At 49.9% G+C, this 243,793-nt stretch overlaps 12 protein-coding genes and 1 long non-coding RNA gene across 27 annotated transcripts in view; 6 read left to right on the forward strand and 7 right to left on the reverse strand.

Annotated features, from left to right (window-relative positions):
• Window positions 1-4,172, reverse strand: part of ZFHX3 (zinc finger homeobox 3) — a 401,385-nt gene extending 397,213 nt beyond the window's left edge. Inside the window, exon 1 of the mRNA XM_032121503.1 lies at window positions 4,048-4,172. The gene's annotated coding sequence lies outside the window, so the exon portion shown is untranslated. The remainder of the gene's footprint in view (window positions 1-4,047) is intronic.
• Window positions 4,173-67,900: 63,728 nt separating this feature from the next.
• Window positions 67,901-105,181, reverse strand: LOC116450117. 2 transcript variants are annotated; one of them, XR_004242679.1, is made up of 3 exons: window positions 104,983-105,181; window positions 104,771-104,865; window positions 67,901-68,661 (listed from the first exon to the last, which is right to left on the reverse strand). It is a non-coding gene; the product is annotated as an uncharacterized LOC116450117 (long non-coding RNA). The 2 variants fall into 2 exon arrangements; XR_004242680.1 differs by lacking the exon at window positions 67,901-68,661 and adding an exon at window positions 80,795-81,285.
• Window positions 105,182-105,686: 505 nt separating this feature from the next.
• PSMD7 (proteasome 26S subunit, non-ATPase 7) lies at window positions 105,687-109,081 on the forward strand. Its single transcript, XM_032121675.1, has 7 exons — window positions 105,687-105,849; window positions 106,355-106,446; window positions 106,706-106,798; window positions 107,288-107,385; window positions 107,662-107,742; window positions 108,281-108,372; window positions 108,597-109,081. Exons 1-7 carry the CDS (start codon window positions 105,776-105,778, stop codon window positions 109,033-109,035), a joined length of 969 nt encoding a protein of 322 aa, XP_031977566.1. The 5' UTR covers window positions 105,687-105,775; the 3' UTR covers window positions 109,036-109,081.
• Window positions 109,082-109,721: 640 nt separating this feature from the next.
• WWP2 (WW domain containing E3 ubiquitin protein ligase 2) lies at window positions 109,722-142,078 on the reverse strand. Of its 3 annotated transcripts, none has more exons than XM_032121673.1 (24): window positions 141,991-142,078; window positions 139,888-139,971; window positions 139,156-139,303; window positions 138,782-138,900; window positions 133,738-133,875; window positions 132,894-132,990; window positions 128,360-128,595; window positions 125,765-125,981; window positions 121,409-121,498; window positions 120,936-121,110; window positions 118,066-118,120; window positions 116,474-116,555; window positions 116,060-116,188; window positions 115,841-115,919; window positions 115,656-115,727; window positions 115,467-115,555; window positions 114,262-114,421; window positions 113,211-113,344; window positions 112,946-113,086; window positions 112,289-112,409; window positions 111,894-111,998; window positions 111,704-111,800; window positions 110,849-110,921; window positions 109,722-110,715 (listed from the first exon to the last, which is right to left on the reverse strand). In XM_032121673.1, the coding sequence occupies exons 2-24, from the start codon at window positions 139,955-139,957 to the stop codon at window positions 110,616-110,618; spliced, it is 2,727 nt and encodes a 908-aa protein (XP_031977564.1). In that variant the 5' UTR covers window positions 139,958-139,971; window positions 141,991-142,078; the 3' UTR covers window positions 109,722-110,615. The 3 variants fall into 3 exon arrangements, with proteins under 3 accessions (XP_031977564.1, XP_031977561.1, XP_031977563.1); XM_032121670.1 differs by having other exon boundaries at window positions 116,060-116,191; window positions 141,991-142,073; XM_032121672.1 differs by lacking the exon at window positions 141,991-142,078 and adding an exon at window positions 141,763-141,863 and having other exon boundaries at window positions 116,060-116,191.
• Window positions 142,062-144,960, forward strand: NOB1 (NIN1 (RPN12) binding protein 1 homolog). The gene is made up of 9 exons (XM_032121674.1): window positions 142,062-142,279; window positions 142,361-142,493; window positions 142,636-142,769; window positions 142,837-142,908; window positions 142,985-143,122; window positions 143,231-143,449; window positions 143,688-143,785; window positions 143,869-144,013; window positions 144,421-144,960. Exons 1-9 carry the CDS (start codon window positions 142,202-142,204, stop codon window positions 144,688-144,690), a joined length of 1,287 nt encoding a protein of 428 aa, XP_031977565.1. The 5' UTR covers window positions 142,062-142,201; the 3' UTR covers window positions 144,691-144,960.
• A 2,074-nt stretch (window positions 144,961-147,034) lies between these two features.
• Window positions 147,035-204,144, reverse strand: NFAT5 (nuclear factor of activated T cells 5). 7 transcript variants are annotated; one of them, XM_032121666.1, is made up of 14 exons: window positions 204,018-204,144; window positions 184,343-184,468; window positions 172,961-173,519; window positions 167,724-167,916; window positions 164,275-164,465; window positions 163,295-163,467; window positions 160,191-160,325; window positions 159,967-160,019; window positions 159,186-159,318; window positions 158,566-158,643; window positions 156,953-157,062; window positions 153,991-156,421; window positions 153,062-153,308; window positions 147,035-152,221 (listed from the first exon to the last, which is right to left on the reverse strand). In XM_032121666.1, the coding sequence occupies exons 1-13, from the start codon at window positions 204,088-204,090 to the stop codon at window positions 153,070-153,072; spliced, it is 4,494 nt and encodes a 1,497-aa protein (XP_031977557.1). In that variant the 5' UTR covers window positions 204,091-204,144; the 3' UTR covers window positions 147,035-152,221; window positions 153,062-153,069. The 7 variants fall into 7 exon arrangements, with proteins under 7 accessions (XP_031977557.1, XP_031977556.1, XP_031977559.1 ...); XM_032121665.1 differs by having other exon boundaries at window positions 156,953-157,065; XM_032121668.1 differs by lacking the exon at window positions 204,018-204,144 and adding an exon at window positions 173,979-174,040 and having other exon boundaries at window positions 156,953-157,065; window positions 173,380-173,519; window positions 184,343-184,430.
• A 7,131-nt stretch (window positions 204,145-211,275) lies between these two features.
• Window positions 211,276-221,098, reverse strand: LOC116449804 (cytochrome b5). Of its 2 annotated transcripts, none has more exons than XM_032121676.1 (5): window positions 220,882-221,098; window positions 214,635-214,763; window positions 214,170-214,196; window positions 212,847-212,878; window positions 211,276-211,949 (listed from the first exon to the last, which is right to left on the reverse strand). In XM_032121676.1, the coding sequence occupies exons 1-5, from the start codon at window positions 221,041-221,043 to the stop codon at window positions 211,859-211,861; spliced, it is 441 nt and encodes a 146-aa protein (XP_031977567.1). In that variant the 5' UTR covers window positions 221,044-221,098; the 3' UTR covers window positions 211,276-211,858. The 2 variants fall into 2 exon arrangements, with proteins under 2 accessions (XP_031977567.1, XP_031977568.1); XM_032121677.1 differs by having other exon boundaries at window positions 211,916-211,977; window positions 220,882-221,062.
• Window positions 221,099-224,848: 3,750 nt separating this feature from the next.
• TERF2 (telomeric repeat binding factor 2) lies at window positions 224,849-230,714 on the forward strand. Of its 5 annotated transcripts, none has more exons than XM_032121805.1 (10): window positions 224,849-225,070; window positions 225,161-225,256; window positions 225,740-225,918; window positions 226,125-226,211; window positions 226,712-226,855; window positions 227,060-227,592; window positions 228,072-228,458; window positions 228,940-229,025; window positions 229,284-229,336; window positions 229,802-230,714. In XM_032121805.1, exons 1-10 carry the CDS (start codon window positions 224,884-224,886, stop codon window positions 229,958-229,960), a joined length of 1,911 nt encoding a protein of 636 aa, XP_031977696.1. In that variant the 5' UTR covers window positions 224,849-224,883; the 3' UTR covers window positions 229,961-230,714. The 5 variants fall into 5 exon arrangements, with proteins under 5 accessions (XP_031977696.1, XP_031977698.1, XP_031977695.1 ...); XM_032121807.1 differs by having other exon boundaries at window positions 224,850-225,070; window positions 226,709-226,855; window positions 227,060-227,658; window positions 228,228-228,458; XM_032121804.1 differs by having other exon boundaries at window positions 224,850-225,070; window positions 226,709-226,855.
• An 82-nt stretch (window positions 230,715-230,796) lies between these two features.
• On the forward strand, window positions 230,797-233,538 carry TMED6 (transmembrane p24 trafficking protein 6). The gene is made up of 4 exons (XM_032121811.1): window positions 230,797-231,580; window positions 232,305-232,431; window positions 232,598-232,749; window positions 232,906-233,538. Exons 1-4 carry the CDS (start codon window positions 231,383-231,385, stop codon window positions 233,128-233,130), a joined length of 702 nt encoding a protein of 233 aa, XP_031977702.1. The 5' UTR covers window positions 230,797-231,382; the 3' UTR covers window positions 233,131-233,538.
• Window positions 233,539-233,621: 83 nt separating this feature from the next.
• Window positions 233,622-234,981, reverse strand: NIP7 (nucleolar pre-rRNA processing protein NIP7). The gene is made up of 5 exons (XM_032121812.1): window positions 234,865-234,981; window positions 234,459-234,545; window positions 234,238-234,376; window positions 234,026-234,166; window positions 233,622-233,948 (listed from the first exon to the last, which is right to left on the reverse strand). The coding sequence occupies exons 1-5, from the start codon at window positions 234,918-234,920 to the stop codon at window positions 233,829-233,831; spliced, it is 543 nt and encodes a 180-aa protein (XP_031977703.1). The 5' UTR covers window positions 234,921-234,981; the 3' UTR covers window positions 233,622-233,828.
• A 40-nt stretch (window positions 234,982-235,021) lies between these two features.
• COG8 (component of oligomeric golgi complex 8) lies at window positions 235,022-238,004 on the forward strand. The gene is made up of 5 exons (XM_032121809.1): window positions 235,022-235,350; window positions 235,523-235,730; window positions 235,884-236,702; window positions 237,390-237,558; window positions 237,676-238,004. Exons 1-5 carry the CDS (start codon window positions 235,037-235,039, stop codon window positions 237,900-237,902), a joined length of 1,737 nt encoding a protein of 578 aa, XP_031977700.1. The 5' UTR covers window positions 235,022-235,036; the 3' UTR covers window positions 237,903-238,004.
• A 57-nt stretch (window positions 238,005-238,061) lies between these two features.
• On the forward strand, window positions 238,062-239,211 carry PDF (peptide deformylase, mitochondrial). The gene is made up of 2 exons (XM_032122167.1): window positions 238,062-238,662; window positions 238,950-239,211. The coding sequence occupies exons 1-2, from the start codon at window positions 238,062-238,064 to the stop codon at window positions 239,105-239,107; spliced, it is 759 nt and encodes a 252-aa protein (XP_031978058.1). The 3' UTR covers window positions 239,108-239,211.
• Window positions 239,212-239,711: 500 nt separating this feature from the next.
• On the reverse strand, window positions 239,712-243,494 carry VPS4A (vacuolar protein sorting 4 homolog A). The gene is made up of 11 exons (XM_032121992.1): window positions 243,386-243,494; window positions 242,949-243,060; window positions 242,729-242,876; window positions 242,552-242,613; window positions 242,177-242,296; window positions 241,908-242,064; window positions 241,095-241,243; window positions 240,910-240,991; window positions 240,614-240,833; window positions 240,366-240,506; window positions 239,712-240,113 (listed from the first exon to the last, which is right to left on the reverse strand). The coding sequence occupies exons 1-11, from the start codon at window positions 243,404-243,406 to the stop codon at window positions 240,012-240,014; spliced, it is 1,314 nt and encodes a 437-aa protein (XP_031977883.1). The 5' UTR covers window positions 243,407-243,494; the 3' UTR covers window positions 239,712-240,011.
• Window positions 243,495-243,793: the final 299 nt, after the last annotated feature.

Raw genomic sequence — 243,793 nt, forward strand, 5'->3', positions numbered from 1 at the left:
CAGAAACATAAACAACTGCAACGCAGAGACAAATCATTATCTTTAAAACAAAACCCACCATAAAATCTCCATATGTGTGTTTTGTGAATGGGCAGTGAGCAGCCTCCTGCTCTGAAAATCCTCAAAATATGCTGATTATAAAGTTATGTTCATACGTACAAACACACTTAGATTTCATTTTCTGGGAGGCTTTTTTCTCTTTTTATTTTTCTGGAGTATAGGCAAAAAATTCCAATTTCTCCTCCCAAGAGAGCCCTGTATTTTTTGCAAATAGTAGCAAAACAAATTTCAAGACAAAATACCACGCGACTAAATAAACAACAGCTTTTGGCAACCTCTTCCCTAAGTCGCAAGCTGCTGTTCGTCGTGTGATAGCTGTTGCCACTGGAATCTCTACTACAAAGGAAAAGGTCCATAAATATTTGTATAGCAAACTCCACAGAAAAAAAGCCTCCCTGAGTGCGCTCAGAATTCATTTCTATACGTGCGATGTAAAGATGAAAGCTAATGAGTTCTGTGGAGTTTATGATAAATTAAAAGTGCGGGGCTCCCCGCCCCGGCCGCGTGTTTACATGGATCTGATCCGCTGCTCCCCAACAAAACACTTGTCAGACAGAATGAGGCGAATTCGCCTCCGGATGTGGAGGAGCTGGATTGTCTCAGGGACAAAAAAAAACCAGATAGGATTTGATCAAATACTAATCAGGCAGCAATAATGTGGTATCCTAAAACACACCCTATTTTATCTCCAATGAAATAGTGACATCTATCCAAAAAGTCCTCAAAGAAACTTGGGTTTAGGTAATATATTGTGATTGCAGCAGATAGGCAGGATTAAAATCAGGCTTGATCTTCAAAGAGAATAAGAATGTATAGTTCTGTTTACTGCACATATATTTGTATATAAAAGATATGACAAATATTTCGAGTTCTTTAGAAGCCTGAATTTCTGTATTTTAAATTTTCACAGACCAAGTGCTGAGAAAGCGATTTGACAGTCCCAGGTAATAGAGGCAAATTAGAGATTAAACTCATTAGGAATTATAAACACTCATATAGTCTGTTAAACCCCCTGACAAAACCTGGAAATTAGAAATCCAATAACACAGCATCAATAGGGTCTTTAACGGCTGGACAGATGTTTAAACTGCGCGATGCTCGTGTGAGGAGTGAGATGGAACAGTCGGAATCAAGGTTTGCATTAAATAACACGGCATTGATGTCGGATCAGATCATTCATGTGAACTGGTTTGATCCTTTTTTTTGCCATTAATTTCCATCTCCTGTTATGGTCTAAATTTGTAATTCATTTTGCATATTATTAAACATTTTTCTTGTTTGCAAATATGCAGATGAGTGAGGCAGCTCTGGAAGGTGCCACACAGAGCAAGGCTGTGTCCAAGGGGCCACTGACCCCCAGGGCTCCCCTCCAAGTAAAAACACTTCGAAAATAAAATATTATCTGCAAGCTTTAATTTTTTGGCTTAATTAATTAAATCACAGAGGGAAAGATAGTGAGAACAATCACCTCACTAAGCACAACTCAGTAAATCCCAAGGAATGGCCACTGGGATAGCAAAAGCAAAATTGTTTGCGTTCCTAATATTGGGTCTGACCTGGAAAGGATAACAAAAGAATCTGGCATGAATATGTATTTTTATAGGGAGTGCTGCTGGTAAACAGAGCGAATAAAAGCTAGGGGATTATTTTAAAATAGTTTCTCCTAAACTCTCAATATGTTTAATCTGATGATATGAAAAACCATCCATAAAGCAGAAACACATTCAGCTCTTACAAAATTCTGTACAGAGCAGTGAAAAGGGTTTCAGCAGAAGAAAACAAACAAACAGCAGAAATCCTGCAAAGCTGCGGCGTCTCCCCGCGCCCGCCTGCTCTCCAGCGCCGAGATAAAGACCCAATCTGCTCATCAAACACCTCCGGGCTCGGCCATCTAATAGGAACAAATTGGCAATGACTGCCCAAGCAAGTAACACAGGCCCACTGATTTGTAGATTGATACTGATGCCTAATGATCCCCTTGGGCAGATCAATAGCAACAATCCTCATCCCTGCCTTTCTTCTTTATTGGCACGGCGGAGCGAGCGCGGGGAATCGTGTGTGTGCACACGGCTGCAGGTGCCGGACGAGGAGGGCCGGGCACCCCAAAGGGCCCCTGAGCCAACGCTGCCTTGCTGTGTCCTCGGGGCTCGGCCTGCCCGCGCTGCCCCTTGGCAGCCTCGCTGCCTCCAGGCGCGGTGCCCCTGGCAGGGGCTCTGCTGGCTGTACCCCAGAGTGGGGCACAGACAGGACGGGCCTGCGGCCACGGCGAGAAAAAGCACAGAGACCGGGATAATGAGGGAAAACCCAACACTGACCAGCTGGGCTGTCTGAGAGCTGAAGCCAGCGTGGCATTTGGGTGGCAGAGCCATGTGGGACACTGGGCATGCTTTGGAGAGCAGGGCACACAGGCAGGTGGTTTGTCCTGCTGGAACTGGGTTACACTTCTCTCCTGCTGCACAGGCTCTCGCCTTTTCCCTCTTCTCCCCTCAGCTGACTCCTTGTCTCTCAGTGCACTACACTATGATCAATCAGGCAGTATCAGCACAGGGGTTTTGTTCTGTTACCCTGGAGTCACTTTCATCTGCTGCTTCCAGCCCCTAATTCAAAAGAATTAGGGATTTTCTATTTATTTATCAATCTAGTGAATACGGTGATGCCATTAGTAGATCCTTTTACTGTCCCTGGTAATACCTAAGAAAAACGAATGGAGTTGCTTTGCATTTGTTTTTTCCCCAGTGAATTAACGCCAGTGATGTTCTGCAGAACCACACATGATCATTGCCACCTCGGGGTGCTGGCAGACATCCCCAGCAGCACTCCACTCCCCTGGAAATTGCTCTCTCTCCATGGAATAACCGCGTATAAACCTAACACATGATCAGGTGTACCCAAATCACCAGATAGACAAACAGAGGGGAAGGAAAAATATATCACAAAGTTTGTGCCTCCTGAATATGAAATATTAATTTTGCATTAAGGTGTGTGTCGTCACCGGCAGCACCCCCCAGCCTGGGTGCACAGCCGGGGGTGCTGCCCGCGGCCCCACCAGGCGTGGGGAGCGCAGGCACCGATTTTAAATCCTATTCAGACTCGAGATCTGCTTTGTTCAGCAATCACCCGGCTACTCTTATTCTTCATGGCTCTTTTATTAAAATGTGGATAAAGCAAAAGGCAAAGGATAAAATTAAATTCCATTGACTGTAAATTTCTAAATCATCCCTCCAATAAAGGATTTTCCTTTAATAACAAAAACGCCTTTCCCATCTTTTTGCCGATCTTGGAGTATACTCGCAATAAAATGGGGCTGCGTGAAAATCTTTGTAACTCGACCCTTCCAGTGCATAAATTAATCACTTTCCAAATCCTGTCTTTTCTTTCCTTAAGTTCCCGGGCGTGGGGGTCATGCCCCCACCCAGCCTTGACCATCGCAAAATTCAAATTCCCACTAATGATGAGTGTAATCATTGCAATCACCATAACCATCATCATCGCCAGGAAAGCCGGGTCCTGTTGGCCCCTGACATCAATCAGCGACGCGGGGGGAACCAGGGTCCCCCACAGCCCCCCGGCAGCGATCGCGTCCATTCCCCGCCTGTCGGGGTCACCCCCGCTCCCATCCCGGCCTCGCACCTCCGCCGCTCCCAGGGCGGGACGGGACGGGACGAGTGCGACGGGACGGGCGGGACGGGGCCGGTGCCCCCCATGTCCCCACATCCCCCCGAGCCCCGGGTGGGAAAGGAGCGAGCGAGGGAGGGGAGCGAGGGGAGGGGGAGCAGCCGCACGTGTGACGCGCCCGGCCGCCCATTTGCATATTCACATCAGCGCCGCGCCCACTTAAGCAGCGCGAGGCGAAGGTGTCTCCTCCACCCACCACCCACCCACCCACCACCCACCTCCACCTTCCCTCCCGCTCCCCACAAGCCGCGCTCCCGGCCCAAAAGCGAGGGCGCGGGGGGCCGGCAGGAGGGTGGGCGCAGGCTGCCTTACCTCTGCTCCCGCGCTACCAGGGATTCCCCGTGGTTCCGCCAGGAATTTTGGAGAGCCATCCTTCAAGGGTTTTTAGTTCTGTCTTTCTCTCTCTTCCTCCTCCTCCTCCTCCTCTTCCCGTGTTGTGACTGGGTTTATAAAAAAAAAATAAAAAAAAGACAACTCCATGTAAGCTCGCAGCCAGGGCACGGCGAAGTCTGGGGCTCCGGGGGGAGGGAGCAGCGGAGGGAGGGTCACAGCTCCATGCCTTACAAAAGGCAACCCAAAGCCTGGATATTTTTTTAATATCCTACACAAAACGCCGCTGCACATATACACGCAACGCAGGCCCCAGACCTGGCGCTAATTAGGTTTTTGCCAAAAACTGTCGAGGTTCAGCCTATGACACGAATAAACGCAACGGGGCTGGGAGTTATGAGCCCTCACCTGCCCCGAGCCCCCCCGGCGCTCAGCCCTCACCTGCCCGAGCCTCCCGGAGCGGGCGCCCAGGAGGGCGAGGGTTTATGGGGCGCGTCGAGAGCTCCCACGACGGCGGGGACCCAGGGTCAGCCGTAACCACGCGGCACCGACCTGGACTATTTCAGCCCGAGTGCTATTCCAGGGGTATTTTTGCACAAATTAATTTTACTATTTCACAGCTCCACTCACAGTGGGAAAAAGGAAAAAAAAATAATAATCAGGGTTGTGTATCCCCTTGCAAACGTCACAGAAGCAGCATCGCGTGTGCCGGGACGGGTCTTCAGGAGCACAGGCCTATTGTTCTAAAGACACGGCTTTTGTGAGCGGGGCAGCACAGCCAGGCTGGAGCAGGAGGAGGAGGAGGAAGAAGGGAGGGAAGCCCTTGCACAAGCACACCGTGCACTGCAGCCACTGTTTCACACCCTCGCATTAGATGTTTGCTGAAAATACAAGGTGCACACGTGTGGCACTTTTTCCAAACATGTCATTACTGGGAATGATTAAGGGCTTCGTTGCTTCCCTCGGTTTGGATTGCTGCTGATGGCTGAATTCCCTTGTACACCTTGCAACATGATTTTAGTGCGAGGATCGGGGGGAAAAACTGCACTTTATTAAATGTTTTTTCATATGCGGAACATTTAGGAAACAGTCAAATTTATTTTTGCAATTGGCAAAAGCAAATTTGCTCCTAAGCTGAACCGCCACAAGTTGTGTTTCACGCCCGTGTACATTTTACGGAGAAGTTACAAACCCCTGAAACACGCATTGTCTGTCAAAGGCTGGCATGCTCCAGCCCGGGCGGGCACGGAGCGGTGCGTCCATGCCCCAACTCCGTGTGCGTGGGGAGCTGAGGGGAGCGGCAGGGCCGAGGCAGACAATGGGAGCTGGAGGCGAGCAAGGAGGTAGAGGGGGGTCTGCCCGTGCCCCCCCAGCCAGGCAAGCAGGTCACTCCTTATCAACCGGCTAAGCAAACGCCGAAACAAAGCATGGGGCTGGATTTTGACGAGCCAGACACACTTTCTTACAAAAAATCATTTCCCTGCCTTTGTTTCTCCTCTTCTCCTTCAAAGCGAGGGGAAGAACAGGCTGCTGTGTTCACACTGGCTTTCCAAGGGAAAAAAGGTGATTTTTAAGAATCTGCCCACCAAGCATGAGTTACTTGTCCTCCCCCCTCCAAAAAGAAAAAGGAAAAAAGAAACCTCGACAACTCAAAGGATTCCTGAAATAAAGAAGAAAGAAAAACATCCAAAACATTAGACACAGAAACATTATATTTCAATATTATCATATGAATTAAATGTAATCCTTGAAGCGACTCGTCCCAGGGGTCACATATTAGGCCATTTTTTTCTTTTTTTTTTTTATTTAATAGAGGTCACCCAGGCTGAAAAGCAGAACCCAAATGAAAAGCATCTTCAATGTGGTTATAACATGAGCTGGACGAGGTCAGGCAGTGTCTTGTATGGCCTCATAAAAAATACATAACCAGACAGCCTAATAGTATTTCTTTGCATTCATTTTTGGATGGGAGCTGGCGGGTGGGGGAGGGGGCCGGGAGAGGGCCACAACTGCCTGTGCATTTCCATAATGGGCAGTTTCTCCTACGTTCCAGTTAGGGAAAAAATGAACATTCATTTTAACACATCCCTGGGTTAGTTCACTTTAAAGAATCATCCTACAGACAATTCCTGTGGCCCCGAGAAAGTGCGAGAGGATCGCCTGTCTCTCTCTCTCTCTCTCTCACACACACGCGCACACACACATACGTGTTCACTGCAGACATGCTACTGTCATGCTTAATTGGGAGTGCAACCACCTTGGGCTTCCTTTCATCTACACTGGCTTATCGATGTTGTTATTTGTCCATACACACACCCAGGCTGATGAATTTGAATTATTTCTTTTCTGAAGAGAAGCAGAGGAACCCCCCATTCCAAGGAGTCCCTCTATCCACAGTCAGCAGGGAGGGGTTTGCCCACCGCTGGGATTTACACAGGTTTTGGGTGGGAGAGGGGGCAAGAGAAAGGCAAGGCGTAAAAGGGGAAGGGGGTGTGTGTAAATAAAAATAACCAGTGCTAAAAATGCCGGGTGAGAAGAGAATCTGTAAATCTCGCCTCCCTTCCCCCTCCCCAAATGCCGCCTGGAGCCGGGTGACCCTGCGGGGAGCGGAGCCGCAGAGGTGACCCGATGCTAACCAGCCTGTTAGAACTAATAAGGTGTGCGCCTAAGCCAGGGGCTGACACTGGGGCATTGTGGAAATAACTCTCCTTGTTATTGCCCATCCTCAGCTTGAAATTTACTGCTCCTTTGCATTATTAAAGAGACAGCTTGCGTGCACGATGGGGGAGAGGCTGGGCAGGAGGAAGAACCACACACGCTTTTTTAATGGTATGTTTGTGCTCTCTCTAGTCTTTAGCTTCAGATTCTGAGCATTAAAGCATGCTAGGTTAATAGGTTGTTATTTATTATTTGAATAAAATCTGGTTTAGAAAAATTTTTTTTAAATTTTTTTTAAGTTTTTATGGCAAACGGTCAGAAAAAAAGGAAAGGTGTGAAACATCTCAGAGAAGATCAGGCCGGGGCCTTGTGGGACAAACCCCGCCCCAAATGTTTCCAGTGGCAGTGCTCTACATTTACATCAGATGTGAGCAGAGCTTAAAAACACCCAGTATGGTGGATAACGGACTGTGTGATGGAAACACAAAAGGACCTGCTGCATCGTGGGGCCATCCTCAGCAGGACCACGTGAAATGGTGTCAGAACACCTGAAATCATTCCAGGATTCTGCGTTCTGTAAATACGGAGCCATTTGGCATCTCGGGGGTTTTGCTTTTCCAGCACTCGGGCAAATGATAAAACTCAAAGATGAACACGGTGGAAAAATCTACTTTGTCTCAATCCCTGCTCCCACTGCTCCTCCAGCACCCACCCTCCACCCTCTGAGCTGATTCCCACAACATACACAGGATAACTGGTGAGACTCCCTGGAGAGGGTCCCCGCCAGGTCCCTCCAGGGGGGACACACCCCAACCCCACGATGTACATTTGCACCTGAGAGATCAGATTTTACAGAAACTGAGCTAAGCTGCTCTTTCAGATGCTTTTGCCTTCTCTGAGTCAGTTTTTATGGACAGGCATTTTCAGCTTGGCCTTTGAGGGGCTGCAGAGCCCATCTGGCACCAGCAGGGCACAGGCAGAGCCTGCAGCCACTGCTGCCAGGGGAGCCTCTACCAGAATTAGGACCCAAGTATTATTAATTTTCTGCAGCTAAGCAGCTGCGTGCGCATGGGAGACATTGCTGAGAATGGGTATCAACGATAAACAACATTCTCAAGGTAAATACAGAACAGGATTGAGCCGTTCATGGCAATTGGCTGAGCCAAGGGTGGCTTCCATGGAGCTGAGCTGAGGGGGTGGGTGGTTTATGGTCAGGGATTCCACAAAATCAGCTACCAGGGGGATCTGAGAGAATTCTTAAGAGCACATGAGAGCCACAGCAATTCTTGAGATGTCCAAGGCAACTGGGTTTTCCTGCATGTTCAGAGACATTCTTCTGAAAGGTTAATGTGAGCAGCTGCTGGGGAGACCTGGGATGACAGTGGGAATCAGTGATGGAAATTTGATGAGATGCATGTAACTGCCATTACACACTGAAACAATGTAAATGTTATATATAGATAGTCCTGCACATTTGGGGACCAGAGGTGGGGTTTGAAATGAGACCCCCAAAGCACACTCTCTCTTGGAGAGCCAGCATGTCCCACAGCACCTTGAACAGGTGTGAACATGTCCTCTGCTTCTGTCCCAAACCATCCTTTCCCCATCACAACCAGCCAGAGTCAGTGACATCAGTGCACAGACCAGGTTGAAATACTTACTAAACATTGTGGGAATAAATTACAAATGAAAAGCTTCAGAGCAAGGGCTAACTGCCTGATAAGGCAAGGAAACTAAATCAGGTTTTTGAAAGCACCAAATGTAAACAAGGAATTAAAGCTGATACCTGACAAAGAGGTAGAAACAAAGAAGAAGCCTCGCTGCCCCCTCCCAGTTACTCCCTTTCTGGCATCCTGATTTCGTGAATCATCCAAAGCAGCCTATCTGCATCTGAACATACAGATATTTCCAACTCCTCCGTCCCCAAAGGATGAAGTAACTTTTATCAGCGCATTGTTACATGGCTGCACTTTCCTACACTGTATTTGATCATTTCTGCATACAAACATATTTAATCCTATCCCTGCTATAAGGAATAATAAAAGCAAGAAGCATGATGCTCCACATTTTAGTTGGAATATCCAAACGTTTTAGGGTAAAATCAAAGGTGTGGAGACTTGGAGGACTGTGTTAAGCAGCTCTTGAGCTCAGCTGTCAGGTGGTAAAGCTTAAGTAACAAGAGTATTCGAACCATGACAATACTCTACTGGATTTAAAAATACAATTTTCAGAACTGATTGCCAAACTCTGATCTCAGGAGCATGCCCATTTTTTTTTTCAGCTCTTACTAGCTGATCCTATAAAAAATACTGTTTCTCCTTAGAAACCCAGGCAAAGTCAGGCTGCCAGAGAGGAGTGGTTGGATTGGAGGGTTTCTAATCCCCCGCAGCTCTCACAGCAATGTCCTCCTGAATGGATATCAAAACCACACTTACAAAAACAACAGCCCAAATTACTCCCTATGTAACAGGCTGTATCAGTCCCCCCATAAGGCCCTGTGGTATTTGCCTGCCTCACTTCTTTAAACTCTTCGAGGATTCTCTTGCCATTTTGGATTCTCTGGATTATAATGGAATCACAGAATCACAGAATGTGTGGGGTGGAAGGGACCTTAAAGCTCCTCCAGTCCAACCCCCTGCCATGAGCAGGGACACCTTCCACTGTCCCAGGTTGCTCCAAGCCCCATCCAGCCTGGCCTTGCACACTTCCAGGGATGGGGCAGCCACAGCTTCTCTGGGCACCCTGTGCCAGGCCCTCCCCATCCTCACAGGGAAGAATTTCTTTCCAGCATCTAACGTAAATCTACCCTCCTGCAGCTGAAAGACATTTCATTCATATGTTATTAATCTAAAATCTGCTTTTCCTGTCTTGTTGGTCTCTAAAATGCTTGGAATTGTGGCTGTGAGGCCACTTTGTCTGTATGGTTTTGTACTGGGCAGAGAGAAGGTAGAAGGTGCCGGGTGTCACCTGCCATTGAATTCTGCTCAGGTTATCAGTACCTCCAGAATAAGCATGTTGTCATTCCTAAATCTGTAATTCCATGGATGTGCCCATCCGCAGAGCCCCAACAGGCAGGACCACGAGTAGGAGGCGCTGAGACAACACCCCTGTGCTGCCCTGGACTCCCTCAGGCTTCTGCCAGAGCTCTGATTCTGCCCTCCCCTGCTCCCAAACATCCCAGCAACCCACAGCCACCTAAAACAGCTTCAAAACAACAGAAAATCCTGCAACTAATCCTGTAACTTTATTATATCCATAACAAATGTACAGGTGCATTTTAAGGCATTCTTTTGGGAAACAAATATCCAAATGTTTTGTACAGAACAGGACTCACCTGCTCAATTTTCTAAGCCATATCATTCTCAGTTATTGAAAAACAGCTTGCAAAGCTTTTAGCATCCAAAACCTAATACTTAAATATATGAACCCTCTGCATGTGTCCTCTGTAAAGTTCTGAGAGGGTTTGGGGGTTTTGTTCATTCTGGTTTTAGTGCAGAACTGGTACAGAAGACCAAGGTCCCTGTGATGAAGGTGTGGTTCGGGCCCTGGACATGCCACCTGCTGCCTCCTGGGCTGTGGATGGTTCCTCAATGCTCCTGCAGCATGAGGGCAGTGATTCTCCTCTCCATGACTCATCTGTTGTAGCTATTTAAACTAAAACTCCACAAGATAGGGAGTGAAATTTTAGCTCCTCACAGCCCAGTGAGTTTGGCTCACTCCTTACAAACACACACGGTCGGTTAAGCGAGTTCAGGTGTCTGTGTAGTGAAACCCTGATCTGGGCTGTGGTGTCTCAGTGCTTTTAGAGTGCTAAGAATAAGGATGTGGTGGCATATCCAGGACTATACTGCAGCCACAGAAATGTAAGGTCTCCGTTTTCAGTCATCTGAACGCTGCCAAAACCATCTATGCAGAAAAAGCACACCAGCAGCAGTCCAGGGGTGGTGATCAGGGAAATGCTTCCTCTTCTCCACTTACAGCCAGAAGTGCTGCATCCGTGTGGAACACAGAGCAGGAAAGCAGAAAATCACAAACTGGGATTTCAACCCCGCAGAGAAACTGAATTAGGAGTGAGAGCTGCAGAGAAGAGCAGTCTTTCCAATGTAGCTGTTCTGGGAGGGAAACTGTGGTATGGAACTTGTGGAGGGGAGAACAGGGAAGCCTCGGGGTGTTGCAGTGCCTGCACCACCTGGTTCAGGAGAATCCTCTGGCTTACAAGAGGCTCCTCCATGAGCAGCTGGCAGCTCTGCATGGAATAGAGAAGGTCCTGGAGAAGACCCGGATTCCCACCAAAGGACACAAAAGGAAGACTACTAATCATTAAATAAATCAGCAAATCTGGCTATAGCTGAGAGTGATGTGGAGGAAGATGCTGAATTTCTCTCAGTGATGAAATTTGCTCCTATTTAGGCCTAATCTGGGAAGATATTTCAGAGTCTAAAAGACTTTCTTGTTAGGGGAAAATAAAAAATATTCAGCTTTTTTTGTTAAGGATCAGGCTACAACTCTGAGCTGTCATAAGAATGAAAATCTGTTTTCTGAACATCAAAAAAATAGAATCTCACCCTCCCCCCCCCCAGTGGTCAGTTGATGCAGAATAATGGCATTAATTTTTTTGTTGCTGTTGCTTAAGAATTTCAGAATCACATAGTCAATATTGCAATTTAACTATTAAGAGATGGAATGAGTGTGCTTATCTTTCAAAATTAAGATCTAAAATATTCTACATTATCTCAGTATTAGTGTTATTCTCATTTCTTAAAGGGTGTGGGTGTGGCTCTGCACTGTAAGAGGTACAGAGTAATTCTGATTGGATTTCCTTAATGAGTTGGGGCCTATGTTAATAAAAACCAATGCATGAACTTTAAACATACCCAGTTGTAACTCCCCAAATGCCCTTAATTTGGAATAAGGACGTCTTTATTTTATTTCATTTAATGATTCTTAAAGTTAGGACCAAGAAACCACTGCCACTAGTGGAATTCCTTTGAGTCACCTTGCACAACCACACAGAGCTGACTCATTCATAAATTCTACTGTTTAATGGAATTCTAGAGACTGTAGTTAAAGAGCCAGTGGTTTAGAGAAATTAAACTATGCCAAAAAAGCCAATTATTCTGGATGGAGTGATCACGAGTTGAACTATACTGGTACAGGAGGTGTAACCTTCCTGTGTCACCAGGTCCCAAACAGCTCAACTTCTCCTGAAGCTCAATGGCCCTTGTGTTCTTAATCAGACATTTTTGGAGAGACATGCATCCATTTGAAAAATACCAAAATAGAAGTGAAAGAAATAAAAAATTGTAAAATTATCTGGGTCAAAATCTGGAGTATGAAGCCATGAAACTGAACCTACATCCTTCTGTCTCCAGCTTGCTCCTCACCTCCCTCTGCCTGCTCTGGATATATATGACACAGGGAATAAACAAAATCTCTTCCAGAGGGATCAAGAAGGGCATTGTAAGAACAGGCAGTCAATTAAATATTATCTGCAATTGTTGTGCCACATCTTTAAACAAGAAAGCACAAAGCCCATTCCCTTTTACCAGCAGCTTACTCATGTAAGTGCCAGCTGACAAGTCTCATGCACAGTGAAATAGATATTCCTACTAACTCCATGATTATTCCTGGAATTGTAAATACAGGGGGTGTTGGCACTGTGACTTTAACGAAAACCACAAACTATACACACGGCACAGACGTTCTTCTGCACAGTTTAGATTTAATCTCCAAAGTCGTGGCATATGGCGCAGGCGGTTTTTATACAGAGACATGGAAATGTACACAGAAAATTTACTCCAAAATAAGGCAGTGCAGACTCAAGCCCTACCGAGGGTAATTTTGTGTTCATTAATTGAAACAGAATCAGCCCAGCCCAGCTGCCCCTCAGTGACTCCCCTTCCAAGGAATTGAGAACTGGGGCCAGCTCTGGTGGGGTTCCTGCGCCATGGCCCCGCGACCACGGACTGCGATCTCTGGATCCACATCTATGACCTCAGTTTGGAATTGGTGATCTTGGAGGAAGAACCACTCAACTGGCTCCAGCTAATTATAACTTAATTAAGCTTAAGAGAAGTTTTTCCTTCAGAAGAATTAAAAACTTCAGTTGGTTTTCAGCAGAACTATGGAGTTTGCCAAGTGAGCTGAGCTCATCTCTCACTCAGTCAATCACAAACCCTGTTTGTGATTCCGATCCCACCATCACCACCGGCTTCACTCTCTGCAATGCCTCTGGGAAGGAATTATCCCAAATGTCACCATTGCTCTACTTGATATTGCAGCTCAGTCTCTCAGCGGGAGGCAAAACCAGCTGGACTCTCAAATAAGATTTTGAATTTAAAAAATGTAATTATTTGAATTAAAATTAGTCTCTTCACATTTTTCATCTCTGCATTTCATTGTTAAATTCAGATCTGAAATTACAGTTTCCTTTGCTAGTTTTATACCCTCCCTTTCTACCCTAAAGTTAGGATAAGCTATTCCGAAAGGAGAACGAGTTTTTTGCAGAAGGCACACAGAATAAAGGACACATGGGTTTAGCACCAAATAATTCCCATCTGGAAGTCTGAAGCCAGGGCTTCAGGAACTTTCACCTTTTATTTAACCTGCTTATGCCGATCACAGTTCCAAAGTATGTGGACATTGTATTTCCTAAAGCTAAAAAAAGCACTGAAAACTGATCATAAGGAAGGATTTAGGGGGAAAACAACCCAAACCACAAAAGAAACAAGTGTCTAAAACGACAACTGGACAATGAAGAAAGATGGCGACTTCAGCTGAAAGGAGTCTCAGTTTCTCAGTGATATAAAGTCAGCAATTAAAATAGAAAACCCAGATGACAAATGGAAACAAGGGCAATAGGTAACAAGTAAAATCAACCAGAAGCTGTGGGCAGCAGGACGTGAGCGGGGGAGGCTGAAGAGAGCAGGAAAATGGTTACAAAGTTGGGATATTCAGCTTTAAAGTGTAGTAGAACACACAGAAGTCATAGCTCTGATGTAAAACCACGAGATGATGACGACAAAGTGGAAAACATAAAGCAGAAAACCTAGAAATCTTCACAGTTCTTACTTCAAAGGAAGGATTTTGAGAAAGTTACCAAAGAACTATGAAGCACTTAAGAGGTTCATAGTGCTGAGCTCTGGTGAAATTAAACAAGGCTTTAGCGACTGGGAGAATTTTGGTCAGTTCTGGGCAGAACAGATGTTCTCCGACACCCACACCTGGCTGAGGGTGAGGAGGCTCTAGAGGGTCCACCTGGGAGCAGTGGCTGGTGGGCAAAGAACTGATCCCTTCATGAAGAGCACGGACCAGCATATGCAGGACTGTGCCAGGCACAGCCTTGGGCAAGAGCTTAAGAATCCTGAAGATAGTAATAATAATAATAATAATAATAATAGAAGAAGAACCATTATTGATGATAAAGATGACACAGAAATCACAGAATCAGAGAACCACAGAAGGGCTTGGGTTGGAAGGGACCTCAAAGCCCACCTCATTCCACCCCCTGCCATGGGCAGGGACACGTTCCACTATCCCAGATTGCTCCAAGCCCTCCCCAGCCTGGCCTGGAACACTTCCAGGGATCCAGGGGCAGCCTGTGCCAGGGCCTGCCCATCCTCACAGGGAAGAATTCCTTCCCAGTATCCCATCTAACCCTGCCCTCTGGCCGTGGGAAGCCATTCCCCCTTGTCCTGGCACTCCAGGCCCTTGCCCCCTCTATGTCTTATACTTTACTGTGGGAAAACAAAAGATCTGGTGGTGAAGTTAGGAGATGACTCAAATGAGAATCTGAGGATACATTTTCTTACCACGACTGTGATTAATCTCTGCAAAATGTTCGGGGAGGAGGAGTTGATTCTCCATGGGACAATTTTAACCCAAAATCAGTGCCATTCTTGAGCAGAAGCCCAGTAAATATCCAGTTTTGGACTAGAAAAATCAGCAATTAAGAAAACTCCATTTCTAGAGAGGTCGTGCAGCCCAAGACTTCTGTGGCTTTACATTCAAAGGTGGAAAAAAACAAACAAAAAAAACCCCCCCAAAAACGCCCTCAGCGCACCCTTACCAAGTCAAACCCAACCACTCCAGTGTCAGCACTCTCTTGCACTCAGGGTACTTTCTCTGCCCTTTTTCTTGGCAGTAAAGTACTGCTGGCCACAAATGCAGGGTCTGGAGCATTTCTGCCATCTGAAGGACGAAACAAGACTTTTAACATGTTTGTTTTGAAGCACAATTTACAGCGAGGGTTTAGGCTGAAACCGCATCCCTATGCTGAAGAGGGGATGAAAGGCCCAGCAGGGAAGAAAGCAATAAAAATATCATTGTAATTATCCCAAAGTCAATCATCGTCTCTCTCCAAGTGGGGCAGGGCATGGGCAGGGGAGCATGAGGCACATGTCCCTCACACAGGGGCACACGGGGCCCATGGGGCACCTCAGGAACACGACACACGGTGCAGACAAGCCCCATGTGTTCTGCCTTCTCTGAAGCCCTGGCTCAGCCCAGCTGTTGTCCTTGCCCCTGTCCCCACTGGTGCCCTGTGTCCTGCCAAGGCCATGGTGCCCAGTGCCATCCCCAGCAGATTCCAAGGCCTTGCAAGGGGGTCCACGTGGGCCAGAACAGCCCCTCGCCCAGTGACCCCTTGCCACCAGGCAGCTTTTCCATCCCTGCCCCTTGGAATGCAGGGAGTGAGAGCGCACTAATTTGAATTCATTTTCATCCTTATCAGCTCTGAAAGATGCACAAAAAAGAGAATTGCTGAGGAGCTTTGTGCTTGCAGCCACCACGCGGGTTGGGTGAGGACATGCTGGTAACGTCTGGAATATCTCTTTTTAAATGAGGAAAAAAAGGTGGGGGGCTTGGAAAACAGGTTTTAGTGTCCCAATGAAAGCATGACAGCAACAATTTATAATTTTCTGCTGTCCAGTTCCCTCCATATTTCTCCCTGGCTGCGCATCCCTCTTCTCCTCTCCCCCCCATCCATCCTCCATTTCCAGCTGACTCCTCGGCACCGCTCTAGCCTCCTGTGAAATGGTGGCGTGCAGAGGGAAGGGAGGAAGAGAGGGAGGAAGAAAGGGGCTACAGTGGGGAGGGCAGGGGAAAGAGAGAGATTGAGAGAGACAGAGAGAATGTCAAAGCTCAAGTCTGGCATTTGCCTATTTAAATTCAATCACGCAGCCCTCGCCGAGCTGGAAATGGATGGCCTGCGTTATGAATTTCTGATCAGACGGCTGATAGGTTATGAGCGGGGACGTAATCCCATTGAGGAAGGCTTTTTCCCAAGCAAGGGCAAGCAGTAACTGCCCTTCTGAGATGGCTCTTTGCTTTGCCCTTTTTATATTTTTTTTTCCTTTTCTTAAAAAAAAAAAGTCCAAATAAGCATTTTTATGATGATAAATGTGTAATAATGATTCATTCTGCCTGCGTCTGAAATGGGAGATGCCTTGGTGAAGCAGACATGCGCTCAAAATAAACTGCCATATTTTTTCTTTTTTAAGCCTAATTAGAATTCTTGCCTTCGCTCAGCTCATTTTGTACCAACACTAGTGATCTAAAAAGAAAGTGAAACGAATGAACACGTGCATTGAGACTGGTATTTTTAATACCCTGCAGGGTTTTTAATGTTTTATAGCTTGCCTTTTTTAACACAATGTGTTTACATAAAAGGATACAAAAATTTTTTTCTTCAACTGGCAAGAACTTCTGGCACACTGTGAGGCAAGCCAGAAATTAGCTCAGAAGATGATGTTCTCTTACATCTACCCACATGACGCGGTTATGTTGTACTGAATTAATTGAAATAGCTGAGGACACTGGCACATCTGCAGTAGCCAAATTCACCAGGCAGGGAGAGCACAGCAGCCACAGTGGTGTGTGCCAGCCCCAGGGCCTCCACAAGCTCGCACACAACTTTTGTACTCATCAAAAGCAGAAAATGGAGTTTGCTACTTAAAATTCAGGATCTATGTGCTGAAACAACACCCATCCCAGTGTGCAAGAAACCAGTTCTGGGGAGGAGGATGTAGGGTCAGGACTGCACTGACAGGGCTGGAGCTTCTGAAAATAATCCAAACCTTCTGCGGACACAGGGGAGGAAGGGAAGAGCGGGGAAACATCTCAGTGTTGGTGCTAAGCAGGAACTTGCTCTTGGAGCTGCATCTCTAAACATGTTTCAAAGTGCAAGGAACATGGAATCACAGAATCCCAGAATGGTTTGGGTTGGAGGGACCTCATCCCCTCCCACCCCCTGCCATGGGCAGGGACACCTTCCACTGTCCCAGGTTGCTCCAAGCCCCATCCAACCTGGCCTTGGACACTGCCAGGGATGGGGCAGCCACAGCAGCTCTGGGCAGAAAGAGTCCCCTGGGACCTGGGATTTAGCAGCCACCTCCCACCAGTCTGGAGCCAAGTTTAATCTCAAAAATGCAGTTCATTCAGAAGATCACAGCTGCCAAAGTACCGACTTTTCATGGTTTTCCTCATTTTGTTCAAATCCTGGATCATCAGCTAAAAAAGCAGAGCGTTGTGGGCAGTCCTCCAGGACTGCTGGGCCAAAGCACCATGTCCTGCCATAATCCAGACCCTCAGGTGACCAACATCCCACCTGTGCCCACCAGCACGGCCAGCAGGGGCCAGTGGGGGAGAGGCTGGGACAGCTTCTGACACAACAGCCTGATTTTCTCTTTTAGGACATTACATTGAGATGAATCTGCCTGTGCTGAATTGCCAAAGCTCCATGCACAAAGGGAAAATTGTTAAACAGATATAATAAAGTGATTTTTTTACCCTCCTGACAGCATCATAACTGCAGAATTTCTGAATTTACACATACCAAAAAGGAGGGTCCCAGGAAACCCTTGCACTGTAAAGGGCTGTTTTTCCTGAGGGACACAAAAAGCTGATGATCCAAGTGGTTTCCAGCTTTCACATACTCAAATGGTTAATTTTGCTCAGTATCTACCACAAATGGGCCCGAAACCTGCAGCTGATAATTATGAAATACTGCGGCCACAAGGGAGTTCCCTCCCCAGCACCACTGGTTAGGGATCGTCTTATGTCCTGGAGCTGTCGAATTTTGATTATTTAATTGAAATTACATATATTAGCATGGGTGTTCTCATTAGCCATAAAATAAAACATCTAATCTTTTCCATCTTGTTGCATCAACATCTGGTGGTGATGAACTCTGAGGGCTGCAAGCCCAGAATGTGAAAACATCAGTGTTTAAATTAGTCACCTTTTAGTGTCACTTCCTGGCTTCTTGCATTAGGAAAAAGGAAAACAAAAGGGAAGGAGTGGGAACGAAGAACTGTGTAATATTAGCCTTCTTTATCTCCTTTTATATCATATGCAGAATAAAAAATTTGCTTTAACTGAGGTGGAATTGTCGATTATCCAGCATATCACAGAATTTATTTTCAATTACAGTTTCTAACTATCTTCCATTACCAGATCTTAAACTCAGGTGTTGATATCCTCCTTCACAGGACTGATCAGTTCCCAACAACCAAGTGAAACTCCAGAAAGATTATTTTTTTTATTATCTGTGTTCTAATCAAATACAGGAATTCCTAAGCTGGTGATTACAGCAGTGCCACTTGTATTTGCAATCTCTGCTTTACATGTTTATTCACTAAATCAAAAACAGAGCACAGATAAAGAAGCAGCCTACAATAATAAAGCATCTTCTTGCAAAAAGCTTTGAGTGCTTTCTCTAACTTATCATTAAATTTAAACTCATTTTTCCCAGTTTTCACTTCTGCAGTTAATAACTTTTATACAGCTATCCTATAATTACATTAACAAAAAAGTAAATTTCCCCCATTTCTCACTACATTACCGGTATTACAGCGTTAATGGCAAATTAACCAGTAAACCTGCAAATTAAGTCAACTCATCTTCCACTGATAGGGCAGAAATCTGTAATTTAGGCAGGTTGGGAGTTTTCAGTGTTTTTTTAACTATTGTCGAGCTTCTGCTTTTCCCAGTGTACCAGTAAAACCCACACAGGAGCTATTGCCATGTTCTAATCACCACTCAGCCCTTTTTAGCTGTTTCCTGAAGTACGGCCAACATGGAAGTGCTCCAGTGGAGAGCGACCCACGACATTCCGCCCTGGACTCCGGGACACGTCAGGGGAGGTGGTGGCACACCCGGTCCCTGGCAATGCCAGGAGCCAGTGAAGCACCAGGGCTGCTCCAGAGAGATTTGCTAAGGGTTGTCCTGCACTGTTGTCCTGCTTAGGCAGTGCACAGCCACAGTGTGCAGTCATGTCCCTGCTGTGTTATCCATGGAACATGGCAGTGGAAGCACCACCTCTCCCCTGCAGGGTCAGTCCTCAGCAACCACGTCAAAGCCCTCAGTGCGGGAGAGCTTGTGGAACATCCACTGCATGGAATCATGCAATGCTTTGGGTTGGAAGGGACCTTAAAGCTCATCCAGTTCTATCCCCTGCCATGGGCAGGGACACCTTCCGCTATTCCAAACCCCTCCAGCCTGGCCTTGGACACTTCCAGGGATCCAGGGGCAGCCACAGCTTCTCTGGGCACCCTGTGCCAGGGCCTGCCCATCCTCACAGGGAAGAATTCCTTCCCAGTATCCCATCTAACCCTGCCCTCTGGCACTGGGAAGCCACTCCCCCTCGTCCTGGCACTCCAGGCCCTTGGTACATGTCTTGTATTTCAGCTCCAGCTATGGTGTGGTGGGCCAGCCTTCTATGCTCCTGAGCCATGGAAGAGAGGGACAAGGCAAACTCGGCATAAAATGAACAGAATTTCAATAACAACAGTCAAAGATACATCTCTGGAATATTAGATTTATGCAGTGGAAAGGAACCATCAAAACCGTTCCATTTCAAAAATATAAAGGCTTCCTGAGCTAGTGAAGCACAACAGAAACACTCAGTGATAAAGGACATCACAGCTCTTTATAAACTGAACCGGTGGTTTCCCAAATTTAATATGCATGAACACTGCATGTGAGTCCTCTTAAATCCAAGTACCAAACCCTGCCTGTTTAATAAATCTCACCAGTCCTCCACTATTAGACAGGGGATTAAAACTAATCTATCAATCCCAAAACCAAGCACAGAGTGGATTAAAATGCAAAACACATGAGAGTATGAAGATGCTTAATGCTAAATAACAAACATTTCAATCACAGAAATCATTTTTATCTTCTTGTTTATGCTAAGTAGATACTATTAGGCTTAATATCTGTATTAACACAAGTGGGGGAAGAAACAGTTTTAAGGAGACCTAAATACTTGAATGCTACTGGATTGCTGTGAGCAGAAGCTCTCGTGGTGGAAGTGAGCACACCCCGGTGTTTGAAATCATGTTTGCTCTCTCAGGCCAGCTCAGTGGTGCTTGACCTTTTTCCTATGTTTTTAACCCGAAGCAGAACACCCAGAGGGTCCTGACAAAGCCAGAACTTAAACCTGTTATTTGCATCAGACATCTGAATATCCCTTTTCTCCCACTTCAGGGTTGCCATGACATCAGTCTCACACCCAGATGCTCAGGGCTCCTGTCACCCACCTGCACTTTGGGTGGGGTTTGTTGCGGTTTTTTAGGAGTACATGAAAAAAGCTCATCCCACCATAGGATAAATATAATAAAAGATGGAGCTATGTGTGCCTGTATCACACCGGGAATAACCAAATGTGACTCACACAATGGCTCCCAGTTCACCCTCACCCAGTAATTCACTTTGTTATTGTCACTCTGAATTCCTGGCAATGGGATGATCCCCCTTTCTGACAGGAAGTTATCCATCTACATCTGCATTTGTCTATCTGCCTGGCAGAGATAAGGATTTGGGAACACTGCACCCAGTTGTGGCAGGAGAAAGCACTTGGTGTGTTCCTTCCTGATTTTGAGTGCTGGGAAATGGCCAGTGTTTGCTTGGATTCACCTGAGAGCATCCCAAAACTGCAGAGCTGGACCTTATTCCTTGGTATCCGAGCAAAACTTATGCACTGAATCAGAGGAATTGTAAGATTTGAGGTGAAATAATGTCCACCAGAGATCTGTGTGAGGCTGCCATCACCCACATCTCACTCACCAGCACGTGGGGTTTTGGGGGGATTTCACACCAGCAGATGTGAAGCTGGTGCATTAACCCCAGCATTGTCCCAGCAGAATGGTTAATGACGAGAGGGAGGGGCTGCCTGGGCTGGGGGAGAATGGCACACGAGTTCAGGCCATCCAGCTGGAGAAGGAAATTTGGCAACAGGAAAAAAGAATGGAAAGAATAGCCAACCCCTCAACAACACTAACTTACAATGATGGTTATTTGTCTGTGGGGCCTTGGGTTTGGTGAGGCAGGAGGCTCTGGTGTTACTTCAGCTGAAAGTGCTGTTGACTTGCATTCTTCGTGTTTAACTTTGCCTTGGTTGTGAGACAGTTTTTCTGATGCGTCTTCATTCAGTAGTGACTTAAGTCCTTCACTCCCTCAGGAACGCATGAAATACAGAGGCAGTACAGAAGCACGCTACTTTTTCTAGGGTTCAGATACTTAAATAACAGACTTCTGCTCTCCTAATCTTTGAATTTTAGCAGAAATTACAAATTCAGGAAAGGAGGAAGGCAAGGATGCAGCAGTTTGATAGTCTTTCCACAAACTGGAAGCAGAGATATATAATTTGCCAGGAAGGAAAAGAACCCAGGGCAGTTCACGCACCTCAGCCCCTCTCCCACAGGCAGCCCTGCAGCCTGCCCACAGCTCTGCTCTTACCTGCCCGTCCTCGGTGCAAGGCAGCAGCGCACCATGGATGTGCAGTGGCACAGCAAAGAGCACCAACGCCTCACTTCACAAAGGAAGGCATGTATAGGCAGCACTTCTCCACGTCCCTCTGCCCTAGGGAAGCTCCTGTGCCGCTCCCCAGGCTCAGGAGCTGAGCGTATGGGCATGGCAATGTGCCAGGTCCTCCCCACCCCCTGCAGACACCACAAGTCTTTCCTCTTCCCCTCTTCCCATTCGTGGTCAGCATCACTCCCCAGGGACTGTCATTCCCCAAATGCCCAGTGATTCACTTCTGGTCTTTCCTGGCATTCCCAGTTTCCCTACTTAATCTAACACTTAGCACCCAAGATGCCAAGAAAGAAGTAAGAAGTCAGGATCATCACACGTAAGCAGCTCACAGGTGTTAGGAGAAGCTGTCCTTCATTTATTCTAAAAATAAATTAATTATTGTCAGTAATTGTGGAAGCACTCATTAAAATGCCATTTGGAAAGAGGAAATACCTTGGACAAAGATAAAATACCTGGGAAAAAATTAGTCTCTGGCAGCGTAGGACTCAAAGAAACCTGTGGGCAGGAGGACAGGAAGGAAAATGGTGCAGAAACTACCTGAACTTACAGAGCAGTTCTGTTATCAATGGGAGGCATCTAAAGACCCATCCAGCTTCTCCCAGTCTGGAGCACAAGCACGTGTCTGGGGAACAGTCATATTTCCCTCTCAGTCTCCAACTTCCATCTTCCTGTTCCTGCATGTGTTTGGGGGCCCAGCTGCCCACCTGTGTGATTTGGGTACCGCTGTCAGGAAAGCACATCACCACTCAGAAATCGTCCGTGACCCGGATCAGCCCTCCCTGTACTGGGCTCCCTCTCCCAGCGAACCAAGAGGGGCAGCCGGGGCCCCGCGCTGCTGTTCGGCTGATCGGAGCCCTGGAAGTGTGGAGAGGTTTATAAGATTAATTCTTATCTCTCTGGGCAGTGGGTCAAGTCAGAACCATCATTCAACAAACTCTACGGATAATCTCCCTTTATTACTTTCAATCAAACTAAGTGTCTGCAATCTGCAGCATGGTTACTAATTTAGTGAAAGAAATTACCTGTAGAGCTCGATTATATAACAGACGAAATATAAAATAGTCCGGGTAAGCAGCCACTCAGTTTGTACATCCCTCAGTGCAGAGCAAAGCTGCTCTAGCCTGGCTGCATCCATGCCCACAGCTGCTCTGTGGGGGAAAACGCCCAGAAAGGAGTGGACAGTGTGTTTGTCCACTGCCTAATTAAACTAAGAGAAGAAACTTGTGCTTAGGGCTACACTTGGCATCAAATCTAAAAATTTGCTGCTTGCGAATATTTAACAAATGCGTTTTGTGAGAAATCAGATTTCCAGCGTATTCTGGTTAATGGAATTCTGCTGCAGCCCCTGGACAAAACAATGTAAAGCTGCCTGGCTTGTGGAAATCATTCTCCTCCAGTGATGGATAATATAGCATGAGGTTTGCCTTGGTTTGATTAATTTCAGAATATTGCAGAGAAGCTGCATAATCCCTAAGATAGCAGAGAGCAGGAGGAAGACACGATGGAGCGGGATAAAAGCGCGCAGTAACGAGCACAGGCAGTTTCATACATATATTATGTAGATATTAGAACAAGGCTCACAAACTCGGGGGTCTGGGCAAGTGGTGACCACAATAAGGGGCAACACTGAAAGCAAAAACCTGCTAAACATTTCCACGGCTATGACCAGAGACAGAACACAAACAAGAAAATTTCCATTTCCTTTTTCCATTCACAACAGCCATTATTTATACAAGCCCTGAATATGAAAAAGGCTCTAACAAATTTACAGTGGGGTTTGGATGGATGAGGATGACGAATGATGGATGAGGGAGGCAGAGGATTCCCTTATTAAAGCATCAAATCTTTCCCTAAATATCAAACAGACATCTCAGCCTCAACCACTCAGCTCAGACCAAAAATTATGCAAACCAAGGAAGCAAAATTTTGCTTCCTGATAAAAACTGGAAATTTGTCTTCCATGTTACCCAATTTTCACTACATAACTTCAATTTTTATGCTGGCTTTTACACCTACTTGAAAGATTAATTAAAAAAAAAAGACAAACTTGACAACACAAAACCCCAAAACATCAATGAACTTCAGAACAAATCAGGCAATTGGCATAATTACAAAATTGCCCTGTTTGGCAATCCAGGGAAACAGCTCCAGCACCCAGTCCGCAGCAGCCCTTCCTGGTGTCGCCAGCAGAGCCACCACCACAGGGGTGTCTGGTGGGAACCTGCCGGGATCCTGGTGGGCACTGGGCAGGAAGAGCCACGTGCAGGGCCTGAACCTGCAGCCCCGTCCCATCCACACATACTGGAAATTTATTAACTTCAACCTATCTCTGTGTTGCCTTAAAACCCAGCCCTTTCCATTTTCCTTTCTCTTTCCTTTTCCACCTGCACACAGGAGGACACAAAAAAAGAGCTGCAATAACAACAAGGGAACACAGTCCCTTGCAGGGCTCTCCGAAGCTCTCCAGAGAAATCAACACCAACAGCAGACTTCCCTTGTCCCCATCACGGATGCTGGTGGCCATGTAGCCCTGGGGCAGCTCAGACTGGGAGCAAGACGGGGAAGGAATATTGCCTTAAATCCTCCTCCTCTTACGTGTCAGCCCATGGGTGAGCAGTGACTGCTCCGACCTTCCGGCACGCTGCCGCTGCACGCGCGGGAGGCACGGCCACCCCAACTATTTTAGGAGACGTAATGAAGAAAGGAGAAGCAGCCCAAGTCCTTGAGTGAGAAGAAGCTTCCAGGACTGCAAAGCAGCAAACCCAAGGTTCACGAGGGAGGGAGAGGAAACAGTGCATGAGGATGATGAGTAATACAGGAAAATAACATGTAACACATGGAAATGGAGTGTTTTCAGCTGCAGTGTACAGTAGTGACCATCCTACTTCCAAAATAATATTGCACAATTAGAGATGATTCACAGCAAACTGCCAGGAATGATCAGGGATATGGAAAATCTCTTGTATGACCAGAGTGAAAGATTTTTTTTTCTAGTCTTAACTAGGCAATAAATAAGAGGAGACATAACAACAGCAATAAGATAATGAACAACCTACAGGGGGTAGATCAGCTTCTTCTGGGCCATCTCATAACACGAGTACCTGGGCAGCCTCCATGAAATTAAAAGGTGATGCATTTGAAACCAATCAGGGGAATTTCTTTCCACAAATGCAAATTAAACCTGGGGACTCCCTGACACTGAACATGCCAAGCAGAGCACAGACAGATGCAAAAAATGGAGTGGACAGTTCTGGTAACACTAAAATAATATTTTAAAAATCCAGAATTATAGTTGTTAATGACAACAATTTAAAAAACCCAACAAAATACCTCATACAAGTTATGGTTTAATTCACTTTCTAATTATAGGGAATCAAGATGAGAAACAGCTCCTTCCTCTCTGTAGCCCCACAGCTCCCCAGGAAGGCTCACGCTGCACCCACCAAGCTGGTTGTAGATTTTACTCTTGAAAATGCCCCTGCGTTTCCCTCTTCGCTACAGAGCAAATGCTCTGGATGAAAACCCAGACAGTTCAGGTCCTGGGCTCAGCATCCCAGGAAATGGAATCCACATGAGAAAACATCCCCTTAACTGCCTTTTGATTAAAGCTTGACACAAAGCGTTTTCTCCCTTTTTTGTGTGGGAAATAAACCCAGCCCAGTCCATTTCCACAAAGAATTGTTTGACTCAGTTTAATCAAAAATAAAAAACTTTTAAAAAAAAACTGCTTTCAAAAATTAGTTGTTGTTTTTCATGTTAAAGGTCCAAGATTTTCAATCAAGACAGATATTTAGGTGAAAAATTCCATTTCCTCACGACATCATTTTTAGCTGAGAAAAAAAGGGTGAGTGTAGCTTTTTTCAAACATCTCTTGTTCCTCAGCATAAGCAGAGAATCCCAGCATGTTTTGGGTTGCAAGGGACCTCAAAGTTCATCCCATCCCACCCCCTGCCAAGGGCAGGGACACCTTCCACTATCCCAGGTTGCTCCAAACCCCGTCCAGCCTGGCCTTGGCACTTCCAGGGAGGGGGCAGCCACCCTTCTTGGGATAATTAATTTGCTTTATGTTCTTTGCCCCCAGGGCGCAGCATGGGACGATGGCAGCCTTGGCCCCGATCCCACACCGCGGTCACTGCTCAGGAACATGCTGTGGGAGGGGGAACCACGCGCATCCATGGGGATGGGACACTTTGAGAAGCGCCTTCGCACTAGAATTCAGTCAGAGCTTTACTGAGAAATAGACAAGAAAAGCCAGGCAAGAGACAAAACCTACTCCCATCAGTTGCCTGGTGGTCTACAGTCCCATTTTTGCATCAAAGTTCCTAGAATTCCATGCAGTGTGTTTTTTTCCAGTGAATGCAATTTTTTAGCCTCAAAAAAGCGATAAATAAATGACTAGTTGGGTAAAGCTGCGTTTAAAGGAGAAGAGGATCAAAGTGAGGCAGCGCCAGAGAAGGCAACAGCTACAACCAGATTAGGCTGCAAACACCTTTAACTCTTCTTTTATTACTGCACCTGTTGGATTCTTTTTTAACCTTATAATTTTATATTTTAAGTCTCTAATAAATCACATTTACCTCCCTTGGGTGACGTGTTTTGATATCTGGTTATTTATTCACTTTAGTGCCTGAGTGGTTGTGCAGCAAGGGAGGAGCTCACTGGGGGGCACTGGCACTGACACAGGAGCTGCTGGCACGAACTAACAGGAGCCCAAGAGTCTCCTGGCTACTAAATTCCACTTCTTTTTTTCTTTTTAGAAGTGGTGGGAGTTCAGTTGATGCCTCCTAGTCCCTTCCGATCTTTGTGTGTGATTCCCACGATCTCCTAAAGCTGAGGAATTTAGTCCTCATTCAAACAGGTCCACACGACTACAGAGTGAGGCTGATGTTGTGTTTAGGGTTTGGGGGAAAAACCTCACAGCCCATTGGACTGCCCTGAAAACAGGGCACGTGTCAATACAAGCTCTTCAGGACAGCAAACCCTTGACTGCAGTTCCATGTTTTATTCTGGATGTGCTCCGAGGACACGGCAAACCAATCCACCACAAGTATCACAGCTTTCCGACAGACTCCAGAAAGGCTCCTAAATGCAGGAAAACAAGTCTATAATTACATAATTGAGCAGATGCACTGCAAGTTTTCTTTTTTGTTACCCCTTAGATTTTTCAAAGGCAACGGGACAGCGCTGTGCTAAAAAGCAATAAAGCACGGGTAATTTAATACAAAATTACATCCATATTGAAAAGTTTACATGAAGTTGAGAGCAGGCAGAGGTCAGGTTTGCAGCAGGACTGTCTTTAATTGTGGCCATCAGGTTTAGCAATCCAGATCTCTGGATCAAAGACAAATAGAAGGCGTTTCCTCACCACTGACTAGTGAAAGCCGCCAGTGAGCACAGCACTATCTTGCACCAAAAGGTCATAAAAATTATTATCTGAGGGGGAACATGTCTCACTGTTCAACACACACCTTCACAAAGGCACCGTGGATTTTTCTACAGATTTTTTCAGCAATTAGGAGCATAAATTAAAAATTTTATTATCAGTTTTCAGATGTAAAGGGGTTTTCTAGTCCTCTAAAAAAATGTTTCATCTTTGTGTAGGTCTTTTTTAATATTTTTCAGTTGCTTTCAATCATCCTCTCAGCCCAGTGAAACAATTCCTCCCTCCCTAGGGAAGAAATGTGAGCTGAGACACTGTTTCCTTTCCAAGGTGGGGGGAAAAGGAAAAAAAAAATCAAATGAGGAGTAAATTATCAGCAAATCAGATAGAAACAAGCTCTCCAGATCTGCAGATCCATTGTACAAATGAAGCAATTTCATCTCAGCTCGCTCTGGGGGTGGGATTTTAAGTGGCCAAGGGGGACTGGAGCGGGATGCTGGCAGCCGAAGCATCACAACATTTGCATGCACAGACCACTCAAATCTGCACCAGGAGACTACTTGTGAGAATCCATCTTTTTTCACTTAACAAGATACAAAATATAAAACACATTTGCCTCTTATTAAGCCTCTCTTGTAAGTGGTTCCAGGTCCACCACTTTTAAAGAGGGGGAGAGGGGAGCCTGGATGCTCTCTTGGGAATTTCACAGGAGTGACTGGAGATGAGGTACAGGCTGGAAGCCTTTATTACTCTTTCTTTTTTTTTACTTTTTTTCCTTGTCTCTAAAAGCACAGAAGGAATAACATTTTAAATCATTAGCATTTACTTTAAGTAGCCCTTTCTCCAACTCAGCTTCCCTTCCTGGCCCTCACCCTGCTTGCACAGAGGAGCTGCCCCAATGGAATTGCCTTCTGGTTTTGGAAGGCAGAAGGTGCCTTTTTCAAAGCTCTGGCCTCCAAACTGAGCCAGCTGTGAAAGAAACCCTAATCTTTTTTTTCTTTAACGTGTACTGAGCACAGGGTTCTTGTGTTTATTAGCACCCAGACCTATGAAGCATTTTGCCTCTTAGATTCCCTTTAGTGCTCTTGGAGTGGTTTCTGGTTTGGTTTAAAAACAAACCAACACAAAAGCAACACCAGTCTCAGCAAAAAACAAGGATTTTTAGCAGCCTCAACCCAATTCACAGTCCTGTGTCACACATTCCATAGCATTTTCATCGTTTCTATGCTTGTTAAATATTAGATGCAATATTAAAATATTGAAGAGAAAAAAAGAGGCTGGTAGCAACTGCTTGAATTTACAACCCAGACAAAGAGATCGGTGCAGTGAGTTATAAAAGGAGTTGTGGATCCTGCAGGTTTGAGCATGTTACAGAACACAGTTATGAAATACCCCTCATTCGGTGTTCAGAAAGGAAGGAAAAACAAGTGGTTCCTTTACCTGGAAACTAGGTGTTAATGAGAGCTCTTCAGAGATAAAAATAGTCTAATTTTCACTGCAAAACAGACTATGTGTTCTTGATTGCCATTTGCCTGAAAGGAAACCTGGGCACAGGTGCTTTGTCTTGAAATTTGAGGATTTCTAAGAAAATGGCCCGTATTTCGGTAATAGGGCAAGCACTGTCCTTCATTTCCACATAAAGGAGGAGGCAGAACTGCTAGAAAACAGCAAAAGGGATGGAAAACAGAGCATCTGTTGGAAGAGAAAAAACATCCAAAACCTCATTTCTACTGCATTTGGAATCTAAAACCTTTGGATATTTCCAATGCATCCTTCCCAAGTCCAGAAGTTGCCACATTTCCCCTAAATCTCCTGAATTTGCTACTAAAGCACATACTGAACCACCCCTTGTGTGATGAGAAGTTCAGTGAGCAGGTTCAGTCCCTGGAGCAGCTGTGCAGGAGGTTAAACGCTGGGCCCACCTGTGGTTTGGGGGAGCCCAGGAGGTGCGAGGGTCTCCAGTCGGATGCATAGCTCAGGGCAGGAGGTGCATCGGCACCACAAGGTCCTCAGGGTGAGGGGCCTGGCGGGGCTCTCAGGTCCCAGCTGAGCCCCTCGGCAGGGTGGTGGCACCCCTGGCCCAGCCCCAGAGATACAGAGTGAGACAATGATGGCCACGAGCAAAGCACAACATCTGTTTGCCACTGGTGACAGCGGGAGAGGACCAGGGTACACAGGTGACTTGTCTCTCACCACCTCAGCACACACATTCACCACTCAACGTTTGGCCACCTTGGTCACCCTGCAGCCAGAGGGAACACCCACTTTTGGACTCCATGCCTCTCAAACCCACTCCCCACCATTCCCTGTCACCACCACCAACCCTCTTCCAGCAGCTGTCCCTGGGCTGACACTTTGGGGTAGGATGGGAGGAAAGGCCAGCTCTGACCTCCCCAGCAACAGCCACAGCTCAAGAGGTCCCTGCTGGAAAGTGGTATCTGCACCTTCTGCTCAGTGAAGGGACCTCCCAGGTACTCCCAGGTCTCAAGATGTAAGAGAGGTGAAGCCAGTTACTAATCCCTAATTCTGGTGGGACATTTCACCTCCTCTGATTGAAGGTTTTGTGGTTTCTGTTAAGGAAACTTCCCAGTCAGACCATTCCCAAGACTCCCGAGCAGTCACACTCCTAAGGCCAGAGACTTTCACTGCTGGGACCAAAGCCCCTCCACAGTGGTGGCTCCAGTGACCTGATGTGTCCCATTTGATCTTGATGAAGGTGATAACTAATGGATAAAGGAACAGACTCCAAAGAGCTTGGCTGCCCAACAACTCTCTCCCATGTGTCATCCTCAAAAGTGCTCTTGTGACTTCGCTGAATCATCAGGGTTGGAAGAGACCATCCAGTCCTGCATTTGTTGTGTTCTGGCACATCCATGGGTGTCCAAGGGTTTGGGGCAGGAGGACCCTGACCTGGGTGGAAGATATAGGGCTGAGGATTTAATCTCTTCGTACCTCAGTCACCTAATCCATAAAACAGGGATAATAACGCTTGCTAATCTCAGAAGGCTTTAACTGATTATTTGTTAAGATCATCAAGAACTTAGAAGGAAGGCTTTAATGACCTACTAAGTCTATTAATTATTTTATCATCATTGCTGACAAATTGTATGATTTTCCTCCTTTACCACTGAGTCCTTTAGATGGGAAAGGTTCGAGGTGAACTTCATGTCTTCCCATTTGATCATCCCTAGGCCACAACCCAGCTGAAGTGTTGGGGTATTATTACTACAGATAAGCAGAGCTTTATGGGTAAATTCTTCAGCCCAAGGTTTCTGTCTTTCTGTTTATCTCATTGCTATGGAGAAAGAATGAAAACAACCTGGCAGAGCCCAATGCTGCGGTTAAAGAGAAGGAGTGAGGAGGTGCTGCACTAAAACAGGTACAGTGAGGACAGCGCAAAGTCAAGTGGTGGAGATCCAACCACATCCCCAGGTGAATCTTAATGAGGCATTGCCATAAAAACCTATGGCTGTTTATCACTGCTAACACCATGACAATTGCATGTTTATTAATGTAATAGAGGGAATCATATTCAAACCATATGTTTGTCTACACATGAGTTCACTGATATGTTTTCTTTAACTCATTTGACCCAAACGTCAGTGTAACCCACTGTAATAATGTTCATCCTTTATGCTCAAAGTCTTGTTAAAGCACCCATCAGGCAAAGTCTCTGTCCAAGTTATAGACAGTCTGAGACAAGTTCATCGGCTTTATGGGGAACCTCTTCCAGCGGCGAACTGTTACCATATCTGTGTCATATTCCCTGTTGGAGTTTGGTGATTAGAAGCTGAACCCACTCCACAAAAAGGGCTGACTTCTCTAAAGTGCTTTAGGTAGTTCCTTGCATTCCTATTTTTTGCATTTTTTAGACCCAGAGAATGAGCAAATGTTGCTTGTCAGCAAAGTCAACCTGGGGCAGGACTATTCTGATGCTCTAGAGTAAAGATTTTTCATAGAATCCCAGAATGGTTTAGGAGGGAAGGGACTTGAAAACTCATTCCATCCCACCCCCTGCCATGGGTAGGGACACCTTCCACTATCCAGCTTGCTGCAAGCCCTGTCCAACCTGGCCTTGGACACTTCCAGGGATGGGGCAGCCACAGCTCCTCTGGGCACCCTGTGCCAGGCCCTCCCCACCCTCTCAGAGAAGAATTTGTGCATGATTCTGGCAGTATTTGGTCAAACCTGAAAGATTAACTTGTCTAATATCAGTAAGGAGAGATATTTAATGGCTGGTGTATTAGGAGGAAGCATATCCTAAATTACCTTAATTCACATTTCATCTTTTTACTTCACAGGTCCAAACTTCTCAAGAGCAGTGGCCAGACAGCCGAGCAGAACGGTGCTGGAGCACAAAGGGAACACGTTGGGCCCGGGGCCGGCAGTTTGGATGTGCACAGAAAACCACGTGCATGGATAACCACGTGCATGGATAACCACGGAAGGCTGTGGGCAGGAGGGGGAAGAGCTCATTTTGTTAATGGCCTCAGGACACTGAGCTAGAATCAGTCTAACAGGAAGGTGAAAGTTATTGAGCCACAAGCTTTCTCTCAGATGGTTTTCTCTTCAGAAGTTTACTTTACCTCCCAAATTAAATTTTTTGGTAATATTCAATACTTTAAAAAAAAAAAAAAAAAAAAACACTAAGTTGTAGCAGTGTGTCCACAGTTATTTATTACCTGCCTTGTGGTCTGAACAAATATGATTTTGTTATTCTATGTTGTCAATAGAAAAAGCACATATGGTTTTGGTTGACAAAATTATGATAAAATTCACTGTATCCTAAAAAATGATTGAAAAGTTTGCAGATGGTTTCTGGGCATACTAGGGAGGGGGAGGATTGAATTTCAACAAAAGACGTGCCAAGTTTTTTTCTCTTCTTACTGTTCACCCTGTTTCCACATCCCAGCTTTTTCCTTATTAGATATGAGGGTAAAGCAGGTATCCAGCCCAGAACTCATCTGTTTCTCTTTAGCTTTTGGCATTCCATCACGCTTGGTCATGTTCACATGATGTTATACCCAGGTCCCTTCACAGATAAACATGAAATGACATCATAAGTCTCAAGTCACAAACAGCAAAACCCAAACCCAATTACGGTAATCTAAAGAATTTTGCACACCAAAAATTTCATGTTTGTTGAATATTCCTGATCTGAAGGTTTTCAGTTAATCTGAATCTTGTATTTTTTCTTTTTTTTTTCTTTTTCTTTTTTTTTTTTAAACTAAGTTCTGTTCTTCTCAGTTCTCTTACTCCCCAAGGGACAAAGAACTGGGGAGAGGGCCAGAATTGCCAACCCAGATTAGCGATTATCTTGTTTGGTTTGAACTGATAACCCCCTTTTCCTCAGCACTGTTCACACAGACAAGGCAAGCCCTTCCATGGGGTTTGCTGCAGATGCTTGCAGAGCTTTAGGATGTTCTGTAAAACAAAAGACCAGTGCGAGCTCCGCTTTGTGCATTTCATCTCCAAAGCATCTGTACAAAGAGATTTCACCTGTCATTGCAGAAACACATCTTTCTTCTACTTTGTCTTTCTGGGGAAAATACTTATTTAACTTTCTGCTTGTCCCTAGAGGGTGCAGTGACTGGGGCCCTGTGATGGGCTGGCTGGGTGGGCTGGCAGTGGGACAGACGCCTCGGGCGCTGAAGGGAGCAGGGCCTGGGAACTGCAGGCTGGAGATCTTGAATTAACCCCCATGCACTGGGACCAGCCTGATCTGCTGAAACAACTGGTGGGGAGCACCTCTCACCTTCTCATGCTTTCCAGTAATTTGGGAACAGACTTCAACCTGTCATGGCCATTTTCCTCTACGTGATGCTCATGGTAGTTGATGATCTGCTACATCAACACCTCCAACAGCTGTTACCATGGTGTGCACACTCCACATGGTGATCAGTGGGGGCTGGAAGAACACAACCTGGGCAGGAGAGTCTGCTTTCCCCAGGAGAGGGTGGAGGGAGGATGTCCTCACTGTGTCTGAACAAGAGGCGAGCTCTGAACTCCATCCCTGCTCTTTCTTTTGAGCCACATTAGTGACAGATAACCCATAATACTCAGAATTTATTCAACTTGCCAGAATATTTCCACCTCTGCCAAACCTGTCAGTGGCCTTCAGTGGCTGTCATCCCGCCTGCCTGGGATGTCCAGGAAGCAGCAAGCCAGCCTGGAGCAGATGGTTAATTATTGAGGGGAGAACATCTGGAAGGTGTCACTGGAGTGTTAGTAACTCTCCCTGTCTATGAGCTATGCCCAAACATGTCGATAAGTTTCCCAACATGGAATTCATTTTTTCTAACAGGATACATGTGGAAGTTCATGTTTCAGCAGTGGCCAGAAATGGCTTTTTTCCTCTTCAAAAAGATTTGTGACCTCTTCTTCAGGCTACTGTAATGTGATTTATTTGGGTCTCCTCTCAGAGAGCACTCAGGGGGCCCAGTGGAACAGAACACAGGAACACAGGCTCCCACCTCCAAGTTCCTGGGAGCTGTGCTCCATGACCTGCATCCTCTGCCCATGAGCCACGAGTGCAGTGACACCAGCACAGGGATGTTCCGTGCCAGGGGCCATGTGTCCAGAGCCGCCAGGACACGCAGGGCAGGGCAAGCTGGGTAAGGACAGCAAAACTCCATGTGCAGAGCAAGTGTGGGAGTGCAGGACACAACAGAGGGATGTTTCCCATCCCACATCTGCACCCAGCAGCTGCAGCCAGCTCTGGGCACTCTCTGTGCTCCATAAACATCTGGGACATGAAGGAAAATGGATTGATGCCTGGTACGGCATCAGCCACAGAAACACAGGCATACAACAGTGCCTGTGTCTCTTTCCTAAAGCCGCTTTGATGCTGGAGAGGATCCCTGGGACATGGAGGGTTAAAGCCCCAGCACCAGAAATGTCCACGGTCACCCAGCCATACCTGATCAGTCCAAGGGTCCCTGTCCTCCTGCACTGACACACCTTCTCTATAGGCAATTACTGCACTTTGCAAAGGAAAGATTTTGCAAAGCCTTGACCAGTGACCAAGGAGCGAGGTGCTCCCTACGCCCACATCTGCTTCCAGCAGAGAACCAAATCTTATCTAAAACTATTTTCTCATTCAGCATCTCTCCAAGCACATAATAAAATAATCAGTTTAACAATCACAATGACCCCAGACAAACACAGGAGCTGGAAGATCTACAGCAACAACTCAAACAACATCCTTGCAGAACATGGCACATCACGTGGCTCTCCCAACACCACACCTCTGAAGGTACTTTCTCAAGCAACCATGGGAATAGCTTGGACAGAGAGCAACACACTTTTATGCCTTGTCTGAGCCGCCAGCCTCCACGCAAGGCCCTAAGAGGCAGGGTCAGCACACTGCATCACTGCAAGTCCTTGGTATGATGCTTAAACCTCTAACCCACCAGTTCAGAGGGAAGAATTCTACCCAATAAACCTTCCTGACATGCAATAAAATAACACATTTATTTACTTGCTTGAACCCACCAATGTGCTGTTCATTTCAGTGATTGATAGAATTGGGTTATAATAAGCATACTTTATTATTGAAAAATTTAATTTAAGGTTTAAACATAAAACAAATGGTATTTTCAAATCTATTTTAATGGAGACTATCAAAACCATTCCATTGCCATAAGGGAAAAATTCTGTCTCCATATCTGTTATGTATATATGCATAAAATCTTCAGCCTACAAGTCAAAGTCGCCTGTCCTTCTATCAATCCATCATTCTGAAAATAGAATACAGAAAGCCTTATTTTTTCACTTAATTTTCATTAGATTCTTGAGGGAATTAAAATAACACAATAATGGGCAAATGCTGCCACTACAAATCCAAATGACAGCAATGAATCTACTTATGGACAGAATTCAGCCAAAACTCCAGCTTAGAGTGCCAAGCAGAAAGCAGACACCCATAAAAGTACACTTAGAGCTCAACTGTGTCAGGTAGGTAAACAATTTACTTCAAATCCAGACAGGAATATCATGCCTTTAATGTCTGGTGTTGCCTGGTGCTCACAGTGACGGACTCAGCACATCCATCCTCATCCAGGGTTTCCCTGCCAGGTGTCAGCTGGGCAATCCTCACAAGCACCGTGTCAAAGGACCCAATCCAGCAACCTGCCAGGACACCTCTGGCCTCCCAGCAGGACTGGAGAGGCACCAGGTGTGTCGACTGACTTTCCCTTTCTTTGTGCACCTTGTGCCATTCACCTCTCCTCACAGACACTCTTGGAAAGATATTTGAGAATATATTGAGAGAAGAACTTCATAAAGCTTTCCCCTGGCACTTTCCAGAGACCTCTCCGTGGCCAGTGAAGACATCACCTTTCCCATCTTTAAAATAAAAAAGTGCAAAAAGATATGGCAGGAGAAAATCCTAAGCCCCTTGCCTTCTCCTTCCCCTTCCTTCTCCTTCCCCATGGCTGCAGGTGCCTGCTGTGGGATACAGGTTTTTCACGATGGTCTTTCAGCCCCATCCTCTCAGCTGAGTGGTTGGAAGATACCTCTGCCCAGCTGGTGACCCCTGAAATGCTTCCCTGCAGCCCCAGCCAGGGCCACACCCTGAGCTAAAAGCACTCAGGGCATCATAGCTCAGCAAAGCACCATCCCAGGGTCGGGAAAAACAGATGCCCACAGGTGGCTATGCTGGCCCCACTCTCCTCAAACCCCTGCTCTATTCCTGTTATTTGTGAACATAGGCAAAACATGTTTTAAATTTGAATATATTTAAATAAAATGCCATGTGGCTGCCAGCTTGTTGTTCATAAGTAAGTTCAGCTTCAGCCACGCACTGAAGTTCAAGTGGGAGGAATGTTCTCATGCACGTTTTCCTTACACTTTCTTAAAACACCTCAAACCACAGCAGCACATGAAAAGCACAAGGTGTTGGCTGGACTCTCGTTTGATAATTTTTAAATTACTTAAATGATGGTCTGTATTCTAATGGGGTTTGCCCACTGCCCTGATAAGTCAACATCTTCACCTCCTCAACAGGTCAGACCCTTGGTACATTTTGTGTTGCTGCAGGAAAGAAATTTATCTTTTGCAATGACTTATTCTTTCCCTGGATGTTCCTTTGATGCAGGTCTATTGTTTCAGGGGAAAATAAATGTATTCCTTTAGCAGGTTTGTGCCTTCAGTGGAATTTGTGTAAGGAGGTTCCACTGCACAAACACAAAAAGCCCTAATAGATGCAGGCTGGGGTTGCCGCACGCCGGCACATGTCAGGTTTGATGACTGATGGTACTTACACAGATTTACACAACAAAAAGTACATTAAAAGGACGTTAAGATTGTGAGCCAATGTCACAAAAGCATGGAAATTCACATTTCAGAATTTAAACTTCCAATATTGACATGGAATGCTGAATATTAAAATGTGCTCCCATTAGAGTGAAGGCACTGAATAATTTTTAATCTAGACTAATAATTTCCTGAAATTTGTTGTTCTCTCTGCCTCTTAAGGCTTTCACATTTTTAATTAACTTTTTGTTGTGTCCTTGTCTTGTAATTTCTGAGTTGCTCCTCCAGTATAATTACATAATATATGCGGCACGTGTGATAGCTTAATTGGAAACGTTAACCACAATACACACGGAAATCATAAAAAGCTTCATGAAACTTTGAGAGTAAATGTTTCTACAGCTTTAGTGAGTTTATAAATGGCTGCTTCCAGTATTATTCTCTAATAAAAACAATTACACCTAATGCCGACCCAACTTGGAGTAGAATTAGGAATAAGGAGAAGAATAATTAGTACCTACAGAATCCCTATCACTGCAATGTTATTGGTTTCAGGTGGAAAAACAGATTGAGGCACAGGCAGCCAACATTAACCCCCCTCTCTTTGATCCCTTGACCCCCTTCCCCCCGGGTCTGGCGTTACTCCTACAAACCCCTTTTGGATCCAAAGCTTTCAGATGTTGAATTGCTCTTAGGAGATGGGGAGCACTAAAATAAATGGGAACTGAAGGTGCTTAGAAATGTGTGCAGCCTGAAGGATGCGAAGCTAAAAATAGGTAAGTAAATTGTATTTTGGTATTTTTTGTAGCATTCAAAAGGATTATTCCCAAGTTTATGCCAGGTCTTATCCTGCTGTCAGTTCTCTCAGGCTATTTTACAAGACTTCCAAGGAAAAGCGTGAGCAAACCCAGCGTGCTGTAACTTTAACTTGCAGCCTTGCTGCAGGAATATGCAAGTTAAACCAGTGGATAAAAAACTCTCCCCCGTAATGACTACTTGCTCTGCTCTGGAAAGGGGCTGGGACAGAGGGAAGGAGAGGAGGACAGGGAGGAAAGCAGAGTGCAATGAGATAAAGCAGAAACTGCTATTTGGAATACAATTTATGTTTGCTAATTCCATTTCTATCCCTCCAGAAGTGAGGCTCCATCTTACAGCATGCTGCAGCCATTTTACCTTCACCAAGCAGGAACAGAAAATAGAATTCTTCATCAAATAACCCAGAATATTGGGTCATGGGCTGATGGGAGCTAAGCAATGGCTAATGGATGATTAAGGCCGGAAGCAATTAAAAAGGGGAATTTTCTTAATATCTCAAGACAATTCTGTAATTCCAAGGCCAAAGGAGCTGCCTCTCTCCAGAAGTGCTCCCACATTTCAATGTTAAATCAGGATTGCAGTTCATCAGCTCTTAGGCCCATTATTGCAAAAGACAATCATTTATTGGGTTCCATATTTGTTGAATTTGCTTTCCTGCCTGCAGCATCTTCAGATGAGCACAAACAGTGTCTCCCATTCCCTTCCAAAGGCAGTGCCTGGGACCCTGCCATCCTGTCAGGGCACCGAGCGGCAACACTGAACATAGACCCTGGCATCAGAGAGAGAACAGGAAGGCAACACATGGAAGAGGACACAGCCCGGGGGAAATGCCTCAGTGTTCAACAGCAGAGAGGCAGAGGTGGGTCAACGTGTAGAATATGAAACATGTCTTGGAGAGAAATGTGTCCGTAATGCAGGACATGCCAGAGGCTCTCCAAGGCGCCAGTGAAAGAATTTGGACCAGGCACATGCTGTTGCCACAGAGAAAGACATCGCTGGCGCAGGCCCCTCCTGACATTGGCCAGGGCTTGGGAAGGAGTTTTCCAGAGCCTGAGGAAAAGCATGTATACTCATTTATCTGTTCCCTGAGTGGTAATGAATGGACAGGTCTGATGTGCTCCAGAAAGAATCTCAGGTTCTGAGAGGGACAGGGAGCACATCAGAGCTAAGGCTGTTGGTGAAACGATGGGCTTTTCTGGCCATATTTCATGTCCCTGGATCAAAGTTTGGGGTTTGAGAAACAGGAGAAGACAATTTCTACTGAAGGGAGTTGTCAAAGGAGTATGTCTCAGGTGGCTGCGCATTTTTCTCCCACCAGAAAGTAAAAAGAACACAGGTTATTAGAAGGAATTGTTTTCCTCCTCATAGACAAAACCACACACACTGAAATTTGGACACAAGATAATCCAAGATGTGACAGGAAAGAGTCAAACACTCCAACTAGACTGTCTCACCACTGTACAGCCCTGTTTACTTGCAAGCAACCTGGGAAACCTGACCTGAGCAGCTCCCAGAGCTGAAGCCATAAAGGGGTTGAAATTTGGGGTTATACTAAGAAACAGATTTCAGCCTCCACTCTTGACTAAAGCCAGCGTTATCGGAACAGTGACAAGTGCTCGTCATACTGAGCTTCAGCAGAAGACCACTATCAGTAACACTAAAAGCCATGTTGTAGCTGACAAATTATTATGGCAGAGCACAACGGTGTCTCCCAAACGTCCCCGCGCTGCCCAGCCCCGGGTTCGGCTCCTTTCCCACACCGCCTCTGTGTCCCAGCCAGCAGACACCGAGTCGTCCTCCCCTGCAAGGCTGAGAAGGGCCCTTTATTCTTTCCAGGTGTCCTGCCCTGGTTTATTTATGGGCTCAGTTTCTTCCCCAGTGTGAGAAACCCAAGCTTTTAGCCAGCTGGGAAGGATTGGCAAGACGCATTTGGGAGGGGAAAAAAATTAGTAATGCTTTTTTCTCTTCAACCTTTGCTCACCTTATCAGCAGGGAATTTTCCAGAGTGTCAGCAACTGCCCCACGAGCAACAATGCACGAAGGCACTCGGTGCTGAAACGTGGTCACATCTGATAAACCCTGGCTCTGGCTTAGGATAAACTTCCCATGAAGAACATGAAGGAAGCCAGACTCAGAGGATATTTCTGGCATTTCTGTTCTCCAGGGCTTTGGTAAAATCACAGCAAGCCCTACACAGCCCAGGAGCCATTACATCTCTCACAGGCCTGATAAAGCCACCTTCTCCTCTTCCCAAGCCAGTGTGGCAGGGACAGAGAGGAGAGGTCCCCTTGCAGCACCACATCAACCCAAAATGACATCCAGCAGCTCCCAACAGCCCAGGAGCCCAGTAACCCTCCAGCTGGATGAATCTTGTTTTTCAAATGGAAATGGCACAACAGGAAGAACCAGTTGTGCATCACCAGTGGCTCCTCCAGCAGTAAATTCACACCAGCAGCAGGGGGGTCTTTTTTTTGCTGGAAAAGGGACACAGAGAATGTGTTGCAGCAGCTTCATGAAGCCCAGAATCCCTGTGGGACAAAACTGAGGTGAAGTTCAGCAGTGTTGGATGGAGCCCATGGGGCCTGTCTTTATCACCGAGCTCCTGCCCGTGGGCTCTTGGTCATCAGAAAGGTGACATGGGAAACGTGCCAGGAGCTCAGTTTTGAAACACAGAAGCATGAAGACCCTGGAGAAGTTGTTTCTTGGAAGAAAATTAATCTTGGGTTTATCAAAATGAAGTGTCAGATACCTTTATGCTGATGCGAGAGAGATCCTACCCTGCTTGGTTAATGGCAGGTTATTCCTTTTCCTATGCTGTCAACTATTGTTACTGATTGTTAATAGCATTAATATTTCCATCACTTAATTTATTTCATTAATCCCATTCAGGTTTACCATTCCCAGCATATGAACTGTAAATAGCAATAATAATGCCATCAAGGTTAATATCAGTGATGCTGAAGGGTATTATGTAAAACACAGGCTGTGAGCGGCAGCGAGACAGGCGCCTATAAAACCTGCCCGCGCTAGCGGGGGGTGGGTTAAACAAAGGTCTCGCGCAGATTTACGGAATTGCGTTATCTTCTGGAAGAGGTGAAGATTTAATACCCAAAGCCTCCTTTAAATTTCCTATAATGTTCCTTTCTATCCCCCGACTGTAAAAATACAGCCACAGACATCCATAAGGAATGGCATTTTTAGCTTAAATTATTAAAAGTCTAATAGTGGTTTCAGTTTGTTTCTAAAAGCAAAGGCAATGGCAACAGACAGTTTGTACCCTTTTAAATCCCAACGTGCAGGTGTTGGGGTGACTCCAGGCAGTGCAAGGAAAAGGTCTGAAACAGAGCACAAGACAAACAAAATTATGGATGTCCCCTGAAAGCCAAATGCCGGGTGGGAAGGGGGAGGCAGTGACCTGGGGACCCTGACAAGACACCCACTGTGCTGGCAGGGTTTCTGGACACTGTTCATAGACAATTCCACGACACAGCAAACCCAGGGTTGCCCTGAGCACAGCACGTTTGACTGAGAGAAGCAGGATCCCACCAGCACTACCGTTCCTGCAGTATTTATTACCTCAGAAATAAAAATACATCTGCTACCTAAAGCAATTAAAAGGCTAGAATACCTCTATGCAAACAACCATTCTCACAACTGGAAGGCTCACAGCCCCAAGGGGACGTGGGTCCTACGTGTTCATCACCGTCATATCCAGGTAACCCAGCACGTCAGTGCCCCTTTTCCCATGGGGGCCAAGGTGGGAAGCAGAGGAGAACCCCCCAGGGACATCCCTGTTACAGACCCAGCAACCTCAGGAAATATTTGCTAATGTCACTCTGGGAAAAAAAAATGGGGTAAAAAAGAGTCAAGAATGAGAATTTAAACCCTACAAGAATTTTGGGAGAATAAGGGAGCCACTGGTAAAGAGACCACTGAAAACAGGGGCTGAGGGAAAAGTGGGGAAAGGGCTCTGTTTGCCCCTCTGGGCAAATCTATCCTCTGGGATGGATTTCTGAAGATAAAGAACACGTTGGCTTCCTGCGCCCAGCCAGTGGAATCGAGTATTCACACCACTGGATTTGGGAGGAATTTGTAAAAGAGCTGGAGCTATAAAATACCTTTCTGCTCCTTTTTCATGGATGCTGCTGCTGAGGGTGCAGGAGTCTGCCAGGGCAGGGAATGGAAAAGGACATTTGCCATGGAGGATGGCTTCGTCCTGCGCTGGGAAGTGGCCCATCCACACAGACCCTCCTTTCTTTGTTACATCTGCCATGCCTTGAAGAATTAAATTAGATATACAAGGGGGAAAGAGAGAGGGAGAGAGGGAGAGAGGGAGGGCAAGGGAGGGAGGGAGGGAGAAAGGGAGGGAGGGTGAGAGGAGAAAAAAGGCTCAGGCAGGAATATATTTCCTATGTCTGGATAAGGGGAAGGATTCGAGGTAATTGCTTGCTTTTCTCATTGTTCTCAGCTGCCAAGCAGAGATTCATAGAGTGTCTGCAAAGATCTCTCTCTTTTTTCTTTTCCTTCTAATTCCTCACCCCCCCCCCCCCCAAACCCCCATCTGTCCCAATCCCTATCCCTCCCCTTCCTCCTGCTTATTCCACCCTAGGAGGAAAAAAAAAAAGTAATTTGTCTGTTTTATTTATGATGCAATGAAGGTATGCTGAACGCATCGGGATAACCTGACACTGGTCAAACTATCTGTCAGCAAAGAAGAACTGCCTTCATACTCCAGCGAGTGCATAATTTAACCATTTCTCTCCCGGAGGCCAACGCCAGCCCATCCATTCCCAACACGAGGGTTTGTCACTGCTCCCTCCACGATCAAACCCGGGGTTGTTGGCAAAAACCAGCATTTGACATGTTTTCAATCAACCCTTTATCTTCTCATTTTCGCTAGTCATATACAGATTGTCTGCATGTAATAAAACTTCTCCTTGGAAAAATAGAAAATTATTTGAGATATTCAGATGAAAGCCAGGTCCCAAAACAAGATGGAACACACAAATCTGCCAGCTAGGAAACCAATTCAGGATGGATTTAGGACCCAGATAGAGCCAGACAATTGCATGCTGAGTATGGGGAAGAAATAGTAATGCCTCAGGTCTGAGAGAAGTACAGCTAATCCTTTCCTCCTGATGCACAGGGAGCAACGGCTTCAGCTCAGGGAGAAAATGCAACCCATCCAGTGAGCAGGGTGAGAGGGAATGGGAGCTAAAGGAGGGAGAAAGCCAGAGGAAAAAGAAGAAAATATTAGCACATAATATTCTGGAAGATTTGAAATGTGAACCCAGAATAAAAAATAAAAAATAAATAAAATTAACTGCATAAGGTTTTGTTGTGGTGGTTTTTTTTTTAATTTTAAAAATTCCAACCAAATAAAAATAATCCACACAAGCCCTGTTGAAATGAGATGGAGCAAAGAGGGGACGGGAATTACTAGTTTCATCCCACCATTATAAATTAGTCCCAATATCTTTCCATGACTCCCAGTACAGCGCGGGGGGGAGCATGTGTGAGCACGCTGGCCGAGCCAGTGCCAAAGGGGCCATTTTCCAGCATGGACTGTGCTGGTGGTTCCCATCCCCACCAAGGGGACAGGGGGATTCCCAGGCAGCTCCCCGTATCCCCACAGCTGTGCCGTGAGCGAGAGCAGCTCCTGGTATGAGACAGGAAAGGACTGGGTGAGTTTGAACAGATTTTTGATACCATCATAAACACGGCCCTCAAGATTCGGTCCTGGCCGTGTGTTCCCGCAGCGGGAAGCACTGCCAGGCAGGACTGCCTGAGCCCCGGGCTGAACACACCCGCAGCATTCTGATGTTTAATAAACGACAGAAGAAAGTATAAAATAAATAAGAAGAGATTTTGCCCTCTAATGCGATGCATGCAAGAGGGATCAGGGCAGAACTCCAGGAAATGAGGGCTTTGACGAATAGCTGCTGCTCGGGATCTTATTTATTCCTGATAGACCCCAGCCCTCACTGCCACAATCAGGAAAAGATTTTATGAATGGGAGTATCTGTAGCAAGAGGAAATGTAACATGGAAGGGAGATAATAGGAAGGGTCAGGTGAAAGCCAAGAGGCGGCTCCTGGGCTAGGCAGTGACACCACAGGACACCCCGGGGCCACTGTCCGGGGCCACTGTCTGGGGCCAGCCGCTTTCTCCCGTGGCCAGGCTGCTCACACGGATCTGCTCGGGAAGGAGGGATTGCAGACTTCAGTTCTGGGTTTACTCTGCATCCCTGAGAAACCAGCAACTGGAATTCACATACATTTTCCTTTGTGAGATTATTTAGGAGTCAGTCCTTACACCTATTTGTGCACTTACCTATCAATATACAGGTATGACACACACATTAAGATAAAAACAAATATATTTGACAAAATATACAAATAAGGACATAATTTGTATATGGAGAAGCAATTTATAAAGGATGAGATTCTGTAGCAAATCTATCAAAAACAAGCACATGGTGCTGTTTCTCCTGTCATTCAGGAAATCCCACATCCATGCAAAAATAATGAACAATCACGTTTTTCACACAAAAATTGCTCCCTAGTAATTAGTATATTTGGGAATAAAAAGGAAGTCCTTTTTACTTCCTTGTTAACCTGTATTTTTTCACTAGGGAATGAAGAAAAACCATGAAATTACAAGGAGCCACACTCCTTTTCATTCATGACAATTTTAAAATTTAAAATATTAAAATACAAGTAGAGGTCAACCCAGCAGGCACAGATTTTATTGTCAAATCACAACTGAAATCAAAATTAGTTAAAACAATTTAATTTTGTTAAGAAAAGGTACAATGAGACTGAAATGTCCTGTGCCTGCTTTTAACTTGTACCAACTCTTAAGGCTGAGTCCTAAACCTGCAAACAGGACACCCATAACTAGAACAGTTTCATTAATATAAGGGCGGGAGCCCCAATAACATCATCCTAATTTCCAAACAGGTTTGAGTCACCTCCTCAAATCCACAGGTAAAATCGACTGAAATAAAATTCCGCATCTTTTCGACTGGCAAGGAACTGCAGTTCTGAACACTGATTTCTGTTCGGGATTTGGAAGTGTTCGTAATTTGTGTTTGCCAAACCAGCCGGGTTTTTCCAGTGCGGACATGGGATTGGCTTTCCGTCTGCCCGAGATTCCTACAGAAATCTGACAACCCTCCTTCACGAGCCCCTCGTTCAGTAACTGCTCTGCCATTTGGGGTTGCTTCTTTTTCACCTGACTTGGCTCCACAGAGCCCAAACCACACATTTAAAAATGGATTGCAACGTCCCAAAACAAAATTTTTTATTAACAATAATTCTCCCATCCCTCCTCCCCATAACACTGAGCACAGATACACTGATAGGAGGGAATTTACTCAAAGCAGTAATATTTTAATCAGGGACTTAGAGCAAATGAAAATCATACTTCATAAAAATCATACTTTGTAAATTATATTTGTTAAAACATGTTTTGTAAAAAATCATCCTTGGTAAAATAAAATAACTCCCATTCCATTTCAAAATGAGAAATTTTGAAAAGAAAAGTAGAAAATATTTGCAGAGAAAGAAAAACCAAACCAAAAAGACTAAGACAGGTAGCGGAAAGAAACTTTAAAAACAAATTCACAATTCTCACCAGCAATGTAAAAATTCTCTGGAATATGGATTTCTATGACATCCAGACCTACATTTGCAGAGCTGGCTCTGAGGATATTTTTGCTTACATGCTCCTTTGCTGTAATAAAAGCAAATAATAAAATGCTAGTGCTATTTACTGGAACACATCCATGAGGGTTTTTCCACCTCAGATGAGTGACGGGCATAGACGGTGCCAGACCACTTCGACCCAGGTTTAAAATAACCCTAAACAATTTCTATAATCTGTTTTCAAGGGCAGCTTGTTGGTAATACGAGATTTTTTTCCACAAACTCCAGAATACGTAATTCCTCAACTGTTTTATCATTTGGCTGCTGAGTATTTCTTTCTCAAGAGATATACTTCAGAGCCTCGCACAGAGAGATCCCGATGCTTCCCTGGTTGAGCTCTTTGTAAGTCTGTCCCTCTCCCACGTATAAGCATGGGAGAAGCACACAGAATAAAGGCTGCTTCCCAGCACTGTGACAGCCCACACTTGGGGCTGAAAACCAAAAATAATTCCCTGTATTTGCCCCACTCTGTTAGCTTTTCCCTTTTTCGGATGGTGCCTTAATTAAGGATTTTGCCTCTCTCATCTCCATTGCTATTAAATTTTAACCCAGACACACAGCCTTTGCTTTTTCCACCCCTTCTATGATTCCCGTTACGGCAGCCCCTGGCCCCCCACGTCCCTCCAGCCTCTCGCTCCCCACATTGGATCTTTTCCTCCTTAAATCTCGGGCTCTTCCCGCTGGCCTTGTGCACTACCAGGGAATCATTTGCTTTCATAATTTACATTTTTTTCTCTGCATCTCTCAGGGTTTGGCAGAGGATGCTGCCGGACGCAGCCTCGCTGCGGGTGCTGTTCATGGATGGCGAGTGCCCTCTGCAGGAAAACACCCCCAGCCAGGACAAACCCTCGGAAATAGGGGAAAACGGGAGCAAAGAACTCCTGCTTGATTATGATTTTTACTCATTTCATTCTTACACACACCATCAGCACTGCTGGTCCCTGAGCTGAACTTTCCCAAGCTGCTCCATCCCTCCCAGCCCCACAGCCACATCCCAGCCCATTCCATATGGAACCAGATCCAATAAGGGTTTTCCTTTCTCAGGTAATGTTTTCTGCCAGGCTCTGAAATCTCAGCCACATTATTTCAGAGCACAGACACACAGGATTCCTGCTTTTGCTGCAGCAAAGCTGCACAGGATGGAATTTTTATTAGTTTTTCCCAAAAAATAAACTCTTTAGGAAATTCCAAATCAAATCCTGCTCAGACCCCTGTCCAGAACAACAGCCTTTGCTGTGTGTGCCCTGCTCACTCTCCTTTTTAAACACCAAATTCTGATTAGGTTATATATATATATTGATAAAATCAATGCAAAACATTGTCTGGGAGAAAACTCAAGCGGCAGATTTAAATCAAATGAAAAATAAAATAATTTTTAAAAAACAACAAAGAGAACACTTTTAAGGTAGGTCTCTAGCCAGGGCCTCCTGAAAGCCTTTTAATCAAAGGCCAGGTCCCACACAGGGACCCTGCTGCCATGGCCATCCCCAGCCATGACTCCATCACCAGCCACAACTCCGAGCTGTGTGTCTTGTGGCAGAGGGTGGGATTAGGAAAAAAACCCTTCTCTAAAGGAAAAGCATTTTGAAAGACGTCACGAAATGCGAATTTACTCGTCCTTTCCAAGAGCTAATAATGCCTGTGCAGCACAATAGGCATCGCTCACCATGCTACGGGCAGACTCCAAGGCTCCTTTCTCTGTCTCCCCCTTTTTTGAGGATATCACTTATGCAAACCTCACCCGGCCTCTGCCTCGAGATTGTGTATCAGAGCAGCAGGGGGGCTGATGAAGTGCTCATTTTTTTACATCAGTCTTATAAATTGCTCTCCCCATTAATTGTTTCCATGGAAACAATGCATTTGGCCTGGATGGGGATCCTGAAAAATTTTTAATGGGATTCTTAAAAATGTGCAGGAAGCAGGTGGGGGGTAGAGGAGGTGCTCTCAAACACCCTCCAAAGAGATCCAGCCTAAGTTCTACCAACGTGTGCTGTTAATTGTTTGTGGCCCAAAGCTGCCAAGCCTGGAGTCAGTCGAGGATCTGAAAACATTATTCAAATGACCGGGAAAAAAAAGAACCAAAAGGGCAAGTACAGATTACGTGACAGCAGAGATGAGAATTTCCAAACACCTCCTGGCAAAACACAGCCATGAGACCATGACCAAATAACAATTCTTTAATGTCACAGCCTTAACTAATAATTTAAGCATGAGCAGCCCTTGATAACCCATCAGATCCTCCAGCGAACACGGTGCTCTGTGCGGAACCGCCGCGCTGACAGGGACAGCGGTAGCGACACGGCCGTGCACACCCACCTTCCCCTTCTCCACTCTTCCTGCGCCTGAGAGGATTTTTCTTTTAATTTTTTTTCCCCCAGCAGGGAAAGTATTTGTATTACAGGGTATGAAACTAGTCCAACATGCAAGCTTATTTAATTTGGAAAATGTGTGGCTAAATGCCACTTGTTATGGGATTAGTTAACAGCTGCAAGTCTGCTACTGTGGAAAGAATTTTTTTTAAGGCAAAAAAAAGGAAAGAAAAGGATTTAACTGTGAGCTGCTATGTGCTGTCTCCCAGCGTTCTCTGTGGATTTTTGAGTTCCATCGGGTGTCTCAGCTCTCAATGGGGTTGTCTTCACTGTCAGCTGAAGCCATCTACACTTACATTAGCTCCTCCCAAGTAGCTCCAAGTGTTAGGAGCGAGCCTGGAACCCAGCCCTGGAGCTGCCCAGCATGTTCAGAGGAGCCAGCCCAGCCCCACAGCGTGATCAGCAGCAGCTCCGGCCTCACTCCGGCACGGCCGGCTCAGCCCAGCCACCCTCTGCCTCCAGTCACAGACACCCACAAGCGTCAGGTTACTGGCAGCTCTCAAGTTATACCTCCAGCTAATCCCGCAGTGCAGACAGGCTCTAAATTACTTGTTAAGAATCCTGTCCTCGTCCTGAGTGTCCTCTGGTGTCCTCCATCACTAAGTGCTGCTATTGAAGGAGCAGATCATCTTTAACACATCAGTCACACAAGCCAAACCCACCAATCACTTTATTTTCCATGACCTCCCTACATGACCAGAACAGATATTTCCATACAGATGCCAAGAAGCAAGTTCCTAAATCATAACTTGCTCCTCCCAATCCCAAAGTGCTTCTCATTAGTATCCCGTTGCTGTCCTCTTTCCTACCCAGGAACACCGTATCTTAGAATCATGGAATGGTTTGGGTTGGAAAGGACATTAAATATCATCCCGTTCCACCACCTGCCATGGCCAGGGACACCTTCCACTATCCCAGGTTGCAGCAAGCCATCCAACCTGGCCTTGGACACTTCCAGGGAGGGGGCAGCCACAGCTTCCTAGAGCTGAGGCCCTTTGTCAGCCTCAATTGTTGGGTAGGAACCACAAATCTGGTGCTTGGTTCCAGGCTCAAGGAAGGACACAGTGCCACTCCAGGAGCTGAGAGGAGCAGCTGCCTCCCAGGGAAGAAGCCGCTGCAAATCCTCGCCTTGGAGAGGCGTGAGGAGGAGGAGGATGGCTGGGAGGAGAGGAAACGCACTGCTGAGCACAGCGAAGGCTGCTCAGATAGTGTCGCTTCCCATTCCAGGCTCTGCATCTCACTGCTGCTCAACCTACACCGCAACAGTCCAAAAGGTTTTCATGGCAAAAGCCATAACAAAGGAAATAAATCCGTTTGTCGCCCCCTATGACAGATGTGACCCAAATTATCTTTGCAGAAAATGTACCCTAGTGGATCTACTGCTCTGGGGGGCAGGAGGACTTTGTGCTTCTGGGCACAAAATGCTTGAGGCATCCCAGTGAGCTACAGCAGGGAGGGGGACAAAGAGGTTGGCATCAAACCCCTGAAAAATTGCCTGTGCCTGCAGCTGTCTCAGATCAGTCATCTCTGAGCAGAAGCCAATGTGTGCTTCTCTCAAGGTTTCAGGGGGCTTTTTCCAGCCCTCGGACCTCTGGAAGTCCATCTCTCTTTGCAGCCTGTCCTTGGAGCAGAGGAGAGACTGTACAAGGCCTGAGCTCACCAAACCCCATGTTATTAGCTCCAGCCAGTCTCTGCAGAAGTGGTGCTATCTATCCTAGCTGAAATTTTGTTTCAATCCTGTATTTATTCCCATAATTTAGAAACAACACAAAGATAGTCACGTCACATGGCAGGAAAATTCCCCTTTGGCTGTTCCTTTTGGATGCCATAACCCGACTACTTTCATGTTGCATGCACACTAATGATCACACTGTGCTGACATACACCCCGCAATTACGTGGACACAGATGGATGCTACGTGGCGTTTTCCTGCTGGAAGTGATACCCTGAAAGGGGGAGGATGGAGGTAATTGGACCAAGTTTCTTAAAATCACATTTCTGCTATACCAGTGCCAATTCCTTGGCCACAGCCTGAGCCAGTGTGCATACGCTCGGCACAACCAAGACCTGACTGTGCAGGAAAAGCTTTTTCCTTGCCGAAGATCACCAAACCGGAGGTCACAGCAGGCTCCCCTGTGGCTGCACACCCCTGGAAAAGGAGCGAATGCAGGACAATGGGGTGTGGTGGCTGCCCCTGCAGCATGTGCAGGCAGAGGCTGCGCCTGCAGCTTTGTGCTCAATGGCCCCAATGGACTTGTAATACTGATGACCACGTTGTGCTGAGACAAAGTACCAGCAGAGGGGCTGGTAAACACCTTTGACAGATCTTTTAAAAGTGCTGGAGATAAACGCTACACATACACTTTTTAAGTGTATCAATATCGCGCTCACAGTGATGAGCAGCAAACCAGCCCAGGGCTCCTGGTACTTTTCAGGGCTGCATAAGCTGGATTTGCCATTTCAGTTAACAAATATAACCCCCCCCCCAATAAAATTTAAAATAAGTGGGTCATTATAACTCTTTTCAGCAAGCAAGATTCCCAAAGTTATGTGTGAGTGCTCAAGCAAGCCCTCCCAGCCCTGTGCTCCTGGGTACGTCTTCACACAGCACAGACAGGGAGAGTCCCTGTCCTGGAAAGAGCATCAGCACATGGAAACTACAGGCACATCCCCAGCTCCACTGGGACCTGCACGCTGCAGATGCTACAAGTGGAAAGCTGTGCAGAAGAAAGCTGTCATTTCCTTCATTGCCTTTATCTTAAAAGGGCCCAGACTGGGTAAATTCTGTTTCTCACAATGCTACAGCAAAATTTTAGTTTTCTGTGACTCCTTTTTAAAAATGACAGAACAAAAATCCTTGTTTCCAAAGCTGGAGGTTTGCAGCCTCTGTTCCTGGGGAGGAGGGGAGGGGAGTGGCTAGTGAAGGTTTTTTCCATTTGTCCACATTTAAAGCTGGGTCCAGTTTAAGAGAAACAAGCGAGAACCGGGTTTTACCATTTCAGAAATGAAAGGTATTTACCCTCAAGACAGTAAAGGATCTTTTAAACCTTGCTGATGCAGGGGAGGAAATGGGAAGTTTACACTGCACACCCAGCCCCACTCCTGCTCAGGTGTGGAGTTCACTGAAATCAATACAATTTCTCACCAGCACAGTCACACATCAACAGTTCCATATTTGCATCTTTTATCAATGCAAAAGTTGCTTTCAAGAAGAAAACATTCTTCACAGCAAATTCAAAGTTTGTCCAGTTTAAAAATGATTTAATAGACTCATGGAATGGTTTGGGTGGGAAGGGATCTGAAAGACCATCTCATTCCAACCCCCTGCCATGGCGGGGGACACCTTCCACTACCTGAGGCTGCTCCAAGCCCTGTCCAACCTGGCCTGGAACACTTCCAAGGATGGGGCAGCCACAGCTTCTCTGGGCATCCTGTGCCAGGGCCTCCCCACCTCACAGGGAACAATTCCTTCCCAATATCCCATCCATCCCTGCCCTCTGGCAGTGGGAAGCCATTCCCTGGGTCCTGTCCCTCCATGCCTTGTCCAAAGTCCCTCTCCAGCTCTCCTAGAGCCCCTTTAGGCACTGGACGGGGCTCTGAGGTCTCCCCAAAGCCTTCTCTTCTCCAAGCTGAACAATCACAATTCTCTCACCCTTTCCTCAGAGGGAAGGTGTTCCATCCCTTGAAATCATCTTGGTGACCCTCTTTTCTCCCACCTCATGATGTCACATAAAGCAAATCCCAACTGCTCACCAGAAAAAAATGAGAGCTATTTTCTAGAGCCCTGATAAGGTTTAAAAATATATAGTCAAACATCATATAGGCTAAGTGGAGGCCTGATAAAGTCCATCTCTTACACCAACCTTCAAGGTAAAATTAATAATTAATTAGTAAAGCCAGGACATGGAATGATTGCTATCAATATTTTAATACTTTTACTGCTAATTTCATTCTCCCTCCATATTCTGCTGCTGGAGGAGCAGAAGAGCTGCGTGTGCGCTTTCAGTGCGGCCCCTGCCTCAGGGCCAGCGCTGGAGGAGCAGTATCACCCACAAGCGTGCCCCAAACACCCCTGCTGCCGGAACCCAAACCCAGCATCCACGCCTTGTTACGTGTGTCCGGCACTGGCACGTTCCAGCCTTCCATGGCATCAGCTCCAAGCCAGGGCCACCCCCATGGAGACAGCAAGCAAAACTAGGAGGGGTTTAATGAAGATAAGCAAAATGCAACTGAAATCTTCCCCAAGCATTAGAAATATCTATTCCCGCTCCTGAAATGCAGCAAGGAAAACTTTCCAAGAGGAAAACTGCTGGGAAACTTGTGAGGAGGTGATTCCAGGTAGGTGCCAGGACCCAGGAGCAGGAAGCAGGTGGGTGGGCAAAGGAAGGGAGATGAGTGTTGCCCTCACTACTGGAAGGCAAAGTGTGTCCTGCCTGCTTTATTTACTCTTTATTAGTCTAATGAGGCTGTTTCCTGGGAGTTTAATTACCATAATAGAGACAATTCCTTTCTTAACCCTCTTTACAGCTTAGAAGAGAAAAAGCTTCTGACAGGGGAATATGGAACACATGGGCTACACTGTGTTTGCATCAGCCCGAGCAGAGCCCCGACGCCTCAGGCACGTGGCCACAAACCTCCCCCTGTGGGGGAGTCCCTGCCGTGGGGGGGTCCCAGCCGGGCTCCACTGCCCACCCTCGCCCAGCACCCCATGAATGGCTGAGCTGGAAGGCAGTGCTACAGAGCTCTGCTGCAAAAAAATTAAGAGCACATGATTAATGCTACATAAAATGTGTGGGTTCCCAGCCCTTTGAAATCGTACCTCTTCATCATTTCCATTTACAGTTTACTAATGAAATTAGATATGGTAAAGGAGTCCTTTCTTTCTTTTTTCCCTTAAATTGAGTGTACATTTTTTTAGAGTTAAATCAACATATTTTCCATTCCATATTCAGCAAGAAATCAGACAATTAAATGTGAGGGGGTTTTTTTCTGGTGCTGCTAAGAGCTATTTCTATGGTGTTGCCATAATACATACAGCAATTTACTGTATTAGACTTACATGTCTGTTACTCTGCACAACAGATACAACAGATCAGATTAGAACAAGGTAAAGAGGCAGTGAGGATGAAAAGCACCAGATCTAAGACCAGAAAACACACAAGCTCTGAAAAGCCACAGCAGAGCTGTGCTCACCCAACCGGAAGGCTCTCCCAGCCCACTTCATCCACAGCTACACAATCCAGACAACACCCTGCAAAAGCAATTGCTAAACCCCTACTACACTTGTGCCAGAATCCAAAATCCAAAACAAAAAATCCTTGCCTAATTTTCTTCTAATCCAGCCTCACAGAAGGGATAAGGCACGAAGTCCTGATTCCTGGGCACCGCGGTGTTGATGACAGGAAGCCATTAAAACATCACTGTGAGGTCACAATCAAATTAAATGAGGCCGGAGACAAGGGTCATGCTGGTGTGACGCATGCACGGTGTCCAGGTAAGTTATACATGCACTGTGTCCAGGTGTGTTACACACATGCACCATGCCCAGGTGAGTTGAACACATGCCATTACCCAGGTGAGTAACATGCCGTGCCCGTGTGTGTTACACACATGCCGTGCCCACTGCAGCCCCAGCTCAGTCCCTCCCAGGACAGCTCTCTGGCATTGCTGGCCTCTGGGACCACTCACTGAGCACTGTCCAGTGACCATCAGGAGGGAATTCTCAGATTCTACTCTTTAAAAACACGGGGGGAACAGGTGTTTACACAGCTGTCACCTTAACACTGGAACTGTAAATGGTGAAATGAAATAACTAAAGGCATTTCCCCCAAAATTCTGATCACAGAGTTGCCCCAAGAGCAACAGGATTTGGGAGCCTCACATTCCAACGCTGCATGTTTAGATGAACGCTGTCTTTTCTGCAGTGCAGTTTGAAGGTTTGAGCTTGGCAGTAAGAAACTGCACTCTCACTAAAATTCATCCATGGATATCCCCTTTGAACGCTTCTTGGATGGGTATTTTCACTAACATTGTGTTTATTAGCAGAACAGAGGGAGGACTGTAAAGCAGGATCACGGGAGAGTTTGATTTCCAGGCAGTGATGAATGGCGGGGGAGGCCAGGTCACCCGGCTGCAACATCAAAGGGGCGACTGAACCAGCAGCACACTTGAAGTTAGTTAAAATGCCATCACCATTTTCTGAGTTTTGCTTTTTTCTTACATTTAAAGAAATTATATTCCCTAGTGCAGGCCTCAGCCATTATTTCCAGGTCTCTGATGATACCCAGGACTCTATAAAGGCACTACCTGCTGGCGTGCCAAGGAGGATTTGCCACATGGTTTAACTGTGATACGACGCTCTCCTGTCCTCACCATGTCATTTAAAGAGCTTCAACAATGCGCTTTATGCACCTTCCCATGGGCCTGCCCCATCCTAAGGCACCAGAATTAAACTGCCAAAGAATCTGTGTGGGTCTGGTTCCTTTCAGGCTAAAAGTGGACAGATTCTTTCAGAGTTCTGCCCTCCTTTTCTGTCAACATGGAGTGAGGAACCAGGTGTTCCTGGGGTAGCACATGGCAGGAGAGGCAAGTCCTAAAGCCTTGGAGCTGAAGCAGACACAGGCTAAAGAAATAAAGTTGTGTACTATATGCACACTTACTGTTAGCAAAGGTAAAAGCAATCTCAAACCAACTACTAAGCACAAGATATCCCAGACTGCTTTGGATTGGAAAGGACCTTAAAGCTCATCCAGTTCCACCCCCTGCCCTGGTCAGGGACACCTTCCACTGTCCCAGGCTGCTCTAAGCCCCAACCAACCTGGCCTTGCACACTTCCAGGGATTCAGGGGCAGCCACAGCTTCTCTGGGCAATTATGCCAGGACCTCCCCATGCTCACAGGGAAGAATTGCTTCCCAATATCCCAATTAACCCTGTCCTCTAAATATGTACATTCAATATACCTAAATAATTAATATGTGCATTGAATGAACCAAATCCTCAGTTAAGCCTTACTAAGGGCGGGTGGAACACAGAGAAGACCTGTGGTAGATCACACACACCTGCTGGGGCCTCTCCTGCGGCCGGCCCCTTCGCTGGCTCCTCCATCAGCCATCGCTCAGCAGGGCTTTGGCTTTCTCCTTCCCTGGAGAAACGGCCGCGTCCTTAACGTGTCCATCCCTTCCATCATTACGTTTAAACAGTAAACGTCAGTGATATTTGTAATTATTTGTAATTAATTGGTCTCGTCTGAGCCACGTTCCCACTGCGCCGAGCCCGCTCCAGCACCGACCAGTTCTGGCGGCTCGGAGCCGGCGCGTGCCCCCTCACACATCCCGGCGCGAGCCGTCCTCGTTCCCGCTCACACATCCCGGCGCGTGCCCTCCTCGTGCCCGCTCACATCCACACACACCTGCGCGTGCCGCCCCCGCGCGTGCTCTGCCCGTGCCCCGCGCGTGCCCCCCGCCCCGCTGCGCGTGCCCGCGCTGTGCGCTGGCGCGGGGGCACCAGGGGGCAACCTCGGCCCGGGAACCGGCGCGGCCGGGCCGGGCCAAAGCCGGGTGAAACAACACGGAATGAATAAACACACAATAAATACACACCCCCCGCGGCGGCAGGCCGGGAGCGCCCCGGGGGTAGCGGTGCTCACAGGCACGGCTGAGCCCGGGCGGAGCGAGCGGAGCGCCAGTGGCCGGGGGCTGCAGGGACTCGTGTGACACACGTGTGACGCCTCAGGGAACGAGGGCAGCGGGATCCCGAGCACGGGAGGAAGCGGAGGCATGCTTGACTTTCTCACTAATAAATTTTACCTACTTTTCACACATTGTCAATATTAGGAAGGAAGAAAAACCCAAGTTTTTTAAAACCCCAATCTCCCCTAAAAAGGCTTTGGGAATCACAGAATCCCAGAATGGTTTGGGTTGGAAGGGACCTGAAAGCCCATCTCATCCTACCCCTGCCATGGGCAGGGACACCTCCCACTGTGCCCAGGTTGCTCCAAGCCCCAATGTCCAGCCTGGCCTTGGACACTTCCAGGCATCCAGGGGCAGCCACAGCTGCTCTGGGCACCCTGTGCCGGGGCCTCCCCACCCTCACAGACAAGAATTCCTTCCCAAAATCCCATCTAACCCTGCCCTCTGGCAGTTGGAAGCCATTCCCCCTTGTCCTGGCACTCCAGTCCCTTATCTGAAGTCCCTCTCCAGCTCTTCTGGAGCACTGGAAAGGGCTCTGAAGACCCTCTCCCCCTTAGACACTGGAAGGGCCTCTGAGGTCTCCCTGGAACCTTCTCCTCTCCAAGTCAGTGCAGCACCCACCCAGAAACAGGCTGGGTTCCCCCCGAGTGCCCCACTTCACAGCAGGTTTCAGAGCACGGCAGGTACATCACAGGGATGCTGAGTCCCTGTGGATCACCAGCTTTCACGGATCACAAGGGAACAAAAAGTCTAGAAGACGTGCCCAGGCTGTGGTGTAATGCTGGACATTCCTGCGCGTCAGGCTTTCCTAAATTATCTCCTGGGTAAACAACCTAAAACCAGTCTCTGCGCTCTGACGTACACAGGCTTGTTTCCCTGGGCATTTTGCCTGGGTGAAGAACCCGGGCCTTTGTCCCAGATTTTTATCTGAAGAATTGCATATATTTATCCAGGCTGGTCCAGCCTGACCTGGACTGCAAAGGCCCAGCCCTGCCCCTGCAGCCAGACCTTCCCCTCTTCTCCTCCCTCTCTGCAGTGACAACAAATCCATTGCCACCGTGTTCACCCGGCATTATCTTATCAAACAGAGAGGGGGGATAGTATTGATCCTTTTCTCCGATTTTAAAAAGAGGGTGAGAAGAAAAAAAAGAAAAAACCCAAGAAGGGGAAAGCAGACAAAGAGAGGCGAAATCAAACCCCTGAGCAACAAAGGAGGAAAACCAGGTGGAAAACGGGAATTGTTTTCTGAAGGCCAGCTAAGTGGAGAATTGAAACGAGGGAGGCTCCGCGAGAGGACTGGGGGATGAAAGGGAGTGAGGGTAAGAAACACAAGGGCTATATAAGTCTGAAAATGGCTCGAAAGAACAAGGGAGATAGGAGACAAGAATGGAAACCTCTGATGTTGGCAGGAAATGTTGTGATTCTAAAGATGAAACAACTTGTGGGGAAAGAAATTGGAAAAAAAATACCCCTGTGTATTTCCTAGGGTGAACTCGAGCAGCAAATGAACTGTGGCAGAGGCAGCTGCCGGACAGCGCTGGGCAGGAATGAGGCAGCACAGCGTCCTCTGAAGGAGAATTCAGTGTTAGGAAATCACATCCCTTCACAAGGCCATGAGTTTTCCAAGCCTGCTCCAGCTGCAGCTGCAGATGTGGCTTAAAAACACGAGCAGGAGGCCCGTCCCCTGTGGCAGGACTGTATATTCTATGGCCATAAGATTATGGCCATGAGGGGAATAAGGAGAGACAGGGCTGGAGAGATCCTTAAAACTGCCAAACTCATCTGAGGCGGGTAATAAGGGACATACATGGAGTCCAGGAGGAGAAACCCGACAGCTTTCTTACTTATCTAGGAAATGAATACAGAATAGTTTATCGTGTGTATTTTCACTGTCCCCTGCATGTTGGGGGCTCTAATTCCTTTGGATGAGTGCCAGTGTGTTAGGAAAAAAATTCTGGGGAGAGGGAAGGAGTAGATTTACTAGAAAAAAAAAGCTGCATTCCTTCCAACCTTTCTGCAGCTTCTTAAAAACATACAAAAAGCCTCCTTCAAGCTGCTCAGTGCCATACCAATTTCCTGTGTAGACCTGGATATTAGTATATGTTTTTCTGTGTCTCCGAAGTTTCCCAAGTTACCTAATGCACGCTCAGCATGGAGCATTTTTAAATGAGTTAGTCTTTATTGAATTATGATTTCCAGCAGTCACTAATAACAAAATTCAAATTGCTCCAGCAGACAAGGATTTGAAGAATGCTGAGAAGAAACTGAGTTTTTAAGAGACTCTAGAAGAGCCACCCACTGCTTGTGTATAGTAACCGTGAGCCTCTCGACGGAATACTTCAAATAGTTAATTAGATTTGCTAAAAAAATAATAAAAAATCAGTCATTAGGCGTTCCCACTCTGGAGACACTGAATAAAGGCTGTTACTGGCACACCTATAGCTCTGGCAAAAGTGAAGCTAAAAATAGAGGGGATTTTAAATAAAGTTTCGGGTTTTCATCACACTGTCCCTGCAGTGGGCACGACGCAATTAGCAACACATCTAAAGAAGAAAGAGGAACTTTTATTCCATTAGGACTTCTTTTTTACCTCGGGAATTTCTTCAGGCTGCTAAAGAGGCATTTTTCAAGCAAGGAATAATAGGGAGGCTCAGAGCCCATCCACAGCACGCGGGGCTGGGAACTGCAGCTCACCTGCAAACTGAATTTGCTCTATTTTGTTAACCATTTATTTTGTCTTTACTGGCTGTTCAAAGGGAAGTGTGATAATCCCACTGTTCCTCACTCCCTCAGCGGGGAGTTTAATCTAATAAAGCTATTACAGCCGAATGGATTAAAGCAACGTGAAGCATTAGTAATTTGAGGAGCAGTTAAAGAATGTTAACGCTGAGGCTCCGCGCGGATTCTTCTCCAAACACGATCCCAGAGATGAAAGCAGAGCTGCTACTCAATATGTCATTTTTCAGGCACAAAATTTAATTCTTTCAGCCTCCTCATCCAGATGTTTATAGCAAGGAGCAAGAGGCTGCCCATTACTGAACAACTGCTGAAACCAGAGGCTGACCAGAATGGGCAGGCTTTCACTCACCCCAGTTTTGATTAATCCTTCTGTTACAATAATATCTTTTTCAGAAAGAGAGATACATGACCAAAGTCATCTGATATGATGTATTAGGATGAGCTGCAGTATTAAATCTGAGGGACTTAGTAACGTTCCGTGTCTGACCCCTTTGGTGCAGCAGATGTGCAGCATCACTGCCAGGAGGGCTGAGAGTCATGGCATGGCCGGGCAGGGATGGAATGGAGGGATGGAGGGATGGAGGGATGGAGGGATGGAGGGATGGATGGACTGAGGGATGGAGGGATGGAGGGATGGATGGATGGATGGATGGATGGATGGTATGGCCAGGCAGGCACAGGATGGATGGATGGATGGATGGATCTGGAAATGGAGATTAATACATTCAAAGTTCCTCTTCTGATATTCTTTACTGCATTTCCCATTAAAAAAAAACCAAAAAACAAAAAACAAACAGCTCCATGCTGACATTTGCATTGATACATAGCAGCAAGATAATTTCTAGGAAATTCAGGGGGAAACTTGGAAACTGGACTTGAAGCATGAAAGTAGCTGGCAGCTTAACTATGAAAAAATCTATTGTCTCTACATGATGCAAGTTCCTCCACTTAATTCACTCACTAGTTAATTTGTTTCTTTGTTTAATATGATAGAAACCCCAGGGATCGAATCATTCATAATAAAATTATATTAGTACTTTATTTTTGTCATTTCTGATTGCTCTGAGCAAGCATTATTGAATAGTTTGATCATGGGATACAGAAAGTTACCATTTAATTAATATGAAAGGTGCCTAAATTTTGAATAATATTGAAGAAAAAAGCCTTAGGACGTGGCAGGAGACTTGGTGTGTTATTAACTCTCTTGCTTTCTGTGCTGTGTTGGCTGTCAGCTTTGGGTGCACTTCAAGTTAGGGATTTAATCTCTAAAGCCTAGAGTTGCTCAGAATGCTGTGGTCAGCACACAACAGTTGTACTGACACAATGGAGAAGAAGATGATGGGTGTGGGTGTGGGTGTGGGTGGGTGCCAGGGGCTGGCTGCTGCCCCTCGGGGTGATAACCACCTACCAACTGGATGAGCTCAGGAACCATCAACTTGTTACTAACACTTTGACAATAACCACCAATGCTGGGGCCACATGTTCACACAGAAAGAGTCACACAAAAAATGGGGATAAATATTTTCTTAAGTGGAATCAGCAAAGTCCACCTGCCTGACACTACCATAAGGCAAAAAGAAATTTCAGGAATTAAAGGGGCTCTGGGTGCTCCCCCAGCAAAAAACAGACAAACAAACAAACAAACAACTTGTTTGGAAGCAGGAACAAGTAAAACCTGCTCTAGAGAACATTTAGCCAGCAGGTTCCACAGCATCCCAAAATCTGTGCTCACCTTTTAGCACTCCAATAGTGGGAAGCTTTGTGGGACACCCTGGCCAAGTCACCCTTGGCACAAAAATAAGTTTATGCTCTTTAATATGGTTGGTAGAAAAGGTAGCAGTTAATTAGCATAGGAGAGGATAGTGAGGAAAGAGAGGAATCAGCAACACGACTGGCAATGAAAAGCGATGTTAATAAGCAGAAGGAAATGTATATTAGAGGCAAAAACTAATGTATTGATAGACTCAAAGATATCCCTGATCAACAGGGTCAAAAAACCCCATGTTTCCGTAACACATCCTGTTGGAGTAGCCCAAAGGAAGTCACTGCAGACAACAACACAGCCAGGTTAAATCAACAAGATTTCCTAATTAAGAAGTTTAGAAGGATATTAAACCTTGTACCCCAGGGCTTCTGTCAGTCTTTTACTATTGGAGCAAAGCAAGAGACACATTTTGGGGCGGGACTGTACAGCACCAGTGTCCTCTGAGGTTCTTGGGTTCTCCCCTGTAAGATGCAACAACCATTACAGCCAGGGATGAGGATGAACCAGCAGAACAAAACAGACTCTGCTTTCCCTCAGCACAAAGTCACATTAGTTTGAAATCCCAGAGTCTCTGATTCAATTTGGGAGCTGCAGTGGCGTCCGCAGCAACACGGCTCATCCATCTTACACTGTTTATGCTGCTGAGCCTCTTTGTGGCTTGCGAACCACCCAGCTCAGCTCTGCAGCCTTCATCTCGCTGTGCACGCTGCCCAGGATTATACCACACAGGAATTTTTAAGGAACCTATGTCTTTCTACCCATATGTCTTTAAAAATGAGGCTTTCTACACATACATCCAGATACTGTGATTTTACGTTCCCACAGAAAACTCAATTTTCTCCCCACAGGAACAGGCCACTGAAGGTATTTATAAAGGCATTAGAGCTCATTCTGCTGCCTTCTGTAAAGATATATTCCCGTTTAGTATAATAATGCAAATTATTTGGGCTTTGTTGATATGGCCACAGAGTGGGAGCAGGGATGGGGAGCAGCCTGAAAAGTTTGCACAAGTTTCTCTCTGTCATCACTATTTCCAATACGCAAAGGCTTTTTCGTTGCTGGGAATAATTGAATAAATGTGCAGGTTATATCTAATCAACTCAATTCTCATTTTCAGGTCTTAAGCAGCTCTCCACTACATTGGCCAACAAACACAGAGCACTGCCATTCTCCAACTTTCCTACCAGAAACAGAAATGCTGTTTGTTATCAATCAGTTCCCTAAAGAGAGGGTTACAACTTCAATAGTTTTCATTTCCAAATCCAGCTGAAGCATTTTAGAAAGTTCCCGGTGCTCATTACCCATCGCTGCCCAACAGCCATGGATGTCTGCCCTTCCCAGACCCTCTTTAACCCTGACCTGCAAGCAGAAGGTACTGGAATGGCACCGTGAGAAAACCCAGGCCAAGCCAATTCATTTAATATTTCTCTTGGGACAGTTTATCCAGTATTCCCAGTTGATTAAACAGGAACACCAGCAAGGGGAGTTCCCGTTTGGCTGCAGGAGGCTGAGCTCCTCTGCTGACCCCAGCATTCCCACAGCCTCCCTGCAGCACCCTCGCACTGTCCGTGTCAGGCCCTCCACAGAGAGCCTCGGGAGAGCCCACACCAGTGCTGGATAACTTACCAAGGCACATCTTCTGCCAGCTCCTAGCACTTGATAGCTTGGTAACTTCCTGAAGCATGAGATTTGGATGCCTTGGGATGATTATTTAATGTATTTGAGAGCATTTAAGTTATTCCTCCCAACACCTCGACTTTCTTGCTTTGCTGAAATGTTTGGCACTTCAGGACACATTGTCCCTCGGCAAAGAGGGAAGGTGAGAAAACAGCCGGGGCCGATTCCCTTCCACCCTCCTCCCAGCCCTGCTATTCCTCCGAGACCTCCAGCATCATCCAGCAGAGCGTGGAGTCAGACATGTGCTAATTCTGCACTTACTGCTGGCTCATTTAATCGCTCCATTTCCAGCCCTGTAACCAGAAGAAAGTGTTTCTCTCCGCTAGAATAACCTTCCTGCTCGGCCCGGGTCCAGCGCCAGCTCCGGCGACACTTGCGGGGTGTCCCGGCAGAAATGCAGCCACCGGGCGGGGCCGGCGGGGACCACGAGCGAGCCTGGGCAGGGATGTCCTGCCGCACTGCCAGGGGTGCCCGCGGGCTCCCGGAGCAGCAGGCGGCCAGCGGGGACCACGAGCGAGCCTGGGCAGGGATGTCCTGCCGCACTGCCAGCGGTGCCCGCGGGCTCCCGGAGCAGCAGGCGGCCAGCGGGGACCACGAGCGAGCCTGGGCAGGGATGTCCTGCCGCACTGCCAGCGGTGCCCGCGGGCTCCCGGAGCAGCAGGCGGCCAGCGGGGACCACGAGCGAGCCTGGGCAGGGATGTCCTGCCGCACTGCCAGGGGTGCCCGCGGGCTCCCGGAGCAGCAGGCGGCCAGCGGGGACCACGAGCGAGCCTGGGCAGGGATGTCCTGCCGCACTGCCAGCGGTGCCCGCGGGCTCCCGGAGCAGCAGGCGGCCAGCGGGGAGCGCGGTCGGGAGAGGCCGCTCAGGGCACTGGGTGTCCCCGGGCAGACACGGCGCAGTTCCCTCACGTTCAGCATCCCAGCTCTAATTGCTCTGGCTCTCTTTGGGCCTGGAGCGGCAGAACAGCTCCACCTTCCAGCTCCAGCTGTAGCAGGAACTTTGTCTTTGGGCTGTGCTCTGTAGGGTGATCATGTAATACAGGACCATGGGAAGAGCCCACTTCACTGCAGAACAGGCACCGAGAATAAACCTGCCAAGTGTTTCACCCTTTGCACTTTCTCCTGCTCCAGCGTTACCTACAGTGCTCCGAGGGGAGCAAATGCCTTGATCTTATCTAAACATTTCTTTTGCCACTTTCATGGCAAGTCCCCATTGCAGCTTGAACAAGTGCAAAACCAAAACTAACCAAGGAACACCTGCTGGAAAAATAAACAAGAAACTGATTCTGTTTGTAAAACTTTTCTCCTTTTCTCCTTTTGCAAGATATTCACATCGGAGGATATAACTATCCTCCTTGCAGGTCCAGTGTAAATAGTGCTTTTCGTTAAAATTAAAATAATCAATGTTTTTAATGCCTGTCAAGGCCTTGCAAATACAAAATGCTGGAGGCTACAAAGGACAAAAAATAAGTCTAGAGCTGAAAACATATATTATAACTGGTCCCTTAAAGCCTGGTGTGGGATCCTTTTATCATTCCTTCATTCCAAGGTTAGTAGGTTATTAACCTGTATCCTGAGGGAGAAAAGATGCACATCAATTATATCAATTGAATAGACAAATGAAAATCAAATTAAAAATTTAACACATGCCACCATAATTACAATACAGAGCTACTACGAGGAATTTTCAGCTGAGGAATGAAACGGAGAAGTGCTTCCCAACTGCAATTTACAGGAGCAGGAAAAGTAGCCAGAGATGGGAAACCTACTGAAACTAAAGCCCATACAGGAGAAAAATAATTTTCTAAATCTGCCACCCACTGAGAACTTTTGATTGCAATTTTAGACTAGGATGCAAAAATATTTAGCTCATTTAAGCAATTAACTGTGTTTATATTGTGTAATTATATGTATTAACATTGGCATATTGAAACAATCAAATAAACAATCGCAACACTTCAGCCTTTCCTGGTATTTACACATCCCAACAAGCTGCAGCCCCATGAAGCTTCCAGCTAGCAAAGTCCTTCTGGGAACACAGGATGCACAAGGGGTCCCTGGCCACAGCCAGGCTGTCACCTTCCATGGTTGCCAGGAGGCAGCAGGTGTGGGAAAGGCAAAGGCAGGCACAGTCAGCTCATTCCAGGATCTCCACGGGATGGCAGAGGACAGGGAGGAGGCTGGAAAAGTAAAGCACCTGTAGGAGGAGAGGCAGGCATTGGAGGTACCTGCAGTGAGGCAGAACCTGCATGTTTAGAACACGTCAAAGGCAGCCTTTACCCAACATTCCCAGGGCCTAAGGATAACAACTGGATACAGGTTCAACAGCTGCTTTAAAATGCTAAAAGAGCCATTTTGAGGTTGTAGAAACGTTCTGCCTGAGTTGCAGCAGTAGAGCTCTCCAGGCCTCCCATGGGGGAGCCAGACCCTTCCCCTTTGGGGAACAGGCTTGGCCGAGTCCCTGTGCCGCCGCTGCTCCCAGCCCTCGCCTCCTCCTTCCCTGTGCCAGCAAGCCAGAAACACCTTCCTACCAACAGCTCCCAAACATCTCAGCACCAGAGCGGGGGGAGAAGCTGGAGGCTCCGCTTCGCTCTGCACATCTGCCTGTAACTTCAGCGCTCCGTCACTTGTGTCTGAGGCCAATTCCTCAGAAACAAACAGGGAACAAAGGCGGTGCTGCACCGGAGTGGTGCCATTTTAATGCTATTTCTGTCTGTATAAAATCTTCTGTAATTTGTTTACGACTACCAGATTCAACAATAGTGTGCAAATGCAAACCCACTTATGTTAATGTCCTCTCTCGCTCTCTTTCTCAGATCAGATTCTGAATAAAAATTAGGTAAGTACTCTGTTTGAAAATATATAAGATGAGAACTAGTTGGGGAGGGAGCAAGAGAACCTCCAAATGCACAGTCCTATCAACCACATTATTTTTTTTTACTTAATAACTTAAGTGTACTGTTAGTGAAATTACAACCTGCTTGTGACACAATAAATTTACAACAAAACTCATTCCATAAATTATTCAATTCGCTGACTCCAACGATGCTGGGAAATATCACCATGAGCAGATGATTAGCATGTGAAAGGAAAGCCATCTCCAGCCTGAAACAATCACTGTCACACCTCCATTTGAAGATGCCTGGTGGAGTTTTGTAAAATTACCATTAGGAATACACATTTAAGGCTTTGTAGTTTCTATAAAAGCATTAAGTATTTGATTTACATTAGATTCATTTGTTCTTTCTTCAGCTGTCTCTTTTTCCTACAAACCATAACTGTTTGGATAAATGCTGGCTCAATCAAGTGTGCATTAAAACAAAAGAATTTAAGTTCCATAAAAGTGATGAATCAGAACTAGAAGCCAACCTTCCCCCTCCCTCCTCTTCCCAGGCCACAGGATTGTTCCAGAAGGAGAAATGGGCTGGTTTGGGAGCCTGGAAGACAAAATAGTCTTGTCCCACATGGACACATGTTCCTGGAGGATAACCCAGGCCCTGGACCATTGGTGTGGAGCTGTTGGATCAAATGCCAAGTCCTCCTCAGTGGTGGGAAGGAGACGAGGTTGGGGATGAAGAAACATTTCTACGCAGCTAAACAGTGGAGCTCTCAGTGGACAAAACTTGGCATCTCCTAGCCTAACCTGAGCCACAGCTTTTTGGGGAGCCACCAAATGAAAATTTTAGCCAAAATTCAGCAGTGGGGTCAGCACATTCCCAACTAGAGAGAATGGGACTACTCAGTGTAACCCATGCCCGTGTCAGCAGCAGCTACCACAAGCATGAGCAAAATCACTGGAAATCACTGGAAATGTTCTTCCGCAGCCATCCCTTAAAAATGTTCTGATAGAGCAAGGAAAAGATTAAACCCTCCCTCTGTGCTCTGCTTTTAGCCTAATTTTGAACAATTCTCTTTATTTCATTCTGTGGCTCTGCAGACACGCGTGACCTTGCTGATGAACAACCCGCACCCAGCCGCTGCCACGCTCCAGCCAGGCTGATGGAGAAACTTTCAGCACAATTTTCTCAGGTGACCTAGATGAGTTATCTGAATGCCTCCATACAACAGACCCTTCTGATCCAGGCCTGTGAAATTTAAACATCTTAACCATTAGAAATATTGAAAAGTCTTCCAGCATCTTCTGCCTGCTGGATTTCCCAGGTGGAGAAATTCAAGGGGTATAGGTAAAGAATTTATTTCCCTGGAAAGGAGAAGGAAGGATTCTTCTTGCTCTGGGAATGAAAATGTCACACTCTTATAAAGTAGTTTAAAAAATAAGAAGTCCAACAGCAGCAACCAAGTGATTCAAGAGTCAGTGGCTCTTTCACAGACAAGAGTGTTTTGAAATAAGAGCTACTGGTTTTAAGCTGCATAATGACACCACTGTGCCAACTTCCTCACCAGCCCTGCCACTTGTATTACACAAATCAAAGATTGTTCTAGGAGTGGCGACTGCAAGAAAAGGAATTTTTGCTCCTTTACCCAGAAACTTTATTGGCTCTATGTGAGACTGCACTGCCCCATCCAGTGACAAACTGCTGGATCCTGAGTTCATTGCCAGCACTCAGACGCATTCCCTAACTCCTTCCTGAAGCCTCTCCCATCTGAAAGCATGAACTTACATTATTCATAAGGATAATCACAAATATGCAGGGAGCTGTAGACATGTAATGGAGAGGCTGGCTTGTATCCCATCCAAATTCCACGCGCTTCATGGAGCTTACGACTTTCCCATAAACTTTTGCAGCATGGGACATGCCTCCATTCTCAGCCACTCCAGCAGTCTCAAAGCAGGGACAGCTTTGGGAAAAGTTCTCATGCTCCCCCATGGAGCTTTATTACTTTTGAAGGAAGGAAATCAAGTGGAAATCTTGTGCCACCTTCCTGTGGGTTCTCCAGGGGATGCGTTTGTTTACACACGCTGACTGCGCAGACAGAAGGCAAAAACAGTGTTCATGCTCTGAAACGGAATTCTGGAAATTCTGTGAAAATAAATATTTTCAAGATCATAAAACCAGCAAAATCGAGTTACTGTTGTTTCCACTGCCTCAATGAAAAAGCCAGGGAAGGCCAGTGCCCTGCTTAGCATCGGCAGCTGGCAGCCAACAAGAGGGCAGGTCTTCAGGCAGCTTCTTTAGGGGTGGTGACATGGAGACATTTCTGTCTCATCTGCCTGCAAGAAGCACCTGAGGCAGCCACAGTCCTGTGGCAATGGCTGTGTGAGGCAGAAGGGAGGAATCAAAGTCCAGTCGGCCTAGAAGAAGAAAAGAATTAGATATGTCTAACTCTGGGAGTTGGAATGATGCTTGCAGGAGAGATTATGAAACAAGGACAGGTAGGAAAGGTGTGGGACCCTCATAGCATGTGTTACTGGAAATATCCCAACTCCTTTTAGACAAGATTATTAAATATCAGTAATAAAGTAATAGATTAAGAAAATGGAGGTACTTCTAAATCCCTCAAATCTAAGACCAAAAGAAGATTCTTTCCCTTAAGCTTCAAGCCCATCCTGAGCAGATCCATGTCATCAGATGCAGTCCAGTAAGGAATCAAGAGACGAGGTATTCACAGCCACATTAACAGTAATAACTGTAACTTCAGCAGAAGACAGAATTATGGAGACATTAATAAGTGATGAGATCACAAAACATCTGGAGAAACATGAGCTGATACAAAAAGTTGCCAGCAGAGTCTTATAAAGGGCAAATCTTGTTTGACAAATCTGCTGGAATTTTTTAAAGAGGTAACACAGACTCCAGACAGGAAGAAAACATAGGACATAATCTGTTTGGATTTTAAAAGGTTATTTGACACATCACAGCCCGCAGGCCGGTGTATTAAAGTATATCAATCAAAAAATGCACCAACCTGGAATGGACAAATGAAATGCAGGAAGTTCACAGCCTGGTGGTGTCATCAGCACAAACCAGAGGGAGCAAAGTGGAGCCAGTTTTGTTCTGGGCATGTAAGATGGAGAAGAAAATATCATAATACAAACATCTCTCCAGATGGATCACATCGACCCGTGACATGGAGGACATCAATTAACACACTGTAATGGCCATTAATTTTAACTGGAAAATTAGGATTTTTACTATTAGAAGCCTTAGCATAATGATGCTTTTGGAAGACACACAACAGAAGAAACTGGGAGAACCTCTAGGAATACAGAAGGTTTCATGATGGGCAGAAGGCTGACAAGACTGATAGAGCCACACCCAACAGGGAAAACTGGCTGAGTGCTCCATGAACGATGCAGTGGAGAAAGAACAGCCACCACTCCTGCATGGATGGACAAGCCAAAGGCTGACCCAAGAAACAGCCCCGATGTAGGTCCTTCTGAAGCAGATCCCTGGCAGGAAAGGAGATCTCCTCCAGCCCCTCTGGAAGCTGCAAGTCAGCAGTGAGTTAAGCACTGAACAGCCAGCAGCAAGGAGAGGAACCTCTTCAGCAACAGGTTCCACATTTATCTCTGGCAGTGGGAAGCCATTCCCCCTTGTCCTGGCAGTCCAGGCCCTTGTCCAGTGTCCCTCTCCAGCTCTTTTGGAGGCACCTTAGGATGTGACCAAACTGGTCCGGAAGTATCATAAGACACAGGGCAAAGTAGGAAGAAAACATGACAGTAAGAAAGTGCACCCTGGAACAGGAGGCAGGAGCTTATTGTCAAGTATTAAATGTTTTCTAACTGCAATACAGAGACTTAAAATAATTTCTATATAGGCTTTCTGGGTAAAAAGCACAGTCAGGGAAAAGTTACACTAATTTAAACAAAATTAATAAAGAAATGTTCTGCTTCTTCTTATCATCTTTCTACCTCTCATCATTTATCATGCAAATTAAATTGCAGTAATAGAAAATGTAAAGAAAACAAACTCTGCAGTATATTGAAACCTCTATCCAGCAAGAGATAAGGTTGAGTATTAGAAGGAAAGGTGCAGAAAATTAGCTGTCCAGACAATAACTGAGAGGGAAACTGGTTTATTTAGCCTGGAGGGATTTTTTGTTGCAAACTGACTAAATTAAAATCCTGACTATTATACCCAGTATCACACCAGAAAACGCCTTTTCCTTGCACTTTTAGATAAATTTTCATTGATCTCATTTTATGCATGATTACATTTTTAATGAGATGTACAGTATTTCGAAGCTAATTTTAAATGCCTTCTCCCTCTCCTTCCTCTGCTCCCCTCCCTCCTCCCACCACATACACACTTATGCTTGTTGGATTAACATTTCTGATAAATTGCTTGGCCAGAAAGGAACATTACCAAGAGGAAATAAATTACTTCCATCTTTCGCAGCTCCAGCGTAGTAAAGTAACCTTTAAAATGGCCACTGTCTAATTCTGCCACCTTGCAATTCCTTCCAAAAGCAATCATTTTATTTCATGGAATGATTGTATTTGTTGTTGGTCACGCTGAACAACATATGGAGCAAGGGAAGAAGTCACTTTCCTCCACTGGCAGTTCTGACCAGAAGAACCAGCCATGCCTTGAAACTCAAAACTCTCCTGAAATAAAGAGTTTTATCGTCAGGATCTTTGACTCTTGTGAATAAAGTACAAAGCAGGTGAAGGTGGGTGAACTGGCCTAATGCCAGAGCATGGGGGTCTCGCCTTGAAAGTATTGGGCAATAATTGATTTTCAGCATGGAAAACTTGGCTTGTTCCCAGAAGTTTTCAATTTTATTTTCTTCCTTTGACTATTTTTGGTAAAGTCACACCCTGTAAAACAAAGGGGGAAATTGCAGGGACAAAGTATGAAATAAAATTCTGCCTCCAGCCCATCATTAAGGACCCAGCAGTTTATTTCCCTCTTTGATTTCAGGCTGCTTTTTGTGAAGAGGGGCTGGTTTGTCCAGCCAGTTTCTCTCCAGTCCATGCTCAGGAAGGGGAAATAAATGAATGAGTAAGTATGGAGGCTCGGGTCTCTCCTAACTGAATTTCAACTCTGTAATTTCCAGCTGTTTTGCAAACTTCCCAAGGTTGTTCTGAATTGCTGCCTTGCCCTCCGGAGGGATAACAGCCGCTCTGCTCCTTCCGTCTGCCAGCCGCATTCACTGCTGCATCGCTCCCACATCCGGGAGATGCCGGGATGCTCCTGGGAACTGGGGTCACTGGACACGATCTGCATTTACCAGTGTGCCCTTTTGTGTTTCTCCTTGTGCCTGACCCACACCAAGGGCCAGCAGCACGTCTGGCACTGCACCTGCAGTGGGAGCTGCTCCGGTGGTGAGCAGGGCCAGGTGGGGAGAAGGGGACTCGGGGACTGTGAGATGGGACAGCCCAGTAAAGCAGCAGTGGAGAACAGGAGAAAACTGGCGAGGATTGCAGGGGAAGGGAAGAGGGCTGAGACGGAGCCTGGGCTCTGAAAACCACGGAAATGAAGGAGTAACAGAGGAGTATCAGCTCAAGCTGAAGCATCAGGAGAGGGCATTAGGAGTTTATACGTGGGACAGTGGAAATGAAGCTGAGTAAAATGTCCCACAGACAATGGGAGCACGAAAGAATCTTAAATGCAAATCCACGTTTCACAAAGGATTTATCATTATCCAGCAGTGCTTTGAGAATTAAGTGTTTCCATCAGAAGTCTTGTCCCAGTGCACTAACACGACAGACGGCATGAGCCTTTCCAGATGTGGGAGTGCAGATGGGCTTACAGGCCTGCAAAGCAAAATCTTCCCACTCTCCCCAAATGGATGAATGGGACTGTTACACAACCTGTGAGGAATTATCACTGCCGAGAAACCAGTGCTACAGGAACAGACAATGGGATCCCCAGAGCAGAATCCGTGTGTGAAAACACACAGAACAGTTCCAGAAAGGTAAACAGCTCAAGAGAGGGAATATAGATCATGCAGCAAAACCTGGCCCTCAGGCTGCACCCCCAATTTTTATTATCATAGAACCAGAGAATCCCAGCTTGTTTGGGTTGGAAGGGACCTGAAAGCTCACCCAGTACCACCCCCTGCCATGGGCAGGGACACCTTCCATCATACAGGTTGCTCCAAGCCCCATCCAATCTGGCCTTGGACACTTCCAGGGATGGGGCAGCCACAGCTTCTCTGCACAACCTGTTCCAGGGCCTCAACACCCTCTAACGTGGTTAAATTGTGTTATTATTAAGTTGTAGGTGTGAAGGTTAAAGAGAATCAGAGTTTTCCATGAATAAATGACCGGTCTTTGTGATGAAATTAAAAGTGTAACATTTCCACAGCTAAATGACAGCAAAGAACTTACTCCAGGTCAGTCGGTACCTCAGGGGAGCACAAACCCTCCCCACACACAAAAAACATTTTACTGTTTCTCCCACCAAAAAGGCTTTTCTGGCCCCAGCTGCATCCAGACCCAGCATTCTACCCCATTGCAAAGGTGGATCTTGGACTGGGGCTACTTTCAACAGAGCACGTTTTCCAAATAACCCCAGACGTTTGGCAGGGAAATTGCCAAAGCTGCTTGTAGGCTGGATGTAACTTTTAACACTTACACCGCACAAAGCAATTACTGCCTTGGTTTCACTGGCTCTCCAGAAGGATCCCCTTGGTGTACTGGCAGTGGGAGAGCCTGCACTGCACCAGCATTCGGGAATGTGAACTCCTGGATGGTGCTGGATGGCAGGCTCATCCCTGGGCTCCCCCCACACGGAAGGCAGCCCCTGGCTGGGCACAAGGGGCAACATCACACAGAGAAACTCCTTCTTTGGACCAGGCACAACCAACTCCCCCCCGGTATTGCTGCTACTGCTTTATTAAAATGCATAAAGCAGCCAGAAGCAAAGACACCAATAAATTCTTCTGTAAGAGCAGAAATGTTTTTTTCAAATGGCTCCCCTAACACTAATAATCACAGCTCTCTTATGTGTACTTGACTCTGGTTAACCTTTTTCTGGCACTTTTTAACTTCTCCAAGTCAGGTACTAATATGGAACTAATGTGGGGTTTATTTTCCCTATAGGAATAGCAGAAAGAGCACTGCACATTAGCGTAATCATGCCGGCTCCTTCCAGAAACTGCAGGACTTTACATCAAAGCAGCCGCATTATGGCACAGGAAAAGAATTTAATAACAATTGGGGGACTAAGCATTTTTTTAATGTTAAGGGGGTTTTATTGAATATTAATCCTATAAAATGCTCCTGAAAGTTGGCAGAAGGAAAACTGATGTCCCAAATAGTTACCGTGGCCTTCCACAGTGCTGGGATGCAACTGCAGTGTAATCAGAATTCATCATGCCATTAGCAGAAGGACAACAGGAAAGGAGACACTTCCTCCCGCATCCTGGGGCTTGAACAACCAGAGCTGTGAGAACAAGCTCAGCATTGACAGCCTCAGCCAAGCTCTCAAAGTTTACGCGCTTTTGGGTTCAGAGCTTGCAGTTTCTTTCAATACAACTCGATATTTGCACTCTTGATGTTATCTTCTGCTAAAGATTTTCATTATATTTTTCTCTCTGAGGGGGTTGGAGGTGCTGAAAACAGGTCTGCAGTTAAAAGGGAACAAGAGGCACCCAGAGTTTTTTCCCCCCTCTTTCTAACTACTGGATACTTTCCTTTTTCTTTTCCTTTTTTTTTCCAAGAGGAGGTCACTCTGCTGCCCCGCACGGCTGCAGCCATGCTCCAGCCACATTAATCCCTGCCCTGCTGAGATGCTGGAGAAACAGGAATTCATCTGGCACCAGCAGAGGAAAGACAGAAGGAAAAATGAAGGGGGAAAAAATGAATAAATAAATAATTCAGGCAGAGGATGAATACTTGAACAAAGCAGGGCCTGTGTGCAAGGGAACGCTGGGCTGCTCTGGAACAGAGAAGAGCAGCAGCCCACAAAGCTGCACGTTTATCCAAGCAGAGTCAGTGCTCCTGCCCGGGCGCTGAGCAGAGCTTTCCCCGGGCACCTGGACACACACAGCCGTGCCCCGGGTGGGACCTGCCCTCACCCTGGAGCTGAGTGCCCCGCACAGACCCTCCTGTGGGCACTGTCTGTGCCAGTCAGGTCAGCTGCTCCTGGATAGACACTCGGCACAACTCCTCCTTTCCTAAGTGTCTCCTGGCCCCCATCCCAGACCTTAGGATTTCCAGAGTAACTTCTGAGGGCCACCCCTGAGGGCTGGGTAAGGGACCCACACGTGGAAAGGGCCCTATGCTTTAACCTCCATCTCAAATACTCCTTTTCTCTCTTTTTCCCAAGCCAAGCTCTGAAGGGGTGGTTTCTTCCTGCTGCACATGCCAAAACAAGATCAGGAACCCAGAAACCACTTGTGTAGAGAGAGCCTGATGCTGGAAGGCAGGGCAGCACAGAGCCCACAGGGGCCCGCCACACTTGGACAGTGTCTTAAGACACACTTGATGTTAGTTTCTTGTTCTGAGATGCCTCCAGCTTCTCCTTCACTGGAAAAGGAAACTCGTTCATTATGTATCACAACAGTGTGTTAACAGCTCACAGCCTGAAATGAAGCAAGTGCAGAAAACACTTTCATCACCGTTTCCGTCTCGTCAGTTGGGAGTTTGCTGGCACTCAGTGGAGATGTTTTCCCACACGTTTACCATATAGCTACCCCAAAACAGTAAGTGGAAGAGTGACTGACCAGGTACAATGCAAAAGACCACTTGTTCCCCCAGCCACGCCGCATGGTCTGTGCCATGAGCGCTGCTGTCACCATGAGCCACTGCCGTGGTGCCTCTGAGCAGCCCCGGCCCTGCGGCGCTGTCGCCTGACTGACCTGTCAGGAGCATCGAGGCTGGGGCTGAGCAAAGAACACATTAATAAATCTTGATATCAGCGTTTTATCAATGTGGTCTTGTAAGTTTACGAGCATTTGGCTTTGTTTTACACCAGACAGCTCCACGCTGCTCCAGAGCAGGCTGCCAGATGTGCAGCATTTCCTCTGCAGCCTCATTGCTTGTGACGGGTCAAGTCCAACAGGAACCTCCTGGGGAGCCCGACTGCTTCCTGGCTGCCCCACAGCTCCTCTGGACACTGCTCTCCCAACAGGCTGACCACACTTGTGACCTCTTTGGGAGTTACCGTGCAGACAAGGTGCTGCTGCCGCCCAGCATCCGGGCCTGGGATGCAAAATTATGGTTGAAACATCTGAAAGCCCAGGAAGGAGGGTGCTGCAGTAGGGAGTGAAAGCGTGAACTCCATGGGGATCCTGAGAGCTGCAGAGGCAGTTTCCATTCATATCCCCATACAGGTTTCTCAAAATAAAAAAGTGGAGCTTGCATGTATGCAATACCAAAAAAATCTATGTGCTATCAGGTGCCCACAGGAATCTCTGCACATTTGGCATTTGGGAGTGGTGGGAACATCAAATGGTTGTGGACATCTCAGCAGCATCCAGCATTTCACTGTACTCCATTCTCTGCCATCACCTAGCCTTGCTTTAAAACTCTCTAGAGACTGAGTTTCCTCCCATCTTTGAGAGACCTTTGCTTAAAGATTTCATTACTGGCTGATTTTTAACCACTATTGCCTAAACATTTCTTTTGTTAAATTCAGCCCCTCCTGTTCAGTTTTTAGGGTGGGCATCCTACTGGATCACGGGCCCATCCATGGTTGCTCACAGCCATGGGTGCTTACATGGCTGCTGAGTCACTGCAGAGCCAGGCTGTGACAACTAACCTCTCCTAATCCTTTCTCATAAGTCAAATATTCAGGTCCCCAGTTCTCCTTGCTGCTTTTCTGTGAACTGGTTTTCACTTGTGAACAGAAAGCCACTGATGTGGTGCCAGAAGAGAGAACAATCTCCCAGCTGCAGCCATGGGGCATAAGGGGGTCACTATGGTTCTCCTGCTCCTTGCCATGATGGTTTATAGTGCAGGCAAATCCAAACTGCTCATCTTTCCTACATGACACTGCAAACTCCTGTCTAACTCAGTGGCTCCTGTTACCCTGAGACACCTCCGAGCATCGCTGCTGCTCAGGTTCTTTCCCATGGAACATACCTGTGATGGATTAGTACTTCCATACACAGGCAGCTACATCATCTGTATTTTTCAAGGCTGAATTTCATTTTTCCCCTTTCCTGTTTCTAACTTCTATAAATAAGCTGGTATTGTACCTGTATAAAACCACTCACAACTCATCATTCTCCAGAGTTAGTCTGATGAGGTTTCCTTCATCTCTCAAACTATTAGAAGTTATTAAGAAGTTGTTGCCCAGAGCAGATGTGGCTGCTCCTGGAAATGTCCAAGATCAGGCTGGACAGGACTTGGAGCAACCTGGGATAGTGAAAGGTGTCCCTGCCCATGGCAGGGGGTGGAACAAGAAGAATTTTCAGGTCCCTTCCCTCCCAAACCATTCTGGGATGCCATGATTAAAGGAGATGGCATAGAATTAAATCAGGACCAGCCATGTGGCTGTAAACAACCCACCACCACCACATTAAACATTCTGCCTTTATTGCTGTTCTTAGTCTTCAGTCTTTAGTTGAGTTTTCTGTTTGGTAGACAGAGCTTCCACCTGTACCCCCAAAATTAATTTTCAAACACAAGTCCATGGGAAGACAAGGGCTGTGTCAGTCTAACCTGCCATAGGGAATCTACTGCCTCCACAGAACCACAGAATCAGCAAGGTTGAAGAGACCTTGGAGATCATCAAGTCCAACCATCAACCCAGCACCACCATAATCATTCCTAAAACACATCTGCAAGTGCCACATCCAGATGGCTCTTGAACACTTCCAGAGATGATGACTCCAACCCCTCCCTGGGCAACTTATTCCAAGGGTGAAGAAAAGGGAGTGACCTTTGGAGAACCTTATTACCTCTATTTCTAATGAGGCTGTGAGCTCCAAACCCCAGCACAGGGACAATTATCAGTGCCTGGGCCACCTTCTGAAGACCAACCCGGCACTGTTGCCACCGTTGCTGTTGGGAATTGTTTGCAGATTGGGAAGGCACTTGCAGCAAACATGACTCCTCCTGCTGTACCTCCTGCAATCACCTAATGAGTTCTGCGTGGGTCTCATCAAGAATGCTGGGGCAGGACTTGGATGAGGTCAGAGCCCTTTGCTACAACCACCACATCTGTGGGGCTGCTTTGAACCTGCCTCTCAGTTTTATCACACTGGCATCTCCTTCCCACCAAAGAGCACTCAGGAAACCCTGAGATGCTGGTGGAAAGCTGATCAAGTGCTCTCTTTGCAGCCGAGCCCAGCAATCTTCACCCTGCAGGAGTCATGCATACCCTCCCCAGAGCCATGCCCCTGGGCTTTGTCTGGATTAGAAGGAAAACAGCACGTTTAACCCTCCAATTTCAGGCTGCAATAGCTCTTTATTATCTTACCCATAAATCTGAGCACCTCTTTTAAACATCCAAAGAGAAAACTTCAGAGCAACTAATCCAAAGGGAAATTGCCCTCTTGGCAATCTTACAAAAACCAGCCCAAGGGAGATTTCTTGCCCAAGTCCCTGTTCCATGTGCCACACAGCCCAGCTGAGTTACAGAAACAACAGACCCTCAAAAGCTGCTGGCAGCTGAGTAGTTTAAAGTTGCTATAAGGCAATATTTTGGCAAGTGGTCATGTAATTGTTTGTTCTGGACATCTGCATTGACTGCAGGAGCAGTGAACACAAGACTGTAGGAGTTTTGCTTGAATGTAGAGCAGAAGGCAGTGAATGGTCTCTGTTCCCCAGCAGTCTGTCTCAGCTTGGGCTCAACTACAAGAAATCTCTATTTTTAGTCTTATAACAGTTTGCTTAAGGCAAAAGCAGGTATTGACTACTGCCCTTTTCATAAGGCCTTTGGAGATGCCCAATCCCACGCTACTGAACACCTCAAGGAGAGGAGGGGGGATTGGCACATCCTGTGAGCAGACGCTGGAGATGGGCAGGGAAAAGCCTGCGTGGATACCTGCATCCATGGAATGTCAGCATCTCCACACTGCCTTTTCCAATGACAGCTCAAGACCAATTTTTGTTACAAGGTATATCTTTTGTTATACCTCCTTATGTTACAAGAAGGGAAAAGAAACAAGAATTAATAGAGTTGTGGATGTTTGCAGGTGTCGGTCACTGACAGAAGAAGGCAGTTGTTAAAGTCTCAGCTGCCCAGACTTCAGACAGCAAGGATATTAGGATCAAAAGAAATTCCAAGAACTGGTTTATTGTTGGGTGGATATGATTATATTATTAATAAAGAAGCAGACAGGGCAGAAGTGGTCAATAAACATTTTGTTAGGAAACTCAGCCAGTGCACTCAAATCAGATGAAGACAGCAAACCCATCTGAGGATTTCTAGGCACAGGGAGCATTAAACAATCTAAAATCTAACAGCCTCTGGGTGCCTTGTGCTCCTACACTGTAAGAGAATTGCCAGGAGAGATCCCTAATCTGTCAGTAGGAATGGAGAAAAGTTACCAGAGCAGGAAAATCGTGGAACTCTGGAAATGCTGTAGATTATATCCACACTCACCCAGAGCAAGCAGGACTTGTAACTACAGGTTACTTAACCTGTCGTCAATGTCAGCAGAAAGTCAGGGAAGTTAATACAGAATTTGATCAATAAAATATTAGAGGATGGGAATAAAATTAACTCAAGTCACAAATGTTTTGTTCAGAGTCTTGCTGAGCAAACATTGATTTTTTTTTTTAGTTTCATAGTGTTGTTTCAATTGACTGTCTCAGAGTCAGAACCTGTGGGCAAACAGGGCTGCTCCATGCAGCAAAAGCTTCCCAGGACTTTCCCCGCCCTGGCCCCCGGTGACCAGTGACAGCAGGTGACTGTCCCCAGTGCAGGGGCTGAGAAATGGCCCCCAGACAGCACACGGGTTATCACGGCCCAACCAGATCCTCACTACCACAGAGAGCCACTTCCCATTGGTTTGAGGGCAACAATCTTATCCTTGGCTTAGGCTGATCCTCTCACAGAATCACAGGATGGGGCAGTTGGCAGGGACCACAGTGGGTAATCCGGTCCAACCTCGCTGCTCTAGCAGGGTCATCCCAGAGCATGGGGCACAGGATTGCAGCCAGATGGTTCTGGGATATCTCCAGTGAGGGAGACACCACAGCCTCTCTGGGCAATCTGTTCCAATCTCAAGCAGGCCTCAGTGTACTGGGTTGCACCACTGACAGAAACACATGGCAAAACCTAAGAAAATTGGAGCTTTATCACCTAATTGCAGTAGGGAAGCCAAAGAACAAGTGATGGTGGAGACACTCCTCACAGCCACCGCTACTGTCTCCACTGCCCCTCAGACCACAAACGCCGCGTGACACTGCAGCCAACCCTGCAGAGAAAACAAGAAGCCAAACAGAAGTTTGGCCTCGATCCACTGAAAGCAGGGGCTCATCTGTAAGTGTTACAAGGTGTTCCCATCCCACGTTATGGCCCGACTCCAATTTGTGCAGAAGCTGGAATAATGGCTTTTACTAAAGGAGGCCGAGGCCGGCCCTTGGCTCACTGCTGCATGAGCTTCCAGAGGAGCAGCGGAGTGATGCTCACTCGCGGGAGACTGGAGCTGATGCAGCCAGAGAGCTGAGCTTCCAGGCACTCAGATAAACCCACCTTGAAACGAAATTTTATTGAAGTTAAATTCTCCTTGCACAGATTTACAGCAGGTGACCAGCTCAAAATTTTAATTGCAAGCAGAGAATGATTAAGCTGCTTATTTGAAAGGCAAGGCAGAGTGAGTCTGGTGGCCCTCGGGTAGCACTCCATAATGGGACAGAGAGCCTGGGCTGGCACTTGGCTCTGCAGCAGCCTCACCTATGGGCAGCAGAGGAAGGATAATCATCTCCTGGAAATGCTCCAGTACTCATCTGGGCCTCCAGAGCCATTACTGCCTGGAAAACAGGGAAAGCTGGGAGGCAGCCAGTGAAGCCCTGCAAACACAAAGTGTGGGGTACCACGGCTCACCGTGCCCTTCCTGGATGGGAGAGGAGGCAAAACTCAGCAAGGGCTGAGTTTTGGGGGGGTTTTCTTATTTAAGAGCATTCTCTGGTGCTGCAAGGTCATACAGTCACTTAAACCACAGCACTTTCACTGCACCCACTATTGCCGGTCTATTTGTAAATTATTTAATAATAAAAAATAAAAACACCTCTGCAATCACCATCCCTTCATCTACCCCCTTCACTGCCAGCCTGACAAAGACACTCACCTCCAAACAGGCACAAACCCCCAGAAAATGAGATCCAGCAATTGTAAGATTCAACTTCAAAGACATCAAGAGATATAACATTTTATTTGCCTTCTGCCTTTTAACTTTTGGGGTCCACTCAGGTAATGCTTTTGAATTTTTAATTAAAAATAAAAGCAAGGCTGCTTCTGCTGTCATTTTGCTTTGTAGTTGGACATTTAAGTATAAAATCTGTTACCTGAAGACTCTGCTAAAGCTATGAGTTAAGGAAAACTGCCCAAAACATATGTCTCAGCAGATCTGGACACATATTTTGGTTCGAGCTCGTTTTATTTTGCCTAAAACTCTTCCTGTACATTCTTTCAGCAATTTTAAAGTAATTTTGATTTTCATGCAGTTTTTCTTTTTGCATTTTAAACTTAAATCAGAATCATGTAATCACAGAATGGTTTGGGTGGGAAGGGACCTTAAAGCCGATTCCATCCCACCCCCTGCCATGGGCAGGGACACCTTCCACTGTCCCAGGCTGCTCCAAGCCCCATCCAACCTGGCCTTGGACACTGCCAGGGATGGGCAGCCACAGCTTCCCTGGGCAACCTGTGACACAGAGAGGGACTTCATTAAATTTAATGCATGCATTTGGTATCATGAGGACAAATTGCCTCCATTTCCACCCAGTCCCGACCCCCTCCTCACTCAGCCCTTTCCCACTGTCACTGTGACAGTTCACATGTCCAGACAGACCACTAGGGAGACGGTTCCAGTGACACCTGGGAGAAGAGCAGGTCCAGGGGCTTTCCTAACACCTTTGGTGCCAGGTGGGGATCGGTGCCCATCTTGACAGAGCCCTGCAATTCCCGTGGGCCCTTCCCCAGGCAAGCAGCGCTGGGGGCTGTGGCTGTGAGAGCGAGCACAAGCCCCCAGTGTTCCTGCTCCCTCCTAACCACAACAGCACACCAGCATCCGACAGTGCCGCTGTAATGGGATCCAGCAGCAAAACGCTCTTTCTACTGGAGGACTGCTATATTTCATTGCTGAAAGAACTTAAAACTTTTGAAGCCTCTCCTTAATTTTCAATGAAAAGCGTTTGGTTCCAGGGTGACAGACGAGGCTCTTAAGAGCTGTTACCACATCAGGTAATTTTAAAATGAAGGAAGGGAAAGGGAAAAAAGCAAGTGAGTGCCAGATTAACACTCAGTGTGTTTGTGCAGGGCTATAAAGGCGCTTGCACGGCTGCCTGCGCGGAGAGCTCAGCTACAACAGCTTCCAGTTGGAAAGAAAACTGAAGGAGGATGGAAGTGAGGAAAGAAGAAATTGCAATTAAAAACTGAAATGAATTCCAAAATAACATATGAACTGGAACGCTACAAAATACTTTCGGGGGAAAAAAAAAAAGGAAAAAGGATACTTTTGTAGCAAACTGAAACCAGCCCAGATTGGAAAGAAGAGTCAAAAATCTCTTGTGGAAGCTTGGGGCTGGCTCAGGCCCCAGAAGCTGGAGGAGGGCTGTCCTCTCTCTGGGAAGCAGGTAAATCTCAGCAAACTGGAATTTCACTTTGTCACTTCACTTAACGTACTCTGTATACAACTAGGGGAAAAAATTAAAGCAAGGCAAACAGGCTGAGCAGAGCCCTATGAAATGGTTCCAGCAGCAATAATTTATAGAATCCCAGAATGGTTTGGGTTGGGAGGGACCTTAAAACCCATCCTGTTCCACCCCCTGCCACAGGCAGGGACACCTTCCACTGTCCCAGGTTGCTCCAAGCCCCGTCCAACCTGGCCTTGGACACTTGCAGGGATGGGGCAATATGGTGAAACCCAGTGATGTAAGAACACATAGATCATACAAGAAACATATGGAGTAGAGGCACAATCCCTTGATAAGTGATAAAACACAGCAGCTCTCAGTGAGGTGAGCCCCGAGGTGGGACCACGCACTGCATGACTGAACAGGGCAGAAGCAGCAGACAAGGGGCATCACCGAGTTCAGTAGCCTTCAACTTTGGATATCCTGCCCCTAAATCGAAATTAAACCAGAATAAAATGCAAGATTACTAGCCTATAGGTCCACATAATAAATTCCTCCTGAATTCTGCCTCCTGCCAGCAGAGTGTTTATAGCACTACCTGGGGAAAAGCTTGGAAATTCTGGTTTTTGAGTGGCCGCGCCCAGTGCCAGCCGCCAGGGCCCATGGACACCAGCTGTGCCCACCCATCCCAGCCCGGAGTGGTGTGCACAGGGGCTGATGGCAAAGAAAGGGCCTTTAATAAACCAGCAGCATAATTCAGGACTCTGTCCTCTTTATTTTTTAATAGAAGCCTTTCACGATATGGAACTAATTATCGCCATCTGCCGTCCCCGGTCTTATATTTCCTCTCTCACAGCTCATTCTTCAAAAACTCAGTAGCTTCCTCCCTTTACATTTGTAAATGCTGTTGACTATGGATAAAATCCATGTTTACTTTGTATTCAGGGCCCATAGGAAAGCTTGTTTTAATCATCAACAGATGTTACATTCTGCTCTGCTGTGCTTGGCACACAACTTCAGAGGGAAATAAAAGAAAAATCTTTATTTTAAATTTAAATTGTAGATTGTAACAGACTAAATAAAATGCCAAATTGTTATTGGAAACAACATGGCCACTGTAATAACTGTAACTGACATTTACTTTTTACAATTAGGGTTTTTTTCTGGTGCTGTTTAACACAAGATGGTTTCCACATTTTGCAAAGGACTTTCTTTCCCTTTGCTCTGAAATAATTTGCAATCAAGCCACAGACATTTGTAATTTATTTTTATTTAATACTTTCCTATGAGCTTATGAAATACTGGGATTATTATGCTATTTACAGTAGATAGTTTTTGAATACGTACTCTCCCTCCGGACTCATATTTCAATACACGTTATCCCCTTGAACTCATTTATAAACACCCATTATTCCCCCAGACCCCGCTATAAACATGGAATATCTCCACGGACTGTTCCAGCCTTATGGTCCTTTTTATCTCTGGCTTCTTTCCTATTTATATTCATCTTTGATGTCTGATCCCGCGCTCCCCCCGCCGCGCGTGCCCGGGGGATGCGGTGCCCTCCCGAGCCGATGGCAGCGGGACCCCGCAGGTCCGGCCGCTGCTTCCCTCTTCTCCCTTCGCAGCTGCTGCAAAACCCGAGCTGGCGACAGCGGCTGGCGCGGGCACCTGCTGCACGTGTGGGGATTGCGGCATCCCGACATTCCCTGATGATGGCATCCGCTGCTCCTTTCTCAGTCCCTGTGTGAGCAGTGACAATATGATCCTCAAGCCTCCAGTGCCTGAGCATTCATTCCTCACCCAGTTACTAAAACGGTGCTTTCTTTGAGTGTTAACTTCTCATTTCAGTTTTATTTCCACACCACTGCAGAAACTAATTATGAAGTTATTTAGAGGTTTGGTATTGCTCAGAAGCAAAACAGCATAAAATGTCTGAGCAGGAAAAACTGAAATATTAGGCAGGATAGCTCTTCATTGTACCTGACTATGAGAGCGATTGCGAGGAGACATCCTCCACTAGACCAGGTTACTCCAAGTCCTGTCCAAATTGGCCTTGGACACTTCTGGGGATGGGGAGGACAGATTTCATGCCAAAAGATGTTTTAAAGCTTTGTGCATCTGTGAGCTTATGCACCAGAGTGTCCAGCAGTTTTTAGAGCAAGTCCATAAGGGAGCAGAAGGAGCTGTGCTAGACCTGGATGACACTGCTGGGGCTCTGAAGGATCAGAGGTGGGGGTTTAGATGTAAGAGAATTAATTTATAAAAACACAACGATGCACGCCAAGGTCAGATGTTGCATATATTTGGGCAAATATTAAGCACAAACAAGTTTTAAAAAATTTCCTTATGAAATTTGTGACCTAAGAAAGAAATCTCAGGACGAAATAAATCCTTTTCTTTTAAAAATTGCGAACTCCAGCACAATGCAAACCAGCTTGGAAAGCACCAGACAGCTATTTTACATCACTGGTGAATACTGTTACGAATTAACAGCTCATTAAGAAAAAAACCTTTGCAAACCATGAATCTAAAAAGAAAGTCAGAGAAACTGTCATCTGCAATCTCCAGTGTGTGAATAAATCTAAAATCCATCAAGGGACAGAGTTCTTCCGAGAGCCAAACAAACAGGTGTCCCCTGGCCTCCCGACCCCAACATCAACAGCGCAATAAAACTCTTCCCAGTTCAGGACCAAACCATTTGGTACCAGTACATGGGATAATACCTGCTCCTTAAAACACGGAAACATGGATAACAAATGCCTCTAAAGTCCCAGAAGAAACAGAGACGTGCACTGTGAAGTATCCCCCCAGGAATCCTGTAAATCATACCCAAATTTCACTTGTCCTGGAACAGGTTTTAAAATCTGTTTGTGGTTTCTCCAACATATTTTAAACTGTATCTGGTCAGTTCAGAAATGAAAGAGTCCTTCAAACTCCAGTGGAAAGACCTCTGTACGTGTTATTTTAAAATAGCCTTAAACTGCAGACAAATTTGCTCTGCAAACTCAATTATTTTCATGGTTTTAAAACATTTACCCTTTTTTTATCACATTTGATTGATTTGTACAGTAAAGTGCCATTACTTCATCCATTCATTGCTCTGTGTCAGATTTGTTCACGTTGGCACCCAAAAGGCAGTGCTACGCTCGTCCTGTGTTATTCTCTGTTCCCTGAGCTCCAGCATTCCCAGTGCAGCTGGGAACCTTGGGGCACTCAAATCATCTTGGGGCAGCTGAAAGCACCATGAGCTTCTCCTGTTGGCTTCAATGAGCCTGGTCTTATCTCAGCACCAGGGGTATAAAAACTTCTGGTCACGCAGATGGTGACCCACATTTAATTTCTGGGACTACCTTTCCATCCATCCATGGATTCCTCTGCACTTGAAATGTAAGATCAGCTTGGAAAGCTGTCCCAAGATAACCTTCAGTGTCACTTCCAAAAGGCCCTCTCTGATTGAGGGTGAGAGCCCAGCCCCACTCTGGGGTCACATCTTTGTAACTCGCTGGGTTCACCTGGCACTGCAGCACAGGTCAGCCAGAGGAGGATTTTTACCAGCACAGGTTTACGTGCAGTTTATTAACATGAAACCCTTTCTCCACACTGTCACTTCTCCCAGCTCCTCGTGGTTTATCCCATCACTACCCTAACACAACGTTCACACGCAGATATGATAAACACCAAATAATAAAACACAGAAGCCAATGTTGTGACATGCACAGGAGGTAGCAAAATTAGAGCTGGAAGTATCACTCCAGCCCTGCATCACACCACGCGTGACACGGGATGCCACCACCACACAAAGCATGGGAGATTGAAGAGAAGAACAGATAGGACTATACAAAAAGGCAGAAACATCAAAAAAAATTTTTATTCTATTTTCCTGACAGCTCCTCACATTTATTTTCTGTACTTCGGTTCACCACTGAAGAAATCCCTGTTCAATTAATGATGATGGACTAAAACATCATAAAAACTTGAGCTGGTAGGACTGAGTTGTTCAAGAAAAAGGAAATTATTAGAGGTCGTGTTTATTCAGAAACAAAAGTGCCTTGTTAATTCACAGGACTCAAGATAATGTGATGATTTGATCTGACACTTTGCTTAATACAGGCCACCAGAATTTTCTGTATTATTTCCAGTTTAAAGCTCAATAGTTGCACTTGAACTGCAGGTTTAGAAAATCATCCACTCTCGATGTTAAAATATCCACCATAATGGCCATTAAGTTGTTCCAGTGATTAATCACCTTCCCTGATTAACACGTACATTATTTCTAGTCAAATTTTTGTCTACCTTTAATTCAATTCACTAAATCTCATTTTTTTTCTTCTACTCTTAAGAGCTCTCTATTTGTTAATTCTTTTTGCCCGTGTAGGCACTTATTGACCAAGTTCAACCACCTCTTCAGTGCTTTTCTGATAACAGAAGAGGCTTGATTTTTTTTTTTTAATCTGTCACCATAAGATAAATTTTTCACTTATTTAATCACCTTTGTGGATTTTCAGTGCATCTGTTTCAGTGCCTTTTTGCAAGTGTCAGGCCAAGAAATGGACAATAGCACATGAAGGCACCAGAGGAGCTGCAGGGACTCCCAAGATTAACTAAAAGGAAATTATCAGCATACAAAAGCCTTTCAGCAATTATTTTTAATTTTTCAAAAGAACCGTGTACTTTTAAAGTGCATTTCAACAAAAGGCAGTATCGTTTGTTTTATATAAACAGACAACTTTGAAATGCATTCTCTTTAAAAATTATACCACTTCTTCACATCTTAATTAATGCCAAAACTTGATTTTCTTCCTTAGCAGTGTATTAGAAAACTGCTATTAATGTAATTTAATTTTTGTAAGGAGCAGCATTTGTTTTCTATTTAAAAAAAAATAGGTGGTTGTGAAATGTTGGTCTGTCAACATCGCTTAGAACATTCCCATTCCATGCCTCTACGTAATAAATTAAATCAGAGTTTTAATTGTGCCCATGCTTTGTGGTTCCTGGCAGTACAAAAAGATATTCTGTGAATTCACGTCCCAAAAAGTCCTACTGAGTGATTAATTACTGGTCTGGAAGATATAAATATGCTTTTCAGGGAAGTCAGTATGGACTGCTGGAAGCTTTGGTCTTATATATGGCTGTAGGTGTCTCTTGCCCAGCAGACATCACCCTAATTCAAACAAGATCCCAGTTCCAATATTTACTGGCAGTACAAACCCCTTCCCTGCCCGCTTGCCCTATTTAATTAATACAAGGTCTATAGATTTGAAAGTGAGGAACACGAGATATGTTTATTCATATTTTAGATTTCTCTGAGTTTTCCTCAGCCTGGAAGAAGCCACCAGCATAATGTCTTCAGTCCTGCATATTCTGGACAGCGGAGCTCCTCCAGAATATGTTCTAATCACCATGGGAGTAAAGCCCAGCCCAGCTGTCAGCCCCAACCCCATGGATTACTTTCTTCCCCATGACTCAAGGTTGTCACAGCTGGTGGCTTTGCTCTCCCCTCAAACTCTTTCTCTGCTCCAAATCAATTCTTGGGGCAGCTGGTGGTATTTGCAGTCTGCTCCCAGTGTGTCATACGATAAACACACAAGGAGAGGAGCTTTATTTTCCTTCCCACTGGAGCACCATCAATATTAAAACCAAAACCATCCCACCTGCACATCTGGAGCAAGTCAGAGCCACCCCAGCCAGGCGATGGGGTTCAGCTGGAGCTTCCATCACCCCAGGGGAACATCTCCCAGCAGGGTGAGGAGCAGCAGGCAGGAGATCAGTCAGCAAAAGGAAAACTGATCAAAACCAGCAGCGATTTGAAAGGACCTGGAAGCAGTAATGCAATAGTGAACTTCTCACAGTCGGGCCACCAACACAAGCCAAAGCAACCCAAGTGGAGATTACTGCCTAATGGCCCGGCAGAGGCGGCTGAGGGATCACAGTCCAGCTCCTTGCCACAAAGAACACCATTTATGTCACCACAAGCAAGAACATGACAAAGACAAACAAAGACTAACTTCATCCTTCCTCTTTGAAAAGGTCTGTCCGTAGTCAAGGAACAGAGTGAAATGTGAAAGAGAAATGTGTTCCTGTTTGGGGGATACAAGACAAGAGTTTTGCAATCCTCTGAGCACCAAAATTCACTGAAATCACCGGGGCCATTGTGATTGCTCATTAACAATACACATCTTCCAGCTGACATTTTTCATTTGGACCTTGTGAAAACCACAAATCAAACATACATAAGAAGGTAGCCAACTTCAACCGAGGAAAGGTCTTTAAAAAACAAGAAAGAAAATAAACCTTTGATAAAATAATTGCTTCTACTGTTATTTTTTTTGCTATTGCTTCAAAAACAATTTCTCTTTCTTTCTTGTTCATCTATCTGGTGTCCTGCTGGTGTGCAGATGAAAGGTCCCGTCTCTTTAAAATTTCATGCAGGGCTCTTCAGAACATCTCAGTTTTAAATGCCCATGGCAAAGACAACAAAATGTACCAGTAAATGGGAAGCGGATGAAACCCCTGTTTATCCACTCCATAAAGGTAGAGTGTGCGACAGGGTCTGTTTCCACACCCACGCAGACTGGCAAGAACCATCCATAAAATCACTAAACCACATCACTTACATTCAGCCAGTACTGACCCCAACTCAGCACTCCAAAAACTACCTGGGACTTAGCAAACCCAGGTGGGTACAATTCTATCACCTGATAGGAAAGTTTTTTTCTCCTTCTACCCTTCCAGTACCTGAAGGAGCCTACAAGAAAGATGGAGACTATTTACAAGGAATGACAGGACAGCAGAGAATGGCTTCACTCTGCCAGAGGGCAGGGTTAGATGGGACATTAGGAAAAAATCTTTACTGTGAGGGTGGGCAGGCCCTGGCACAGGGTTCCTAGAGAAGCTGTGGCTGCCCCTGGATCCCTGGAATTGTCCAAGGCCAGGTTGGACGGGACTCGGAGCAGCCTGGGATAGTGGGAGGTGTCCCTGCCCATGGCAGGGGGTAGGATGAGATGGGCTTTAAGGTCCCTTCCCAACCCAAACCATTCTGGGATTTTGTGGTATCACTGACATTTCCTTCAAGTGATTTTGCCACTCACTAAGAGCATGTTTTGACCAAATTCAAGACAACAGATTCTCACAACGTAATTCAAGTTTCTACAGCTCGTGGGCCAGCATGGTAACCACCACCATCTAAGGCTGCAGCGTTCAAGTCTGACAGGTTTGTGTGGGTTTGTAGTACCTTTTTGCATCTAATGAGTCTAAAGTATTTTGCCAGAACAGTCACTGAATTTCCAGCCGGAAGCCACAGCATCTGTTTCCTATATCTCTGCTGTTGCTGCTCTCATTTACAGTGTTCACAACTCTAAGCACTCTTGAGAAGATATTTCTCAGCTCACTGTGGAGTTGAAGCAGATGATTCACATCTGTGGTGCTGAAGCAGCTTGGGAGGGACCAGTAGACTCCCTGCCCAAAAGTGGGAATATGTATAATTAAAAAAAAACAGAACAAAACACACAAAACCCATCAGAGGAACCAGTTGTCAAACACTGAGACTCTTGAGGAAGAACAGAAATTTATGGACTATTTTTCAGAGAAATGTTCTAATATCTAACAGCAATCTAAATTCCTCTTAGGAATAGGGTAGCATTAGGTCCATAAACTCATTATGAGTGGAGTTATGTTTTGTACACTAACAATGAAAAGAACAAAAATTGTATCAAAGTAGGTGAGATGGAAGGTTTGGACCCTCAGGATCCTGACACAGAAAATGTTACCCTGCAGGAGTCACTTGCATTAATCAAAGCACCCTGATAGTGAATCGCACATTGAGAACAAGGGCCAACCACTCAGTGGGACCAGGTGTGCGATGGGGATGGCTCAAAGTGAAGACAATTCAACCACAACACATCTCTGCTGCAGTCTAGAGGTTGGGTTTGGGGAGCACTGTGCATCACCCACAAGGAAAATTTCAGTATCCGAAGGAGCTGCTGATCAACAGCCTCATCCTGGATAACCTTGTGCCAAGGCAGTTCCAAGGAGAAAAATCAAAATCATCAGATGTTCAACAGAGCAGCCTTGTAGATGAAGGATGGTGTCACAGAGTGACACACGAGTGAGTCATGGGCTCCTCAATGTGCAGAAGTGAGTCATGGCTCAGTAAATAGGTTTGCTCTGGCCACATCCCTTTGTCACATAGTGCTAATTACACCAAACCCCTCTAATTGCATCAGCCACTGCAGAGGAAACGATAAAACTCCTTCAGTCAAGCCTGAGCTCCTGCATCCAGAACAACACCACCTCACAGGATTTTGCAGCCAAGTGCTGTGAGGTTATGAACAGGGATATGAAGCATAAACCACTTTCTGTATTACCAAGTAACTACAGAGGTGAAAAAGCCCAGAGAGCCCCAGCTGGGAATGAGCCCATTGTGATTTGCTCCACAGGATTTAATACACACAAGTCCTGCAGAATCATTCTCAGGAGTCTCTGCCCCAACTGGGGTGGACGCACTTCGCTTTGGGCTTTTAAGGCTGAAAATAACACGGATGATTTTACACGATAATCGGACCAGTGCAATATTTCCACCCAAATGACATCTGTATGGCCATAATGGAAGGTGTAAGTAAAAGGAAATCTCTGTTATTCATCACAGAATGTAATCAAATGAGAAGGATAAACAGTGTTTTCTTTGACAATCATGTCTATGGTACATGACCTGCTGTCACACCAGAACAGCCTTAATACAAAATGAAGAACTCAGGGCTATTTTCTGGAAGTAGAGAAGTAACTTGGGGTTATCTTTTTAGCTTACCCATGCATTATGGACTCAATAGCTCAGTCTTGGTTTTTCATTTGTTACTATTAATTAGACATGGTGTAAGCCAGAGGCAGAAAGCAATCAGAAGAACCAGCAAAGATCAGAGATCCCCTTCCACAGGACCCTGCTCATTGCCCAGCTGGACCCTCACTGCCTCTGACTGCCCAAGAGACACGTCTGGGCGTAAAATTAGTACAAAACCTGTGACAGTCTTGGGCCAGAACCTCACTGGCTGTAAAGCTGCTGTCCTCTCTGTCTAGAAGGGAACCACTACAACCGCTGTGCCTCCAAAGTCCCACACCTGCACTTCTCACCTGCACATCCTAAACCCCTCATAGGGGTCATGGATGGATCACCAGTTATCACCTCTCCCAAAGGTAACACATGAGCTCAGATAGCCTTTAAACACTTAGACTGAGAAAAATAAAGAACCAAAAAAACGCTTCTCTCTTCCTACTCCAGCCCAGCAGCATCCCAGAGGGATGCATGGACAGAGATGTCAGCCCCAACAGACACCTAGTTTTGGTATTGAGAGTGGACCCCAGTTTGCAGCCCATCATTCCCCAGGGCAGAGAGGGACCATCCCTGGCCTCAGGACATCACATCTGCTGCTGGTTCTGGAAGGGACCGTGATACATTAATATATAATTGATTTATTATATAATTAATTAATATATAATTATATAATTAATTAATTATATAATAAATATATAATTAAAATACCACAAATTCCATCCTGTGACCTTGAGCTGTTCCATGGTTCTGTGGTTCCCAGTCAGACTGTGACACTGGACACCAGGTAGATGAAGTTTTCAGCTTCACAGGCAAAAAAGCTACAGCAATAATTCTGATGAACTTTTTCAAACACATCCTGAATTATCGGCACATTACCTATAGCCCTCTGCCAAGCCTCAATGGTGCTCTGCTGAGGGCAGCTTTCACCAACGCTTCACGAGAGCAGCACAGCCGATGCGCGGGTGCCTCCTGCCCTGCTCCGGGGACACCCTGTGCCCAATCCCCGTGCCCAGTCCCTGTGCCCACCAGCCTGGATGGCCCCACGCACAGCATAGCCCACGGACAGCCAAGCCCCAGCACAGGGCTGGCAGGAAGGCAGCAAACCAGCCCACCGGGGCACAACCACCTGACCCAGGAGCATCCTCATTAGAATCCTTGTTAGCCGCCCCATGTAATTAGCTCCAGGCACATTTCTGCTCAGCCTTTCTACATCTGTGTTTTCCCCAAAGACTTAACTACCTGGTTTAATGCTCAAACACTAAAACTCAGCTCTCCTTCCATAAAGTATTTTAATCTAAAAATAATTTGAACCATGTTTATTTTTAAGAACTTTCACCCTCCCAAAAATAATGTTTAAAAGAAAGCAACTTTAACCATGAATACAGAGTAAATAATTGCTGTTGCTTTCCTTGCAGATAAATCACTTTTACTCTGATTTTTTTTTTTAACAAAGATCAAAAGTAATATTAATCACGCTGGCCAGGGAGCAAAAGGACATTCCCAGACATTAACTGCCTTCCAAATATGAAAAACATATTAAATATCTCTCTAAAACAAGATGTTTTCCTCATGTTTCCTTTGGGAGAAAGCTGCTGGGCACATTCCTGCATGGGCTAGGCTGGGGGGGCACCTGTGGTGTGCCACCCTCAGCACACCTGCCCCACACGCCTGGCATCCAGCAGACTCTGGCCCTGGGATGAAGATGCTCTGGTGGCACCAGGCCACCTCACCTTTACACAGGAACTCTGCGCTGGGAGTCATCCTGATTGTGCAAATTGATTTTTCCCAAACTTCTGCAAGAAAGCACACACATGGAAACTCCCAGCCATCTGGCTGCCACCACTGCACACGTGGATCAGACACCACAGACTTTGCATTTACTTAATCATGATCTGTGATTTCTGTTGCCATAGGATCAGAGGCACGAAGGAGACAAACCTCCTCGGGCAGCATAAGGAAATACAATTAGGGTCAGTCCCAAGAAAGACCCAGGAAAGCTGTTTTTCCCTCAGCCCAGGCTGGCCCAGAATGCCAGCACACTCTCAGTAACCCTGAGTCAGCAGGAAGGTGCTGATGGGGCCCACAGTTCCAGCAGCAACCCTTAAGCCCACAGTGTGCGTTTGTTATTAGGACAAAAGAAGGGGGACAATGCCCGGTGGTGGGCATCGCCCACAGAGTGAAGGCCATTAAGAGCACTACTCTTCTCCAGAGGGTTTTATCCTTCCCCTTCCCATCCCCAAAGACTTTTTAATGGTTTAATCAAGAAAATATGGGTGCTTTCTTCCCTTAGCGGGAACTGGGGAACTGCGTGGCCAGTGCAGCCCACTCCGCCCCACGCCGGGACACAGCCGGGGCCCGCCACAGGCACGGCCCGTGGGAGATGCCACTGGCTGCCAGGCCGGCACACGCCCTGCCAGTGCCATCCCATACCACAATGCCCAGCTTCTGGAACGCCCTCTTGCCCTGCTCCTTGGAGCCGACCTGTGTTAGACCACACAGCTCCTGCCAGGTGCCTGCTGCCACACCACACCTCCACAGCGAGGCTGCTCGTGCTCCTGCTCCCAAAAACAGAGCTCTGCCTAAAGGAGATGGATGAGTTTGGTGTCCCAGCAATAAAGGCTTCTCAGCACCATCAGTAACTCCTCTTCCCCTTCATTTCCCTGCTCCCCCCAGCAGCAGGAGGGACACGCAGACAGGAAGGCTGCGGAGCAACGGCCAAATCTCCTGTTGGATTTGCTGCCTGTATTTCTTTGTTACTGAAGTCCCCCTAATTACTTTGAAAGTCTGTGAATTCTGGTCACAGAATGAGGGGTTTCTGTCAAAGCAATTTTCCAGAAAAAGCTGTTTCTCTGGAATAAACTTCTCATCTGCTAATCCACCAGTGCCGCAGTCGCCGGCTGGCCCAAAACAAAGGAATAAGGTTTTCCTCCCAGATACCCTGAGGAAGAATTTTATTAGCAGCATACATGTATGATTAGAATAACAGAAAGAAGAGTTTATTCGTGAAAGAATTGACATCAAACCAATACCCAAGTCCTCCGAGGACAGGGTAGATGCCTTTGAGCAAGAAGCTTTAAAAAAAACTACCAAAAAGCACAGAGGTCCCTCACTTTTTCCATCAAGTTTCTTCTCTGTGTCTCACTAGAGTCCTTTTCTTTTAAAGCAATAGTATTTGAACTTGTACCAACTCCTAAAAGTTAAGATTTTACATGTTGATCATCCCTCGTAAGAAAAAATTCCCATATATCCAAGTGGGAAACAGCACACAACACAAAGTGATAAAATCTGGCAGAAAGTTAATAACTACGAATCTTTAAAATGCTTCATGTGAAAGAGCTGATGATGCAAAAGCAAACAGAGTGAGCGAGCATCCTGGGATTTGTAAATTAAAGCCATTCAGTACCTCACATCCAATGTTACAGGTCCTGTTAAAGCAGGAATTGGCTGTCCCTGACTTACCAGCCCTCCCAAGCAGAGCTCTGCTGACACCGTGCCACGCAGCAAAGGTGGGTGCAGAGGCTGCTGTAGCTGAGGGGTCTCACAGCACCAGGGCTGGCAGCCAGGCTCCCTCTGCACCCCTCGTGTCCCAGCCGGTCCTGATGGCACCAATGGAGTTTGGGAGGTGTTTGAGATCACAGCAGGACAACCTGACAACGCCTGTCCTTGGCTGTGGTGAGAGCACAGCCCTGAAGGGACCAGCCCAGTGCCCGGGCTGTTGGAATGTGTGCCCTTGGCTGAATTATAGCACCAAAAAAGGAGCCTACAGAAATTATTGTTTTCTGATTCACTCTTAGATTAATACTCAGAGATATACAGTCTCAAGTTATTTTCCAAACATTAGAAGCAGAAAAAACAAATATTTAATAAATTGATTAAACTTCTGTTGGGCAAAAGTACTTCAGCATACCCTGAGCTGTGGGTGTGTCTGTGCCACCCCCAACACTGCCAGCAGACCTTGTGCAGAATTGCTACAGTAAAAAAAAAAAAAAAAAAAAAGAAAATATAACTATGTGAGGCTTCTCCTCAACCTGTTTTCCTTTCCTAGGAAGGAGACAGTTATCCCTGCTCCAGCAGGACGGAGATAAGCACACGCAGAATGCCCACAGGCTACAGTTTTTCATTTTCCTCTTGGCCGATCTACAACTAAGCTGCCAAAATAAACCTCGCCTTCTAGTCAGGCTCAAAATGAACCAAACTGAATTTTTATGTCATAAAAGGAAGCAAAAAAATAAGCACGAACAGTTAAAATGCTTAAAATATCAACACTTTTTTCCAGAAGGGAAAATAAATTTATGAAGACAAGCTATTAAGCGCTGATTTCAGACACTAATTACGCAGTCCCCAACACATCCATTGCAGTATCTCAGTCACAGTTGCCTTCCTAAAGTCAAGGAAGTGAGAAAGTTTGGCCTCATGACATCAGGGACCAAATCCAGACTTTTTCGGTCAGAAGAGGACCAAGCACATATTTTGACAGCTACCTCATCTAACTTGTTCTTTGCAGAGCAACAGCTTCATTAAACGACAAGGTTTTTTGAGTGCCATTTTTGTGGCCCAGTGAAAGCTCCAAAAAGAACTTGGAGAGGCATCCAAAGTCCCCCCACTGACTCAGAGCAGCAGGGATGCCCCAGGGTCACCTGAGCAGCCAAGAGCCTCTCAAAGAGCTGGTATTGATATTTTCTGGAGACACTGAAATTTCTCCGAAGGAACCAGACTACTTTCAGTTTTAGACCTAACATGAACTTCAAATGATTAAATGTTTCATTGTGTACTGAAGACCTGAAGGATGAACTTTTCTAAAATGCTGAAAACTCAATAAGCACTATGAAGACATAGACCTGGAGATTACCCCACTGCCCTGCCATGGTGCCATCAGTGCATTTCCCAGGGTTCTGGCCCAGCTCTGCCTCTGGCAGGCCAGAAACCACAAAAAGAGCTCAGCCCAGCCTGTGCAGGCTCCCTCAAACAGCAGCTCACACGTCCTGCGTGGCCAGCTCCAAAGGCCTCCCTGAGCTGCTGCGTCGGGCACTGCCTCCTGCAAGAGATTTCTCTGACCACCTGGCATTAAAAACTTAATTACCTCATGCAAATAACTTGCTCTTCAGAGCTGGGAGGTGCAGTCCCCAGGAGGTAATGCCCATGCTGGCCACTCCAGCAGGATCATGTACCTGTGGAGTGTGACGGTTCCAGTGGTTTTGGCCATGGGATGGAAGGAGAGCACTGAAGATTGCTCCAGCACCCCTCTCACCAGTCACCTTATCTTGGAGCAGCCCAGCATTGTTTTAACTTACCAACACCTAAGGCACCAGGGAAGTTGTACACAGGCAAGAAATTCTCTGGCAGCGGATTATTTTGTAAGGTGTCAAGGAAAAGGAACCCAAGGAGCAGCCAAGATCTCAGAGAACCCTTCAGAGGCTTCCTGCTCCCCTCTCCTGTGCTGACTGTTCCCTGGCTTCACTGACCTGCCAGTCTGAGGCACAAGCACACCAATCCACCATGATGCTGCATAAAACAGTGCAAAAATACCTATTTTAAGGAAAAGCCCATTTTGTGAGTCACGTAGACAAAAGTACAAACGCCAAGTACCTGCTGTGTCAAGCAAAATACATAAAGCACAATCAGAAAAACCCACTGGAAAAATGTAAGTGCCACACAAAGCAATCTGGAAAAGTAACATAAAATGACTGACGGGTTGCTTGTCACTTTTGTACGTATTCTCACCCTTCTTCCACTCACTACACTCATTTCCCTTTTGTAAAAAAATATTCCCCTTATACGGTGTCCTTGATCTTTTCAGAGTATGACACAACATTAATAACAGAGGTAAACAAACTTCCAGACCAAAACAGAGCATGTCATCTATCACACTTGGTTCCTCATGAAGTACAAGCTTTAACTGGAATTTGTGTGGCCAGCAAGACCAAATTATCAAATTAATCCGCATTTTGTAAGTTTTTTTCCTTGTTATTCTAATTGAAAAAACAAAAAGAGGAATTATTTCCACAACATATATCTTATGACTACTGCAGATCCAGACCGACAACATGCCAGAAGGTTGGAGAGCACCAGCCTGAGGCAGCAGCCCCACACATGTGGCAGGTGGAAGCACAGCAAGAGCAGCCTCTCTTCTGTTTAAAAACAGGGTAGAACAACCCAGCTGCAAACGAGTGGGCAGACACGCCAAGCAAGCGGCATCGCACACCTGGAGCGTGCGACGGCAGCGTGAGCCGCGTCAGGCACTGGCACACGGTTCTCTTGTCCGGCCCCAGCGGGAACACGGTCAGTGCACTCCCCTGAGAGCAAGGCAAGGCTGTTTTTAGTGGGGACAGGCTCACCCAGACATCCAGCTCAAGGTTCCAGCGATGACAGGGCTGATGGCTGACAAGTTACTGCCCAGAGGCACGGACTGTCCATCCCTGCACATGTCCAGAGCAAGGTCTGACCCCGTTACAAACACAGGCGTCGATCCACGACGCGTTACTGAGCTCCATGGGGGACCACGGCCACAGCTGGTGGTTCCTCAAACAGGGGTGCTGAAAGCTTTGAGTCACACTGTCAGGATAATTTTCTATTTAATCTCATGGACATTCCAACTGACCCCTGCTCCTCACATTGCCATAATTAGAAGTGTTTGACATTACACTTTAACAACATTCTTCTTAGTTGGCATTTTTGTGAGCAATTAATAACCTCAACTAAAAATAAAATGTATGTATATATATACACTGTGCTATGAAACCCACAATATTTTAAGATAGTGTTTCATCTGAATACTTTCTTGAGGTCATGTGTAGCATCTATCTCTTTATATGGATAACTAGAAGCAAAGAGGAATCTGTCGTGATAACATGCAAATAAGTACGGTGCATTCATACGAGACCAAACACTAGAGTAATAAAAAGGAAGGAAAACTACACAGCAGGACAGATATTTCCAGCATTAATGTAGCATTTTCACCTGCTGTGCAGACACAAATTCTGTGTACATGAATTAACACTTGTTCTTATTTGTTTTCTCCCCTTCTTTATAGACTAGAAGCCCTATGTGCGCCTTTACTTTCAACTAATATTAAGAAGCATCCATGGCTGCAAAGATTATTTTCATTTATTCATGTGAAAAATGGGGTTGTTGTGTACACTTCCTGAGGGAAAAAAAATGTGAAAAGTTATGCCAAAAACTAAGAAGAAATGTCTCTTAGACTCTCATCATTTTATCACCAAGATACCTTTAAAAAAAATTACTCTTACATGCGAGCAATGGTCACCTTACTGCCAATAATAAGGGCTAAATCAATTTAATCACAGAGCTTCTGTACTTGCTGGTTGAGCAAAGCTCAGCAGGAGCTCCTGGGCTTCATGGAGGTAGAGACTGTCCTCTGATTTCTTATCTTAATGTTTTACATTAACATTCTTTTAATATTAACAGGAGCCTGAAAACAGCCCTGCATGTGCAACTCAATCATGTGCTTATTTCCATCAGCATTCCTCTGGCAACCAGTTCCTTGTAGATAAGATTTCTAAAATAATTAATATTTTCATGGAGCCAGCTATGTTTTAACGTCAGAGACACGCAAGGAGATGGCTCTGAGGAAAAAAAAAAAAAGTCATTACCTAAACAAGTAATTTTTACTGAATTCCTGAGGGGCTCCAGCACACGGAATTCCCTCAGCTGGGCTGTACATTTGCTATCAGAACACACATGCATTGTACCTCACTCAGCTTGACTCATAAAACCTGAGTGTGCTAAGTCTCTGGTGATAGAACAGTCCTGATTGCTTTTGTTCTGCTAATTAGCAGGGAACAAACCCTTGGAATAAGTTTTTCCCAGTGAGTGCGCTAGGGCACACACAGTGCAGTAATAGCACCACAAGAAACTTGTGTAACAGAGAATTCTGGCTTCCTGCTTTCTTAAGCCTGACACAAAGCTGGAATAATTAGGGTGATAAAGTCGAAGCAGCCCGAGTAAATTCAGCTAAATCTGGTATCACCACAGTTGGGACACTTATTTGCATGTTTAAATTACTCAAGTGACTAATTTTATAATTTTCTTTTCAACTGCTGAATGCCTTACGTCTCAAACGAGTCCCCTGGGAGGCAGAGGCACAGTGCACGGTGTGTTAAACTTACAAACTTGTTATACTGCACCAGATTAGCATAATATTGCATACGTTATTCCTTATTTAATAAAAATTTAATTGTGCATATAATTTGATAATTCAATACCAGTAATTTGTTATACAAAATCTAGAATGCACTCATTTGGTTTCTTCCTTGGAAAAAAGTTACCTGTGAGTTCTCTGTGACTAAACATTCTCACTAGAACTCCCAATTTTGCCATATTTTACCTGCAGCCTTCCTAAACAGGACACAGCTCACACCCAGGGAAATCAAAGCCTTTCACTGGCACTCAGAAGTCCTTAAATCCAGCCCCCTGGGCTTTACGTGGAAGATGCAGAACACTGAGGCTGCAGCTCTTAGTTAATGATGTTCTGATAGTACTCCTTGGGCACATCTTCCACGCAAAGCCAGGGAACGACCACGGAACGTGACCAGAACAAACAGCATTCTGTGCCCATTGGAGGAGAAGTTCTCCACACACTCTGATGCCATGTGAAGATTTCAATCACAGACTGCAAACAGCCACTGAAAACATCTTGAAAAGCATTTGGAAAATCCCGTAGTTACATCATTCCCAATTACCATCCCTGGCAAACCAGCCTTTCCACTGGTTTGTTGACATGCAGTTTGGTTTTCCATGTCCTGGGGGAAAATGGTGGTCTTGGGAACCTCCTAATGAAAGTAAAACTCACTCAACAGGATCACAGGAACGACAAATTTGTTCACTTCTGTAGAAATTAGCAGAAAATATTTGTCTCATGTGTTCTACTGACATGTTATTTCTTCCCTGTTTTCTAGTTTGGCTCTCTGGAGCTCATCCAAAGCTTCTGACATAAAAAGTACAACTGGCAGCAGTTCTCCAACCCCTAGGGCAGCCCTGGGGATTTAACACCCACCCACCCTCCCAACTGGGTGCCAGCTGAGTCCCAGCAATGTATTTTAATTGAGAGCAATTACTCCACTAATAGAGGAATGCCAGAGAATGCATTTTTCCATTGAAAAAAAATTCCTAATAAACAGCCACCATCACACAGGTGTTAAAACCATTAACCCCCACAGCTGAGAGAGATGAAAGCAAACTTTTGGAGAAGGCAGTTTTTGCAGAGCTTCGTTAACGTCCTCCCACAAAGGTCAGTGCAGCTCAGCCCGGAACCTCCCGGAGCCTGCTGAGAAACCCTTCACATCTGCCCAGCCTGGGTGCAATCTCAGTGTAACACACAGGTCACCTTCCTAAGCTTCTCTACCTTCTCTACATTTAAATTAATTGTATCATTTTATTTATGTTTCCAACTTACTGTGGTGTATTAGCATATTAAAATTAACTCTGCTGGCTGTAATCACTTTACCTTAACAAAACAACTTACCAAGGCAAATTTGATAAAATTATAGTACCCCCTTGTGGTGTTACCTTCATGCCCCAATAGAACACCTTTCAATATTATATTTTTTTAAAATCCTTTTCTATCAAGCTCAGTGGAGAACTAACTAGCCTTTTCTAGGATCCATCAGGAGCAAAGGGAAGCAAAGGGACTATCACTGGAATCCAAGAATGGATGAGCTAGAACACCACTTTTCCATGAGCCAAGGGAGTAATCTGTACTAAAAACTGACTCATTTTACATCAACAAACACAGCCTATGACACTTTGATATGAAAACATCACTTGGGCAATTACCTCCCTGATGTAAAAAAAACCAGTAAAGAATGATTTCCATTAAAAACCACCAAGCTCAACACCCAGAACACAATCAGCCCAATCAGCTTACCAGTTAGAAAGAAATTTGAGAGTTCACCAGTGATTATACCCCAAAGAATCACCCCCCCCAAACTGTACACACAAACCTCAGAGGCACCTCCTTATAGATCCTGAATATCCCGTACCATTGCACCACGGGTTCCAGCACTATGAAAACTCCTGTGCGACAGGTTTAGTACCCAGGAGTTCAAGTGCCCTCCAGAACCTGAAAATATGGGAATGTGGGAGCATCCAAGAGCCTGCTCAGTGGAATTTCACAATCAGGGAACCTTGCAGGGACAGCCTGGACACAATTCACAGCTATTTTAAACTCATCATCTACCAAGCTCAACCCGTGACCTTCCATCACGACGTTAAAAAGTTACTGTCTCCTGTTCATGACAAATGGAGCTTTGCAGACACAACGTTCCCAATATTTGGCTGCAGTCTAAGAATGGAAAAGAGAGAAAGTCTGGCAGAAACACACCTAAGGAGATTTTATTCAGGGAAGAGAGGACCTCCTGCTTCACACACACAAGCCATTAAGAATTTTACAACCAAATCATATGGAGCTGCCTGTACAGAACGTGTTCCTTCTCCCTTCCAGCAGCCCTGCCTGATAAAGGAGCCTGGCTCCAGGCTGGATGTGTTTCCTTCTGCTTCAGGACTCAACTCTGCCTTTCTTTTTCCTACCGCCTTTCTGAAATTCCATGGAAAGCCATTGTTGTTAAACAGCAGTAAGTGTTACTCTCCCAGCAGTGTACACTAACAATAATTCAGCCCTGTGTCAAGGGAGGCTGTGAGTTCCTAGCTGAATTTATTTGAAAAATAAAGTTTGTTCTTTTTCTCCGAGATCTTTCCTTAAGCCAGCATGGAACTCTTGTAAAAGAAAAGTGCCTCTAAGTACCAACTACCCAAGGAACAGCCTTTTTATTTTATTTTTTTATTCGTTGCTCACCATGACAACATAATAAATGAGCCCTGAGAGACTTGCAGTGCTTAACTATTTAAAATTGTGTATTTTATCTTTCACTGTAGGCTTCCAGACATAACATCCATGATCTATTTTTCAAACCCTCTTCAGTGTCTCTGAGTGAAAGGCGCCAATTTTCACCTGCAATACGCAATGATCAGAAGCACACCTTGAGCAGGGACTCTGGTAACACTTTACAGAACTACTCTTACAGTATTTTTGTGATCTATTAATAATTACTCGCTCCTGTAAAAGAAAGGCAACAAGGCAACAGTTTCACCATCTGCTTTTTCCATTTTTGTTTGGAATTCTGCTGGACGGCTCTGTATTCTTTCATACATGACTAATAGGAAAGATACAAGACTAATAGGAAACACAACTGCAACTTCACTTAGGGTTGGTTTCAGTTAACAGATGGGCTTTAAACTATCCAACATAAAAGCATTCATTTCAGAAAAACTGACCCCAAAACTGCTTCATAAAATGAAGTATTTCCATTTTTTTTTCCCCTCAAAGCTTTAGGATCTCTCATGACACTACAGTATAAGAGGCCCCTGGGTTAAAAAAAAAAATAGCGCACACACACTTACAATTTCTGACCTTAAATATCAGAGACTAAAGGTTTTGCAATAAAAGTATCAGCAGTAACACACACAGCTCTACAAAAAGCCTCCAAGACCACAGCTTTCCTTGCTAAATTTCAAGAGTCAACATAAAATTACAGCAAAGAGATCTCCAAAATCCCGTTTTTTTGTCAAGCGAAGCTCTGGTTTTCCACCAGCCATACAGCAGCTGTGGTGAGACTTGGGGCTGTTGCAGCAGTGCTTCCCTCTGGATAAGTAACTCCTACGAGGCAGTCACGGATGGACACTGTCCAGAACGGCTCAGTCACAAGGACTGGGGGGCAACAGCACAAGTCCTACTTCCAAACCCCTGGATGTAAAGCACAGCAAGTGGAAAACTGCTCATCCCACACACACCCGGGACAGCTGAAGAGCATTTACCCAAGATCAAGATCCCTGGATGTGCCCGAGGCCAGGCTGGAAAGGGCTTGGAGCAACCTGCGGTAGTGGACGGTGTCCCTGCCCAGTGTGGTGGCAACTTCAATCCGAACCCGGCTCAACAGCGGAGCTTTCCCGGCCTCCCGCTTCCACAGGCTCTGGCTCCAGCCCAACCCACACCACAGCATTGGCAGCAGCTTCACGCGGGTTTACATTTACTTGTAAAGATGTTCAAAATTATACTGAAAAGTATTTTTTTGCAACTTGTTTCTCCTACTTCTGTCCCAAAGGTGCCAGGGCACCCGCCCCGGCCGCCGAGAGCGAGGGGGCTTCCCAGAACTTCCAGGCAGAGCCCATAGGTGGCGGCGTTTTCGTATGGAAAAACCAGAATTCCCTTTATTTTAACAGTCACGGCACAGTCCGATTCTGAGCCCGCAGGTGACGGGCAAAGACACCGATTCTCCCCATCAGCTCCCCTCCCCAGCCGCGGCTGGGCAGTGCCCACACAAGCAGCAGCATTTCCCTCTGGACAAGAAGCCAAACTTCCCTCCCCGCTGCTGTTAAGGAGCAGCATCCCAGAAGTCACCAAAGCACAAGTTTAGAAACAGAGGAAGCAAGTGAAGCTTTCCAAATTGCACTGTACCCCATGAAAATGGCTCTTCGTTTTGAATATTTTTATTACTTCCTAACCAGAATTCTCTGAGTTTTGCAGAGAGGTATAGAATCACTCAAAAAAATAAAAAAAGAACACCACACCAAACAAAACTCCCCAAACCCTGTAGTTTAAAAAAAATGCTGTTAAAATTTCATATAAGAATTAACAATGGAGAAAAGTTAGCGAATAAGACCAAGTAGAAAGTAAGTTCCTGTGTTTCCAGCAGTGGTTTTGCCAGATGCATCATCACATCTGCATGTGAGCAATTTTTCATTATTTATAAATGCGTTACAGGAACACGGCCAAGCTACAAACCAAGGAGTCCAACACACATTAAAAAAAAAAAAAAAATACCAGGGAATGTGTCTTGGTTATAGAACAAAAGAATTCATTTTATCACTTGGCTTTAGCACTGGAGAAAATGGCTCCTGGTGCGCTGAACCCCGTGATGAATGTGCCCCCTCCAGATCTTTATTGCCCCTGTAAATCACCGCACTGACAGCACTTAATAAGAAAGCTTTGGAGTGGGTTTGAAGTTTTGCTTTGTACAAATAAAATCTCATATTAAAGAATTTGCTAGTCCTCAAGGTGTGGAAAAATAAGTATGACTAGAACCTGTTGTGCTTGCCTTTTTTAACTGTTTGTTTCCACTATTTTTTTAAAATCATTTTTTAGCAAAGGGACCAGAATAACATAAGGAAAATTATCTGTATTAAAATAAAAAATTAGAGTTAGGACTTAGTTATTAAAACCCCATATTTCTGATGTTTTATACCCTGTGATGTCTGGACAGGGCAACAAAATCAGAGGCATAGAAAATAAAACATTAAATATCTTCCATGGTGTGATACGACATGCTGACAATACTCCTGGTTTTTAACTACAGAAAGTGAGGATTCGATGTCCACAGTTATCGGTCAAAATTCCACTCTCTGAGAGAGGGCAGGATTATCTGAGTCACCTGCTACCCCCCAGGTGGGAACAAAAGGGTTTAAATCCCTTGGCAGCAACTGCAACAATATTCACAGATGTGGTCAGTAATGACTTCTACATATACATATATACACACATATACACACAGAGCTTTGGTTAAGCACCCTATAGGAAAACAGAGAAATAAACTACCACAACACAAATATTTAAAGTTCATATCAGAAAGCGAATAGACTCGTTTATACATACAGATTTAATTGTTTGCTTTAGAGATGACATTCTAGAACAGATATTTGAGGGGGAAAATGGCTATTTGGAAGCGTTCAGAAGCAAAGTGCAGCTTGGCTCAGGCCATCATGTACTGATAGACAGTGTCAGCACATCACTGAACTACACTTTAACCAAAATAAATCACAATTCATGTGGTGGTGGCTTTCTGTTCTGCTTCCATGGCTTGCATTATCCTTGCTCAATTCCAGGCAGCATCATTCCTTCTAAACCAGTTTATGACACACCCTGGCCGAGGAAATCTTAACAGGAAACTACAGTTATTTGGACAAAGCTAAATGTATTTATAGGGAAATAAATGTATTTCCTGTTTAAACTGGGAGCACAAAGGTATTATGTGACAGACTATCAACAGGTCTGGAGGAAGTCCAGCTTCTCCTGATGGATTAAACACATTTGAGAAGGTACCTCAAGAAAATACACGCTAGTGGGCATGGTCTGGAAGAGTAGGAAAAATAAAGGAAGGTTTTTCCCTAAAAACAAACCCAACCAGTATTAAAGCAGCACATCAGTAAGAGTCCTTTAGGATTAGGATCCAAAGTATCAGGTATCAATATTTCCCAGCTGCATGGATCTTTCCATGCATCTTTTTCTACCTCTCATCACTGGAAAGAACATCTGCAAAGGTACCAGAAAGAGTAACCTGGCACTTGGGGCGAGTGTGCAACCCCAAACCGAGCAAAAGGAAGAGGATCGGGGCAAAAGGGGGAGAATCAGGGCACACGTGGATTTGGAAGGAAGTTCCAGGTTCATCATGTTCACCCCCAGGGACCCCCTGAGCTGGACACGGACCCAGCACAGCCCCCTCCCCTTCCATGGACGTTCCCCTGCTGCCCACTCCCCCTACAGCTCACCGGGGCAACAGCTAGAGCCTCCTTTAACATTTATAATCATTACTTTGATTTTTAAACTACTTTATGATGGTTTAGTCTTACTTTCCAAACCAGAAACCATTCTTACACCTCTGAGAACTTTTGTGTGTAACTTTTGGGGGTTGTGTGTGGGTTGGATTGGGTTTTTCTCAACAAAATAAAAGCCCAACAAATACTGCAGGAATCACCTGTTCCATTTAAAGAGCAGATCCCAGGTCCCTTCCTCCTTCCATCCCCACTCCAGGTGAGGTGCCAGTGCTCAGGGACAGTCCCAGCTCAGCACTCCAGAGCAGGATCCCCTCTCAGTGAGGATGTTTGCCACTCCACAGCTCAACCACCTCATTAGCTGCTTTTTATTGAGCACCAACACTCATTACTTCTCAATTCTCTGATTAAGCACCACACTGCCGGGATCCCCAGCCTGCATCTGCCACCTGATTAGCTCAATAATTCTGATAATCGCAGACCCAGAGAGCTGGGAAGGGAAGGAACTGCAATCCCTGGGAGCTGGCTCGATTTACCCCTTTGTATACAACATCAATACCCCAAACTCCCAGCAACACTGTCCAGAGAATCCAACTTCAAACGCGCCAAGTTCGAGAATAATTTCAATAAAAAGCCACAGCAGGTCATTAAAATGCCCCTTAATTGTGTCTGCATCGCACTCCGTGCTGCTCCCACCCCGCCTGGCACCCTCCAGAGGTTTAAAGCTGCTCGGGGAGCTGGAGGAGCCCCGGCAGCCCCGCCGTGGCTCTGTCACAGCCGGGGACAGTGGCAAAGGCCAGCACAGCCCCCTGGCCCTCTGCCCCCAGTCCATCTCCCCGCTGTCCCCCGTCACTGCCTGACATGATTTAACAACTGTAATTCCTTATTTAACGATGTCAAAGGTTTTTAGGAAATTGACTGTATTTCACCAACGATATATTTCTTCTCGATGACAGAGTGGTTAAAATGATTTTTAAACCAAGACAGCAAAATAAAGCAGTAATAAAATCAATAAAAGGTGCTTAAAACATTCCTTCTATTAGGTAATGGCATTTAAAATATCCGTAGCTTGTAATGGCACTTAGGATATGCCCGAAAATCAATGAGCTAAATTACTTATTGAACTAGTTAATTTGAACATTGAGTTTTATATGTATATTGATAAAACAAGCGACAAAAACCCTGGGTGTGTTCGAATTCCACGGTCAGATATCTCCCTCTGCCGGGAAAAAAACTCTTAAAACTCCACCAGAGACTTTTTTTTCCTTTTTTTTTTTTTTTTTTTTTTTTTGAAGCAGGAACACTAAAGGATGTAACAACTGAAAACTCCACCAGAGGTCTCAGACTCTGCAGGGTTTGTAAATTATTGTTGGTTTTGCCAAAATCTTTGAAGTTTTACGATGCCGAATAGCAACACAAAACCTTCAATTGCACCCAAAATACCATTTGGTATTTTGAAATAGCAAAAGATTGCCACTATATCCAGAAATATACAAAACCATGTGGGAAAAGTGTAGAAAATAAGCGGATACCGTAGTGCTTTAAAAACTGTGAGATCACCCTCAACAACTTTGGTATTTTTCATGTTAGTAACTCCTCCATGGAGACTCTGAAGTAATAGCCTCAGGTAATACTTTTGTTTTGCTAGAAATAAAGTGGGAAAGACAAGTTCTGTGTCAGCTTCTGCTCCTGAGGCGCAAAAACCCTTCTCCAAAGCCTCACCTGAGCCCGCTTCTCTTTCACACGGTGCAAAAACCTCTACAAAATCTGAGAGGCTGAAGGGCATTGGCTTTACCTGACACGGTCCCTGGGAAGAAACCAAACACTAATAAAGATTTCTACCTATTTTCGTGGACTTTTATCGCTGCGGTAGCGGAATCCCTGCCGTCCCCGGAGGCTCTTTCCCGGGCCGGGTCGCAGGGACAGCCCCGGCGCACCTGTGAGGGGGAAGATTAAACCCGGTGTTGGCACTTCCACTCCGTCCCACGGCTTCCCTGCGCTCCCACCCCAGGCGGGACGGCAGGGCCGGGAGTGCGGCCCGAGGGATTCCTCACTCTGGGAGAGGGCACGGAGATCCCTGACCCGCGGAAAGGCGAACGGCAGCCTCATCCCGCACGGGAGCCGCCGCGGGGGCCGGCACGGCCCAGAAGCACCCTCCCGGGAGGGCTGGGAACACTCAGAGGAGGGATGGGGGCAAAATGAGGGGAAACGATGGGGGGAAAGAGGAGGGGAAAAAGGGGAGGGGGAAAAGAAGCGTTATAAAAAGCAGGGGGAGAAAAAGGGGGGGGGAAGGAAGAGGGGAAAGGGGAGGAAAAAAGGAAAGAAAGAGGGGAAAGGGGGGCAAGAGGAGGAAAAAAGGGGAGAAGGAGGGGGAAAGCGAGGAAAGGCACAGAAAAAGAGGGGGAAAGGAGGGGGGGAAGCGGAGGGAAAGGGGAGGGATCCGCAGCTGGGGACGGCCCCTTCCCGCCCTTTCCCCGCCTCGGGGCGGAGCAACGCCGCAGCCCCAAGATGGCGGCGGCACCTTCCCAAGATGGCGATGTTACCTTCCCAAGATGGCGGCGGCACCCTCCCAAGATGGCGATGTTACCTTCCCAAGATGGCGGTGGTACCTTCCCAAGATGGCGGTGGTACCTTCCCAAGATGGCGATGGTACCTTCCCAAGATGGCGATGGTACCTTCCCAAGATGGCGGCGCTCCCCCGAGCCGGCGGCCGCCCCGCCCCGCGCGGTGCACGCCGGTCGCTCGGGGCGGGCTGAGGGCCGGGGCCGGTCGGGCCTGGTGCGGGCGCGGGCGGTCGGAGCGAGCGGGGCCGGGCCGGGCCGGGCCGGGCAGGGCAGGGCGGGCGCCATGCCGGAGCTGGCCGTGGACAGGGTGGTCGTGCACCCGCTGGTGCTGCTCAGCGTCGTCGATCACTTCAACAGGTGCGGCCGGGCGGGAGCGGCGCCGCGGCGCTGAGTCACGGCCGGGCCGGGAGCGGGGCCGGGCCGGGAGCGGGGCCCTGAAGGAGCCCGAGGCTGGGAGGGGACCCGGCGGAGCGGGAGGGCCCCGGGGCCGGGAGGGGACCCTGTCCCTCCGGCACCCTGGGTAATTTGGGCCTAATTCCGCTCCCTCCCGCCGGTGCGGAGCGGTTTTAGAGTCAGAAATAAAGCCCTAAATCCCAGGAGATGCCCGAGCCCACGGTGGGTGACAGTGGGATCGGTCGCTGCTCGCAGGCGGTGTCGGGGTCGCATCCCCGGCCTCCCCGGGACAGGCTTTGGTTCCGAGGGCTCCGGGACGCCCTTTCGTGGCTGCGAACACGAGCAGTGATGATATAACACAGTCACTGCCCCTCTTCCACCCCCGCTGTGTCACCCCCGCCACGAGAGGGGGGTCCCTGCTCCCTCCCTCCCGTCTGCGAAAGGGACTGACTGTCGTTTTTCCTTTCAGAATAGGAAAAGTGGGAAATCAGAAGCGAGTGGTCGGAGTGCTGCTGGGCTCCTGGCAAAAGAAGATCCTGGATGTGTCCAACAGTTTTGCAGGTGAGTTCGGGTGTCCTGCCCTTCTCCAAACCCACTGAATTATTTAGTGGATGGATTGTGTTGGGGTTTTGGAAGGCACCCTGATCCATCCATGTACAAATCACCCCATATCCAACAACAAATGCAAACTGCTGTCGACACCCCCAAGTAAACCTCACTCTCCTTTACCAGCCAAAAATACCCAAGCCAGAGCGTTTCAATAAACATTTTAATTCAGGAAGCTGGATTTTTGAACACTGGTGTTTTGTTTTATTCCCAGTACCTTTTGATGAGGATGACAAGGATGATACTGTGTGGTTCCTGGACCATGACTATCTGGAGAACATGTATGGAATGTTTAAGAAGGTCAATGGTGAGTTGAGATCTTCTGACAGTCAGGGGTACATTCCCAAAAACTTTCAGGGCTGTGGAAAAGGGAATTTCTATTAATCACAGAATCCTTAAGGTTGGAAAAAACCTGTAAGATCATGGAGTCCAACCATCAACCAGTACCACCAGCATGTTGTCCACTAACCGTGTCCCACATCCACGCAGTTTTGAACACTTCAGGGATGGGACTTGCATCTCGAGATGTCAGAGGTGCAGGCTGTCAGACCCTGAGAGCAACACAATTAAGAGAAGCCATTAAATAAGCAGTGAAGGGACCAGCAGGAAGGTTGTGGGTCAGTAACGGTGACGAGTGAGCGTGGTCACTGCTCAAGCCATGGCCTTGTAATCCATTTCCCTCTCCTCCACATGGATCAGACTCTCACCCTTGATGTGCCTACCCAGTCTCTGCTCTGGTCTCTCTGCTGGGGCCTCCCCACAGTTCTGATTCCAGATCCTTTCTGCTTTTGCTCAGCCAGAGAAAGAATCGTGGGGTGGTACCACACGGGCCCGAAGCTGCACAAGAATGACATCGCCATCAATGAACTGATGAAGAGATACTGCCCCAACTCTGTAAGTTTGGCCTTTGGGGTTGTTCTTCTCTCTCTTTCCCTGAAAGGGGCATGTGGGAAGCCTTGTCCCCCACCTTTTTTGTTGGTGACACAGCATGGTGGCTGTAAAGTGATTGAGGAACTGGGATCAGGAGTTTTCTGAATCATTGTCTCAGTGCCTGCGGTTACCCCTCTGAGCAGCCTCGTGCTGGTGCTGAGGAGGGAAGAGCTGGCTCGGGTATTTCTTCCTACTCTTTGACCAAAATCCAGTTTCCTGCATGTTTTCTTTCTTCCCGAGGTGCTGGTGATCATTGACGTGAAGCCGAAGGACCTGGGGCTGCCCACAGAAGCCTACATCTCAGTGGAGGAGGTCCATGATGTGAGTGTTGACCGTGTGAAGTGTCACAGTCACGGCTGGGAGCACTCGGAAGCTGTCACTGGCTGCAGGTGCTCCCAGGTGTGCCCCGTCATTGTGGGCCTGCCCTGAGCAGCTCACGCCTCACTGAGCCCCATGCAGACAAACACCCAGCAGTGAGTCACTGTAATTGTTGCACTTCAATTATGGATGTGTATGAAATATTGGATCTTTTTGCCTTTCTGAGGCCTTCACTACAGAGCAGGAGCTGCTCTCCCAAAATGCAACGAGGCTGGATCAGGGAAGAGAGAAATAATTGTGATATTTAGTGAGAATTTCCATTGCTCCCTGCTGGGTACACACCAGCAAAATGCAGAAATGGGAAGTTACCCAGAGCAGGAGAGATTGCTGGGGCAGTCGGTGATACGGTGATCAAATCAAGGACATCCCAACTAGAGCTGTTCCTCTCACATCCCTTGTGGCCTGTGTAGGGCTGCTTTTCTGGTTTCATCGGTGCAATCCCTCATGCCCTGGCTAAAATCCCGTTTGTGTGTCCCTTCAGGATGGCACCCCGACCTCCAAGACTTTTGAGCACGTGACGAGCGAGATCGGCGCGGAGGAGGCCGAGGAAGTGGGTGTGGAGCATCTGCTGAGGTGAGGGGGGAGCTGTCCCGGGCCCTGCCCACGCTCCCAGCGGCATTCCCGGTGCCGTTCCCGGTGCCACTGCACGAGGAGCGCGTTGAGCACATGGCATAAATCCCGGGAGCACTGGATCCCATCATCCCTCGGCCGTGCTCACATGGCTCTAAGCTGGAAAGGTCCCAAGGGACGGTGCCCAGCAGGGTGAGGTTCTGATCCCAGTTCTCTCTGCATTTCAGGGACATCAAGGACACCACGGTGGGCACTCTGTCCCAGCGGATCACAAACCAAGTCCATGGCTTGAAGGGACTGAACTCCAAGCTTCTGGACATCAGGAGCTACCTAGAGAAAGTAGCCCTGGGCAAACTCCCCATCAACCACCAGATCATCTACCACCTCCAGGACGTCTTCAACCTGCTCCCAGATGTGAACCTGCAGGAGTTTGTCAAGGCCTTTTACCTGAAGACCAACGACCAGATGGTGGTGGTGTACCTGGCCTCGCTCATCCGCTCCGTCGTGGCCCTGCACAACCTCATCAACAACAAGATTGCCAACAGGGACGCAGAGAAGAAGGAAGGACAGGAAAAAGAAGAAAGTAAAAAGGAGAGGAAAGATGAGAAGGAGAAGGACAAAGAGAAGAGTGATGGCAAGAAAGAAGAGAAAAAGGAGAAAAAGTAAAAGGTGTAGTTTTTTTATTTGTAAATTAAAAATCTTGTAAACTAAATCCCTGGTGCTGGGGTCCTGTATGTTGTGCTCAGCACTGCTCTTCCTCACCCAGGCAGGGTTGGGGGAGCCATGCAGAGGCTTTTGATTTGATTATACTTTAATACAGCACTTTTCCTTCCCCCAGTGTGTCTTGGGGGGTGTTGAGGCCTCAGCTCACACACACTCTGCTCTTGGTGCGTGTATTCCCATTTTCCAGGGCTAATCTATTGTCATCAGCCACTTTCGTGCACCGCAGCCATCCCTGTGTTTAACTGGCCCTGTGCCCCAGCCCCTAGGGGTGTGGCACAGCTGGGATGTTGTCACTGCTGTCACAGCTCTGTGCCAGCAAGGCCCCAGCCCCTCCCTGGGGACAGCGCGGGTGGCCCTGTCACCCCTGGTCGGGGCCAAGCAGCTCTCAGGGCGGCAGGGAGGCTGTGAGCCCGGGGAAGCACTGGGACCATCACCGCTGACACAGAGCGGGCAGGGACAAAATCCACGGGATTTGTGATCCCAGTGCTGAGCTCCGGCTGCTGTCATGGTCCTGGAGCCTGAGCACTGCACAGACCCCACCCTGGGAGCCATACCCGGGCCCAGGGGAAATGCTGAGCCAGGACAGGCAGAGACCTGGGACTCGCAGGGATCCAGGACACAGGCACACCTCGGCAGCTGCTTTGTCGTTTATTGCACAGGAAGCCTCGCGGGGCAGGCAGGGCCATGCGGACCCGGCCGCTTCCCAGCCCGGAGCCGTTGCAGGGTCCCGTCTGCACAGGCCCCCGGACACACGGACATGCCAGGCCTGTTGCCCGCACACACAGGGAAGGGCAGGAGTGACATCCAGGTGATGTTGCCCTCTCCGCAGCCCGGCCGGCAGCAGAGGGAACACTGAAGTGTGGGCAGGACCCAGGATCTGAGCAAAGGCCGGCAGGGCCCCGGCAGTGCCCCGAGCCCCCGGGGCTGCTGTGGAGCACCAGCTCCGAGCAGAAACCACATCACTTAAATACAGCTGCCCAGGGGCCACAGGCTGCAAATCAGGACACGCTCAGCCAGGCTCTGGCTCCAGCGGCTGCGGGTCTCGCTGGGGAAGGGGCTGTCCTGGCGCTCAGACGGTGCACAAGAGCCCTTCAGAAGCATCATCTTGGGGGTCCTTGTCATTGTTGCTGGATGCTGGGTGCAGGATGGGGCCCAGAAATCAGTCAGAGCCATTTTCCCCCTCACCTGCCACTACCAAAATGCCATCAAAAGGCAGAAAACAGGAGGGGGAAGAGCCTCTACCAAACACCTGTGTCTGTGAGGGGGGCCGAGAAGCCCCAGTGCCCCCTGTGCTGCCCCCCAGCCCCTCTGCACCAGCCCTCGCGAGCCAAGCCCTTGTGTCCTCCTCTCCATCACACCTCAGATTTCCTTAGGGAGGGAAGCAAAGCCCCATTCCCCCAGGGCCGTGTCAGTGCAGGCCTCGCCTGGGAGCAAGAGCCACAGTGTCCATAGGGGCCTGTGCACATCCCAGAGAGGGCCCTGGGCACCGGCCGGCAGCACTCTGGGAATGCCCCACAGCTCCATCACTCCTGTCCAAACCCTTCCGTCTCCTCGATGGCGTAAAGCAGCTTCTCCTTCAGCTGTTCGTAGCTCTTGTAGGGAGGGAGATCCAGGCGGTTGAAGCTGGGGAGAGAGCGGAGGCTGAGACACGGCCAGGAACAGCACTCCCATCCCACGGGATGGAGAGCCCCGTGCAGCCCCGCAGCGTTCCCTGTGCCCTCACGCACTCCGGCCAGGCCGAGGGGCAGTGACTTACCACGTGTGGCTCCGTGGCAGCCACGTCTCTTTGCCAACTTTATCGATGCAGAATTTCTGGGGCCCGTTGCTGCCTGTTAATGACGAGCACAGCAAAGCTCATTACACGACCAGGAGCTGAAAAAGAAACCCCTCCCACACACACTGAGATCCACCGTCATGGGCTTACAATCCCAGGGACACGGGGTAAATCCACGGAAACAATCTCTGCCTGTTTGCAGAGAGGATGTTCAAAAAACAAAGGAGAAAGCAAAATGCAGGTTCACAGCACCAAGGGGCAAGAGCACCATCTCTGAGCATGATGGTTCCATAGCCAGTGCTAAAACTTATTGATCTGTGAACCCTCAGGATTGTGCGAGTCCATCCAAGAGTTTTAAAGGACCTGGCACAGGAAGTCTGAGTCACTGGCTTTTTAACAGATTGGGAATGCTGGAGAGGTTCCAGGGGGCGGAAAAAGCTAATATGCCAGCAAGAACAACTGAGGGGGTTAAGCAAGCTGGTTGGCTTGACACGAATACCAGGAAAGTCAGGGAAAGGCTGGTGCAGGCCCCAAAAAGCAGCAAATTAAAGGATGAGTGGAACCACACTGTGGTTTTCTGAAAAAGAGGCTTTGTCACACAAGAATCAAAATTCAATCAGAAATCCAATCTCATTCAGATTGAGATCACAAACCAGCCCGACAAAGTTAACCCTGGCAGGGCGGTCATGGCCAAAGAACGTGTCTGGAAATGGCACAACACCAGATGGGACCCCTGTGCTCAGACCTCGCAGCTGCTTTCCTGCTCACGTGCTGCGTGTGCTCTGTGTGGGGACAGGGACAGGAAGGTGCCACCCCCAGTGGCTCCCCAGGACACACCGATGAGCTCAGCAAAGCCCCCGACAGGCAGGCGGCAGGTCCCCGTCACGAACTGCAGCAGCCGGATCCTCTTCTCGTTGTCCATCTCCTTAACCACCTGCAGCAGGAATGCAGCAGGTGAATGGGATCCTGGTCCCATCCCACAGGATGGCTCCTGCCACCCCACGCCCTCAGCTGGGCTCAGACTGACCTGCCAGAACCACTGGATCTGTTTGCTGTTCTTGGTGTAGTGCCTGTATATGGTATTTTTCTGCCAGTCGTTCATGTCGATCTCCTGCATCCCACACAGCATCAGCTGGGGACAGGGGAACACTCAGCAGGGGACAGACGGGGCCCTGCACCCGCACTCCGAGCACCAACTCCTCCAGTGCCAGCCTTCAGCTGGCCCAGGCACCAGCACTGAGGCATCTGGGATGAATTCCTCCCATCCAACAAGATGTTCTCTTGCCAATGGACCCAGTGAGCCACCCGCAGAGCAAACACCCGGGGCCGTACCCTCGTCAGCAGAGCCGATGGGCACAGAGCATGAGCAGGGTCACCATGTGCCACTTCACATCCACGTCCCCACCCCAGGTGCCAGCTCACCTCCAGCTCCTTCTCGTCGAAGTAGCGCAGCCACTCGAGTGGCACCACCTCGTTGAAGCCGTCCAGGAATGCCTTGGTCTGTTCCTCCACGCCCCGTGTGAACCTCCAGTCCGTCAGCAGCCTGGGGAGGCAGACGGGGTCGGCACAGAGCCAGCACCGCTGGCCCGGCACGGGGGAACCCCAGGATTCCTCCCACAAGCAGGGAGGGCCCCGGGAGTGTGGGGAAGGGGAGAGGGGCTCCCTCAAAGCACCAGGGCTCCCCTCAGTTCCCACTGGTGGATTTCTGTCTCTGCCCCCAAACCCATGAGCAGCATTCAGCCCCAAGCATAGCACAGCGGCCTTAGGAGCTCCAGGGGTACAAAGCAAGTCCCCTGGCTGGAGCTGAGCTGGCCCTGGCAGCCCCCAGGCAGGCAGGGGTAACAGCCATGGGATGGGAGAGCAGCCTCAGCCTCTCTCCCCTCTCCTTTTTCCTGAAAGTACTGGCAACTGCCCAGCCCGCAGCAATCCAGACTGCAGCAGAGCTCGGCCAGCCGCGCCAGCCCGGGCTTGTCACAGGCCACGTAGCCCAGGGAAGCGGCCACGTCCCAAGCCCCACGGTCCCACCCCTGCAGCCACTGGGGGCGGGTGCCTGACAGGACCCTTGGGACAGCCACTCACATGATGTACTCCTCCTTGTTCTCCTCCGTCACACGGATGCTCTCACCACCCTCCTTCAGCTCGTGGGTGGTCACCTTGCCCAGGATCTCCATGTCCTGGATGAAGTACAGCTCCAGGCCGCACTCCTCCAGGCTGTTCTCCCTGTGGGGGACACTGGGATGTGATTCCTGATGGAGGCACCCAGCAGCAGTGAGGGGCTGCGGGGAGAGCTCTGCCCGCCCGCAGTGCGACCGGAGCAGGTGGAGGAGGAGCGCAGGGCACTCACTTGGTCCAGACGATGGAGTTGTAGAACTCGGGGTCGATGGACTCCAGGTCCTTCAGCGTCGGGCGCTTGTTCAGCATCCGTTTGTAGAAGGGCAGCGTGAAGCCGGTATCGATGAACTTCCCGTGGTACAGAGCCTGTGGCGGGGAGGGGACACCAGGTCATGGGGGACCCCAGGACGCAGCCCTGGGGCGAGAAAACGCTCCACCCTGGGGCACTGATGGGGCAGAAGGAACTCATTGCCAGGTCCCTGAGCTGTGGCACTTGCTCCTGGCTGGCACACACGGTGGGAAAGGGTGGGCTGCCCCAACAGCACCGCCCAGGGCGGGTGGGCTGCAGCCCCTCTCCCTCCCCACCACAAATTCCACTGCGTCTCCCTCTCCCCTCACAGCTCTATTAAGAGCACTTGTTTAAACAGAGCTGTGCTGTGGCTTCCCTCAATCCCTGGCTTCCAGGAGCCCCGAGGCAAAGGCAGCCAAAAATAATGCAGACGCTTGTCTAGAACAGCCCAGCGGTGAGTAATAGTCTGGGGTTTTATTGGTATCCTGCGAGGCGGGGCAGGGCAGGGCAGGACAGCGGGGCCGGAGCCGCCTCCACGCACACCCCGCAGGGCTGCAGGCCAGGGACCCTTCCCTGGGCCTGGGGAGCCCTGGCAGCCCCCCTGCCAGCCCGGGGCACATTGGCCTTAAGGAATCCGAGACAAACAGGAGGAGGTGCTCCGGAGCTCGGGCAGCTGGAAAATCTCACACGGCTGGGACTAAAAATAGTCCCTGGAGCTGCAGATCCGACAGCACCTGGGGTGACAGCCAAAGACCTGGAGCCATCCATCCCCGCCACAACTCCTGGGAAACCAGGTCTCCTCTGGCCCCACAGCCATTCCCTGGATTTAAAATGCATCACCCCACAGCACCCCTTGCAGGGCCATCTCCCATGGACCCACACGTGGGCAAGAAGGGGCTCACAGAGGGCAGCAGTGCCGAGCCCAGCACAGCTGTGGCACATGGAGCTGCCCCTCGCCCTGCTGACCACCCCGTGCCATCCCCCAGGCTCTCACCATGGCGATGAAGCGGCCGATGAAGCGGAAGTAGGTGAGGTGGTCGGGGTTGATGGAGGAGGCGGGGTTGATCTGCAGGCAGTAGTTGTTCTTGCCCGCGTACTCGAAGAGGCAGTACATGGGGTTGAGCACCTCGTGGGACAGGAGGAAGAACCACTCCCTGGACGAGACAAGGGGAACACGGTGACAAGCAGCTCAGGGAGGAGACAGTGTGTGTCCCTGCACCAACCGGGTGCCCACCTCCTCAGGGTGCCAGGCAGGTGTTGGGCACTGGTGTGACTGGGCGAGGGTGTCCCCCTCCCCGAGGTGCCCTGTGGTTTGTGGGGTTTGTGAGATGTTTCTGGAGATGCCAGTTTGCTGCAGGCCCCACTCAGAGCATCAGGAACCCCGTCACGTGCCACACACTCAGTCCCAGCTGGGCTGTCCCACACATACACACCCCAGTGCACCCAATCCCTCTGCACACGCTGCCCCAGGAGCCCCACGCCAAGCTCGGGACAGCACCATCCTGGCTTTGCTCCCCCGGCCGTGCAGGCAGACAGGAATCCTCGGACGTGGAGGCAGCCCCAGCATCCCGTCCGTGGTTCTACCCTGTGGTAGAACAGCATGACGTAACCTACCATAGGGTAAAACCACTGGCAGGACACAGAGAGAGGTGGAGCAGGAGCAGGAGCCAGGGTAGCAGCCCCACGAAGGGCAGCAGGTGAGCGTGGGGTGGCAGCGGGCAGGGACACACCAACCCCAGCTCCAAGGAGATGTCCCAGGGGAGCCAGAGGGGGCTCACAAGCACACAGGACCCCCTCAAGCCAAGCCACAGCCCATGCCCTGTGGCAACACCATACTGGGGCAGCAGCAGGGCCGCAGCAACCACATCACACCCTGTCTGCCCTGGCATATGCTGACTGTCTGGGAACACCAGGGCCTGTCAGCTGCAGGGAGATGAGGCCACTCAGCCCATCACCCCCACACTGGGGGTAGCAGGGGAGCCCCAGCTGCGTCCCCTGTGCTGTCGCTGCCAGGGACACGTCTGGAAGTGCTTTCAGGGCATTCCACCGCTCCTAAAACCCAGTTTCCCATTTAAACACCCCTGGACTCCTCTGCTCAAGGACTGGGAGTCCTGAGCACAGCTGCCTAGTGCCTGCACCGCCCACAGGACAAAGGGCACAGGCATGGCACAGCTCAGTGGCCCGGCGCGCCGCACTCACCTGGCAATGCCACCGTAGTCCAGGCCCTCCTCCCCTCGCATGATGATGTACAGCCGGCGCCGCAGGTCGTACGGCTTCATGTTCATGATCTGGGGACGAGCAGGGAAGTGTCACCGCGGCGGGGGCCAGCTCCACTCCTGAGGGCCAGCTCCACTCCTGCCCGGCTCCGTGGCCCCGGCACCTCCCTACCTGCTGGAAGGAGTCCTCGAAGAGCGTCTGCCGGGACACGCTGATCTTCACATGGCTGGGCAGTGCGTTCGACTGCAGGCAGGGCAGAGGCACAGGGCTGTGTGAGGCAGGCACGGCCCTCCTCACCCACACCTGCCCACAGGGCTCAGGGCACCCACGCAGCCGCCCACAGCCATTCTACTCACGTGGCAGAGGAAGCGGAACTGGTGGTACTTCCAGCGAAAGCTCCGGTCATACGCACCTGGGGAGCCGCCGTGCTTGCTCCTGCCAAAGCAGCAGGGCCTCGGTCACACCCCCGGCCCCGAGCAGCCCCCGTCGCCAGCCAGGTGGGATGAGGGTCACTGGGTGCAGCTCTCCTCTGTCAGAGCCCACGCGAGCCCCCAGACCCGCTGCTCGGGGCTTACCCAGACTCGAAGCCTGGGCGCGGGTCCTTGAAGGTGGTGGTGCGGGTGTTGTGGTCCACGAAGTACCGCACGCTCTCGTTCGTGTACTTCATCTCCCAGCCCGGCGGCAGCGGCGGCTCCTGGATCATCCTGCTGGCAAGGAACGGCTCACCTTCGGGCAGTCCCCCCTGAACTACAGCTCCGTGCCAGGCAAAAGGAAGGATCCATGGCATGGGACTGGCGAGCGACTGCGCGCACCCTGCGAGAGGAGCCCTGCCTGGGCAGCACTCCGGCCACAGCCACGGCACTGTCAGAGCTTCACTCTCCATCTGTGGGACGCATGGCCTCAGTGCAGGCCAGCAAAAGGTCCTCAGCCAGGGCAGGTCCCTGGAGAACAGCACCTTCCCAAACCCTGCTCCCCCCACGGCCGCCTACCCCTGCGTGCGAGGGTCTTCCCACTGCGTAGTCCGGGTGTTGTGGTTCACGTAATACACTCGGCCATTGTCCTGTCTCTTCTCTAGGAGAAAAGGGAGAGGAAGCGTCAGCTGGAGTCCTGGGAACAGCAGCTCACAGAAGTTTGTCAGCTCTCCCATTCCACCTCCCTGGCTCCTTTGGAAAAGGCAGGATAAACCCCACATTCTTTCCACGTGCCCGAGCTGCCTCAGCCCAGCAGTGCCAGCATGCGGGAGGTGCCAGGGCAAGGCCAGCGCTGCCAATGCGCTGCCAGGCCAGCACGGGGGCTGTGCACAGCCACACACCCTCGTGGCACACACACCCCCTCCTGGGACACGCAGCAATGTCCCTCCCTCCACATGGAGCCACAGGTGCTTTCCAAACTCCCTGCACGGCCTTGCTCCAGTGCACACGTGTGTGAACACACAGGGTCCTCCTTGTGCTGCACACAGGCACAAAACAGCCCCACCACACACACCAGCTACCCCTACACACACCCCTGCCTCCCCAGCACCGTGTGTGCCCCGCACCTCCTCCTCGTCCTCTGTGTGCTGCATCACTCCCACATGCTCAGCCCTGCACCACGCAGGCAGCGACACCTTGTCACCTCCCTGTCACCCTTCTGGCCAGTGCCAGCCCCTCGCTCCATCTCACTCCTGGACTGTGGGCAGCAGCCCCCAAATGATGGCCAGGACTGCATCCACCCCAGGGATCCCATCCATCCTGGGGACCCCCAACCCAGGGGGTGCTCAGCCCCACGCAGAGCTGCGCCTCCCCAGCCTGCCCAGCTGGCACTGGGGACGGGTCCCTTCTCCTTGCTGATGGGAGGCGGGACACCCAGCAGGGGCTCCACCACTGCCCCCATCAAGACACTGCCCCTGTGGACTCCCTGAGCAGCCTGAGCCCCTCTGTCCTGCTCCAAGCTTCCACAATTTTAACCCCTCTCCTGCTCTCCCTGGCACAGCACAGCCCAGCTGCACCCACGAGCGTCCCAGCCTGCCCTCTCCAGGGATGCTTTGGCCATGGAGGGGATCTCTCTGTCCTGCAGGTGACACAGGGACTTTTCAAAATGTCCCGGCACACAATGCTTGGGCCATGTGGGGACCACCAGCCCTGCTCCTGCCAGCTCCCAGCCCTGCTACAGACCCAGGCAGAGCAACCTGGAGGCAGCACGGCAGCAGGACAGATCCCTGCTTGGCAGAGGAGGGGTCTGGGGACAAGCAAGGACTTGGATCCCCAGCATCTTCCCCCATCCAAAGAGCAATCACAGGCACTTCTGCATTCAGCAGCTGAGAGAGGCTGCGAACTCCTCCAGCAAAAAGGGAAAAAGGGGGGGAAAAAAAGTTGAATTTCACATCAGAGATCGTGCTAGTCACAGGCAGAGTCAGCCCCACGTGCAGCCAAGCACAGGGAGTGCTGGCTCCACGGCCACCCTTCCCAGTATCGCCAGGGATGGGAGCGAGGAAGGCGCTGGCAGCACGGTGCTCCCCGCGGGATGGGCAGGGTCCTGCTGCCAGTGACAGGAGTGTCCCCTGGGGGCCATGCAGGAACAGGTGAGGCAGCACAGTACTTACCCCAGCCAGGAGGAAGGGGCCCCAGAGGATCATTGTCAGACGGGGCTCCGGAGGACTAGAGACAACAGAGAGAGCAAAAACACGGAATAAACCCCAGAGCCGGGATGGCTGGGAAGAGCAGAACATAGAGGTGAGCCGGCCAGCCCCGCTTCCACTCGCCTCTCCTTGGCCCACAGCTCCCAGGGAACTAAAAAAAACTTGCACACTCAAGGGGGGTTAAAAAAAGAAACGCAAAAAAAAAAAAAAAAAAAAAAAAAAAGAAAGAAGAAAAAAAAAAAAAGCCCAGAAGCTCAGCCTAAGCAGGGGCTGGGGCAGCCAAGGGGCGGCGGGCAGGGGCAGGGGCAGGGGCTGTGCCGGCCGAGGGCAGCAGGACGGCCCGGAGGGCTCCGGACGTGCGCGGCTGCTCGGCTGCGCCGGCGTCCCCTCCACATACACCTCCAGCCTCCTCCAAGAACCACACACAAGAGGGGAAAAAATATCGCAGGCCTTTCCAATGAAATCATTCCCACAAGCGCTGTCCACGCCCCGCGCTTCCTGGCGGGATGGCGGCCCCCTCCTCCCGGGCAGGGCCGGTGCGGGATGCGCTGCACTGAGCCCGCATTCAGCCCGGGCGGCCCGGCCCCCGCCCCCGCCGCACAAAGCCCCTTTCTCCCGAGCCGGGCTGGCCCAGCACGGGGGGCACGGGCCGCTGTCCCGCGCCGGTGGGTGCAAACCCCCGCCCCAGCCCCGCTGCGCTCCCTGGGGATAGAGGGTCCCCGGGGCCCAGGGCAGGAGGGGACCTGGAAGCGCTTTTAATGGTTAAATAAGAAACGAATCGTTACCCAAAAGGTAAAAAACCCAGCTGCTGGAGGGGGCTGTGTCCCAGCTCCTCGCGCCAGGACGGATCCGAGTCAGCCTGGGTCCAGGGCATGCCACCCGCAGCCAGACCCGGCCCTCGCGGCGCCAGGGACCCCCACCCCCGAGAGGCACCGAAACCTGGATGGGTACAGCTCATGGCAGCCCAGCACCCCGGGGATGGCCTGGCACAGCCCGTGCCCCTCTGAGCTTCATCTCTTGTACCCGCCCCCCGTGCCAGGACTGGCATGGCCAGCACAGCTCGGACCCGGGGCAGCGTCCGCTCCCTCCCCACCAGGACAGGCTGCCCAGACACGCAGCCAAGTCTTGTCCAGAGGTACCACCTCACTGGCACCTAAACATAGCTAATTGAAGCTACCAGGGCAGGGCTCCAGGCAGCTCCTGCAGCTCCCCACAGCCCCTGGGAACAACCTGGCCCCTGTGCCAGAGACCCTTCATGCAAGGGATGCAGCACCAGGGCATCTGCTGGGAGAGCGAACCCTGGCTTCACCCAAGCCCCCCAAGCTCTGCCTTTCCCAGGCTCTGCCCCACTGCTCATCACCCCCCCTACCGTCCCCTCCAGCAAGGAGGGCAGAGGGATGCTGGAGGCAGGGGCAAGTCAAGCAGAAAGCCCCTGTGGGGCAGGAGGCAGAGCAGCAGCCATCACCGCTGGCAGCAGAGTTTGAAACAAAAAGTACAATCGTTTCATCAGGCTAAATTTGGAGCTCGAGTCCCTCCCTCGGCAGAGCGCAGCCAGGGTGAGTTGCACGGCGCTGGAGCGGCTCCAAGGCTGGCGCTGGCGGGGAGTGAGGGACGGGCCCGGAGCCCCGCTGGGAGCCCCCTCCCAGGGGAGCCCCTCCCAGCGCCCTTCCCCTGGGCTCTGGTGAACGGCACGAGGGACAGCACGGTCGTGGGGGTCCAGCTCCCCTGTGAGGCTTGGAAGGGTTGGAGAGACATCCAGGGAGGGACAGGCAGGGGGAGGAGAGGGGCTGAGCCCCAGGAGCGGCCCCGGTTGTGTTCCACACAGAATGGACTTTGCACTGCCTACTCCCCTGCCCAGAGAGCAGCTGAGCTCCTCGATGCAGCCCTGAGCTCACTGCAGTCTCAGCTGGGACTCCTGGCTTTCTCTGAGGAGATAAAAGTCAATGAGAAGCTGGTTCCTCTAGGCTGCCCACCTTCCCTCCACACCTGTTCACCTGCCTCTGGCACGAGTGCAGTTTCACCACTGCACGGGCCAGATCGCTGCTCCGGGTGGCAGAACCGCTCCAGCCTGGCCCTTTCCCAAGCACTGCTCTCCCTGCAGCCCATGGACACCAGCACTGCTCAGGTCAGCAGAGGTGCTCACTCCCACAGCTGGGTCCAGATCCACAGCAAAGGTATGGCTGGGACAAGCGTGGTCCCTTGCCCAGAAACAGAATGGTTGAGACCATTCCCTGAGCAAGGAAACGCAAATACACAGCCCAAACCAGGAACGAGGGGAAGCAGCAGAGGAAGCAGGAGGGAGCTGGCCAAGTCCAGCTTGTTCCTTGCACCCTCTGCACTTGTACCCTGGCCCTGCAGCTCCTGCTGCATCCGGGACCCAACCACGCTGTCCTCAGCCCAACAGAGACCCAGGGAGGGATGAGCTCAGGCCCCAGAGCCTCCTGTCCTGCTACACACCAGGCTCCCACAGCTCCCTCAGCTCCAACAGCAGGTTCTGCAGCCCCATAGGTCTGCAGCAAGGCTTGTCTGATGGGAGTCACAGGAGAATGTGTGCCACTGGCACTGGAGAGACCTTGGGCACAGGCAGCTGAGGACACCTCCCACCACTCTTCAAGGCCGTGCAAGCTGGTTTATAAAAAGCAAGTCACTCCCCCACAGCCTCTGCAGGCAGCTGAGGAGTTTGTGGGCTCCCATCCAGGCACTGCTCTGAGCTCGCACAGACCCCACACAGCCCAGCAAGTGCCTTCCCACGCTCCGTGGCTCCCAGGCAGGCCCCGGCGAGACCAGCGGGACAGCCAGGTGAGACCCCCGCCAGCACCACGCCCGGCTCTCACCTGGTACAAGAACCTTTGGCTGAACTGCTGCATGGCCCCTTGGAGCTGGTTGCGCTGCGACTGCCACTGCTCGTAGTTCCTGACGTACTCGGCCGTGGGGCGCTGCCACGTGGTGGTCCGGGTGTTGTGGTCCACGTAGTAATACCTGCCTCGAGGATCCACGCGCTTCTCCCACCTGCAAGCACCCAAGGAAGTTGTCACCGTGTGTCTCACGCAGCTTGGCGGGTCCTGCGGACTGGCACCCTCCGACACGAGGGCTCCATGCCCAGCTCCAGCATAACCACTGGTTTCACACCTAAAGGGGCTCTTTTGGACAAGGACCCACCAAAACGAAATACAGAGGACGAGTAACTCTTCGAGTAGCTCCTGCAAGGGCACACGAAGCCTGACAGGATTCTGGGACACCAGCAGAGCTCCCTCCAGGACAGCCGACCTCCAACTGAGGCAAGGCCTGGAGCCCCTGAGCCCCTTACCCTGGAGGAAGGGGTCTCTCCCACGTCGTGGTCTTGTTGTTGTGGTCTACATAGTAGACTCTACCATTCGGCAGCTCCCGCTGTTCCCACCTGCAAGAAAAATAAAATCATGAGGCAGGTGATACTTGCTGGCACCAAGAACATCCAGAGAGCTGCCCCTGGTGGGTCAGGGAGCCCAGCCCCTCACATCCTTGGCATTCCAACCTTTACTGGACAGGTCTGCACGGCAGCTGCTGGGCCTCCTAGATGGAGACTCTGGGAGAGGGGCTGCAGCACTCTGCTTCCTGAACAGGCATAACCTGGAACATAAATTCCTAATTTCCCCCAGAAAGGTCGGCGTAAGATTTCACACAGGGTCAGTTTTATGCCCTGTGTTTCTGATGTTTTTGGTTGGTTTGTCCTAATACATCTTCAGAGGGGAGTGTTTGAGTTTGGGCTGGGGCTGGGTTCTCTCCCTGGCAGCCCTGGGCTTGCTGCTGACAGCTACGGCTTAAACACACGTGTGGCCACGGCACTCGGGCTGGGGTGGCCCTGAGGACAGCCTGGGTGACAGCGAGCCTGGCTTTACAGGGCCACACTGGAACCATTCTTTGTGTGAATTCATTCATGAATTCACCCTGGCAAAGGTAAAAGCTCTGTGGAGCCTGTGCTTTCTCGTCAGCTTTTATCCTTCAGCAGAGGAGGCGAGGCAGCAGCTGCTGACAGATAAAGTGTTCTCCTGCCACACTTCTGCTCCCACAGGCCTCTCTCCCCATTCAATCTTCTGTCTCAATTAATCACCATAAAAAGCTCTAGGAAATTAATACACCAGCTTCTGTGTGACAGCAAGGAAGCCAGCCCAGGCTGGCAGGGAGAAGGCAGCCCTGGGGATGGAGCTGCTCCAAGTGCTAGTGCCCCACAGCCTGGGCTTGTTCCAGCTCAGCCCCACAGCTCCAAGGACAGCAAAGCCATCGGTGACCTCACCACAGCCACACACCTGCTGTGACACAGCTCAGCTGCATCACAGCCTCTGTGGAGCCCACGCAACACCTGCACATGTTGCTTCTAGTCAGCAGCACTGGACCTTTCTCCTCCCTGGACCAGGTCAGGGACAACAGTGGGTATCCCTGAGGAAGAGTCCAAGGCAGCATCTGCTGTGCCCCTACACCATAAGGGTGAGGAGCTGCCAAGCCTGACACCGCCCAGTTTCCTGGTCACAAACCATGAACTTGGTGCTTCATGAGCATAAAAGCACCAGGACAGGTAAAACAAGAGTGAAATCTCTAAAGAGAAAATCAGCACAGCTGGGGTGTCCTAAGGCACAAGGATGTCCACCCCATGAGATGGATGGCAGAAGGTGCCCAGGCACCTTCAGGGCAGTGGAATTGCCCTGGACAGGTCCTCCAGTCTCATTAACATCAGGTTCTCTGATCCATACAGCTCTGAGGACTTGGAAGGCACCATTCCTGTGGCTATAGAGACCAGAATTCCCATGATGAGAATTCCTCCAGGTTTCTGGATCCCTCTGGGTGTGCTCGTGACTGAAAAGAGACATGCAGGATTGCGGAGAGCTGCTGGTGGTGGCAGCTACTGCTTGATGTCCCCCTGCCCCCACCTCACCCCCTGTAAAAACACTGATGAGCTCACAAACTCCTCCCCAGAAGCTCCTGGGTGATGCGAGGAGTGAATCTGCCGAGGGCTGGCTCTCCCTGCCAGTCACCGCCAGTGGTGATGAACCGCGGTTACCGCTGACACACAGAGATGGGGACACTGGGGACAACCAGTGCCCACCTTGCCCAGCTCCACACAGCCCCCAGCATGGGAGATCCACGGTTTTGGGAGCACTGGATGGTGGGAGCTCTCCCCACATGCACCACACTGCAACCACAAAGCACCCAACATGCCGGTCCCTGCCAGCTCTCCTCCAGCTGCCCACAGGCTCATGATGGCCATGGATGCAGGGAGCCACAGGCACTGAGAAGTGGCAGAGCTGAGGCAACCCTGCAGTCCAAACAAAACGCCCTCCTTACGTAAGAAACCACAGCCCCATGGGTTCTGCCAGGCAGCATAAAGCACCTCTTTGTGCGGGCAAGACAGCACGCACGCCCCCTGCTCCAGCCGCCTGTCCCCACATGGGATCATCCCTGATAGGATCCAGATGCAGGAGCCAGCAGTCCCCCTCCCCTCCCTTCACTATCGATCCGTTCAGAAACCCCAGCAGGAGAGCTGAGACCCCAAGGCCTTGGGCGCTGTGGCCGCGGCTCCGGCGCCACACACGCTCCCAGCTCCGCAGGGGAACACTCTGCCCAGAGGATGTGAAGGAGGTTTTGGGCACTGTCGGGGCTGGAATTACTCAGAACTCCTTCCAGCCCTCTCTAGCCCCTAGGACAGACTCCCAGTTGTGTGAGGGATGCCTTTGAGCCACCACACCTGGTGCCGATGTTGAGACACGGAGATCTGAGCACAGCAAATCACTTGGGATCCCCACATGAACCCAACCGTCTGTTACAGCCCAGAATGAGCAGGGAGGCTGGGACCACCCTCCAGAGGCTGAAGGGAGTGCTCCCCACGCTTCCAGGGAAGGAAGGAGACGCTCGGAGAACGGCGCAGAGCTCAGGAGGGACGTGCCTGGCAGCTCTGCAGGGGGACGCTGCTCCTGGAGTGGCAGAGCAGGAGCCATCCCCACGGGCCCTACAGTGCTCTCACAGCCGTCCCAGCAAGGGGCTATCCTGCATCCCCATCTCCCAAGATGGGCCCCAAACCAGCAGTCAGAAAATTCCGTGGTGAGGTGAGCCTGCCAAAAACCAGCCTCCCTGGATCAGGGCTCAAGAGAACTCCAGAAGCTCATTTACACCACCCCAGGGACACAGCACTGTGCAATCCAGTTCAGCAAATCCCCATTAGCCCAGGACCTGCTCTGGCAGCTCCCTGGCAGGGTTCACACCGTGGAGACCTCAATGGATTCAACTCTCCGCTCTCCTTCACCTGGGAAGCCCCTGATCTCTGGTCTGCCCCTGCTCAGGCCAGCACAGCACAGCACAAATGCAGCTCGTGCTGCCCTCTTTCCCCCTACAGATCCCACGGCCAGCACAGAAAGTGCTAACCAAAGGTGTCTCCAGAGATCTAAGTTCCAGCTCAGCCTGGAGAATGCCTCACTACCCCTCCAGTGTTCCTCTCCATCCATCTCCCAAAGCAAACGCCTTTATCCTCCTCCCTGCTCTGACACACCCGATTCTCTGGTGTGTGAGCTCCACAGGGAGATGGGCACAGACGACACGGCCACTTTTCCACCTGGCTGGGCCAGGTAAATCCAGCCTGGTGTCTTAGAAAGCGGCGCCTGCAGCCTCCTGAACCTCCAGAATCCTGAGGTATCTGCAAGCTTCCCTGCCCCAGCACAGAAACAACAGCCTGTTTCCAGCCCCAGGTGGGGAAAAGGAGACCTTCAGTCTACCTGGTAGGAGCAGAAAGAGGCATAAGCTCTGGCTGGAATAAAGGCCTTTTTGAGAGCACTGGACTTTTCCAGCTGCCTGGAAACAGGAAGCGCCCAGGCCAGGAGAACAGAAACCCTCACACACCCGCATAAAGGCACAGTGAGCCGTTAACCCTAATTACCTGTGACTGACACGCGAGCGGGGCCCTGACCTTCCAGGCATCGCCTCAGCCAAAGCAAAATAAACAGCTCCCTTCATCCCAAACACAGGCCATTTCACCCCCCGCCCAGAATTCTAGGGGTCTGACACGAGGGGAGAACGGCGCAGCTGCAGCACACTGGGGGCTGAGCCCAGAGCCCGACTGCCACCCCCACAGCCCGAGCCAGCAGCCCCCACTCCTCTGCAGCCCGTTCCCAATGTCCTGTGGAGGAGGAGGAGGATGAACAGCATCCACACCAGGGAGAATGAGCACCACTACTCGAGGGCCCTGCCCCCCTGGCCCCAGCCGTGGCCAAAGTCTCTGTGATGTCCCCGGAGCACGCCTGTGCCCTCCTGCTCAGTGGAGCTCCCTGAAAATCCACGCTCACTCTCCTGGGTGTTTTCCTCTGACTGATCCCTCGAGCAGCCCGGTGAGAGTGGAGGGCTCTGCTGCTCCCCAGGCACAGATGCTGCTTGGCACAGAGATGCCACCCACTGTTTACTGCCCCAAACACCCAGCAGGCACAGGCCAGACGTCAGCCCAGAGCATCCTGGGCAGGCAGGCAGGACAAGGAGCACAGGATCCCCAGCACCTGCCCCAGGCCCTCCTTGTTCCACTCAGCACCAGCATCTCCACCAGTTCCTGGGGCAGCACTTCCCCTCCCTTGAACAGCCTCTCATCCCAGCACACAGCAGTGCCCCAGTTGGTTCCCATCCCCACTCCCTGAGGGCCACAGGCAGAGCTTACCCGGGGGGCAGAGCATCCAGGGTGAGCACGGCTGCCCGGGCTGGGGGGGCACTGGGGCCTGAGGCCGCCTCCTCGGCCTCTCCGGAGCTGCTCAGGGCAGGAAGGGCAGGAGCAGCGGAGCCGTCGGCCGTGCCGGACGCCGCCGGGGTCGGAACGCTGGCACCAGCTGCCGGCCTGTCCTCATCCATGTCCACGGCACCCACGGCATCCCCGTTCACTGGAAAGGCAGAGGGCAGGAGGTCAGCACCAGGGAGGGGGCCAAGGCCGGCTGATCTTCCCGGGAAGCAGAGCACGTGGTGGGTCACAACCCAAGCACGGCGCTCTCAGTGCTCCCAGCCTGCAGCAAAGGCAGCACCTGCTTCACCCAGACCCCTCTGGGCACCACTGCCATCGCCTCCATCCTGAGGCAATAGCAGAAGGTTCTTTGCATTTGTGCTCAGTGTCTCCTCTGCCACTGGAAACAAGCTGCACCCCGGATGGGAACTCGGGGAATGAGGGGGAGCTCCGAAACAGTGGGTACAGCATCTCCCCTGAGGCAGAGTGAAACCCAGGCTCTGCAAGTCAACAGCACTGGAAAGAGCTAAACGTTGCTGGATTCCACGGAACTTTTGGGAAGGGGAAGAGACTGAGCAAAGGAAAACTACAAAGAAAACTGGTAAGTTTTTTGCAGAGAAAGAAAGTTGAAAGGGAATTTGTTTGAGGAATATTTATTAGATAGCCAAAACGCTGAGACCTGGCAGCCCAGCTGAGGAGAACCTTTGCTACAAGGCATCCTGGCTGGAGTGGCAAAGCAAAAGCTTTATAAACAACCCACAAACAAGGGTGTGAGGGATGCAGACAGATTTCCATGAGTTAGAGCTGAGAAACATAAAAACTGTAAGGGAAGCCCAAATATTTAGAAGCATTGTAGGAAAAAGCAGTATAAACCCTCATGGAAGGGAGACTGAAGAGCTACAGATGCTCTGTGGAAGAGACAGAGTGCTCAGGACACTCTGCTTGGCAGCTGGAGGGTGGCAGGACAAATCCTCCAGCACCAGAGGGATCCTGGGACACAGCAGCAGCTGCAGGTGCCCCCAGGCAAAAGCTGCAGGCAAGGAAGATTTCCAGGTTAGCAACAACTGATGTTCCATCAGAGTCCAGCAGGACCCAGCTGAGGAGGTCTCTGACTGCCCTTCATCTCCAGCAAGCCTGGGAAAAGGCCATTTTAGAAGCTTCAGTCACACTGTGAGAAGCTTCAAAGGGAACCTGCAGCAGGACCCAGGTGAATGCACCATGGTCAGTTTGATCTCAGTCCTGGACAAAGCAGGGAAAAGCTGATCCAAAGTCCACCTGATAAAGAAGGGCTCCAGGGGGAACATAGCAAGGGCTGAACAATGTGGCTGTGGGGAAAACACGGCTGGGAATAATCTCTTTTCTTGTCAGCTGAAATTACAGATGTGAGTGACAAATGTAATGGGGAGTTCTTGCAACAGCCTGCTTGAAAAACATGGCAGTGTCACCAAAATGTGCCACAGTGAGGGAGAAGAGGTTGGTTTCTAGGCATTCCAGGATGTCCAGCACTAATCCCAGCCACACAAAACACTCTTCTCCCCATCCCAAGCCATTGCTGACAGGAGCTGCGGGAGGCATGGAGGGTGGTAAAACAGCAACAAGGACGGCACAGTCATAAAGCCACTGGGGAGGCTGTGGCTGGGCCAGTAAAAAGTGCTTTAAATACACCAAAGCCAAGGAGCCAAGTTGTACTTGAGATCAAAATCCCCGTCCCCAGCCTGAGGGAGTGTCCACAGAGCAAGGAGCCTGGGAGGGGCTGGGCTTTGACAAAAATGGGCTTTGGAAAAATTGAAATTGCATTGCTCCAGGTTTTCCCAACGAAACATCAGAAAACACCAAACTCCTTCTGGGCTGAACAGTACGTTTCCTTCTACCCAAAACAAAGTGCTCTGCCTCTCCTTCATCTCCCACAAAAGCAAATGCAGTGCAGAGGAGCAGAAGATGCTCCATGAGAGCCAGAGAAGAAAAACAGATCAGCCACGTGTGACTTCACAGTCAGGCACTCAGCAGGTCTCAGTCCTGCTCCACAAGGGATTTATGGCTTTGTGGACAAATCCAAGAAATGACAAGAGAAATCTTTCCAAAAATACCCCATGGTGTAAGAACCAGCCCTCTATGAGAGGTGGGTTTGTGCCTTGTCTCATGCTTGACAGGCAGCTGCTCCTCCCCACTTCAGAGCTCAGAACATTTTCACTGAAGACTGATGGGAAATTCAGCTGAACCCTGAAAAAAGTCCACTCAGCAGTGACAACTGTCCTCCTCACTGTGATACCGGTGATATTGCTGCCCCAGTATCCTTTAAACACCTGGAGCTGGTGACTCCAGAGTGGAATCACAGAAATGATTCCTGACAGGCAGCACAGATCCTCCCAGTGCGCTCTGCAGAGCTGCCTGGCTTATCAGAAGTAAAATCAATAAAAATCAATCACTCCGCGGGGACAAAATTCCCAGGCACTACAAGATGCATTATCTCAGCAGCAATTCATTTTCTAAATGAGTAATAGCCCCGAGCTCTGCCCCCACCTCCCACGAGCGCAGAGTCACCTGTGCCGTTGGCCACGCCATTGGCCATGCCGGTGGCCGTGCCATTGGCTGTGCTGGTGGCCGCGCCGGTGGCTATGCCATTGGCCATGCTGGTGGCCGTGCCATTGGCCATGCTGGTGGCTGTGCTGGTGTGCTGTGAGCTCTTGGCCTGCTGCCGGTGCCGGCTCCTGGCACTGGGACTTTGCTCTCCACTCCCCGCGTTTCCCCGGGCTGCTCCGGCCACATGTCGGTGCGTCCTGCAAGGGAAGGGAATGTGGGAGGTGGCAGACATCACATGGAAAACCCCACTCCTGTCTTTTTGCCCTGGTCTTCCACTGCTTCCTCCCAGCACAGCCACTGGTGTCCCCTGGGAAGGGCCAGGATACAGTTCCATGCCTCTGCTCAGGGCAGTGCCTGGAGCTTCATGCTGCCTGCTCAGACCTGCCCCCAGTCTTGGCACACACCTGCTGGTGGCAGAGACCCATGGAGGAGTCACCCAGGTGACACCACCTTGCTTTGTTCACAGGCGGTCACTCTACGTGCCGAGGAATGGCCCTGGCTGCTCACGGCCGGACATCTGCTCGCCACCGTGGATGCCAGCTTGTTTCATCCACCCCTGCAGATCCCAGGAGATCCCACACCAGCCCCAGGTCCTGCACCATGGTGGGGACCCTGACCAGTGCCTCATGCCTGGCTCCAAGTCTTGCACAGAGGCAGATGAGGAAGGTGCTCCCAGGACAGCTGTGGCCTCCAGAAAAGGAGAGGACAAGCAGACGGGAAGGAGGGAGCTGAAATCACAGCACAGGTGAGCTGCTCCATCTCTTGGGGGTCGCTGCCACCCTGGAGCTCACCTGCCACTGCTTCCCATGGCCACGGCAGCCCAACCTCCATGGGCAGAACACCTGCAGCTCCCCCCAGCAAACTCTCCCCTTTGGACCATCCAGGGTCCCCAAGGCAGCACAGAGGCATTCCTGAAAAAGCTGGGTTTCACCTTAAGAATTCATTCCTGTGAGTGAGGAGGGGGACAGGGCAGGAGGGGAGACACTGCCATCCCAAATCTGGGGGGCCTGGGGAGCAGAGGCAGAGCCCAGGCAGCAACCATGGAGGGTAAAGACTGCAGGGACAAGGACATCAGTTTCTCCCAGCCAAAATCTACCTTAAAAGGGCAAAACCCACAAACTGTCCCCAAGTCTCAGGGCTGGCACTGGGAGGGGAAAGCAGCTTGGCAGCGACAGGGCACAGATCAGTCATGCCACTCACAGCAGCTCCAGCAACTGGAACCCTCCCACTCACTCCAAAGCTGCTCTCCTTGGGGAGTGGCTCATGGCAGGACTGGGACTGGGAGGAGACATGGGAAAGCAGGAGATGGTTGTTGAAAATAGATTAGATGAGAGCCACGGGCAGAGCAGGAGCTGCTGTGGCCACTTCAGTGTGCCCCCAGGAGGGCAGCCCCAGCCAGGGGCTCCTCACACAGTGAACTCACACTGGAACCCCGGCTGCCCCCCAGCCATGGCTCTGTGCTGGGGTTTGCTTTGGCCACCCGCACCCGGGAGCATGGAGCAACTGTGGGTACAGAAGAGGCTCCTCTCCCCCCATCAGGAGGTGAAGGTGGTCCCTCACTGATGTGGCTCAGCAAGGCATACTGGTAACTACCCACCTTCCAAAAGCTGGCTGGGACCTGCCCCACAATTCCCCCCATGGTGAGGCCAGAGGCAGCACAGCCCCTGGAGCCCTGGCCAGAGGGGAACAGGCAGGTGGCAGCAGGCTGTCCCACTGGGAGCAGCCTCTCTGGCATGGGATGGATCTGGCCCCTGCTCTCCTCAGCACAGATGAGCTCAGAAGTGCCCAGAGAGTTTTTAGAAACCAAAACAGGATGTTTCCAGGCTGCCAGCCGGCAGCACAGGGTTACCAGCCTGAATTAGCCAGCCCGCCGCCCAGCCCAGCCCTCCTACGAGTGCTCCCATCTGGGCATTGTCTTTTAATAGACACTGGAAACAAACCCAGCAAGGCCACAGAGCGTGGCGGGATGGGAGTGTGTGCTTAAAATAGGAGCAGGGAAAAAACCAGGCAGAGCATGGATGGGAACAAACAGTGGGGTGGGGTGGAGCGGGGTGTGCGGATGACAGCCCCTCTCCCACGCCGGGGGCAAGACCCTGCTGTCCCCCATCGACTTGGGGACTTGGTGGCTGCCCCATTGCCCCTCCTGGGCTGGGGCAGATGATGCCAAAGAGCAAAGTGGCATCAGCCAGGTGACATCAACATTTCTTCTCCCCCTTCTGCCAAGGCGGGGTCCCCTCGCTACAGTGGCCAACACGGACCCCAGCCAGGAAACCCAGGAATGGCCAATTCCTGCAGCTGAGTTGGCCAGAAGCTCCCTTGTGAGATGCAGCAGAGGTGGCAGCATGTCTTGGTCTGAGAGCCAGCGCTGGCTGTGGGGAGCAGTGCACGACCTCTGGGAAACAACTGGGAGAGCACCAGTGCCATGCAGGCAGTGAGAGCACAGCTCCCAAAACACAGAGCTGAGAAATTCCCCCTGTCCCTGCCAAGGTGGAAGGAGGCAGCCACATCCCCCAGCACCCAAATGGGAGAATCATGGAATAACTTGGGTGCATAGAGACCTGAAAGCTCATCCCGTTCCACCCCCTGCCACGGGCAGGGACACCTTCCACTATTCCAGGTTGCTCCAAGCTCTGTCCAGGGATGGAGCAGCCACAGCTCTGGGCACCCTGTGCCAGGGCCTCAACAAACAGGGGTTGTGGCACCCATGGCCCCAGCTCTCAGCCAGAGCTCCTTCTCTCCCTGCACAGAGGGCTGTGGAATTTCACACCCAACCACCAAGATTAGCAGCAAATCCCAAGATGACATTTGTTCAGGAGAAGAAAGAGAAGCCCTGACCAAGCAATTTCCCTTGCAGGGACAGTGTAGAAATAGCTGAGGAGCAAAGAATGACCCTTTTCTTCCCATCCTACCGCCGAGTGACTTTGCCAGCATCCATCACCAAGCCCAAGAAAATAAACACGGCTCTGTGTATAAACACAGCAACCCATCAAACAACATTCCCAAGTGCAAGGGACCCACAGTCCACTCTGGAGCAGGCAGCTGCCTCCACTGTGGGTATGCAGAGCAGTGCTCTGCCCCACAGAGCAGCACCACATCAAACTGAGCAGGTATGCCCAGAACAACCCCAAATTCAGGTAAGAGCAGCATGGATTGAGAACTAACTTGAAGTTTCCCATACCAGGGCAGCCATGGGATTTGACTGATCGCAGGCACACCTGGCAGGTGTCTGAAGGTGCCCTGCACAAGTCCTGGCCAGGCCTCACCACACTCAAGGTGACACCTGAAGCAGAAACTCCTCACAGTCGACGGGAAACCAGCGGGGAATGGGCCACAAGCAGTGCCCGGGCTCAGCCTCCCAAACTAGAATTTTCTTTGCAGGTTTTCTAGCACCTCCTGAGAGCTGCTAAGTGCCTGCCAAGCCCAGCTCAGTCAGGTCACCGAGCACTTCCCACCCCTGGGGAGGCTTTAACACCTGGACAGCAAGAATCAGCAGGAGCAGCCACCACAAAGGGGCATGAACTGTGTTCACAACCTGCTCCCAATTTCCATCCCTCTCCCTCCTCGGGTGGGAGATGGACACACAACATGGAAAGACAGGGTCACTTTTTGAGCCAAAAACATCAACTCTGGTGTGTGCCCAGCAGATGAAGAAGGAGCAGAAGAGCTCAAGGTGTGGAGCTTGTAGCTGAGAGCGCTCCTGAGCCTGGGCCACGCAGAACCTCCCACGGGCAGGCTGCAGGCGTCCTCTCCACAGCCACACTCCTACCCAGAACATCTGTACAGGCTGCTGGGCCACTGCCATGCTCTGGAAATATAAATAGGTGTTAAATTCAACTCTCTGTTGACAGTGTGACACGTCTCTCAATAACCACAGCTCCAAAAGGAGCAGCGCTGAGCCACTCCAGCCCAGCAAGGAGGCAGGGCAGGGCATGGAGCCAGGTGCAGGATGGCCTGCTGCCCAAGCATCTCACTTCCTTTGGAAGCAGCTGTTATTTCCCTGCAGCTCTGCTCCTCCTGCTCTGCCTGGACCTTTGGAAGCATCTCCCTGTGGCCAATGCCTGGAGGGACATTGTGCTTCCCAGCCTGGTCAGAGCTGTGCTTGAGGGAAGAGCTGGGGTTCCTGTGATCCCCATTTGAAGGGACCCCACTTTGCTGGTTTGTCTGGTCACAGCTTGCCCCACTCCTAGAGAGACCATTCTTTCAGCTGCCAGTGGAGCAGCTGGTGGAAACTCTCTGAGCCATCAGAGACCTGATATTCCTTAAGAGACCCACACTTTGGGAGAGGCTCAGGCCAGCCACAGCCCAGCTGTACAGTCACCCCTCTGCACTCCCAGCTCTGCTGTCCCCCAGCTCAGGCCCCCCCTGCTCCACACCTCCCGTGTGCTGCGCGACAGGGGCTCACTGGGAGATCTGGAGCGGGATGCACAGCACAAGGACAATCCAGACAGAGCCACAGCAGCCCCTCAGTAATGGACACACGGCATGGGACCCTCACCTTGGTCTGCTGCCAGAGCAGTTGGTACTGGGAGGTTGGTGCCAGCCCTCCGTGGCCACAGGTGTGCTGGTGGGGTCCCGTCCAGGCACCTGGGACCCTGCATGGGGGAAGAACAACGGGTGAAGAAAAGGACTGAACCACCTATAGATCGACCCTCCTTCCCTCCCTCCCACTTTCCAGAAAGGAGCCCCAAAAGCACAACAGCCTCATCCCTTGTAGGACAGACCCTCAGCACCCAAGGACCCCCCACCTCACACTGGGGTGCTCTCCTCACACCACACAGCCTGGCACTGCCTGGCCCCTCAGCACTCTGTAGCTCCAAGCAGAACACAGGACTCTGCAGAGCTGGCAGTGCCGGGAGAGTGCTGCATCCACAACTCCCAGATGTCACAGGTTTTGTCTTCCAGCGACAAAGAGGAGCCAAGGGAAAGCAATGCACCAACCCTTGTTCTGTACAAGCTTGGCTCCCCTGGCAGCCCCGAGAGAGCAGCCACCAGCCCGTGACCCCACGCATGCTCTGCCGTGGGGAGCTCTCTGTGAGTGGACCAGCAGACACCATTTCCCCAGCCCTCACGGCCAGCGAGGGAAGGGGCTGACCCACATGGAAGGCTGGAGGAGGGCCTGGAGAAGGGCCGCTCCTCCCAGGCCGGCTGCTGTGAGCCTGTCGATGCTCCCGTTCCGCTCCAGCCACGCGCCCGCGGGAGCCCACAGGGCTGGGGCCCCAGCGGGGGCGGAGGCGAGTGCTGGCCCTGGGACACCATCCCGGGGCTGCCGGGGCCGCGCTCGCCCCGCTCCGCTCCCCACGCCTGGTGTCCGGAGCGGCCGCGCGGGGCTGGGCACTCACCCTCCGTGCCGGCACTGCCGTCGGGAACGCTGCCCAGAGCAACAGCCGGCCCGTCCAGGAAAATCGTCAGCTCTCCGCCCGACACAATGCTGCCTTTGTTCTCCGTCTGCAGGTCCAGGGTCAGCTGCCTGTTCTCCACTGTGGCAGACGGGACATGGAGAAAGAGACCCCCAGTCACCACCGGGATACCAGCGGTGTGGAGGTGGCTCCACTGCCCCAGCAACCACGTCAGCCTCCCGGGCTCCTCCAGGCCTCCCCCGTCCCCAAAGGACAATGTGCCCACTCCCTCAGGGCCAGCTGTCCCAGCGAGCACCACCAGTGTTGGCCCCACACCTACACACACCTGCCAGCACTGCCAGAGGACCCCTGGCCAGTCCCACCACCTGCTCCTGAGGAAGATCCTTCTTCACCACCCCTCAGGATCCCTTCACCCTTTTCCTGGGGCTGCAGCTGCCCCAGGGGCCCTGGCTGTGATACTGAGACCCCCATCACTCACAGATCCAGGAGCTGGGGCTGTAGGGCAGATCCCAGCAGGAAAGCCAAAGGATTTGGCTCCTTTGAGATGACACACGGGGCAAGAAGGGTCCTGCATGATGGTGAGCATCCCTCCATCCACATCCCCGTGCATCAATTCCACTGAACAAAACCGGCACAGAGGGCCGTTCCCAAACAGGAACGCTCTGTTGCAGCACTGGACCACACTCACAGAAGGTTCTGGAGAGGGTGCCACAGGCTGGGAGGCTCCTGGAGACAGATGCCAGCTCCACTCCCTCCCTTGAGAGCCAGCCTGGTTTCAGCAGCTTCAGCAAGGCTTTGCTGGTCCCTGGGGGCAGCTGGGGCACAGCACAGCCCTCAGCACCCACCCCATCACAGCAGTGCCTGCCAGTGCCAGCCAGACTGAAACACCCAGCTCCATCACAGAAGGCCAGAAAAATTTGGCTGCACCAGCCTGGGACACTGGCCCAGACGCTTCCTGACTCATTTGCTCAAATAATATTTTTATTATACACGGATTGCTCATGACACAATGGCACCATTTTTTAGCAACCTGCTTTGTCCCGGTGCGACGCGGGGATGGGGTGTGGCTCAGGCCAGCAGGAGGAGGATGGGAGCACACCCCCATGGAGCCCTTGTCCCACCTCTAGCTCCGGCTGTCCTGCACTGGACTTGACACTTCCTTCTCCAAGGCACCCCAAATCCCAGTGACACAGGGTCTGCGGTGAACACAGGCCTGTGGGACAGGCGGCACTCGAGGATCTGAGGGAAGTCTCCAGCACCAAGAAGATGGGTGTCTCCTACACAGCTCATGGGGGCACAGCTCTGTCACTGATTACCATCATCCAACACGGGATTCTGCTGAGCCTGGTCTCCCCCTCTGCCTCACGGAGCTGCACTCCACTTGCTTCCATGGGAAACTGACCTCACAGTTTTAAGAGCCTGAGACAGAAGATGCTACTGAGCACAGCCAAAAACCAGAACAAATCCAGACCCTGTTTCCCCCCCGGCTCCTCCAAGCCGTAGGAATCCGCATTTTCTCCAGGGTCCCTCCATCCCCCTCCACGTGCACCACTCTCCGGGGCCGCACAAGCCCTCATTGTGCGGGCGCCCAGCCGAGGTGCAAAGACAAGGTGTCTCCAAGTGGAGGATGTGAACATGAACCTCCCAGCCGGCTTCCTTCTCCCCCCCTCCACCCCCTCCAGCTTTTTTAAAGAAAATAAACACTCGCAGAACCTTCCACTCCCTGTCCCCGAGCAGCGTGCGGGACGCACAAAGGGACATTGCTGCTGCACCGACGGCGGGTCCCCCGAAGGGCCCAGCACAAAGGCTGCCTCTGTCCCGCCGGCTGCCAGAATGTCAGAGGGATTATTATTATTTTGGGAGGGGGTCGGGGGGTGATTTGGTCCTGAATAAGGTCTCAGTTCAGCTACTTCCAGTGCCCTGCACGCAGCATCAGAGCTCCCATTTAGCAGAGGTGAGCTGGAATTCCCACCCAGCCCATTAAGCGGATTTACGGTTCTGCGAAACGAAGCTGGGAGCAGCCGGCACGATAATGGCCCCGGGCTGAGCCCCAGCTCCGGGACCCCCAGGAACCACACGTGTCTGACCCCAGGGAGCTGCCACATGAGACGAGCAGCTCCTCTGGAAGACCCTGTGTGAGGTGGCTCCATCATCACACCTGCATACCAGAAGATTTTCAGACAGACAGTCAAAAAGTGCTTCCCAGTCTCTCAGTTCCCCAAAGCTAGCGCCAAGCTCCTTGCCCAGTCCCACTGGATGCAAAGGCCAGTTCCCATTCCAACAGCTCCACGTGATCACCCAGGTTTTGTCTGGGATGAATCAAAGCTCCCTGGTGCTGAGCAGGTGAAGACTGGCTCAGCATTGGTGCATTCCCACAGCAGAAGGAATGACTCTATGCTGTGGCTACAAGTCCCTCCAGGAACAAGCAAGGGGAAAGTTAAACCTTCCACAGACATCCCCAAATGAAGAAGGAACCCAGAGTTTTGGGGAAGGGATAATCTTTAGTGTCCCATGAAAGTCTCCCCAGGGGAGCTTTGCCTTTGCTGCTGATCCAGCCTCAACCACCAGAGGTTTAGAGACAACTGTGTCCTACTCCATTTATCTGCCAGGGATAACCAGGAGGGCCTCGGGTTTCTGTTCCTTTCCTCTAAAAGGTGACATGGGATGGGCACTCTCCAATCCCCATAGTGACCTGCTGGCTGGATGGCCAGTTTTGTGGGATTACATCCTGGCCATGGCAGAGCCAGCTCACGGAACTGCTGGGACATGCAGCACAGCACAGCTCCTTTGGCATCACAGCCACAATGGGGTGGAGCTGCAGTTTTCCAGAGGCTGGGAATTGCTGCTGTTGTCCTGAAGGATCCCAGGAGGCCAAGTTCCAGCCACTCTGCCTGGGGCACAGCAGCAGAGACTCTGTGGGATCTGTAAAGCCCTAGCACGTGGTGCCACTCAGCACACAGGGGGAGCAGCAAGGCCCACTACGGGCTCCACACAGCCCAGGATACGAGGCCGGCCAGGGCCAGCAGCAAGGAGCTCCCAGAGCCCGGGAACAAAGAGGTGCCTCTGCAGAGGCAGCAGCTCAGGGGCCGGGGCCAGGGGCCGTGCCATGGCAAACGAGCTGTTTCATGGGAGCCCTGGGAGCAGCTCAGCTCCTGGAAGGCTCCAGCTCCTGTCAGTGATTGAGCCAGTGCTGACCCACCTCTCCATCTCCCCGGCCAATCCCTGGGAAGGCGGGAGGCGCTCGGAGAGGCCCCGCAGGCGCTGCCAAGGCGCTGGGAAGCGCTGCGAGCCCGAAAGCTGGGCTGGACCCACCGGAGCAGGAGCTCCTGCGACAGCCAGGCTGTTGGCTCCAGAGGCTCTCACAGCCTTCCCGGGAGCTCAGGCCTCATCACTGAGCTCTTTTTCCATGCTCCGGGCCTCAGAGCTGAGACTCTTCCCCCTGGAGTAAGGCATACCTGGCAGGAGGGCTGACAGCACCATCCTGGCAGGCGGGAGCCCAGCACGCACTGCCACAGGTGTCACCAGCAGTGAGGACACTGTCCTGCCTGCTGAGGGGAACAACAGGAACATCAACCCAAGGCCACAGCTACACTCACAAACCAGTAACTTTCATAAAGCCTCACCAAAACCATAACAAACCCAACGAAGACAAAGGGGCTGCTGCCCGGCAGGAGCTGCCCTGGGGAAGGCTCACTCTGGCTGAGCACTTCCCAGGATGGGGAGAGGAGGGCCAGGCCCCTCCAGTGGCAGGGGGCACATGCATTTCACTGCCCTTCACACATTAATTGCCTGACCCAGAATGGCTTGAAATCCCAGATGCCTTTTGCACGACCTTGCCTGACCCAGCCCCTTCCTCAGGCTGGCTGGCAGAGGGAACACACTCCCCTCTTCCCAGGAAGCGAGGAGCCCCTGAGGAAAGGATCTCCCAGGCTCCCATAGGGCCCCCAGCAGTCTCTGGCCCACTCAGACCTGCAGCAAAGCACGAAGGCTGAGCATGAGCCTGCAGGGAAGAGGAGGGAGCAGATGTCAGCCCAGACAAGGAGGGCAGACAAAAGCAGACAGGAGCAGACAGGCAGCACCTTCCCGGCAGGGCAGGGCAGGCTCTGCAGCTTTAAGAGTCCTTCCTCCCTCCCAGCCCACGGTGTCAAGGAAAAATCTGACACGTTTTTTCTGAGGGATGTTAACAGACAACCTAGAACAGCCAGTTGCCTTTTCCATTCATTTTCCACACAGCCCCCCGGGATGGCTGGGAATGAAAGAGCCAATTGTGCCCCCGTGGAGGCGCAGGTAGGGCGGGAACCGCGGCAGCTCCGGGAGCCCGGCAGGGCCCCTGCACACCTCGGGAAATAACGGCTGCAGGGGAGGGTGCCCAGGGGCACAGATCCCACAGCTGTGGGGCTGGCTGGCAGCTACACCCCAACAGAGCCAGCCCGAGGCACACATCCAAGTCCCCACAGGCCTTGCGAAATGACAGCAGTGGCAGCACATGTCCCATGTGTCCCTCACTGCCACAGCACCTGGTGCCACCCAGAGCCACAGCAGCACGGCAGGGACACTGATGTGGTTTCACAGCTGGCAGCACCAGGGGAAGCAGCTCACCCCAGCCCCCGGCACCGGGGAGGGTCTGAACCAGCCCTGAATCCCTCGGGGTGCAGGAGGCCCCTCTCCCTGCTCAATACCAGGTCTGTGTCTCACAAGCTTTGCTTGGAAGAGACAGAGCACGCCTTTTCCAGCCCTGCGCGGCCACTCGCGCCGCCCCAGCCCTGAATGGCCGCCTTTATGTGGGAGCTGCTGTCACAAGCCACGCTCTGGCAACCGCAAACGGCGGCAAATAGCAGCGGGGTTTGTGTTTCCGAGCCGGCTGCGGCGCCCGGGCTGACGCAGGTACGGCTTCCGGCACGCCCGGCCCAGGGCACACAACGGCACCTTGTTCCCTGCCGGGGAGCGCTGGAGCCGCTGCGGCCACCCCCGTCCTGTCCCCTGTGCCCCGGGCAGGCGAGCGCAGCCCCGGGCCCCCCGTACGTACACTTGCCGCCACCCTTGAGCAGGCTGCCGAGGCTGACGAAGGCGGCGCCCAGCAGCTCGTTCCTCAGCGTGTGGCAGATCCACACCTTCAGCTCCAAGTGGCTCTGAGCCGTGACATTCCTGCAGAGACCAGGGAAGGGGGCTGTCACCGTGGCCTCATGCCTGCTCCATGCTTGGGGAGCAGGCAGTGCCAAAGGCAAGCAGCAGAGGAAGGTGGGCAAGGACATGGGGCAATGGGAGACCCCCCTCCCACTGCCCTCCCAGCCTGGCTGTCTCTGGCAGTGTCCTCATGCAAGGGACAAAGCTCTGTGACATTCAAGTGTCCCCAGAGGGGCACACAGGGCCAGCCCCACAGCAGGGGTCACATGGACTCACAGGGTGAGGACCTCGTTCCACAGCAGCTCAGAGACCCCCATCTGCTTCCCCGTCTTCTTGGTCTCGCTGGGCAGCCCGTCGCCGGCCACCTCCACGTAGCAGTTCATCCGTGCTGGGCGGCTCTGGGCCTTGGGCTTCACAGACACGACTGGGCAGGGACAGGCACAGCGTCAGGCAGCCATGAGACACCCTGTCCCCTGCCCTCATCCCCCACCCCATCCCTGCCAGCCCGGGGTGCCATGACTCACAGCAGAGTTCTGGGAGAGGGGCAGTGGGGAGCAATGCTCCTGGTGGCAGCGATGGCTGGCACCAAGCCCTGACCATGCCCATCCCCAGCTTCACCCCTCCGAGGGTGGCAGGACTGTCACTGTCCCCACGGACACCTCCCGACCCCAGGGCACGGGGGCAAGGTGGGACGGGGCAGCCCCGGGCCAGCAGTGCCTGCGGAGGGGCAGAGCTGGGGACGTGGCTCCGAGGGGACGGGGCTCCGGGCGCCGGGAGCCATCTCGCGGCCACGGGAGCACCAGCGCGGCCCCAGCAGGGCCACGGAGCCACGTCCCCAAGGCAGCCGGGCGGGGGAAGCGGCCGAGCCCAGCCCATGGCACACAGGGCAGCGCTGGCCATCCTCAGCCCCTGCTGCCCCCGGGAAGGTGTCCCAGCCCGGGGTGCAGGCAGAGCACACACAACACACGTTCCTGGCAGGGGGAATCCCGGCGAGGCAGCGGGACCCACCTTTCACGGAGAGCGGGGACTTCTCGCAGGGCGGCCCGGCCCTGGCCCTGCTGGAGCTGGCAGCGGCCATGGCATCACCCCCGGCTGGAAGCAGAGAGAGGAGACACCTCAGCACCGCTCCCACGGCGCCCAGGGAGCCCAAACACAGCCCGATGCTGCTGCGAGTGCCCGGCACGGCAAGGACACGGGGAAAGGGTTGGGCAACCCCCGGGAAACACAGGCTTCCTTTCCTAATAAACCAGCCCTGCACCACAGACAACGCTGCGTCCCTGGGAGAGCAACCCCTGCACGGCACCGCTGCTAGCCGAGCTGGGCAGTGCCACCTCCAGACACCCCTCTGGGCACCTGAAGCTCCCCTGACCCACAGGTCAGTGCTGATGGGGGACAGAGCAGCCACCAAAGCCTTGCCCTGTGGGACACTGACTCGTGAGCCCACACATCACCAACAAGATGGCAAGGACATGGCAGTGGCACAGGCTGGACAGAAGCTGGTCACAGCACGGGGTAGTGGCCACATCCCTCAAGGGAAGCCCTGGTCTCACTATGGTACCAAATCCACAGAATCACTGAGGTTGGGAAAGGCCTCCAAGACCATCGTGTCACGCCCCCAGACAGGAAGGACACACTGTGACACCAGGCAGGGTGGCAGGACACGTGGCTGGGGCCTCTGCCCAAATCAGCGACCACAGAGCGGAGGGATGAGGTCACACATCACACAGGAGCACGAGACGCTGCGTCTGGGACCACGGAGTCAGCCATGGGCTTGCTCCAGCCTCCTCCCCACCATTCCCAGGAGCTGGAGAGGACAGGGGCCAAGGTCATGGCCCAGCCCCTAAGCCAAGAACTGCCCAGCCAGGACCAGGGCACTGCCAACCTCCCCCTCCCCGATCAGGGGAAGCAGGAAAAGGGAGGAAGCAGCTCCAGCCCCTCTCCCTGTGCAGGAGCCTCTTCTCTGCTCTCTCTTTACATCCTCCTTAAACTGTACCGAGCTCCAACCCATGGCAGATTCCCTGTGAAATCCCTTCTCCCAGGGTCTCTGCTCTCCGTGCCAGCACAGCAAACCTGCCTGGCACCCCAGGGCTTGGCTGTGTCTCATACAGCCCCCACCTCTGCCTGGAAATCCCCGTTTGGCACTGTCCAACCACTGTTCTGGCTCCATCCAACAACAGCCAGGGCTCCTGGACACATCCCAACCTCCTGTCCCTCACCGTGAGGGGCTACTCACCACACTCACACAGTGACTCCCATTCCAATTATCCCGGCCCGCAGATCACCCCGACCTTCTCTGAGGATATCGCATACTCCTCCTCCTCATGTCCCCAGCTCCACATCACATGGATTCCATCGGGGCCGTGCCCCTCCAGTGCTAGGCCGTGCCCAGCCCTGTTCCGCCTGGCCTGTCGCCATCCTTCTTCTTTCAAACCCTGACTCTTCCCCATTTCCTCTTTTCACCATTTCTCCGTCACTCGCTCTGACATCCCCGGCCACGCCAAGCACCCCTGACCCGCAGAAACCCCTCGGTGTCCAGTGCCACTCCCCGGGCACAGCTTTGCTGTCCCCGGGCTGTTCCCGCTCCGCACACCCCCACAGCCCCTCAGCCGAGCGGGGCCATGACCGGCCCGGCCCGGGCCCGGGGCGCTCCCGCACCCCACACATGGGGAATCTCCCTTGATAAGGCCGAGGCCTCCCTTCCCTCCCCGGCTTCCCGTTTCCGACAGCCTGGCCTGACCTCCCGGGTCACCCGCGGGGCCGCCGCCCCAGCAGCGAACACCGAACCCGCCCCCGGGACCGGCCGGTCCGGCCCCGCAGCCCCGCACGGAACTGGGCCGGGCGCTGCGGGCACCGCGCACAGGAGGCGGAGGCCAAGGGCCCCACCTTGGCCCCGCTGTCCCGGGCTGGTACCGGCACCGGCTGAGCAGCTCCTGGCGGCCGGAGCGCCTCAGCAGGCCCTGTCCGGCGGACGGACGGGAGCGCCCCCGTGCCGTGCCGTGCCGTGCCGTGCCGTGCCGTGCCGAGCCGAGCCGAGCCGAGCCGAGCCGAGCCGCCCCGCCCCGCCCCGCCCCGCCCCGCCCCGTCCCGTCCCGTCCCGTCCCGTCCCGTTACCGGCAGCCGCTCCGCTCCCGCTCCCCGGCTCCAGCTCCCGCCGTCATGTGACCCCGGCCGCCACGTGATCCCGCCGACCGGAAGCGCTCCCGCGGCACGGCCGCCGGTCCCGGCGTGCCCCGCTTGAACTACAACTCCCGGCGTGCTCCGTGCTCGGACCACAACTCCCGCTGTGCTTCCCGCGGCGCTTGGACGGCGGCCCGGGTGGGCCATGGGGCACGCGGACATGGCGCGTGTTCCGCACGTCGTGGCCGACACGGGCGCGTTCCTGAGCGCTGCCCCGCTGCAGGTACCGGGGAAACACCGGGGAGATACCGGAGGGGCGGGGGGGACGAGGGGTTACGGGCCGGTGTGACTGCGCTGCCCGCAGGACATCGCAGACGCGCTGTACACCGTGCCCGAGGTGCTGGCCGAGATCCGCGACCGGCCCGCGCGCCGCCGCCTCGCCGCGCTGCCCTGCGAGCTGCGGGTCCGCCGCCCGCGCCCCGAGCTGCTGCGCCTCGGTGAGTGCCGGGCAGGCCCCGGTTCCCGTCCTGCGTGGGGCACCGCTTCCTTTCCCTCGGCCCCACGGCCCGGCCCCGCCCCGCCCGGCTCTCGCAGCCCGGCCCGGCCCGGCCCGACGGTGCCATTGTTCCCCGCCCGCAGTAACCGAATTCTCCAAGAAGACCGGGGACTACCCGAGCCTGTCGGCCGCCGACCTGCAGGTGCTCGCCCTCACATGCCAGCTCCAGGCCGAGATCGACGGCCCCGGCTGCCTCCGCTGGGAGCCGCAGGACAAGGTAGGATCGGCCCGGGGACGGGGCCCCGGTTCCAGCGGCCCCGCCGACGCCCCGTGCCGCTCCCCAGGTGCGGCTCAGCTCCACCCCGCGGCACCCAGAGGCCCCCCTGCACCTCGCCGGCTTCCACCTGCCCGCCAAGGTAAGGCCCGGAGGGAGGGCGAGGGCGTGCGGCCCCTCGGAGCCCCGGGTGAGGGTTCCCCGTGCTGTGCCCCCAGCACAAGCCCGCGGGGAAGGGCCCGCGCCAGCCCAGCCCCGGCAGCGGCCCGGCCCCGCCGGACAGCGACGAGTTCGGATCCTTCCTGTACTGGCGGCCGCCCCTGCCCAGCATCGAGGAGGAGCTGCGGGAGCTGCTGGTGAGAATCTTCTGGAGTTTTCTTTCTGTCCTCGCTCTGTGATTTCTGGCTGGCCTTTCCCGACCCCTCTGTGCCACCCTCACCGTCTCCTCCCCCCACATGGCCCAGGCCATCTCCAGTAGCCCCGAGCCCCTGGAGGAACACCCGGAGGAACACCAGAGCTCTGCAGATGGGGCCAGCGCCGGCGAAGAGGAGGATGAGGAGAGCGATGACGAAGGCTGGATAACTCCCAGCAACCTGAAGCAGGCCCAGCAGGACACGGGGCACTGCGACACTGCTCCCGTCGGTGTCCAGGTCGGCTGTGTCACCACGGACTTTGCCATGCAGGTGGGTGCTGGGCTGCAGCCAGGGCTCAAACCTCGGGGCTGCTCCCATCAAGGCAGTGCCGAGTCCCTGGGCAGGGGAGAGCAGCTTTGGGACAGCTCCGTGTGTCGAACCAGTAGGGTCTCAGTTCCAGAGGCCTGTGCACAGCCTGTCGGGCTCTCACTGCCCCAGCTGGCAGGGCCCAGTCCCAGCTCCCGGCACTCCCAGCTCCCGGGGTCCCAGGTTGTCCCTGCTCTTGCAGAACGTGCTGCTGCAGATGGGTCTCCACGTGCTGGCCGTGAACGGGATGCTGATCCGCCGGGCCCGGAGCTACATCCTGCGCTGCCACGGCTGCTTCAGGTGCTGGGGCTGATCCTGCTCCCGGGCTGAGCCCATGTTCCACGGCCCCGGGAGCTGTGAACCCGTCTGTCCCACCCTCACAGGACCACCTCGGACATGACCAAGGTTTTCTGCCCCCACTGCGGTAACAAGACCCTCAAGAAGGTGGCAGTGAGTGTCAGCGACGATGGGAGTCTCCACATGCATTTCTCCCGCAACCCCAAGGTGCTGAACCCCCGGGGGCTCAGGGTGAGTACCTGGACAGAATCCCAGACTCACTGAGGTTGGAAAAGACCATCAAGATCCTCAAATCCAACCTGTGACCGATCCTCACCTTGTCAGCCAGACCAGAGCACTGAGTGCCATGTCCAGTCAATTCCTTGGACACCTCCAGGGATGGGGACTCCACCACCTCCCTGGGCAGCCCATTCCCATTTTTAACAACCCTTTCTGTGAAGAAATTCTTCCACTGGGACCCCAGGGATGGGAGCCCAGCCTGTGGCTGGCAGGTTGGAGGGAATCAAAGCAAACTGTGAACATCCTCCAGATGTTGCACCTGGACCCCAGGGCTTCTGGGCTTCCCTGCTCAGGTCTCCAGAGGCCTGTGGTCACCTCAGAGTCCCTGGGAGCCGGGGCTGATCCCTTCTCTCCCGCAGTACCCGCTGCCGGCGCCGCAGGGCGGGAAGCACGCCAACAACCCACACCTGGTGGAGGACCAGCGCTTCCCGCAGCAGCGCCTGTCCCGCAAAGCCAGGCAGAAAACCAACGTGTTCCACCCCGACTACCTGGCCGGGGCCTCTCCCTTCGCCGAGAACGACGTGGACAGCCGGGCCGCGCACCTGCACCTGCGCGATGCCGCCCTGGGCGCCGGCCGCCGGCGCCTCAACCCCAACGCCGTCACCAAGAAGTTCGTGAAGAGGAGGTGAGGGGCAGGACGGGCCCCGCCTGCAGGACCTGCCTGCCCGGCTGCGGTGGTGGCTCCACCAGGGCAAGGCCTCTCCCAGAACCTGGCATGGGCGTGGGCCAGGCCGCTCTGTCGGCACTGCGCTGGTGCCCAGAGGGCCACCGTGACTGGGGTGGTGGTGGCTGGGCTTGGGGAGGCCCCAGCATGGGAGAGGGTGGGGTGGCTTCCCTGCTGGCCCTGGGTGCCCCTGGGCAGGGGCTGTGTCACCCAATAAACACCAAACCCCAAAGCACCGTGGCTCAGTCCCGTTTGTGTGGGTGCCTGTGCCAGGGGGAGCCTTGCTCTGAGCCTCGAGGGATGAGGAGGCTGGGACAGAGGAAGGGAGGATTTCTTTGATGTTTTGCCCCATGGGATCATGAGCTCCAGAAAGACAAAAGCCCAGGGCAGGGGGTTGTGTCTCACCCTGGCACTAGGCAATGCCCAGGGCTGAAGGGGGAGACTCAGGTAAAGCTTTTTGGATAAATCTGCTGAAATCTTTCACAACTGCCTGTTCTGCCCAGCTCTTGCTGCAGTTTCTTAACCCTGCTGAAATTGTTCAAGGTAAGGAAATGCCTGTTACCAGCTGTGGCCCCTGGTCCTGGGGAGGTTGCAGGGTGGGAGCAGGAGAGGGGAACACACCTGGGCCTTCCCCAACCCCAGGGCATTTTTGGTGTGTCAGAGCTGCAGATAAAGGGCATTGGGTAACACACCCACAAATCCTGCTGAGGAGGTGGCAACTTCCAGCGTCTTTGCTTTGGACTCTTGGCCTCACCTCCCTGGGGCAGCCTCTGTGTCTCCCCCAGTCCCTCAGAGACGGGATCCCGGGCTATGGAAGCTGTTCCCTCGGTCACAGTTTGGAGGCTGGGTTGGGCAGCTCTGGAGATGCCCTTGGAAAAACCATCACAAGACTTTACACTGCAAAATGAAAACTTTCATTGTTTATTCTCGACTGCAGCTGTTTACAGAAATATAGTTGCGAGTATACAAATGTCCCAATAGAAGCAAAATATTTTTATTTTTTTTAATATTCAACAAGTTATCACAGGAGAGCTAAAAACATAGATGCAAATAAAATATCCCCTCATAGACAAACTGAAAACACCGGGAATCAGTGCTTGGAAAACCCACCTACGAAAGCCATATACACAGAACTGCACGAAGGAGTATCTGGTGCTACTTTCACATTGCAGGACACAGAAGAGGCAGCTCAGCGGTCGAGGGTGCACCCAGAACATCTGGCAAGCAGGAGAGAGCCCACCAGAGGTGCAGGGACAGAGAGAGAGGTTGGAGCTCTGCTCTGAAGGGGTTGGAGCTTAACTCAGCATCAGCTGAGATGGGAGTAATTCAAACTGCCTCCTTTTATCCAGAATAAAAAGGCTGCTAAGGATACTGGAATGTGATCCCAGTTCTGCAACACCCAAAGAGCCACTTTCAAACAGGAACGTCCCCCTGGACACGTTATCCCGATGGGCAGCCATGGTCTTGCCCAGGACACTCGGGGCAGGTTCCGTTCCACGGGCAGCTCCAGGGCCAAAACAAAGCCAAAGCCATTTACCTGTCACATGAACACAGAACCCTTCCCTCATCCCAGAGGGATGGAATGTGTCACAGAGGCTGCCGGGTGTGGGAGCTTTGGAACCTGAACAGAGGGGTCAGTGAGCAGGGAATCCTTGGATTCCTCACCCTGTCCCCACACAGTGAAGGTTACCAGGAAATTTAAAGAAGTGTAACAGCAAAAATGACAGATGTCTGGAAAAAGCAGGGCTCAGCCCAGCAAACTCCAAGAGAACAAATGAGGACACTGGCTCTCAGTGTGGTGGAGGTGATTTAAGAAAACCTGTACCAGGACAACACTGTCTGATCCACTCATGACAAATTCCAGTGGAACGTGGATTTGGAATGAAAAAGTCATGGTGGTCACAATACACACTATTGATTTTATGACCTGATTTAATGGCTGGAGCTGGGCAAGGGGAGGTTTAGGCTGGATATCAGGAAAAGGCTCTTCCCCCAGAGGCTGCTGGGCACTGCCCAGGCTCCCCAGGGAATGGGCACGGCCCGAGGCTGCCAGAGCTCCAGGAGCGTTTGGACAGCGCTGCCAGGGATGCCCAGGGTGGGGTTGTTGGGGTGTCTGTGCAGGGCCAGGAGCTGGGCTGGGTGATCCCTGTGGGTCCCTTCCAGCTCAGGATGCTCCATGATTCTACGATCCTTAGGATTTAATTCCTCACACAACCTGCAAGACAGAAATCAGCACAGTTGTGGCAGGTTCCTCATGGACAGAATTCAATGGGAGCTTCACTGGCTTTCAAGGAGTTCTCTACATTTTGACTGCTGCAGTAATGAGTCAGTTAAAAAAAAAAAATCAGTTTACAGACTCCTGCCCTTATGGGAATAAAGAGGAATGGCAGAGGAGCTTCCCCTCCCTGACCCAGCACAACCAGGGACCCTTTGCTACACAGTAACATCCAACACACCTGGCTGGTGTCAGCCCAGCCCCTCTGGGGGCCACCACCAACCTGCATGAGCTGCTGCCAGACTGGGGATGCAAAAGGCTCTGGGGTTACCCGAGGGAAGCCGAGGGATGCTCAGGGCTGCAGGAAGCCCATCCTCAGCCTGGATGTCAGTTCTATCCTAAACCATATCTGCAAGTATGAACTACAAGATATAAAAATACAAAAGTGGCCACATCTGCTTCCAGCCCACGGATACCAGCGAGGTTCCCAAGCAGAGCAACTTCTGGAGCCAACGGTACCAACAGGGCCACACGTCCAGGACTGAGAGGTGTAAGACAGCTACTTATGAGTTACTACAAAAACCTACTGAGGAAAAGGAGTATTATTTCATGTTTATAAAAATGTAAATATAACAGTATTCTATGCATGTGCCTACTATTATTTATATATAATAATCTGACTCCTCTATATACATATATATAATCCTAGAATATACAGGCAGTGTGTATTTACATCCCTATACAGATTGGGAGAGGAAAAGCCTCTCCTCCTGTGTAACCCCCCGGAGTCCCCCACTCCCCTAGAGAATTCCACCAGTTTCCCTTTGCAAGAGTTTACCCCCTGCAGCATTCTTCCTTGTTTCTGACACGTTTATCCCATTTCCAACGCTGACCCTCTCCCGGTGCCACGGCACAGACGCCCTGCCCGGGGCACCACGGCCACTACAGCTGGCACAGCTGGTCTGAGCAGGAACACAAAGTGCTCACAGTCAGCCCCAAAGTCTAAAAAAGCCCAAATTAAAACAAATCCCCTGAACAAACACAGCATCCCAGTGCTGCTTCCTTTTAGCTTCTACAGAATGGAGCTGCCCCGAGACCCTGGAACACGAAACCACCAACTCCCTGAAACTCAGTTTTGCACTAATGACAAGTCACCAGTGACCAGCATTTGCTCTTCTCACCTTCCACCCACAGCTCGGAGCATGCCAAGCAATTCCCTCTCCTCTCTCCTGCTTCTCTCTCTCAGATCCATGTCTGTGCTCCCTGTGCTCCCACAATGCCCCTGGAAAAGGAACCCAACTGTTTGCCAAGCAGAGGCATGAGAAAACAGGAATGAAAATCCATTCAGACATATTTTCCTTTTATAAATTAGATACTAAATCAAAATCTCAACAGAAACTTTAAAAAATAAAGTTTGGCTCATTCAGGTGAGGGGAATGTCCACTGACACAGCTGCCCAGACTTGGTGCTTCCAGTAAAAACCTGCCAAAGTTATGTTTAACTGCTCATGCCTTAGTTTATCTTAAAACTATACAGGAAGCAACCACCCTGTCAGTGATTAGAAGTAATCATAGTCACTGATCAGACACTGGACATCCACTTCAGAACAGCCAGCCTGGAATTATTTCTTGAACTAGATTTGTGTTAAAATAAGAGCAAAGTGTTTGGCTTGCTGCAAGATCAGGCAGTGAGGAGGCAATAACAAAACAACTGTTAATTAAGCACAAAGCACCAGTAACTCCATGCCAGAGGAGCTGTTCAGCTCCAACTGTGCGTTAAGTGTTGTCTCTGTGGTTTCTGGGTGGGCTCTGGGCAGACTCAGGGTAAAAGCTGAGGGGATGTGGTGGGGGCTGGCAGGTCCCTCTCCCTCAATTTTCACCTGTGCCCACAAATGGGTGCTCTGGGACCCCCAGCGATGCTGGATTTACAGACTGATACCTCAGGAGCCTCTCTGCACCCAAAGGGCCCAGACACGATGCCAGTGCTCCGTGTGCTCCTGGAACACAGGGATCATAGAGAAGCTCTGCTGCCCAATCTCAGCTGCTAAATATGCCAGAAGTGAATGTTCAGGCCCCTGGTAAAACACAGATGTGGCTCAGGCTGTGCTCCCTGCCATGACACCCTGCAGCCTGTCCATGAGCTCTTTTGGGGCTGATCCAACCCCTCCACCCTCGGAGCCGCTGCCCGAGCACACGCCAACCGCTGAGCGACCTCTTCAGTCACACAAATACTTTTTGTAACCAAATCACATGTTCAAAGTGTTGTACATTTAAACATTGACCTAAAATGAACAGGTAAATTTAACACGAGGAAAGGAAGGTGTTTCCAGAAGGGAAAGCTGGGATAGCACAGCCCTTGGTTGGTTTTTTGTGTATGTTTTTTTTCTCTCTTCTCTTCATAAGCGACCTCAAATGCCCACAATTCAAACATACCCTTCCCTGGAGCTGTGGCAGGCTTGGGATGAGGATCTCTTCTGGGCACTCATCCTGTTCCATGGAGAATTGGTCCCTGGTGACTTGGCACTGACCAACGAACGGATACAGCCCTTCGGAACAATGAGCAAACTGAAGCAGCACACGAGCGAATCCATCGTTCCTGTCACTCCTTCTGTGTGTGACAGCCCCAGGTGACACCCAACAGCTCATCCTGGGACACTGATCCTGCAAACACCACCAGTTCCTTTCCCAGTGAGTGGCTATGGACTTCCACAGCCCTCTGGACGTTGTTGGGTCCATTGTTCTCAGCCTGAGCAGCCCCACACAGCACCTGGGCACTGCTGGGGGCTGCTGCTTTCCTGTCGTGAACCATTACAAGATGTTGTTAATGTTTTGTCTTAGCAGGGGAAAAAAAATAAAGTACAGAAAGAAAAAGTCTGGGTCGGGGTTAAAGCAGCTCTGGACATGATGCAGCGGGGAATTCTTTCTGTCCTGATTAAAATTTCCAACGTTTGAGCATAATCATAAATTAGGAGTTAAAACACAGAGGCGCTAGTATTAAAATATTAAATAGGCAATGAGAGTGAAGAAAAGCTGAATGGCTCATTCTGAGGGAAACCCCAATATTTCATATATTATATAATCCTAAATGCCTCTGGGTTTCCTTGCTAGGCTGTGAGTGAGGGACACACCAAACACAGAGCGAAGCTTCTCGTGGCCAGCTGGACCAACACTGCCTGATGGAATGGCGAGAGATGAACACGTTATTTATGTTGCAAAAAGTACTTAAATACTCAATAAAGACATAACAAACCCCACCCCACCCCACTGTTATCAGACGCCACGTTGTGGTAGAACATCAGACAAACTCACAAATTTACCACAAAAATGTGTGGCAAAAAGAATATTTTATATATATGTATATATATAAATTTTTTATATTTATGCCAATGTACTCACTCAGTACAAATAGCAAAATAGTTATACCATTTCCTAAATACAAAATATAGCTTTCCAAAAAAATGAAACACACATTAGATATAAACCATCCAAAACTTGAACGATTGAAAACTGTATTCAAAATTAAATGACCCAGAGCAGGTCTCTTTCTGAAAAGTTCCCTTCATATCGGCAAGAAGCCTTACTACTGAAAACGTAATTCAATGCCTCTCAATGAGAGAGAGAAAGAGAGAGACAGAAAGAGAAAGTGAACGTCGTGACAGACCAACAAACGGGGGAAATCCAGGAAAACCAACAAAAACTCTACACGGCTCAACTACGCACACGAGTTAAGGGGAAAACACACAGTAAACAGACTCGAGGAACTTAAAAAAAACCATTTACAGACGGTTCTTTTGTTATTTCAAATAACAAAAATGAAAAATGACGTGATACCAGCTACACTCTACCGAGGCGGAACGGGCGCCGCGGGAGCAGCTCGGCTCCGGCGGCAGCGGGAGGAACACGGATCTGAACGAGGCTGTAGTGAGAGATCACACACTGTCCGGAGAGTTGAAGCACCTAAAAAATCCACATGCCTCACAATACACCTGCGTGGTCTGGAGTGGGTTGTTTTTACATTCGGTAACATCAGTCAATGATTTATTCTTTAATTAAACACGACAATCTAGAAACCAGACTTGGGGCTCTGTGGTAGAAAAAGGAAAAATCACTTCAGAACTGCAATGAGCTCCATGTGCTACAAAGATGCAACAGCTCAGGATGAAGTGATGTTTTAAGAAGGCTTAAAAATGATGCAATTTGCCCCCTACTTGGAGTAAAGCCAAGCTTTTTCCATCAGTCACAGCTGGAAGTGGCGGGTTAAGGGGGATTCCTGCGTTTAGAAGGTGGTGGAGAAATTGCTTCCTCTCTCCTTAGTCCTTGATTATTTGTCAAAGCTTCTACTGACTAAGCAATTTACTGCCAACGATTCCTAAAAGCTGTTTCTGAGCTTTAAAGCCAGTAGGATATTTACGTCTTTTTTTAAAAACACAATACAAAACTGAGGGAGAGAAGGAAAACCATGGAAAGAATGAAAGGGAGAAGGCTGGTTTGGGAACAGCTCATGAGGCTTTACAGAGCTCTAACCCATCAGTCAAGAGCGGGAGACACAGAGGAGTCCCTTCCTCAGCAACACAGAATGCTCTTTTCAAGCTGAAGGTGTTTTAGAGAAGATTTTAAGATCAACTGGAAGTTCCCCTTCATTTCTTCATTCTGTAGAGCCACCAAACCCTTGCTCTATGTACAGCTCCACATAAGGGATGTGGGAAACCATTAATCCCATTGTCAGATGGGAACTGGTTATTACAGCAGCAATTCTCTGCTTGGTTATTACAGTTAACAATACTTGCAATTCATAAAGGGTGGGTTTGGCTCTCCCACTCCGTGTCAGCCAAGAGATCCCTTCACTTACTGACAGCTGAGTCACAGCTCGGGGCAGAGGCAGCTGCTGTTTCTGCTGCACGAGCTTCCCGAGGAAAAAGAGAGGATATGAAGAAGGAATAGGAGGGAAAAAGTAAACGTGGTAACATGGATTACCTTCCAACAACAATAATAACTGACCAGATATGCTTTAAATTCCAAGAGCCCCCACAGTAATGAGGTTTAGGAATCCGGTAACAGCCCAACCCCACGCCCCAGTAACACAAAGCATAACTCCTCAGCATTATTGGCACTATGGAGCCCAAACTCCATGGTCATGGCCTCAGGTCTGCCACTGGCCACGCGTGTGCTCTTTAAAGAGGCCACTTTTCCACAGAAGCAATTGGTTCCACGCAGCCTAATCCAGAGTTGGAAGGTCTGAGAGGATCTGGGGAATCGTCGCTTTTTTTTTCTTCACGGAATTTCTGCATGAGAAAACAAGCAGAAAAGTCAGGCATAACTAACCACAGTTCCCTCTTCCTTCTGTGCACTTGCTTCATCTTCAGGGTGTTCCTCATGAGCAGGCACTGAACCGGGGGTGAGGAGCAAGAGAAGTTCTGGAGAGACTCCCAACTCCATATACAAACCCTTTTAGATTAGAGAATGAAGTGTATCACTTCAGTGAAAACTCAAGAGGGGATTTAGCTCCAGACCAGCCCCAAGTTCCACAGCACAGCCTACACTGGACTCCAGAGTCCTCCCGGTTCTTGGTGCTCATTTGTAGTCAAGGGCTCTTTCCCCCCTCTGAAAAAGACACCTTCTAAAAGCAGAGTGTCTCCTAGCAACAGCTGATGCTGTCAGCTGTTTCTAACACAGACTCAGCATGTGGCACACTCAGGAGCTGCCACATTCCACCAAAACTTGTTCTCACATTACATTATTGTAACCCGGGGGAAGAGTTCAGAACAGTTCAGACTTGAGGTGTAATTTACTCATTAAGCCTCACGTTTATAAACTACAGTCATGTTTCGTAAGGTTTTGATCTGCCAAGCTGTCAGTGATCCACTCTCCTCCCTAACAAAGCACCAGACTCACGGCAGATGACAAAAACGTATGAAAATTGAACAAAAGTCTCAATTGTTTCATACAAATTCTGACCTCTGACTGGTTTTAGTAACTTCATTCTGGTACTATAGTCTTAATTCAGCCTCACTGGTGTTTTAGCTGGCCTCTTAAAGCACAGTCACACACTGCAAGGTACAAATGGGCTGAACAAAGCTCCTGTGTGGCAGGAAAGAACCCAGAGACCCAAACTCACCACTTACTTGCCTAATTAAAATGAGCCAGCCATGTTGTTCCCCTGGTTCTGCAAGGACACGAGCAGATCATCTATTTTCTCCATGTTCTGGTTGGTGGCCATGGCTGAGGGCAGCGGCGGGGTCTCGGGGAGCTGCTGGGACAGGAGCGCCGGCACCGCGGGCTGCGCCTCGCCCTGGGGCTGCCCGGGCTGGCCCATGGCCATCAGCTCCTCCGGCAGCGCTGCCGGCCCGGGGGGCAGCAGCTGACCACAGTCTGGGGGACAGAGGGACAGCTCAGCGTCTTGGCACAGTCCAGCAGTTCCCACAGCAAAGCACCCAGCTACGACCACGGCCCACCACCAGCTGTGTGCCCTGTGAGAGCTGCTACAGCCTGTTGTAAGCAACACCTGCACCTCTCACTGCTGGGGCTCACAGGCACCCACAGACCCATGCACACAGAGAAAGGCTCTCCATCCCACAGAACTGCTCATGGAGGCTGGGTCCAGAGAGGCTACGAGGAGAAGTGCAGGTTTGTACAGCTAAGTACACTTTAACACATTTCTGGACCCTATAGCTTCTAAAGTCCTTGCTTTCCTTCAATAACATGAAGAAAGCCAACGTGTATTGCAGAAACCAAAAACAGGAAGAGAAATGCTCTCTTAAGAGACCACAATCATTCCTAGATTAGACATTAGGGAGAGATCCTTCCCTCTGAGGGTGGGCAGGCCCTGGCACAGGGTACCCAGAGAAGCTGTGGCTGCCTCTGGATCCCTGCAAGTGCCCAAGGCCAGGCTGGACACTGGGGTTTGGAGCAGCCTGGGACAGTGGGAGGTGTCCCTGCCCATGGCAGGGGGTGGAACAGGATGGGCTTTAAGGTCCCTTCCCACCCACACCATTCCATGTTTCCATGGCAGCTCTCTATCCCGAAAGCTCAGCACCAGGCACTGGTCACTTACTGTTCTGGATGCCGAACAGGAATATTCCCGATGTCTGCTGGGATGAGGCAGGGGAACTCTGCAGCTGGTTGATGGCACCTCCCGCTGTGTTGTGGAACAGAGGAGCCTGCTGCTGGGGAGGAGAAGCAGTTCCTGGCATTCCTGCCATGCTGTTTTGGGAGGAGTACATGGGGGACTGCTGCAGCTCCGGCTGGCTCATGCTGTTCTGCAGGGCAGACATGGAAGCTGAGGAGATGAAGAGGGTGACTTGTTGCTCTTGAGAACTTGGGGATCCTTGGACCAGCTGAATCTGGGGCGAGTTATGGAAGATGGTTGGCTGCTGTGCTTCGGCCTGGTTGGAGCCAGGATTCTGGAGAGGAGACACTGTGGTCTGACTCTGGAATTGCATGGGCTGCTGCTCCTGGTTCATTGAGGCCATGTTGGACTGTGGATGAAAAATGGACTGGCCTTGTTGCTCCTGATTGGTAACTGGGTTTTGATTTGGATTGAAAATCATGTTCTGCTTTTGGGAGGCCATTGTACTCATTGCATTTTGATTGCTGAACATCATGTTCTGCTGCTGCTGCTGTTGCTGCTCCTGAGCTGGGGGGCTGCTCTGGATAGCAACAATTGAATGCTGAGGCTGGAAGATGGCCCCTTGTTGGTTCTGAGGAATGGAGCTGGACTGGATGGAGCCCAACGACACCTGGGACTGAAACAAACCCTGCTGAGCAGGCTGAGTCTGGGGCTGCTCCTGGGGAAGCATGGAGCTCTGGATATGAGAGATCTGTGTCTGCTGCTGGAAAGAAGCCTGCTGTTCAGTGTTTGTTGCTGTCTGAAGAGGAGAAATGGGATTTGGGCTTGTAAAGAATGACATCTGCTCTTCCTGAGTGGCAGGGTTGCTCATGGAACTCTGGGAAAGGAACATGTTGGCAGACTGCTGGTCTTGAGGCACAGAGGAGCTCTGCAAGACACCCATGGCATTCTGTGAGTGGAACATCGGGGGCTGCAGCTGGTCAGAGGAATTAGTGTTGGTCTGGTTGTGGACGATGGAATTTGAGCTGTGAAAAAGGGATCCTTGTGTTTCCTGGGATATATTCTGAGTGTCGCCAATAGGGTTCTGAGAGTGGAAAAGCTGAGCTTGTGAGTGTGGAGACTGTTGGATGAAGCTTCCCGACTGAATGGACATCATTTCTCCACCTTGCTGGAACAGACCCCCGCCCTGCTGCTGAGTCCCACTGGCCTGGACACTCATCATGGTCTTAGTAGATGAGAAGAGATTAACCTGGGACTGACTTTCCCCACTGTGCTGCATCTGAACCATGGTCTGAAACACAGAGCTCTGCATCTGTTTACTCTGCCCCGAGGCCTCTTCTCCCTCAGCAGAGCTCGATGGCTGGAACATGGCAGGGCCGTTGTTGGAGACCGGCTGCTGTGCGGGGGCGGCTGCCTCGCTGCCGGACACCCCCGGGGACGAGGAGAACAGCTCACACTGCATCTGCATGTCTTCACTTGTGGATAAGCCACCCATCATGTGAGACGCCTGCTGGTACACCGGGGACTGCTGCAGGGCTCCGTTCCCCGACGTGGTGGAGGAGAACAGGTCCGACTGCATCTGCGTGGCCGCCTGGCACATGTTCTGCTGCATCCCCATCACCATCGCCGCCGACGTCTCCATGGCCTGCTGCTGCTGCTGCTGCTGCTGCTGGTTGGACAGGGCACCTTCAGGCTGGGAGTGAACGTTCTCAGCTCGTCCAGGCAAAAGGTTCTCCGGTCTGGAATGGACAGCTGTGTCTGAGGAGGAAAATATCCCAGGATTTACGCTGTTCTGTATCTGGCTGACCTGCTGAAAGATATCTGCATTCAGCTGATCTTGGACATCCTCGCTGCTGTCTGAGCCCGAAAACAAAACGGAAGATAACTGCTGCTGAGCTTCCAGAACCTGCTGCACCAAGTCAACGTTCCTGTTGCTGCCCGTGGCGGTGTTGGTGGGGAAGTTCCCAGCCTGGAGCTGCTGGATGGTGTTCTGGAGCTGACTCACGCCGCTGGCCGACGAGAAGATGCTCGAGGAAATCTGCTGCTGCAGGGCCTGGGCCGGCTCCGAGAGCGTCGGCTGCTGCTGCTGTGAGGCGTCAGCCAGCTGTGACAGAGTCACCACTGTGCCATCCGACTGCAGCACCTCCCTGGGCTGCGAATCCCTCGTCTGGAACTGTGCAGCCTGCTGCAGCAGGGCATCGCTGTTCTGCAGCTGGCCCGGGGTGGACACTGCGGAGAAGCTGCCGGGCTGGGAAATGTCCTGCGTTTGGATCGTGCTCAGGGTCTCTGGGTTGTACACCTTGGGCTGGATTTGCTGCTGGTTTTCGCTTTCAGAAGGTAAATGGGAAGCAGAAGTTGATATGCCAGACATGCTGTTTTCCAATGTTTGTTGAGTTGACCCAACCACATTTGAAGCCTGAAAAGAGCAAGGCATTCAGTAATTTATAAATTTACTGGGGTTATGCTGATACAACTTCCCCAAATCCCCGATGTCCAGGGAAGATCAGAGGAAGATGTGAGATGTGAAAGCCAGACACACCCAAACCAGTAAGCAAATGATTAGCAGTGGAAATGCTACTTCAAGGATGGAATCACGGCACAATTAATGAAAGCAACACTAAGAAGTGATTAACAGAATATTCTTACAGTAATTTACTAGTTCTGTGTCACAGGACGAAACACCCCATTGTAATGTCACTAACCCATCAATCTGTCTGGGCGCAGCAACCAGGTGAGTCATCTAAGGAAATTGTCTGTTTTACTCATGCTCTGTGACTGTGTTTTGCCCAGACTGATCGTGGACATGGCACTTTCCCTGTCTATTACTCTTCTCCACTAGCAAAGCATAGACCAAGGAGTAGAGGTAACTCAGAGTCTGAAAGCTGCTGTGCTCAGCCCCCAACAAACTCACCTGGAGCATGGGGGGAGAGCATTTTTCTGTACTTACTTCCATTGGAGCCACATCTTCATTCTTGATCATACTGCTTGGCATGAGTGGAGTTATCAAGGCACTAGGAAGAATGTTCACCTTCTCCAGGTTACAGCCCGTGGCCTTCACTGCTGCAGCCACAAAGAAAACAAGAAAAAGAGGGGCAAAAGATGGGTAATACCCATCATTCCATAACTCCTTTTAAGTAAATTAAAGAATTGTTCTTCAATGTAAAGCAACAGATCTCCACGCTTTAACCAAATTTAAATCTTACAGCAACGTGGCAGTAAAATTTCTGCACTTGTGTATAGAGCGAGGAAGGACAGAACAGACCAAGTACATATAGCAGATAAAATGCTCTGACCTCTGGTTCACAGTCAGCCTGGAGTAGAACAGGCACAGGAATGAACCATCAGAGAGGAGCTAACACAGAAACCCCCATGAGAAGGTAAATTCAGCTTTATTGCATAAATTAACTGAGGACATGAAGGAACAGCAACAGCACGCTGTGTTCTGAGGAGCAGCAGCTGTTCTCCTGGAGCACTTGGGATCTTCCCTCCGTTAAGCTCCACACCAAATTAAGATGGATGTCAGGCTTACCCTGTATATAGTTATTATTTTCCTCATCTTTTCAACCTGGCTACTAGAAAGCTCTTACCAGTGCTTTACCAGTTTGTTTCACTGCCCTCCATATTTTTGTAAATTTCTCCCCCCAGGTACTCTCTGCAGGTTTGAACTCAGCATATCTTCTATCATCCTCCCTAACACTTGTAAAGTCTCTTGTAAACCCAGCCCTGCCAAGACCCAGCCTTAACTCCAACACAAGTCCATGGTCTCACCTGCAGCCAGAGTCCTGTCCCACTGTGACCCCAGTGCTCATCTGCTCCCTCCAAGCTGCTTTTCCAGAGCAGCTCTGGGAATTCCCAGGCATCTTTCTGCACCACCAGAATCTGAACAGGCAACTAAGAGACATTTCCTTCCTTGACTTCATTTTAATACTGGAAGGATCAAGTCACACTTAGACAAAGAACAGGTAAACCTAAAACCTGTTCCTCTGGAAGAAAAGGACAAACTTTGTCTGGATAAAGGAAAAAAATCCTCACTGAAGGGGATAAGTTGCAATTCCCAGAATTAACATTTTTAATTAGTCCCACTGAAAGCTGAGTTATAAAACCTATAAAAACACAGCTTCTGAAAAACACCACATTGTCACATTTGTTTTTCAGTGCTCAGCCCTTCCCCACCACTACCTTTAGATGTGTTTTTGCTTAAATTAACACTACACAGTTTCTAATTCTTCGCATTAACTGCGATCTTATGCTTCCTTTTTATTCTTCACTTGCAAACATACTAAATAAAGATTAGACTGCAGAGCCTAATGCATGAAAAATAAAAAAAATCAGTATTATTTTTGCATTTTTTTTGTTCTATATTAGCTTGTACTAAAATACACTGATAGGAATACTGTGATAAAGCAAAATATTCAGAGTCAGAAAACAAACCTCCCTGTAAGAATAGGGCCAGATTTTATAAGCACAGACTTATCACAGGATGTCTGATTCATTTCTCCAAATCTGGGTAGGAATTCATAGTTAAATTATTAAGAACACTGATAAGAATCAATTTAGTACCTTTTATAGCCTCTTCAAAAGAACAATGTTGGGCTGGGCTGGAGATTTCCTTCTTCACATTAACATTCAGAGTCCCAGCTGCCGAGACAAAACACATTGAGAACTTCCTTACCTTAAATCAGCAAACAAGCCAAAAAAACACAAAGCAAACCAAAACAATTCCTTATAGCTTAAAGAAATTCAGGTTCTTTGAAACCCACACAAACCTTTGCACTGTCTATTGCGATACAGATAAATAAATAAACTAAAATACATGAAGTGGGCAAATTGCAGCTTTCCCCAGGACAAAGCCTGGTGGGATTTCTTGGTTTATTTGGTGCATTGTATGGAATATGTTGATTTTTTTATCCTGCTCAGCTTCATTTTGATCCTTAAACTAGAAATGGATGCTGTTCTGTAAGAACAGCCGTCACAAGACAGCTGGAATTTGAGGTATTTGGCACATAAATGAGAAAAGCAAAGCCTTTAGATCTTATTGTTAACAGAGCAAAACTCGCCAGCAAGAGGAGTTTGGAAAGATCCATGCTACTGAACATTCCTGTGGCATGGACTAAAGGCTGTGGAGTCAGAAGTGTTCAGCAGGTGCAATGGCCACTCCTGCCCCAGTGCATCCCACACACCTGGCTCTGGAGTGTAGGTGAAGGGCTGCACGTCGTGAGATCTCCCAGCGTTCGTCACCACGTATATTCCCACTGAGACAGCTGAGGTGATTTGCTGGTCGTGATATGGTGGCACCTTCACAATAAGGTGATTCTGCAGGGCAAAAATAATTGAAAAAATCACATTTTATTACTACTGATCTCAATCCTACTTACATCCATCAAAAGCGAGAAATAGACTGATAAACCACCATAAAAACCCAGGACACTGGGGGCAATGCACATGTGGCATACTGCCTTCAGAGGTGGGACCAGGATGGCACTTTTCTGACATCATTTGCAGCCAGAGTGTCCATGAAGACACTTATTTGTGTGCAAAATAATACATATTCTGTAAAACATTTCAAAGTGGAACAGAAATTCAGCCAGTTATAAAGACCATGGTGTACACAGTATCCCCTTCCATGGAAAACTGCTGGGAAAACTGAATTAGGCCTTTTAATTCCATTGTATGCAAGGGCAAAGACCTGCTCACCAAACCCACTGTGGGATCCAAGCTCTCGGTTAGAAACTGACTGATTATACTTGTGTAAACCCAAAATTATATTCTACCAGACTCACAACAGACCTTACGTAAAAACAATTAGTATTACTTCTAGAAATGCAGAGAAAGAGGAAAAGGCTTGATTAATTTTTCTTTGAAAACAAAGCTACTGTTTTTTAAATTAGAAATACAATAATAGTACTAGTAGTAATAGTAGTAGTAGTAATAGTAGTAATAATAATAGTAATACAGAAGTACCTGATGAAATAATTCCATGTCAATTTCAGCTTCTGCCTTCCAAGAATTCTCATCTAAATAAAAATTAAAAAGCGTAAGTCATTGCACATCCTATAGAGCAATTTATTTTAGGGCCTTTGACTCTGCTCCTCAGTTTGCTCTCCACGACTGAGCCTTACCCAGCAGTGAAACCCCGACCCCAGGCTCTGCTCAGCACCCCAAGCCAGCACTGCTTTCACACTAACCGGAAACATTCTCTTGGAAAATCACTTTTGTTCCCTTTAGGAAGTTCTTGCCAATCAGAAAAACTTCCTCTTCACCCTTCACTGAACAGCTGTGGAGACTTTTCTTTAGGATCTCTGGGACTCCTGCTGGCTGAGCTGCAAGGGAAAAAAACAGAGTCTGGAATCAAGAAAATATCAACATCCAAACCAAACCACTTTTACTTACAGGGTTATGAAGGAAAAAATGAAACTCCTGAGCTTCTTTCTTTATCATGTATTTCGTGACAAACTCTTCAGAATATAACCATTTCTGTAATTTGCTCACTAAATGTAATGAGCTCACAAAAATCACACTTAGCTCAATGATCTACTAATAGTCTTTTTCCTTTTCTCCTGCACGTATTAAATCTTCACAATGAAACTCCCAGTGTTGGGGCCAAAGCTCAACAAGTGCTCAGAACAGAAGGAAATGTGTTTCTGTAACTCACTCGTGTAGAGTGATCTCCAGAGGCATCAGCCCTTAGACACACCTGAAGCCAACTTGCAAATTCAGCCTCTGGGTCATAAAACTTTTTTTGTGAAGCTTATTTCGTTCTGCTCTGCAAAAGAGCAGAAGCAGCAATTCCCCAGTTACCTGGGGGGCTTTGCAGCCTTTTTACATGACACAGTTTTCTGGCTGGTGCAAGCACTAACCCAGGGCTTGGAGCAACCTGATATCCCCTGGTCCATGGCAGGGAGTGGAACAGGATGAGCTTCAAGGTCCCCTCCAAATCCTTGCAAGACTCACATCTCTGCAGTTGGGAATTTTAGCAATTTGAATCAAATAAGCCAAGAGGATGTGGTTTCAAAGACACACATGCCTGGATGCCCCAGATGATGATTTATATCACTCTTATAAACTGTCTTTGTTGCAAACCATTCCTATTCTTCTTAAACCTTAAACCAAATAGGACCACATGTGCTAAATGCAAATGAGCACTGCAGACAATTCAAACAGAGATACATTTTAAAATAATGTGCTTTGACACATTTAATATAAAAGAATTCCAGTTTCTAACGAACGTTCCTCAACCACCTTTTCTCCTTGGGGCACACACACAGGCTCGTGCTTCTGCACTTGCCTGGCCCACTTTGAGTGTTTAATAACAATATTCCCTGGGCTTACTACACAGCAGAACATACATCCTGTACCACTCCAAATTATTTAATGACCTTTCAGAAAGGATTTTTCTACAACTCTGGCTGCGGGTTCCCAGGCAACCGTTACGCAACGACTGAATATGCTAAAGGCACATGAAAAGAGTAACTGGATTTAGGTTTGCTAACAAGTTAACAAAGCCTGTTTAAAACACAGGCCTTAAATAAAGAGCCTGCAGCTCCTTAATGCCTTTTCTATGGTTTCTGGAACATTATTAGTTATAAAACACAATGTAAACAGGCCGTGATGAGTGTAAATGCAAACCGTGTTGTGAAGGTACATTACACATCTGTAGTAAGGTTTATGTAGCAAAGCAACCGGGCGTAATGTGCTTGAGGAGATAATTTATATTCAGTAACAACACATTTCACGCCATTTTGATCAGCCAGTAGCCATGTGCCAGCACTATTTCCTTGGCCAAGGTCTACTGCAAGTCCCCGTAGCTTCAGCGTAAAACAGAAGCACAGAGTCCTGGAAGGAACCTCAGGAATTCCCCTCTCAACCTTCACACCACGATCAGCTTTATCCACATATTCCCCAAAGACACAAGTCTGACCAGAGTATTTTGTTTTGTGTTCTAAGACTTCCAGCAGTGGAGACATTGTAAAATTCCTGGGCAATCTCTTAGCAACTTACACAATTGAGACTATTTTCTTAGCAAGTGACCAAACCCCAGCCTGCCAAAAACCAAACCAATTTACTCTTTGCATCAAATACAGCTTCTTTTAGCTCAACAGCCTATTTTAAAATCAGTCTCTGAATGTTTCATCTCAGACTCAGCTTCTACTCACAATAGCAAGTTATGGAGTGTTTGAGAAATCATCAGGTGATTTCCACTCCCTTTTCTTCTACGGTTGAAATAATTTTATCTTTAACCAGAAAGTTACAAACAAAAGAGATACAGGAATGGCTTTGGAAGATTTTATAGAAAATGTTTTTATCTTAAATCTGAAAATTAGTATCAGATACTCTATTACTGTAATATACCACCACGGTCTACTGACTGGAATGGAGCTGCAAAGATGACCGTATTTCTAAAAAATATCCACAAAATATTCTTTTTATACCATGGAAAGAGCACAACACGAGTGCCCAGGAGTTTGTCTACTCTTTCCATGAATAGAGAAAAAGCTCTCCATCTCATTCATCAAGATAAGGGGTGGAACAAGATGAGCTTTAAGTTCCCTTCCAGCCCAAGCTATTCCACGATTCCCTTTTCCCTGTTGGTCAGTGGAACCTCCCCAGCCGAGGCAGCCATCTGTGCTTGTGCTAAACAGAGCAGTTTAATAAAGAGCTATAAAAAGTTTTGTTCTTGCACTGAACCAGAATAGATTCAGCCTCTGGCCCACGCAAGGACCACAGCTGAAGAGCCAGGCTTGCTGACTTACTGCAAGTCTTGTCTAGCACTGAAAGCTGAGGCATGAATGTGACAACACAGAAGAAAGTCGTACCAGAGTCATTTTTCAAAGCAATCATGACAAAAATTGTGAAATTTTAGGAGGCAAAAATTCATTTAACTGAAGATCAGGAAATGCGTAACTGTTTTTCAATACTAGACAACAATTTCAACTAATACCTCACCACAAATAAAAATCAATCCACTTGATTTTAGCAACAGCAATTCTGAAATTATCACAGATTAACACGGGGTGGTTTTTTCCCCCCAAGATAATTTCACAGAATCACAGAATCATTTAGGTTGGCAAAGACCTCTGAGACCATCAAATCCCAGCTGTGCCCCATCCCCACCTTGTCCCCAGCCCAGAGCACTGAGTGCCACGTTCAGGCCTTCCTGGGGCACCTCCAGGGCTGGGGACTCCAAACCTCCCCGGGCAGCCTCTGCCAAGGCCTGACCACCCCTTCCATGCAGGGCTCACACTAAAACCCAGACCCCTCTCTACTCTCAGCTCTTTGGTTTGACACTCACTGCACAGAATTGGGGAAGAAGGCGTCTGCAGGGTCAGGGTGGAGCCGTCCTTGCGCGTGATGTTGACGCGAAAGACGAGCCGAGCGCGGGTGCTTTTCTTCTTGGAGCCGGCAATGCCTATCCTGGCTTCCACATCAGCGTTCCTCAGCTTCAGGATTCCCACACAATCAACCCTAACAACACAAAACAGAGCAGAATTTCACCGTTTAATACGTTCAGCATCTTTAACAATCTCTCGAGTAGTTTCGTAAGCCAAAGTCAAAAGCCTTGAGGTAATTACTGACATCTTATTAGATTTCTTTTTATTTACATGAAATCTATGACCTTTTTCAAGTTTTCATTCAACCCTGCCTAATTTGGATGATGAATCATGGGAGAAAGGCATATGAAAGCATGAATAAAACAGAAAGTGCAATGTAATTCTGGTAAGCATTCAATTTAGAATCACAGCTCTTCATTCTTCCATCCCCAGGGCAAGATCTGTGTTTGTAGGATTATTGCTTCAAAATATTCTGCATTCACTTAAAGAAAGCAGGAGTAGAAGAAAACTTACTGTAGTCATATTATTTATGTTCAGTGGGACTTGGAAGTGACAGATAAGTCCTCCCATAAGTGTGGTCCTAGGGGAGATGTACAGGGCCAGGTGAGTGATGCAGTGCTGGCTTTTCAGACAGGCTCCATGCAAAATGATTTAAAGCAAAAAACAGCCCAAAAAATAAGAACAGGAGAAGCAAACACAGCCGGATGTGTTAAAAAGAAGAATATTGCCATTTACCCAGGATTTTGGGTTCTGTGCCCAAAAAGCACACACCACCTGGTATCTCATTTGAATACAGCGAATTGCAAGCAAGAGCTGAGCAGCAGAGAGAGGAGAGTGCCAAGATGTTCAGACTTTCACTATAACCCATCCAAGGGAAAAAGGAAATCGGTTCCCAAGCCCAAGCTAACGAACGAAAATATTCATGGGAAGAGCTACTCACGCCAGTGTCATGTTGTTGCTTGGGTCCAGCCCCACCTCTATGACAGTGGTGCCCTCGATGTCCACCTCCTTGCAGGGTGTGGTGTTCCTGCCCGTGACCCTGCAGGCCTGGTAGAAGCCGTGGGGCTTCACACGCCCGGAGTCGTTGCCCACGAACACCTGCAGCACCACGGGCTCGTTGTGGCCTTCCAGCTGCAACACGCCAGGTGGGCAATTAACACAGGAATGACTGCTTTAATTATTATTATTATTATTAACATCTTGTTTCTAAACCAGCCTGAATCCTGTCTACCTTCAGACAGAAGTATCCCAGCTGCGACTCTCACATCTCTTACAACCTCCTGTTCTCACCCCAGCTGTGACTACTCCCCCCTCTCTTCCCAGGATTCCCCCCAGCATCTACATCCACCAGGCAGCCGAGAAACAGAACATTTCCTGCGGCTCGTTCCAAAGGTGAAGAGGTTTTGCTGCTCAGTATGTGTACAGCCACTGGCATTCCAGGACCCCACCTTCATGCCAGCCGCATCTTGAAATCCTCGTGAAACCTGATTACAATTGTCCAACACCTGCAAAACCCCTGAAAGAGTCAGAATAGGATGAAAGGGAAGCAGAGGGAGGAATGGGATGATTGAATGGTCCAACCATCCAATCACATAAGCCCAGCTTTCCTTCAGACACCAAAATAAAAATGGTAACTTGACATCTCCTACTTAAAAGGTTACAGTGTCAGGATTCACTGAAACACTTCATAAATAAGAGCAAGTCAGACATTTTAATATCCTCCTGCAACCCCATGTGCAAGCCATAATTATCCCAGAACATGTCAGTGAAAAATACATTCATTTTTGTTACATGAACACCCTGGCATGAAACGGTTTGTGTCCTCTTAATGCTTTTTTTATCTGGGATCCCCACTGGGGTCACAGACTAAAAATACCCTGAGGTAAAAGAAGTCCTGAAGTAAACCTGGACATTGCATTACAAAGGAAACTCTCCTTCTTTTAAGGAAATAGTTAAGAAAAATACTCCAAGTGAAAAGAAACATTAGATTGTTGCCAAATTCCCAGGCCAGAGCTGGAAATTCCTTGCCAGAGCATTCTAGGAGATAAAATGAGTATTTTAATGTTTCCATTGAGACACATTTGTTGCTAAAGGATTTCTGGGTGACAGTGTTGTCTTTTGTCCCAGGCCTGGAAGCCCAGGCAACACCTGCAGAAAGAAGCTCCAGTTTTATTAGTGAGGACATACAAATGAGAGCAGAATCCTCTGGAGAATCTCTTGGGGGATTATTCCCTGACACACTTAAAAAATGTAGTTCTGAAGTCTGTAGCAAGTTTGAATAAAGGAAAAAAATAAACCAGTAAATACTGATAAGATCATCGTGGGCTCGTGTCCAAACAGCAAATGTGACTGTCAAAGATGAGCAAAGCCCCAAGATCTCTGCAGGTGGCCCAGCACAGGCATCCACATGGGACCCACAGGCACAGCTCACAACAAAGGGCTCAACAGCCAGTCCCTTGGTTAAGGCTTGGTTATACAATTTTAACATTGCATACCAATTGTAGACTCAAGTTCTAAGTCACCAAGAACAGAGTTTTATTGAAATGGCCACTGAACCTGCTTCTCCTCCTTGGCCTGAGTCAGAGCCACGCACCTGAGCTGCTCCCAAGCGCCAGATCTCTGCTGAGCACCAACATTTTTACACTCTTCTTCTCCATCTTTAAACCCCACAAACAAAACAAAAAGCCCCCTTGTCCATAACATATTTTTTCCCACTAGCTCAGATTTCCTGAAGATTCACTGACTCATTTGTCTGTCCATCCCTGGCAGAGTTTTATCTGCACGGTACGAACTCCTCTGCCTACTGGTAAAGCAAACTGGAACTTCCAGGAATTCAGTAACATGAGACTCTTCCAAAGACAATTTTCACTGATGGGTGCTAAAGGGTAACTGGGAAAGGAATTAAAAGGAAATTCAGATGAACAAAGGCCCATTAAGAAAATCCACATAAATGAGCACTAAATCCCCATAGCAACAGGCCGATATGAATGGATTCTTTTCTTATGAAACTTTACTGGAGTTCTGCATTACTCAGGAGGACTGAGTGAAGGGCTGCTGGTGTTCCTAACACTGCTGAACAGGACTTTGAAGTTAAGTCTACTTCTGTATTCTGTCAGCAGCAGTCAGCACAAATTTTAAGGGCTGTATCACAAACAAACATCTCTTTGTGGACCTGGTAAGTGAGTTTGGGTTGAGAACTGCTTTGCTGCTTTCTCAAAGTGACGTAACTAAGAAAAAATATGAAATTAAATGTCTTTCACCCTCCTCATCTGTATGATAATAAATCTAGCTGTCTACTCGCTCAACCTGCTGGCCACACTCCTCCCAGTATGCCCAGTATGCCCAGTATGCCATTTGCCATGGTGCCAGTGAAGTGCTGGCCTGGACTTAGCTCTCTGATGACTCTCATAATCACTCGTGGGAGGATATTTGACATCAGTTCATCTGTTTGTCACTCTAAGTCAAGTCCAGCCTTGCTCCTGGTGAGCCTTCTCTACCATTTCCATTAGGAAACCTTCCCAAGTAAGTCCAACTGCTTTCCCCAGGCTAGACAGGTAAGAAACAAGACCTGCAAACTCCTACTCTGTGCATTAGTGAACAGGAATGTCAAAGATCTCCTTGTAACCTTCTTCTTTGTGCTTCTCCTCAGATCAAGAGGCCTTCAGCACCTGAATTTTAAGGCATCAAAGTCCATAGAGGAAACAGGCTGCAACTGCCAACTGTGCACATAAATGCTGCCTCTTTCCTTGCCCCCAATCTCCAGTTCTCCTGATCCACATCTACCTCTACTGCCTCCACCTGTACCATGCTAAACACACTCAGCAGTACGACCTGTAAAACACACCTCAGTGAGATCTTCATGACTCACTTGAAAGACACTGCATATGTCAACTCAGATGGTGCTGAATTAAAAAGAACAAAAACCACCAAGCAATCAAAAAAAAAAAAAAAAAAAAGGCCCAACCAAAACAAAGCAACAAAACCAAAACATCCCACTTATAATTAATTTCTTTTAAATGAAACCTGGTTTTATGTCCTTACTAATGATGACCCACTGTCACCAGCCATCAAACAGCTACAGCATTTCACTGTCCCACTTTCGTAGGCATGGAATGTCTCTGTACTCATACACTTCATGGAACTGCAGCCTAACAGGAAGTGCATCCCAGATTTTGTATCCCTGCTTTGACATCCAGCTTCCCTCTCCTCTAACTCTGTGACACCAGCAAGACTTGTGACCTGCAAGAAGAGACCCAGTCCAGCCCCTGCAGCCGAAAGACTGCAAAGCCTGGTCCCTCAGCACTACAGAGACAGGAGGCCCACTGAACCAAAGCAGCTGCCCTCCCCCTGGGGCAGCCCTGGGAAGGCAGTGCTGTGTCCCCAGCCTACCTTCACGGTGGGAAAGCCCTGCTGCGTCCGGTCCTTGACGGAGCCCCGGCTGCCCTCAGTCAGGTACCGAGCCCTGTGCTGGGTCTCTGGCTGCACCACGATCTTCAGCTCCTTCCCCTCACTCTTAGTCGGGTACTGACCACACAACATTGGGGTCTTCTTCCCTCCAGCTCCCTTCTGGTTCTCTGATGCTCTGGGAAGTCAAAGCACACCATCAAGAAGATGTTAGAAGCAGCTCCCCAGTAAAAACACTCCAAATCACAAAAAAGCTAAAAAGGCAAAGAGTGTGTATTAATGGATGGAACATTTGTAGTTAAAAGCAAACTTTGGAATTCTCTTTCTGCCAGAGGAGACCTGCAGGATGAAGAGGAATGGTGCTTCCCTGCCTCCTCCATCCAGAGCACATGGGAACTGCGTTTCAGAGAGCAAACATGAAGGAAGGAAAAAACAACTAGCATTAAATGATGTTAACGAACAGAAGGTGCCTCATAACCTGCTTTTCAGAGCCTATGACACAGCCTGAACAAGCTGTTTTGCTGCTGTAACAAACACACACGTACACACACACTGGATGGATTTAAGGTTAAATGACACTTCTTTAAACAGGAAAACAGCCTCATGCCTGTCTCCATCTCAACTTGTATATCCATGCAAACTCCAGCTCCAATTTCTGTCTGAACAGATTGACCAATTTATGTCAAAACCCAATTAGTTATTGTAAAAGCTCTGGCATAATTGCACCAATGTTAAATCAGTGTATGCACAAGGCCTTTCTTACCAGGTGCATTCCATAAGATGCAGCGGCTTGTGCTCAGTTCCATAATTAAAACCAGGATGAAGGAGCCCTCCCAAGTCTATCAGCACATGAGCCATTTTGTGTTCTCTTTACAGCACAATGGGAAATAACCCTTGATCCTACAGAGATCGGGATTTGGTAATGAACCTGAAGTCCAAAAAACTCCTTTCCCACTAGGAAATGTGGATGTGCCGCAGCACACGGTGCACGCAGGAAAAGGGCCCCATGATTCATGCAAATTTCATATTCTTCCTTCCTAGCAAAACACAGTTTCTAACAGCTAATGCCTGGGAAGAAAGCAGTTTTAAATAACAGGTGTGAATTGCTTAAAAAGCAAATCCTGTTTAAACGTGCAAGTTATGGAAGTAATTTATCCAGGATTTCTTCCTTCTCAAACAGGGTGAAAACTGCTTTTTTTTCAAAATTATTCCCTGGGAGGTTTGCCACTGCATGAAGCTCTCACTGACCCAGAGCTGGGGTGACCCAGCTCTTCCCAACTACCAGATGATTTACATTTACAAACACGATCCACACCTTTCCTAAAGCTCCTGCTGTGCACAGAGCAGCCCCTGGACACAGCACATGCCCCTGATTCCAGCCCTCCCCCAGCCCTGTGGGGCCTGGCCTGGCACTGCTCCTTTTCCTGCCCCAGGAAAAGTCGGGCACTTTGTGCCCATCCCACCACATTTCACAGCCCTGAAAGCCATGGAATCATAGAACAGTGTGGGCTGGGAGAGACCTCTAGAGATCATCCAGTGCCACCCCCTGCCATGGGCAGGGACACCTTCCACTGTCCCAGGCTGCTCCAAGCCCCAATGTCCAGCCTGGCCTTGGACACTGCCAGGGATCCAGGGGCAGCCACAGCTGCTCTGGGCACCCTGTGCCAGGGCCTGCCCACCCTCCTTCTAAAAAACCTTCTCCTTTGATCTATACTAAATCAACCCTCTTTTAGTTTAAAGCCATCACTCTTTGCCTAATGCAACAGGTCCTATTTGTCACACTCTTATTTTCATAAAGCCTTCAAAAACCTTTCACTACCCATTAAAAAAAGGGTTAAAAAAGAGTTGCTGCTTTGGATGATTTCCATTCCCATTTTCTGTCCACGAAGGTTAAGCACTTCACTGTGGACAGCCCAGTCATGGCCCTGGCAGCCTTGCACACTCACCCTCAACCAGGACCCAGCTGAGGCAGGAACTAGATAAAAACTAGCATAAAACCCTGCAAAATAATAATAATACCATCTTACAATAAAACTATCTTCCTGCCAAGGAGTCCTGACTACTCTGCTCAGTGCAGTCACACTAGCTGCTTCAAAACAAAAAGAAGCTATGCACAACAGCACAACATACCTTCTTTTGGGAAAAGGGACAAAACTGTCCTTCAGTGCAGCACACAGAAAACCTTCAACACGCTAAACAAACTGCAATTAACACCATTATGTCTTTGCTTCTGTACAAGTTCAGGGAAAACTCTAATGCAGTTCAAGCTCGTTACACAATCACTTTCTATCTTCCTGTCAGGACATTCCTCCCATGGACTACTCATTTCAAGGAATTTACCAACTTTCAGTCAGTATCTTTTCTTTTTCTTGTTCAGAATTTAAAAATAAACTTCTCAGCTTCCCACAGGGAAGACAAGAAGGGATGCTGGGCAACCTCAGCTCTGGTGTTTGACCCTTCCAAACACCACCCTGGGACCCGCGGGGCCCTGGCTGGGCACTGGCACCGGACAATGCTCCATGGAAAGACACTACAGGGACTGCTCAGTCTGACCTTGCCACACCTGCAAGTTCCAGCTCCATAAATTAATGAGACTGGGACATAGCTGAATTTTGAAGGGAAACGTTGGCGAGCCGGCCATCAAAATGAAATTCACCTTTACTGCTCCCAGTGCCACGTTTCAGCAGCGTGACATTAACACTGACCTCTCCAGGAGAACTGTACCCTTAAATCCCAAGTACCTTAATTGTCAGCATACTAGTATTTTATCATTTTAATATTTATGCAGAGACATGCTCCTCACAACTATTTTAGTCGTTCCTCTAGAAACTTAATCATTACTTTCAATCAATTAACCAAACCTGGAGGCAATTTAAAGCCTTCACCAGAACTTCTCAGTGGTCCTTCTCCTCAAAATATGAGGATGAATCACTTATACATCCTTTCAATTAATGATTTAATTTTAATTCAGTTTATGCATATTGCAATTATTCATACCTGTACATTTAATACACACATATTTATCAATTTGACTGTTACCAGACAAATGTCCTCTAATCCAGCACTTCTTTTTTTAAAAGGAATAAATGTAATTGGCAAATCTTATGACTCTACTCAAACAGATCTCCTGAGTAAAGTTTGGCCTGGTCCTGCTCTGCTATCAGGCCTGTTCGCAGGGCAGACCTGAAAGTGAAAGTGAGACCAGGAAACCTGAGTCTCTGCCCTGAATCACCACCAATTCATCCCTTTCTAAAAAGGCTTTCACAAATTCCAAGTTTCCACAGGAACATATTCTTTCTCTTCCTGCCTTTTAACAACAACTGTGTCTTTAGGGGCAAATGCCATTTCCATTCACCACGGAGCACAGCAGCTTTCCTTGCTCTTTTCTTAAAGCCAAAAGTAAATGAACTCCCTTGGCTGAGCTCCACCAGGCTGGGAAGTTTAAAAAACTCCAGTCACTACGGTGACCCAGATTTGTAAGGCCAAATCTCCACATTCCAATGGCAAAATCAAATTTTCTAAGATCTTGGCCACTTCTTATCCCAGAGTATTTATTTCCAAGGACAGTTCTGTTACCTGGGAGTTTTCCTGCAGTTCAGTCTGGCCTGTGACACGTAAGGAAAAACATTCCACTTTCTTCCCCTCTGCACTCACAGAACCTATGGATTTCCCTAGTCAGCCCAGTGTTTTTGGGGAAGTCTTGTTCTGTTCTTAGACCGAGATCCCACATACTCTTTCAGAGCTTACAGAACCTCCCTGAGATCACGTTTACAGTGGCACAGTTCTTGCCTTTCCGTAAAGCTTTTCCCTGTGTAAGGGAGGGCCTGGTCCCTTGGAGCTCGGGGAGGCACTTCCCTCATTCCAAGCCGCCTGGTCTACCAGGTACTAATATTTTATTTAATTACCATTGATTTTGGCTGGTGAAAACCCCGAGGCTGCAGGCCACCATGCCCAGGAAGCAGCAGCACACTCAGGACATGTTCTCAGAACTGCTTTTCACAGTGAAATTTTAAGTATGGAACTGCACTGACCCTGGGAATACAGACTCCAGGCTCTTTCCCTTTGGGATATGAGAAGTTCATCATCTTTGCCATCAGTCAAATTTTAACAGTCACCCGTTGCTGTGATGAACGTCAGAACGTACTGCAAGCACAGACATAAAAGTCAAACCAAAATGCACTCCTGCCCCCAAAAAAGCCAAAACAAAAGAGCCAAATCTATCCATTTGACCATTTGAAAAGTACTGAAGAAGCAACAAGTTAAAAAATAAAATAAAGAAACGTATCAACACACTCTTGCAAACTGATGGAATTGCCTTCTTTAAGCAGCTACTGGAATGCATTTAGTGAACAGTGTGAAGTGGGAGATGAGGGGCCACCACCCAGGCGTGCCCACGCAGACACACGCACACAACCCAGAAGCACAGAGAGAAACAGCATTAGAGATTTATTTCTGAAAAAATCAAATACAGAGTGAATTCACAAGGAAAAACCAAAACCTGGTTCACCATATTGTCTTAACATTTCATAAAAAAGTAAAGCAAGCGATAATTTAAAAGATGAGAAATCTTAACGAGACATTAACCATTAACTTCTACTCCCATCCCTATTTCTATTTGACAAACAGAGCAGCAGGTGAAGTGCACAGACTGAAATCCTCACATAAAATCCTGCAAACAACCATTCAGGGTGCGCCCACTCCACTCTGCCTTTCTTTTTAAATATATTTTCATTGCCATTTTATAAATGAAATTGTGTGGCCCTCTGGGAATTTCACTTAAAGAACAGATGAGCTTATCAGCACTGCATTTAATTGCTGCAGGAAAGTTTAGCTCTATCTTCCAAATAAAGATTAACAAGTCTAATGAAAACTTATCACAGAATCATGGAGTGGTTTGTGTTGAAAGGGACCTTCAAGAGATCCAGGTCCACCCCCTGCCATGTGCAGGGACACCTTCCACTATCCCAGGTTGCCCCAAGCCCCGTCCAACCTGGCCTTGGACACTGCCAGGGATGGGGCAGCCACAATTTCTGGGGGCAGGAAGAACTTATCCTGGGCTAGGACATGACAGGGACAGCAGAGAAGGGAGGGGTTTATGTGAGAACCTGAGCAGAACATTTGCCGGGGCACGGGGGCACTTTTATTAGTTTGGGTTTACATGTGGAGATAGAACGTTTTTTTTCTTTTTTTTAAAAAAAAAAAAAAAAAAAGCAGATACCAACCCATTTCCTGCTTTTGAGTTGCTTTTGCTGTCCGTGCTGAGCTGAGAAAGGACATAGTGAGGCGCTTTGGCACTGTCGGCATCAAAGATATCCATGTTGGACTCTTCGCAATCTCGGCGTTTGATCCCTGGCCTCTGCTTTGGGTTGCGTTTGCGCGATTTACGTGGCACCTCAGTGTTATCATTGTAGGAACTGGTACTCATGTTACTGAAGTTGGAGGGTGAATCCTCCATCCACATACTGCAGCTCTGTTCTGACTCCAATCCACAGCCCTCATCCTGGCAGGACATCCGGCTGTTGTCCAGCAAGTCCTCGGGTGGTGGCGAGATGTACAGGACTGTGTGGCGCTTCGGCGTGGCCGGGTGCTGCTGGGCTGTGTTACTGGTTATCTGCTGCTCACTTACCCCTCGGGTACTTACCCCCACGGCCGCGGAGCAGCTCTCCACTTGCATAGCCTTGCTGTCGGTGACTGAGGTAGAGTAAATGGTAGGGCTGGAAGAGGTGGTAAAGGAGCTGCAAGCACCGCCCATGGAGGAAGAGGAGGGAGCTGAAGAAGCATCTGCGGTGTACAATTCACAAGTAAATACAGGACCCGTGGCGGGGCGTGCGCTGGCTATAGCAGTCCCAGTGAGATCAAGGTGATTTAGGAACCGATTGCTTTCCCCCAAGAAATGTTTGGAATTTGGTTCAGTTTTGGAATGGAAGTGCTTAAAGCAATACAGCCTAGCCAATACTTTGGAAATGTCCAAACAAGTCTTAGCACGATCCACTGTAATCAAATTTCTTTACAACTTAATGTTAATTCATATAAATGGCTGCGAGTAAACAGAGCTTTCATTGCCTCAGCTGGACTAATTATTGGTGTAGAAGCCATTTCATCGAAAATAGCCCCAAAACAAAATGCTTATAATCCACATTCAATGCCAATTAAACCATTTATTGTTGGAAATTTTTAATTTTTTTTTTTTTTAAAGATGGGACTGTGCTTAGCCACAAAATATTAAAATAAGTTTCTAACCTATGAAGCAGAGAACTACAGGTCATTTTTAATGCAGACACTCCCTGCTTCAGAGGCAAATCCTGGAATAAAAATATGAGAAAATAAATGAGAAAAAGAGCTGCTGATTATTCCATCATAAATGAGAAATAAAATATAAAATCAACTGAATTGGTAGGCAAAATGGAACTGGTATCAGTCACTATGAGTGAGCTGTTGATTTTGAAGGTTCAAAAGAGGGATGAAATATCTGTGCTGGAGACACATTGATCCAAGAACTGGGAATCTCTGTAATTTGACTTGTTCAGTCACTGGGACCAATTTCTCTCAGACTTTATCAGTCCCTTCCACAGAGATGGCTTGGGACAGACCTCTGAAAAATTCACATTAAACAGGAGATTTCCAACACTGTGACTGCGACTTCTGCAGAGGTCCCAGAGCTCAACCTGGTTTAGAAACATGAAAATTATTAAACCAAAGCCCTGAAGATTTCTGGAGAACACTGTAATTGTTGCCATTGAAGAATTTTAACGGACAGATTAGTGGAATACATTGAGTTAAATATTCCAGGGGAAGCAGGCCAGACAAACATATGTATTTATTTCAATCATCTGTAGCTCACTGAGGAATAACTGAATTTTATAGTCAGATTTCAGCTTCCCGTGGGGAGACCCTGTTTTCTGTATTTCTGCACTGCCACCCACACCTGATAAACCAGAAGCACTGAAATCATCTAATTTTGGAAACAAACTGTACATTAAATATATACATAATAATAATACTGTATGTTTGTTCAGCTAGTTACTGCTGTCACACAGGTAATGCTTATTACTAAGAGGAACATGATGTTTCTCCTTTTTGTTACTTGGGATTTTTTTAAAATGCAAAATATTGTAATAGTCTCTCAAGTCTAAAAGTTTTAGAGACTTTTGGACTATTTTATACAGTTTTAGTTATTTGAAAGTAACAGAAAAAAGTATGTTCAGCCATGATATATACATTTAAATAACAGTAAAACTCAGCCAACTTTCCTATACTGGGAATTACTGTGAGTATCAATGACTGATGATAAAGAATTTTTAAACCATTACTGTTTCCTACAGCTTTCCTGTACTTAATGAATGTGAAAGCAAACTTACACCACTTCAGACTCTCAAATTTAGTGGTTGTTACAGTTTATCAATAAACTATTCTGCCTTCCCCGAGCCTCCCAGTGAACCAGGAGCAGCTGAATGATACCAGTTCCATTTTCCAGCTTGTTCTTTGGCAAATACAGTGGCTGAAATTGGAGAATTCAGTCACTTTGCATTCCAATTTAAAGGCAAATTTCTCCTTTCTATATCATGCATTAATGCAATGCTTCTTTCAAAAACATTTATAGGATTGGCAAGAACTATTAAATATAGGTATTCATTTCAGTGACAATATTTAGGAGCTGATTTGCAGCCACTTTGAGTTGAGACAGCCCACTGCTATTGGGGATGTTTATTTTGGTAGAGAGGATTAGTTTCCATCCATCATTTATACCTCCAGAGAGAAGCAGAAGTGTGCCCAGGGAGCCCCTGGAGCACCTGGCCGAGCTGCAGGACTGGGGGGCCGAATCCCAGGAGTTGCCCCAGGAAAGGTCAGTATATGGAATTCAGGGAAGAGCCCGAGGCAGTGTGGGCACGTCGGGGGTCTGTGGGACAAGGACTCAGACCATGAAACCATCACACACATGGAACAGGCAGCAGGGCTTCGACTGCAGGATTCTTCCTCCAACAGATTAATATCAGATTTATCTTTTCACATCAATCCTGGGAGTGTAAGAAAACCTTGGACACTCCAGGCTCAGCTCTGCGTGGGCCACGTACACAAGCACTGGGCTCAGCAGGGGCTTCAGTGCATCTCCTGGCCAGGAATGCAAAACCTGCACTTTTCCCTCACTTTCCTAGGGAAAAAAATAAATATATCACTGAACCAAATGCTTTTCAGCACGAAGCTAAAAGAGTTGGTGATGGTAGTGTTGTTTTAGGGTGCAGCATTGTGAAATATTATCATTACTGCAATATCATCATTACTGCTCTCCAAAACAATTTCTCCTCCCTTCTTTTTATAGAAGTTAAAAAGCACTTATACGTATGAATATGTGTATGTGGGCTTTTATACTTTTAAAAAGTAAATAAACATTGTCCATTATAAATTGGTAACACTCTCCTCCATTTACCAGAGATGCCCCTGTGTAATGATAAGATTAGATTATGGAAATAAATCCAAATTGAACAGTAATGGCAAGAAAATCTCTCTCCAGCCTTATATAATAAATGAATGCCATTACCATAAATAAGAAAGTATGATAAATATTACAGCAAATAGAATAAATTGGCTGTATTGGAACAGTCAAATACACAGATTTAAAAACTTTTGGGGGGATAAATGAGATAAATTAGTAATTGCTTCAGCAACACTTTAAGTTATGAAAATACTAAGAAACAGCGAAATCTGTGTTTTCTCAGAGTCTGCAGGCCTTGAGCCGACTCATCTTCCTTTGAACTAATAAATAAACTGGGTCAATCAAATAAGAATTCACCATGTTACTGCAATGAATAAACAGAGCTTTACATGGCTCCCATTTGGGTTCATCATTTTATTGCAAAGCCACATTTGTATCTGACACCCAAAATAGATTCCTTGGATGAACGTGCTGCATTTTGGAAAAAAAATAATTTAGTAATTTTGACTTAACTTGTGTTGCTTTACAAGGTGAGAGCATACACACACCTTCCCCAGCTTGAGCATTCCTTTTATTTTACTTTCTTTAGACACATATTAATTGGAATTGTTACAGGTGGCTCATGATTTGCAATTTAACAGTGCGTGTAATGACAAATACATATATGTATTTTTAAGTGAGTAGGTACATTTTGAAATAGAAGACTGAATACATTTCATTTAACACAGTCTCAAAATCAAACTTGCTTTCAGAGCGATGACACTGAACAGAAGCAGTGCTTGTCATGGCAAGTGTGCAGCCTCAGGAATAGAAATGAAATGTGCATCAGCATCACAAGGTGGGGGTTTTTTTCTCGTTTTTTAATAAATAACAAGATAATATTCCACATTAGAGCAACTGTGATCACTGTTGAAACTAAACCTCCTGAATCTCTTTACTGCCATCACTGTAACACAAAAGGGAGCTGGAAGAAGTAATTCAGACTTTGTTGCCTGTGCTACAAGTTTTTCTTCCCCAAAAGAGGCAGAATTGTACCAATCAGTCCAGCACAGGGACTAAAAGTAAGGGAGCACATAGCAAAGAGTGTCCTGTGAGCAAACCAGGGCAGGCTTTTTCTTTTCAGTACCAAAAAACCAAAGAAAATTTATTACCTCCTGCATTAGCAACCAAGGCAATGACATATTTTCTATATCCTATTCTCCCGTGAAGTCAAACAAGGCATTCAGCCTCTAAAAAAAAAAAGGCTGGAAAGGCAGGAGAGAGAAAAAAATCACTACTCGGCATTGAGGGAGTCTTTTTAGGTAACACTTCCGTGGAGCCAATCCTGAAATCCTTGTTCACTCTTTTCAAATACCCTTAAATACAACAAGGATTACCAAGTCCTCAAGGAGAAAGAGTGTCCTGATGACTTTGCTTTTTAATTGCAAAAGCAAGTCATTTCCCAGACTGGAAAGCTTAAGATTATAAAGACAAACTGAAGATATTTTTGGTTTCACAAGTTTTCCAGCCACCTGTGCATGGACAGCCAGGACAAGCAAAAAGCCATTAAAGAACTGCTTTTTTTCTCAGAACCTCCCCTGCATCCCATGGTATCCTCTATGCTCTGTGCAGAAAACAACTGTCAAAAATGAAAACTCACCCATAGGGTGAGGATTAAGTGGCACGTAAGCTTAATATGTGAAGTGTAACTTCTATTAAATGTGTTAATTTATCTAACATGTCATGTCCTTGGTAAGATTTTTTGATGTCAATTGGTTTATTTGAACCCCTGGACACAGAAGAACAATTTCAGGACAGACCCAGAAGGAAATTGTGCAAATTTCCACCATCAACCTTTGGTGTTGTCAAAAGGTTTTAAAGGTAAAACCCAGAACTTACAAAGTGGCTGCAAACCTGCTTTCAACACCTCACATGCCAAACTTGGGGTTCTACTTTTCTTCTTCTTGTATTACTGATGTCATGTCAAAAACTTTTCCAAAAAGTTTAGTTTCAAATCAGTATCAATCCACTATTCAGAAATAAACCAAAAAAAAAAAAAAAAAAAAAAAAAAAAGTAAAATTAAAAAAAAAAATTTAAAAAAAAAAAGGAAGAAAGAAAAGAGACTTATGAAGAAGTCTGAAAACAAGACCGACCTATACCCTGGGTGAGATTGGATGGGTTAAGTGTCTCTGGCACTATTTGTCTTCACTATTGACAGACACTGTCACACAACCCACCACTCGATGCCTGTCTCTGAATGGCGAAGCTAGAATGCAAGTTAAGTGTATTAATAGAGAAAAAAACTAGCATCCCAGCAAATATCATAAAGCAATCCAATTCACCAGTTATTAAACACACTCAGATTCAAGATAGGTAGGTTAATTTAATTTACATTAAGCCCAACAGTGTAAATTCCCCTTTACATTCCCATGCTGACCCAAGCAGTGTATTATTATACTTTGGGTAAATACATCAATCAATGGTTTTGTTATGACTCCCATTATTCAATTAACACTCAAGTTTAGGTATCTAAGGAGGACTTTTGTTAGTGTCTCACACACACCAATTCCACGGATCTTAGATCTTCCCACTCAGTGTAAAAGGCTGATTCCAAGCAAGCAGAACTCTGGGACCCTCAGCTGCTCTCTCCAAGCTCTGCCACCCCTCAGCACCTCCCTAGCTCCCTGAATGAGACATTAGGATTGATGGATCTGGCAAAAAACACCTCAATTTAAGAAACAGACTATTTTATCTCTTAAATATAGGGCTGGGTTTTTCCTAAGAAATCAAGAACTGCTCTTGGCCTTCACAACATTGTCGATGCTGCTACAGAAGGAGGTGCCCAAGCAGTGGCACAACAGGACTGTTCTTCCCCTTGCTGCCTCGGTTTTCCATGATTCCTTATGGAACAGGGAATTCTCATGTCACAAAGTAGTTCTCAAGTCTTTCTGATCTAATAACAGGAGCCATTTAATGCAAGAAATTGCCATTAGAAAAAAACCTCACAGAATGATGACAGTTTCTTTGAGTAGTTCTAGAAAACTGGGTTTACTGACTGTATGAAATTCATGATGACTGAAAATAAATTTAATTTAGTAAAAAGATGCGAACTAGATGTGAAATTTATGAAGACTGAAAACAAACAATTTAGAAAAGATGTGAACTAGATGAACACCAATATAAATATGGAATTCCAAGGAAGCTCATGGAGCAGGAATGCCCTCAACACACGACTCCTTACAGCTGGTATATTCCAACTAAATTTGGAGAGATAACACCTAAAATGGAAACAGTGAGAAAAATCTTTGTCTCTGGCATTTCCCAGCAATGATGTCTCACCAGAAGACCCTTTGGAATGATGAAGGAACCTCTCCAAGCTAAGCTGACCCTCATCACAGCCTGGCCTCTCCAGACTGGGCTCTGCCACGGCTCTTTTGGGACATGAACTTCCAGGAGAAACACTTAAACCCATGTACAGCACCAGGAGGGTGAGTTTTGAATGAGCATTAGGGTCTGCTTGAAGTTCATTGCGTAAGAAAGAAGTATTTGACTCGTGACTGAAGCAAGAAGGCTGCAGACAGAAATCCCCGGAAGACATCCTCCTGGAAATGACAGGAAGGCATTTCCAACTGGGAGGGTGGTGGGAAGAGGAAGGGAAAAGCCTACAAAGAAATGGAAGTTTTTACAGGCATTGGAGGCCAACTACAAAGAAGAATCCTTTTTTCTGCTCATTTGTTTACAACGTGCAATCGTAAGCCCAGGATAAGAGAACTGGGGACAGCACTGAGATCCCCTTTGAAATATCTGGTAATTACTTCTGTATCAACAGGAAAAACTGACTAATGACACCAGGAAGGATGATAAATGGACAAAATATTTTCAGTAAAAATAAAAACGAAGAAGCCTGAGAAGCCACTCAGGGAAAACTAAACCAAAACAAACCCATCTCCATTTTGAGGCTTTATGAGAATCTTCTGTTTGAGAATGATGAAAAAGCCTTATTTTGGCAGCAGAAAACACGACCCCTTAGCACCCAGCCTCTACCCCACAGGTGATGCAGATATCTTTATCCATGTCTCTAAAGTAGCAATTCAGAAGTAAAGCCCTATTTTCGTCATTAAAATGACCAAAGATGCTTATAGCAACATTTCAATTACAACTCCAATCAAAAAAGCCAATTACATCTGTTTGGACAAGTAGGTTGTCCCTTTACTGAAAAAGAAGCATAAAAAGAAGCATAAAATTGATCACAAAAAGGTAAAGTTTCATCATTTACCTACTATTTTCCTAGGATGTAATCACAGGCGTTTGCGAGCCAGAAGACTTCACTACATCACAGATTAACTGTATCCCAAAATGGAGAATGCAAAAGAGGAGATCAGTAAATACATTTCAGTAGCACAAAATCTGTTCCCCTTTTGCTGCAGCAAGAACACCACTCTGGAGAATTCCACTGGAAACTACAAACTGGAAACTGGACAGCAATGCAAAAAATATGGAAATATATATATATTTGCCTCTGTGGGAAATGGAAAGCAGCTTGAGAGATCATCAAGATGAAGCATCTCATTCCAAGTTTTGCTGCAGGAAGAACAAGGAATGGTGAGAAGGGAAGGGAGTTTCTGTAACAGTTCACTGGGGTTCAGAAGGTTTGAGCATTCCTGGCACTGGAAAGAAAAGATGAAAAAGTAACACTCATTTAAAGAATATGATTGAAAACACTCCTGATCATCCCCTAAAGACAAGAACCATGAGCTACCTACAAGCTGGAAAGACACCTTTGAGAAAGGACTTCAATTGGCAGAGTGAATTTTAAGCATTTTAAGGTTCAAGGTGTCTTGATCAACACCAAAAAATTGTTCAGCCTTTCAGAACCAACTGAGAAGAGACTCAAGCATTGCTCCTCAAAACTGGAGCTCACAAACACTGTGCAGGAGCACTGGGAAAGCTTCAGGCACATTTATTTCATGTAAAATCTCCAGGCAGAGCACACAATGACATTTCTCAGCATGACACCCTCAATGCATTTCCAGAGTCTGGAGATGATTCATATTTAATGTGTTTATGGTGCTGCACTGGGAAAAATCTTGCTTTTCCTGTCCCCTGAACAAAGACACTGGCATTCAAGTAGCGAGCACAGAGAACCGTTTCCAGGGGTAAAACCTTTCCCCTTCCCTCCCTTCTGCTTTCCAGAAGAACTACAGAATTAGAAGCTTGAGCTAGCAGCTCAAAATCCCAGAGTTCTATGAAATCATACTTGCCAGTTTGATATTCAGAGAGTGGGTAACACCTCTTTTGTCTGAATTAATGAATAGAAGATACACATTTATTTACAAATTAATGAAAATCCAATCAGCAACATTCCATTTTCATACTCTTACAACTGTTCTGTAAATCACAAAACAAATTTCCAAATGGAAGAAGAACTAGAAGTCTGCCCCTGTGAGGTCATCACTGCTAAAACCAGCCCATCCTGCTCCTCCAAAAAAAACCAGGAGTTAACTGCAGCAGTATTTCCAACCTACAATGTGATTTATATGGGACAAAACCCCACAGCAAGGTGACAAAAAAGCCTCAAGTAAGCTGAATTTCAGCCAGATATTGCCTTACTCTGTGTTTCAGGAAGCAGAGAACAAGCTGTGTGAACTACTAGAGGAGTAGTAAAAAGCTCTGAACACTTTGGATCAATCCCTGTCACGGAATCCTCTCATTATCCAGAGTAATCAGATCTGCAGGGGAATTCTACATGGTGTGGCTAGCTGTTCAAATTAGCCCTTCCTTTCAAAAACAACAATAAATGAGATTACCTACAGCACTATGCAGACTGAACTATCATTTCCCTCTCATTCCTAAATATGAGGTTTTAAGGCAAGTAAGAGCAGACAAAAAAAAAATAAAATAGAAAGACTTATAGAAAACAAGGGGAAAATTTCAGATACAGAACAAGAAGTTGCCAGTCCTTCCTCCTTACCCTGCTCCTGTACAGTGTCAGCTCCCCAAAAAGCTGCCCACAGTCTGCTATTAAGCATTTGATGTATACAAATGATAGTCAATCTTCATCTTTTGAAATGCAAGGGTAAAATGTATGTTTGTTTCCCTGTATAAACACCTGGTCTGCACAAAGCCCAGGATGATTTTTCTGTGAAGAAACCCTAACCAGACCTCTCATTACTACTCGAGGCAGGGTAACACGGGCTGAAAGTGAGGTGGCAGCTTCTCAAAGACATAGCAGAAATCCCAAAACAATTAAAGAAAATAGTAAACCACCTTTTGTCTACCAGCGTGGTACAGCTACAGCAAGAACATGTGCCACGTTCAAACCAGCAGTGGAGACAAAATGGGTCTTTGTCTGGTTGGGTGGGGCAGTTTAAACAGAATTTTTAACAACTGTCACTCCAGGCCCATGTCCCCATGTCCCTGTCCAGCTCTCCTGGAGCCCCTTTGGGCACTGGAAGGGCTCTAAGGTTACCCTGGACCCTCCTCTTCCCCAGGTTTAATAATCCAAGCTCTCAATTTGATATCAGCTCAGAGGGTCACTGACATTGAAAGGTGTTCGTGGGTGAATGATCAGGTCTCCTTTCAGTGTTAACAAAAAGCCTCAACATTAGTTTTTAAAGTTTTTGATTCCAGAAACTTGTGCTGCAGTTTAACCCAAACACACCTAATGCATCTCAGGTTTTTTAAAGGATCTGGACTGGCTGCTGGCAGACACCAAATACCTGGAGGCAACAGACTTTTAGTTCCATTCAAGTTTTTAAGTCTTTTCTGTTAGGTACAGAATTAATTAGCAGTTCAGGTCTGCCTGTGGATTTAGAGTGTAACAGGGTTTGTGGGGTAGTTTTGTTCAGTTGTTTTTAGGATACGTGTTTCTTCAAGATTTGGGTGCTGCTGTCTATGAACCAAACCCACCATTTAAGAACCCTGATTTTAGAACAGATGCCCAAATTATTTTTTTAGTAAGTGATATAAAAGTATCAAATCCTTCCAATATAATAAAAGCATCAAATTCTTTCAATGACCAAGTTCCACTGTGCACAGTTAAATCCACAGGTTCTCAGGAGAGGTCTGGCAAAACATGAATGGTGAGCAGTGCTGTAAAGTTTCTCTGACAAATCTACAACCACTTCAGGTTCTGATCAGGATTCCTGAACCATGCAAATCTGGGAAACAGTCTCACACAAACCTTTAATGCATATGAACTTGGAGAGAGAGAAAATGGAATAATGCAGCTATCTGAATCTGCACCCTACAGACTTTTTTTTTTTTTAAGCAACAATTTAAGGCCAATTAGTGGAACATGACCTTATAAGATATATGGGGATCAAATTATGAAAAAAGCCTCCTTATCCAGTGAAGGGAGATGCATCTATAATGGGCAAAATTATCTTTTCTCCCCATTGCACAGATGTTTACTAATATATATGTTACTGACAAGAATTCCAGATGCAAGCCAGCACTAAGGCTAACCTCCCAAATCAAAGCTTTGTCCTTAGATCCTCACTTTTTTATGTTTAATGAAGATCAGTGAGAGTCTTTAAAGTTTACAACATGGCTGGGAATAAGAAAAGGATGCAGACTAAAAGGTCATGCCTCTTTTTTATATGTTGTCAATTAGAAAAATAACTACACTGGTCATTTACAGAGTTTCAGCTGATATACATTATATCCTCATGTATTTGAGGATTTTTTACCACATCATGCTAGAGATGTGTGTGAAAGGAGTTTAAATACTACACTTCCTCAGGCCCCAGTGGAAAACATGACCTTTTCTTCCTCCTCACATTTTGGTAAAAGCTTCATGGCCCAAAGTGTCATCTCCCATTCCATTTTTATCCTAACTAGAATCCACTGGTTTACAGTCAGTCGGCGTTCCACCTTAGTTCCAAACAGGGATTTATTCCCTTGGAAGACAGAGTGCATTCTAGGAGTTAATTGCCTGTGTGGCACAACAGAATAGAGGAACAGATAATTTATTTCTTATGGAGATGCATACACGAAACACAGCAACCATTAACATAAAATACCTGACACTTTTGATCACCCAGCTGAATGATACCACCTATATTCTCCTAGAATGAACTCTGTTACTTCTCCACAAGCTCTTTCTTACACTCAGAACTTTGCCAGCACTGTTCATGTTGGCCAGAACATTATAAACCTTAAGAAAATACAAGAATAAAGGAGAGTCCTTACCAGCAGCAACTACAGCTGGAGGCGGCGAACCGGCCTCGCCACCGCTTGTTTGGCTCATGGATGCTATGGATGTTTCTCTGGAAGGTGGTAACTGCAGCTCCTTTGGGAGAAGGTCATAGACAGATTCTGTGGAACAAAAAGAACTTGATCAAAAAGTCACCCGTGTCCTGTACAAGAAAAGAAAGAATGTTTTTGCCTATAAGATACAAACTATTACCCAACCCTTTCACAACCTCTGGAAAAAGCTGCAGTAAGTGCTCGGAAGTAACAGCATGGAGAAAAGTTATTTCAGAAAACAAACAAACATTAAGATGCACATTCTGAAGACTGAAACAAAGGACACAAACTTGTTCAAACAAAGAAATAATTCATGAACTCCCAGAGAAACTATTCTCATCCAGAATGAAGGGCTGAGGGCAGCACATCACGTGAGAATCTGAGACAAATCTGGTTTCAGAATTCCAACTGTGCAACTGACTTCTTAAGGAAAAAAGCCTAATTTAGCACCACCATCCTAACAACATCCTATAGCCTTCGAATCACAGACTGGTGTGGGTGGGAAGCAACTTTAAAGCCCATCCCATCCAACTCCCTGCCATGGGCAGGGACACCTTCCACTATTATCCCCAGGTTACTCCAAGCCCCATCCGACCTGGCCCTTGACACTTGCAGGGATCCAGGGACAGCCACAGCTTCCCTGGGCACCCTGTGCCAGGGCCTCCCTACCCTCACAGCCAGGAATTCCTTCCCAATATCCCATCCATCCCTGCCCTCTGGCACTGGGAAGCCATTCCCTGTGTCCTGTCCCTCCATCCCTTGTCCCCAGTCCCTCTCCAGCTCTCTTGGAGCCCCTTTAGGCCCTGGAAGGGGCTCTGAGGTCCTCCTGGAGCCTTCTCTTCTCCAGGTGAACTCCAGCTGTCCTAGTCTGGCTCCAGCACCCAGGGGCTCAAGGCCTTGGATCAACTTAGTGACCTCTTCAGGGCTTGCTCCAACAGGTCCATGTCTTCCCTGCCCTGTATTAATCCCCTGGTTTTGATCTCTCTTCCTCCTTGTGTGTTACCCAGGAGACGTCCTAAGGTTCCCTCCTAAGAGCTTGTTCCATCCTCTCATATTTACAGCTCTCAAGCTAATTCCAGCCTCCTGTACACCTGCAGCCTTAGGAGTGCTCACCAGGTGTTTCAAGATAGAGGTTTGGCGCCATATTTTAGACCCTATTTCAAGTAACTTGGTCTTTATCAATGAAGCATGAAATTAAAGATTTGCTCTTAATGGTCTTGTGACCTTTGGGAATGTGCTTCAATTCTAATGCTGGCTTTTCCTTCCCCTCCCTCTTTATCATACTGGAATTATTCACAAAGATTAGAATTGTGCTGCTTGTGGATTACTGCAAAAATCATGTGCTCCCTAAGAAAAAATTATCCTGTGGGAGTCTTGGATGTAAGTATCCCTTTAAAGCAAAAGGTTTGACAGAACCTTCACCACACTGGAGAGTCAAAAATAAATTTCTTAAACAAAAAAACATCCACAAGAGCCACCCCAAAGAGAAAAGCTCTCAATTACCTACTAACTTGGGGTTTGGAAAGGAGCTTTTGTAGTCAACTCTGAATATTTTATGAGTCATGACAGAATGATGATGATGACAATTCACTCCTCTCAGAGGCTTTCTTGAGGAGAAAGGAATGCAAGTGTATGTATATATTCAACTTACATATGAAATATAAAGCATTCTGTAGTTACCTGCAGACACACACTGCTGTAATCCCTCATTTTGGGGCCCCTCACTAAACATTTTGAGTAGCAGCAGCCCTGAACACCTGCCTGTGAGTTTCCTGCCCTGCTACAGGTAGCAGTGCCAGTGCCAGCCAGAGTAAAGGCTGGTGCTCATTTACAAGGGCTTGTACAAACTGCTGTACTCATCTCTGAGGAAAAGCAAATGCAGCTGCTCCTTGTAGTACAACAGGGGCAAAAGTGACAACCAGTGTTGCCTTCCAACCCCTTCCAAACCATTCTGTGAATCTATGAACACAGGGCAGAAGTTTATGGTCAAATCCAAACTTTCAGAAGAAAAACAAATCTCCTGCTTTTCTCGCAGCAGATGCAGCTTCACAGTCTAAAACACATCATTAGTGAACTGCAGTTCAACACCTTCCAGAGCAATCCCAACTGCAGTTCAACACATCCAGAGCGATGCCCAGGTACCTTTAAGAACTCTTGCTGCCACAAACCTACTCCACACACATCAGACTTCAAATGAAACTTTGTGTTTTCACCTAAACACAGGCCAATGTTTATATATGCTGAACTATAAATAGCATTAAAGCAAAAACTGACAAATTCCAGAAACATGAGAGCTGTTGCAAGGAAACTAATTCTTCCCCAGAGGATACAGCTCCCCCCATGCCTCACACTGCATTAGGAGCTGAAGTTACTGCTCAGCCCCTTTCCATCACCATGTTTTACATGTGTGTGCACTCACCAATACTGAGAACATGAAATTTCCTGCTATAATTTTATGTTGATTCATGCAGAAAACACCTACTAAAGGGAAAGGCTGCTATAGAAATGCAGTATTACATTTGGAGGCAAAAATAGCATTTCAGCATCATTACGTATTTCTACATAATTAGCAAGAAAAAAAATGTGTAGACAGAATTCTTGCTTCCAGCAGCCAGTGCTGAATCAATGAGGAAGTTTAAGCTGTCTGACAGCACTAAGTGTCTTGTAATTTATTGCTGATTTAAATTCCATTGATGAATACATTGGTTGATCTGAAGTTCCTGGGGTTTTTTTCTGGAAGTAGCTCCATTTATACTCAACGTTTAAACACATTTTCTCTCTCCATACAGGAAGCAAGGAACACGTGTTTCAGGATTAGTGTTATTATGAAATATAAACAAGATAACACACAAACAAGATAACAAAACCCTAGTGATCAGCCAGAAGTCCCACACACTCATTTCCCCACACAAACCCTCACCTGCATTAAGGTAATCAGTTATTAGACATATTATCTACAGTAAACTTCCAAATCTCTTCTCTTTCCCCAAAATATCTCGCCTAGACAAGCCCAGCTTCACAAATTCTCCTCCCGAAACCAAGGACACACAGGGACAGGCAGATTTACAAAAAGTATTTTAAGTGTCAAATTTCTTCAACTGCCCTTTATCCGATTATCCTGCCCTCATAATCTCTCATCTGAGATCAGCTGCTTGGAACTTTGATCTTCCTGCCAGTTGTACTGACAGTCCAGAAAATTCTATTTCACATGGTTATTATATGGACCAGATCTGCACCAAACATCGGATCAGGATCCAACAACACAGCACCTGCAATCAGGACAGAGATGATTTTGTCCATGTGTACTACTTGAACCTGCACAAAACATTCTGAATTTATATATTAGTAGAAAGTAATCAAGAAATTTAGGAAGGAATTGTTCCTTTGAGGGTGGGCAGGCCCTGGCACAGGGTGCCCAGAGAAGCTGTGGCTGCCCCTGGATCCCTGGCAGTGTCCAAGGCCAGACTGGACAGGGTTTGAAGCAACCTGGGCTAGTGGAAGGTGTCCCTGACCAGGGCAGGGGGTGGCACTGGATGAGCTTTAAGGTCTCTTTCAACCCAAACCATTCCAGGATTCCCTGGAATTGGGTCATTTTAAGTTAAAACAACCACACAAAAGGTGTCTGTGGCAGGGCCGGACACATGACCACCAGTCCACACAAAATACGCCCTTGGGTCAACACGGACCTGGATCAGTCCCAGCAGCTGGTGACAGGAGCTCTGTCTTTGAGGGGGAGAGGAGAGGCCTTGGAAAGATTTAGGAAAAATAACACTGAGAAGGTACAAAAAGCAGCGTGTGAAGCTGATGTGGTGATGCTGCAGCAGAAGTGCAGAAGGCTGGTTCGTGATGGCAAACCAAATTCTGCAAGCTCCTTCACTTCCTTTTTTACTCACTTCCCCTCAGTGCACACACAGCTGCCCTTTTCTAGGAATGTTTTTGGATTTCTACACACAACCTAACCAGGCTGAGTTACAGACCTGGGCCTATAGCAAAGTCCAAGCGCTCAGCCTTCTCCCATACCCACCAGCAGCAAATACCTCTGGAATTCCTAACCCATCCTCATCCTCACAGCACCAAGGGACCGTTCAGAAACACAACACACCTTGCAAGCTGCAACATCACATTCCTCCTCACTCACTAACATGCTGGGATTCCATTTAAACTTCATTCTCAGGAACAGAGCAGTTAAGCTTACAGGAGCAAAGAGAACACGACACAACTGCTTCCTGTGTGGGAATGCTGAGACAACTCCAAGATTCTGTGACAAGTCCCATACAAAGCCCTGCTTTTCCCAAAGAGTAGGTATTCCCAGCGTGGAGAGTGCTCTCCCTCTTCATGGAAAAAGTTTTCTGTAAAGCAGCAAACCAAGTACACAAGGATCCACTATTCTGTCACATGCAGCACCTGTGAGACTCTTCTGGGCCATGAATCCTCCATGACTTTCTGGCTGCACCTACACAGACATTTCAGCTGCACAGATTAAGAACCGTGATTTCTAGAAATTTAGTGCCCCATTATCTCGAGCTGTGCTAGGACTGGCTCAGGGTGTTAAAGAACCTCTCTGTCCTCAAGCTTTTGTGATGCAAATTGAATTGAGATCCTTCTGGTTGGCTGACCAAATTGCTGCTGCCCTTAACTCAGCACCTGGTGACACTGGGAGCACAGAGACATGGAAAAGAGCAGAGAACACCCAATTCCAACGTTTAAAACACAGCAGCTCAGCCACGAGGAATGCAGACATCCTCGCTTTGCCAGGACCTCCAAACACCTTACGGGTTATAGTATTTTCTTTACATACAGAAAAGAGACCCCTAAGCTTTGCTATTTCATATCAAAAGCCAAGCCACGCTACCCAGAACTGCCACAGCTGGAAGCCAAGCCACAAACCCGATGGAGAAGTTTGCTCTGACCTGCAGGCAAATGAGGCCATAACTAATGCAGAGGGTCCTGGCTGCAGCTCCAACTCCACCACCATTTCTCCAGGTTGTTCCCAGGCCCAGCCTTGAGGAGGTCGTTGGAATCCAGCCCCAGCTCTCCCCCAGCTCACCTGTGCCTGTTCCACCACTGTGCCCTGCTCCTGGGATTTCAGCCCCTCTAATGCCAGGGGCTCCTCCAGCAGCATCCCCTTCATCCCCCCTCCTGGACTAACAGGTAATGACAGATTTCCTGCTCCATGGAAATCATGCAAAGAGCCAGATCAGTACATGGGGGAAGATGAGAACCACCCCAATTATCAGCACTAGAGACAGAGATAGGGCATTTTCCACTTGCTGCTGACATTTTTTGCCCTTAAGGAAAGGTACATCCTGGAAATCCCTTACCACTTCCATGACCTCATGAACAGCAGCCAAGTTAATCCTTGTCTTTTAATAAGCTCCCTGCACTGAATGGCTGCCCATTTGATCCCCACTGATACTCGTCTCCTCAACATGGTTTAATACCCGCACAGATTTGGCTGGTTCTTCCAAAGCCATTTCCTTGCTGCAGCACATGACAGTCACACCAGAGATTAGACAAAACCTTGGTGTCCTCCTCTAATCAGCTGGAGGCATTGGAGCAGAAATCTCTTCTAATGATGTTCACTAAGCTGATCAAAAAAACAAGCAAGCAAACAGGCCAAGAGAGTTGTTTATATGGAACTGAGATTAAAAAACAATTAGAAATCATGAAGCAGCAAGTAGCCTCTGCTACACAGGGGAGGTCAAAGAAGTGAGCACGCGTGCTCAGCAAATTAAAGAGGCCATAAAGGAAAAATAACAGTGTTCATATTCCACCTCACCCCCAGCTAGGGATGCAAATTCCATTTCAGAGCACCCACACACATATATAAAGGTCCTATGATGCTAATCTAAGACACAGTTTTGGGCTAAACCTGTATTACCAAGGCTCCAAACGTCAGATTGTCACTCCTCACTCCAAAGGCCACTGCATTTTAATAAAACAGTACATGTGACTTGACATCTTTCAGAAACTTTTGTGGGTAAGGGATGCTAAAACCAGAATCTACTCTAGACCTAAAAAATTCAGGTCTCTGCCAGAAGACCTTGTGGTTGGTCAATGTGTTTATCTTGAAGTTCAGTTCTACTCAGATTTCAGTGTCCATGATAAACACCACAGCTTAGTGGTTGAGCTTATTGGAGGCCACTGATTCCACCACAATAGCTTAGTTCAGAGAGTTTTTAGAGAATGATGGGGGAATGGGAGAGCTCTAAATATTTAAAATCTAATCAAAGCTTTGCTTTGTTAAAAACGTTCATATCACATGACCCTCGGGGATTTTTCTGTACACAAAAGCTTGGGTGTGGGAAGACTTTGAAGCAGATTATTTTGCCCATCAGGAAGAGCCTGTAGGAGCCAGCTGAGGAACCCTCTGGCTCTTCACCCCAAGACAAACAGGTTCTCCTGCAGACCCCAGGAACAGTATTGACTGAGTAAGTTTGGTTATTATAACACAGAGAATTCAGAGAATCACAGAATCAAAGAATGGTTTGGCTGCAAAGGGGCCTTAAAGTGCATCTCATTAAACCCCCAGCCACAGGCAGGGACACCTTCTGCTAGACCAGGGTGCTCCAAGCCATGTCCAACCTGACCTTGGACACTTCCAGGGATGGGGCAGCCACAGCTTCTCTGAGCACCCTGTGCCAGGGCCTCACTGCTCTCACAGGGAAGAATTTCTTCCCAGCATTCCAGCAGAACTCCTAATAAAATTAAGGAAACATTTCAGAAAACTTAGGCCACCCCACTAGAGAGAGTCCACATCTCACAGCACGACTGCTCTCCCTTCCTCAAGGCTAAACCAGGAGAAGTAACCTCAGGACCTACAGGAGTAACTCCTGCAGTGGAAATACAATAGCTCAGTGCCTTTTAGCCTTTGAGTGAGCAGACAAAACTGTTCCTCCAGCTGCTTTGAGATAGCACACCCACAGCCCTGACAGGGAATGGCAGGGAATCTGCCCCCAGCCCCCGGAATGTTTTAAGCATTGAGACGGCAATGCCAATAACAGGGCTGGCACAGGGGCTGGCACAGGGACTGGCACAGGGACCGGCACAGGGACTGCATGGATGGAAGCCAAAGAAGGATAACAAGGATTCAGTAAGAAGCTCAACAGAGGAAGCTCTGAGAGTCTGAGAAAGGCAACTAGGAGAGAGACAAAGCCCAGTACATGAACCAGAACAGAAACAGACGGAGACAGGCACAGCCCAGACAGATCAGTGACCACTAAAGCACTTCCTACTTCAGTGCCGAGGGTTTGTTGTTGTTGGGGTTTGGGCTTTTTCCTTTTTTTTGTTTGGTTGGCTTTTCTAAGTATTCCTTAGGAGATTCAAACTCTCACTTGCAGAAGTGAGAATCACCCATGACAACTGCAGGCCATGGCAGCTCTGCTTAAGGGACAGCAGAGATTTTTAAGTTATAAAGTTACAAGATAAAAGATATAGAAGAACACACAACAAAGAGTAAATCAGCTCTTGTTCTGTATCTGTCAAAAGAGGATTTAGGACATATTACAGACTATCATACTCCTGTATTTCCTAACATCTTTGCAACTTCACTGACTTAACATCAGAAGCTTGGCAGCAGGGAAAACAAGACAAACAGTCCTGAAAACAGGTTTAGGTTTCACACAGAGCAAAATGGAAGGACCCTGCTTGAACATACATAGAAAAGATAAAATACAGCGACTGTTCAAAGAAATACAAAATCACTAAGGTTGGGAAAGACCTTTAAGAACATCAAGACCAACTGTTAACACAGCACTACCAAGTCTCACTAAACCACAGGGATATAGATTTAGATGGGATACGGGGAAGAAATTGTTCCCTGTGAGGGTGGTGAGGCCCTGGCACAGGTTTCTCAGAGAAGCTGTGGCTGCCCCATACATGGAAGCGTCCAAGGCCACGTTGGACATGGCTTGAAGCAACCTGGGCTAGTAGAAGGTGTCCATGCCCATGGCAGGAGGTGGAACAGGATGGGCTTTAAGGTCCCTTCCAACCTAAACCATCCTAGGATTCTGTGACACTTGTGAAATTCTGTGATATAACTGCATGGCAAAAGCCAGAGAGCAAGAAGCAGCCCATAGGCAGTGAGGCTGAGCAGGAGGACAACAGACACTACATAACAGTCTTGATGCAGACACCCTAAACATTTTACAGAGTTAGTGGTCTAGTAACTCCTATTTTTGCAAGAGTTGAAGCTGAGTTGTAGTAAGATCATAACTCACAAGGCTCCCAGTCCTATCTGTCTTACCCAGCGCCAAATCCACCAGGTTACATTTACTAAACCATTGCTTTCATTTCATATTTTTCAGTATGTCTCAGAATAGAATTAAACAAAGGACTCAATACAAATTAAGTGTGTAATCGAAAATACGTAAAGACTAATTAGCATGTTCTGCCTAATTGCCCAACACTGGCCATGGATTTCCACACAGTTCTCAGATGCAGGTCTGTCACCAGAGACTTGCCAGGCTGTCCTGACAGAGGAAACAAACTGCAGAGCACTGTTCCCTCTATCTGCCACGCCATCCTCAGCGCATCTGCCGACGGTGGAGCAGGGAAAGACTGGAAGCAGGTCTTCCCACCAGCACTCCTGTTATTGTCAGCCCTGGCAGGGCTAGATTGCTGCTACAGCAACAGTGGCAGGTTTTCAAAGAAACTGCAGTGTATACAAGGATGTTTTACACAGCCAAATAGAAAATCTTCCTTCCAGTTCCCCCTGGCTTCAGACAAAAGCAGCAAACCCTAAATCAACAGGCTTCACGCGCGCGGAGGGAAAGGCAGATGCCGCAGTGCTGCCTGTGCTAGAAAACTTCAGGATTAAAGAGCTGACGTTGGTGCAGCTCCACTCTGAAGAACCCCCAGAGGATCCGAGTGCTCCGTGTTGATGACGTAGCACAGGGCACTAAAATTCAAATCTTGCCTGCAAATGCTGCTACTCCCTGAAATGCACTTTATAATGTGTTAGTGAAGGAGAGAGAGGAGTTTTCTGAAAGGCTGTTGTTTTACAGAAAGATGGCCAGTAATATATTATTAATGATTAAAGTAATTAACATTTGATCACAACTCTAGTATCACAGAATCCCAGACTGGTTTGGGTGGGAAACGACCTTAAAGTCCATCTCATTCCACCCTCCTGCCATGGACATGGACATCTTCCACTAGACCAGGCTGCTCCAAGTGCCATCCAACCCAGCCTTGAACAATTCCACAGTATCATTATTTCTTTTACTTAAAAATAAAAATGAAAGCTAAAAGTTATTTCTTATATTTTTTTAAAGGACAAGTATTACTACCAAAAATGGCAGTATTAAATAGGTAATTTTGCAAGCAATTCGTAACCAGCTCCTGCAGTATATCCCACCAACCTTCAGAAAAGCTGCTAATCTCAATATTCAGGATTCTGCACAGCAGGGTAGAGTTGAGAAATTAATCCTTTTAAAGTTGAATTTCAACAATTGACAGAGGCATGTGTTAGCTGAATTCTATTTATGGCATTCATCCAAATATCAAATAAAGCTTTCCTGGCTGTGTTTCAGTCATCCCCATTCACAGCTCAAAGAGGACTTTTATAAATGTAGACAGGCAGTATAAATCCTGGATCTTGTTTGCATCCAATGTTACACATCTCAGAATGAGAGAACAACATTATTTAGGAATTGCCACTTCAAGGGACAGACCAGTAATGACTTACTGAGACATCTATCTTGTGCAGTTGTAAACTCCAGACAAAAGCCAAAGAACATAAAAATACTCCTAAAATACCACTGTGGACAAGGCAGAGCAGTATGCAGGCTGACAGAGCTGCAGGTACACAAACACAGAATCATGGAATCACAGAATCCCAGACTGGCTGGACTTGGAAGGACCTTAAAGCTCACCTCATTACACCCCCTGCCACGAGCAGGGACACCTTCCAGTAGACGAGGCTGCTCCAAGCCCCATCCAACCTGGCCTTGAAATGTTCAGAGAAACCCAAATACCAAGTGATCAAAGAACATCAGTAACAGCTATTTATCAACCCCTTTAAAACACCTGTGTTGTTTCAAAAATCAAAGTTCACCAGAAACAGAGGTAATCAGGCAGTTCCTTAGGTACAAAGCACCATCCGAATTCAGGGACACACAGAATCCACCTGACCCCACAGTTCACTGTTGTCTCAGAACATTTCTCAGCCTTTTCAGGTTTGCACCATTTTTTCTGATGGAGTTATTTTTGTCATCTCTTCTATTTCCTGTGAGCATGAAAAGCAACAGCAGCAATGAAAGATACAAGCACCTCTTTCTTTTGAGGCTGTACCACAATATGTAAGGTGAAGAATAAAAGGCATTCTGACAGACTTCCAACACATTGCGGCCACCTCTTGGGTTCAGTATTCCATTATAAACCTGGATGTACAGGCTGTGCTCCTGAGACCTGACCTGTCCCAGTAACTCTCAAAACGACACCCAGCATCTCGAGTCCACAGACTGCCTCCATGCCTCCCTGCCTGTACTCCCATTAAAAGTTATGTTCTTTCATCATCATCAAAACTGAGAAATGTTTATGCTTCCTGCCACCACTTTGCTTTCTACTGCTAACTCAGCTGTGTTTGATGATAAACACTGTTCTTCAGACCAAAGATGATGTTTCATAAAGAGCACTCCTCGGCACAGTTACAGAGCTCTGGTGAGTCTGACACCTCTCATGCTTCGAAGGGACCGACTGATCAGGGACATGACCAGCATGCTCACCTGTGTGACCAGTAAACCTGTGACAGCTACTGCACCTGGAAGGGATTCCTCAGGGAAATAAAGATGCAAGTTGTTCATAAAAACAGGTTTTCAGAGCATTAAGCAAGTTCCTCTCCAAGTACATTCACACACAACTCTCAGGAGACAAATGGGAACTTAAGCCAAACATTTAATGGTAAAATGTGAACAAAAGATTCCTTGCTGCTCTACAGAGCTAAAATCAAAATGGGAGACAGCAATGAAGGAATCAGTGGTGGAACCACTCTAGAACTCCCAAGTTACCAAAAATTTAAGGACAGCTAAATATGGATTAACCAACCTCTTCTCTCTGACAGGCAAAGGTTGACAAGAACAGGACATTTAGAAGAGTATTTTTATTATAATTCCTTCAAATTCTGACAGTCATCTACAGACTCACTCCCTGGTTCAGGGGACTGCCTGGCTCAGCTGCACTAAATCTTCCTAAAGGAATTCTTTTGCCATTGTATGTACCGAAATACCTGCACGGCAAGGAGCACCCAAATGTGCTCTACCCAACACAATCCTCCTCACCACCACACCTCCAAAAGCACCGTTTTCACTTAAGTAGCAGCAAATAACTGAATTACTGAAGCTTACACTCAACTCTTTCAGGCCACAAAATAAATCAAATTATTTCCTCATCTGATTAAAGAGTAACTTGGTTCCAGGCGTGGTTCAAGTTTCCAAGCAAGGCAGATGGCCCCAGCCAGAATTCAGATGTCCTAAAATTAAAACAAAGTGTTAAGGATTTTTGTCTCCTTTAGAAAAGATTTACTCCCAGGTGAGACCTGCACACCTGCTAAGGAAGGGCACTGCTCACACTCACACAAACACACTTGCAGACAAGAGATGATGGAAATTCTTTCTCTGACACTGACATGCACATAGGAGTTGAAAACTGCTGAAAATGCTGAGTGTGGTTGGAGCACAGAATTCCAGGAATGCCCAAAATGTCACTTTCAAAGGCATATGCTGGTGACAAACAAGTGTAAGCTTCTTTGTAAGGGAGCAGCAAGACTGTCACACCTCTCAATAGGGTCTGACCCTAGTATATATCCTCAGCAAAGTTACTAGGATACAACTTAGTGTCCAGGAAAATCATAGATAAATCACAGATAAATAAATCACTATATTTCAGAGGAAAAATCTGACTTAGTGCCCCAGTAAGAAAGTGACTACAATGTAACTCTAAAATTCCTGGTCTGGGGACTCACAAACATACAAACAGCAGAAGCTCTTCAGAAGTCACAAAACAACATGGATTTAGGGCCAGGAAGACGAAGGGCCTGGAGCATCTTTCACGCAAGGAAAGGCTGAGAGAGCTGGGTCTGTTCAGCCTGGAGAAGGCTCAGGGAGGTTTTATCCACGTGTGAAAATTCCTGATGGGAGGCAATGAGAGGCTCCTCTCAGCGGTACCCCGTGACAGGACAAGAGGCAGTGGGCACCAATTAAAACACATTAAATTCCATCAGAATTATCTTATCCATGGAGACAGCCAAGCACTGGCCCAGGTTGCCCAGGGAGGCTGTGGAGTCTCCGTGAGGACAGACAGACCCAGCTGGGCACGGTCCCAGCACCCGCTCCAGCACTGATTCCATGATCTCCAGAGGTCCCTGGCAGCCCCAAGGGCTGAGACTGAATGCTGGCACTTGCCTCCACAAGACTCACCCGGCTCCTCTCCCACCACCAGAACATCTGACTGTTTTCAGAAGTTTAACCCAAATCAGATTCCTGGGCTCTGCAGCATTTACTTATGAGATAAAACCAAGACTATTAGAAACTGTAATTATAAATTCCTCAGTAAATCTGCTTTAATAGGAATACACATTCCAAGGAAAGCTGCCTTTTTTCCTCCCTAAGAAATAAAACATACTCAAATATTACCAGGAGACCTCCTCATTCCTAAACTGAAAACAGAGTAAACTTTAAATGAAATACACGTATTTATTCACCACATATACAGCTAGACTGTGGGATTTCTTGCTGAGTCAAAAAAGAACTGAGTTAAAGTCTAGATAGTCCTGTTCTGCCCCGAATAGTATGGATTTACACATCTCCACAGTGCAGGATCCTTGCTGCAAAGGCAGAAAGCTGTCAGTTAACAGAAGCTCTGAACTCTGCAGCTGATTATTCCCCAATCACCCCAGAGTGCTCCTATCCAAACTCCCTGATTCTTCTGCTGAGTGAATGCATACACACAAAAAACATCAGGCCTCCAGACGATGACGGACTGAAACAACTGGATGTAGTGTCAGTTTTTCTGAACGGGAATGGAAACTCCAACATTTGGAAACTTTTTAGGACTGCCTTTGAATCTCTCTCTTCCCTATCTTCACCTTGTCTGGGCATTGACAGGAACCACTGTCCATCTTCCCTCTGTTTGCCAAACGTCCTGACCTTCACCACAACTCAAACCTGCTTTTAGGATCAAAACCTTGTGTTTCTTCAGCACTTCAGTTTCATCAACTTTGTAAGGTGACCCCAAATTCTTTCTAGTTATTTACAAAGCAACCATAAAACCTTTCCAAATGCTGAAGGGACAAGTGATGGAAGGGAATGGAGAACAATTTACAGAGAGTATTTATGTAAATAGACAACATTCCTCAGTCTGGTTAAATGATATTCACCTCACAGATGCCTCAGAGCTACACAACATGGTAAAATAACGTAGCTGAAGTTGGACATTTACATTTTAAGCACTGCTGAAGCACTGCCTGCTTTGCAAACAGCAGTTACTGGGGATTTTACTGCGTGTCCATTAGCACCTGCTATTACTCCACAGTTCAAAGTTGGATCTGAGAGTTTGTTCAAAGCTGGATCTGAGAGTTCGTTTCAGTCAGTTCCTAAAACAACTGCTAATGACAAACTGGCCTGAATGTTCAGCCTCATCAGTTTACTCTCTACATACCCACCGAGATAACACACGTGATAACTGCAGAGACATGACCACACACCTTACTTCACCTGCACTTTGGCCACTCACCAACTCCTGCTGGGGTTCACCAGCACTTCTACACTTCAAAATGAGTTCAGGCCATTGCCTCTTTGTATAGAATAAAATATTATTTCTCCTTCATTTTCACCATCCCTGGAGGTGTTCAAGGAATGACTGGACATGGCACTCAATCCTCTGGTCTGGTCAACAAGACAGGGATCACTCAAAAGTTGGACTCAACCTTAGCGGTCTTTTCCAACCTAAATGATTCTGTGCAACACACTTCCATGTAAAACTACATAACCTGTGCACCAGTGCAAAAGTCAGACCAAGGCTCCAGGCTGCCAATCATTTTTAGTTACAGATACCAAAAGGTAACTGTGCTGTTGAAAATTTATAAATAAAGGTCAGATGCTTCATAAAAAATGAAAAATCTTAACCTATAACCTCAGAAACGTATGATGAGAAAATTCTACTTCTTGACAACACTAATCTGCAGAAGTACAGAATCGCAGAACCATGGAATGGTTTGGGTTGGAAGGGACCTAAGTTCATCTCATTCCACCTGCTGCCCTGGGCAGGGACACCTTCCACTAGACCAGGTTGCTCCAAGCTCCATCTGGCCTTGGACACTTCAAGGGACAAAAGAATTGGGCAATGTATGGAGATTCTCTAATAGAAAAAAAACTACAACTCTCGGAGAACAACAAAGTATTCAAAACAAGTAAAACTGACAATAAAAGAATCCAACTAGTCTTAGAATCAAAGAAAAAGCATACTTAATTCCTTTTAATTTCCCCTACTTCTTGATCCACACCACACATTTCTCTATGGAAAGGGCTGCCCAGGGCACTGGTGGAGTCCCCATCCCTGGAAGCATTCAAAAACTGTGGATGTGACACTTGAGGACACTGTTAGTGATGAACATGGTGGTGTTGGGCTGACACTTGGGCTTGGGGATCTTAAAGGTCTTTTCCAACCTCAACCATTCCATGATTTAGACTTGGGTACAAACGGAGAAGCACTAGAGAACCCAAGGCAGGAGCAGTCTCACACTCCTTCACCCACACCTGTGGCAGAGAGCCTTTGCAGTGTCCTGCCCAGCCCTCCAAGCTCCAGAAACAGATTCCCTCACCAATTCCCAAAAACCAGCCCCAGCAGGAATCCTGTCTGTCCAGGTCTCGGCACAAGAGCACAGGCACAGCAAATGCTACAGAAGGCACAACATGAGGAGCATCTCTTTCCATGGCAGAGCCAGTTCAGCAGTTTTAGCTCATCTGCTCCCACCTCCACCACTTGATCCCAGTGCTCCAGAGTCCCCCTCTCCTGCTGTGACACCACTCCTTGTGCAGCTGCACAGTAACTAGACCAGGAAGGAGAACAGTGTGAGAAAATCCAATCAGAAGTACAATATCCCCATTCCAGATCAGTTTCCCAATCCCATTCATCTTCCAACCACAAACAACAATTGTGCTGGCACGATTCAGAGCACAGTCCACGGGTGAGAACAGACGGTGGGGAAAAGGGGCTGTTCAGACAGCTCTGCCACCGGAATATTCAAATTACACCCTGGGAAGCTGTGAATTCAAAGTCTTCCCCCTACCCCCAGCACCACACAATCATCTTGCAGCAACACATTCCAGAGTTTTGTTTTGAAAGCCAATAAAGGAGGAAGATTCCAAGGAGGAAAGGACATTTACGAGGCTGACGCACAAGTTAAGGAACTTTGGTTGAATCCATTTAGGTTAAGTCAGACTGTCCCGGGGGCAGCTAGAAGAGCTGCAAGAGGTGGGTGTAGGGATCCATCCTTCCCAGGGCACTCAACACAACGCATCCACCGTGGCACCTTCTAGCAGTTACAAAAAAGATAAAAATTGCTACAAAAAGAAGCCAAGTCTGATTTCTATTCCTAAAACCTGCTAGTACCAGTTCCAAAGTTCAAAACTATCTTTATAAAGCATCTTTTCCATCTCTCTTCAATAATTTAGTGACTGTCTTAGTAGAGTTATCCCTGGGATGATGGGAAGAAAAAAGTTCTGGTAGGGAAAAAGAAAAACCACCAAATTCCATGTTTTGTATCACAATTCCCAGCAAACACAACTGGATTACAGTCAGTTCACATTTAAGCATGAAGAACGTTTGAGTTTTGATTATATAACGTTTTTAGGGCAAAAGAGCTATTTATCAGACTACTAACATTCTTCTTGTTGCAACCAAATTCCAGGAAGTCTCTCAGTTTTACAGTCACTCCATTGTGGAAAGCAAAATCCAGGAGATGACTAAAAACTTCTAACTGCACTTGCTGCAGTGCAAAAATGCCATTTTATTAGTACACACACATTATTGGGTAATTCAAAATGAATGTATTAGCTAAACTAATCCCATGTTTAATCAGATTTGGTACCTGACATCTGATGAACTGCTTTAATTACAGGTTTTCACCCTCGCCTACTGCCAACGAAGAGCCAACTTTGTTCTATTTGAATGCTGCAGATGATATTCAACCACAGGACAACCAGCCTCGAGGTTTTAGGTTTTATGCTCCAGTGGTTTTTCTACTACATTACTAATCTGTATGCACATTTGGGTTGGTTTATTCCAAAAAGGACAGTGTGTTATGTAAAGACGAGAAAGAAACATACTACAGCCTAAATATTTTCGGCATGAAGTGATGCATATTTTTTTATATCTCTATTAACTTCTTAGCAGGAGATGCCATCCTTCTGCAATGGTTACAAAGCATTTCTTAATTGATTATACATTATTTAATACTGACTATACATTAGAAGACTGGTTTTAGTCCTTCACACAAGTCAGCTCCTCAGGGTCTGTGGGATGAGCTCCAGCAACAGGCCTTGGAATCCACATTTCCCATTTCTTTCATTTTTAACTGCTACAACCAATATATAAAACATTTAGAGATCCTGTTGCAGAGGCCTGCAAGTACAGTTTCACTATCATTTTAAGCCAACATAAGCTGCTGCTGAAAGAACCAGTCCCACCCCTCCTCAAGGCCAGTTTCCACACGTCCCTTCCTTGAGTCAGCATGAGCCATTCATGAAGACCCACAGCAAACACAGGATACTCACCCCATTAAAAATCATTTCTCCTCCCCTTTTCCTTTGGGAAGGAATAAGGGAGAAGCTGAGTTAATTTCAACACAATCAGTCCAGCTCACTGTGGCCACGTCAGAGTTGGCGTGAGCTGAGGCACAAGGAAAAGAGGAGCACACGACTGCCTGAACTGTGCACGTGGGAATCATTCTGGCTGGAGCTGCTCGTGGAAACACACCTACAGGGGCAAAAACTGGAACATAAAGCATTCAGATACTCAAAGAAAATACTCCCTGTCCCAAGATACGCATAAATGAAAAGAAATTACTCGAATGAGTTATCAGAGCAGTTTACATTATCGACTCACACTGCGGGCTGAGTTTTTATTACCCACTCACACTCACCTGAGGTGTGCGGGCTTTTAGAGTTTTGTTTAACATTTTTTTTACGAGAATATGAAAACAAAACTCTTAACTGAAATGGTGGTGCAAGCCAAAATTTTAACACATGGTGCAGGGACAGTCTGATGACGTAACTCGGCCTGTCCAGAGAAGGGGAGAAAATACACCAGAAAAAAAAATCACACTACAAAAAACTTCAGTCATTGGGTTTCCAAATGTAGCTTCACTTTTTTTAATCGGTGCATGCAGACTCTGCCTCTTTAACTCCAACAAACCAAATTTTGTATGTCAGAAACCCCAGTAACCCCCCAGACCACTCCAACCTCAGCTCCTCTCAGAACCTCTGTGCTCCCCAGCACCCATCAGCGATGGCTCCCAAGGCCGGGATCGCCAACCACACGAACCCGACGCGCACAGGAATGCGATTCAGAGGAGAAGGGACTGGCCCCAGTTCAACCTGGGGCTGGATTCCACCCGCGGGGCGGCTGCGCTGCTAAAAGCAGAGCAGTTATAAGAAACTACTCTCTCTTAACACACCCTCATCATAAATGCATATTTGTGGTTCTCTCACTATGTTCAGACCTTTCCCTTTATCTCATCAGTTGTACTTGTACCCTGAGCCAGAGCACTTGTCCACAGGATAAACTTATCTGTATCTATCTAGGAAAAAAAAAAAAAGGTGCACTGGAGCGTGTTCTGATCAGTCAGAGAACCACTAACACGTTTTCCTAAATCCAGATAAAATCATATTCACAATCACTTCACTACTCATTCTCAAGAAGTATATTCATTGGTTCTAAAGTTTAAATTGCATTTCAACTTATCATCTCCTTGATCTTTTGTTACGACAAAATATGAAAAGCAAAACTTGCTTTAGCCTCTTTATAACCCTTCTCTGCTTTATACATCTCTGTCACAGCATCTCGCTTGGATCAAGCAGGTCATTGTGACCACAACATCCTCCCCTCGACCTCTTCCAGCTCTGAATCCACATCTACGCACCAGAAGAAAAATACACTCTTGATTAATCAGTTTGAGACTCTTTTCCAACCTGAAACACTCAACCATTCAATTAAATACAAAAAAATAAAAGAGAATTCACAGTAAGATTGGGCAGTTCAAAAGCTGTGCTCAATTAACAAGTACTTGAAGCAATTTTGTGACTTACACGGAACATTTTTACACGCTTCCCAAATTTCCAGTAGGATAAATCATAACTTCGATGGGGTTTATCACCTGTATTTATAATTGAACTTCCCTGTTCCAAAATACTCTCCCTACTGCTGGCACTAGGACTGAAACCAACTGGAACGCATTGTGCTGGGTAACCAGAGAGCCTTGAGCCCCTCTAGTAACATCCTAAAAAAAAACTTACAAGCTACCCGTGATAACTTTAAAGAGAGAATCAATTACTCTGAGCAGTTTGAGAGTTCCCAAGATGTGCTTTGATTCATTAAAGTCTTTCTATTTCTTTTACCTTCATCACTTACCAACATACAATTCGAAGTTAATGACCATATTATAGTCCTAAAAAAGTTAAATCTTTCCTGCAACAACATTAAACTGGTTTAAACCTTCACTTCAGGGTAATAAGGGACTTTCCATTTCTTTTGTTGTACAGCCCCAAAATTGTTCCCTCCACCAGCTGTACTGTGGGCAGATATATTCAACAAACTACTAATAAACTACTAACAGGTACTTCTAGTACCACAAACTAACAGTAGTGGCTTTCAAGTCTTTTAAACACGAGAAAATGAGTTAAAAACCCTGTAGTACGTAACACTTGTCCTGATGGACTTACCCGTGTTCATGTGCACTTGTCAGAGCTCAAATTCGGTATTATGAAAACAGAAGTTAATTTAATTTACTTTTAAACCCACTTCATCCCCTCCGGGTCCGACTCCCCACAGAGGATGCTGCTTTACTCCGGTGCACGGGGATAACGCCCGGAGATGCCCCGAGGTCCCGGCACCGGGACCCCTGACCCTCCGCTTCTCGACCTCTGAGCCCGTTTTTAACCAAAACCAGGCCATCCCACCCCAAAAATCCGAGCCCTCTTGTTCCACTGAACCGCGTTCCCGGGACACTTTAATGAGCAGCTTTGGGGGCCCCTCACCCGCCCGCGCTCCCCGTTAGTTCCCGCTCCGGGCCAGAGCGTATCCGTCCCTCCGGCCCGGACAGAGCCGGGGCCGGGGAGGGCCGGGAGGAGCGCCGGGAGGGACCCCGGGCGGGCCGCAGCCCCCCGCCGCCGGCCCCGCCGCCGGAACCTGTCGGGACACATTCTTGCGGCGGCCGCGGCCGGGCCAGGAATGCGGCTGGGGGAGCCGGAGCGGCCCCGCGCGGCCCCGGGGCCCCTACGGACGCGCATCCCGGGGCGGGGGCGGCGGGCGGGCGATGCCCCGCGGGGCCCGGGGCGGCCCGGAGCGCGGGCCCGGCGGTACCGGCGCTGCCCCCCCACCACAGCCCGCCGCGGTCACTCACCCTTGGAGTAGAGCGACTTGGGGGACTCGAGGTCGAGGTCGGCGCTGAGCAGAGAGATGAAGTCCGAGGGCATCGCAGCTCCGCGGCCCGGCGGGGGCGAGGGGGCGGCGGGAGGAGGGGGGGCCGGGCCGGGGGGGGGGGGGGCGCGGCTGCCTTCGCCGCGCGCGGAGCGGAGCGGAGACACGGGCCGGGAGAGCGCGCGGTGCGCACGGCGGGGCCGCGGTCGGCGGGGCGGGCGGGCGGTCGGGCCGGGGCTGCGGGAGCGGGCGGCGCTCGCAGGGCCGGTGTGCAGCGGAGCGCGCCCGACGCCGCTCCGAGCCCGCTGCGCCTGCGCGGGGCACGGGAGGGGCCGGCGGGGAACGGCGGCGGCGCGGCCGCTCTGCGCGTGCGCGAGGGGAGGACGGGGACCGGCGGGGGCGGAGCGGCCGCGCGTGCGCACGCGGGCGGGGTGCGGGGGAAGAGTCTGGAAGGGGGGGGGGGGTCGCGATGGACGTTCACGGGTTCCCCTGCACTGAGGGGAGCCGGGGTGAGAGGAACCCTTCAGGGCAGCTCCTGGTGATCAGGGGAACCGGGAGCGCCCTTCAAGGGCAGCCCCAAGGATGGACTCTCAGAGGAGCCTCCGGCGGTGAGGGGGCCGGGATGGTCCCTCAGGGGAGGCCCCGGGGTGATTCATCCCGGGAGACCCCCAGGCTCAGGGGAGCACCCCGGCGTGAGGGCAGCTGGGATAAACCCTCCCGGGAGCCCCCGGGGTGAGGGCGGCAGCACTGGTTGCCCCGAGATCCCGCGGCCGGGGCTGTGCCTCGGGGGGCTGTGCCCGACCCTCCTCGCACGGTGCTGGGAGTCGTGAGGACACCCCGCGGGTCAGGGCCGGCTGTGGTGCCATCACAGCTCCGTCCACCCTCAGGGTTCTGCCATGGAAACCCACAAGGCAGAGCTCGCAAACCCACTGGTGGATATTGTCCCAAAAAAAGAGCTATTTTCAAATAACATGAAAATGCACAAGCAGTGTCAACAGTGCATTATCATTGACACGGGTGGCAGCTGCCTTAAGAAACAAATGCCCCACATGGGGGGAATAGGGAGAACATGAGTGCTGAGTTACTGAGAGGGAGTTTGGGAGTCCCTTTCCCTGAAAGGTACAAGAAGGGGGAGGAGGCGTGGAAAGGTGTCCCGCACAGATGTAAAATTACATTTCCAAACTGTCCATAATCTGCTTTGGAAGTGGGGAAGGAATGGGAAAGCAAGAGGGGTTGTATGTGAGTGGATGGAGGTGCCAGGTGAGTGCTTAAGCTGTGAAAAATGGAGGCAGAAGGAGCTGTGAACAGCTGCCGCGTGCCTCCGGCACCGAACAGGGTCCAGTTTCCCTGGGACACCAAAAGGTTGGCTCCCGTCCCTCCTGCTGCCAGCTCCTTGCCAGTCTGCTCTCAGATCCCAGTGAAATCTCCCTCTAAAAACACTCAGTAGCTTCCATGTGCTTACCGCAGCCCAACAGCCAGTGAATGACCCTTGAGCCCCATGCCCTGCTGGTCAGTCGGTCACTGTGGGATGGCCACACTGGTGCCTTCACCAGGCCCTTGACCACAGTCCTGTGCTTGTGACACCGTTGAGTTGATCCTTGGAGCACCAGCACTCTGTTCCGCCACACTCCCTGTCCACCGGGCGCCAGGCAGTGCTCATGGCATCAGAGTGGGACACACATGGTGTCCATGGCTTCACAGTCCTGGCAGAGCAGTGGCAGCTGCACGGTGCGTGGTTGGTGGCATCGGTTTCTCTTTCATCCCAGACAAGCTGCTGTAATTCCTGGAGCTGTCCTGGCTTTTCGTCTCCTCTGCCTGTCTTCATTCATGGTGTGGCAGGAGGGCACAGGACTCCAGTACATCTACGGATTTCAGCCCTGTCCATCAGCCATCACTCCTGGTGACCAGCCCCTCCCCAGAGTGTGCCATGGAAGTCTCCAAGACCCTTCCCTGGACAGCGACAGCCAGGATGCAGCCATCCTGGTCCCCAGGAACACTCGTCATGGCACATCGCAGTTCTGCTGCTGTTTCAGGGTGCTCAGCACTGCTCACCCATACATTGTTCAAGTCAGGTATGAGTGCCCTCCTGAGTTAAAAGTCTTCCAAAAGGGTTTGCTGTGATCACTGAGCCCCTCAGCAAAACGTCCAGGGATGGGACAGCCACAGCTTCACTGGGCCTTACCACCCTCACAGGGAACAATTCCTTCTCAATATCCCATCTAACCCTGCCCTCTGGCAGTGGGAAGCCATTCGCCCTTGTCCTGGCATTCCAAAGTCCCTCTCCAGCTCTCTTGGAGCAGTCATACTCAGGAGAGCTGAAGGGAAAGGTTCCCCTTTGTCAATCTCAAACCTGACAACTTCAGAAGGAAAGGGGCATTCACCTGTGCAAGGCGGGGATTGCCCTGCCCTGCAAGGGAGGGAGGAATGTCAGTCCATGAGAGGAGAGAGAGCTACTGCTATGCTGGCACTACAAAACTGAATTGTTTGGGAAGCATCCAGGGAAAACAATGTAAGACTGTGCTATACTCACCTCCTGTCTGAGTGATGAAGGAGACAGAGGCTCTTGCAGAACGTGCCATCACCAGATGGGCTGTGGTGGGGAAGGAAAACAGATCTTAGTCCTGAAAGGGAAGTGGTGAGAGACAGAGTGCTCAGGGATGGAGCAATTCAGGATAGAGAAGGTGCCTTTGAGAGTCACAGGAATTCATGGCTGGGCAGTGAAAGGACAGCACCGAGAGCCCGGATGTTGCTGGCCCAGCAGCAGCAGCTCCACGACAGCTGCTGGAGCGTGTTTGGCTGTGAAGGGCTTTGCAGGGTCCTGGGAAGGGCAGAGCTGGGAGAGTACAAATAACAACATAGAATGGGGGGTCAAAGCAGAGAAAAAAGGAGTCCTAGCACTCTGTGGAGTGAGGCAGGAGCAGACTGGCTGTGCAATCCCGCCTGTGTTCACCCAGCCTGGGGGAGCTTCCAAAGCACTGCGCTGGTAACAGCTGGAAAGGAGAGAGGCCCTGGTGCTCCTAGCATTCCAAGACAGGGAGGCTATGGGCAAAGGCCAAATTTGGAGAATAAATAACCCAATTTTTTGGGAGGACCAAACAGTCCTGGACAATTAGAGTTTTAAAGGATTAAATAAATTATTAGTCCACAGTGCAGCACAGACCAGCAGAACCACACTAAGGCGGGTCAACAAAGCACATGTACAAGGTTTCCTGGGATCCAGTTGGAGCCATAAAACTCCTCTTGTGGGCCCCAGAACATGGAAAAGCCGTGGGAGCAGGTTGCAGTGGTTCTGTGTCATTGAGGTATTTTCTGTCTTTATTCTAAGTTCCTCTTCCTGCAGAAGCAGCCGGATAGCGGCAGGTGTGAGGGGGAAGGAGCCTAAACCGGGATCGTGGGGACAAATTAGCAGGTGCCTGCAGAATATCACTAACCCCGTCTGCGATTCCGGAGCCGACGTAGGTGTTTTATTTTCTAACGGTGTTAGAAAGACTGTCAGAAAATAATTAGGCTCTGTCAACAGTTCCCCTATTCCCAGATTACTTACGACTTCCTGACTCATTAGAGCTGCTGAGGTTGGCAGGAAACCTGTTTTATAGTAATTTCTGTTAGTGGTGTCCCTGGAGAAGAGACAACATGGTGCGGGTGACAGCAGCGTGTGACACCAGCATGTGACACCAGCGTGTGACATTGGCGTTGACTTCACCCTCGTGATGGAGGCACTGGGGCCGTCGGGGTTGTGCAGGGTGGTTACTGCTGGCAGGAGACACCGTCCTCCCTCCATCCCCATCCTGACGACAGGGAACAGGACACTCGGTTGCGGGCCCAATGCTGGGCAAGGTCCAGCTTTAAGTGCACGGGATTTGCTGGTGTCCTGAAAATTTGCCTGGTTCGTGACAGTTTTAAAAACAGAGGGGACACGTAAATCCCATTAAAGGGCCTTTCCATTTAATCCTGGAATAAAGCCACCATAGCCTCCCTGTCCCAGAGTGGGAGCTGTGATGTGCAAACACAAGTTGGCTGTGTCAGGACTCTTCTGGGGCCCACTGGCCCCTGAATTTTACCATCTCTGTCTCAGACACCCTGCAAATCCTCTTTGGTGCTCAGAGGAGCAGGACCATGCACAGTACTGACCCTGCAGCACTTGGAAGCAGATTTAAAAATAGTTCTGAAATCTTCTGTTTATTTCTCTGATTTTTGGATCTAATTCCTCTAGATGAAAGATAAAGTTTACAGTGAGACACTGCTTGCCAAGAACACAAAGCCCAACCTTCCTCCTCAAAACTTGCACTTCCCACTCAGTTCATGCCCTTTTTCCCTACATCATCTCAGCTGAAATCCAGGACCAAAGCAGATGTTCCCATTGATTTTCCATGCCCTTTTCCAAAGTCAGCACCTTGCTGACCTCCTGCTCCCTCCTGTGATGCTCCAACCAGGTACTGCTTCCCTGAGGCTGCTGATGGTACTGCGAGATCCATAATCAGGCAAATTTTAAGAGCCTGATTCTGCTGACAGCCACAGGAGTGGAATGTTACATCCTTTTATAAGCAGACATGCAAATAAGCGACAAATTCTATGGTCTCCATGTCATCTTTCCATTGAAAACAACCCTCCTACACACTCTTCTCACAGAGGTGTGAGCATGGGACTCCTGGGACCACAGGGCAGTGGTGCCGCCATCACACACCACGTGGCTTCTTCCAGGGAAAACCCATGCCCATGGCTGCTCTGCCACTTGCTCATGGCACTTTCTAAGAGATGATTTGGATTATCAGGATGATATAGGCAGCCCTTACAGCTGCCCTGCTGCAGTTGTTAAAACTCCCATTGTAATTACAGCATGGAATATTGTATGGAATCAGGAGCTGCCTGTGCAGTGCTTAGCCCCAAACTGCTGCTTCCCCAAGACCCACAGGGACCATCGGGTCGCTCGGACACCCATGCTGCCGATCATCCTTTGCACAGGCTCAGCACCAACTTCTACCAAGGAAAGATTTCTCCTCTACCAACAGGAAGGCAAATCCCATGTCTGCAGTAGCTCCCCAACACTGGGTATTTGAGCCCTGTAACACGGGGTAACAGGGTATGGAGTAACTAAATATCCCACACCTGCTGGAAGACAGGATCCTGCACCTGTTTGTTGTACAGCTTTATTGAACACAGCAAACACACAGCCTGGCACCTCCTGCCAGGCAGACAATCTCCAGCTACAAGAAATGGCATTTTGTGGGTGCTTGCATCACGGAACATGCACCAACTGCCCCCCGGAACACTCTCAGACTTCCCACCCCTCCTCCACAAACCATCAGCCCAATTAACAGTTCCATTCTGCGTCATCAAGGAACTTGGGGTGGTGGAGAGGCAGAAAAGGTCGGCACTGCACTCTTGGGCAGCCCTACCATGCTCACATTAAGCAAAGGAGCTGCCTCCGTGCTCATGTTTCCAGCTCCTCACTCAACTCCTCCTCCTCCGCACCTGAAGGAAGCGGAGCACAGCCCAGATTGAATTCCACCCACAGAGGTTTCTGTGGGGTGAAAGCTGAGACAGCGCCAGCATTGTGCAGGGACCTGGCAGCAAACACGGGCTGTGCGGGTTCAGCATGAGGACAGAGCTTGGCAATTGCCTGTTTTAATCCTTGAACAAAACGAATAAACAAGCTTTGTTAATGCCTCCCTTGTTGCCCGAGCGGTTTCACACCTGTGGGGCCCATCCTTGAGCCAGTCAGAACAGAATGAGAAGAGGTGGCTCCACCACCACCCCAGAGGACACCCGGAAAGCACCGGGCTCATTCCAACCCACCTCCATCCCAGACACTCTGCCCCTTGTCATTAATGGAGAAGTGAGAAGACTTTGATGTGGCTTCTGCAAATGCATCTCAAGCACTTTGAGGTCTTTGAGGAGCTGGCACATGTGCAGACAGAGGCTACTTGGGGTTCCACAAGGCACTGGACAAGGATCTTACCAGCTCCAAGAAGCCCTGCAACAAGACTGAGAATCTCTCCATGGCAATCAATTTCCATTAAGAGGAAATAAAGGTTCCATAGCATACAGGAATCAACAGGCAACTTCCCCAATAGCAGAGGGTCAAGAGCTGATGGCAAGGGTCAGTGATGGCAAGAAGTTATTTAGAGCAACCAAAATGCAACTCGATGTAAAGAGTACCAGGAAAATGGTATAAAAAAAAAAAGTCAAAATCCAGGTAAAAGTGCTGCCTGTGGAGAAAACAGGTGTGTTTCCAGCATCACACCTGCCCTGTTCCTCAGGTGAGCACGGTGCTCCTGGATCCAAACCAGCTGACCTTTGTGGAGTCTTGCACTGCCCTGAACAACCCTGACTCAGCACAGTGATACTTTGGCCAACATGTGCCTTCCAGCTTCAAAACCTTTCCCTGATACGGAATCTACTCTAAACTCCCCCAAACTGAGTTCATAGTTCACAATTTTGTGTTAGATGTGAAGGCAGCCCTGGCAGTGCTCTTACTCCAAGTTCCCTGGCCTTTGCTTTTAAAAAGCAGTGTGTAATTCCACATCCAAGAACAAAACCTTCTGGAGGACACAGTAGTTTTATGGAAGAGAGAAGAAACCCCACAACCCATGGAAGGTTTTCACAGCAGAACCCCGGGGTATCACTGCCCTTTCTGCTGTGATACCAGGGGATGATCAGCTGTGCTGCAGGTTTGGATTGGGAGCCAGTGTCACTGGCAGAGCCCCGCCAAAGGGTAGTGGGCACCAGGATACCACTTCCCTTTATCAGATCCCTTTATCCCTTTATCTGCCCCTTTGGGCAGATCCCAAAGCCCCAGACCAGTGTGCTGGAAGAGCTGGAAAAGTTCCTGCCTCAGCACAGGAAGCAAACTGTGCACTGTCTGCCAGCACAACTGCACAACACACAAAAACAGGGCAAGAGGGAAATACCCTCTATTCCCAGACAAAACCAGCATTATCCACAAATTCCAAATGCATTTCCTTTCCCTTTTCATTTTAGTAGAAGAGACCAGATTTAATTGTTTCCCCCATCTGGTGCACATTCACAGTCCATAAGAATGAGTTTTGTTTCCAATACATGTGTCGGATCATGCCCTTAGGGAGAAAGAAGAATCTGCATTTCCAGGAGCCACATGCCAGTTCCCACTGGCTCTGCCACGCACAGCACGAAAACACCCAAGCCAACCAGGATTCAATATAAGTTGTTCACAGGATATACATTCCAAAGGGACAAGTACAAATACTACAAAATGAACAGAATCACTTTTAAAATCCATGTATTTGTTTAACCGTTAAAAACAGACAGGTACAGGAAGAGGTGGCCAAGCAAACAATTCCCTGCTGCTCCAGTTAGTGTTGCCTGCATGCTCTGGGAATGTTCGTGTGGAACCAAAGCTCCAGACATCTTTTCTGGCAAGGGCTGGAGACAACTGGCAGATGATTCCCAACTGTGTGAAGGGCTGAGGCAGAGCCACAGGCCCAGGGCAGCTCTTTCATGGTGTCTGGCTTCACGCAAAGGCATTGTGAGAAAGCGGTTGTCTGGGGGTTATGTCAGAGAGCAAGAGAGAGCGAGAGAGAGAGCATGAGGGACACCACACCAATGCCAGGGAATACTGGAAGTTCCTCTTTCCCTGCCACTGCAAGAGGGGAGTACGACAGGTCTATAGGTCCCAGAGTTAGGACAGAGTTTGGAATTAGCTTGGTCCCATGGATATCAACATCACTTGACAGACTCAGAGCTAAAAGCAAGGCAGGAAAGTTAAGGGCAGCAGAACTCCACGTGTGGCACACATATACTCTCTCTCCCTCTTTTCAGGCTGTCTGAGGCCCCAGCAAGGCCAGCTCAGGAGCTTTTCCCATCCACCATGTAATACCGATACATTAAACCTAAGACCAGTGCTCCGAAGATGGGGATCAGCCATGTCGACCAGAAACTACAGGGAGAGAAAAAGAAACAACAAACTAAAACGTACACACCACAGAAACCACAAGAAAGCATCTAGTTAATAATCCATTCCCAACGTTCATCCCTTGTTACACATCTAGGGAACACCTGGGAGCTGTACCCACAGGGTGACCCCCCAGCCATGGGCACAGGCTGGGCAGGCCCCACTGTCCCCGTTCACAGGCTCTGCCAGCCCCCACAAGAGGCCCAAGCGTGGCCTCGTGCCTTATAAAATAGCAGCTGGATGGCTGAAGTTTCCAGCTTGGCACATCCAGAGACCAATGGGGGGGTTTGCTGTTGGTTTGGTTTTATTTTCCTTAAATAAGTCAGGCTGTAATTTGCGTTGTACAAACAACACAGTTGACTCAAGGATGACAACAGCTACAGCTGTGCCCCAGTAAATCCGCCTTGCTCAGACTCCAGAGGCCACAGGCTCACCCTCAGCAGCCTCCTGAGCAAAACCTTCTGCACCAGCTGCAGGAGACCAGGGCCCTGTGCTGGTTTTAAGGATTTTCAACTAGACAGGCTGATCATGGTAAAATCCTCCGAAACCCCACCCATCACTGCGTTGTGCCACTCCTCGGCCCACAGCGACCACCCAAATAACCCCTGTGGTTACAGGGACGCAGCCACTGCCGTGCAACACCAGCACATGGGGCAGAGAATTCCAAACACTGGGATGCTGGTTCTGCCCAGCGCAGAGCAGACCTGGGCTCACATCCAGCAAGGGAGGTGCATACTCTGGCACTTGCTTTGGGGTATCTGCTTGCCAGGACACTGCAGTACATCCCTGGGGATTTTCCTGCCCTTTGGAGTTAAAATGCAGCTCTACAAACAGAGTCCCAACCTCTCCATGTCTCACTCTTATTTTCAGGAGATACTATACCTTGATTGGCCTGAGGATGTCATACTTGGATTCTGGAGGAGGAAAGAGGGAGTTAGCAGGGGAACAAAGAAACATTAAACAAGTGCTAAGAAGACAAGCCTGAATGTGTGATTACAAGTACAGAGGAGAAATAACCCTCCTCTCCCAAACACCCCGTCACCAGTGCGGATGTTTTTGGGGATGTTTGCTGTCATCTTTTCCTCCATGTTCTTTCCATCAATCCAATCTGTCCCACCCAGTCACCAACTTCATGCTGGAACTTGCACCCCTCTCAAAATAAGGCCTTGCTTATTACATCACAGCTTTGGGTTGGTTTTGTTCTTCCTCCTTATTTATTTCTACGTTAGTGATTCTCTCTCTTGCTGCCATCTTTAAATTACACTGGAATATGATTTTAAAACAGATGTTGCCCTCCAGAGAGAGCCCTCAGCTGTGCATAACGTGCTGGACTTATTGATCAGAACAGAAAAATACTTGAAAAAAAAATATTTAACTCAGATCCAAGGGAGCTACTCTGATCATCCCTGACTTCTGTGCACGTTTTCAGCATGTGATTCTGTTCCTGAATCGGAGTTGAATCAAACGATAAATTTTAAGGTGAACATGTACATAATCACACGGCTCCATGTTATAACTAAGCATGGGCTTTACCCAGCCTGAGTTATCCTTGATTTCCCTGCTGACATTTTCCTTCTGGATTCCTGCTGCTCTTCAAGTGGTCCTGCTCAGAGGAACATCTCCTGAAAGCCTTGTTGAAGGCAGAGCTGTGCCCTGTCCAGGCCTCCCAGTTCAGCTATCTGTGAGGCACATGTTTACCTCCCAGCTGGGAGTCTATTTATTGCCTTTTCCTTCTCCCCATCCCTTCCAAAGGCATTTTTGCAACACTCTGTCCTGTTCTAGTCCAGGAGTACCTGAGTGTTAAGCAACACCACTGATCCCCGAGGCAGTTAACAGAGAATTCCTGTTTGCCAGCCGGCCCCCAGCCGTGCCGTCTCCTGGCTCGAAGGGAACAACAAGGAAACCAGTTCCGTGGTCAGGACACAGCCAGAAATGCAAAAAAATGGTCTGTGGCTCAAGGTGTGGAAAAAACATCATTGCTGCCAGCAGGGAAAGGGCACAAAAACTCCCTTCCAATTTCACACTGAGGTGCCCACTGAGCTTCAGAACAAAAACAAAGGTAGAATTTGCTTGGGAAATTTATTCATGTGTAGTTTGCGTAAACATAAAGCCACAAGCTCCACAGAAAAAAAAGAGGGGGGAAAAAACCTCCAAAAGACATGTGACATTAAGTAACAGCAGAAAACTGAAATGCTGAGAGCTTACCTTAGAACCTTCCTTATTACGATCATTCTATCGGGAAAAAGAAGAAAGAAGAGGTAAGTGCTGACTTCAAAGGAAGGCTGCAGCCTTTATGAGGGAATTGCTCTGTACACAGGTAATTGCCTGGGCTCAGTTTTCAAAGGAGTCCTTCCTTTGGCACCCAAAGGCAGGCAGGAAGGTGGTGTTTGTGCTCCTGGGAATTCTCACCCTCCTGAGCTCAGAATTACAAGGCAAAGGTGGATTATGCTTCCACCAGCTACAGAGGGAACCCATGAATTCAGCTTAAGTACCCCAATTTAAATGAAGTGAGAAATCTGTTCTGAATGGTGGAAGGAGAAGACCAATTTAGTTCAATTTCCCCAACAGAAACCCTGGACAATAAAGGGACTGCCTAAACCCCTCAACTACTAACCTATTTCACAAGACGTGCCTCAGTGGCTGTGTGTGGGGGTTATGCGAGGGACTCACCGGATGGACCTCTCCAATGTAGTACTGCTTCAGCATTTCCCTGGCATCCGTGGAATGGCCCACATCTTCGAAGCTCTCAGTGGCATCTCTGCCAGCTTGCTCGAGCAACACCTCTTCTCCACCTGGGTGCTGGAAGAGAAGAGTCCAGCTGAGCCAAGGACTGGATGCAGAAAGGCACTGAGGATGTCATCGGCCTTTCTCCCAACCTGCACCGCTGGACACCTCAACCAACACCATCAATAAAATCTGCCAAAGGTTCAGCTGTTCAACATGTCAGGAATTCACAAGACACCAGTGGAGGAAAGGATATTCTACTTCTTCAGGTACTACTGAAATGATGGTGTTTGGCTGAGTCTGCACACAATGTGCAATACTGAACTTGATCCTGTGTGCAACCACCAGTGACACAGGGGGAGGAAATCATGAAGTATCACAAAAATTATACTGTTTAATGTCATACACTGATTTCAGAGATTCAGAGCTACAACAGCCAAATCCCCAGGGAGCTCCAGAGTGGCACTGCTACTGCTGTGGGTGGCAGCTGGTCACAGCTGACTTTCAGATGAGATAAACTGACACAAACCCGGGTGTGGTTCTGTTGGCTGTGGTGGGCTGGGCTCTGTCCACTGTCGATGCCATAATTACAGGAACAGACCGGCAATGGAAAGCGCTAACCACAGACCTAGCAAAGGACAATCCCTTTACAGTCTGAGTGTGAACTACCAGCTAATCCAGTTACACCAATAAAGTGGTCACGCATCTCAAGGCACGCACAGGGACTAACCCAGGGCTTCAGGCAACCAGCCCTGAATTGGAGAAGAGATGTTGGGCTGCATTTCAGATCAAAGGACCAACACACCTGCTTGTCTCTGTCATATCCTTCTCCTTCCCACAGACACAGAGCAGTTGCCTCCCCTCCTCTTCCTTCAGTTTGTCTGTTTTTGCTGCCAAAAGTCTGAATATTCCCACCAGGCCATCCCACAGCATACCAAACACAGGATGGAACACAAACCAGCCCCTCTGTGTGCTCTGGTGGGTTGCTGCAGCCAATCCTGCAATCCTCGTACTGCAGCTCTTTATTTGGAATAAATCCCTTTATTGTCCAGGTATGTCACTAAACCAACATGGAGCTTTCTCAGGAGCCAAAAAGGGCAAAGTGGAGGGACACAGTTTGTTAGCAGGCAGTTATCAGGTGGCCTGAGCTGGGGCACCAGGTGAGGCTAAGTGGCTCTTTCCCTGTGCCCAGCTGCAGCTCTTGCTGCCTTTTCTCCCACACCAACCCTCAGGCTCGCTTGATCCCAGAGAAGTCAGACCAGGGACTGTTGGATGTTGTCTGTTCACATTGCTCAGAACAGCTGTCCAATTTCCAGCTAAGATCCACTGAAAAGCTGCCCATTTACCTAAGCCTTCTAGAAGAACTCCTTACGGTTGCCTCACCAGAAATTTCATATTTCAGACAGGGAAATATCTAATTTTAAGCAGACAACCTTCCTTTCCTAATCATTCACTCTAAAAGGGCAGACAAAACCCTGCAGCAAGAGGGAACGTGCAGTGGATCTTTCAGTGACATCCAGTCTCTCCACAGACAAAAGACAAGAGGAAGGATAAAATTCAAGAGAAGGAGAACAGTAAAGTTCAATCCTCTTTACATCTCTGGCTCTGAAGCCTTTCTATGCATTTGCTCAATCCACAAATATTTATGCACATCTGTCTTTCGCTGCAATCTCCAAGCTTAAAAGAGAAAGACCTTCAAAATATTTTGGCATCTCTTATTTCTGAAGGGCTCTGTCCTCCAGACAGCACCGCTGCAGCCAGACAATTCCTACCTTGTCCTACCCCGGCAAACGTAAACCCAGACTATTTGTACAGGAAGTCATTGACTCTGCCACAGAACTTCCCAAAACTTTGCAAAGCTGCAGCTGCTGCAGGAAAACACGGAAACGGTGTTGCAAACTATGGGGGGTGGAAGTACTTCCAGGGGAAACAATGGCTGCAAAATGTCAATTTCTGACAAGAAACAGCCAAAAGCAAACCAGAAGCAGAGAGGTGACAATAAAATTGGGTCCTCCATGTCACTGGACCTTCAGCAGACACAATGAATAACAGTGACTTGGAACTGAGGGCACGCAGCAAAGGCCTCCAAGAGCACATCCCAAACTTGCACAAGGAGAGAGCCTGGAATCCCCTCCCCACAAACTCCAAGGACCTATCTGCAAATGTCTGGCTGGGAACTGCTGGTACAGACCTACTGGAGACGCAAATGAGCTCAGCAGCACCACTAAGCTTCATGACTAATTAGATCACGGTGTCAGGTTGAGGAGGGATGCAACTTTCATTCCTACTGCCCAGAATTGAAGAAATAAACCAGGAGAGGGAAGAGTATTCTCATGCAATAATAATGTGCCAGCACCATACAAGCCAGAACCAAGGACGAGCAGCCACCTGGACAAATGATCCCCACATCCTGCACAGCCGGCTGTAAGGCATGGAATGGGTTTTCCAAAACCACTTCTGCAAAGCTGGAGCAAGTCAGCATGAGGAAACCCAGCTGCCTGGTGCTCCTCCTTCTCTTGAAGAACACTATACCTGAAACCAACTGACCGATTTGGGTCAGTGGTGTCACAACCCAGGCTCCTTCCACTTGGAAACTGGAAATGGATTCCTGCTCACACTTATCACGGGGATCGGGAATGGCAGCTTGTGCTGAGACATGGAGCTGTGGGGGCTGTTGTGTCTTGTGGGCTCAGATAACAGACACAGGAGCTTCCTAGAGAAACATGGATCTCCAGACAGTCCTAGTCATATGTGAAAATGGAGATAAACTGTATCCCTCCAGCATAACTGTAAATAAGTCTGTTATAGATTGTGCACAAGTTAAACACTCAGATTTTGATGCTGGAGTGGTGAAGTGTGAGCCTGACAGACCCCAGAGCACCTGCAGGAGGTAGAGCTGCCTCCCTCCACCCTCACTCACCCCGAGCACCCAGCCCCTCCTGCTCCAGCCACAGCCTACACGTGCTTTTCTAGACCACTGCAACCTGGAGTAATAACATGTATCCTGGTGTGGTCCGGTTACCCAGATTTGGGAGAAAATAGATCACCATAAGGCTCTCTAGATTTTAAAATAATCCTATTTCATTTCAGGCATTCACAGGCTCTCTGAAGCACAGGAGATTGCATCTCCCAGAAACACCTCCAACACTTCAGTTGCTGTCTTCGCACATCTCCTGGATTTGGTTCATGTTCTTAAAATTCAGTAAATTTTGCTATGTGATACATGTCTCGTTACTCCTATTACACAGTAAATAATGTGAATTGGAAACTTAAACTGGTCTACACTTCCAGCAGCACACAGATTTCGGCTTGGCTGACCTGCAGTGCATAATTTGCAGGAATCATGAAGCCAAATTCAACCTTTTAGTGGTGACTTCTTAAGGATTGCACAACCCCACTCATGTAACGTGCCAGCACTCAGCAATCCCAGCCAAACAATCTGTGAGCAAAGGCCAGGAAAGGCACCCACCAGCTCCTGCTCCAGTGACCACACGGGGCCAGGGGGACACACAACAGGGCACCCCGAGTGCTGTGGCTGCACCACGCAGATCTCTGCAGCACCAGCTCCTCAGAGAACTGCAACTTTCAACCGAGACAAGCACTCCTGGTTCCCATCAGCTGCACGCCATTCCCCGGCACTCCAGAGGGCAAAAGATAGAAAGAGGATTTTTGCCAATAAATTAGGCCTTGATCTACAGTTCCCCTGTGCCAGCGAGGGGTGTGCACAGCATGGTGTTGTGTCAGCCACGCTGGCACAGCTCAACAGTGCCCTTATTCTTCTCCCTTTCCCTTGTCCAAGTAGGTCTTCTCATGTCAGAAAAACACAAATGGGAAAAAGGGCCTGGAAAGGACAGAGTGAAATATCATCTCAGAGTGAAACACCATCTCAAGGTGACACTCAGGGCACTGCTGAACCTGACTTGCTGGAGGGACCAAAGTGTTTTTCTGGGCTCACTTATAATCCCAAAGGTGTTCCAGGGAGCAGGTCCCAGACTCCTTCTTACAGAGAACACCGAGGTGAAGACTCGACCTCCCTGCAGTGTCCACACTCTGAATCACAGCACAACGACAAGTGTAAGACAAGACTCGCAGCTCCTGCAACGGCTGTCCCAACCTCCAGCTCATTCTGGCTCTTCCTAAATCCTAACCCAGCATTTTCTTATTCAGAAGCCAGCTGTGAACTGCTTCTCCAAATTTTTACCTGGTCTTCCCCTGCATTTACTCAGCCTTTGTGCCCCCACAGCTCCCTCCCATCAAACTGTCCTGCTTCCACCTTGCACATCTCATCCCACCAAACTGCCCTGCCTGGAGCAAAGGAGGCTCAGGGGGTGCCTCTGCCTCTCCACAGCTCCCTGACAGGAGGGGGCAGCCAGGGCAGGTCGGGCTCTGCTCCCAGGGAACAGGGACAGGACAAGAGGAAACGGCCTCAGGCTGGGCCAGGGGAGGGTCAGGTGGGATATCAGGAGAAATTTCTTCCTGGAAAGGGTGGTCAGGCATTGGGAGGGCCTGCCCAGGGGGGTGGTGGAGTGCCCATCCCTGGGGCTGTCCAAGGAAGCCCTGGATGTGGCAGTCAGTGCTCTGGGCTGGGGACAAGGCTGGGACTGGGCACAGCTTGGACTCCATGGTCTGGGAGGGATTTTCCAACCTGGACAATTCTGTGATTCGGTCATTTTCTGGACACAAAGAAGAAACCAGATTGTGTCAAACTTAATGAATAAATACTGAGAGCTGCAGAACAAGGCACAACCTCCAGTTGCCAGGTGATCACTTGCTCCTGCCTGATGCACCTCCGCCCTTGCCACGGCAGCTCTGTCACTGCACGCTGTGACTCCACAGCACACAGGCTCCAACCTCACGGGCCTGGAGGGAAACCAGAGTTGAATTCAGACCAGCAGAACCAACAAGCTGGAACTTCAGTGAAGTGTCTTCTTTGGAGCTGGTTCAGCCCAACCTCTGTACATTGCCCTGCAAATGCCACAATGTCTTTGCTGTTATTTCAAGTTGGGATAAACCCCTTTGAAATTTTCATAGAACCACAGAATCACAAAATATCCTGAGTTGGAAGGGACCCACAGGGATCAGCAAGTTCAACCCCTGGCCCTGCACAGACACCCCAACAACCCCACCCTGGGCATCCCTGGCAGCGCTGTCCAAACGCTCCTGGAGCTCTGGCAGCCTCGGGGCCGTGCCCACTCCCTGGGGAGCCTGGGCAGTGCCCAGCACCCTTTGGGGGAAGAGCCTTTTCCTGATCTCCAGCCTGAGCCTGCCCTGGCACAGCTTCATGCCATTCCCTCAGGCATTACTATTTTGTAACTGTTTATTCCCACTCTATTTACAGCTCTCAACACTTAGGACACCACTCTCAACCTTGTCAAAATCAGAAAACAAATGCAGTGAGTCTTGAAGGAATTTTTGTCCCCACATCCAAGGGAACTGGAGATTTGGCAGAAACTGCATTGTTTCCAAACCCCTGGTGCATGGTCCCTGCTGGGCAGGCAGCAGAGTGGTGGCTGCTGTGTCACTGTCACCTCCTCCTCTGACTTCTGGGGTGTCCCTTCACCCCAGACTTCACATTCAAACTACTGACGTGCCCCGATCCCGTTCACTCTTCAAGATGCGGAGTGAGGTACTTTTGAAATAGAAACTTCAAGCGCAGCATCTTGGACTGCTGTGATAACACTGTCACGGGCCTCTTCCACTTCCTTTTGAGTTGCTGCTGCGATGAGCAAATCGCCCATGTAATGTAGAATCATTGCTTGTGGATGCTTCTGTCGCGCTGGAGAAAGGGCCAGCTGGAAAGAAATCTGCCCCTCCCCGTGACCTGCCTGGACAGATTTCCTGGGAAACCTGGAATTGCCTCAGAAGAGCAGCAGCACAACCCCTGCCTCCGCCTGGCCGCGGCCACCGTGACCCGCCATCCCCTCCCTCCCCTGGAGGTATCACCGCGGGCATGAGCCCGGTCAGAGACCGCACAGCCCGGCCCGGGGGCTGCCTCAGGGGCACCGCGACCGCCTCAGGGGCCTGCTCGCCCCCTCCTCCTGCACCCGGCCCCGGGATCTCTGTCCCCACGGCACCCCCTGACCCTCCAGGGTCCTCCTCGCCCCTCTCGGCCTCACACGCCACCCCCCAGCCTCTCCCCGCTCCCCTCAGCCCCCGAGGGGCCGGGCCGAGCCGCCCCCACTCCAGGCCTCACCTCCTCCAGGAACCGGGTGACATCGTAGACGCGGCCGTGGATCACCAACCAGGTCTCGCGGCTCGAGTTCCGCTTCCCCACCTCCTCCAGGGTGAACACGGGCGCGGGCCCGTCCCCCCCCGCCGCCGCCGCCGCGGCCTCTCCTCGCCGCCCGCCCTCCATGCTGCCCGGCGCGGCTCCGCGGAACGCGCGGCCCGACCCGCGCCGGCCGCCGTAGCGATGGCAACGCCCCGCGTGGTTTCGGCCGCGCCCCGGGACCAATGGGGAGCGAGGCAGAGGGGGGTGCCGCCGTCTTAGCCAATGGGAGTGCGCGCCCGCGGGCGGGGCCCAATGGGGAGCGGCCGCGGCCAGAGGCGGGAAACAGCGCGCGAGCGTCGCCTCTGAGGCGGCAGCGGCAGCGGGCGGACACGAACCCGCCGGGACCGGCCCCCCCTCAGCCCCGGAGCCCTCAGCCCCCGCTCCCTTCAGCCCCCATTCCCCCGATACTGGCTCCGAGCCACCCTGCTACCCTCGTGCCGCCAGAGAGCGCGGTGCCCGTCAGCAGCCTGCCCTCAGCTTTTCCACTGTTCCTTTTGGTTCTTCCTGCGTGTATATAAAATAGATATGATCCCACAGCCCTTTCAACCGAGCCGGTGGAGGTGCAGCACATCCCCAGGTCCTGACTTTTCCCGGGTTCCAAAGCGAAGTTCACATTCAGGTCTGATGAGAAGCGCTGGGTAATTCTCCCTTCGGCAGGGTCAGGGTCAGAGGCCGTTCGGAAGCTCAGGGACCCGAGTAACGCATGAGCCTGATGGTTTCCCTTTACGAACTGGCATTTGTGGAATGTATTTCCTTGCACTTGCGGCGCAGGTACAAGGCTGGGCAGTGGGTGATTGTTTAACAGCTGCTGAGGAGGCAGAAATGCCGTGCTGTCAGTGCTAAACTGTGACCAGCACTGGCTGAAGGTTAAAGGTGTGCGCAGGGAGAGTCCAGCGGGCTCACAGCTGGGCAGGTCACAAATCCCTCTGCATCCCAAAGGGAGCTCAAGTGAAGTTCTCTATTTTAGGCAAGGCCATACATTCACCTACCCAGATACTGGGACGTTAAAGGCTCAGCCTGTTCTGAAACCTCTCCACAGTCACCTGATCAATATTAAATATTAAATATTGAGGTGCTGCTTCTTTTGATCCTTTCTGTCTACCTTTTCCCAGTCATCAGGGTTCTGTGTGTAACCCAGGAACCTCTGACATGGAAGTGTTTCCAGCTCCTGGTTGTGCTCAGGCATCCCAGCTCTCGGCACCTTTCCAAACCAATGTCTCTCCTTCTAGATCCTTCTCTGCCTGACCCAGTTCCAGAGGGAAGAGTTACCTTTGCTCACATTGGTTCAGAGTTTATATAATCTATTTGATGGGTTTCTTAAAAAGTGCCTTTGTGCTTCCTTCTCTCCATCCCTCATGCCTGGAGGGTTTCTCTGTGGATTTTCAAAGGGATCTCATTACCCTCATCCACATTTCCCTTGTCCCCTGTTCCATTGCTCCCTGTTTTTCTGTGGCTCTACACTGCCTTTCTAAGGCCTGAATGGCCTTGGAAGGGACCTTAAAGCTCCCCCAGTTCCACCCCCTGCCACAGGCAGGGCCTGTCCAGCCTGGCCTTGGACATTTCCAGGGATGGGGCAGCCACAGCTTCTCTGGGAGCTGTTCTCCTGTCTGGTGCTCCAGCACAGCAAGAGCAGAGCCTGGTGACCAGGGGCCCAGTGATTTTCCTGTTCTGTTTCCTGCTGTAACTCCTCCAGAAGGATGTGACAGGCACGAGACCACGGCAACATGCAGATCCTGTTCCCTGGAATATTTTCTTTCATCTGTAATCACTTCATCAAAAGCCACAAATCAGTGAGGGGAGGCTCAAATGCACAAGCACGGCTGCAATTTGTGCCTTCCTGCCCAGTGTTTTGTTTGGCATGTGAACTCCAAAGCTTTTCCTGAAAAACTGATGATGGCACTACAGGAGGACTCCGTGAACCTGGATAGTGAGGCCACTGGCATTCCTGGTCCTGATTCCTTTTCGTTTATTGGAGACGATGCAGAGAGCAAACCAATCAGTTTATTTTTGTATTTACTCTGGAATTTACTGTTCCAGGCTTGTTTTCCAATCCTGGGTGCTGTTAACACACTCGTGGCTCAGGCAGACCCCACAGCTGTGCGGGAGAGAAGCCTGGATTGAGGTGCCAATGCTGTGCCCTCCCCAGCTCCAGAAGTATGTTGGGAATTGTCACCTTCTCCAGCTCCTGGCTCTGCTGGGGGGATCACTGCTTTCGTGACATCTGTCACGTCACCACCCTGTCCACACCTCCCAGGAACTGCAGAGACCTTGTGGATCTCATGGAAAGCAAATCCATCTGATAGGGTGGGAGGTGATCTCCCGAACATCCAAAGGGTTGACACCTTCACCAGGAGGGCGTTGGAGGAGGAGATGGCAGCCCAGAGAGACACAGACAGGAGGCAGAAACAGGAGGCTAGGGAAGCTCTTCCCAAGTGAAACCTGGCTTGGAGAAGGCAGGTGGCCCTCGAGTGGCTTTATCCTCGTGTCTCAGAGAGGAATCCCTCTTTGCTTCCCTTGAGAGAGGACTTCAGGACTCTCTTTCCTGATCTTTGTGCAAAAATGAATGAAATTACTCAAAATCCTGAAACTTGTACAGGGCCAACAGGATCTGCTGAAGTGGCTGGCACATCTGGTTGGAGCCGTGTGGATCACAGGGGCAGAAGTTACCGAGCTCCCTGACCAACACGGAATTTCCTGGTCAGGAGAGCGAAGGCAGTGTCTGAAGGGCTGTAAGCATGAGGCTGATCGGCCTCTCCCTGGATTGGGGGGACAGTGCTGAAATTCCGGGGTCCCACCCTGGCACCTCCTCCTGCATCTTGTGACAGAGAAAGAGCAAAGCCACTTTGCCCATGAATATTGCACGTGGAAAAGCATTTGACCCAGAGCATGGCACTCAGTCACCTCCCGTCAGCCCAGGAAGCAGCTGTCGGTATCGCTCCTCGCATCCTTCCGAGCACCCTCCATGACATTCCAAGCGCGGCTGTGCCGTGTCCCGCTCCCACCCTGCTCCCCAGGGCAGTCTCCCCGCGCCAAGTGATGCTTCTGCCTTGCACAGATTATTTTTATCTTCGTTTGCCAATAAAAATCCCTCCCAGTTTTTCTGTTTTCCATCTGACACACGGATTTTTCCCATGTGTGTTTCCTCCTCCCCTGGCCTGGGGCAGAGGGAAGGGAGGATCCCGGATCACCTCATGCCAGAGGAATTTTCACGTGCCTTTCCACCTCAGGTGAGAGAGCCTCCAGGACAGTGTTAGGGATGTTCCCTGGGCCGAGGAGACACGTGTCCAAGCAGGACACCCCAGAGTGGCAGAGAACCACCCCATGATCCCGAGGATCTGCTTGCCAGTGCCTTCGCCTTCGGGCACCAGCTCTGCTTGGGAATTAGTCAGCAGGATCACTGGGCAGACAGGACTTCTAATTCGTTACCCCAACTCTGAGTGACTGTGGGACAATCTATGCCCAAAATCCTGTCCGGGGGACCTGCTTTGCTGCTCGTGGTGAGGGGGATCGGCAGGTGGCTGAGGTACAGAGAACAGGACTGTGGGGGTTGTTTGGGAGGCCAGAATAAAGGCAAACCCCCGTGCCTGCGCCGGCAGAGGGGCACAGCCAGCTTTGGGTGACACGAGTTTAGCACAGGTGAGACACTCGCTCGGGGGTCTTAGCGCTTACAGGTGGGCGTTTTCCTGCTGTCGGTGCCGTGGGATGGGCGGCGGCCGTTCCCGAGCCCGCGGGGACTCGGCTGTGCCCCCGCCGGCACCGACGCTTCCCCGGCCCGTCCGCCAGAGGGCGACCGGTCCTTCCCGGCGGCGTCGGCGCGGTGCACGCCGGGAGTTGTAGGCGAGGCTCCCGCTTGGTAAGGCCGCGCCGAGGGGCTCGGGGCGCTGTGTTGGTGTCGTCACTTCCGGCGCGCTGGATCTCGGCGGGATGGCGACGCGGCGGGCGGCGCGGCAAGAGCGGGACCCGGACCCCGACCCCGACTGGGCCGGGATGGCAGCGCTCCCTGAGAAGACCGTGAACGGCTGGGTCCTGCAGTTCTACTTCCATCGGGCCATCGACGCCTATCGCTCCGGGCGCAACCGTGACTTCCGCCAGTTCCGCGACATTATGCAGGGTGCGCGCGGCCGGGCCGGGCCGGGCAACGGCGGGGCCCCGAGGTGTCCGGACCGTGCTGCACCGCCCTGACGAGCCGTTTGTCCCACAGCGCTGCTGGTGCGGCCCCTGGACAGGGAGCCGGAGATGGCCCAGATGCTCCGGATAATGCAGCTGCTGTCGCGGGTCGAGGAGGGTGAGAATCTCGGTAGGTGCCCGGCCCGTTCTGCGAGCTTTCGGGAGCTCCGGTGCTGCTTGCAGCCGCTCCCTGCTCCCCCCGTCCTGTGTGCGTGTCCCTGCAGCTCCCGGAGCTTTGTCCCCGCACAGAGCAGGGCTCAAGGCGGAGGCTGCCGGGCTGTGCGGGTCTCCCTGCGGGTGAGGGGTGGCTGTTCTCATCTGTCTCACTGGGGGGCCAAGAGCAGCATCCGTGGTGTGCCGGGGCTGGCCTGCTGGACAAACACATCAGCCTGGTGACTCCTGCTTAGCCTCGGAGCTGCCAAAGTGCTCCCGTGGGTCAGGGCTGGGCACCTGGGAAGTTCTCGAGTGCTGCTCCCAGAACTTCCCATGGCTGTTGGGGGGCAGGAATTGCAGTTCAGACACTTGGCAGTGCCTCAGCAGCTGTGGAATTTGTGGTGAACCTGTGTGGGTGGATGGCTGCCACCTGTGCAGGTAAATAACCAGCTCTCCGTAGGGAAGCGCCGTGACCCCCCCCCCAAAGTATGGATGCCAATTCTTATAGATTGCACCTTCGAAAAGGAGTCAGAGCTGACCCCACTTGAGTCGGCCATGCTTGTCCTGGACTTCATCCGTGAGGAGTTCTCTGTGGCGGACAAGACGATGGATGCTGTGCAGAAAATGGTGAAGGAAGCTGTAAGAGGTTTTTTTTTCTCAGTAAATACATTGTGCAGCTTTTGCCTTGGAAAGGTCTCGTGTGGGTGATGGTGGGAGCTGCCTCATGTGCATGTGATTCCCTCGTTATCTGCAAATTCCTACCTGCAGTGATGTAGGAGTTGGTCTGTGTGAAAGTTGGCACTGAGCTGTTCCCTGCTTCAAACTGTCCCTGTTTTCCTCTGCAGGCTGTTATTGTTTGCATCAGAAACAAGGAGTTTGATAAAGCTTCTGATATCGTCAAGAAGCACATGGGGAAGGAGCCCAAAAACCAAGTGAGTCCGTGCTGGAATGAATTGGGGGCTTGTGTGTCCTGGGGGGTTGTTGGGGTGAGGAGGCCAGAATGGAAACAGTCTTTCTGGAGTGCTGGCCCCTCAGTGTTGCATGTTTGGATTGTCACCTTGGAGCCCCCTCTGTCACACACCTTCATGGCCTTCCAGGCATCACCATTTATCCCTTGATGAGCCTCCAGCTCACCTTCAGAGCAGGTTCTGGGGACAGCAGGAGTTCCCATTCCTGTGTCTGCAGGCAGTAGGGTGCTTGAGCACTGGAGGCAAGGAGAATTCCTGAAATAAGGTGGTTCTGCTGCTCCTTGGTTGCCCTCCTGTTCCTCTGGCCTTTTCCCAGCCTCATCTCAGTGCAAACTGGTTGTGCCTGGAGAATGCCAAACAGGAAAGGCCCAGTCCTTGCCCACATCCTTGTTGTGGTTGTCACTGATTCCCTTGTCCCTGCCCAGAGTGATCTTACCTGATCCTATGAATCCCTCCTCTAGAAGAAGAGGAACGAGTGGCTGGCTGTCATCCGGGAGAAGAATCCCTCTCATCCAAAGATCAAAAACTTCTCCTACGAAGACTTCCAGCAGAGCATCTTTGAGTTCCTGAAAGGCTACGTGGACGACTCGGAGCCAGCGCTGCTGACGGTGCGTGTCCACCTCGCTGCCCCGGGGATCAGGCGCCTGATTAACAGCAGGTTAAACCTGGAACACTAAATTTGGTCCATTCCTAAGAGGTTTATATGGCCAAACATGTTTTTCGATCTGTGAAATGCCTTTGGGAGGGATAAAATGGAATGGGAGCGCGAGAAATCATCTCTGTAACGGTGCTGTGCTTTTTCTCTCTCCAAGTTACTGAAAAAGACTTTGAATTCGGAACACACCGACAAAGCAAAATCCTCACTGGAGACTCCCGAGTTTACAGATGGGCTGAATGACCACGCAGCAGCTCCAGAGGCCTCTGGAAGGGCAGAAGGTCCAGCCAGAGCTCCAGAGGCCTCTGGAAGGGCAGAAGGCCCAGCCAGAGCTCCAGAGGTCTTGGGAAGTGGGAAGGGCCCAGCCAGAGCTCCAGAGGTCTCGGGAAGGGTGAAGGACCCAGCCAGAGCTCCAGAGCCTGCAGGAGCAGCAGAAGACCTGGAGGGAGCTGCTAGCCCTGCAGATAGGGCAGCTGGTCCCACAGCAGCTCCAGAGATTATGGAAGAAGCCAGTGACCCTGCAGCAACTCTGGAACCTATGGAAATAGTTATTGACCCAGCAGCAACTCCTGAACATTTAACAGCAGCATCTGATCTCCTGAACGGTATTCCAGAGCCTATGGAAATAGCTAAAGAACCAGCAGCAGCCACACCAGAACTCCCAGGAGTGTCCAACAGGGAATCACAAAGGTGGGCAGAGGAATCTGGCTCTAGACTGTGGATGATGCAGTGTGGCCGCAAGTTCTCTTCCATGGGGTAATTCCTTGTGTCCAGGCAGCTCCTAATTCCCCAAATGCCTGCCCCGGCCAGCCCAAAGGTGTTGGTGCAGGACTCTGGATCCTGGGAAAGCTGTTGAGGTGGTTTGGCTCAGTTGCTGAGACAAGAAGTGCTGTTGTGACCAGGCAGGGGGGCAGTGGCTGCTCTCGTGGAGCAGCGTTGGGAATAGCAGGAAGCAGTGGAGCATGAACGTGTGTTCTCCATACCGGCTTCCTGGGGCACTGCACCGTTTAGGAGGGAGCACTGGAGGGTTGGGAATGCCCTCGTCCATAGATTTGCACTGTAGGGCCAGGAGCTGGGGGTGCCAGTGGAGGGAAAGGCCGGATTTCGGGGCAGCACAGAGCTCCCTCGGTGGTCTCTCTACAACCCGCTTGGTTGTGTTTATTTTATAGGCAGCCCCCCGGAGCTGTAACCTCGTGTGGGATTTCTGTTCTGAGAGAAGCTTTCAAGATCCTGTCGAACTCCGGGGACTCGGACACACTTTTCACCAAACTGGACGAAACAGACTTGCCTTCCCCCAAGCAACTGTCTCCTTCTGTATCCCACAGAACCAAGAGACGCAGAGAAGCGGAGAATCAAGATTCTGAGACCTCACACCCTCCTGAAATACCCCAAAACATCAAAAACTTGTTCAGCATAAGCAATCTGATCGTGGAGTTGGACGGCTCGTCCAGCAGGTCGAGTGAGAGCCCCGACTCTTCCCAGGAGCACGTGGTCTCTTCTGCTTCCAAACCTGCTCAGAAATTGCCTGATGAGCCCTTGTCTGCCCAGAGTGACAAGTATGGAGCCCCTCTCGTGTGGTATTGTCTGCTCTGCCCCCAGTCTTGTCTTGCTGCTGTTGGTAGCCTGAGCACCAAACCCTTGCCCTCTGTCCCAAGATGAGTGTTGACCTTGCCTGCCAGCCCACGTGGAACTGGGCACAGAAAGCCTCTCTTGTCCATACATTTGGGTTTAAAATTAATTATGGTTTAATGGAGAGGAGAAAATGATCCAGGTCCTGCTGGTAGTGAGGTGCTGCAGCTGGTCCTGGCAGGTGATTCCAGTACAGGTAACACATGTTTTTCCACACTTCTCCCACCTTCAGCATCACTGGCCAGAGGCTGTAGGAGCATCCTGTGGAACAGGTTAAACTCTTGCTTCCCACATCTTGAGAAGTACAGTGTCCAGAGGCTGGCTCTGCTTGCTTGGTGGCCCTGCACCTCCTCCCCAAAAAACCTTCTTCTGAGCCAGTAGCCAAACTAAACCCTCACCTAATTTCAGGTCCTTCCAAGGAAAGTGGAACAGCTCCTGTGGCACGGAGGAGAAGGACAGTTGGAGTGATGAGGATGAGCTCTTTGCAAATGCAGGTATGGAGAATCCCCGGCAGGGATTTCCTGTGCTAATCCTGGCATGGGGGTCACTCACAGGGGTCTTGCTGCTGTCTTGGGTGACTGAATTTTGAAACCAGAAATCCTGTGGAAAGGCTGGGATAAAAGAATTGGGGTGTATTGCCTGTCACGGGGTGTTCTGACTGTACAGCTCAGCAATTCAGCCCAAGGCAGCCTCTTAAGGAGGTCTGTACTTCCCAAATGATGGAAAATGTAGCCCTCTCCCTTGTTTTCCAGCATCACTTGAGAAAAACAACAGCGTCACCAGGAACTTCAGCTCCAAGAAACAGGTATGTGGAGCCTTAGGTGCTTCCAGCAGGGCCTGCAGTGGGGGCAGTGTCTGTATCATCTCCATGGTTAAACAGGCTGGAGCTGTGCCTGTCCTGCCTGCAGGACACTGGGAATGTGCCTCAGCTCCCTTTGCCTCAATGGCTCAGAGCCGGGTTTGCCAAATTGCCCTCATGCTGGAGAGGTTCAGAGTCTTGTTCCAGGTGAGGGACACGTATCTGGCAGCTGTTACCCAGGAACCGCTCCCACGTTGGTGCCACCAGGAACTCTCCTCCTGACCCATAGGAAGGCAGCTACTGCACCACATACGCAATGCTGGAGTGGTGTGCGTACAGCTGCCAGGACCTGTCTGCCTTCCCTGCCGTTCCTGGCACGGGTGATGAGGGAAGGAACATGCCAGGAAGGAGTTGGCAGCAGGTTCTCTGCCATGCAGCCCTTCCCTGAAGCTGCTTCCTTGCTCTTTGCAGAAATGGACCATACAAGAGAGCGAGTGGATCAAGGAAGGGGTGAAGAAGTATGGAGAAGGGAGGTGGAAAGCCATTTGCCTGAAATACCCCTTCCAGAACCGCACATCGGTGATGATCAAGGATCGCTGGCGGACCATGAAGAAACTGGGAATGCTGTGAAGCTGGGACGTTCCATGCAAAACCCTCCTCGTTTTATTTTTTGGAAGCTGGACCAGAGTGCCATCTGTGCCAGTGTGGGAAGCCCCTCTGATGCCAAAACCATGACTGACAGGAACCCAGGAGCCTCGTGCTCCAGCTGTATTTGCAAAGATCAGTGTGCTGCAGGGGGCAGGGGCTGTGCAGCCTCTCAACATGCACTTAGAACCACCTGGATTGAGATTTCCTTGTCCACTTGACCACTGCAGCCTCTGGAATGAGTCCCAGCTGTTTGCTCTGCTCAGATGTGATCAGCAGGATGATCTCATAGGTGACTATTTTTTTTTGTTTTGGTTGTCTGTTCTCTGAATCATTTGTTTCATCTGTTTGCCATCACTCTCTTGTGGAAGAGAGGCAGCACTGAGTCCCAGAGCTTCTGCAGGGAAAAGAGCCAGGCAACAGGATCTACTTGGAATTTCCCCCCCCCCCCCCATTTATTTCTGCTTTATAAATGACTAATCTGTGAGGGGAAATTCCTCCCTTTCAGCTCTGAGTCTTTAAAAATGAAAATTATTTTGCATTTCGGTACTTGGAACTGCTTGTTGTTTCCACGTGAAAAGTTCCAGTTCTGTCTGACTTTGGTCATGTTTTCCTTGCACTTTTCCTGGTAATATCCTTGCTGTGTGTGAGCTCCAAGGGTGCCATGTGTTCCTGCCTTCAAGTGCCAAAGCTGGAACAGTCATCTGTAAAATAAAATTCCTTTCTTGTTTAATATCAAGACTTGTAGAAGTGTGAATTTCTACCTCGTGAGTGGAAATGCTCCAGGCATGTGGGGCTCTCCCTTCTCCTCTGGGGGTGTTGGGTCAGGAGCAGCACTGCCCTCATGGTGTGACATGCTGGTGTAAATGGGAAACAGGAGTTTCTGGATTAGATTCCTGTGGAAAAAGGTCGGGGGGGGGGATACAGGGGCACTTTCTAAACTTAGTTTCTAAGTTTCTCTTGGCTGTCTTCCAGCAAAGCCAGGGCTGGGAGAAGTCTTGTCTGGGAACAGCTGCTTCCCCCTCTGTCCTTCAGCTGCAGGTGCTACACTGAGTGTCCCCTGGCTGTGGCCATGCATTTCCCTCCCCTTCTGTAAATCCTTTCCCTGGAGAGCCCGGGGCAGCAGGAGTACCCAGGTAAGAGATGTGGGCCACTAATGGCCAGTGGGAGGCAATGCCAGTTGGTGGTGCCCCACTGGAAGGAGCTGTGTCCTGTTCTTCTCCATGCCAGGCTCTTGCCGTGGCAGCACAGGGTGCCAGAGCTCCAGCTCCAGGATCACCTTGAGCCGTGGCTGCTGTGCTGGCACAGCCCCGGCGCTGCGGAGCAGTTAATGATTACCCCTCCCTGCGCCTCGTCCCGCGCTGCCCTGCGTGGGGAGCGAGTGCCCGAGCCCAGGGAAGCAGGAGGATGCTGCTGCTGCTGCTGCTCCTGGCACTGCTGGGCCCCGCTGGCTGCCCCAGGACAGAGCCCCTGAGCGGCTCCAGCCAGGAGCCGCTGTTCCGCGGCGCCGATCGCTACGACTTCGCCGTCGTCATCCCTGCCGGCACCGTGGAGTGTTTCTGGCAGTTCTCGCACCAGGGTGGCAACTTCTTCTTCAGCTACGAGGTGAGCGCTGGGGACGTGTCCTGGGAAGACGCTGACACAGCCAGGGAATGGCTGTGCTGGATCCATCCATGCTGGTCCTGTGGTGCACTTCATCTCAGGGACTGTGCCTTTTTTAAAGCAGTTATTATGGAATGGTTTGGGTTGGAGGGATCTTAAAGATTATTTCCTTCCACCCCCTGCCATGGGCAGGGACACCTTCCACTGTCCCAGACTGCTCCAACCCCTGTCCAACCTGGCCTTCGACACTTCCAGGAATGGGGCAGCCACAGCTCCTCTGGGCACCCTGTGCCAGGGCCTCAGCACCCTCACAGGGAACAATTTCTTCCTGATATAACCAACCTCATCCGTATCCATCATCAATCCCATGCATTTTTTAAAATTACCTCGTTTAAACCCATGAAGTGGTGCTTGGAGCTCCAGCACTCTTGGAAGCTCTGCCCTTCACTGCCTGCCCAGAGGCTGGGGCACAGTCAAAGGTCCTGGCACAGCATGTTCCTGAGCTCTGTCCTCTTCCCACAGGGAAACTCCAGCCCCTTCATCTGCTGTTTACACTGGGCTGGCTGAAGGAGAGCCAGGGTATGGCTGTGCCTGGTAGTGGCAGCTTCCCCCCGGCTCTGTGCTTGGCAGAGCAGGCCCACAGGAACACGTCCTCAGGGTTTGGCACAGCTCCATCCCTGACACACCAGTGACCCACAAATTCCCCTCGGATGTTCCCTGCCTCCAGGTCCAGCGGGCGACGGGGATTGGCAACAGCAGGAACATCCTGGTCACAGCAAATGATCCCAATGGCTTCCAGCTTGGAGCGTCCCAGGATGTGCGAGGACAGATCAACTTCCTCACCAAGGACACAGGTCCCCCCAGCCCCGGCCCCTGCAGCAGCTCTGAGCCTGCCCAGCCAGGGCTTCCCAGAGCGCTGATTGCTCCTGGGTGGGGAGGATGAGGGTTGAGCACTGGGGATGTGTCTGCCTGGTGCCCTTCCACCCAGGGACCAACAACCCCCTTCCCTTCCCTCTGCAGGTTTCTACCAGCTCTGCCTGGACAACCAGCAAAACCACTTCGGCCTCATGCAGGTGTATCTCAACTTTGGTGTGTACTACGAGGACTTCAACATGGAACACAAGCAGCCAGCAGAGAGGAAGGAGCTGAACGACACCCTGGAGGCAATTGGGGTGAGGGTCAGGGAGGCCAGAGGGTGCCCCAGCACAGCAGGGACAGGCACGTCCTGCCCAGGACACTGAGCAGGGCGTTTGCTCAGGCTGAGCTGCAGCTGAATTCAGCACTGAGCCCCACGGGCAGCTCTGAGTGCAGCTCTGCCTCTCCTGCAGGTGAGCATCCAGAGGCTGCAGATCCACACCTTCCACATGTGGCGCTTCTACAACTTTGCCCGGATGCGGAAAGGGGCCGACTCCTTCCTCCTGGAGTCCAACTACAACTACGTCAACTGGTGGTCAATGGCCCAGAGCTGTGTCATCGTCCTCTCCGGGGTGCTGCAGCTCTACTTCCTCAAGAGCCTTTTCCACGCGCAAACCTCGGGCAGCCAGAAGTGCTAGAACAGGGCAGGGACCCCCCCTGCAGAGCCAGGGGCCCTGGCTGCCACTCTGCCCCACCACAGTGGGAGGAAAGGCTGGATTCTGCTTCCAGGAGGAAGTTGGAGAGATCCCCCTGCTCCTGCCTCATCTCTAGCCTTGACATCAACCTGAGAGAAGTCAAAGGCCACACTGTCACCTGAGCGCTGTGTCGGTTTGTCACATCCCTACCCATTTTTAGTGTCTTAATGGGCCTTTTCTACCAGACTCCCAATAAAGGAACCCCTGGCAGAGTCCAGGGAGCGACTGCTCCCTGCTGCTGCCATCCAGCCTCTGTGAGCCTAGAAGCTGCTGGCCTCTTCCTCCCTCCCTCCCTTCCTGAAGTTCATCCTCAGACTCTGAGGCTCCCCCCGACCTCATCAATCCCCCCAAGCACACCCCAGTGTGTCACATTCCCCACAGGAGGGGTGAGGACTGGTTCCCCTTGGGCCCCCACACCAGACAACAGGCACTGAAAAAAGGAACAGGCTTTATATCACAGGGCTGGGGCCAGGGCCCCTCTTCCTGTGCTGGCAGCAGCCCCCAAGGGCTCTGCGCTAGCAGCTCCCCCCATCTCCATCCCACTCTGGCTGGGCTTCCCACAGCCGCAGTGCAGGACAAGGTCCGTTCTACCCTGGAACACTCACAGGGCCTGAGGGTCCCTTGGGCTCCCCGAGGGTCCCTTATGTCAGCGTGTCCTCGTTCCGCACGTACTCCCCGACATCGGCTTGGTGGAACACCACGATGGCCAAGGGGTCGACCTTCCGGCACTCCTGTGTGGACTTGGCAGCCACCCCGAAGCCCTGGGGGATGAAGAGGAGGTGAGGGAGGTCGCCCACCTCATACCCCCGCGCAGCCCTGGCCGGGGCCGGGCGCTCACCAGCGGGACGTCGGCCATGGAATACACCACGACACCCTGGTACTGCGCCGTGCTCTCCGTGATGCGGCCCAGCCCCGACTTCAGCACGTGGTTGCCGTAGAGGAAGGACTGCTCCGAGCCCGGCTTCACCCACACCTTGTACTGCAAGAGAGGGGCAGAGCTGTGAGGGGCCGGGGGCCAGGGCCGGGGCTGGCTCGGGGGCTGTGACCCACCTTGGCATAGGGTGCGAGGAAGTCCAGGGCCGTGACGCTGAGCCGGAACTTCTGGGACTTGGTGAACTTCCCAAAGCAGGTGCCCGGGGCCACCAGGCTCTCCCGGGGGACGCTGGCCGCCAGCTTCAGCAGCTTCTCACTGCGGGCAGGGCAGTGCTGGGCGGCGGCCGGGCCCGCACCCCGCGGGGCTGGCCCGGTCCCCGCCCCGCCCGGCCCCTCACCTCAGGTAGTAGACGCGGTCCCGGTGCAGGCGGAAGCAGTAGGTGCCATCGGGCCGGTCCACCAGCAGCTGGATGTTCTCCCCGATGCTGCGGGGATGGACCCCGTGAGCCCGGCCCGGCCCCGGTCCCTGCTGCCGCGGCTCCTCTGCTCCGGTTCCCCCGGGCCCAGCCCTCCCGGTCCCTCTCCGTGCCGGCGCGCGCCCGATCCCCGGTGTCCATCACCCCCTCGGTCTCCCCGTTCCCCGGGATCCAGCCGGTTCAGCTCACCCGGTGCCCATCCTTTCTCCATGCCCGGTCCCGCCCGATCCCCGGTACCCATCCCTCCCGGTCCCCGTCCTGTCCCCGTGCCCGGTCCCCGGCATCTCGCCGGCCCCCCCTCCCCATCCCCCATGTCCCGGCCCCTCACTATTTCCCGAGCTTCTCGAACACCGCCCGCGTCTCCGCCTCCGTGAGCGGCCGCATCGCCCGCGCCGCACACGCGGGGCCGCCGGGCCGGAAGTGACCGGACCGGAACCGGCGGTAGCGGAAGTGACGGACCCGGAACCGGCGGGTCCGGAGGTGACGCGGCGGTCCCGGCGATGGCGGCGGTGGCGGAGGAGGCGCGGCTGCTGGCCTGGCTGCGCGGCCCGGCCGCGCCCGGCGGCGCCGAGCTCGCCGCTTATGTGTCGGAGCTGGCGGCGCTGGGGCTGGCGGAGCTGGGCCGGGAGCCGGCGCGGTTGGCAGCGGAGCGGGCGCGGGTCGGGGCCGAGACGCGCCGCCTCGCCTTCGAGCACTACCGCGCCTTTATCCGCTCCGCCGAGTGCACCGGCCGTGCCGGCCGCGGCTTCGGCGGCATCGAGAGCCGCCTCGGCAGCCTGCTGGAGCGGCTGCCCGCGCTGCAGGACGCCTGCCGGTGCGGGACGGGCCCCGGGCACTGGGAGCGGCGGGCGGGGCGCGGCTGGAAACGGGGCCGGGAAGGGCCGGGGATGGAGTGAGGCTGGGGCACGGCCGGTGTGGGTGGGAGGGTCCCGGCATCCACCCGCTGCAGGGAGGACTCTCCTGCTGATCCCATGCCGCCGCCGCAGGACCTTCATGCGCGATGCCGAGGCCATCGCCTGCAGCCGGCGCATGAACAGCCTGACCCTGAACCGGCACACGGAGATCCTGGAGATCCTGGAGATCCCACAGCTCATGGACACCTGCGTCCGTAATGGCTACTATGAGGAGGCGCTGGAGCTCACGGCCTACGTGCGCAGGCTGGAGAGGAAGCACAGCAGCATCCCCGTTATCCAGGTGAGCCCTGCGCTGTCCCTCACCCCTTACCGAGATGAACCCCGCGTTGTCCCAGCCCTGTGATTCAGGAGACCTCTGTGCTGACCCAACGCCCTGATCCATGTGGGCCCCACACTGCCCCGTGCCTGGCCCTGACCAAAGGTTCTCCCACAGGGCATCGTGGAGGAGGTGCGCCAGTCCGCCCAGCTGATGCTGAACCAGCTCATCCAGCAGCTCCGCACCAACATCCCGCTGCCCGCCTGCCTGCGCGTCATCGGCTTCCTGCGCCGCATGGACGTGCTCACCGAGGCCGAGCTGCGCGTCAAGTTCCTGCAGGCACGGGATGCCTGGCTGCGCTCCATCCAGGCCTCCATCCCCGACCACGACCCCTACGTGCACATCACCAAGACCATCGAGGCCTGCCGGGTGCACCTGTTCGACATCATCACCCAGTACCGCGCCATCTTCTCAGACGAGGAGCCGCTGGTGCCGGCCGAGGGCGCGGCGCCCGGCGAGGGGGCCATCTTCCACGGCTGGGTGCTGCAGAAGGTCTCCGAGTTCCTGCGGACGCTGCAGCGCGACCTGGACCGCGGGGTGGGCGGCCGGCTGGACTCGCTGCTGGGGCAGTGCATGTACTTCGGGCTGTCCTTCAGCAGGGTGGGCGTGGATTTCCGTGGGCAGCTGGCCCCCCTCTTCCAGCGCGTGGCCGCCGATGCCTTTAGGAAGGCGGTGGAGGAGGCGGTGGAGAAATTCCGGGAGGAGATGAATTCCTATACGCTGATCTCAGCGCCAGCCGTGCTGGGGGGTGGTGCAGGAGTGCCGGTGCCCACGGCCCAGCCGGGGACGCTGCAGCCCCCCATGGTGCTGCTGGACTTCCCACCCCTTGCCTGCTTCCTCAATGGGCTCCTCGTTGCCTTCAATGACCTGCGGCTCTGCTGCCCCATCGCCCTGGCACAGGACGTCACTGCCTGCCTGGACAGTGCCCTTGCTGAGGTGAGTCCAGGGGATGGAGCTGGGACTTGTCCTGGGAGAACGTGGGGCGGGTTTGTTCTGAGTAGGTTGGGAAAGCCTCTGAGATCATCCAGTCCAACCGTTCCCCCAGTGCTGCCAGGGAGACCGCTGACCATGTCCTCAAGTGCCACATCCACCCAGCTGTTAAATCTCTCCACGGCTGGGGATTCCACTGAGCGGCCTGCTCCAGGGCTGGACAGCTCTTTCCATGAAGAAATTTTCCTAATATCCAACTTAAACTTCCCTTGGCACAACTTGAGGCTGTTTCCTCTTGTCCTGTCCCTGTTCCCTGGGAGCAGAGCCCGACCCCACCCTGGCTGCACCCTTCTATCAGGGAGTAGTGGAGAGCAAGAAGGTCCCCCCTAGAGCCTCCTTTTCTCTAGGCTGAGCCCACCCCCAGCTCCTCCTTGTGCTTCAGCTCCTTCTCCAGCTCCGTTCCCTTCCCTGGACATGCTCCAGCCCCACAATGTCTATCTCAGAGTGGCCCAGAACTGACCCCAGGATTCCAGGTGTGGCCTCACCAATGCCCAGCACAGGAAGATGGGCAGTGCCCTGGGCCTGTGGCCACACTGTTGTTGGTACAAGCCAAGTGCCATTGGCTTCTTTGCCCACCTGGGCATGTGGTTGTCATCAGGTGACACCTTCGCCTCTCTCTCTCTCTCTCCCCAGGTGACTAAAACCATCCTGGCCTTCCACCGTGCTGAGGAGGCTGCTTTCAGCGGGCGGGAGCAGGAGCTCTTTACCCAATTTTGCACAGTCTTCCTGGAGGACCTGCTGCCCTACCTGAACCGCTGCCTCCAGGTGCTCTTCCCTCCAGCACAGATTGCACAGGCACTGGGTGAGATCTCAGGGTTTGGTTTTCATTGCGGGGGGAGGACACTTGTGGCTTCCCCCTGGCATTTAGTGGGCCGTGTCCTGCTCTTGCTTCCCTGACCCCTCTCTCCCCATCCCCAAGGTGTCCCCCCCACGCAGCTGCAGCGTTTCGGCCGCCTGGGCCGCATCGACGTGGCCGCGCTCCGGGAGCCGCTGGCTTTCCTCCTTCCGCCGGCACCGGGCGAGGAGGAGCCGTCCCCGGAGACCGCCCCGGACACGGAAGAGGAACGCGCGGCCGTGCCCACCGAGCCCCCGGAGAGTCCCTCCGGGGACGCCGCGCTGCCGGGTGACTCGGTGGGCACGGGGTAGCCGGGCTGCGGCGTGGCCGGGCCGTGTCCCCCCGCAGGAGCGACCCGTGCGGCGCCGCCCCCTCCCCGGTCCGCCCGCCCCGGGCCCCCGCCCGTTCCCTGCCCCCCGGGGCCGCCAGGCGGCGCTGTTCCGGCGCGGTGCGCGCGCACGCGGGGCGCCATGGCGGCGGCGCTGGGGCGGGCGGCGGCGCTGGGACGGGCCCGCCCGGGGCCCCCGGTGCTCCCGGCCCGCCCGGTGCTCCCGGCCCTCCCGGTGCTCCCGGCCCGCCCGGTGCTCCCGGCCCGCGGCTGCGGACACGCGGCGGGCTGGGACCGGCGGGAGCGCTCGTACTGGCGGGCGCTGCGGCGGCGGGTGCTGGGCCCGCCCGTGCCGCCGTTCGCCGAGCCGGTGCAGGTGGGAGCCCCGGTGCTGCGCGGCGCCGCCGCCGCCGTGTCCCCGGAGCAGCTGGGCGGCCCCGAGCTGCGGCGGCTGGCGGCGGCGCTGGCGGCCGGGCTGCGGGGCCGGCCGTGCCTGGGGCTGAGCGCTCCGCAGCTCGGGGTGCCCCTGAGGGTCTTCGCCGCAGAGCTGCCGCCCGCCCGCTGCGCCCGGTACCCGCCGGCGCTGCGCCAGGCGCACCGCATCGAGCCCTTCCCGCTCCGCGTTCTCGTCAACCCCGCGCTCCGCGTCCTCGACACCCGCCTCGTCACCGCCCCCGAGGGCTGCGCCAGCATCCACGGCTTCTCCGCCTACGTCCCGCGGCACTGGGCCGTCCATGTCTCCGGTACGGACCGACCCGCCCTGACCCGGGTGGGACCGCGCACCTGCCCCACCTAAACACGGTCGCCTTCTCTTACGCGAGTCCCCCATTCTCTCCCGGGTCTCCCCACTCTCACACGGGTCCCTTAATTCTCTGATGGGTTCCCTGTTCCCTTATGGATCCCACCACTCTCTCACAAATCCCACCACACACAGGTCCCCTATTCTCTCACAGATCCTCCCACTCTCATCCGGGTACCCCTTTTTTTCCCCTTAATTCCCCCCCCCAACCCACCGCTACCCCGGCCACAGGCGTGGACGAGCTCGGGGAGCCAGTGAGCTGGGAGGCATCGGGCTGGGCCGCCCGGATCATCCAGCACGAGATGGATCACCTGGACGGGACCCTCTACATCGACCGCATGGACCCCCGCACCTTCACCAATGTGGGCTGGATGGAGCTGCTGGACTGACCCCACTGCCCACACGCGGCTGCCCTGACCCTGGTGAAAGAACCAGTGCAGCTCTGGGGGCTCCCACTCAGCTTTATTGCAGCCAATACAGACCTGTGGCCTCAGCGTGGCTCCGGCCCTTCCTGCCCACTGTGCACACAGGGAGGCAGCCGGGGGTCCCACCCACACTCCCCTGGACACCCGGAATTGCTTTGTGGGTCTAGGAACAACCTGCTGCCAAGGCTGTGCAGGGGAGGGGCAAAGGGGGGGATCCTCCCATCTGGGGCTTGTTTGGGGCTCATGGTCAGAGCGTGGGCAGCAGCTGGGCACAGCACGGGGGGGCACCGGGATGGGGCTGGGGGGCAGCAAGGCTGAGGGGAACCCAGCAACTGCACAGGGGGACATGGGGTGTGGGTTGGTGGGTGTCATCAGCTGGTGGCTGCTTCATCCAAGTAGCCCCTGATGTAGGCACAAATCCCTGTCTGGGATGGGGGGAGCACGAGGAACCCTCACCCACATGGGACAGGCAGAGGCCTTGGCCCTGGGTCATTGCATTTCGGGGGGTGGGGGGCTGGGCAGAGCCCCCTGATGTGGGCAGAGCCTTGGGGAGTGGCCAGGCATTGCCTGAAGCTCTCAGATTGTTTTTATTTTCATATAAACAAGACAGAACCCAAAGCAGCATTAATTTAAAAAATAAAAAAAGAGCAGGAAGAAGAGTGGGGTGCAGCTGGGGGGGACCCGGCCACCCAGGCCATGCTCAGACCCACCCCCCGTAGTGTGAGCCCCCGGGCCATGTCCCCACGCCTGCCGGGTGCTGCAGTGCAATGGGGCAGGAGTGAGCGAACATGAGTCGGTTTGGCACGGCCGGGGAGGGAGGCACAGTGGGGCCTGCAGCTGCCCCAACCCCACACCCCCCATGCCCCCCTCAACCTTCCTGTCCAAAGTCCTCCGTGAATTTCTTCACTTTGAGGAGATCCTCGGCGTTGACAGTGGGGCGGGTGGTGGCCAGCGAGCGCAGCATGTCTGACTGTAACACAGGCGGGTGGGCACGTGGCTCAGACCGGGTAGGGCGTGGGATAGGGACCCCCACGGCAGTGGGGCACCTCTGCCCCATGGCAGCAGCACTGACTGCAGGTGGGGCCCTTTCCTGTCACCCACCCATCCTTTGGGGGGGGCTCAGGACTCCAGGGGGGTAGACTGGGGGGTTGTGTCCACCCCCTGGAGCCACAGAGAACGAAGACTGAAGTGGCCGGGCTGAAGCTGCGGAGGGGACACTCACCATGCAGACAATGGGCTCCATCAGCTTGTCACTGGGCACCTCCATCCAGGTCATCTCGGTGGCCCCAGGGTCACCAGGCGAGCATGGCGTCAGGAGATCATCCACCAGGACGCCAGGGATAGTGCGGGAGGGGCCACGCACCTGCACAGAGCCAGTGGCACGTGGCACAGAGCTCGGGGTGGGGGGACAGCAGCCACAGTGCCCACCCCTTCCCAGGATCACCCCAGGCTGTGGCAGCCCCCACTCACCTTCTTGAAGTGCGTGGCCGACTGCACCTTGCGCACGGGCTGCATCAGGGCGTCCCGCACGATGATGCTGATGTCGGCCCCCGAGTAGCCATCGGTCTTGCGGGCGAGCTCCTGGATGTCGGCGTCCGTCAGGGAGTGCGGGGTGTTCCCCAGGTGCAGCCGGAACATCTGTGCCCGCGCCGCCTCCTCGGGCAAGGCGATGTAGATCCTCTTCTCAAACCTGGCAGCACGAGGGGTGAGCCCCAATTCCAGCCCTGCCGGGGGGGCTGGCACAAGGGGCTGCATGTGGGGCTCACCTTCTCCTGATGGCCGAGTCCAGCACCCAGGGGATGTTAGTGGCACCCAGCACCAGGATCCCATCACTGCTGTTTCCCACACCTGCAGGCAGATGGCTCAGAGCAATCTCCAGGGGCTCTCTGAATCGTCAGGTTCCACCTGCCTCATCCTGCTCCCACCCATCCCTGGACGGGCCCCCACCCACCTTGCATCTGCACCAGGAACTCAGTCTTGATGCGCCGGGCTGCCTCGCTCTCGTTCTCATTGCGGGAGCCACACAGTGAGTCCACCTCATCGATGAAGATGATGGAGGGCTTGTGCTGCCTTGCCAGCTCAAACAGGTTCTTCACCAGCCTGGGGACAAAGCAGGGGATGGGGTCCCCACTCAGAGACCCTCCTCAGCACCCCCATGGCAGCCCCATGTTCCTCCCATCCAAGGAACCCCACACTGGCAGCAAGGGAAGTGCCAGACCAGGGGCTGTGGGGCCCCTCAAGGGGCTGTGCTCTCTCCTGGGACCCTGTTGGGGATTAAAATAAGTCTAATTATAGGGTATCAGAAATTAATAGTGTAGAGTTAAGTTTAATTATGACTTGCTCACAGCTTGGCAGGGGTAGGCCCTGCTCAAAGCTTGCTGTAAGTGAGCTGTAAATGAACTCTGAGCATGGACAGATGGGAAACCTTTCAGTAAGAGCTGCAACTCTGGAAGGTCACAAAGCTGCCCCAAGCTGGAGCATGAGAGCAGTTAATTGAGACGAGGAAACAGAACCCAGTTACGTGTTAGAAGACCCCAGCTTAAAATTGCTGTTGGACTGAGAGGTCTGTAAAGCTGGAGGGGCACAGGCTGTGAGCGAAAAGAGGCCCAGGGTTTGCTTTGCTCAGAGTCCCACTCTGAAGGCACCAGCTCCCAGCTCTTCTTTGACAGCCCCATTACTGGGGTTCACTGATGCTGGTGGCTCCTGCCCCAGCCTGGCCGGCCGGGAGCCAGGCTCTGGCCATGTGTCCCTACTGCCAACTTACTTCTCACTCTCCCCCAGCCACTTCGACATCAGGTCGGAGGATGACACAGAGAAGAAGGTGGAGTTGTTGGCCTCAGTGGCCACGGCCTTGGCAAGGTAGGACTTCCCAGTGCCAGGTGGCCCGAAGAGCAGGATCCCGCGCCAGGGCGTGCGCTTCCCTGCGGCAGAGACCGGGGTCAGGCCTGCCCATCCCTGCACCCAGATCCGTGCTGGGATCACCCAGGGAGGGGTCACCTCCTGCACAGCCCCTTCCCACTACCATGGCCTCACCTGTGAACAGGTGTGGGAACTTGATGGGCAGAATCACGGCCTCCTTCAGGGCTTCCTTGGCTCCCTCCAGCCCGGCCACATCGCTCCACCTCACGTTGGGCTTCTCCATCATGATGGCACCTGTGAGGGTGTGACTCTGCTCACATGGCCCCACAAAGATGGGCACAGAGAGCAGTGAGAGCCAGAGTCCCTACCCACACGCCCAGTCCTGCCTCCCCTCAGCACAGCAGCTGTTTGGGGTGACCAAGCCACAGGAATGCACCCCTGGGCCCCAGTCCCACAGCCTGTCCCCCTCCCCACAGCTGCCCCTTGACTGGGTTGTCAGTGAATCCCTCCTCAACCCCAAAGGGTTGGACCCACCACAGCCTCTCTCACCCATCAGCTGCTCCTGCAGCTTCTTCTTCTCGGGGTTCTCGCCCTCGCTGTCACTGTCACTCCTGGGGACAGAGAATAGGGTTCAGGAGCAGGACCAGCACTGGTGTAGCAAGGGGGGGTCCTGCCAGCTCCGCGGCCAAACAAGGGGATCCCTCACCCCCCTCGTCCCCCACGCACCCCTTGTTGTCATTCTGTGCCTCTCTGACGGGCCTCTTGCCGTGCCTGTCCTTGCTCCGCAGGTACTCCTTCAGCTTCTCCGCCCGGTCCAGGTACTGCATGCACTTGGCTCGGATGCTCTCCTTGGCCTTGTCGCTGTGAGCCTCATCTGCAGGGACCCGCAGGCGTCACCCGGAGCCCCCCGAGCCCCGAGCCCCCCGAGCCCCCCGGCCGGTCTCACATTTGATGGCGTGCAGGAAGTACTCCACGGCGTGCTGGTACAGCCGCAGTGCCTCCTCGTAGTTCTTAGCCTTGTCCTCCTCAGTGGCTTTGGTGACCAGGTCAATGGCTTTCTGCGAGGAGGGGAGCGCCGTGAGCACCGGGCACCGGCGGAGCCCCTCCCCAGCGCCAGGGGCCGGGCCGGGCCCTCCCGCACCGGGGCTCTTCCGCTTCGCCCACCTCCCTTCCCACCGCGCCGGCACCGGGGCTTAGCAGGGCTCGGCGACCTCAGCGGGGCTCTGCACCGGGACCGGGTGAGGCCTTTCCCCGGCCGGCACGGCGCAGGGGCCCGGTGAGGCCTGTCCGCCGGGCCGTGCGCAGGCCCCGCGGGAAGGAAGGGCGGTGTCGGCGCGGCCGGAGCCCCAGCCCCGTCTTCCTCCCGGTGCCCGCGGTCGATACCTGCAGGGTGGACGTTGTCATCGCATCGCCCGGTGCGGCCGCTCCGGCGGCCCCGGGACGACGGCGGCGGCGGCGGCGGCGGCAGCGGCACCGACTGCGGCTGCGCACGGCCCCGCGCCCCCTGCCGGCGCCGCCGGGACCGCGCCCGGTGCGCGCGGCCAGCCCCGCCCACAAAGGGGCGCGTCCGGATATAGCCACGCCCATCGAGTGACGTGTGTGGCTGTGGGGCGTGGTCTCAGACGGGCACGCCCATTGATTGACGTCATATTGCTGGGCGTGGTTCGGTTTAGCCCCGCCCGTTGAGGCCCCGCCCCGCGGGCCCCGAGTGCGCGCGGACACCCCCAAAAACACGTGCGTGGGGTGTGGGGGGGTGTGGGGGTGTGTTCATGTGTGTCTGTACATGTGTGG

The sequence above is a fragment of the Corvus moneduloides genome, chromosome 12, assembly GCF_009650955.1.
Source record: "Corvus moneduloides isolate bCorMon1 chromosome 12, bCorMon1.pri, whole genome shotgun sequence".
NCBI lineage: Eukaryota > Metazoa > Chordata > Aves > Passeriformes > Corvidae > Corvus > Corvus moneduloides.

Coding starts and splice junctions, on each gene's coding strand:
- TMED6 (XM_032121811.1), top strand. CDS start 231,383: ATGCTGCTGCTGCTGCTGCTCCTGGCACTGCTGGGCCCCGCTGGCTGC. Junction 231,581..232,304: donor ACTTCTTCTTCAGCTACGAG/GTGAGCGCTGGG, acceptor CCCTGCCTCCAG/GTCCAGCGGGCGACGGGGAT. Junction 232,432..232,597: donor CTTCCTCACCAAGGACACAG/GTCCCCCCAGCC, acceptor TTCCCTCTGCAG/GTTTCTACCAGCTCTGCCTG.
- TERF2 (XM_032121804.1), top strand. CDS start 224,884: ATGGCGACGCGGCGGGCGGCGCGGCAAGAGCGGGACCCGGACCCCGAC. Junction 227,593..228,071: donor TCCAACAGGGAATCACAAAG/GTGGGCAGAGGA, acceptor TTTATTTTATAG/GCAGCCCCCCGGAGCTGTAA. Junction 228,459..228,939: donor TTGTCTGCCCAGAGTGACAA/GTATGGAGCCCC, acceptor ACCTAATTTCAG/GTCCTTCCAAGGAAAGTGGA.
- WWP2 (XM_032121670.1), bottom strand. CDS start 139,957: ATGGCCGCTGCCAGCTCCAGCAGGGCCAGGGCCGGGCCGCCCTGCGAG. Junction 113,087..113,210: donor AACTCCATCGTCTGGACCAA/GTGAGTGCCCTG, acceptor TGTCCCCCACAG/GGAGAACAGCCTGGAGGAGT. Junction 110,922..111,703: donor GGGCTTTGCTGAGCTCATCG/GTGTGTCCTGGG, acceptor CGTCATTAACAG/GCAGCAACGGGCCCCAGAAA.
- COG8 (XM_032121809.1), top strand. CDS start 235,037: ATGGCGGCGGTGGCGGAGGAGGCGCGGCTGCTGGCCTGGCTGCGCGGC. Junction 235,351..235,522: donor GCGCTGCAGGACGCCTGCCG/GTGCGGGACGGG, acceptor CCGCCGCCGCAG/GACCTTCATGCGCGATGCCG. Junction 235,731..235,883: donor GCAGCATCCCCGTTATCCAG/GTGAGCCCTGCG, acceptor GTTCTCCCACAG/GGCATCGTGGAGGAGGTGCG.
- NFAT5 (XM_032121665.1), bottom strand. CDS start 204,090: ATGCCCTCGGACTTCATCTCTCTGCTCAGCGCCGACCTCGACCTCGAG. Junction 163,468..164,274: donor AGCAACAACATGACACTGGC/GTGAGTAGCTCT, acceptor TTGTGTTGTTAG/GGTTGATTGTGTGGGAATCC. Junction 153,309..153,990: donor CCTGTTCGGCATCCAGAACA/GTAAGTGACCAG, acceptor TCTGTCCCCCAG/ACTGTGGTCAGCTGCTGCCC.
- VPS4A (XM_032121992.1), bottom strand. CDS start 243,406: ATGACAACGTCCACCCTGCAG. Junction 242,297..242,551: donor GCTGCAGGAGCAGCTGATGG/GTGAGAGAGGCT, acceptor ACACCCTCACAG/GTGCCATCATGATGGAGAAG. Junction 241,244..241,907: donor TGGCTGGGGGAGAGTGAGAA/GTAAGTTGGCAG, acceptor CTTTGTCCCCAG/GCTGGTGAAGAACCTGTTTG.
- NIP7 (XM_032121812.1), bottom strand. CDS start 234,920: ATGCGGCCGCTCACGGAGGCGGAGACGCGGGCGGTGTTCGAGAAGCTC. Junction 234,546..234,864: donor TTCGAGAAGCTCGGGAAATA/GTGAGGGGCCGG, acceptor CCATCCCCGCAG/CATCGGGGAGAACATCCAGC. Junction 234,167..234,237: donor TCCTCGCACCCTATGCCAAG/GTGGGTCACAGC, acceptor CCTCTCTTGCAG/TACAAGGTGTGGGTGAAGCC.
- LOC116449804 (XM_032121676.1), bottom strand. CDS start 221,043: ATGGAGGGCGGGCGGCGAGGAGAGGCCGCGGCGGCGGCGGCGGGGGGG. Junction 214,764..220,881: donor TCACCCGGTTCCTGGAGGAG/GTGAGGCCTGGA, acceptor CTTCTCTTCCAG/CACCCAGGTGGAGAAGAGGT. Junction 214,197..214,634: donor ACATTGGAGAGGTCCATCCG/GTGAGTCCCTCG, acceptor TTTTCCCGATAG/AATGATCGTAATAAGGAAGG.
- PSMD7 (XM_032121675.1), top strand. CDS start 105,776: ATGCCGGAGCTGGCCGTGGACAGGGTGGTCGTGCACCCGCTGGTGCTG. Junction 105,850..106,354: donor GTCGTCGATCACTTCAACAG/GTGCGGCCGGGC, acceptor TTTTCCTTTCAG/AATAGGAAAAGTGGGAAATC. Junction 108,373..108,596: donor GGTGTGGAGCATCTGCTGAG/GTGAGGGGGGAG, acceptor TCTGCATTTCAG/GGACATCAAGGACACCACGG.
- NOB1 (XM_032121674.1), top strand. CDS start 142,202: ATGGGGCACGCGGACATGGCGCGTGTTCCGCACGTCGTGGCCGACACG. Junction 143,123..143,230: donor AGGAGCTGCGGGAGCTGCTG/GTGAGAATCTTC, acceptor CACATGGCCCAG/GCCATCTCCAGTAGCCCCGA. Junction 143,786..143,868: donor CGCTGCCACGGCTGCTTCAG/GTGCTGGGGCTG, acceptor CCACCCTCACAG/GACCACCTCGGACATGACCA.
- PDF (XM_032122167.1), top strand. CDS start 238,062: ATGGCGGCGGCGCTGGGGCGGGCGGCGGCGCTGGGACGGGCCCGCCCG. Junction 238,663..238,949: donor CTGGGCCGTCCATGTCTCCG/GTACGGACCGAC, acceptor CCCCGGCCACAG/GCGTGGACGAGCTCGGGGAG.